A 288,358-nucleotide genomic window follows, 5' to 3' on the forward strand; every position below is an offset into this window, starting at 1 on the left:
CAGACAGTGGTGCTACCAGCAGGTTGAGACAGACAGTGGTAGTACCAGCAGGTTGAGACAGACAGTGGTAGTACCAGCAGGTTGAGACAGACAGTGGTAGTACCAGCAGGTTGAGACAGACAGTGGTAGTACCAGCAGGTTGAGACAGACAGTGGTAGTACCAGCAAGTTGAGACAGACAGTGGTAGTACCAGCAGGTTGAGACAGACAGTGGTAGTACCAGCAGGTTGAGATAGACAGTGGTGCTACCAGCAGGTTGAGACAGACAGTGGTGCTACCAGCAGGTTGAGACAGACAGTGGTAGTACCAGCAGGTTGAGACAGAAAATGGTAGTACCAGCAGGTTGAGACAGACAGTGGTAGTACCAGCAGGTTGAGACAGACAGTGTGGGTGCAATGATTGAATAACATGTATGTATACATTTATTTTGCAACGCTCGCAACACGTAATGCAGGCGGTGTGGTCAGCATGTTACAAGAGCTGCAAAATGAATATACACATACAGTTGAAGTTGGAAATGTACATACACCTTAGCCAAATACATTTAAACTCAGTTTTTCACACTTCCTGACATTTAATCCAAGTAATCACCTCTTTATTTTAAGAATGTGAAATGTCAGAATAGTACTAGAGAGAATGATTTATTTCAACTTGTTTTCAACTTGTTTTTCATTACATTCCCAGTGGGTCAGAAGTTTACATACACTCAATTAGTATTTGGTAGCATTGCCTTTAAATTGTTTAACTTGGGTCAAATATTTCAGGTAGCCTTCCACAAGCTTCCCACAATAAGTTGGGTGAATTTTGGCCCATTCCTCTTTACAGAGCTGGTGTAACGGAGTCAGGTTTGTAGGCCTCCTTGCTCACACACGCTTTTTCAGTTCTGCCCACACATTTTCTACAGGATTGAGGTCAGGGCTTTGTGATGGTCACTCCAATACCTTGACTTTGTTGTCCTTAAGCCCTTTTGCCACAACTTTGGAAGTACGCTTGGAGTCATTGTCCCCATGTGCAGTTGCAAAAGCCAGGCTTTTTCATGGCGGTTTTGGAGCAGTGGCTTCTTTCTTGCTGAGCATTCTTTCAGGTTATGTCGATATCTGCCTCGTTTTACTGTGGATATAGATATTTTTGTACCTGTTTGCTCCAGCATCTTCACAAGGTCCTTTGCTGTTGTTCTGGGATTGATTTGCATTTTTCGCACCAAAGTACGTTCATCTCTAGGAGACAGAACACGTCTCCTTCTTGAGCAGTATGATGGCTGCGTGGTCCCATGGTGATTATACTTGCATACTATTGTTTGTACAGATGAACGAGGCGTTTGGAAATTGCTCCCAAGGATGAACAAGACTTGTGAAGGTCTACAATTTATTTTCTGAGGTCTTGGCTGATTTCTTTTGATTTTCCCATGATGTCAAGCAAAGAGGCACTGAGTTTGAAGGTAGGCCTTGAAATACATCCACAGGTACACCTCCAATTGACTCAAATGATGTCAATTAGCCTATCAGAAGCTTCTAAAGCCATTTTCAGGAATTTTCCAAGCTGTTTAAAGGCACAGTCAACTTAGTGTATGTAAACTTCTGACCCACTGGAATTGTGATACAGTGAATTATAAGTGAAATTATCTGTCTGTAAACAATTGTTGGAAAAGTTACTTGTGTCATGCACAAAGTAGATGTCTTAACCGACTTTCCAAAGCTATAGTTTGTTAACAAGACATTTGTGGAGTGGTTGAAAACTAGTTTTAATGATTCCAACCTAAGTGTATGTAATCTTCCGACTTCAACTGTACACGTTATTCAAACATTTCATCCAAACTGCTCCTGGCGTCAACAAGCATCTGCATAGCCAGGCGTTAAAATGGAACTTGGTTCAAATCAAATTCATTTATAAAGCCCTTCTTACATCAGCTGATATCTCAAAGTGCTGTACAGAAACCCAGCCTAAAACCCCAAACAGCAAGCAATGCAGGTGTAGAAGCACGTTCATTTCTATATTTCTATTTTTGACGCTTGATGAGCTGCAAGTCCCGCCTCTCCCAACTCCTCATTGGTTTTTAGGAGCATATACCCATGTGGGTGATTGAAACATGAACTGGGGTCCAGTCCAGTTGGTGGTGGTAATGAACCTTGAAGTTAGTTTTCAACCGCCATATATAGTCCAAAGAAGAGATTACTATAAACTAACTAGGTTTACCCTTTTATCTGTGGAGTGATTGTCAGAGTAGAGGACCTTGTGCATTTCAGGTAAAATGACAACCCAATGTTTATATCCCAGGACAAATTAGCTAGCAACAGCAAGCTAGCTAGCTAAATTGCCATGAATGTTTAATGCGTTTTGACCTGTCCCTAAATAAATATGGTTGGTTCAGTTCGTTTTGAAATTTCAACCTGTGTGTCCTGATCGCGTCTGGTGTGGATGGACAATTTCATCGCACGCACCCGGTTTAGTCAGCATGTTAGTCATGCATTTCACATATGGTTCACGTAATCTCGTAATCTCTATGTGGGTCGCCGTGGGAATCAAACCCACAACCCTGGCGGTGCGTATTCAGAGGTGGAAACTTTCCGTGGGAATTAACGGGAATATATTGGAATATATGGGAATTTACGAAAATATATATATGCAAATTAATATTAATACCATTTAAATGTAGATGTTTTTTGCATTTGATATACTGTATTTAACATATCATATGGAGACAGAAACATATACATTTTACCTTATCATAAGTAGACATAATTGCAAATGATTAAATCCTTCCAAAGGAAATTAAATAAACTATTTAGTTACGAATTGAACTTTATTTAAATGAGTTGACCTTTCACATGGGATGATTTCACTGAACAACAAAAGAAAGGGAAAATTGAATGATCCCCAATGATCCATCACATCTTCTAAAAATGTTTTCAACATACATCTGTAAAATGTTAGTCTAGAAACTAAAACTTTGGTTGTCTTCCTCTCAGGCGTCCATGTCTTCTCCCTGGACCTCCTCAATGTCCACCTCTTGAACGTCAGACTCTGAGGCCTCATCTTAACTGTCACTTTCCAATCTTGTTGAGGATTTTACCGGATGGCCAACAATTTTTCAACCCTTGTATTGGTCAGCCCGTTGCGTGCTTTGGTGTGTGTGTGTGTACCCAAACAAGGACCAGTTGCGCTCTGAGGCAGCTGATGTTGGTGGGATTTGGAGGATTTTGTAGGCAACAGGGGAAAGATCGTCAGATCCACAAAGTCCCTTCCACCAGGTGGCTGATATGTTGGCACGACTGCCATATTGCATCTCCATCCCAAAGGCCTTGCTTGGAAATGTACTTTGCCAGACTTCCAAGAACCTTGCTCTCATCCAGGCCAAGGTGGCGGGACACAATAGTAATGACACTATAGGCCTTGTTGATCTCTGCACCAGACAGGATGTGCTTGCCAGCATACTTGGGGTCCAAAATGTACGCTGCGGTGTGTATGGGCTTCAAGGCAGAAGTCTTCACGCTTTTTGATGCATTTCAGAATGGCAGTTTCCTCTGCTTGGAGCAACAGTGAAGTGATCAGGGCAGTACAGATGTTTTCTCTTACATCTGCAAGCAGAGACTGAACATCAGACAGGATGGCATTGTCTCCCTCATTCCGTACAATGGCTACTGCTATAGGTTTCAGGCTGCTTACCACTCTCTCTGTGATATGGCCATTTCTTGGAGAGACTCCTTCCCCTCCAGGAGACTGTCAAACATGATGATGACACCACCCCAACAGGTGTTGCTGGGCAACTTCAATGTGGTGCTCTTATTCTTCTCACTTTGCTTGGTGAGGTAGATTGCTGCTATAACTTGATGACCCTCACATACATAACCATTTCCTTGGCTCTCTTGTAGCGTATCCATTGTTTTCAGTGCCATGATGTCCTTGAGCAGATTCAACGCATGAGCAGCACAGCCAATGGGTGTGATGTGAGGGTAGGACTCCTCCACTTTAGACCAAGCAGCCTTCATGTTCGCAGAATTGTCTGTCACCAGTGCAAATACCTTCTTTGGTCCAAGGTCATTGATGACTGTCTTCAGCTCATCTGCAATGTAGAGACCGGTGTGTCTGCTGTCCCGTGTGTCGGTGCTCTTGTAGAATACTGGTTGAGGGGTGGAGATGATGTAGTTAATTATTCCTTGCCCACGAACATTCGACCACCTATCAGAGATGATCGCAATACAGTATGGTTTTCTATGATTTGCTTAACCTTCACTTGAACTCTGTTGAACTCTGCATCCTTTCTTGAGAAACAGAATCATGTGATGGAAGAATGCACTGTGCATGCAGAGGGTTGCAATTCAATTGAATTGGGGATAGTTTAACCAAAATAGACCTAGAATTGCCTTATGTGTATCCCACAAAAACAGGTTTACTGTTATAAGCTAACTTTTTGATGAAGATAAGCAAAATTCCAGAGCTTAACTTCTCATGGAAAATTTCTGGAAATTTATCGGAGCGTTTCCGACCCTTTGCAACACTTATGCAAGCGCCATGCTCTACAAACTGAGCTACATAGGACCACATCTCTTCTTGACCAAATGCATGAATTCATTATTTGTGTTAAGAATGTTTCTGGTGTTCTGTCAAATGTTTTCAAGAGAAAACGATCCATCACATCTACGGTTGTAGAAATACATGTTGTTACCTGAAGTGGCCATATGGTGGCGCCTAGATCCCAGAAATCAAGGCGAAGACAGTTACTGCCAACAAAAAGCAAGGGCCTCCTGTGCTGAACAATTTTAATGACATTTATTGGTGTGCGTTCCCCTTTTTAGAATGCCATATTGAAATACAATTCCAATCATGCAAAGAGAGAGGTCATTCATTTGTACTGCAGCAAGGTAAGAAATAATGTTATTGAGTAATGATCAAATCACATTTTATTGGTCATGTACACATATTTAACAGGTGTAGCAAAATGCTTATGTTCCTAGCTCCAACAGTGCAGTAATACCTGACAATATAAAACAATACACGTAAATAATATTAATTTAGGGATCCGATTTAGTGATCACACACACAATCATCATCATTATGTTTTGAGAACCACTACTAAACTAATCAAGTGTTTATTATCCATAATGATGATACCAGTCAGATTGCCCAGCAGAAGGTAGCAAACCACAGTGCTAGTGGTGTAGTGATCTAGGTTCAGACACAGCACAGATGGCTCATTATCCATAGATCATATTGGCTGTGTAAGTCAGAGGCAGTCACAGTCTGTGCCCAAGAACGCCAAGGTAACCTGTCTAAATGACTACCGCCCCGTAGCACTCACATCTGTAGCCATAAAATGCTTTGAAAGACACATTGCTCACATCAACATCATCATCCCAGACACCCTGGACCCACTCCAATTCAACAGATCCACAGATGACGTAATCTCTATTGCACTCCACACTGCCCTCTCCCACCTGGACAAGAAGAACAACTATGTGAGAATGCTGTTCATCGACCACAGCTCGGCGTTCAAGAAATGGAGGGCCGAACACTCCCCCATCCACATCGACGTGCCTGTAGTGGAGCGGGTCGAGAGCTTCAAGTTCCTCAGATCACTAAGGAATTAACATGGTCCACACACACCAACACAGTCGTGAAGAAGGCACGACAACACCTCTTCTCCCTCAGGATGCTGCAAAGCTTTTGCATGGGCCCTCAGATCCTCAAAAAGTTATACAGCTGCACCATTGAGAGGATCTTGACTGGCTACATCAATCCTTGGAATGGCAACTGCTTGGCATCCGACTTTGACGCTAAAGAGGGTAGTGCGTACGGCCCAGTACATCACTGGGGCCGAGCTCCCTTCCATCCAGGACCTATATACCAGGCAGTGTCAGAAGAAGGCCCTAAAGATTGTCAGACTCCACCCACCCAAGTCACAGACTGTTTTCTCTTCTACCGCACAGCAAGCAGTACCGATGCACCAAGTCTGGAACCAATAGGACCCTGAACAGCTTCTACCCCCCAAGCCATAAATAGCTAACCAAATATCTACCCGGACTATCTGCATTTACTCTTTTTGCACTAAATCTTGTGACTCATCACATATGCTGCTTCTACTGTTTGTCATCTATCCTGTTGCCTAGTCACTCTACCTTTATGCACATACACTACATGACCAAAAGTATGTGGACACCTGCTTGTCGAATATCAACAAAGTTGGAAGCACCGAATTGTCTAGAATGTAGAGTTAAGATTTCCCATCACTGGAACTAAGGGGCCTAAACCGAACCATGAAAAACAGCCCCAGACCATTACTCCTCCTCCACCAATCTTTAGTTGGCACTATGAATTGGGGCAGCATTGTCCTGGCATCCGCCAAACCCAGATTCGTCCATTGGACTGCATGATAGTGAAGAGTGATTCATCACTCCAGAGTCCAATGATGGCAAGCTTTAGACCACTCCATTCAACGCTTGGCATTGCACATAGTGATCTTAGGCTTGTGTGCTTGGCCATGGAAACCCATTTCATAAAGCTCCCGATGAACAGTTCTTGTGCTTACGTTGCTTCCAGAGGCAGTTTGGAACTCAGTAGTGGGTGTTGCAACCGAGGACGGATGATTTTTACGAGCAACACGAATCAGCAATAGGTGGTCCCGTTCTGTGAGCTTGTGTGGCCTACCACTTCGCGGCTGAGCCGTTGTTTCTCCTAGATGTTTCCACTTCACAATAATAGCACTTACTGTTGACCGGGGCAGCTCCAGCAGGGCAGAAATTTTACGAACTGACTTGTTGGAAAGGTGGCATCCTATGAAAGTCACTGAGCTCTTCAGTACGGGCCATTCTACTGCCAATGTTTGTCTATGGAGATCATTTGAAGGGATGTTCACCTACTTTTGGCCATGTAGTGGACACTGAGTGTACAAAACATTAGGAACACCTGCTCTTTCCATGACAGGCTGACCAGGTGAATCCTTGCAAAAGCTATGATCCCTTATTGATGTCGCTTGTTAAATCCACTTCAATCAGTGTAGATGAAGGGGAGGAGAAGGTTACAGAAGGGTTTTAAGCCTTGAGACAATTGAGACATGGATTGTGTCTGTGTGCCATTCAGAGGGTAAATGGGCAAGACAAATGTTTTTTCATGCTTAACAGTTTCCCGTATGTGTCAAGAATGGTCCACCACACCAAGGACATCCAGCCAACTTAACACAACTGTGGCAAGTATTTGAGTCAACATGGGCCAGCATCCCTGTGGAATGCTTGACACAAAATGAGGCTGTTCTGAGGGCAAAAGGGGGTGCAACTTAATATTAGGAAGGTGTTCTTAATGTTTTGTACACTTAGTGAAGTGCATAGTTCAGTAGTTACCCTCTCTCTCTCCAATTCAACCATTCAATCAAATGTATTTATTAAGCCCTTTTTACATCAGCAGATGTCACAAAGTGCTGTACAGAAACCCAGCCTAAAACCCCAAACAACAAGCAATGCAGAGGCAGAAGAACGGTGGCTAGGAAAAACTCCCTAGAAAGGCAGGAACCTAGGAAGAAACCTAGAGAGGACCCAGGCTCTGAGGGGTGGCCAGTCCTCTTCTGGCTGTGCCGAATGGAGATTATAAGTGTACATGGCCATTTAAGGCCAGATTGTTCTTCAAGATGTTCAAATGTTCATAGATGACCAGCAGGGTCAAATAATAATCACAGTGGTTGTAGAGGGGGCAACTGGTCAGTACCTCAGGAGTAAATGTCATTCAGAGGTCGAGACAGCAGGTGCGGTAGAGAGCGAGAGAGTCGAAAACAGCAGGTCCGGGACAAGGTAGCACGACGGGTGAATAGGTCAGGGTTCCTTAGCCGCAGGCAGAACAGTTGAAACTGGAGCAGCATGACCAGGTGGAATGGGGACAGTGCGCTGTGCTTGCAACACGGCTATCCTCACCATAAGGTGTTAGTTCTCCTGTATATTATGAGTACAGCTACAGCAATTAGATGGCATTGTGTTAATGTTACTACTTAGCTTTTTCGGCTGATGAAGGTCTTGTAGAACCATGTCCAGATAAAGCGTCCAGTGTGAAAAAGTTGAATGAAAATTTGAGCGAAGAAAAAACGAAGACCTCTGTAAATGTATTAAAAGTAAAAACCGGGGACTCCCGGGTGGCGCAGTGGTTAAGGGCGCTGTACTGCAGCGCCAGCTGTGCCACCAGAGACTCTGGTTTCGCGCCCAGGCTCTGCCGCGACCGGGAGGTCCGTGGGGCGACGCACAATTGGCCTATCGTCGTCCGGGTTAGGGAGGGCTTGGCGCACCAGCAACTCCTGTGGAAGGCCGGGCGCAGTGCACGCTAACCAAGGTTGCCAGGTGCACGGTGTTTCCTTTGACACATTGGTGCAGCTGGCTTCCGGGTTGGATGCGCGCTGTGTTAAGAAGCAGTGTGGCTTGGTTGGGTTGTGTATCGGAGGACACATGAATTTCAACTTTCGTCTCTCCCGAGCCCGTACGGGAGTTGTAGCGATGAGCTAGTAGCTACTAAAACAATTGTATACCACAAAATTGGGGAGAAAAAGGGGTAAAATTCACCACAAAAATAAAAATAAAAATAAAAATTGGCAGGTAGCAACAAACAGCATGGGGACAAGTCCGGAAGTTGAGGGCGGAGCGATATTCGTTGTAGTCAATCACAAATATCAAAACTATCATTTTAATTTTAATAAATCATTGTCAAAACAATAAACATTCAGCATTTCATGTACAATTTATATTCATATATAGTCATATTTCATATTGTAGAAAGATACATTCTGAACTGCAAAGGCTCTTTCATAGAAATAAATACTGAAATGGCTAAACAACGATATGAGGTGTCTTTTCTCCTAGAGAGCAGACAGACAGACACACATACATACACATATACAGGCACACACACACACTCAGACCGGCACAAAGGCACACACACACGCCCTCGTTCACTCCTCACGACAGACACCGTAGTAACACTCACCAGCACAATCTGCTGGTACACAGACCAGACTCCGGCAGAGTGTGTCAGGGAGGGGCCTGTGAATAAGCATATCACTGTTAGTCTACAACTGTTGTTTACGAAGCATGTGAAAAACAAGATTTGATTTAATTTGATTTAATCATCTGGCTACATCTGCATGTGTCTAAGGACAGCAACCGTTATATGGAATAGCCTAGGATTCCATTCACCCACAACTGCTATTCCCTACATAGTGCACTTCTTTCTAACAGAGCCCTATGTGTCCTGGTCAAAATGAGTGCACTATACAGTGCATTCGGAAAGTATTCAGACCCCTTCACTTTTTCCACATTTTGTTACGTTACAGCCGTATTCTAAAATTGATGACATTTTCCTCATCAATCTACACACAATACTCCATAATGATAACTCAAAAACAGGTTTGCAAATGTATTAAATATAAACAGATACCTTATTTCCATACGTTTTCAGACCCTTTGCTTCGGGAATTGAGCTCAGGTGCATCCTGTTTCCATTGATCATCCTTGAGATGTTTCTCCAACTTGATTGAAGTCCACCTGTGGTAAATTCAATTGATGGGACATTATTTGGCACCCACCTGTCTATATAAGGTCCTACAGTTCACAGTGCATGTCAGAGCAAAAACCAAGGCATGAGGTCAAAGGATTTGTCTGTAGATCTCCGAAACAGTATTTTGTCAAGGCACAGAGCTGGGGAAGGGTAACAAAAACATTTATGCAGCATTGAAGGTTCCCAAGAACACAGTGGCCTCCATCATTCTTAAATGGAAGAAGTTTGGAAGCACCAAGGCTCTTCCTAGAGCTGGCCGCCTGGCCAAACTTAGCAATGGGGAAAGAAGGGCTTTGGTCACGGAGGTGACCAAGAACCCAATGGCCACTCTGACAGAGCTCCAGTTCCTTTGTGGAGATGGGAGAACCTTCCAGAAATACAGCCATCTCTGCCGCACTCCACCATTCAGGCCTTTATGGTAGATTGGTATGGTGGTTAATTTCTTTGCTATCAAATGAGGTGAGAAACTTATCACACAAGTCAGAGTTATACTTAAATTAAATCTTGAATCACTTATTAATAAGGGAGCAGGTCAGTACAACACACACATATAAAGTGAATCGATTGAGTGCTCTACGATAATGATGACTGGTCGACGATTCACGCTCAGATAATTCGTTGAGAGCCCAGAGACAAAAGTTCAATAGCCAAGATACACCCCTTTCAACCTACATGATGAACAACAGATGTATAGAATGGGTCACAAGGTTAAGATTTGTATGAAAGATACCTATAATACATAGCAGACAGTATCTGCTGTGTCAACAGTTTTCATTGTGTAGAGACCAGTGTCTGGCCCCCCAACTCCATACTGGAGCCATGTCTCCCTGGTACCTTATAGAACAGAAACATTAACTCATACTCTGGAATGCTCTTTAGGTTTTATCACCCAAAAGACATGGTAAATCTCCTCTGTCAGTGTTATCTCCCAGAGGCCCATCCTCAGTAAAACACACACACACACAATAGTTCTAAGAATACTATATTCTGTTGCATAAAACAACCATTTGATGCAATAAAAGTATTATAACATAATCTTGCAAGTTTCCACCATAGTGACCAGACAAAAGCCACTTCTCAGTAAAAGGCACATGACAGCCCGCTTGTAGTTTGCCAAAAGGCACCTAAAGGACTGTCAGGCCATGAGAAACAAGATTCTCTAGTCTGATAAAACCAAGCGTCACATCTGGAGGAAACCGGGCACCACTCATCACCTGGCTAATACCATCCCTACGGTGAAGCATGGTGGTGGCAGCATCATACTATGGGGATGTTTTTCAGCGGCAGGGACTGAGAGACTAGTCAGGATCAAGGGAAAGATGAACGAAGCAAAGTACAGAGAGATCCTTGCTGACAACCTCCTCCAGAGTGTTCAGGACCTCAGACTGGGGTGATGGTTCACCTTCCAACAGGACAGCGACCCTAAGCACACAGCCAAGTCAATGCAGGAGTGGCTTTGGGACAAGTCTCTGAATGTCCTTGAGTGGCCCAGCCAAAGCCCGAACGAACATCTCTGGAGAGACCTGAAAATAGCCAGGTAGAGACGCTCTCCATCCAACCTGACAGAGCTTGAGAGGATCTGCAGAGAAGAATGGGAGAAAATCCCCAAATACGGGTGTGCCAAGCTTGTAGCGTCATACTCAAGGCTGTAATCCCTGCCAAAGGTGTTTCAACAAAGTACTGAGTAAAGGTTCTGAATACTTCTGTAAATTTGATATATGTGACATTGGTAATGCTTTTGTAATGCTTTTGCAAAAATATCTAAAAAACAGTATTTGCTTTGTCCTTGTGGGGTATTGTGTGTAGAGTGATGAGGGGGGAAAAACATTTCAATCCATTTTAGAATAAGTCTATAACAAAATGTGGAAAAAGGGAATGGGCCTGAATACTTTCCGAATGCACTGTATATATTTGGTAAAATAGGACTTGTAATAATAGTGTTTTGAAGTAAAGAGATGCTGAGATAAATAAGGTATTCATAGTTTGTCAGTCTCTTTTTTGCTCCTGTCAGTCGCTAGTAATTCTTTTGGTTTATTGCAGAATTCTTATGTTATATTATTTTCTGCTTCTTTATTACAATTTATGTCTCAATCTCAAGACTCCGTTGACTTTACATAGGCTATTTCAAAATGGGGTCTGGGATAGATGTTGTCATTTACAAGGCCAGGCAGCGCACGGAAGACCTGGATTCACTCACGTTGACGAGAGAGCTGCTTAATTGGCCAGGGCTCTGTCGCCAGTCCAGTCTGCACCTGCGTGGCCTGTCTAGTGGCCAATTGGCCATCCATCCTATCTCTTCCCTCTTCTGTAGTTACTCCTCTCCTCTCTTCCTTTCTTTTTTTGGTCCCTCTCTTCCCTCTTCTCTCTGTCGCCAGTCTGCACCTGCACTGTCTAGTGGCCATCCATCCTCTCTTCTCTCTTTCCTTTGTCTCACCCTTCCTCCCTCTCCTCTCTCTCTCTTCTCTCTCTCTGTCTCTCTCTCTTCCCCCCTCCCTTGCTGTGCTGCTGGTAGCTACAGTACAGTCAGAGAAAGCCTCCTAAAGGAACACAACATCAGCACCTGCCTGCTGTCTAGCTAAACAGTCCCTAGAGAAACACAACATCAGCACCTGCCTGCTGTCTAGCTAAACAGTCCCTAGAGAAATGGGATCAATCTGCCTGAATTGTAGCAGTGGAAATATTCTGTTTTAAAAGACAGGTGACATCTTGACCTGAGAACTCAATATAGAGGATGGCTCTAAGTGGTTGGTTAGTCATTTTGTCAACTGAGCTTAACAAAACAAATTCTGAATTTCATTCATTGATGTTGTTCTAACATAGTATAGTTTAGGTACAGCAACAGGATAATGGAAATTGTTCAAAAACACATTCATTATTGTTGATGGTTCTCGTCTCAAGAATAAATATATCCCTTACTATTCCTTTCATGCAAGAATGTCAGCCGTGTTTATCATTTGGCACAAAACAGTGTAATGGATGTCATGTATGTTTGAGAATTGCAGTGCTGTGGTAGCAGCTGTACATACCGAGGGGAAACAGGAGTCAAGAAGTCATTTAATCCCTTTCCATCGAAAGGTCACGTTTAGTAGGCTGTCAGAGGAAAACACTTGCCTGACATGACATGACATCACATAGAAACACAAAGCATTATTCCATTCTTAAACCTGTCAAATCAATTGAACAACACTATGTATGTCATAAATCATTTCATATAGTGGAGTATTTACATTGTTCTTACACTGATAATGAGGAAATATAAAGTTATATTTTTTCACAGAATATAACTCAAGCATTGTCCACTTGTAACAGGATTTGCCTATTTATGAAACAGGTTCCAAAACAAATACATATTAGATTTAGATTCTAGAACAAGCAAAACACTTTTTGCTATTCTCTCTGACAAGCTAACACCTTGATGTACAGTATAGCAAAAAAAGTGTTTGTGAACGTCACTCAGTTTTGCCGAAAGCAAAGCCATATGAAACTGCCCTAGCTGTCTGAAGAAAATCCATTGGGCCAGTCCCAAATGGGATCCTATTCCCTATATAGTACACTACTTTTGACCATGGCCCATAGAACTCTAATAAAATCCCTGCTCTTAATTGGATGTCAACAACATTGGTAAGTGATTGTTGCGAAAACACTTTACACATCTCAGAGGTGGATTACATTGACAGCTCAACAATTTAGTTTATAGTGGCCATACAAAAAGAAACACAAATTGTGGTAAGTTTTGGGCTATATAAGTCAATGGTACTGGACACTTACCGTGTACTAGTGATGTGCGGGTCAGCTGTTTGTTCACCCGCACCCGCCCGCATTTGCTAATAATTAATCCGCAACCGCCCAACTACATGTGATAAAGTGAAAATCTAAGACCCGCACCCAACCCAAACCCGCTAATATAGAAAATGCGCTGTAGAGTCAGAAGGCAGAGCGATTTTTATTTTAAATAGGCCTATATTTCTGCACATAATTTCTGACATTTTGGTAGGCTATTTGTTTGTCAACATGTCTATAATAAGATACATGCAGCTTTTCTTCTGTTTTTAAGCTACTTGTTGCCCTATTAGACTAAATAAACCCTTTTTAGCAGAATGTCATAAATCGATAGAATCAATGGTTCAATCTAGTTGACATCTTAAAGTTTGTTTTCTCTTTCATGTCTGCTTCTCTTGCACTGCAAAGACCAGGGAGAATTTAAGGAAATGAAAAGCTGTTAAAGCGACCAGTGGTAGAAGTTCTATAGGAAGGGAAGAGAGTCTGCAGATTCTTCAAGCAAAAACTTTATTATAAGATTTGCAAAAATGGAGCAGGTAACCATGCACTTCAACAGTGCACTTCAACAGTGCTGAGTGCAGATATAACCTTGGGGCCTGCGGGTTATGAGTCAACCGGCGCATCACCACTGTGCAAATCTCAAATTAAAGTGTCAGCTGTAGTTAATGATAAATGTCATCATGCAACGCATCCCAAATCGACCCTATTCCCTATATAATGGGGATAGGGTATAGGTTGCTATAAAGAGAATGGGGTGCTATTTTGGATGCACTCTGGGGCCTAGGCTGTTTTATTGATTCCTGATTTATATCACTGAGGGAAAACACTTCTAGGAAGTTTGTTTAATTTTCTCACTTCCACCCATTTCATTCACATCTTGACTGAGTAATTGATCTTTGTTTTAGCAACCCAATTTGCAGACTGGCTGAAGGGAGAGAAGGGGTTTGCTTCGGATACGATTAAAAAAGTGATATATGCAAAGAGATGGGGGGCCACTTGTAAATCAGGTTAAAATGTTTGTTTTTCCTTTCATTCATTTTTGTTGTTGTTTGTTTAAAGAGCTGGGGTGGACATGTCAGTGAGCATGATGGGTCTGAGTGTCAGGGAGAACAAGCGAGGAGTGAGATGGAGGGATGACTGGCAGGTGTTGACAGGGCAAGCACTCTCATAGAATATGCATTATAGAAGATGCACCTAATGAATAGTAGAAAAGCCTGTGAGAGACAGCATCAGATTTGTTTTCTCTGGTATTGGTGGATATGTGCGGACACAAGTGTTTCATCTTTACACGGTCACATATCCAGAGAGCCAGCCAGCCGAGCATTCATGCTTTATTGTATAAGACTGGAGGGGAAGAAGAGGGTAGAAGAGGCAACGGTAGTGGTAAATCCTGACTTGAGTCTCTCTCCATCACCGGCGGGCCCCTCTCCTCTCACCTGATTTACTTTGCCAGGTCGATGTGATGAATAGACCTGTTTCAAGTCATACAGCCAGTGTTAGTTCAGTTGATTTGATGTCTCCCTGTGATTTAACAGTCAAACCGGGGCTATGCTAGCTCGGCTGTATCCCATCAGGCCCTACTTTATTCATTATGCCCAGAGGACTGGTTTATGATGTCACCCTGGTCATTACTTATGACAGCATTTAGTCAGGCCCTGTTTGCTGTTATATAAACGTCCTTCCCATGGCCCAACACTAAATCGCCAGTCAAGGCTCCCTGTTGCTACTCTCCCCCTGTCCAGGAAGTTAACACACTGTCCTATCCCCACACGCACACACACACACACACACACACACACACTGCTGGGTCATTTGCATCGGTTCCAGGAAGACGCTACGTTCAATCACGGCCCCCTTGTTCCCTCCCTGCAACCTTGATGAAATTGCTCCGTGATTGATCACGCTGACATTTGGCAGCCGTTATGGCTGTAAATAAATACATGGTAGTAAATATCTTCTATATTTCGAGTTCATGGATGGTTGGCGTGTCATAGAAGCGTTTTGATCTTGCAATATTATTATGAATGAATGTACCACAACGGCAGAAAGTCTCCACCGTAGGATCTGCACAGTGTATACAGTAGATAAAATGTGTCTGTGAGCAAAGCACACAACATATTGGTTCGGTGACAATTTAAGCCTAGTTCCTGCTCTTTTGCCAGATAATATTTTCTAGTCACCAATATTATTTATTTATTTGCTTAAAATCTAAATGATCAAGTTATTGTTTAATCATGCGGGATTAAAACCCAAATGCCTAATAGACTATGTCACAGCTGAGCACCTTGTGGTAAATAAACAACCAACGGAAACAAACGTCTTCTGGAGCTTGATGCTGTGGAACATCTGGCTCTGCTGCCAGACATTGTCAAATTAGCCAGACATGGTCCAATTAGCACTGAGGACGTCTGAGCTGTGTACCAAGGTAACTACACATACAGTCTGTCTGTCGCTTGTCCTATGTACCCACTGAATCACTCACACACCGAGTTGTTAGAACAGGGGTTCACTTGAAAGGTCAAAACATGACACACAATTGTAGAGTGTCTTAGCCGATACCACGATATCACACACACTCTGCTCCATGTAACCTATTCACTGAGTAACACACCCCAACATGTGACCTATTCACTGAGTAACACACCCCAACATGTGACCTATTCACTGAATAACACACTCCAACATGTAACTTATTCACTGAATAACACATCCCAACATGTAACCTATTCACTGAATAACACACCCCAACATGTAACCTATTCACTGAATAACACACCCCAACAGTGGGATTGACCCAAAAGGTGAAAATATGACACACAATTTTAAGAACATTATCACTTGCCGTAAATAATTTGCACTGAGGGCATCTGAGCTGTGGACCAAGGTAACTCCTGCCATGGAAATTCTAACAAGTGAGAGAGAATTGTCATTTCTTCAAACAATAATTTTTTTAAATTAAGAATTGCAATAATGAAGCTGATCCCCCACACACTCTTGAGTGCAGGACCGAGAGCTCAACAATACCGAAAATGCAGAAGTCTTATATAGTAGACCTAAAAATGCATAGTCATGGCTGGTTCCACCCCTCCCCGGTAGATCAAGGCATCATAAACTATTGGGTGTGTGAGTTCATATCAAAATAAAATAAAATGTTATTGGTCACATACACATGTTTAGCAAATGTTATTATGGGTGTAGCGAAATGCTTGTCATAGCGCTCAAACAAGTGATAACGCCAGTTCTGTTACTCCTTTTTCTCAAGCCAGCCTCTGTTCTCTTCATATCACCACACAGTTATGCCCTTGAAAGAAACAAAAAAAACAGGATGGACTGAAGAGCTGTGGTCACTCTCAGAGGCTCTTTGTCTTTGTGACCATGTGTCTCAGAAGAGTATTATTTATTTAACTTGGCAAGTCAGTTAAGAACAAATTCTTATTTACAATGACAGCCTACCCTGGGCAATTGTGTGCCACCCCATGGGACTCCCAATCATAGCCAGATGTGATTCAGCCTGGATTCAAACCAGGGACTGTAGTGTCACCTCTTGCACTGAGATGCAGTGCCTTATACCACTGTGCCACTAGGGAGCCCCCTAAAGGTTGATTAGAAACAATAACAGGTCTGTTCTGTTCCTCAAGTTACCTCACTCTCGAGTCACACCATGTCCTTGACGATATGCCCAGACCACCTGCAGGGAGCTAGAGGGTAACCATCCTTTTACAGAAGCACAGCATTAGTAGTTATGAAAATCTCTTACTATTGTTAAGCATATAATTGTTAACTATTAATATTAAACAAAGCAGGTAAATAGATAATTTTTCTCTCACACGCCATACATAGGACTATACTCTGTCCCATATAGTCACTGACTGACAGTCTTACATTGTGAATGAGTTAGCCTAACATACAATGGAGGACAGTGGGGTTGACTCAGAAGGTCAATACATGACACACACTATTGAGAACTGGCAAAAAAAGATTTGCGGTGAGGTATATTGATATCATTATAAAAAAAATCTAAATCCAATACATTTTCTGGATGGGGAAAACATTTTCTCTCAGCTGTGTGGCAAAAGTTGTCGAATTGCAGGAAATTTGCTTTAAAAATGTACAAATGTATCTCGGCTCGATATAGAAATGTATAGAATTGTAGAGAATTGGCTTAAAAATTCAAACAATTATCAACACAGTCAAGATGGGGGGAGTTCTAAAATTCAGCCGCACCAACGTGTGCCCCCTTCCACGCCCCTGTTACGCCCACCACCTAAGCCCCCTTTTAATCCCGAAAAAACTGTATAGATGTTCTCATAATAAAGGTTTATGTCCTATTAGTCATCTGAAGCTGTGGTCAGCAAGCTGGCCTGAAAGACCATGTCTGCGTCTGAAATTACACGCTAGTAGTGCACTATACAGGGAATAGGGTGCCATTGTGGACACAGACCATGATGAAGGACAGTGTACATCTTCAGCTGGAATACTCTCATTAGCAGGCACTCCAGAATCTGTCAGCCAAGCAGTCAGTAATCAAGTTGCTCCCCAGATGGAGGGTCAGGGAATTTACCAAAAACAATCTGCCTTTGGAACAAAATATTTGCTTTTTAAAGGTAGTAAGGCTGGGATAATTTTTGAATATGATTTGTTTGATTCTGTATACTTTTACATTGAACAAAAATATAAGTGCAATATGCTACTATTTCAAAGATTTTACTGAGCTACAGTTCATACAGTATAAGGAAATTAGTCAAATTAAATACATTCATTAGGCTCTAATGTATAGTTTTCACATGACTGGGAATGCAGATATGCATCTGTTGGTCACAGATACTGTACCTTAAAAAAAGTAGGGGCGTGGATCAGAAAACAAGTCAGTATCTGGTGTGAACACCATTTGCCTCATGCAGTGCGACACGTCTCCTTTGCATAGAGTTAATAAGGCTGTTGATTGTGGCCTGTGGAATGTTGTCCCAATCCTCTTTAATGGCTATGAGAAGTTGCTGGATTTTGGCGGGAACTAGAACACGCTGTCATACACATTAATCCAGAGCATCCCAAAAAGGCTCAATGGGTGACATGTCTGATGAGTGTGCAAGCCACGGAAGAACATTTTCAGCTTCCAGGAATTGTGTAGAGATCCTTGCGACATGGGTCTGTGCATTATCATGCTGAAACATGAGGTGATGGCTGTGGATGAATGGCACAACAATAGGCCTCAGGCTCTCTGTGCATTCAAACTACCCAGTACAGATAAAACTGGGATACAACCGTGAAGAGCACGCTTCTCCAGCATGCAAGTGGCCATCAAAGTTGAGCATTTGCTCACGTAAGTTGGTTATGACACCGAAATGCAGTCAGGTCAAGACCCTGATGATGACGACGAGCACTCAGATGAGCTTCACTGAGATGGTTTCTGACAGTTTGTGCAGAAATTCTGATGAAACCCACCGTTTCATCAGCTGTCTGGGTGGCTGCTCTCAAACGATCCTGCAGGTGTGAGCTGGCGTGGTTACACGTGGTCTGTGGTTGTGAAGCCGGTTGGACATACTGCCAATATCTCAACAGCTCTGGTGGACATTCCTGCAATCAATACATTGCATGCTCCCTCAAAACATGAGACCTCTGTGGCATTGTGTTATGTGATAAACTGCACGTTTTATTCTGGCTTTTCATTGTCCCCAGCACAAGGTGCCCTTGTGTAATGATTATGCTGTTTAATCAGCTTATTGATATGCCACACATGTCAGATGGATTATCTTGGCAAAGGAGAAATGCTCACTAACAAGGATGTAAACAAATTTGAGAGAAATAAACTTTTTGTGCATATGGGGAAATTATTTTAGCTCAGCTTTATATTGTGTTTATTTTTTGTTCAGTGTAAATGCATAAGTAAAATGTTTCTATGCATATTTGTGGTATATATTTCATTTTAGGCCTCCATGTTCAAATGTTAAAGGCCATTCCCTGAAAAGAGCATCAGTGAACCTCCCCAAAACAAAAAGACCATGTGGATTTTGCGTAGACCAAACAGCACAAGTGGAATCTTGGCCCCCAGATTTGAGCTAACTTGGCAATAATGAGTCAGAAAATTGAGCAGCTAGTCAGAGATGGATTGAGCAGCCGCCTGAGGTCCTCAGAGAGAGCCTAATGAAATCTATTACCTGTCGGTGAGGTGTTGCTGCAGCCTGGAGCAGAGATTAATGGAGGGCCCAATCCGAATGGGCTTGGTCCCCATTACGTTCCTCCTCTCTCTGACGAACACCAAATTGGGAGCTAGCTCCGTTCTAGCGCCCTGATTTATGTATTGTATTGGTCAGCAGTTAGGATGGTTGGCCTGTGTGCAGAAAGTCAGTTCCCTTGATTTGAACAAGGACAAAAAACTACCTTCAAAATTCTTTCTTTAACCTTTCATTTGTGAAAAGGTTGATTCTCTGTCCTCATGGTGCCTTTGTAACAGGTTTTGGGCGATTGATGTAGATAGGCCTATGATGTTATCAATTCTACATTATTCTCCTACCACTGAGCTCTTTATCAGTTACATTTTATGCCACAAATTACTACCACTTGTATATTTACTTATTATCATTCAGCAGCCTTGTTTACTTAAATGACCAAACTAATTGTTTTACTCCTTGTCTGCTTCCAAAATGCCCTATAGAGTGCACTACTTTCGACCAGAGCCATGGGGTGCCATTTCAGATTCTCCTTAAAGGGGAGGTTGACCTAAAATCCAGAATTTTCCAAGTGATTCAATACATTGCAACTAGTTCAGTGGAGTTTGCTCTCTCCCTCTCACTCTCCATGTAGTGTAGAAGTGAGAAAGCTGAAAATAAATGGGTCACATGAAGTATCTGGTTGCAGCCCCCCCTATCCCACCGAAAAGTAAGGGCATATACAGTAGTGTCATTAAACATAGCAGGGATTCCCCAAAGAGAGCACATGCTCAGTTGTTACACATTTCCTGACTCAAAACCAATGGTACTTTTGATAAAAATAGCTAATTCGGCCATAGGCTTTCTATAAAACAACGTGTTTGTCCACATTTAGAAGATTCCTGAAACAGCCGTTCCCTCACAGTGCAGAAGAGAGAGGACTGCATCCAGTTAATCATGAGTCACATGACCCATTTTTGCAGCGGTCTCCACGACAGGGAGGGAGCAGGCAAACTCCACTGAACTACTTTCAATGTAAGGAATCGCTTTCAGAAATTCTGTATTTTAGGTGAACTTCTCCTTTAAGGAATGAACGAACCAATCAATCACCAAGGTTTGTAGTTTTTGGAATCGCAGACTGCACCTTTATATGACCAAACTAATTATGTCGACCTTCCTCAATCACCCCTTTGGCCATTTAGTCCACTACTCTACATTTACTACACTAATAAATCAAGTAAGTCTGAGTCAACTGTAAGGGTAAGTCGCTCTAGAAAAGAGTGTCTGCTAATTGACAAAAATGTAAATGTGAGTCAAGAAATCACTTCTTGTCTTTTCCACAGTTTGGCTCTTTACTGTCATCATTATTGTCAGCTGGAACAAGGTTTCCTCTCCCCTGGGGAATAAAAATACATAAATAATATTAACTATTTGAAATTACCCTCTAAATCGTATACAATTACAATAAAAACATTGAAAATAAGTAATAACTTCTTGTCTTTTCCCCAGCCGATCCCTCTCCTTAAAGAAGGGATGGACCACTCCATCAACCTGTCTAAGGAGCAGGTGGCCTGTTTATTGGCCAATGCTTTCTTCTGTACCTTACCCCTACTCAACTCCAGGATGTCAATGCACTCCAACCCCCCTGACATTGACTTTTACAGGGGTGTTAAAGCCAGGTTGCCATCTCCCCTCTTTGGTCACAAAGGAGGCACATTGTTGTAAAATAGTTCATTTACTTTGTATAATGTATGCCATTTTAGCATTTTATGTACGAGTGGTCCTGGGAATCAAACCCATCATCCTGCCGTTGTAAGCGCCATCCTTTACCAACTGAGCTACAGAAGATCACTGTAGCTTAGTTGATTTAGCCCTAGTCTTAATTGTTATTTTATATTTGGCCAATATACCCCGGCTAAGATACAGCCCTTAGCTGTGGTATTGCTATTATAAACTTGTTACAAATGTCATTAGAACAGTAAAAATAAATGTTTTTTCGTACCCGTAGAATACGGTCTCATATACCAGGGCTTTCAGACATTCAGCATTCTGGGCTCGACCATTAGGGTATTAAAAGGTGTATCTATGAACATAATCTATTGAAATCAAAGAGGCAATGGCCAATAGAATATCTCTTACAAGTCATTGAAGTGAATATTCACAGTTCTGAGAACAGATGTTGACATCTGGAGGTGCACTCACTGCAGTTATAAAAAGCAACTACAGATAGATATAGATGTCTGAAACTAGTCTAATTTCCATGAGGGGGCACTAGCCTACTGCCTTTGCTTTCCACACTAATCACTTTGTCATCTGTAACCTTCTCTCTGAGTAGTTGTTCAGCATATCTCTTAATATTAGTCTGAAAAGAGACCAATTTAAAAGTTTCAGTAACCTTAACAAATTGTTATGTATATATAGTATTTTAGGGGGCAGTTTTTGATGGAGAAAACTGTAGGACTAGGACTAGGTTTAATCTGTAGTCCAGGACTAGATTTAGGCTAAATCTGTAGTCCAGGACTAGGTTTAGGCTTAATCTGTAGTCCAGGACTAATTTAAGGCAACCGGTAAACTTCCCTAATATGTACTGCTTTCATGTCAAACCCCACATAATCAGTGCATTGGGGTCAGGTGCACTTAAACATTGAAAACTGTGCCTTCAGAAAGTATTCACACCCTTGACTTTTTCCACATTTTGTTGTTACAAGGTGGGATTAAAATGGATTTAATTGTCATTTAATTGACTTTTTTTTAATCAACAATCTACACAGTTCTAACATTTGTAAAAATAAAAAATTAAATAAAAATACAGTGCATTCGGAAAGTATTCAGACGCCTTGACTGTTTCCACATTTTGTTACATTACAGCCTTATCCTAAAATTGATTAAATAATTTCCCCCTGTTTTAATTTTTATCTGTTTTTTGAAACCAGTTTATTTGAGCAATATGAGATAGAACGGAGTTCAGTACAATAATGGGTCTATATAATACTGTACGCTTTCTTGAATTTGTTCCGGAATTGGGACGTGTGAAAAGACCCCCAGTGGCATGTCTGATGGGGTAAGTGTGTGTGTCAGAGCTGTGTGTAAATTGACTATGCAAACAATTTGGGATTTTCAACACATTAATGTTTCTTATAAAAAGAAGAAGTGATGCAGTCAGTCTTTCCTCAATTCTTAGCCATGAGAGTCTGGCATGCGTAGTATTTATATCAGCCCTCTGAATACAACTAAGAGCAAGGTGTACCACTTGGTTCTGGGCAAGCTGCAGCTTAACTAGGTCTTTCCTTGCAACACTGGACCACATGACTGGACAATAATCAAGATTAGACAAAACTGGAGCCTGCAGAACTTGCTTTTTGGAGTGTGGTGTCAAAAAAGCAGAGCATCTCTTTATTACGGACAGACCTCTCCCCATCTTTACAACCATTGAATCTACAGTATATGTTATAACCATTACAGTTTGCAATCTAAGGTAATGCCAAGTCATTTAGTCTCCTCAACTTGTTCAACAACCACACCATTCATTACCATATTCAGTTGAGGACCAGTTTATTACTGGCCACCCATTCCAAAACAGACTGCAACTCTTTGTTAAGGGATTCAGTGACTTCATTAGCTGTGGTTGCTGATGCATATATGGTTGAATCATCAGCATACATGGACACACATGTTTGTTAAATGCCAGTGGCAGGTCTTTGGTAAAAATAGAAAAGAGTAGAGTGCCTAGAGAGCTGCCCTGTGGTACACTTACATTAAAGAAAACCCTTTGAATTATATTAGATGGATAGCTCTGAATCCACGATATGGCAGAGGTTGAAAAGCCATAACACATATTATTATTGTTTTTTTCAACAACAGGTTATGGTCAATAATATCAAAGGCTGCACTAAAATCTAACAGTACAACTCCCACAATCTTCTTATAAATTTCTTTCAACCAATCATCAGGTATTTGTGTCAGTGCAGTACATGTTTATTGCCCTTCTCTATAAGCGTGCTGACAGTCTGTTGTTAATTTGTTCATAGAGAAATAGCATTGTATTTGGTCAAACACCGTTTTTCTAACAGTTTGTTAAGAGCTGGCAGCAAGCTTATAGGTCTGCTGTTAGAACAAGTAAAGGCCGCTTTACCACTCTTGGGTAGCGGAATTACTTTGGCTTCCCTCCAGGCCTCAGATTAAAGATATGACAGATAGGAGTGTATATTGAGTCAGCTACCATCCTCAGTAGCTTTCTATCCAAGTTGTCAATGCCAAGAGGTTTGTCATTATTGATTGATAACAATAATTTTCCACCTCTCCCTCACTAACTTTACAAAATTCAGAGTTATTTGTTTTTTATGCATGAATATGATTGCTCACTGTTCGTTGTTGGCATTTCCTGCCTAAGTTTGTCCACTAAGTTTCTTTCTGCCCATAATTTCATTTAATGTACTCCAAAGGCATCATAATACAGTTTCTTCTTCTTTTTGTTGAGTTTAGTCACATAATTTTTCAATTTGCTGTAAGCCCCCAGTCAGATGTGCTGCCAGACTTATTAGCCACTCCTTTTGCACCATCTCTTTCAAAGACATTCAGAGACTTGTCCTGAAGCCACTCCTGTGTTGTCTTGGCTGTGTGCTTAGGGTCGTTGACCTGTTGGAAGGTGAACTGCATGTTTTCATTAACCTCTCTTGGGTAGGGGGAAGTATTTTCATGTCCTTGTGAAAAGCATGCCCAGAAGCTAGGATATGCATATAAGTGGTATATTTGGATAGAAAACACTCTAAAGTTTATAAAACTGTAAAAATAATGTATGTGAGTATAACAGAACTGATATGGCAGGTGAAACCCTGAGGACAAACCATCCCCCCCCAAAAACAATTCAGCCTACCACTGTTTCCTATGACTTTCATGTTTATTATGAGGCGAAGTCCTCCCAGATTGCAGTTCCTAGGGCTTCCACTAGATGTCAAGTCTTTAGAAAGAGTTTCAGACTGGTTTTTGGAAAAATTTGCTACAAATTGTAGTTTTTATAAGTGGCTACCATTTTGGCTGTAGTGTATCCATGCGTGTGGATGAAAGCGCGTTCTTTGTTATTTATCTCCGGTAATGAACATACTATTCTCCGTCTTAAATTGTATCATTTATTTACGCATTAGGGTACCTGAGGTTTGATTATAAACATTGTTTGACTTGTTTGGATACGTTTATTGGTAACTGATGTAACTGGGACCTTTTGGAGTGCCAACAGAAGAAGATCTTCAAAGGTAAGGCATTTATTATATCGCTTTTTCTGATTTTCGTGTCGCACCTGCCTGGTTGAAATGTTTTTTTCATGCTTTTGTATGCAGGGAGCTGTCCTCAGATAATTGCATGGTGTGCTTTCACGGTAAAGCCTTTTTGAAATCTGACACAGCGGCTGGATTAACAAGAAGTTAAGCTTTATTTTGATGTATGATACTTTCATGAATGTTAAATATTTATATTTCTGTCATTTGAATTTCGCACTCTGCAATTTCACCGGATGTTGGCCAGGTGGGACGCTACCGTTCCACCTGCCCATAAGAAGTTAAAGGTAATTCTCTACTTTGCTCTGTTCATCTTTCCCTCGATCCTGACTAGTCTCCCAGTCCCTGCCACTTGAAAAACATCCCAAACAGCATAATTCTGCCACCACCAAGCTTCACCGTACGGATGTTGCCAGGTTTCCTCCAGATGTGACGCTTGGCATTCAGGCTATAGAGTTCAATCTTGGTTTCATCAGACTAGAGAACCTTGTTTCTCATGGTCTGAGAGTCCTTTAGGTGCCTTTTGGCAAACCCCAATCGGGCTGTCATGTGCCTTTTACTGAGGAGTGGTTCTGTCTGGCCAATCTACCATAAAGGCCTGATTGTGCTGCAGAGATGGTTGTCCTTTTGGAAGGTTCTCCCATCTCCACAGAGGAGCTCTGGAGCTCTGTCAGAGTTACCATCGGGTTCTTGGTCACTTCCCTGACCAAGGCCCTTCTTCCCTGATTGCTCAGTTTGGCAGGACTGTAGTCTTGGTGGTTCCAAAATTCTTCCATTTAAGAATGATGGAGGCCACTGTGTTTTTGGGGACCTTCAATGCTGCCAAAATGTTTTGGTACCCTTCTCCAGATCTGTTCCTCGGCACAATCCTGTCTCGGAGCTCTGTGGACAATTCCTTCGACCTCATGGCTGGTTTTTGCTCTGACATGCACTGTCAACTGTGGAACCTTAAATAGACAGGTGAATACTTATGTAAATATTTCTAAGAACCTGATTTCGCTTTGACATTATGGGGCATTGTGTGTAGATTGCTGAGGATTTAAAAAAAAATGTTTTTAGAATAAGGCCGTAACGTAACAAGATGTGGAAAAACTCAAGGGGTCTGAATACTTTCCAAAGGCACTGTATATGAAAAAAAAATATGAATATATCTTGATTACATAAGTATTCAACCCCCTGAGTTAATACATGTTTGAATCACCTTTGGCAGCGATTACAGCTGTGAATATTTTGGGTAAGTCTAAGAGCTTTGCACACGTGCATTGTACAATATTTGCACATTATTCTTCAAGCACTGTCAAGTTGGTTGTTAATCATTGCTAGACAGCCATTTTCAATTTTATGACAAAACTGTAACTAGGCCACTCAGGAACATTCAATGCCGTCTTGGTAAGAAACTCCAGGGAATATTTTGGCTTGTGTTTAAGGTTATCGTCCTGCTGAAAGGTTCATTTTGTCTTCCAGTGTCTGTTGGAAAGCAGACTGAACCAGGTTTTACTTTAGGATTTTGCCTGTGCTTAGCTATATTCTGTTTCTTTTTATCCTAAAAATCTCCCTGACAAGCATACCCATAACATGATGCAGCCACCACCATGCTTGGAAATATGAAATAGTACTCAGTGATGTGTTTTGGATTTGCCCCAAACATAATGCATTGTGTTCAGGACATCAGGACACATTTTTTTAGTTTTACTTTAGTGCCTTATTGCAAACAGGATGCATGTTTTGCAATCTTTTTTATTTTTACACAGATTTCCTTCTTTTCACTCTGTCATTTAGGTTATTTTTGTGTACAAACTACAATGTTGTTGATCCATCCTCATTTTCTCTTATCGCAGCCATTAAACTGTTATAAAGTCTCCTAAGGCCTCATGGTGAAATCCATGAGCGGTTTCCTTCCTCTCCGGCAATTGAGTTAAGAAGGACCCCTGTATCTACGCAGTGACTGGGTGTATTGATACACCATCTAAAGTGTAATTAATAACTTCACCATGCTCAAAGGGATATTCAATGTCAGCTCTTTTAAAAATTGTTCCCTTTGCGGACCATTGGAAAACCGCCCTGGCCTTTGTGGTTGAATCTGTTTGAAATTCACTGCTCAACTGAGGGACCTTACAGATAATTGTATGTCTGGGGTACAGAGATGAGGTGGTCATTCATGTTTAACACTATTATTGCACACATAGTCAGTCCACGCAACTTATTATATGACTTGTTGAGCACATTTTCACTCCTGAATTTATTTAGGCTTGTCTTAAAGGTGTTGAATACTTGACTCAATACATCTAACCTTTTCATTTTAATTATATATTAAACATTTCAAAAAACATAATTCCACTTGTACATTATGTGTTACTGTGTGTAAGCTAGTGACACAAAGTCTCAATTTAATACATTTTGAACTCAAGAGTGTAACAACAACAAAATGTGGAAAAAGTAAAGGGTTGTGAATAGTTTTTGAAGGCTCTGTATATGAAGCCAAATCATCTGATATGGATCAGGTTAGCTTCCCCAATTACACAGACAGTGCTGGCATGTCTTTTATCTACAGCACTACAACAAATGGACATAGAACAGTTCTGCATGAATGCAATTGAGCACATGTTTTAAGAGCCACTGTACTGGCGTGTCGTTATTTCATTTCATTATTACATTTACAATATTGTGCAGACCTTTATGATTACATTTGACTTATATCAACATTGCATGGCTGTTATTTAATGTGTTTTCAGGGCAAAAGTGAATGAGAGAGGGCTATTATCTCTAGACGTAACTATTTCTCTGTCAGGTCAGTGCTACCATGCTACAGAACTATATTCATCACAGGATCAACATGTGAATCATACAGCAGGTCACAGTAATGTTGACCTCTACCCACTATTAACCCCAGAGATGAGCATACGAACCAACTGGTTAACAGCAGATGGGTATACTACAAAGCAGGATCAATGAATTAGCCAGCTAACTTGCCTAAATGTTCTGAATTAACCTTGAAATGGGCTTGATCTAATTAATTAACTCAATAAACAACAACACATCAGTTCCTCATGAACCAGAAAATCAATAGCTTTTTTGAGTTGTTTATTCAAGTTAGCTGACTAACTCATTGAACCTGTGTTGTAGTATACCGCTCTGTTCTGGTTCAGAGGTCAAAGTGGTCCGCCCGCATCACATACCTGTATTATTCCTTTGTTTGTAACATTTCATGTCAACATGTTCTGACCATAACTGCTATGGTCATTCATTGCTCATTCTTGGTCATTCAAGTGCCCAGTCCACATAATCTTGAATGAACTATGAGAATCCATAGCTTTAAAACTTGTGTAGGAATGACCACTATCAGTTGAAAATGTAAATTGTCATTTCCAATTTCTGATGTATGCATGTTTATGTTGTTGCGGTATGATTCAAATCCAAATTCTCCTTGTGGGATTAATGAAGTTGATTACCCCCCCCCCCCCCCCCCCCTCCAATAGCACCAACAGCATTATTGTTGCTGTGGTGGTGCGGTTTTACTCTAATGGAGGAGCTTTAACTTCTAACATCGACTTTCTAGGATTAATGTAATGTAATGTAATACTAGCCTATCTCAGTAACTCCTTAACCGAGCCTGGAGCTGCAGTTCTGCTCTTGCTGCTCTGTAGCCGTCTCTGTCTGCGCCTCAAATGGCACCCCATACTCTTTATAGTCCCTATGGTTCCTGGTCAAAAGTAGTGCACTATATAGGGAATAAGAAGCAACTTCGGACGTGTGATTATCCAAATGGAGGAGGAGATGAGATTAACATCGACTGCGATGGCTCTCTGATAATAGAAGAGGGAAAGGAGGAGGAGGAGGTCAGTGACTGTTTGCTGACTAAGACTGTAACGGCCCCTTACTGACTATCAATAACTGTTTGCTGACTAAGACTGTAACGGCCCCTTACTGACTATCAATAACTGTTTGCTGACTAAGACTGTAACGGCCCCTTACTGACTATCAATGACTGTTTGCTGACTAAGACTGTAACGGCCCCTTACTGACTATCAATGACTGTTTGCTGACTAAGACTGTAACGGCCCCTTACTGACTATCACTAACTGTTTGCTGACTAAGACTGTAACGGCCCCTTACTGACTATCAATGACTGTTTGCTGACTAAGACTGTAACGGCCCCTTACTGACTATCAATGACTGTTTGCTGACTAAGACTGTAACGGCCCCTTACTGACTATCAATGACTGTTTGCTGACTAAGACTGTAACGGCCCTTTACTGACTATCAGTGACTGTGTCATGTTCTGACCTTTATTTCCTTTGTTTTGTATTTATTTAGTATGGTCACTGTGTGTTTGTGGGTGATTGTTCCTGTCTCTGTGTTTGCACCAGATAGGGCTGTTTTAAGTTTTCACATTTCTTGTTTTGTTAGTTATTTCATGTATAGTTGTCTTTATTAAAAACATGAATAACCACCACGCTGCATTTTGGTCCTCCGATCCATCTCGCCTCTCCTCTTCAGATGAAGAGGAGGACGCCCGTTACAGAATCACCCACCACAACAGGACCAAGCGGCGTGGTAACGGGCAGCAGCAGGAGCAGCGCGATAAAAACTTCTGGACTTGGGAAGAAATCCTCGACGGGAGAGGACCCTGGGCAAAACCAGGGGAGTGTCGCCGCCCCAAGGTGCAGCAGGAGAAACGGCAGCAGGAGCAGCGCGAGGAATGGACATGGGAGGACGAATTGGACGGAAAAGGACCCTGGGCACAGCCTGGAGAATATCGCCGCCCCAAAGAAGAGCTGGAGGCGGCGAAGGCGGAGAGGCGCTGGTATGAGGAGGCAGCACGGCGGCGTGGATGGAAGCCCGAGAGTCAGCCCCAAAAATGTATTGGGGGGGGCACACAGGAAGTGTGGCGAAGCCAGGTAGGAGACCTGCGCCAACTTCCTGTGCTTACCGGGGGGCTGGAGAGACCGGGCAGGCACCGTGTTATGCTGTGAAGCGCACGGTGTCCCCAGTGCGGGTGCATAGCCCGGTGCGGTACATTCCAGCTCCGTGTATCGGCCGGGCTAGAGTGGGCATCGAGCCAAGTGCCATGAAGCCGGCTCTACGCATCTGGTCTCCAGTGCGTCTCCTTGGGCCGGCTTACATGGCACCAGCCTTGCGCACGGTGTCCCTGGTTCGCCTGCATAGCCCAGTGCGGGCTATTCCACCTCGCCGCACTGGCAGGGTGACCGGGACCATTCAACCGGGTAAGGTTGGGCAGGCTCGGTGCTCAAGAGCTCCAGTGCGCCTGCACGGTCCGGTCTATCCGTCACCACCTCCACGCACCAGCCCTCCGGTGGCAGCCCCCCGCACCAGGCTGTCTCTACGGCTCATCCTTACAGGGGCTCCCGCCTGCTCAGCTCTGCCGGAGCCTTCCTCTTCTCCAGCGCTGCCGGAGTCTCCCGCCTCTCCAGCGCTGCCAGAGCCTTCCTCCTCTCCAGCGCAGCCAGAGTCTCCCGCCTGTTCGGCGCTACGAGAGCTACTCAGTCCAGCGCTGCCAGAGCCTTCCTCTCCAGCGTTGCCGGAGCTTCCCGTCTGCCCAGCGCCATCTGAGCTACCCGTCTGCCCAGCGCCGCCTGAGCCACCCGTCTGTCCAGCGCCGCCTGAGCCATCCGTCTGCCCAGCGCCGCCTGAGCCGCCCATCTGCCCAGTGCCGCCAGTGCCGCCAGGCTGCCAGGGGCCGCCAGTGCCGCCAGTCAGCCAGGGGCCGCCAGTTCCGCCAGTCAGCCAGGGGCCGCCAGTGCCGCCAGTCAGCCAGGGGCCGCCAGTGCCGCCAGTCAGCCAGGGGCCGCCAGTGCCGCCAGTCAGCCAGGGGCCGCCAGTGACGCCAGTCAGCCAGGGGCCGCCAGTGACGCCAGTCAGCCAGGGGCCGCCAGTGACGCCAGTCAGCCAGGGGCCGCCAGCCCCTCAGCCCAGAGCCGCCAGAGCCCCTCAGCCCAGAGCCGCCAGAGCCCCTCAGCCCAGAGGCGCCAGAGCCCCTCAGCCCAGAGGCGCCAGAGCCCCTCAGCCAAGAGCCCCTGCCCCTCAGCCAAGAGCTTCCGCCCCTCTGTCCAGAGCTTCCGCCCCTCTGTCCCGAGCTGCCCCTCAGTCCAGTGGGGTCATTTAGAGGGGTCGCCGTGGTTAGGAGGCCACGGAAGCAGACAATAAGGCGGACTAAGACAATGGTGAAGTGGGGTCCGCGTCCCGCGCCAGAGCCGCCACCGCGGACAGACGCCCACCCAGACCCTCCCCTATAGGTTAAGGTTTTGCGGCCGGAGTCCGCACCTTTGGGGGTGGGGGTACTGTCACGTTCTGACCTTTATTTCCTTTGTTTTGTATTTATTTAGTATGGTCAGGGCATGAGTTGGGTGGGCAGTCTATGTTTGTTTTTCTATGTTTTGGGGTATTTCTATGTTTCGGCCTAGTATGGTTCTCAATCAGAGGCAGGTGTCATTAGTTGTCTCTGATTGAGAATCATACTTCGGTAGCCTGGGTTTCACTGTGTGTTTGTGGGTGATTGTTCCTGTCTCTGTGTTTGCACCAGATAGGGCTGTTTTGAGTTTTCACATTTCTTGTTTTGCTAGTTATTTCATGTATAGTTGTCTTTATTAAAAACATAAATAACCACCACGCTGCATTTTGGTCCGCCTCTTCTTCACCCAAAGAAGACCGTTACAGACTGTTTGCTGACTAAGACTGTAACGACCCCTTACTGACTATCAGTGACTGTTTGCTGACTAAGACTGTAACGACCCCTTACTGACTATCAATGACTGTTTGCTGACTAAGACTGTAACGACCCCTTACTGACTATCAATAACTGTTTGCTGACTAAGACTGTAACGACCCCTTACTGACTATCAGTGACTGTTTGCTGACTAAGACTGTAACGGCCCCTTACTGACTATCAGTGACTGTTTGCTGACTGTAAGACTAGCGTCTACTTACTGACTAACCATTTAATTCAGCCGGTAGGATAAGGTTTTCTTGAAAGAAGAAGTCCTAAACTTTGGAACTGAGATGGAAGCTTAACTAGCTAACAGTACAAACATTTGGAACTGATCTGCAACCCTGCTGATGACGAAAGACGTAAATGGTGATGGATGACCATGGTGGTAAAGTTGATTTGAGATGGACTGTAACTGTACAGCAGTAGGAGAAACACTGTATGTCTGAGCTGAGTCGGTCACTCTAGTGGCGATTCGACACAAGCTAAGGCTGATTAACTTTGGCTGAGTTGCCTGGGGGAGGGAGAGGGTAGCCCCCCTGAGAGAGGGATCCTATTAAATTACTAGAGGGGCTACACTGTCATAAACCCTCAAAGTTCTAGAATGGTAAGAAAATGGCAGCCATTGTGGTCAGATTGAATTCCAAACCAGTCTAATTGGAAAGAATGTCAGTAGAGGCATACTGTAGGTGATGCATTTCCTGCTTTTACTGATCCAGAAAAATACAAGTAATTCACATGAGATATCAGAAATTGTGTAATAGAATTTTTTGCTAAACTAAGTCATATAATAATAAAGGCAGTTTATACAGGTTTATCCTCAATTTCTTTATAAACAGCCTCTAAAATGTATGTAAACAGACCATACGTTTCTCAATGTTTGTTTTCTTGGATAGCTGTAAATGTTATAATATGATACAATATCAGTACTTGTTGTATTTACAACTTTTCATGTCCATAGTAGTATTTTATTTACTAATTCTGTGGGGGAAACACCCAAGGACCTTCACCCAGGCTACACCACAATAGCACTGATTGTTGAATGCGTGTAAATTGCTGAGGCCAGTGATCATTCTAGTGACACTTGGACAGATCTACCATTGAAATACTTGGGTGGGCTGCCTAAGCATATTTTCCAAGCTTTAATTTGAAAAAAAAGAAATAGAAGGAAATTCGATTTAAACTGCAAAAAAATCTCAAATTGAGTTGCATAGATGGGCAAACAGTGCCCATTGTCACACCCCCCGCCACGCCCACCACATAAGCCCCTTTTTGATCCAGAAGAAACCCTGCACTAGCTAAGGTCTGATTAACCTTGGCTGTACAACGTTTCAGGTAAGACCCAAGTGCAGACTGCGTTGAAGTAACAATGTTTATTACAGCAACAGGAGCAGGCAAACGACAGGTCAAGGCAGGCAGGGGTCGATAATCCAGAGTGTTGGGGCAAAGGTACAGGACGGCAGGCAGGTTTAGGGTCAGGTCAGGCAGAGGTCGGTAATCCAGAGAAGGGGCAATGGTAGAGGACGGCAGGCAGAGTCAGGGGCAGGTAGAGGGGTCAGGTAGGCGAGCTCAGAGATAGGACAGGAAAGGGTCAAAACCAGGAGGGTGAGAAAAAGAGTGACTGGCTGACCTCTCTGCCTGGGGATCTTCCCCATTACAGGGGATAATGGGGAAGAGGGGTGGAGACAATCACAAGGACAGGTGAATCAGATCAGGGCATGACAGGCTGGACGTTCCTGAGAGAAGTTAGGGGGTAGGGAAAACTCCTAAAGGACCACCCAAGGACCCCCGCCAACACCACTTACTGATGATGTTGTGTCCAGGAGGAGAGCATTGTTAGTAGATCTCAATGATTGGTCATTCAGAAGAGTGCTGTTTTGGCAGCACCCTCGGCCTCCGCTTTAGGGTGATAAAATGAAACAGAAGCATTGTTTTCTACCATCCTCAGCAAGCTATCATTTAAAACTGACTGAATATAAATGTATCTGTGATTCATGAATTTAATTTGTAGTCTATTGCGGTCCCATTTGTTTTAAGTTTTTCCAAGCCAGCATTTTCTCTATGTAAAGTAGATTTGGTTATGTTCTGTTGTCAGTTTCTCTACACAAATCAGAGCGTTCTAGTCACATGGAAACCATCTGCACTCTGCAACACTTGTTACACGTTACATCACATCTATACATGAAAATCTTTTGATGGATTGTTATTTTACGTTATATAATTGGTATCTTAATTTCCCTGTTCCCAAAAGACCATATTCATATTGGTGTTCTAGAACTAAAAGCCTGCTCTTACCAACCATTGGCTGTCAAAGAAAGTTTGTCCTGTGGGCAACATGGCTAACATGACGCAAGATTGTTTCTAGTGGCTACAATGACAGCAAAGAAAAATGAAAGCCAGGGATCGGTTTAAATGAATGAGTTTCTCTGGGCCTGTGGGGGCTCTCAGCCTCGCATTAAGCCTTGTCATTATTTAATTTTGCTCTCATCAAATTCCTCTCTCTCTGATTGATTGAAATGGCATGCCGGTGAAGGGCAACGCAGGACACACACACAGAGGAGTTCAATAGACTTGGTTGTTGGTAGCGAGATGGTGATGACCTTAATGCTAGGTTAGAAGGAAGACATTCAGTTCAAATAGCCCCACTACTGCACCTCCACAGGCAGGCAGCTTTTGTTTCGGGCCAGGGGAGATGACATTTAGCCTCCTGAGGTCCCTGCTCCTTTTAAAAGGGACATGGGGCCTTGTTAATGTAGCCCAGGGGTTGCTGGGAGGTGGAAGGGGGCCATGGTTTTCTCTCTCTCTTTCATCCTTTTCCTTTTTGTGTGAGTGCTGTGGAGTGGAGTGCAGTGACATGAGTGTGACTTTGTGATGGGACTGAGGCCTGGGGCCGTCTGCCATTGTTGTAACGATGTAAGAAGGACTTTCTACATAACCGTCCCGGACCTGCTGCAGTGAGTGAAAGATGATTCTAATTCAAATCAAAAGTTAAAGCTTGACTGAACTCACATGGATGGACAAAGTGGAGGCCTTGTTCCTGTGTTCTCTCTCTCTCTCTCTCTCTCTCTCTCTCTCTCTCTCTCTCTCTCTCTCTCTCTCTCTCTCTCTCTCTCTGGTGACACTGGATGTTGTCTCCTCCAGTTATTTTTTTTATTTTAGTTATGAAATCTAAGAAGTGGCTGTTGATATTAATGGCTGTGATGTCGTGTCCCCAGAATCACTTGGAAAAGAGAAGCACTGTCTATAAAGCGTTATAAAGTGTTATGCAATGTACACTGATAAGAGATTGAACCAGATCTTAAGCACTTACAAATTTGTAACATATACAAATTGCAGTATGTTATAAAAAATAAGAATTGGGGGATGTAAAATATGATACAAAATGGATGACGTTTTACACAATTGTGCACAATTTTCGGGGACCCGTTTTGGCTCGTGAGCACTACTTTCACATCTACTGGCTGAAATTATACAGAACCTTTTTAATTACACTTTTAGAAACAAGTAAACTAGATTTTAAGTGTATTTAATCAGCCTTTGAAAGACTCACTTTGAGACTTAACATTTACTCTTACTTTCAGGCTGTTTGAGGGGTCCTCTCCAAAGAAGATGGAGAAACTTAAAACACTTCTGTGCTATTTTAGAAGTGTAACCGAGCAAGGCAAGGTTTTGTATTACTAAATCAATGTTATGTCAATTATTTTATATTGGTTTCAAACCAAAAGCATTGATGATTGATATAACTTTTTGGTTTGTGTTATCTTTCAGGACATACTGGACTGAAAGATAAACTTTGGATCATCCTCCAAATTGGAAAAAGTAATGCACTTCATGAGAAATGATTGCCTATCCATTCTATCCAATAATTATATGCATTTTATCCAAATAGCAACAAGGGAAAATGTTTCACTGAATGGTGATTGAGCTAAAAAGGCCATTCATTTAGCTGTATTCCAGCATCGACTCGGCTCACAAAGCTCCACATAACATGTAGGAACCAGACGATGGGTACAGAATGCTACAGATAAGATGTATGGAAGAGTTGACTGCTCCATATGAGTATGTATATGGGTAACGTCCCAAATGGCATCATATTCCCTTTAAAGTGTACTACTGTGTGTATGCATGCTGATGTTCATTCCTTCGTGTGTGTGTGTGTGTGTGTGTGCTCATGACTCAGAGTATATGTGTGCTGGGACTGGGGTCGAGGCCCTGCTCTCCCTCTGCTCTCTACCCCGACCGTTCTACTCTCTCCCTGTCTCCTTTTCACCTTTTGTTTGCCTGCGGAGGCTGTGCCACGGGCTGACAGCTGATGGGTGCACATGACCAGATCCAGTTGGGGCCGGGGCACCCTACCCGCCGTCGGAGTGACTGAGCCTCTGGTGAGGAGGGGCTCTCTGACAGCCTGTCAAAGACAGACAGCAGCAGACTTGGAGACTGTGTGTGTGTGTGTGTGTGTGTGTGTGTGTGTGTGTGTGTGTGTGTGTGTGTGTGTGTGTGTGTGTGTGTGTGTGTGTGTGTGTGTGTGTGTGTGTGTGTGTGTGTGTGTATGTGTGTGTGGCATCCTGGGCCCCCCCTACTGTCCCAGAGTTGAGTGACCAGTTCAGTGAGATCATATGCCAAACAGACAGACAGACTGTCAGACAGACTGCCAGTCACTGCCTGAGTCTAGTGTGAAAGGGTGAGAGTGGGTGAGACAGACCGGGTTGGCCCTGCCTGGCCTGGGCTGTCTGAGGGCCAGTGAGCCAAAACTGACAGTCCTGAAAATTGTGGATTATATGGTTTCCTACGCAGCAAAGCAATCTGTATTCCTGTCTATATCAAACCTTGAAGAACGTTGTTTTGTTGTGAAATGGTAAACAATTTAAATAAACAGACCTAGTGCTGTAAATTGGCAGCTTCATTATGCCTGTTATAGAACTTAGTTCATTTGCAGAGAAAAGGGAGAACTTCATCTTACAAAATAAAAGAAGGACGTCATACATAGATTGTCAAGAGGCACTCTCCTCAATTTAGCAGCAGTGGATCGGGACTGGACTGGGCTATTATTGTCCCAAATGGCACCCTATTTATTGTGTAGTGCACTACTTTTGACCAGTGGACTATATAGAGAATAGGGTGCCATTTGGGACAAAGCTTGTGAGTGACTGGGGTGCGGAGAGCAGGACAGTAGTACTGCTCTGTTCTGTTGTGATGTTGGCTGTCTCCTGAGCTGGCATGGACAGCTCCTAACTAAGTGCTGCTCCCAGGGAGAAGTCATTTTGGCACGAGGGGACAGATGTCTAAACAGCCACCCTCCCTCCAGCACACTGGGCCACTACCATCCCAATCAGCCTGAGAGAACATAAACATCCTGTCAGAATGAGGGGGTGGGGGATTGACGAGGTTTTGTTTATTTTTTCCTCTACACATTATCAATCATATCTGAAAGACAAAAGATAACTTTGTTTGGCATTTTAATTGATTCACTTTTTATTTTTTTCTCTCTGTCATTAGTGCCAACTGCTCACGAACTGAAATCTCATATTTGCATAGTAGACAGACAGCACACTGCTCTAGATTCTGCTCTGGACTCTGCTCTGGTCTCTGCTCTGCTGCTCTGGTCTCTGCTCTGGTCTCTGCTGCTCTGGACTCTGCTCTGGTCTCTGCTCTGGACTCTGCTCTGGACTCTGCTCTGGTCTCAGCTCTGCTGCTCTGGACTCTGCTCTGGACTCTGCTCTGGACTCTGCTCTGGACTCTGCCCCTAAAACCAATCACCACTACTGTCTACTCTAGTACAACAGTACACCGCTGGACTTTCTGGGGATTTTCATGAAATGTAATCCCCAGCAGGGACCTTTGGAGGACGGACTGTTGACATATCCACTGAGTATACCAAACATTAGGAACACTTTCTTGATATTTAGATACACATCCCCCTTTTGCCCTCTGAACAGCCTCAATTCGTTGGCGCATGAACTCTACAAGGTGTCGAAAAAGTTCCACAGGGATGTTGGTCCATGTTGACTCCAATGCTTCCCACAGTTGTCATGTTGGCTGGATGTCCTTTGGGTGGTGGGCCATTATTGATACACATGGGAAACTGTTGAGTGTGAAAAACCCAGCAGCGTCAGAAACCGGTGTACCTGGCACTTACTAACATACCCCGTTCAAAGACACTTCAATGTTTTGTCTAGCCCATTCACCCTCTGAACGGCACACATACACATTCCATGTCTCTATTGTCTCAAGGCTTTAAAATCCTTCTTTAATCTGTCTCCTCCCCTTCATCTACACTGATTGAAGTGGATTTAATTAGGGGTCATCAATTAGTCATAGCTTTCACCTGGATTCACCTGGTCAGTATATGTCATGGAAAGAGCAGGTGTTCTTAATGTTTTGTATAGTGTATATTTTACAATATTTTGGTAATTGTTTTATAAGTCCCAAAATGTTTCGCTTGTAACTTTCAAAATACAGAAATCATCCCTGTATGATACATTTTGCATCATATGTTGCACAATGCACCATACAAGGATGATTTCTGTATTTTGAAAGTTACATATCTTTAAAACCTGATTTGCTATCTTCAGCATCGTGAAGTCATTAATTACACTTTGAATGGTGTATGAATAAACCCATTCACTACAAAGATACCGGCGTCCTTCCTAGCTCAGTTGCCGAAGAGGAAGGAAACCACTAGGAATTTCACCATGAGGCCAATGGGGACTTTAAAAGAGTTACAGAGTTTAATGGCTGTGATAGGAGAAAACTGAGGATGGATCAACAACATTGAAGTTACTCCACATTACTAAACTAAATGACAGAGTGAAAAGAAGGAATCCTGTACAGAATAAAAATATTCCAAAACATGCATCCTGTTTGCATTAAGGCACTTAAGTAAAACTGCAAAAAATGTGGCAAAGAAATTAACAATGTCCTGAATACAAAGTGTTATGTTTGGGGCAAATATTAGGAGTTTTTTTGGGGATGAAAAGAAACGGAATAGAGCACAGGTAAAATACTAGAGGAACACCTGGTTTAGTTTACTTTCCAACAGACACTGGTAGACAAATTTACCTTTCAGCAGGATAATAACCTAAAACACAAGGGCAAATATACACTGGAGTATACCAAGAAGACATTGAATATTCCTGAGTGGCCTAGTTACAGCTTTGACTTAAATCGGCTTGAATGTCTACGGCAAGATTTGAAAATGGCCGTCTAGCAATGATCAACAACCAACTTCACAGAGCTTTAATAACTTTTAAAAATAATAATGTGTAAATATTGTACAATCCAGGTGTGCAAAGCTCTTAGAGACTTAGCCAGAAAGACTCACAGCTGTAATCACTGCCAAAGGTGATTCTAACATGTATTGACTCAGGGGTGTGAATACTTAAGTAAAGAAGATATTTATGTATTGTGCAAACATTTCCAAAAACATGTTTTCACTTTGTCATTATTTCGTATTGTTTGTAGATGGGTGAGCAAAAAATGTATTTAATCCATTTTGAATTCGGGCTGTCACACAACAACATTTGAAATAAGTCAAGGGGTATGAATACATTTAATTCGGAAAGTATTCAGACCCCTTGACTTTTTCCTAATTTTGGTTACATTACAGCCTTATTCTAAAATTGATTAAATAGTTGTTGTTTTTTCATCACTCTACACACAGTACCCAATAATGACAAAAGCAAAAACAAGTTTTTAGTTTTAATTTATTAAAAATAAAAAGTGTAATATATCACATTTGCATAAGTATTCAGTCCCTTTACTCAGTACTTTGTTGAAGCACCTTTGGCAGCGATTACAGCCTCGAGTCTTCTTGGGTATGATGCTACACGCTTGGCACACCTGTATTTGGCAAGTTTTTCCCATTCTTCTCTGCAGATCCTCTCAAGCTCTGTCAGGTTGTATGGGGAGCGTCACAGCACAGCTATCTTCAGGTCTCTCCAGAGATGTTCAATTGGGTTCAAGTCCAGCCTCTGGCTGGGCCACTCAAGGGCATTCAGAGACTTGTCCCGAAGCTCCCCCTGCATTATCTTGGCTGTGTGCTTAGGGTCATTGTCCTGTTGGAAGGTGAACCTTTGCCCCAGTCTGAGGTCCTCTGGAGCAGGTTTTCATCAAGGATTTCTCTTCTTTGCTCCGTTAATCTTTTCCTCAATCCTGACTAGTCTCCCAGTCCCTGCCGCTGAAAAAGATCCCCACAGCATGATGCTGCCACCACCATCCTTCACCGTAGGGATGGTGCCAGGTTTTCTCCAGACGTGACTCTTGGCATTCAGGCTAAGAGTTCAATCTTGGTTTCATCAGACTAGAGAATCTTGTTTCTCATGGTCTGAGAGTCCTTTAGGTGTCTTTTGGCAAACTCCAAGCAGGCTGTCATGTGCCTTTTACTGGGGAGTGGCTTCCATCTGGCCACTCTGTCAGAGTGCCATCTGGTTCTTGGTCACCTCCCTGACCAAGGCACCTCTCCACTGATTGCTCAGTTTAGCCGGACGGCCAGGTCTAGGAAGAGTCTTGGTGGTTCCAAAATTCTTCCATGTAAGAATGATGGAGGCCACTGTATTCTTGGGGACCTTCAATGCTGCAGACATTTTTTGTTACCCTTCCCCAAGTCTATGCCTCAACACAATCCTGTCTCGGAGCTCTACAGACATTTACTTCGACCTCATGGCTTGGTTTTTGCTCTGACATGCACTGTCAACTGTAAGACCTTACATAGACAGATGTGTTCCTTTCCAAATCATGTCCAATCAATTGAATTTACCACAGTTGGACTCTACAGTTGTAGAAACATCTCAAGGATGATCAATGAAAACAGGATGCACCTGAGCTCAATTTCGAGTTTCATAGCAAAGGGTCTGAATACTTATGTAAATAAGGAATTTTAAATTTTTTATAAATTTGCAAAAATGAAGAAAACCTGTTTTCGCTTTGTCGTTATGGGGTATTGTGTGTAGATTAATAATGAAGATGTTTTAAAAATTGAATCCATTTTAGAATAAGGCTGTAATGTAACAACATGGAAAAAGGGAAGGGGTCTGAATACTTTCCTGAATGCCCTGTACTTTCTGAAGTCACTGTATATGGCTGGCTAGGGTACTTAATAATGCTGTGTACTCTTGACCCATCATCTGAAGGAGGAAATAACAACAGAACAGACAACAGGTAACTCCCAGCAGGGTTGCTGTAAATGACAGAACCCTTTAGTCTTTCAGTCCTACTCGTCAGATGGCTCTCACAGCACCAGGCATCAGCCCAGAGAACCTACTGCTGTGACAATCACTTCCTGGAGTGGGTACCCTCTCCCTGTTCTTTCCTCTAATTGGCTCTTCCGAAGATTGACTGGTTAGTAGTAAACATACTTTTAATCGGTCTGTCTGCATATTTCCAGACATGGCATGTGGGGGTGTAGTGAGATACCCAATGGGCTGGACGATTCTCTTCTCATCACTCATCTTGAAAAAACACATACTAAAAACTTGGAAATCAATCAATCTGCCATCATTAACACAATGGAAAATTCAAATGATTCATTATTTAAATATTGAAATTAGGATGGTCGACAGAGAAACAAATTAGTACAATTTAAAGCCAACAATAATGCAGGCACTGGGGATGGGGGGGGGTGAGCATGCTGGTCTGGGCAGATGAGATGTAGTCATTGTTTGTCTGTAAGATGTTCGTATGTAGAAGTTTGTATATGGACTGTTGATTGCTCAGTCTGTTTGTGTGTGGGGAATTACTGATTACATCAGGTGCATGTTGTGAATGGTATAGTCCTGATAGACAAATAAACAAACAAGGATTTATTTACCGGTCCTGTAGTTATAATCAAGATGTCCTTGTTTATAAAGGGCTTCTCAACTTCACACGAAAGTGGAATTATTTAGAACCTGAACATTCATATTCTTGAACAATGAAAACAGAACAGAAACCCTTCAACATCCATGGTCTGAGTCTATGCTGAACCCAGCTCTGGTGTTCTTTTAATCAATACTGTGCTGTGTCCATTTTACAGCTGAGTAACTAAAGAATGTGGCTTCTCCTCTCCGATAGATCTCTGCTGCCCTGATAAAGAGCATATAAAGGGGGTCATGTCTGAATGCATTTTGATAACTGAAGTGAATTGAAAGGCTGCATGCAAGGACAAATGTAGCTAGCGCTCACTCCCCTCTCTCTCGGCCTAGTGCCTAGCGAACGCTGGCTGAGATGCATTTTAGCCCCGGGCGCACACTGGCTGGCTGAACGGCCCAGTAAAACCCATCTCGCCCTGTTTAAGCAAGCGTTAAGATGAAATAGTAAGAATGAAAATAGCATGATCAGAAAAGTAGTTTTTTTATAGCACTGAATGGCACTGAATTTGTCATTTAAGTTTCATTCCTATCTCTATCGGTGAGAACCCGGTTTCTGTCAGTTAATTGTGCAACGATTTTATATTGACTTTCCCAAAAATACAGTATGGCCAAAGCATTACAGCATTGGTTTTAATGTCACTGTTGAAAAGAAAATGGCTGAGTCATCCATGTATAATTTCTCTAAATATATGGCTTGAATTTAGCCGCAGCCATAAGTGATTGGCCATTACTTTGCAGACTGATCTCATAGCTCTTCAACGATGTGAACCTGTCGGTCCCAACAAGTGAGGATGAATCAGTCCCGGAGACTAGAGTTTGGTGAGATGACTGGGTTGGTTAGTGAGATTTTGACTGAAGAGAGAGGGAATTCTGCCTACGCTGTGTGTGTGTGTGTGTGTGTGTGTGTGTGTGTGTGTGTGTGTGTGTGTGTGTGTGTGTGTGTGTGTGTGTGTGTGTGTGTGTGTGTGCGTGTGTGAGCGCATAGGCTGATTGTGAGTCGGCCTGGCAGGTAGCACGCTGTGAAGATTCCCCTATCTTTCTTAATCAGACACCCCCTCTACAGGCAGGCACTACCAACACTCACACACACACACACACACACACACACACACCCACACACACACACACACACACACACACACACACAAAGACTCAGTACACACCCTCACAAAAAAGGAAAACAAACACTCCGTACACACATTCACATACACAAACACGTACACAAACACTCCGTACACACACTCAGACACTCACTCCCCCCTCCCCCCATATTTAAAAAGACCCACTGTGGTAAACTACTATTTGTTTAAAAGACTGCAAAACAATGAAAAATATCTGTTTTATTAAAGTTCTTTTACAAGGACACACACAGGGAAATGCTGAAAACATACAGTATCAACAACCCTCCTGTATGTAGCTGACTGTGTCTTAACACCCCGCAGGTCACTTCTTCTGAGGTATTGTTCTGCTCTGTTCTGCGTCATGTCGTTTCCTGGTCAGGAGGACTGAATCATCTGCTTTCCCCTTCATCCTATTTATACTTTTGACCGCCCTGATGGCAGACACACAGTACAGCCTAGCCAGGCAATTAAGGCAAATTCAATTAGGTCCGGGCACTTTGGCAAATTTCAATGGGGTAAGAGCCATTAAACATCTCCCCCCATCCCCATCCCCGTCCCCCCCCCGTCCTCCACCAACTTATGTCAAGACATATCATGATTTAATACCGGCTAGCAATGATACAACAGACTTGAGACTTGGGGGGCAACAAAATGCTGGTGGTGGTGGGAAGGTTTAATAAAGATGACGGAAGGGGAACAGGGACAGGTCTTCATGCACTGAGGTAATGAATTCTGATGCTGCTGTAATAACACTAAGTGGTGTAAGTGGATGGGAGAGAGGAGGGGAGGAGTGGGTAGGGGAGAGTGGAGGAGAGGAGAGTGGAGGGGAGAGGAGGATAGGGGAGATTGGGGCAGGGCCGGGTGGGGAGGGGAGGGAGGCTGAAGGTGACTCCTCTCTAAGAAGTACCCTGTCCTTCATCCCTCCTTTCCCTGGCTGGCTGGTGGAGAGGGTTAGAATACTGATTAGGTGGGTGGAGCTACAAAACTCTGGTTGCTTGTGAGTTCCTGGAAGGAATAGCCCCAGAATTGGCCGTGAGAATCGGAACTGTGATGTATCATGGGTAAGTTGTGACTATCTACAAACAATATTGAGTAGTTCTGATGCAAGGTGATTTGTTGATCAGTCAGTCTCGACTCGCAGGCTCAAGTTGGTTGCGATGTTGAACGGTCCCATTCACTTATGTGGTCTAGGTTGTGTCCCAAATAGAGTGCCATTATTGTGCTTATATAGATCCAAAGTGTAGGCTCGTATAATGACTATATGTACAGCAGAGTATGTATGCATGCTTATAAAGGCTACAAACTGTTTATGTTGCTGAATACTGCTGGTATACAGTTTGTTTGCAGACTGAGTACATCGTGTGGGTGGGTATTTTTGTACTCTGTTTGTATACATTCATTGTACTGTACACAGTAACAGTGGTCTTTTAAAGGGCAAGGAAAGAGGTGGATGGTCATTGATTATGTTTATACTAAAGGTTTTAGTGACATTCTGGTATTGAGACTGAAAGTAACCTCTCGAGGGAAATCGCCTCCACTTGCCTAGTTGTTCCTTGAAAAGCTGAAGATGAGATTTGTTTCTGACCTTTCTCTGTCTCCCTAGTGGCCAGTCCTCAACAAATTAGAGAGACTATATTTGTCAGAAACAATACATGTCAAGAACTGGCATATTTACCCAGCAAAGCATTGAAGTGAATGAACGTCCTAATCATCAAAGCCAGTCCCGGGCCTCTAGTCTGGTCTGTGCCCTATCAAGCTGCTCACATATTAAACAGCTGTTTGTGTGATTGTAAGAGAGGGAAAGACTGATTTTGAATGTGTGGCCTTATGAAACTTTCTCTGGTGAAATAGATCAAATGCCAACCATTGGCTTTCCAGAGAATCCAAACGTTTGTTTTGTCTCAAATAAGAACCTTTGGTCCTCGTCTTCCAAGACAATGCTCTATCAATATCACACTACTCCCTTCAATGGGCGGTGTGACAGTCAGAGTCAGACAGACACAGTTTAGCATTCGAAAGGAATTATTCTGATGGTCCACTTGTGATGAAGGTCAAATGTATCTGTCTATCTGCATCCTGAAGTGCAGGAATGAATGTATTATCTCTCAACTGCCAATAAAGACAAAGGCCTTGTATGCGTCCCAATTGTCACCCTATTCCCTTTATAGTGCACTATATAGGGAATATGGTGCCATTTGGGACGCGGGCCTTATCTATTAACCAAGCTCCTCTCCAGTCCAGATGCTGGCATTTCCCTTTTACAGTTTGTAGATGTGTTACGCCGTCTTGCTCTCCGACTGCCATAAGCCATCTAGTTTAATAGATTTCCAAAGCTCTTAGTGCCTTGGCTCAATCTCTATAACTGTATTGTATAGCTTACTTTACCTCAATCGATACCATCTGTTATCTTAATATCAGGCAATCAGCCAATATGCAATCATTATAATAATATGAATACATTTTATTTGTAGAGCGTTTGTCATTTACAGACAGAAATCACAAAGCTCTTTCCATTATGACCAACCATTGAAGAAACATTTTAATAAAATAGTTAAAAGCTTTAAGCAAGAATTAGAAAGATTGCTAGTGGTTATCTCGATTGCTCAAAATGTAGCTTAAGTAGGATTTGAACAGTTCTTTGAAGCACTAATTTTGCATGAATCCTTTTTTATCATTCTCAGAACTGGAATAACACACACACAAGAGATGCTGCATCAACGTCTTAGAGGCAAGTGTTACCAGGACTTACCAGGTCTCTCTTCGAAACAGTGGCAGTTGTTACCGAGCGGACGATCCTAGTTAGGTACATACTGTACATACATCAAATGAAAAAATATATAAATCCTGAGCTGATTATTAGTGACCTACCGGGCTTGTCAAATAACATGGCTCATAAAATGTCTCCTGGAGAGCAGAGATACTAACCCACTGACCAGAGGGCTCTCCTCCAGTAATCAGCTCTTGTTTGTACACTCACTGCAAACACACATACACACACACACACACACACAGCTACCGCAGGTACTAATGACGCCTAATGAATGAGAGGTTAATTTGTGCCTTCGTTTTGTTCTGAACGCTCCCCTCCATCCCTTCCTCCCTTGTGGGCTGGGCTGTTGCTAGGGCTGTTGTTAGGGTGCGTCACAAACGGCATCCTTTAGATTTCCTTTATAGTGCATTACTTTTGACCAGGTCCGATAGGGGTCTGGTCAAATGTAGTGCACTATGTATGGAATAGGGTGCCATTTTGGACACAAACTAGCTCCCTCATCTACCCACGTGGGTAATAAGTTGACCTTACTGTTGTTGGAGCCAGCTGCTCTCCTGTGGCATCAGTTCATCAGTTCACATGGTACAATTACAAAAAGAGAGATTGGCTGGCTGTAAAAATCACAGCTATCCTGAACTTTTTGGTACATTGTCTTTCACTGTCAATTGTCAGTCATTTATGCTCAATTGATGCTCTCATTCAATGAAAGTGCCATAGGCTAACATTAAAGACTGTTATAGTCTTTAATTCAAGATATTTCCCCTTACCTAGAGTAAGATTAACTCGTGGATACCATTTTTATGTCTCTGAGTGCAGGTTGGAGGAAGTTGAAGGTAGTTTCATCAGCCAATGCTAAAGCAATGACTGGAAGTCTACCGGAAGACCTCCAGTCATAGCGCTAATGCTAGTTAGCATTGTCCCGTGAAACTACCTTCAAACTGCACACAGAGACATAAACATTATATCCCTGACCCTGGGTAAGTTGAAAAACGGCATAATTGCCTAAATCTCACTATCCCTTTAATATTGGTTAATTGTTGATATTGGTCTGATTGTGAATGGTTTCTGTTCTGTTGGGCCCCCCAGGTACTGAGCAGTACAGTACATACACTGGCTACGCAGAGAGCTACCCATGGGATGGAAAACATCAGGACAAGAACCCAAGCTGCTTGCTAATCAGACAGTGATATACTGTACATATTTAGGGGATTTCACTTTGAAATGTTACACAATATTGATTGCCCAATTTTCTGAAATTACAGGTGCCTTACCGCCACTGACCTCGTTCGTCTTTCAGTCACCCACGTGGTTATAACCAATGAGGAAATGGAACGTGGGTACCTGCTTCTATAAACCAATGAGGAGATGGGAGAGGCAGGACTTGCAGCGCGATCTGCGTCAGAAATAGAACTGACTTCTATTTTAGCCCTTGGCAATGCAGACATTCGTTTGACGCGCGCGAGCAGTGTGGGTGCAATAATTTAATAATATAGATTTCTGAATTTATTTTGCAACGCTCGCGCACTCGACGCGAGTGGTGTAGTCAGCCTGTAAGAAAATGAACAGAGAGCTGAATACTCAATATGATGAGTATGGTTTGTAGCTGGAGATTTGTGAGAATTATACTAAACCAAAAGTAGGCTACAAAAGCATACTAAACAGTAGAAAACACAATTAATGTACAAAATACTTAATTAGAGTACACTGTTCAGTACAAAAAAGTATAAAACACCAATTCATGATGTAACCTTTTGGCAACTTTCAAACTTAACATTGTTGTTGTGTGGGGCTGGGGCTGTGGCAGCATCCCAAATGCACCCTATTCCCTACGTATTAACTACTTTTGGAATAGGGTGCCATTTGGGGAGCACACATTCACTTCTGCGTATATCTGGAGTGCTTTAAGTGAAATGTGTTGTCCGTTTTAATGTAGACACAAATATGAACATTCTGTATTATTAATGACTGTGGAAGTAAGGAGGGGGACACACTACAGCTACCGTTCTTTGATGTTAGGCTTTGATCTTCCATCTGTGTGTATGTGTTGTGCCTCATGCCTTAAAATAATTATATGCATCACTAAGAACCTTAATTGGCATTTAAGTTCAAATTAGCCTCCTCACATTGATGTAATAGCTTTAGTGTCAAGCCATTGCATACAGTCAGACAAATACAACGCAATGATTTCATAATCGCTACTGCCAAATGTAAAGTTAACTGAAATGACTAACATGTTTACTGTTCCTTAGGTAAACATTGTACTAGATTCAAGCCTGGAGGTGGAGTGTGGAGCATGTCATCTTCAATGAAAGGATATTGAGTGGTTAGGCTAGTTGGGCCTAATTATCATATCCCATGTGTCATTACAATCCACTACAGTGCTACGACTATTCTACTACAATACTGCTACTACGGTACTACTTATTGCTATGACTATTTTACTACTACATTCTACAACTGTGACTATTACTACTACATTCTACTACTACTACTATCACTACTACATTCTACTAATACGACCACATTCTACTTCTATGACTACTACATTCTACTGCTAAATTCTACTACTACTACTATTACTACTACATTCTACTACTACGACTATTACTGCTACATTATACTATTACTACTACATTCTACTGCTAAATTCTACTACTACTATTACTACTACATTCTACCACTACGACTATTACTGCTACATTCTACTATTACTACTACATTCTACTACTATAACTATTACTGCTACGTTCTACTTTTACTACTACATTCTACTACTTACTGCTATGACTATTATTGTTACATTCTACTACTTAATCCTACATTCTACTATTTCTACTAAATTCTACTACTAAGACTATTACTACTGCATTCTAATACTACAGTCTACTACTGCTACTATTACTAGTACATTCTACTACGACTATTACTGCTACATTCTACTACTTACTGTTACATTCTACTATTACTACTATATTCTACTACTACGAAAATTACTACTACATTCTACTACTACGACTATTACTACTACATTATAGTACTACTGCCACTATAACTACTACATGATACTACTATTGATACTGGTATTACTACATTCTACTACTAATGCTACTGCTATTACTACTACATTCTACTACTACTACTACTACCACATTCTACTACTACCACTGCTGCTACTACTACTACTACTACATTCTACTAATGCTACTATTGCTACTACATTCTACTACTACTGCTACTACTATTACTACTACATTTTACTACTACTACTACTACTACGTTCTACTACTACCACTACTGCTACTATTACTACAACATTATACAGCTACTATTACCACTACATTTTCCTACAACTGCTACTACTACTATTACATTCTACTACCACTGCTACTACTATTACTACTAAATTCTGCTACTACTGCTACTACTATTACCACACTACATTCTACTACTACTGCTACTACTACTATTACGTCTACATTGTACTAGTACTACTACTACTATTACTACTACATTCTACTACTACTGCTGCTACTACTACATTCTACTACTACTACTACTACTACTACTACATTCTACTACTACCACTGCTGCTACTACTACTACTTCTAATGCTACTACTATTACTGATACATTTTACTACTGATACATTTTACTACTGCTACTATTACTACCACAGTATACTACTACTACTGTTACTACTACATTCTACTACTACTACTACTACTACATTCCACCACTACTACTATTACTACTACATTCTACTATTATTACTACTACATTCCACTACTACTACTATTACTACTACATTCTACTATTATTACTACTACTATTACTACTACATTCTACTATTATTACTACTACTATTACTACTACATTCTACTATTATTACTACTACATTCCACTACTACTAATATTACTACTACATTCTACTATTATTACTACTACATTCCACTACTACTAATATTACTACTACATTCTACTATTATTACTACTACATTCCACCACTACTACTATTACTACTACATTATACTACTATTACTACTACATTCTACTACTACTACTGCTATTACTACTACATTCTACTATTACTACATTCTGCTGCTACATTCTACTTCTATTATTACTACTACTACTACTACTTTCTACTGCTTCTTCTTCTACTACTACTCCTACTACATTCTACTATTACTACTACTACTGCTACTACTACTACTACTATTACTGCTGCTACTACTACTACTATTACTACTACATTATACTGCTACTTCTACTACTACTACTATTACCACATTCTGCTACTACTACCACTGCTACTTTCTACTGCTACTTCTACTAATACGACTACTTCTACTACATACTACTACTACGAATACATTCTACTACTACATTCTACTGCTACTACTACTACTGCTACATTCTACTACTATTACTCTTACATTCTATACTAATATTACTACTACATTCTACTACATTTTACTACTACTACTACTACACTCAGCAAAAAAAGAAATGTCCTCTCACTGTCAACTGCGTTTATTTTCAGGAAACTTAACATGTGTAAATATTTGTATGACCATAACAAGATTCAACAACTGAGGCATAAACTGAAAAATTCCACAGACACTTGACTAACAGAAATGGAATAATGTGTCCCTGAACAAAGGGGGGGTCAAAATCAAAAGTAACAGTCAGTATCTGGTGTGGCCACCAGCTGCATTAAGTACTGCAGTGCATCTCCTCCTCGTGGACTGCACCACATTTGCCAGTTCTTCCACCAGGGCACCTGCAAGTTCCCGGACATTTCTGGGGGGAATGGCCCTAGCCCTCACCCTCCGATCCAACAGGTCCCAGAAGTGCTCAATGGGAGACGACTTCCGGCGCCGACAGAGATGGCCGCCTCGCTTCGCGTTCCTAGGAAACTATGCAGTTTTTTGTTTTTTTACGTGTTATTTCTTACATTAGTACCCCAGGTCATCTTAGGTTTCATGACATACAGTCGAGAAGAACTACTGAATATAAGATCAGCGTCAACTCACCATCAGTACGACCAAGAATATGTTTTTCGCGACGCGGACCCTGTGTTCTGCCTTACAAACAGGACAACGGAGTGGATCCTATGCAGCGACCCAAAAAAACGACTCCGAAAGAGAGGGAAACGAGGCGGTCTTCTGGTCAGACTCCGGAGACGGGCACACCGCGCACCACTCCCTAGCATCCTTCTCGCCAATGTCCAGTCTCTTGACAACAAGGTTGATGAAATCCGAGCAAGGGTAGCATTCCAGAGGGACATCAGAGACTGTAACGTCCTTTGCTTCACTGAAACATGGCTCACTGGAGAGACGCTATCCGAAGCGGTGCAGCCAACGGGTTTCTCCACGCATCGAACAAACATCTTTCTGGTAAGAAGAGGGGCGGAGGCGTATGCCTCATGGCCAACGTGACATGGTGTGATGAAAGAAACATACAGGAACTCAAATCCTTCTGTTCACCTGATTTAGAATTCCTCACAATCAAATGTAGACCGCATTATCTACCAAGAGAATTCTCTTCGATTATAATCACAGTCGTATATATCCCCCCCCAAGCAGACACATCGATGGCTCTGAACAAACTTTATTTAACTCTCTGCAAACTGGAAACGATTTATCCGGAGGCTGCATTCATTGTAGCTGGGGATTTTAACAAGGCTAATCTGAAAACATGACTCCCCAAATTTTATCAGCATATCGATTGCGCAACCAGGGGTGGAAAGACCTTGGATCATTGTTACTCTAACTTCCGCGACACATATAAGGCCCTGCCCCGCCCCCCTTTCGGAAAAGCTGACCATGACTCCACTTTGCTGATCCCTGCCTACAGACAGAAACTAAAACAAGAGGCTCCCACGCTGAGGTCTGTCCAACGCTGGTCCGACCAAGCTGACTCCACACTCCAAGACTGCTTCCATCACGTGGACTGGGACATGTTTCGTATTGCGTCAGATAACAACATTGACGAATACGCTGATTCGGTGTGCGAGTTCATTAGAACGTGCGTTGAAGATGTTGTTCCCATAGCAACGATTAAAACATTCCCTAACCAGAAACCGTGGATTGATGGCAGCATTCGTGTGAAACTGAAAGCGCGAACCACTGCTTTTAATCAGGGCAAGGTGTCTGGTAACATGACCGAATACAAACAGTGCAGCTATTCCCTCCGCAAGGCTATCAAACAAGCTAAGCGCCAGTACAGAGACAAAGTAGAATCTCAATTCAACAGCTCAGACACAAGAGGCATGTGGCAGGGTCTACAGTCAATCACGGACTACAGGAAGAAATCCAGCCCAGTCACGGACCAGGATGTCTTGCTCCCAGGCAGACTAAATAACTTTTTTGCCCGCTTTGAGGACAATACAGTGCCACTGACACGGCCTGCAACGAAAACATGCGGTCTCTCCTTCACTGCAGCCGAGGTGAGTAAGACATTTAAACGTGTTAACCCTCGCAAGGCTGCAGGCCCAGACGGCATCCCCAGCCGCGCCCTCAGAGCATGCGCAGACCAGCTGGCCGGTGTGTTTACGGACATATTCAATCAATCCCTATACCAGTCTGCTGTTCCCACATGCTTCAAGAGGGCCACCATTGTTCCTGTTCCCAAGAAAGCTAAGGTAACTGAGCTAAACGACTACCGCCCCGTAGCACTCACATCCGTCATCATGAAGTGCTTTGAGAGACTAGTCAAGGACCATATCACCTCCACCCTACCTGACACCCTAGACCCACTCCAATTTGCTTACCGCCCAAATAGGTCCACAGACGATGCAATCTCAACCACACTGCACACTGCCCTAACCCATCTGGATAAGAGGAATACCTATGTGAGAATGCTGTTCATCGACTACAGCTCGGCATTCAACACCATAGTACCCTCCAAGCTCGTCATCAAGCTCGAGACCCTGGGTCTCGACCCCGCCCTGTGCAACTGGGTACTGGACTTCCTGACGGGCCGCCCCCAGGTGGCGAGGGTAGGCAACAACATCTCCTCCCCGCTGATCCTCAACACTGGGGCCCCACAAGGGTGCGTTCTGAGCCCTCTCCTGTACTCCCTGTTCACCCACGACTGCGTGGCCACGCACGCCTCCAACTCAATCATCAAGTTTGCGGACGACACAACAGTGGTAGGCTTGATTACCAACAACGACGAGACGGCCTACAGGGAGGAGGTGAGGGCCCTCGGAGTGTGGTGTCAGGAAAATAACCTCACACTCAACGTCAACAAAACTAAGGTTTGGTAGCGCGTGGTGAACACCAAGGCGAACAGGATCTGACTCTTCCCTGAGATACCTGTCAGAGAGACAACCAACCAACGGGTGTATGAGACGTCAAATGTTGCTCTTCTCTACCAAACTCACAACAGTCCCCCAAGAGTGTATCTCAAAAGCCTTAAGAAATTCCTCTTCTTGTCCTTCATCTGAAATTGTTGTGCAATCCTTCCTTAGAGTGACCACGGATGTGACGCGACAGGGTTGGTGTGAGGCTAAGAAGTGGAATCCTTGCTTTCACCTATCCAGTCAGATCAGTTCCTCCAGGGAGGAACAGGGACTGTGGTGGCCTCTTGATAGGAATCCAAACCTGGCAAGCTAATTTTATCCCATTTCACAGGCTAACCCAGTTAGACCCTGCACCAGGCTTCTGTCTTCTCTAGCATGACCAGATAGGACACCTACACCACCCGATGTCACAGGAAGGCCATAAAGATCATCAAGGACAACAACCACCCGAGCCACTGCCTGTTCACCCCGCTATCATCCAGAAGGCGAGGTCAGTACAGGTGCATCAAAGCTGGGACCGAGAGACTGAAAAACAGCTTCTATCTCAAGGCCATCAGACTGTTAAACAGCCACCACTAACACTGAGTGGCTGCTGCCAACACACTGACACTGACTCAACTCCAGCCACTTTAATAATGGGAATTGATGGGAAATGATGTAAATATATCACTAGCCACTTTAAACAATGCTACCTTATATAATGTTACTTACCCTACATTATTCATCTCATATGCATACGTATATACTGTACTCTATATCATCGACTGTATCCTTATGTAATACATGTATCACTAGCCACTTTAAACTATGCCACTTTGTTTACATACTCATCTCATTTGTACATACTGTACTCGATACCATCTACTGTATCTTGCCTATGCTGCTCTGTACCATCACTCATTCATATATCCTTATGTACATATTCTTTATCCCCTTACACTGTGTACAAGACAGTAGTTTTGGAATTGTTAGTTAGATTACTTGTTATTACTGCATTGTCGGAACTAGAAGCACAAGCATTTCGCTACACTCGCATTAACATCTGCTAACCATGTGTATGTGACAAATAAAATTTTGATTTGATTTGATTTGATTTGATTTGAAGTGCTCAATGGGATTGAGATCCGGGCTCTTTGCTGGCCATGGCAGAACATTGACATTCCTGTCTAGCAGGAAACCACGCACAGAACGAGCAGTATGGCTGGTGGGATAGTCATGCTGGAGGGTCATGTCAGGATGAGCGTGCAGGGAGGGTACCACATGAGGGAGGAGGATGTCATCCCTGTAACGCACAGCGTTGAGATTGCCTGCAATGACAACAAGCTCAGTCCGATGATGCTGTGACACACCGCCCCAGACCATGACGGACCCTCCACTTCCAATCGATCCTGCTCCATAGTACAGGTCTCGGTGTAACGCTCGTTCCTTCGACGATAAACGCAAATCCGACCATCACCCCTGGTGAGACAAAACCGGGACTTGTCAGTGAAGAGCACTTTTTGCCAGTCCTGGCTGGTCCAGCGACGGTGGGTTTGTGCCCAAAGGCGACGTTGTTGCCAGTGATGTCTGGTGAGGACCTGCCTTACAACAGGCCTACAAGCCCTCAGTCCAGCCTCTCTCAGCATATTGCGGACAGTCTGAGCACTGATGGGAGGACTGCGCATTCCTGGTGGCAGTTGTTGTTGCCATCCTGTACCTGTCCCACATATGAGATGTTCGGATGTACCAATCCTGTGCAGGTATTGTTACACTTGGTCTGCCACTGCGAGGATGATCAGCTGTCCATCCTGTCTCCCTGTAGCGCTGTCTTAGGTGTCTCACAGTACGGACATTGCAATTTATTGCCCTGGCCACATCTGCAGTCCTCATGGCTCCTTCCAGAATGCCTAAGGCAAGTTCACGCAGATGAGAAGGGACCCTGGGCATCTTTCTTTTGGTGTTTTTCAGAGTCAGTAGAAAGGCCTCTTTGGTGTCCTAAGTTTTCTTAACTGTGACCTTAATTGCCTTCCATCTGTAAGTTGTTAGTATCTTAACAACCGTTCCACAGGTGCAAGTTCATTAATTATTTATGGTTCATTGAACAAGCATGGGAAACAGTGTTCAAACCCTTTACAATGAAGACAGGGTCCTGAAAAAGGGATGTTTATTTTTTTGCTGAGTTTATTAATACGACATTCTGATCCTTATTGCTACTACTATAACTATTCACATGATTTGATCCAAATTAAGTGGAGGGTAATTGAATCAGAATTATTCAGGTGTCCAGTTCCTCTCATAGTACTCTCTCTCTGATATAAATTGACAATGCGCAATCAAGACGTTACATTGATGTTGTCAAGTCTCACTTCAGAAAGCAACGGAAATACATTTGACATTTCTGACAGGAGGTGTAACATCCGAACATGGAGATCAATCTTGTTTAGAGGGTTGTTTAGTTAAGTGTCACATCTGCCCTTTTAAACCCCTAGAATGGACCACTGGACAGACAGGTGTGGATGCGTCCCAAATGGCACCCTATTCCCTATGTCTTGCACTACTTTTGACCAGGGCCAATGGGAATATGGTGCCATTTGGAATGCAGCTGGGGAGGAGGGGTACTCACCATTCATTCTGACTCTACTCACCTCATTTATCATGCAACAATTGATATCCAGAGCGCCTGCTTATATCCATCATTTAATTTGCCTAGATGACTCATTTCATGTCAATCAATGTCAAAAGCCCTTGTTGATGTAAATGTTCTATAGCTCTGATTGTTCTGTTTAGGTGTCATTTTCAAATATATAACATTTAAATGGCTGGAAAGAAATCAAGCTCTGTGTGAACTGTGAAGTTGTTAATACTCAGGTAAACCGGATCTTTCCTCTGGGCTTTTACGCACGCAGCATGCGTTTCATTGAATAATGTGCCAAGCTTTAGGCCCTGCAGGCAAATGGAATGACATTGCTATGTTATATATTTCATGTACAGTGGCAAGAAAAATTATGTGAACCCTCTGGAATTACCTGGATTTCTGCATAAATTGGTCATCAAATTTGATCTGATCTTCATCTAAGTCACAACAATAGACAGACACAGTGTGCTTAAACTAATAACACACCAATTATTGTATTTGTCTTGTCAATATTGAATACATAATTTAAACATTCACAGTGCAGGTTGGAAAAAGTATGTGAACCCCTAGGCTAATAACTTCTCCCAAAGGCTAATTGGAGTCAGGAGTCAGCTAACCTGGAGTCCAATCAATGAGACGAGATTGGAGATGTTGGTTAGAGCTGCCTTGCTCTATAAAGAACACTCACAAAATTTGATTTTGCTATTCACAAGAAGCATTGCCTGGTGTGAAACATACCTCGATCAAAAGAGATCTCAGAAGATCTAAGATTAAGAATTGTTGACTTGCATAAAGCTAGAAAGGGTTACATAAGTATCTTTAAAAGCCTTGATGTTCATCAGTCCACGGTAAGACAAATATTCTGTAAATGGAGAAAGTTCAGCACTGTTGCTACTCTCCCTAGGAGTGGAAGAATTCTAGAGCGTCAGCTAAAGACTTACAGAAATGTCTGGAACATGCTAACATCTCTGTTGATGAGTCTACAATACATACAACACTAAGCACGAATGGTGTTCATGGGAGGACATCACGGAAGAAGCCACTGATGCTCAAAAAAATATTTCTTCACAAAAAAAAGGCACAGAACAACAACATCAAAACCTCATCCCAACTGTAAAGTGTAGTGTGGTATCGTGTGGTTGCATCATGGTTTGGGGCTGCTTTGCTGCCTCAGGGCCTGGACAGCTTCAAATCATTGATGGAAAAATGAATTCCCAAATTTATCAAGAAATTTAGCAGGAGAAAATAAGGCTATCTGACTGTCAATTGAAGCTCAACAGAAGTTAAGTGATGCAACAGGACAACAACAAAAACACAGAAGTAAATCAACAACTGAATGGCTTCAACAGAAGAAAATATGCCTTCTGGAGTGGCCCAGTCATAGTCCTGACCTCAACCTGATTGAGATGCTGTGGCATGACCTTAAAAGAGCAGTTCACACCAGACATTCCAAGAATATTGCTGAACTGATACAGTTTTGCAAAGAGGAATGGTCCAAAATTCCTCCTGACCGTTGTGCAGGTCTGATCCGCAAGCTTCCTTCCGCCTTTACTGTACTTAAATGAGATATCATCTTCGACTCACTTACTGGTAGCCAGGCCTGCCATGACTGATGATCTGTTGACTTGGCATAATGTCACATCAGCATTGACCAACTGAAGGGTTCAGTTTATTTCTCACCAGTGCATTTTATATGGCCCTCATTGTTTATCACCACTGCACTTTATATGGCCCTCATTGTTTATCACCACTGCACTTTATATGGCCCTCATTGTTTATCACCACTGCACTTTATATGGCCCTCATTGTTTATCACCACTGCACTTTATATGGCCTCATTGTTTATCACCACTGCACTTTATATGGCCCCATTGTTTGTCACCACTGCACTTTATATGGCCCCATTGTTTGTCACCACTGCACTTTATATGGCCCTCATTGTTTATCACCACTGCACTTTATATGGCCCCATTGTTTATCACCACTGCACTTTATATGGCCCCATTGTTTATCACCACTGCACTTTATATGGCCCCATTGTTTATCACCACTGCACTTTATATGGCCCCATTGTTTGAGTTAATTTGATACATTTCTGGCTGCTTTTTTTGGTCTTGTTTTTTGTATATCTTCTCTAAAGTCACTCTCTCTTCCTTTCTCCCGCTCCCTCTCCCTTCTCCCTCAGGCGTACTGTGGTTTCTCCCGCTCGGGGGAGAGGAGTCAATCTCTCTGCGGTTGCTACAGGGAACTGGGGCTGTGGGGCGTTTGGGGTAACTCCATGTAATGAAGCATTTATATAATGGATGAGTAATAATAACACTCAAAACATTTGCAAGGTATTTATAAAGTATAAATAGCCCTCATTTTAGATGAAGCCATGCAAAAATACTTTACTAATGATTAGTATATGTTTTATAAGGACCTATATTAAACATCTTATGATGACTTTAAATATCATTATTACATACTGTAAAAGCTGTTTATAAATGTGTGAATAACTGCTTTACTAACATTACCAAAGTAAAGATTAATACATGGTGAATAAACTATTTACAAATCAATTATCAACACTTTATTACGTGGAATTTTGTATTTGGAGTGCTCCCTAAAATGGCCCCTATCAGTATAACATGAAAAACACATATTCTGAATAATCCATGAATCCTTTAAAACCCACAAGAGTCGATCTAACATAATTAAAGAATCCCTATCAAAATCGGAAAATTTAAGCTCGAGATATGTTTTTGCATTGGATGCTTATCAATCAATCACATCTGCCGATGTCGCACTGACAGAGCTGGAGTGGAGTTTGTCAGACCATGAGACATCCCAAAAATCTGTCTTCTTACAAAAACTGTAGTGTCTTTAACAGTTTGACCTACAAACTATGACCACTCTATGGAAAGGGGAGACTGTCACGATGGTGTTCTCCGTTTTGCTCTACGACCCCCACAAGTGTCAGGGAACCCATCTGAAGTCGGTACAGTTGTTGTGCCAACTTCTGTTTGTAGCATCCGAACCGTTTGGGCTACAAGCCCTGTGAAAAGTGGAGATTCTCACGAACACGATGTCGTTCTTTATTTTGCTCTATGACCCCCACAAGTGTCACGGAACTCGTCTGAAGGTAACCGGTACCGATTTTAAAAAATGTATGGAAGTATGGAGGTAGTTTTGTTCTTACCCCAAAAAAATGGTTTAAATATGTGTAAAAATATATATATATATATATATATTTTTTAAATATATATATTTCTTGAGCTTTCTTATATCTCCTAGATACAGTGGGGAGAACAAGTATTTGATACACTGCCGAATTTGCAGGTTTTCCTACTTACAAAGCATGTAGAGAGGTCTGTAATTTTTATCATAGGTTCACTTCAACTGTGAGAGACGGAATCTAAAACATAAATCCAGAAAATCACATTGTATGATTTTTAAGTAATACATTTGCATTTTATTGCATGACATAAGTACTTGATACATCAGAAAAGGATTTGGTACAGAAACCTTTGTTTGCAATTACAGAGATCATACGTTTCCTGTAGTTCTTGATCAGGTTTGCACACACTGCAGCAGGGATTTTGGCCCACTCCTCCATACAGACCTTCTCCAGATCCTTCAGGTTTCGGGGCTGTCACTGGGCAATACGGACTTTCAGCTCCCTCCAAAGATTTTATATTGTGTTCAGATCTGGAGACTGGCTAGGCCACTCATGACCTTGAGATGCTTCTTACCGAGCCACTCCTTGCCCTGGCTGTGTGTTTTGGGTCGTTGTCATGCTGGAAGACCCAGCCACGACCCATCTTCAATGCTCTTACTGAGGGAAGGAGGTTGTTGGCCAAGATCTCGCGATACATGGCCCCATCCATCCTCACCTCAATACGGTGCAGTCGTCCTGTCCCCTTTGCAGAAAAGCATCCCCAAAGAATGATGTTTCCACCTCCATGCTTCACGGTTGGGATGGTGTTCTTGGAGTTGGACTCATCCTTCTTCTTCCTCCAAACACGGCGAGTGGAGTTTAGACCAAAAAGCTCTATTTTTGTCTCATCAGACCACATGACCTTCTCCCATTCCTCCTCTGGATCATCCAGATGGTCAGGCAAACTTCAGACGAGCCTGGACATGCGCTGGCTTGAGCAGGGGGACCTTGCGTAGGCTGCAGGATTTTAATCCATGACGGCGTGGTGTGCTACTAATGGTTTTCTTTGAGACTGTGGTCCCAGCTCTCTTCGGGTCGTTGACCAGGTCCTGCCGTGTAGTTCTGGGATCATCCGTCACTTTCCTCATGATCATTGATGCCCCACGAGGTGAGATCTTGCATGGAGCCCCAGACCGAGGGTGATTGACCGTCCTCTTGAACATCTTCCATTTTCTAATAATTGCACCAACAGTTGTTGCCTTCTCACCAAGCTGCTTGCCTATTGTCCTGTAGCCCATCCCAGCCTTGTGCAGGTCTACAATTTTATCCCTGATGTCCTTACACAGCTCTCTAGTCTTGGCCATTGTGGAGAGGTTGGAGTCTGTTTGATTGAGTGTGTGGACAGGTGTCTTTTATACAGGTAACGAGTTCAAACAGGTGCAGTTAATACAGGTAAATAGTGGAGAACAGGAGGGCTTCTTAAAGAAAAACGAACAGGTCTGTGAGAGCCGGAATTCTTACTGGTTGGTAGGTGATCAAATACTTATGTCATGCAATAAAATGCAAATTAATTACTTAAAACCAGTTGCGACGAGCAAACCCATATCCGGGAGCGTAATCATAGCCTCAAACACATTAGCATAACGCAACGGACATAAATACCCCTAGAAACTTTTCCTATTCATGAAAATCGCAAATGAAATGAAATAAATATATTCAAACAAAAGCTTAGCCTTTTGTTAACAACACTGTCATCTCAGATTTTCAAAATATGCGTTACAGCCAACGCTAGACAAGCATTTGTGTAAGTTTATCATGGCATAATGCTATGCTAGGCTCTGCTGGCAGCAGACAACATTTTCACAAAAATAAGAAAAGCAACCAAATTAAATAATTTACCTTTGAAGATCTTCGAATGCTTTCACTCAGGAGACTCCCAGTTAGATAGCAAATGTTCCTTTTTTCCAAAAATATTATTTTTGTAGGCGAAAAAAGCTCCCGTTTCTTCACCATGCTTGGCTGAGAAATCGACCGAAAAATGCTACAACTATAACGCCAAACTTTTTACAAAATTAGCTACATAATATCGACAGAAACACGGCAAACGTTGTTTAGGATCCATCCTCAAGGTGTTTTTAACAAATATATTCGATAATATATCCGTCGAGGCAGTTGGTTTCTCATAAGAAGCGATTTGGCAAAATGGCTACCTCAGTATTTTACACAAGGTTTTCTGCGGGAGACACCATTCTTCAAGGGAAATGCCTAAAAAGATGTCACAATGCTGTAGACACCTTGGGGAAAACGTGGAAAGCATAAGCTCATTCGTAGCTCATTCACAGCCATATAAGGAGTCATTGGAATGAGGCGGTTTTCAAAAAATGCGGTACTTCCTGGTTGGATTTTTATCTGGGTTTCGCCTGTAACATCAGTTCTGTGGCACTCACAGACAATATCTTTGCAGTTTTGAAAACGTCAGAGTGTCTTCTTTCCAAAGCTGTCAATTATATGCATAGTCGAGCATCTTTTCATGACAAAATATATTGTTTAAAATGGGAACGTTTTTCATCCAAAAATTAAAATAGCGCCACCTAAATCCAACTGGTTAAAAATCATACGATGTCATTTTCTGGATTTTTGATTTTAGATTCGGTCTCTCACAGTTGAAGTGTACCTATGATAAAAATTACAGACCTCTATGTGCTTTGTAAGTAGGAAAACCTGCAAAATCGGCATTGTATCAAATACTTGTTCTCCCCACTGTATACAGTACCAGTCAAAAGGTTGGACACACCTACTCATTTAAGGGTTTTTCTTTATTTTTTACTATTTTCTTCATTGTAGAATAATAGTGAAGACATCAAAACTAGGAAATAACACATATGGAATCATGTACTAACAAAAAAAGTTTCAACAAATCAAAATATATTTTAGATTTTAGATTCTTCAAAGTAGCCACCCTTTGCCTTGATGACAGCTTTGCACACTCTTGGCATTCCCACATTGCACTTGTTGGCTTTTTTTCCTTCACTCTGTGGTCCAACTCCTCCCAAACCATCTCAATTTGGTTGAGGTCGGGTGATTGTGGAGGCCAGATCATCTGATGCAGCACTCCATCACCCTCCTTCTTGGTCAAATAGCCTTACACAGCCTAGAGGTGTGTTGGATCATTGTCCTGTTGAAAAACAAATGATAGTCCCACTGAGTGCAAACTACATGGGATGGTATATCACTGCAGAATGCTGTGGTAGCATTGCTGGTTATGTGTGCCTTGAATTATAAATAAGTCACTGACAGTGTCACCAGCAAAGCACCCCCACACCATTACACCTCCTCCTCCATGCTTCACGGAGGGAACCACACATGCGGAGATCATCCGTTCACCTACTCTGCGTCTCACAAAGACACGACGGTTGAAACCAAAAATCCCGAATTTGGACTCATCAGACCAAAGGATAGATTTCCACCTGTCTAATGTCCATTGCTCGTGTTTCTTGGCCAAAGCAAGTCTCTTTTTCTTATTTGTGTCCTTTAGTAGTTGTTTGTTTGCAGTAATTCAACCACGAAGGCCTGATTCAATCAGTCTCCTCTGAACTGTTGATGTTGAGATGTATCTGTTACTTGAACTCTGGGAAGCACTGGTAACTCTAATGAACTCTGGGTCTTCCTTTCCTGTGGCGGTCCTCATGAGAGCCAGTTTCATCATAGCGCTTGATGGTTTTTGCGACTGCACTTTTACAATTTTCCGTATTGACTGACCTTCATGTCTTAAAAGTAATGATGGACTGTCATTTCTCTTTGCTTATTTGAGCTTTTCTTGGCATAATATGGACTTGGTCTTTTACCGATAGGGCTATCTTCTGTATACCACCCCTACCTTGTCACAACACAACTGATTGGCTCAAACGCATTAAAAGCAAAGATATTCCCTAAATTCACATTTAACAAGGCACGTATGTTCATTGAAATGCATTCTAGGTGACTACCTCATGAAGCTGGTTGAAAGAATCCCAAGGGTGTGCAAAGCTGTCATCAAGAGAAAGGGTGGCTATTAAGAAGAATCTCAAATATAACATATATTTTGATTTGTTTAACACTTTTTTGATTAGTACATGATTGCATATGTGTTATGTCATAGTTTTGATGTCTTCACTATTATGCTACAATTTAGAAAATGGTGAAAATGAAGAAAGACCCTTGAATTAGTAGGCGTGTCCAAACTTTTGACTGATACTGTAGGACAGACATTTCAAAACCTTTTTTATTTAACCTTTTTTTAACTAGCCAAGTCAATTAAGAACAAATTCTTATTTACAATGACGTCCTACACTGGCCAAATCCGGACAACGCTGGGCCAATTGTGCGCCGCTCAACGGAACTCCCAATCACGGCCGGTTGTGATACAGCCTGGATTCGAAACAGGATGTCTGTAGTGACGCGTCTGGCACTGAGATGCAGTGCCTTAGACCGCTGCCATTCATGAATGTTGTTCAATGCGTTCCTCTGGTCTGTAGTAGTAAAGACCAAATTCAATATTTTATCAATGTAATTGTAATATTTTAATACCTAAAATGCTAAATCAAATAGCTATATGATTCATAGTATGACCATCATAAAACAATTATATATGTCCGCTTAGAACCCCCCACCCCCAATGGATTAGACTTTTAAGAATGAACATTCTTCTTCTGTAACTCTGTGTTGTCTTGGTCCAATGTGGACTGCGCTGCTGGGTAAAGGAGAGACGAGCATGAAAAGCCAAGCTCCAACAGGTAATGTATGAGTCCCAAAGGCACCCTATCCCCTACAATATAGTGCACTCCTTTTGTTTAGTTTAGTGCACTAAATAGAGTGCCATTTGGTGCCATTTGGGACACAGGCCAGTTAGTATGGCCTTTCTTTGGTTAGTTTTGGCTATGGAACACGTTCATTTACTTAAGACCTATTTGTCTGCCCACCTCTTATTGATCAAATGACAACGTTAATATTTTTCATTAATAGGGGAATTGATCGCCTGCCCCAGCCCACCTATCCATTATGGACCTACAGTGCCTTCAGAAGGTATTCATACCCCTAGACTTAATCCACATTTCGTTGTAACAGCCTGAACAGCCTGAATTTAAAATTGATTAAATATATTTTTTTCTCACCCATCTACACCCAATACCTGACAAGAAAAAAGTTAAAACATGTTTTTAGAAAATTTGGCAAATGTATTTGAAATAAAAGACAGAAATAGCTCAATTACAGTGAATCCGGAAAGTATTCAGACCACTTTACTTTTTCAACATTTTGTAACGTTACAGCCTTATTCTCAAATGGATTCAATCATGTTTTCTTCATCCATCTGCTCACAATACCCCATAAGCAAAAACTGTTTTATAGAATGTTTTGCACATTTTTTTTTTTTAAATAACGGAAACATCAGACCCTTTAGTCAGTACTTTGTTGAAGCACCTTTGGCAGCCTCGAGTCTTCTTGGGTATGACACTACAAGCTCGGCATACCTGTATATGGTGAGTTTCACCCATTCTTCTCTGCAAATCCTCTCAAGCCTCTCTCAATCCTCTCTCTGTCAGGTTGGATAGGGAGCGTCGCTGCACAGCTGTTTTCAGGTCTCTCCAGAGATGTTCAATCGGGTTGATGTCCGGTTCTGACTGGGCCACTCAAGGACATTCAGAGAATTGTCCCGAAGCCACTCCTGTGTTGTCTTGGCTGTGTGCTTAGGGTAGTTATCCTGTTGGAAGGTGAACCTATGCCCCAGTCTGAGGTCTTGAGTGCTCTGGAGCAGGTTTTCACCAAGGATCTCTCTGTACTTTGCTCTGTTTATCTTTCCCTCTGTCCTGACTAGTTTCCCAGTCCATGCCTCCACCACCATGCTTCACCATAGAAATGGTGCCAGGTTTCCTTCAGACGTGACGCTTGGTATTCAGGCCAGAGTTCAATCTTGGTTTCATCAAGTATTAGAGTACTTTAGGTGCCTTTTGGCAAAGCGGGCTGTCTCCAAGCGGGCTGTCGTGTGCCTTTTACTGAGGAGTGGCTTCCGTCTGGCCACTCTACCATAAAGGCCTGATTGGTAGAGTGCTGCAGAGTTGGTTGTTCTTTTGGAAGGTTCTCCCATCTCCACAGAGGAAATCTGGAGCTCTGTCAGAGTGACCATTGGGTTCTTGGTCACATCCTTGATCTAGGACCTTCTCCCCCGATTTCTCAGTTTGGCCAGGCGGCCAGCTCTAGGAAGTTTGGTGATTCCAATCTTCTTCCATTTAGGAGTGATGGAAGCCACTGTGTTCTTGGGGACCTTCAATGCTGCAGAAATGTTTTGGTATCCTTCCCCCAATCCTGTCTTGGAGCTCTACAGACAATTCCTTCAAACTCATGGCTTGGATTTTACTGTGAAATGCACTGTCAACTGTGGAACCTTATATAGACAGGTGTGCGCCTTTCCAAATCCTGTCCAATCAGTTGAATTTAACACGGGTGGATTCCAATCAAGTTGTAGGATGATCAATGGAAACAGGATGCATTATAGGGAAGGGTCTGAATACTTATTTAAATAAGATATTTCGTTGTTTTTATTTTGATACATTTGCACAAAATTCTAAAAACCTGTACTTGCTTTGTCATTATGGGATATTGTGTGTAGATAAATGAAGAACATTTTGGTTTTAATTAATTTTAGAATAAGGCTGTGAAAAAAGTAAAGGGGTCTGAATAATTTCCGAATGCACTCTACATCAGGATTCACACCAAATTGAGCTCAGGTGCATCCAATTTCCTTTGATCATCCTTGAGAAGTCACTTTCAACTTGATTGGAATCCCCTGTGGCCAATTCAGTTGTTTGGACATGATTTAGAAATTACCACACCTATCTAAGGTCCCACAGTTGACAGTTCATGTCAGAGCAGAAACTATACCATGAAGTCCAAGAAACGTCCGTAGATCGAGATAGAATTGTGATGAGGTATATATCTGGGGCAATGGAGGCTGCTGAGGGGAGGACGTCTCATAATAATGTCTGGAAAGGAGCAAATGGAATGGCATCAAACAAATGGAACCCAAATACAGTGGCAAGAAAAAATATGTGAACCCTTTGGAAATACAGTACCTGGATTTCTGCATAAATTGGTCATGAAATTTGGTCTGATCTTCATCTAGGTCACAACAATAGACAAACATAGTGTAGGGAAGGGTCTGAATACTTATTTAAACAAATGGATCAGACCTGCACAACGGTCAGGAGGAATTTTGGACCATTCCTTGTTACAAAACTGCTTTAGTTCAACAATATTCTTGGGATGTCTGGTGTGAACTGCTCTCTTGAGGTCATGCCACAGAATCTCAATCAGGTTGAGGTCAGGACTCTGACATGGCCACTCCAGCAGGCGTATTTTCTTATGTTGAATCAATTCAGTTGTTGATTTACTTCTGTGTTTTTTGTCGTTGTCCTGTTGCATCACTTAACTTCTGTTGAGCTTCAAAAGGACAGTCAGATAGCCTTATTTTCTCCTGCTAAATGTCTTGATAAATTTGGAAATTCATTTTTCCATCAATGATTTGAAGCTGTCCAGGCCCTGAGGCAGCAAAGCAGCCCCAAACCATGATGCAACCACAGCAGTGGCTTCTTCCGTGATGTCCTCACATGAACACCATTCTTGTTTAGTGTTTTACGTATCGTAGACTCGTCAACAGAGATGTTAGCATGTTCCAGGCATTTCTGTAAGTCTTTAGCTGACGCTCTAGGATTCTTCTTAGCCGCATTGAGCATTCTGCGCTGTGCTCTTGCAGTCATGTTTGCAGGACTGCCACTCCTAGGGAGAGTAGCAACAATGCTGAACTTTCTCCATTTACAGACTATTTGTCTTACTGTGGACTGATGAACATCAAGGCTTTTAGAGATACTTTTGGAACCCTTTCCAGCTTTATGCAAGGCAACAATTCTTAATCTTAGATCTTCTGAGATCTCTTTTGTTCGAGGAATGTTTCACATCAGGCAATGCTTCTTGTGAATAGCAAAATCAAATTTTGTGAATGTTTTTTATAGAGCAAGGCAGCTCTAACCAACATCTCCAATCTCGTCTCATTGATTGGACTCCAGGTTAGCTGACTCCTGACTCCAATTAGCCTTTGGGAGAAGTTATTAGCCTAGGGGTTCACATACTTTTTCCAACCTGCACTGTGAATGTTTAAATTATGTATTCAATATTGACAAGAAAAATACAATAATTGGTGTGTTATTAGTTTAAGCACACTGTGTATGTCTATTGTTGTGACTTAGATGAAGATCAGATCAAATTTGATGACCAATTTATGCAGAAATCCAGGTAATTCCAGAGGGTTCACATACCTTTTCTTGCCACTATATTTGGGTTATATCCTTCAATAATCAATGGATATATATCATAATACTTCATTCAAACTGCAAAAAAAATGACTGGAAGTTTACCAGAACGGCTAGACATAAAAATAGTATCAATGAGTTCATCTGGCTCTGGGTAAGTATAAAACTTAATTGACTTAATTGCCATTGTGTTGTTATCCCCATCCTCTTCCTTCTTTCCACCTTCATCATCGGTACTTCCTTATGTATATATATGTCAGCATGCATCCCAGTTAGTTAATTAGCCTAGCATCGGTCCAGAGCCAGACAGAGACAGAATTCTCTCTATGAAGTCAACTGGCAGTGTTGTTACCCCACTGTCTTCATAATGGCATGCCTCTGGGGAGAACAAAATCTTAATATAGCCCAATGTGCCCCTCTATTTGCCTGGTCTTGCTCAAATAGCTCCATCCATACTTAAAATTGTGGGAATAGTTGAAAGAGAGATGACAACAGGAAAAAGAAGGAAAGGAAAGTGTGAAGGAAAATAAACTAGCTTCAGCCCCCACTGTTGAAGATGTTTATTCAGCAGTGTTTGTAGCGTGTTACCGTTGCTTCTCTCTGTACCCGGTTACTTCATTAATCAGCCTCTTTATTAAACATACACTTGTCTCTGGGGCCAGACCCTGTCATCCCCCGTTCTAGGGCTGGCTCCTCAGGGGGGGACTGAGGAAGTAGGGGTGGAATCAACCTATCCCCAGGATCATACATTGAGTGTACTAAGCATTAGGAACACCTTCCTAACATTGAGTTGCACCCCCTTCGCCCTCAGAACAGCCTCAATTCATTAGCAAATGGACTCTACGCGGTTTCGAAAAGCGTCCCGCAGGGATGCTGGCCCACGTTGACTCCAATGCTTTCCACAGTTGGCTGGATGTCAAGTTGGCTGGATGTACATTGGGTGGTGGACCAGTTTTTGACACACTCAAACTGGTGCGCCTGGCACCTACTACCATACCCCTTTTAATGACACTTGAATCTTTTGTCTTGCCCATTCACCCTCTGAATGGCACACATACACAATCCACATCTAAATTGTCTCAAGGCCTAAAAATCCTTTATTTTACCTGTCTCCTGCACTTCATCTAAACTGGTTGAAGTGGATTTAACATCAATAAGGGATCAAAGCTTTCACCTGGTCAGTTTATATTACAGAAATAGCAAGTGTTCCTAATGTTTTGTATACTCATTGTATATCCCTTAAACATTCAAGTTTAGCCCTGGTTTGAGACAATGACTTCCACAGCCAGTTGAAATTGCGCTGGCTGTATCTGTTTGTGTGAGAGTTGTTGCTGTGTTTAGAACATGAACCCTATGATCCTGTCATCCGGTGTTGTACTGTGTCTGTAGAAAGCATCGGTCCATCTCTCCCTCTCTCTCCTCTCTCTCTGTCTCTCGCCCTCTCTTTCTCTCTCTGTTTCTCTCCCTCTTTCTCTCAATCTCCCCCCACCCCCTCCCAGCTCTGCTCCAGATGCTCGCGGGCCGCGACGTGGCCTACTTCACCTACGTGACAGCGACCTGATGACAGACTTCCACACCATGCACTCCTTCCTCACACAGAGACAAGTCAGCGTAGGTAAGACACACACACACACGCGCACAGTCCTTCTCTATATCTGACATGTGTACTACCATGTCCCTAACCCTCACATGGTGCTCTCTCTATACTGTAATACTGAAAGGCATTTGATTTTTAAAAAGGCTGCGTATCTGACATATCTCAGACATTTTTATCCTGAAGCTTCTGCAGGTGTTTCTTTACCTCTACTTTAAGCACACACTTGTTGTGGTCTCCTTCCCTTCATTTTAATTGATCATTCTTCAAGTGTTACAGGTGAAACTCCCATGTAGCATCTGCACACCAACCATGTGATTTGAATCAGATTCATGGGGATATGCATTTAGATCTTCTTGAGTTATACAGTGTAGTTTTGAAGTAATCTAAAAGTGTTGTTTTGAATGATGCACAGTGAGTGTATTTTAGAGCAGATGGTGTACTGTAGCGTAGCCTACCTGTCTATTTTGCCTAGTGGTGCACGCTGTTGAGTTTTGGCCACATGAAAGAAAAATGTGGTGTTGTTGTCTTACAGTAATGTTCTACTATGCTACTAAATTCAGTTATGTTATGTAGAATACATTGATTCAGCCAGACATTGATTCAGTTTGATCTAACTTTATTAAACAAGCACCTTTCAACCGAGTAGCCAGTTCTATATGAGTAGAGAATAAACAGGCGCAGGATGTGACCCAGAACGTGATCCACAATGTGATCCAGAACGGGTTCCGCACGTACGCAGAAGCTTCCGGATCTTTAGTCCGGGGAAAAAACAGCCTGGAGTAGTCTGATCTGGGAAAAGTCTGATGTGCAGCTTCTCCGTATTAAAAACACATCTCCCTCTCAAGCATGTCTACGGTACTCCCTCGGCTCACATCAGACCCTTTGCTTTGATGAATGAATGAAGCTTGTACTGTAGTCTGTTGTTTTTTGCTCTCCATGTCTGGTGTAATCCCATGGCTCTTTACATACAAAACTGAAATGTATTGGAGGATTTTGCACATTGCAAAGTCAAACACCTTGTGATGATATTGATTATAGTATTTTGTATTTTTGGTGAACAATTGGTTTTACTAAATCACATGAACTGTACAATCAATAAAAATTACAATACCATTTTTGAATGTTTGTCCTCTGTTAGATGCTCAGCTGGTCTTGCATTAGGTCAGACACTTTGGTGCTTGGTGAATGAGATATAGTATTTTAATTTGATCACCCTGTTGATGCAGGACATGTCCTACACAGTAGAAAATGCAAACTGGTAGTGTATTCAAGGTTTAAAAGGATTCTAAAAATGTGTAATTTACACTATAAAATGTCATACTTGATTTTCCCTAAAGAAAAATGTATCAACCCCTATAATCCACACAATAATTAATATTTCCTGTTGCTGCAGGATTATTTTCCTGCTGAGGGAAACTGGTCAAATTAAGATCCAACATTTGTATCTGACGTAGTCTCTTGTTTTTAGGGATGTGTTTGGTCTCCTGGGTCAGTACTACAGCTCAGTGGGTCAGAGCTGCCTCATCCGCTGTCCTGACATCAGCCTCTACTCCTTAATTTACCAGGAGGTCGGCTCTGGCTCCCCCTAGACCATAGACACACACACACACACAGGCGCCACCCCCTATACCGCCCGCGCCACAGAAGCCAGACAAACCGTCCCCACAGATTGCCACTAAGGTCAGGTGGATGATGAGTCACCATCTCTCCCTCACCATACTGAGAAGCTACAGTAACACAGGTCCATAGCTGATCTATTACCTTCTTGTGATTCATACATTTCTATTTACGACCATATAGTAAATGGAGGAAATGCCATTTGATACGTCATCCGCTGTCCACTGTTGGCTGTTAATTTCGAAGTTCATGGAGAAATACATTTTAATAGAATGGCAGAGGAAGTGTTTCAGTCCGCTATTCCCCACGTGCCATTCCAGTGAAAGTTAGTCTTCTAATTCTGCTGGTAGTAGCTAATAAACAAATGGATGGAGCTTCGATACGGTGTGATTGTGATTTTTAATGGTGAAGCAAAGGTTGCCATCCATCTTTTGAGTCTGTCATGTTTCCTTTTTTTTACGCCCACACATATCCAGACTAATTGAATTGGTTGTCAGAAATCCAGTAAAAGGAAATAATGAATAGAGCAGTTCTTAGAGAGGAGAGAGCTCAGTGCAATCTCTAAAAGAGATTTTGATTTAAAGCTAGATTTTTCCAGATGCTATTAGGGAAATGATCATCAGTCTTCGGCTAGTTGGACTCTTTTCTGCACTGGATAGAAGCTTACTGTATGCGGGAATGATCACGTGTGTGTGCCATGATCATTTAGTTTCTTTAAAATATTTCAGAATATCTTGACCATGCACCTCCATTAAGTGGTTATATTATTGTTAGTCTCTTTTATATGCATATGGTTTCTGTCTTCAGTTTGTTGTATGATCCTAGGCACCGATAATGAATATAACATTGTACTGTCTTTCAAATGGCTTTTTTAATACTTCATAAAGTTTGTAATTTATACTATAAAATGTCAGACTTGATTTGCCCAAACAAAAAATTGATCAACCACTACAAAAATGTCCATGAATTATATTCACAGAAACAACGGTACAGATTATAATGTCACCTTAACAACGTCAATGACTGACGGTTCTATTTCGGTGGACATTAGGTTATAGACAGGCCGAGTCCCAGGCAGTTCCAGTCCCCATACAGCTCAGCTTTAATGTTTTAAATCCTCTCAGAACCATTGTCTTGCCCTTTCACTCATAGTTTAATAAGGTCATACCTTTTATATAAACTGTACATGACACCTCATTAAGTAACGACAAGATCTAGTCAGTCTCAGTCAGGCTGCTAGCTAGAGGGAGGATGAAGGTTGATTTCCGTGCCAGCTAGAAATTTGTCTTATTTTCATATGAATCAAGAGCAGGACTGCATCTCAAATGACACCCTATTCCCTATTATGTGACTGACCGGCTCGATTCAGTCTTATGTAGCAAGATTTTAAATTGTGTTTTTTTACATTGGATAAAAGTAAAGACTCAGAGCTAGAAAATGGTATATCATACACTACAGTTGAGGAACAATGGGAAAGTAATTATTCTTTGAAAGTTGAAAACGTATAACCTTACTTTTGAGAAAATGGCCCCTATCGGCCTATATCGAATCTTCCATTCCTCTCAAACATTTTAGAAAAGGCTGTTGCGCAGCCTTACTTACTGCCTTCCTGAAGACAAACAATGTATACAAAATGCTTCAGTCTGGTTTTGGACCCCATCATAGCACTGAGACTGAACTTGTGAAGGTGGTAAATTACCTTTAAATGGCATCAGACCGAGGCTCTGCATCTGTCCTCGTGCTCCTAGACCTTAGTTCTGCTTTTGATATCATCGATCACCACATTCTTTTGGAGAGATTGGAAACGCAGAATTGGTCTACACGGACAAGTTCTGGCCTGGTTTAGATCTTATCTGTTGGAAAGATATCAGTTTGTCTCTGTGAATGGTTTGTCCTCTGACAAATCAACTGTAAATTTTGGTGTTCCTCAAGGTTCTGTTTTAGGACCACTATTGTTTTCATTATATATTTTACCTCTTCTGGATGTCATTCGAAAACATAATGTTAACTTTCACTGCTATGCGGATGGCACACAGTTGTACATTTCAATGAAACATGGTGAAGCCCCAAAATTGCCCTCGCTAGAAGCATGTGTTTCAGACATAAGGAAGTGGATGGCTGCAAACTTTCTACTTTTAAACTCGGACAAAACAGAGATGCTTTTTCTAGGTCCCAAGAAACAAAGAGATCTTCTGTTGAATCTGACAATTAATCTTAATGGTTGTACAGTCGTCTCAAATAAAACTGTGAAGGACCTCGGCGTTACTCTGGACCCTGATCTCTCTTTTGAAGAACATATGAAGACTGTTTCAAGGACAGCTTTTTCCATCTACGTAACATTGCAAAAATCTGAAACTTTCTGTCCAAAAATGATGCAGAAAAATTAATCCATGCTTTTGTCACTTCTAGGTTAGACTACTGCAATGCTCTACTATCCGGCTACCCGGATAAAGCACAAAATAAACTTCAGTTAGTGCTAAATATGGCTGCTAGAATCCTGACTAGAACCCAAAAATGTTATCATATTACTCCAGTGCTAGCCTCCCTACAATAGCTTCCTGTCAAGGCAAGGGCTGATTTCAAGGTATTACTGCTAACCTACAAAGCATTTCATGGGCTTGCTCCTACCTATCTCTCTGATTTGGTCCATCCGTACATACCTACACGTACGCTACGGTCACAAGACGCAGGCCTCCTAATTGTCCCTAGAATTTCTAAGCAAACAGCTGGAGGCAGGGCTTTCTCCTATAGAGCTCCATTTTTATGGAATGGTCTGCCTACCCATGTGAGAGACGCAAACTCGGTCTCAACCTTTAAGTCTTTACTGAAGACTCATATCTTCAGTGGGTCATATGATTGAGTGTAGTCTGGCCCAGGAGTGTGAAGGTGAACGGAAAGGCTCTGGAGCAACGAACCGCCCTTGCTGTCTCTGCTTGGCCGGTTCCCCTCTTTCCACTGGGATTCTCTGCCTCTAACCCTATTACAGGGGCTGAGTCACTGGCTTACTAGGGCTCTTTCATACAGTCCCTAGGAGGGGTGCGTCACTTGAGGGGGTTGAGTCACTGATGTGATCTTCCTGTCTGGGTTGGCGCCCCCCCTTGAGTTGTGCCGTGGCGGAGATCGTTGTGGGCTATACTCGGCCTTGTCTCAGGATGGTAAGTTGGTGGTTGAAGATATCCCTCTAGTGGTGTGGGGGCTGTGCTTTGGCAAAGTGGGTGGGGTTATATCCTTCCTGTTTGTCCCTGTCCGGGGGTGTCCTCGGATGGGGCCACAGTGTCTCCTGACCCCTCCTGTCTCAGCCTCCAGTATTTATGCTGCAGTAGTTTATGTGTCGGGGAGCTATGGTCAGTTTGTTATATCTGGAGTACTTCTCCTGTCCTATTCGGTGTCCTGTGTGAATTTAAGTATGCTCTCTCTAATTCTCTCTTTCTCTCTCTCTTTCTTTCTCTCTCTCGGAGGGCCTGAGCCCTAGGACCATGCCTCAGGACTACCTGACATGATGACTCCTTGCTGTCCCCAGTCCACCTGGCCGTGCTGCTGCTCCAGTTTCAACTGTTCTGCCTTATTATTATTTGACCATGCTGGTCATTTATGAACATTTGAACATCTTGGCCATGTTCTGTTATAATCTCCACCCGGCACAGCCAGAAGATGACTGGCCACCCCACATAGCCTGGTTCCTCTCTAGGTTTCTTCCTAGATTTTGGCCTTTCTAGGGAGTTTTTCCTAGCCACCGTGCTTCTACACCTGCATTGCTTGCTGTTTGGGGTTTTAGGCTGGGTTTCTGTACAGCACTTTGAGATATCAGCTGATGTACGAAGGGCTATATAAATACATTTGATTTGATTCAATTTTATTTTAATATTTGGGTACTTACACACCCTCTTAAGCTTTAGCCCCACCCATCTCTTTAAGGATTCACATGTGAGGCAATGTACTAAACAACCAAAGATGTCAAGACTAAAGGCTGATTTATACTATGGGTGTGTCGTAAATTTAATCTAGAGCGCCAGAGTGTGCTCTGCGCGTTTGTAAACTCAGAGCGTTGTCAGATTGTCTGTTCGTAAATTCAGAGCTTTTCACTTTCGGAGTGTTCCGAGTGCACACTGGACGCTCTGGCTGAAAAGTAGGGTTGATCAGAACTTTTTGACCTAACAACAACAGTCAAGCTCCCAAGCTAACTGGCTAACGTTGGCTAGCTTGCTTGGAACTTCCAGACACAAATGAGAGAACAGCTCACTCTGACCATTTTACTCACCCTAGCAGAGCTGGTTAGGCTGTTTTTATGTTATCCATAGAGTTGGTGATTGCAACTGTGCTGCTGGCAACATTTAATAAAGTTTTTTTGCCAACGTTTACTGACACCGGCCATATTCAACGGGTATTGAGTGTTCGTAAATTTGTCAGTTATTCTGCGAATTCGGAGTAGATAGCCAGAGTGAATTTACCAGATACGTCTATTGACAGTTGTCACAGTAACATCATAAACAGTCTATTGAAACAGTTACTTGCATAGTGCAGTCTTTTGTTTAGACATGTAGCTTGCTAAACAATGAACTATAATCCCAACTCATAACGCTTCTACCATGCATGAATCTGCAGATAGCTAACCAAGCAGGTTCAATATTAGCTAGCTAACATTAGGCTATAACTAGAAATGCAAATGGCTCTGAGAAACAAATAATAGTACTACACAGATCATACACGTAATGTTAGCTAGCTGGCCAGCTAATGTTAGCTAGCTAGCTAAAAGTATACTTTAACTTGAAATGAGAATTACTTTCTGACTATCTAGCTCTTATACATGGATGGACGCTACCCCCTTTCTGTCACGGATGCCATGGTTGCCTTCAGTTTGAAAATGTAATCCAGATCCTTCTGTGTGTTCTCTTTTTGACTCTGCCTGTTTGCAATCAAATGCCAGAATTTTCTACATCTCCGTAGCTATCATACTCTAATTCCACTGATTTCCAATCTCGGTCCTCCAGAAAGTGGAGAGCAACAGTTATGCAGTTCTACCACGTGATATCTTTCAAAAAAGCTGTGTTAGAAAGGATTACCTACACATACTGACTCATATTATAGAGAGAAGCGTGCTACATGGCAGACAAATCTGAACTCATCTCTCGGCATGTCCAGCCCACTCATTATCTCAGCCAATCATGGCTAGCGGGAAGGTTGCAATATTTTTCCTTGGCTAAACCAACTAGGCTCATAATTTAACAATTTTATTTGTATTTACAGATGGCATGCAAACAAGTTTGTTATGAAGGTATATGAAAGTTCACATGTTCCAGAAGGCCTTTCTGCAAAAAAATGCATTTTGATAAAACAATTTGTATTTATGTTCAGATGGCTCTCCTGTGAAATAGTGACGCACGACATACGCTTAGTTTCCTGAAATGAGTCACATATAGTACACTACTTCAACCTGGACTCAGGAGTAGATGTAACATAATAAGCGATAATCTGGGACAGTTTGTCCTAAAAAAGTGGTATCTTGGTACAATTTACCCAGGGTAGGGGGTAAGTTGAGCTGCATACACATTTCTGTACTGAATTAAATATTACCACCACCTTTTTAAAACCTTGCCTATCTTTATTTCCCAAACACAATTCAACATAATCCCAATCACTTTGTCTTTTAATCATTTTAATTTTACCTTTATTTAACTAGACAAGTCAGTTAAGAACAAATTCTTATTTACAATGATTGCCTACCCTGGCCAAACCCGGACGTCGCTGGGGCAATTGTGCGCCGCCCTATGGGACTCCCAATCCCGGGCGGATGTGATACAGCTTGGATTCAGACCAGAGACTTTAGTGAAGCCTCTTGCACTAAAATGCAGTGCCTTAGACAGCTGTGCCACTCAGGAGGATATTTTAACACAAGCTTAACACCTAACAAACACTTTGTGCTTTGTTTTACACATTTAACATAGGCCAGGCCCTGTTGTTACCTCATATCCCATCGATAATGCCTTGCATTATGCTTGGGAAGAAAACACTTTAATTTCCTCAATTTATCCCATGGCTATTGGCTCAACTTACCCCAAGGCAAACATTTTGATTATATTAGCCCATACGGCTACAAGAATGAACTTGATTTTTATTTTTGGGACCTCATATTGAAGCTTATAGACCCCAACTGATGTATAGAACAATCTTAAAAATATCTACTTTGGTATAGATACAAGCATCATGAAACCTCTTAAAACAAATTGATTTGACTTGGTGAAAATAGTTTTTTGGGACCTAACTTGCCTACTACTAATTTTTCCATGTGGTTTCTTCCTTCACAGACTCCATGAAATAATTACCTCTTCCTAAATATTTGGTCAGATGGGTAATTTTGTGTATGGTTTCCTAGAAACAAGGGTGCTCAATTTACCCCTTTGGCTCAACTTACCCAACTCTCCCCTACAGTGTGTGAAGTGTCTCTCAGTTTGTTGATAAAATATGTTCACAGCTGTCAAAGATAACAACAGCTGATATTGGTGATGTTTTGTGAAGAAAGACACAAACACGACTCTTTCTACAGTTTTTTATTGATTTTGGTTTAGTGTGTAATCAGTTGTGAAATATCTAAACACTCATAAAAGCATAGTATTATCAGAGAGAAAGAGGCGAAGTGAGAGGTTTTACTCAGCCCAAAATCTGTCCACGAAAATAAGCCCACGAAGTAAGCAATTTTTTTATGGAGGTCAATGAGAGAGTGGCGACAACAAAAAATGTAATTAAACATTTGCTACGTGAGGCTTATTTCATTGAATAGGTGTTTCGTAATGTTTAGGTTGTTACGAATGCATTTCATCAACTTTGAAAAAATATATATATATCGAGTTGTGCCTGTTGTAATAGGGATAGATGGAGAACTCATCATGGATATAACCTGTTTTAGCATGGACAATGCCATTGAAGCTTCCACCATTTTTAAAGTAGTGCGGTCACTCAACTATCTTGTCATTATAATAGACAATCTTTGGTATTATTGATGGAGAATGCATGATTTAGCATTTTCAAAGACATTTGAGATATTAATAGATAATTTGTTTGTATGAGGAATAAATGCCCCAGTCCTGTAATGTATAATAATTATTATATACGAAACAGGATGAATATCCAATGAATGCTTCCGCAGGGTGTTGAGTATCGACTGCTCACCGGGTATATGTGAATGACAGCAATATCTCCCTCCATCCACAGGGAAGGGGGCTGTGTGTCTATGGAATTAGAGCCTGGTGTGGGGGCCTACCTCTGTAGCATGCTGATATCAAAAGGCTCTTTGGTGGCAGCCTTCACAAAGGAGACCCTCCAGAGCAAAGCAGAGAAGCTCATGGATTGTTCCTTTTTTGATGGGACCCCATACGTGTGTGTCTGTGACCTTTCAGACACCATCTGTCACCAAACATGATCACTTACATGTTTATCATGTAAGTGATCAGGGCCAGTTTTTGCACAGCATTATCATAAATTAAAGTTTGATATCTTGCTTACATCTCAGTTTTAGAGTGATACTAAACATTGATTAGGGGAGCCCTGTACTGAAAAGGCTTCATATCTTACTGTAACTGCTAAGCTTTAGTGTTCTAAATAATTATTAGAATGTTGAGATCAGAAGTTGAAGTCAGAAGTTTACATACACCTTAACCAAATACATATAAACTCAGTTTTTCACAATTCCTGACATTTAATCCGAATAAAAATTCCCTGTCTTAGGTCAGTTAAGATCACCACTTTATTTTAAGAAAAAGTCTGGCATTTTTATGGCGGTTTTGGAGCAGTGGCTTCTTCCTTGCTGAGCAGCCTTTCAGGTTATGTCGATATAGGACTAGTTTTACTGTGGATATAGATACTTTTGTACATGCTTCCTCCAGCATCTTCACATGGTCCTTTGCTGTTGTTATGGGATTGATTTGCACTTTTCGCACCAAAGTACGTTCATCTCTAGGAGACAGAACGCGAGTTTGAGGGTAGGCCTTGAAATACATCCACAGGTAAACCTCCAAATGACTCAAATTATGTCAATTAGCCTATCAGAAACTTCTAAAGCCATGACATCATTTTCTGGAATTTTCCAAGCTGTTTAGGCCTCTCAGCAAGGAAGAAGCCACTGCTCAAAAACTGCCAGAAAAAAAGCCAGACTACAGTTTGCAACAGCAAATGGGGACAAAGATTGTACTTTTTGGAGAAATATCCTCTGGTCTGATGAAACAAAAATAGAACTCTTTGGCCATAATGACCATTGTTATATTTGGAAGATAAAGGGGGAGGCTTGCAAGCCAAAGAACACTATCCCAACCGTGAAGCACGGGGGTGGCAGCATCATGTTGTGGGAGTGCTTTGCTGCAGGAGGAACTGGTACATTTCACAAAATAGATGGCATCATGAGGGGGAGAAATTATGTGTATATATTGAAGCAACATCTCAAGACATCAGTCAGGAAGATAAAGCTTGGTTGCAAATGGGTCTTCCAAATGGAAAATGACCCCAAGCATACTTCCAAAGTTGTGGCAAAATGGCTTAAGGACAACAAAGTAACTGAAAAAGTGTGTGCGAGCAAGGTTGCCTTCAAACCTGACTCAGTTACACCAGCTCTGTCAGGAGGAATGGGCCAAAATTCACCCAACTTATTGTGGGAAGCTTGTGGAAGGCTAACCAAAACAATTTGACCCAAGTTAAACAATTTAAAGGCAATGCTACCAAATACTAATTGAGTGTATGTAAACTTCTAACCCACTGGGAATGTGATGAAAGAAATAAAAGCTTAAATAAATCATTCTCTCTACTATTATTCTGACATTTCACATTCTTAAAATGAAGTGGTGATCCTAACTGACCTAAGACAGGGAATTTTTACTACGATTAAATGTCAGGAATTGTGAAAAACTGAGTTTAAATGTATTTGCTGTGAGTGTTTTGAATAAACCTAAGGGAAGTCAAACACAGTGAGGCTAACTCCGGTAGGGAGTGCTTTTTTGGGGTGGAATGTACTGGGGAGTGCGCTGGCTTGTCATGGCGGGAGAGAGAGAGAGAGCGAGAGAGAGAGAGCGAGAGAGAGAGAGAGAGAGAGAGAGAGAGAGAGAGAGAGAGAGAGAGAGAGAGAGAGAGAGAGAGAGAGAGAATGAGATAGAAAGACTGAATGAGAGAGAGACAGAGAGGAGGATGGTGTCTGAACAGACAAAGAGGGATCCTGAAACCAGAGCTCACCAACCCAACACACTGCAGTATACAGGACTGCTGTGATTCTACTGCCGTTGAACCAGCCTCTACCCAACCTGTATCCAAATAAATAGTGATTCTATCCTATTCATTCTATTTCTATGCCTGCATCATCAGCCCCTAAACAAACCAACTGTTATCTCACAGATGTAAATACATTAACCATGACAGTTGTGCCACAGAAAATATATTATGTAAGACATGTTTACTATTGTGGGCCATTTATTCCTTTTGAGGTACAGTAGAGTGGAGTTGATTATTTAGCCCTTTTACAGATGTTTTATAGAGCCTGTTTTAACATTTAGTGTCGTTGCCTGGTTTGGCTCCCTAACATGGGCAAGTCAGAATACCCTGGAGGGGGTTGTGCAGGACAGTGGTAAGATTGTATGGAGAAAGCAAAAGGCTATTCGAGACATTTACAACTAGAGCATGTAAGAGGGGTAAAGTAATCATTATGGATCTTACACATCCACTGAACTGCCAATATGTACTGCCATCTGGGAACAGACTCCGGTCTTTACCGCTTAAACCCCAAGAGAGCCACTAACAGTATTATACCGGCATCAGTATGGCTTTAAAATGAAAATGTATACGTGACTTGTGTTTATCTTGTACAACACGGCTCTTTAATGAAAACGTTTTTTGTGACCTTGTCAGGATTTGTCATGTCAGTCATGTGAATGTTGCTCTTGTATGCCTACTATATATTTAATCTTATCCAACTTGCCTCAACTGAAGTTCATTCTGGAAAAAAAGCAATTCAATCTTCATGTCATTTATACAGTTGTATCCCAAAAGGTAATTGCTAACGTAGTTGTATTTATAGTGAATACCCAAGATGTTGAAATTCATATTGATCTTATTTGCATAGCATTAGCATGGTATATTTGATAACAACTGATGGATCTCTGCAGTACGTGGAGGATGGTTTCAAGCTTCCGTTGGCTCCAGATAAGAGACATTATCAACGGAATGTTGATCTGTTTGATGCAACAATTTTTATTTGGTTCTTTTAAATTATCTATCCATTCAAGGCAAAAGACATAAAATACACAACCATATACAGTTGAAGTCGGAAGTTTACATACATCTTAGTCAAATACATTTAAACTCAGTTTTTCACAAATCTTGACATTTAATCCAGTAAAAATTAGGTCTTAGGTCAGTTAGGACCACCACTTTATTTTAAGAATGAAATGTCAGAATAATAGTAGAGAGAATGATTTATTTCAGCTTTTATCAATGGTCATTGTCCATTTGGAAGACCCATTTGCGACCAAGCTGTTTCTTCCTGACTGATGTCTTGAGATGTTGCTTCAATATCTCCACCTAATTTTCTGCCTCGTGATTCCATCTATTTTGTGAAGTGCACCAGTCCCTCCTGCAGCAAAGCACCCCCACAACATGATGCTGCCACCCCCATGTTTCACGGTTGGGGTGGTGTTCTTCGGCTTGCAAGCCTCCCCCTTTTTCTTCCAAACATAACGATGGTCACTATGGCCAAACAGTTCTATTTTTGTTTCATCAGACCAGAGGACATTTCTCCAAAAAGTACGATCTTTGTCCCCATGTGCAGTTGCAAAATAGACTTGCTTTTTTTATGGCAGTTTTGAGCAGTGGCTTCTTTCTTGCTGAGCTGCCTTTCAGGTTATGTCAATTTAGGACTCGTTTTACTGTGGATATAGATACTTTTGTGCCTGTTTCCTCCTAAATCTTCACAAGGTCCTTTGCTTTTGTTCTGGGATTGATTTGCACTTTTCACACCAAAGTACGTTCATCTCTAGGAGACAGAACGCGTCTCCTTCCTGAGCGTGGTCCCATGGTGTTTATACTTGCGTACTATTGTTTGTACAGATGAACGTCGTACCTTCAGGCGTTTGGAAATTGCTCCCAAGGATGATCCAGACTTGTGGAGGTCTGAAACAAAAATTCTGAGGTCTTAGCTGATTTCTTTTGATGTCCCCAGGATGTCAAGCAAAGAGGCACTGAGTGTGAATGTAGGCCTTGAACTACATCCACAGGTACACCTCCAATTGACTCAAATTATGTCAATTAGCCTATCAGAAGCTTCTAAAGCCATGACATAATTTTCTGGAATTTTCCAAGCTGTTTAAAGGCACAGTCAACTTAGTGTATGTTAACTTCTGGAATTGTGATACAGTGAATTATAAGTTAAATAATCTGTCTGTAAACAATTGTTGGAAAAATTACTTGTGTCATGCACAAAGTAGATGCCTTAACCGACTTGCCAAAACTATAGTTTGTTAACAAGAAATTTGTGGATGAGTTTTAATGACTCCAACTTAAGTGTATGTAAACTTCCGACTTCAACTGTACACTGAGTGTACAAAACATTAAGAACATCTTCCTATTATTGAGTCATGGAAAGAGCAGGTGTTCTTCATGTTTTGTACACTTTATTTTTATTTTCCCTAGTTTTGTTAATGTTAACTGTTTCAATAACTAGGATAGCTTTATGCGAAGTGCATCTCAATGCTATGGCATTAGCATACCAATTTCAAAACCTAGATACTGGTAGCTACAGTAACTGACAAGACAGGATTTTTTTTTATATCAATAGAAATTATTCAGATGATACAGGTGGTACACAGCTAATTAATCATCGAAGGGATTCATTAAGAAATTGGTATTTTGGCAAGCTTCCCATCACTGCTATCTCTTGCTGGAGGGTTGCTAGCACATTGGATGATGGTACAGTCAAAGATACTCCAAGAAACGAGAAGATGCTAATCTTTTTGGCCAATGAGTGGAGAAATTAATAATGCTTGGAGCATCCCTTGTAGAAAGTTGAGGAACTGCTTATTTAGCTCCAGAGTATGTAATGTCAAGATTCCAAATATATACAATTTTACAGAGAACAAGTTGACTCATCGGCCAATTGACTCCTTGAACCAGAATCTCCCAGAATGCACTGCATAGGGCAACGTACTCAATGGGCGTTAATAGAAATAGTTTGATGTGCAGGGTATTTCGCTAAATCGTCTTTGGTCCAGTTCATCTTTGACATTGCAACATCAGCCAAACAGTTGTTACACAATGTAGAGGTTAGCAAGAGTTGTTTTGGTATCAACCCTATGCATAGTGTGACAATGAGTATGATACTAGTGAGTGCTATGCTATTGTAGGCTTGCCTGTTTAGAACACATAAACAATAGCATTGCTGATGGTTCGGATTTCCACTCCTCCTTCGTGTATTCTCCTCATTGTTTGACTTGAGGTTATAATCAGAATACTGCAGAATCAGTGGTTCTGAAGGAGGAAGTTACCTTTGGACCAGGAACCATCTCAGCGTGTTACAGCCAGGGCCACAGGAGAGACAAATTATCCTCACACACCACCCAGGCAGGAACAGAGGTGCCGTTCCTACCTCTGAAAATCCGCAGATGAGAAGACAGGAGGGGAAAGCAGAGGAGAAAGAGGAAGACAGAATGAAAGTGAAATATTTAGGTCAGAGTTCAGACACGCTCAAGGCCATGCAGCGAAAATAGTTTGGTTTGGGAAATCACATCCGGCATTTGGTGAGTTAATTTTTTTCTCATCTTGATGACAGTGAGGGAGGATGGATATTGACTGAGGTAGCTGGAGGTGAAGTATGAAGCAGCTGAGCGCTAATGGCCAAGCAGGAGGACCCAATACCATACATCTGAGTTTAGTATGACGCCTGGTTGAAGACATTCAGTATTCATACTTCAAAATAAAACACACAATTTCACTAAGTATAACAAAACAGCTGGCTGAGCAAATGAAATGATCTGGTGTCTGCGTGGGAAAGATGACATATTATTGCCAAATTAACTTTTTGACAGTAATGATACGTGTACATGATCACATGCACATAATAATATGACACTAGTGCCTACCACTTAGGGGCTGCATAAATAAACTGATTGTCAGCATTTCACAAGACAGTAGCATGATGATTATAACATTGAATTACCATTTTTGTTGTCAAGTCAAGGGGGGGGCATACATGCAGGCTGCCTCCCAAATAGCACCCTATTCCCTATACAGGCTCTGGTCAAAAGTAGCAAACTATATAGGGGATGGGTGGCAATTGGGACTCAGCCCGAAACTGTCCAATGGCACAGGCTGGATTTGAAGTCTAGTTTTGCATTGCCATTGAATAATCTTTCTCTCCTGGAGCTTGTTTTGAACCCCAGCAGTAGCACCTCGTTGGGCCTGTAATTGCACACTTGTTGCAACGTCTTCTCTCCATGCACTACATAACACCATCTGCTCTGTGTCCACACTAGAGTCGACCAATCATATCAGAAAGCAAAACAGATTCTCTCTTTTCCCCTCTCTCTCTCTCTCTCTCTCTCTCTCTCTCTCTCTCTCCTCTGGCAGTGATTTCAAAGTGCCACATGCAGCAGCTTATTACGGGAACACAAGGGAACGTTATTTTAGCTTTAAAAATTGCATGAGAGTTTCTAATAGGATCAGGATGTTGGAATCCTAGGGTTTGGTAAGGCCGTGAGGGAGATGTACAGGTGTGCAGTATAATGTTGACTATATTGCCATGCAAAGCTATGGAAGTCAACCGAAGTCAACAGCGTAGCAGAGACAGCTGTGTTTCTGTCATATCAAAGCAGTCATTGACAGATGTTTTCTTCCACATTTCAAAGGAGACATTTTGCCAGGTTTTGGCCCTTGATAATTTTTTTAGGATATGATTAGATTCCCTACACATCTGTTTCAGAGGGGAAATAAGAATTTTCAGTGGAGAAAGTTGCAGTCTAGCAAGGAAGTTTTGCAGAGGGATTGCTGTTTGGACTTTGTTAGATTTGGGTAGTTACTGGTCAGGTGCAGTCCTTTCCTCGCCATATTTATTTATCACTGTTAATGTTATACAGTGGGGCCTGCACCTTTGGCTTTGTGACACTGGCCTGTGGAGAGAATAGAGAGAGTGTGTGTGTGTGGGAGTGTGTGGCAAGGACCTCCACCGGCTTTGTAAACAGGGGGTTGAGTGGCTGTCAGGCTAGTCAGTGTTGTATTGGCAGAGTGGACCTCCAGGTCCTCTCCATGCACTAGGCTCATTAAGGAGCTGTCACTGCTGGGCTGGGGTTGGGGGTGGCAGGGCAGCACACCATGCTACGGCCCCAGTGAACAGCTCTCTGCCTGGGGTTGAAGGGGGAGACGTGGAGGGGGGGGGGGGGGTGTCCTGGTCCTGGAATCCCTGGCAGCCCTAGCATCTCTAGCTGTAGACACGTTGACTAGTAGTAGAGCTGACAAGGGCTTTTGACATATACTACACTACCATCTAAAAGTTTGGGGTCACTTAGAAATGTCCTTGTTTGTGAAATATAAATTTTTTTTCCATTAAAATAACATCAAATTGATCAGAAATACAATGTAGACATTGTTAATGTTGTAAATGACTATTGTAGCTGGAAACTGCTTATTTTTATGGAATATCTACATAGGCGTACAGAGGCCCATTATCAGCATCCATCACTCCTGTGTTCCAATGGCACGTTGTGTTACCTAATCCAGGTTGATCATTTTACAAAGCTAATTGATCATTAGAAAATCATTTTGCAATTATGTTAGCACAGTTGAAAACGGTTGTGCTGATTAAAGAAGCAATAAAACTGGCCTTCTTTAGATTAGTTGAGCATCTGGAGCATCACCATTTGTGGGTTCGATTACAGGCTCAAAATAGCCAGAAATAAATAACTTTCTTCTGAAACCCGTCAGTCTATTCTTGTGCTGAGAAATTAAGGCTATTGACAGGGCCACCTAACAGGGCACTCAAGGAAGTCCAGAGTAGGATCCCCACCACAGTTGCAACATCTTCAATACAATACTTCTCCCGTCTGCAAACATTTGACAAGTGCCCATATCCTTTCCAATTCCCACACTAATGGTTTGGAGTTGCTTGATGAATTAAGGTCACTGATTAGTAAGGAACTCCCCTCACCTGGTTGTCTAGGTCTTAATTGAAAGGAAAAACCCAAAACCAGCAGACACTAGGCCCTCATGGGATGAGTTTGACACCCCTGCTCTATGCGCTCTTGATTGTCAATTCTCAGACCAGGAAATGAACCCTCTTTAATAAACAAGGAAAACAAGGTAAGCATCTACATTTAAGGATAACCCTCACAATTGAATCATCAAACATCATTATATCACAGTTGTACTTCCTGATCATATATACATGAACATGAAGTTCACAGGAGGCTGCTGAGGGGAGAATGGCTGATAATAATGGCCGGAACGGAGCAAATGGAATGGCATCACACACCTGGAAACCATGTGTATGATATATTTGATACAATTCCACGAATTCCTCTCCAGTCATTACCACGAGCCCGTTCTCCCCAATTAAGGTGCCACCAACCTCCTGTGATAAAGTTCTATACTGGGCGACGCATGACAACAGGTTTTGCTCACATAAACCCATTGACAGCATTCGACCACACGTTTGCAGGTGATCAACAATCAAGACATTGAAATACATCGCTAATCCCACATTATATTCAGAAAGTACATGTGTGTCTAATAAACAGTTTCATTAGCATTGTCTGGTTATTCATAATCAGGCCTAACTTTAGCTTAGGTGACAATCGTCACAAGCATACTAGAAGCGAAGAACATTGCCTACTGTGACATCTTCCCAGAGGCAACGCAGTGACTTGGCAATAATCAAACTCAACCATATGCAAATGAGAACAGTTCCTTCCAGTTTTGATATGTGTTTCTTTTGGGTAACTGTAAACATGTGGAGACAATTTGCAGTTATATGGCCACTCTCCAAAAATGTTGTCATTCATTGTCCACACTCCAGCCTGCTCAGAGCTAGTTTTCCTGACAAGTTTCCCTTCTAAAAGCAATAAAGTGAAGACACAGCCATCTCTCTACTCTGCAGTAGCTACAGGACCATCACCAATCCATAGCAAGGACCCCATCTGTGCTGTGTGGCAGGCTTATTTACACTGAGACATACATCCCACTTATGATACCATCCCTCCGTCTCTCCATCCCTCTAAAGCCAGGCCCCATCACAACAAGAACACAACAACAAGGAGTGAGAGAAAGAACGAGAGAAGAAGATAAAAGACATCTAGCAAGGAAAAGACAGAGAGGGACAGATAGAAAGAGAGAGAGAGATGGAGAGAAAGACCCATGGTTTAGTGAGTAGCTGAAGCTACACTTCCCTTAACAGATTGGTGTATTAAACATTTTACCTCCTGCTGTTCAATTACCCAAGTAACCTATAAACCTGGAGCTGAGCAGTGGTCCCAGGGGAGCCATCTTGGTGCTGTGATCTGTTTAGAGCAATAACACTGTGATTTAGGGTCATAGGATGAGTTTCCTAGCCTCCGCCATGATGGAGTACCTCTCTCTCTCTTTTTCACTCTCTCTCTCTCTCTTTCTCTCTTTCTTCCTCCTTTCTTTCTATCTCTCTCTGTCACCAACCAATGCTGTCCTGTCCCCAGCCTCCTATCAAAGGACTCATTACTTTAAAAGTGTCATCTTGCTATATACCTTCACTACCTCCTACAGTCTTCATATAACAGCCCTCTGGAAGTAAATATAAACAACTCACTTGTAAACAGAGGTTGCATCCCAAATGGGACCCTTCTTCCTATTGACTACTTTTTACTATGGCCCATAGGGCTCTAGTCAAAATGAGTGCACTTTATGGGAATAGGGGGCCATTTGGAATGCACACGAAGTCTGAGGTAAAGCTCCTGAGCCATACCCTAGCTGTGAAAATCACCAATGTTACTTTATGGGCTGTATGGCCCATTGGTTTTTTAATGCTCTCTTATCATATCTCATAATTTGCCAGTGTGTTGTGGGTAAGAAGCTTATTGCACTGGGATCCCTAGTGGGCCATACTGTGTAATGTGTGCTTTTGATCAAAGACTCCCATGTGTCCTGCTCTCTATGGTGTGGCTCCCGAGTGGCGCAATGGTCTAAGCACTGCATCTCAGTGCAAAAGGCGTCACTGCAGTCCCTGGTTTGACTCCAGGCTGTATCACATCCGGCTGTGATTGGGAGTCCCATAGGGTAGGCCATCATTGTAAATAAGAATTTGGTCTTAACTTAACTAACCTGGAAGCTTATAAGAAATCCTGCTATGCTTTCTCACGAACAGGCAAAGTGCCAATACAGGGCTAAGATTGAATCGTACTACACTGGCTCCGATGCTTGTCTTATGTGGCAGGGCTTGCAAAATATTACAGACGACAAAGGGAAGCACAGCCGCGATCTGCCCAGTGACACGACCACTGAGTGATCACGCTCTCTGAAACCGGCGTGAGTAAGGCCTTTAAACAGGTCAACAATCGCGAGGCCAGAAGGATTACCAGGATGTGTGCTCCGGGCATGTGCTGACCAGCTGGCAGGTGTCTTCACTGACATTTTCAACATGTCCCTGATTGAGTTTGTAATACCAACATGTTTCTTTTTTTTTTGTTGAATTTTACCCCTTCTTCTCCCCAATTTCGTGGTATCCAATTGTTTAGTAGCTACTATCTTGTCTCATCGCTACAACTCCCGTACAGGCTCGGGAGAGACGAAGGTTGAAAGTCATGCGTCCTCCGATACACAACCCAACCAAGCCGCACTGCTTCTTAACACAGCGCGCATCCAACCCGGAAGCCAGCCGCACCAATGTGTCGGAGGAAACACCGTGCACCTGGCGCGCTGCTGGTGCGTGATGAAACAAGGATATCCCTACCGGCCAAACCCTCCCTAACCCGGACAACGCTAGGCCAATTGTGCATCGCCCCACGGACCTCCCGGTTGCGGCCGGTTACGACAGAGACTGGGCACGAACCCAGAGTCTCTGGTGGCACAGAGTGCAGTACAGCAGTACAGCGCCCTTAACCACTGCGCCACCCGGGAGGCAATACCAACATGTTTCAAGCAGACCACCATAGTCCCTGTGCCCAAGAACACTAAGTTAACCTGCCTAAATGCCTACAGAATTGTAGCACTCACTTCCATAGCCATGAAGTGCTTTTAAAGGCTGGTAATGGTTCACATTAACACCATTATCCCAGAAACCCGAGACCCACTCCAACTTGCATACCGCCCAAACAGATCCACAGATGACACAATCTCTATTGCACTCCACACTTCCCTTTCCCACCTGGACAAAAGGAACACCTATGTGAGAATGCAGTTCATTGACTACAACTCAGCGTTCAACACCATAGTACCCTCAAAGCTCATTACTAAGCTAAGGATCCTGGGACTAAACACCTCCCTCTGCAACTGGATCCTGGACTTCCTGATGGGCTGCCCCCAGTTGATGAGGGTAGGTAGCAACACATCCGCCACACTGATCCTCAACAGTGGAGCCCCTCAGGGGTGTGTGCTCAGTCCCCTCCTGTACTCCCTGTTCACCCACGACTTTGTGGCCAGGCACGACTCCAACACCATCATTACATTTGCAACGACATAACAGTGAAAGGCCTGATCACTGACAACGACAAGACAGCCTATAGGGAGGAGGTCAGAGACCTGGCCGGGTGGTGCCAGAATAACAACCTATCATAATCAAGACAACAGAGATGATTGTGGACTACAGGAAAAGGAGGGCCGAGCACACCCCCATTCTTATTGACGGGGCTGTAGTGGAGCAGGTTGAGAGCTTCAAGTTCCTTGGTGCCCACATCACCAACAAACTAGAATGGTCCAAAAACACCAAAACAGTCGTGAAGAGGGCACGACAAAGGCTATTCCCCCTCAGGAAAATAAAAAGATTTGGCATGGGTCCTCAGATCCTTAAAAGGTACTACAGCTGCAACATCGAGAGCATGGCTGGTTGCATCACTGTCTGGTATGGCAACTGCTCGGCCTCAGACCGCAAGGCAGTACATCACTGGGGCTAAGCTACCTGCCATCCATGACCTCTACACCAGGCGGTGTCAGAGGAAGGCCCCAAAAATTGTCAAAGACCTCAGCCACCCCAGTCATAGAATATTCTCTCTACTACCGCATGGCAAGCGGTACCGGAGCGCCAAGTTTAGGACCGAAAGGCTTCTCAGCAGCTCCCAAGCCTTAAGACTTCTGAACAAGTAATCATATGGCTACCCGGACTATTTGCATTGTCCCACCCCACCCCAACCCCTCTTTTACGCTGCTGCTATCCTCTGTTTATAATATATGCATAGTCACTTTGACCATACCTACATGTACATACTACTTCAATTAGCCCGACTAACCGGTGTCTGTATATAACCTTGCTACTATTATTTTTCGCTGTCTTTTTACTGTTGTTTTTATTTTTATAAGGCTGCTAGTCTACTATGTTGGGAATAGGGTGCCAATTGGGACATTACCTCTTTTTAAGGAACATAGAAAAGGTGAGGCTTGACACAACCCAAACACACCAAGCAAGACATTATTAATCTCTCCTCTCCACTCATTCTGGCCTTGTGATTTATTCTCCTCCCCTGGTCGGAGGACAGAACGTGTATCAACAGCAGAATAGCTTTTGTCTCTTCTCTCTCTGTCAACAACAACAAACTGGCTGGCTGTAGATGGAGCACTGGAACACACTGGCTACCGTTGCCGTGGCATTAGGACGGTGCTTCCATCTTTTTGTGCACCCGTCAGTTGCTCATGCTTTAATGGATCACTATAATTGGCTGAGTCGTTGGTTGCGGCCGGTGTTGTGGGCTAGCAAGTAGTGATCAGATGCTCTACGGCATGTGGTTGTGGGATGAGGACTGATTGATGGAGTAGCTAATAGCTATGGGGAAGTGATGGTTGGCTGGGGGATGGGAGGTGGGGGGTGGATGCGGAGATGTAATGTTGGCTGTGGAGAGGCTGGGGACGGGGGTTGGTGGTATGGTTGGCTGGCTGGGGGTGGGGGGCGTATGTTGAGGTTGGTTGGGGGACTGGTCGTTGGGCTGGGGAGCGGCTCGAGGGGCGGCTGTTGGTTGTCAGGATGGGGGTCTGCTGTGGGGTTGTGGTGGGCTTGGACTGTGGGGAGAGCCTGTGTTGGGTCTGGCTGCTCATGACAGAGCCTCTGTTTGTCTCCTCACACAGCCTCTCTCGTCTGGGACACAGTGCTGGGACCATCCACGGTCTGTAATGAAGCACTACTCCTTTTCTCTCCTCAGTTAGCCTCTCCTGCCCTGTTGCTGACTGTCCCTTCATCCCTCTTACATCCCACTCCTTCCATCCCTCTCCCTCATCCCTCTCCCTCCATCCCTCTCCCTCATTCCTCTCCCTCCATCCCTCTCCTTCCATCCCTTTAATTCCATCCCACTCCTTCATCCCTCTCCCTCCATCCCACTCCTTCCATCCCTCTCCTTCCATCCCTCTCCTTCCATCCCTCTCCCTCCATCCCTCTCCCTCATTCCTCTCCTTCCATCACTCTCCTTCCATCCCTCTCCTTCCATCCCACTCTTTCCATCCCTCTCCTTCCATCCCTCTCCCTCCATCCCTCTCCCTCATTCCTCTCCCTCCATCCCTCTCCCTCCACCCCTCTCCCTCATCCCACTCCTTCCATCCCTCTCCTTCCATCCCTCTCCATCCATCCTTCTCCCTCATTCCTCTCCTTCCCTCCCACTCGCTCCACCCCTCTCCCTCATTCCTCTCCTTCCATCCCTCTCTCTCCATCCCTCTCCCTCATCCCTCTCCCTCCATCCCTCTCCATCCCTCTCCCTCATTCCTCTCCCTCCACCCCTCTCCCTCATTCCTCTCCTTCCATCCCTTTCCTTCCATCCCAGTCCTTCCATCCCTCTCCTTCCATCCCAGTCCTTCCATCCCTCTCCCTCCACCCCTCTCCCTCATTCTTCTCCTTCCATCCCTCTCCTTCCATCCCTCTCCTTCCATCCCAGTCCTTCCATCCCTCTCTCTCCATCCCTCTCCCTCATCCCTCTCCCTCCATCCCTCTCCCTCATTCCTCTCCCTCCACCCCTCTCCCTCATTCCTCTCCCTCCACCCCTCTCCCTCATTCCTCTCCCTCCACCCCTCTCCCTCATTCCTCTCCTTCCATCCCTCTCCTTCCATCCCTCTCCTTCCATCCCAGTCCTTCCATCCCTCTCCCTCCATCCCATTCCTTCCATCCCTCCATCCCACTCCTTCCACCCCTCTCCCTCCATCCCACTCATTCCATTCCTCTCCCTCCATCCCACTCCCTCCATCCCTCTCCCTCCATCTGACTTGTTCCACCCCTCTCACAACTCATCTGTACACAGAAGTAGAAAGTTGGGGGAAATGACCTTAACAGCAGTATAGGTCCATATAACCTAAATGACAGTCTATATGCATACAAACTGCAAACTTATGCATTCTGGTTACCCTCCCTTGACAAGTGGGATATTAGTGGCGTATATATAGTCTCTGTTCACCTACAAGTCACGACAACTATGCTGTAATGTCCTTCAGAGAACTCACCAGTCCACAAATATGCATCAGTGAGACGGGGCTTGTGAGGCAAGCAGTCACTATGCACTGTCCTTAATGAGGAGCTTTCTATCTTAACTTCTCTCTCTGTCCTGGCGACTCGGATTGATCTATATAGTGGATACTTATGCAACTGGCTCTCCTCTCTTCTCCTCTCTGAGCTTCTCTCCTCTCATGCTATGCTGTGAGACCAGGGCAGGCAGCCCAGAATCGTTACTCTGATGCGAAGATTAGAATTAAATGATTGTCTCCTTGTAATGCTTTTGTGGATGGTTGAGTCTCCTCTTAAGATGACAGCCTGGCACAACCACTTATTCTCCTGAGAGACTCTCAACTCTCATCTAGTCATGTGGCTGCTCACTCTGCATCTCTCTCTATCTTTCTCTCTCTCCATCTCGCTCTCTCTGTTTCTCTCTCTCCATATCTCACCATCTCACTCTTTCTCTCTCTGCATCCTGGTCAACACTCTCTGGAGAGAGAGAGAGAGAGAGAGAGAGAGAGAGAGAGAGAGAGAGAGAGAGAGAGAGAGAGAGAGAGAGAGAGATGCAGAGTGTGATAGCTGAGTTGGTTTGGCATGTATAGGGGGAATTATATACAGTCCCTTATCCTGTTCAAGACTGTAGTCCAGAAGGGTATCCTGTTCTGTTGTATCGTGGGCACAGATTACATACTATCCAAATCTATACAAACGGTACAGTAAAATAACACAGTCTTCTCTATTCACTTCCAACTGAGTCTACAGTACTATTACATTTTTTCTGAGGACGGGAAATCAGTGGAAAATAGGAATCAGACCTGATGATGATGAATGATGGGTGAGAATGATGCAGATGAAGATGCTAGTGGGTCCCTCATTAGGGGTTCTTATCTCCTTAATAATCAGAGCCCTGCTGGGGCCTTTCCTGTTGATGACTAAGACCCCCGTACCTACACACACACACACACACGCACACACACACACACACACACACACACACACACACACACACACACACACACACACACACACACACACACACACACACACACACCGTGCTGTTTTACCAACCAGCTCTTCCCGCTGGTCACCCAGGGGCCTCTATCCACCTCGTAGACCACTCAAATTAACCCCGGTCATTTAGTAGGAGCCCGAACGCTGCGGCACACACACACACGCACACACACAAAAGCATAAATCACTCCAATGGCATCCTCGTCCTGCACAGCGTACAATAGGCTAAGATTTACACCCATGTCTAAGCATGGCCTGCAATCTGGAACCACTCCACAATGTCAACCCTCAAATTGGTTATTGATTTTACGATGAGGATATGAATCACGTGTTGCCAACACTGTTTAGAAAGATGAGGATATGAATCACGTGTTGCCAACACTGTTTAGATATATTTATAGTAATATGATTTGGATTAGAGCTGAAATGCAGTTGAATATATTTGTTTAGGTACTGTAAGGAAATAAATGCATAGGTGCCATTAAAAATGGAGTAATCATGATACAATGTATAGTATGAAATTACATTGAAAGAGATTTTCAGGATTTACCTCTTGTCAAACCATATAATAAAAAAAACAGTATAGTAATAGTAATACACTGAAGATAAGTGTTTGAGGAGAATCTTTCTGACATTAGAATGCTGCATTGTGAAAATGATGTCTTCTACCATAACTTTTTTTATAAGCTGGAAATAAAGATACCTCCGACCAGAATTTCTGGAAAACCTGGTAATTTTGGGAAGGTTACCGACATTTTCCAATCCTATCCTTATCTGTTTTTGGGATATGATTAGTTTACAAAAAGCACCCACTTGTTGGTTATTCATGTGCAGAAAGATTGAGCACTCAACCATTACTAGGGTTTATTTTCAATGCTTTCTATGGATACAGTATAATTTCCATTCTATAGCCAACATTAATAATACAACTCTTTCAAAGTAGTCCAAGTCTTAAAAGCAACCAGTCAAAATAAAACAAATACTTTTCAGTGTAAGAATGTCTGTGGAGGATTGGATAACGTGACAAGAGGTACATATCAGTACCTTTACGTCTATCTATGACTTTTAAATGGACTTCTGAGATCTGAGTTCTGAGGTGGGGATACATTACAATACCTGGTCTGCTTCCCAAATGGCACTCTTTTCCCTATTTAGTGCACTTCTTTACCCATACTGCAGTAAATAGTGAATAGGGTGCCATTTGGGATGCAGCCCTTCACTCAGCTCTTGGCATATAACTGTAACAGAAAGCTATTAGTTAATAGGCCTACACTTCTCGGCCAATTAGGCTCTGAGACGTTCTATAAAAACTTAGCCAGATAGGAACCTCTTTCTCAAGAACAGCTCCTTCATGAATGCCAGGAAGGTTATTATCAAGATCCTTTAATGAGGAAAACAGACAGCCATAGTCTGGCTTAATTGAACGATTTTAAGAATGGCAGTCTAGTGTGGTAGACAGTATTATTTTCTTTGAATTTACTTTTAAATGTCACTGACTGAGTTGTCTGAATAACTGAAACACAAGGCGACGGTGTGAGAATGTTTGCTATCTAGTGTGTATCCCAAATGACACCCTATTCCCTAGTTAGTGCACTACTTTTGACTAGGGCCCATAGAGCACTGGCCAAAAGTAGTGCACTATACAGTATGCCATTTGAGATGCACATCTAGATTCATTTCCGGAAAGAAATAGAAATGTCATCATGCTCAGTTTGCTTTTCAGAGATGACTGGCTACATCATGACTGTTGTTGAAGCTCTGAATCATATTCATAAATCAATGGAGTTGAACAACATATTTAGATGACAGTTATAGTTTTGGTTGGTATGAAACAGGATAATTGCCCATTGATTGGACTCATGGTTTCCTTGTGGCTATCATTTATGATCCATGTGCAAATGTTCAATTAGAGAAGGTGATTCAAACTACAGGGTGATCAGCTGCTGCAACATTAGAGCTGAATACTGTACAAATGATGACAAAGGACAGCCTATTGAATAAATGGTCATTATGAACGTACTGTGTGTGGGCTGAGCATTTGAACTCATCTAGTTTCTATCCTGTCTGAGACAATAGAATAAAATAGAATAGAGAAATAATAAAACAGAATAGAATAGGTTTGTACTGTATTAACAGTGTATGTCTCTCAGAGATGGACCTAAAAGTACCCATTTGCTTTCAAATGGGTATTATATTAAAATTAAAATAAATTGTATAAACTGCCTTAATTCTGCTAGACCCCTGGAAGAGTGGGAATGGGGATCCATAATAAATACAAATACAAAATAGCAGCAGGGGTTATGGTTCAATTCCTGCATGGGCCACATGTATTGAATATGTGTCCCTGTCCATGTTGACAGTTCTGTTTGTTGCTTTAAGTAAATTAGTCTGCTACTCTTCTTCACTCCACTCTACTCTACTCTGCTCTGCTCTAGAACACTGTTTCATAACAGAAGCACATAATCAGCCTGTCTCCTAACAGGGGAGAGATGTAAACAACAGTGTAGAGGTCAGCTCTGAGCACCAGTCAGTCAATAGCAGTCAGCAGGTGAGCCTGTCTTTCTGTCTGCTGCGTGGCAGACACCGATCAGCACTGATGTTCCCACATCACCCATCCACAGGTGGGCTTCCTACATCCATGGATCCTAACCTGTCCAAGTCCGTCTGGACTGGTCAACGGCTGCCTCGTCAACGGCTGCCTAGTCAACAGCTCAGTTGGTAGAGCATGTCGCTTGCAGCTTTAGGATAATGGGTTCGATACGTAAACTATATGCATGCATAAAATCAAATCAAATCGAATTCAAATCAAATCAAATGAATTTATATAGCCCTTCGTACATCAGCTGATATCTCAAAGTGCTGTACAGAAACCCAGCCTAAAACCGCAAACAGCAAGCAATGCAGGTGTAGAAGCACGGTGGCTAGGAAAAACTCCCTAGAAAGGCCAAAACCTAGGAAGAAACCTAGAGAGGAACCAGGCTATGTGGGGTGGCCAGTCCTCTTCTGGCTGTGCCGGGTGGAGATTATAACAGAACTTGGCCAAGATGTTCAAATGTTCATAAATGACCAGCATGGTCCAATAATAATAAGGCAGAACAGTTGAAACTGGAGCAGCAGCACGGCCAGGTGGACTGGGGACAGCAAGGAGTCATCATGTCAGGTAGTCCTGAGGCATGGTCCTAGGGCTCAGGCCCTCCGAGAGAGAGAAAGAAAGAGAGAAAGAGAGAATTAGAGAGAGAACACTTAAATTCACACATGACACCAAATAGGACAGGAGAAGTACTCCAGATATAACAAACTGACGCTAGCTCCCCGACACAAACTACTGCAGCATAAATACTGGAGGCTGAGACAGGAGGGGTCAGGAGACACTGTGGCCCCATCTGAGGACACCCCCGGACAGGGCCAAATAGGAAGGATATAACCCCACCCACTTTGCCAAAGCACAGCCCCCACACCACTAGAGGGATATCTTCAACCAACAACTTACCATCCTGAGACAAGGCCGAGTATAGCCCACAAAGATCTCCGCCACGGCACAACCCAAGAGGGGGGGGGGGGCAGGAAGAACCCAGACAGGAAGAACACATCCGTGACTCAACCCACTCAAGTGACGCACCCCTCATGACTAAGTCACTTTGGATAAAAGCGTCTGCTTAATTAAATATCATTGTTATAATAATAATAATAACACACACTCTACCACATTCTCAGAAATAAGGGTACAGTTAGGGTACAATTTTGTTCTATGGGGTACAAAAATATCTAAATGTTAAGGTACATGTGTGGATAATCTAGTATAATGGAAGATTTTGTCTCCGGTACTGGAGCATTGTCACCTTCCAAGACTTGTTGAGATGTTGTGTTGTCAAGTTTTACTTTTCAGCTCTTCTCAGTTGGCTTCAGGTGCTGTAAGGTGCCTCAATGTGGGGAGAGTGACATCCATCATTTTATGTAGTCATTTGTACAAATTCATAGAATTTATATAATTAAATACAGTATCATAACTGAATGTTTCCCAACTCCGGTCTTCCAGTTCCCCCAACAGTACATACTTTTGTTGTGGTCATGGACAAGCACACCTATATACACCTGTCAACTAATCATCAAATCCTTGACAAGTTGAATCAGTTGTGCTTTTGCTGTAGTACAACAAAAATATGTACTACAACAAAAATATGTAGTACAACAAAAATATGTACTACAACAAAAATATGTACTACAACAAAAATATGTACTACAACAAAAAATATGTACTACAACAAAAGTGTGTGCTGTTCGGGGGATTTTATTTATTTAACTAGAAAAGTCAGTTGAGAACAAATTATTATTTACAATGACAGCCGACAATGCTGGGCCAATTGTGCACCACCCTATGGTACCCCCAATTACAACCCAGTTATGATACAGCCTGGAATCGAACCAGGATCTCTAGTGACACCTCTAACACAGTGCCTTAGACCGCTGTGCCACTTGGGAGTCCATTAGTATTCAAGGACTGGAGTTGAGAAATACTGTCATATAATATTTCAACTTAGATAGTTCTCTGGAAAGCTCCAGAGCTCATAGGCTTCCTGGCTGTTGTGCTAATGTGAGGTACAGTTTCACAGTGTGTGTATCTCTCTCACATTGTCACGTTCTGACCTTAGTTCCTTTGTTTTGTCTTTGTTTTAGTATGGTCAGGGCGTGAGTTGGGGTGGGCAGTCTATGTTATTTTTTCTATAATTTGGGATTTCTGTGTTTGGCCAGGTATGGTTCTCAATCAGAGGCAGCTGGCAATCGTTGTCCCTGATTGAGAACCATACTTAGGGAGCCTGGTTTCACCTTTGAGTTGTGGGTGATTATTTTCTGTTATGTGTATGTCACCGGTCAGAACTGTTTCGTTTCGCCTTTGTTATTTTGTTTAGTGTTCTCGGTTTAATAAATATATGATGAACACTTACCACGCTGCGCTTTGGTCCTCACCTCATTCCAACGACGGCCGTTACACACATAAAATAATTTAGACCCAATCAGATGCCAGTGGAACTAAGCCGTCTGCTGTTTTGACGGGTTGGCTGACAACGTCACGAAAATGAAGCAGACAGCATCGTGAAGACAGCAGCATCGTGAAGAAGACAGACAGCATCGTGAAGAAGGCGCAGCAGCGCCTCTTCAACCTCAGGAGGCTGAAGAAATTCGGCTTGTCACCAAAAGCACTCACAAACTTCTACAGATGCACAATCGAGAGCATCCTGGCGGGCTGTATCACCGCCTGGTATGGCAACTGCACCGCCCTCAACCGTAAGGCTCTCCAGAGGGTAGTGAGGTCTGCACAACGCATCACCGGGGGCAAACTACCTGCCCTCCAGGACACCTACACCACCCGATGTCACAGGAAGGCCATAAAGATCATCAAGGACATCAACCACCCGAGCCACTGCCTGTTCACCCCGCTATCATCCAGAAGGCGAGGTCAGTACAGGTGCATCAAAGCTGGGACCGAGAGACTGAAAAACAGCTTCTATCTCAAGGCCATCAGACTGTTAAACAGCCACCACTAACACTGAGTGGCTGCTGCCAACACACTGACACTGACTCAACTCCAGCCACTTTAATAATGGGAATTGATGGGAAATGATGTAAATATATCACTAGCCACTTTAAACAATGCTACCTTATATAAATGTTACTTACCCTACATTATTCATCTCATACGCATACGTATATACTGTACTCTATATCATCGACGGTATCCTTATGTAATACATGTATCACTAGCCACTTTATACTATACTATGCCACTTTGTTTACATACTCATCTCATTTGTACATACTGTACCCGATACCATCTACTGTATCTTGCCTATGCTGCTCTGTACCATCACTCATTCATATATCCTTATGTACATATTCTTTATCCCCTTACACTGTGTACAAGACAGTAGTTTGGAATTGTTAGTTAGATTACTTGTTATTACTGCATTGTCGGAACTAGAAGCACAAGCATTTCGCTACACTCGCATTAACATCTGCTAACCATGTGTATGTGACAAATAAAATTTGATTTGATTTGAAATGAAGCGCTCATCGATGTGGCCGCAAGCCGCGTATTGTTATGATTCTGAACGATCAGATAGCTAGCAACAATGACAAGAAGTTGCCATTTAGGGAATAGTAGGTGGCTTGTTTCAGCTTGTTTTATCTTGTTCTTTATACCATGTCTTGTTTTGACTGATTTCATGTCAATGCTAATATTGGCTAGCTAAGTAACCAACAACTGTAACAATGTATTTGAGAGACAACAAGTGCTCATTGTGCAAATGGATTTATGTTTTCAATAAACATTGAGACTAAATATAGTTTACATGTTGTCAAAAATCTAAGCCAACCTCGTCTGTTTTGCCCCATAGTTGTGCACGCATAGGTTTTGTGGCTAAACAACCAACCCGTCTATGGAGTGGGTAAGACATTGAAATTGAATGAGTAGAATAGAGATACCCATTCAAGTCTATGTTCTGTGATGGGTGGACCGGTGGCCATTTTGAATATACCAATGAATGGATCTCCATTCTAGTTTTGATATTTCTATGGGTTAGAGATGTGACCTTAAAATACACACCGATTGACTCAGGCAAAACAGGCTGGTTGTTATACCTCCAATTGTTGTGGCAGTTGACACAGATGTTCATTAGAGAGACTTACGACAGTATACTGTAGGCTACTCCCATACACTTTATATTTAACAGATTGTGTCCTTGTTTGTCCCAAATGGCACCCTATTCCCTATAGAGTGCAGTACTTACATGTTAGAGCGTTACGTAGGGAATAGGGTGCCATTTGGGATACACTCGCACTCTTGCACCCCCATTCACAGCTGAGGATTGACCTAGGAATTGAGTGTGTTATTCCAAGGAGAAACTAGCCTCGTGATATTTTGGAATTCATTTTATTTATTGCAGTATTCTCTACACAGCAAAAGGTTACAATATATTCTCGTAAATATCTCCAATACAATTCAAGTGCGTGTATCATATCGGTTTTTGGATGAAAATAAATGTATGTATTTAACTACAAAAATAAATAAGCTTTTCAATGTTTTACTAGATTTGTATGCACTCACTGAAAATTCAATTGACTATATAAAATAAATACAATTGATACAGCACAAACTACAGTACTCTCCCTATCACTAACGATAACATGAGCATGGATTTAGGGCTCGATTCAATCTGTAGCACTGAAGATCTGCATTGTAGCATGGTTGAAATGTAAAGTTCATTTCCGATTGAGCTGACATGCATTGTTTACCGTGAATAGAGGAAAGGGGAAACATTGCCTTTAAATGTGAATCAAGCTATAACGCTGATATTCTGCGCTACTGCAATCAGTATCAATCAATGCCTTAGATTCCATAATATGAGTGGAACCACACATTAGACCATTATCAATATATAAAGTATTTATCCCAAATGGCAGCCTATTCCCTATATAGTGCACTACTTTTGAGCAAAGTCCTGGTCATTAGGAAAGCAATCAAAATATGAAACTCAAAAACCAGCATATCAACACCACTACTACATTCCTATTCATTTCCATACGTCACACAAACAGGTAACACATTTCTTCTTCCACAGAATCACCACATCCACTTGATGAAACGGTATGAGACAATCCTGCACATCATCTCTACTACCTATACCTACGGAAATATCTCTAGAAATACTGTACTGTAAGCATATCAGTCAAAAGTTTAAGGCAAATCTGTTTATGTTTTGTATGGACTCATATACAGGTACAACAACAAGCAGACATTTTTGTATCGATTTTTAAGCTTTTTTAAGTGCACTTAACGTGCATCTCTAAGACTTTTTTTCCTCATTGTGCATGCATAGGGAACTAGAGAGAGAAAGGAGGACAGGGTGAGGTATAAAGTGAGAAGAAGTACATCTGATAAAATACTTGCACTGTCACCTGGTTCACATTCAAATGTCCAGCAAAATACATTATTAACACAAAACAACAATAACATGTAACAGCAACAATGAACATTTAAACTCTTGACTTCGATATTTGTGATAGTAATGAAACATTTACAAGGACAAACTGACAGGTTTTGAACATGAGACCATCATCTAAAACATGCAGGGTTTTGCTTGTTACAATAAGACACTTCTCTATTACACACAAGAGGACATTACTGTATTATATGTTCTAACATTCTACATTCTACTGTGACCAAAATATTGCTGAATACCAAAAATAGCTAAGATAATGAATAGATTTCATATGAATTGCCTGTGCAAGCCTTGCTGCGTAAGCTATTTCATTATTGCACAGTAAAGCCTTGAATGACTGTATTTGACTCTTAATGTTTCTACACTACTACTGGTATACTATAGAAACATACACACAATGATTCACGTTACATTATCACCACTTAGTGAGTAAAGCTCAGTTCATCCTACTGAACGGATGCAGTAAGGTAACACAGACATTTTCATTACTCAAACTATTGCGTCACATATACACACATATAGGACATGACAAATATGGTTCACAGCACAAATATACTGATACATAGCAACGATTGCTACTGAATTAAGAATCATTTAAGTATTTTTTTTCTCAAGCAATGAGCTCCTGTATATCCGTCAACTGTTATTCTTCACATATCATTTATTTCATATAATTTCTTAACAAACGTAAGTAAAAAATATAGAACATTAAAGTGCCTGTCATCCTTTAGACTTTACCTGATAGAAATCCCTTTTTGTCATCGTCCTTATATTGACGATCTTAAACCTAGTTTACTTTAATCCCATTAGTTACAATATGATTGTTTGCATGACAAATGTGAATAATGGTATATTCCGGTATATATTTAGGAGTTGTTTCAACAAAGCTGATGAATATATGTTGAGCGTACATACACTGAGATCATTTAGGAGCTAGTTCATTCATCCTCTCGGTGAAGAGGAGCTGTCCGTCACTACAGTGCTGAAATAGCAGGCATGGCTTTAGTTTCCTATTAGTAGACCAGATATCTCTGCTCTGTCTTGACTCCCACACAGTATCAAGGATGAATGAGAGTCTGCAACTATGTTTTTTTCCATGTTTAATTCTTTGTAGTCATTACAGCTAAATTATTAACTCTTAGTTTTATGTACATAGTTACATAGTTAAGGCTTCATATTTTCTGATTGAATTGAGAGAATAAGTCGTAAAACAAAAACCTGATTGCACAAACATGAAAATACACACAGGACAACTAGTTAACGCTCCTTTTACGACATACCGGGATGCGGCGGAAGTTGAGTGTGACTCTGAAGCCATCATAAGCTACATTGGTATGAATTACTTCCCTGTTTTCTGAAGTGTGCTTGGAAGCTTGCTGCCTGCTCCTTGGTTATTCACAACCGCCTCCGAGGCAGCAGGAGCAGCGCTGCTCTGAGGCTTATTACTCTTCCTGCACAGATCCCTCATCTCTACGAGGCCCTCGTCTAGAGCCTTGATGAACACTGCCGAGCAGGTCTCGGTGCTACCGTGGAAGCTGGTCACGCTGAAGAGGAGGTGGTCTGACTGGGGGTTGTAGCAGCACCCGTAGCCGTTAGGAACAACCGGGCCATAGCAGCAGAACATCTCCACTGTGGTTGGGACCTGAGGAGGATGTATACCAGTTAATACCCATCTACCAGTGGTTAATACCCATCTACCTGCCCCGTTATTCAGGGCAGATGGGGCACCCTTTTGTTGTCTGTTTTGCATGTTATTTTGGCATTAATACGTGACACATATCAGTTTGTAAACAATGTAAATAATCATTCAGTTAATAAAGCCGCATACAAGCATGGTCTCTTTTTTGCTTTCTTGTGTAAGGCACCTCCCAAATGCAGGTGTTTCATCCTAGATCAGTGCTTTCTGTGGTGGAGGGGCAGCCAGCGGACAACCCAGAGTGTAGGGATTGGTAATGCCCATCCAAGAAAGCTCAAGATCATTGGATGCAGATAAAATGACGTCAAATCTACCGTAGCTTTGATTGGACTGATCATGTCAATATCATACTTTCAAAATCTTAGCTGGCAAGCTAGACAAGCAGTCATTATCATGAATCAAGTCGACAATCTACTGGCAAATCCTTTTCAATCCTTGTCATTTGAAGAACAATTATAGATAAAACGCATCGGTGCTCATCGGCTATTGGACATAAACATTCACATTCAACAATGATGGGTTGGAAGGAATCAGGGGCTAACTGCAAGCATTGCAAAGCAGTCAGTAGCCAGCTATTCAGTGGAGAGGGTGTGTAGTCCAAGTCTGGGTTTAAGGGTCACTTTTCCAAGCTTAAAAGGATAAACATTCACATGCAACACCATGGACCAGAAAAGGTTGAATACATTGGCCATGCTGTCAATCCAGCATGACTTCTGCCACGTTCAAAACAACTGGAAACTTGGAACTGGGAAATCTCAGACTTCAGTGAATTCAAGACAACTGGGAACTTGGAAAAAAACGAGTTCCGACTGAGAAAATATGTTTTGAACGGTCATCCAACTGGGAATTCCGAAGTCGGGAACTCGCGCCTCTTTCTAGAGCTCCAACCTGAAGATCACTGACATCATGATTCGACCATGTTTTTTTCGAGTTTCCATTTGTCTTGAAAGCACCATAAATCCAGAGAATGCCAGGCTTTCCAGAGAATGCCAGACAAGGACCGCCGCGCCACCTTCCTGTTCAAGTGAGCACAGCAGGGGGTGCCGGTACGGAGTCAATGTGCGCGGGTACAGGTTAGTCGAAGGTAGTTCAGGCAATTTGTACATGTAGGTAGGGGTAAAGTGACTAGGCATAGATAATAAACAGTGAGTAGTGGGGGGGGGGGGGGGATAATGCAAATAGTTTGGGTGGCCGTTTGATAAATTGTTCAGCAGTCTTATGGCTTGGGAGTAGAAGCTGCTAAGGATCCTTTTGGACCTATACTTGGGGCACCAGGACCGCTTGCCGTGCAGTAGCAGAGAGAACAGTCTATGACTTGAGTGACTGGAGTCTTTAAAAAATGTTGGGGCCTTCCTCTAACAACACCTAGTATAGAGGTCCTGGATGGCAGGACGCTTGGCCCGAGTGATGTACTGGGCCATACACACTAACCTCTGTAGCACCTTACGATCGGATGCCGAGCAGTTGCAATACTAGGAGGTGATGCAACCGGTCAGGATGCTCTCGATGTTGCAGCTGTAGTCCACGATCAGCTCCTTTGTCTTGCTCACGTTGAGGTAGAGTTTGTTGTCCTTACACCCCATTTCCAGGTCTTTGACTTCCTCCCTATAGGCTCTCATCGTTGTCGGTGATCAGGCCACTGTTGTGTCGTCAGCAAACTTAATGGTGGTGTTGGAGTTGTGCTTGGCCACGCAGTTGTGGGTGAACAGGGAGTACAGGAGGGGACTAAGCACGCACCCCTGAGGGGCCCCGTGTTGAGGATCAGCGTGGCAGATGTGTTTTTGCCTTACCACCTGGGAGCGGCCCGCCAGGAAGTCCAGGATCTAGTTTCAGAGGGAGGTGTTTAGTCTCAGGGTCCTTAACTTAGTGATGAGCTTTGTAGGCACTATGGTGTTGAACGCTGAGCTGTTGTCAATGAACAGCATTCTCACATATATGTTTATTTTGTCCAGATGGGAAAGGGCAGTGTGGAGTGCAATTTCAATTGTGTTATCTTTGTGGATCTGTTGGGGCAGTATGCAAATCGGAGTGGGTCTAGGATTTCCGGGATGATGGTGTTGATGGTGTTGTTTGAGCCAAGACCAGCCTTTAAAAGCACTTCATGGCGACAGACGTGAGTGCTACAGGGCAGTTGTAATTTAGGCAGGTTACCTCCGCGTTCTTGGGCACAGGGACTATGGTGGTCTGCTTGAAACATGTAGGTATTACAGACTCGGTCAAGGAGAGGTTGAAAATGTCAGTGAAGACACTTGCTCTGAGTACACATTCTGGTAATCCGTCTGGCCCCGCGGCCATGTGAATGTTGACCTGTTTAAAGGTCTTGCTCGCATCAGCTACGGAGAGCGTGATCACACAGTCGTCCGGAACAGCTGGGGCTCTCATGCATGTTTCAGTTTTGCTTGCCACAAAGCGAGAATAAAAGGCATTTAGCCCGTCTGGTAGGCTCACGTTGCTGGGCAGCTTGCGGCTAGGTTTCCCTTTGTAGTTGGTAATAGTTTGCAAGCCCTGCCACATCCGACGAGCATCAGAGCAAGTGTAGTAGGATTCAATCTTAGTCCTGTATTAACACTTTGCCTGTTTGATGGTTCATCAGAGGGCATAGCGGGATTTCTTACAAACGTCCAGATTAGTGTCCCGCTCCTTGAAAGCGGCAGCTCTAGCCTTTAGCTCAGTGTTAATATTGCTAAAATTGCCACTGCCATCTACTCAGGTATACTCAGGTATACTTTAACTAGGGATTTATAAGTAGTTATATAAACTGTTACTGATTACTTAATAGATGATTTATATATATGTAATACATAGTTATAACACAATTGGTTGAAATAATATTATTGTCATCTAGCTGCTTGTCAAATACTAAGATTAGAGGTATGCATGCATGATTTTGGATAAAAGCATCTGCTAAATTGCCAATAGCCACATAGCAAAGCGATGACTAGAGGGTATACCTGACTGGTGGAGAGAATGAACTGGTTACTGGCCACATAGGTTTCATCTGTGAAGATCTCCGGCCTCTCCATCTTGAGCTCTTGTGCGATCTCTCTGAGTCCGAGAAGGTGATTGTCTATTCCCAACCCTGTAATAGCCTGTGAAACACCAAGAACCCTTAGCGCTCCATGTATTTAAGCTAGTTAGGGCCCAATTCAATCAGATCTGTTTTAGCCAACATCTGCATAGCTTTTGGCGGTGTCTGAGGTGGAACTGCGTTAGAGCTGTCAAATCCACAAGTGGCTACCGGCATTATAACTAAAGCGGACATTGCCACTGGAAGCACAGAGTTGCATTAAGAGAAATCCCATGCAGCCTTGTTTACAAGTTCGAACACTGGAATGTGAGATGTAATCTACACCTCGATTAGGCTGATAGAAATCCTCATTATTTAGTTTAATGATTTTCAATTTTGCGTCATTATTTCTATATAGGCTACACTCTCTTGTTCTGAACCTTTAATGCAAGTGGGGCGGGTGTGGCTTCGTGACAAGGATCACAAGAGCAGCGGTTAATGCTTGATCTGATTGAATCTAGGCCTTGAAAAAGATGTTTCTCTTTATCAAATTGACTTATGCGATGGACAGTTTATTCAAATATCTGCACTTACTGTGATTGTGTAATTTGTCTGGGCGTTAATTGCATCCCACAATTGTTTAATCTTTTCAGAATCCTGTAAAATGTAATACAAACAAGATCACAATAAATAATTACATTAAGTCTTATGAGCTAAATATGATTACTCCACTTTGAACATGTTATGAGAGGAGACAAGGAGTCATATGAGAGATTGTGCTTGAAATATGTAGAGGGATCAGCTGCTTGTGTGTGTGTGTGTGTGTGTGTGTGTGTGTGTGTGTGTGTGGGTGTGTGTGTGTGTGTGTGTGTGTGTGTGTGCTTCTGTGCATTGCTTGTGTGTTTGTGGCTGGAACAACGGACTCTCGACTCTGGTGGGAGGGAGGCGGTGGCACCAGTTAAGAGGACATGATGAACAGTATAATGGGAGTAGCCCAGTAATTGGGGGACTAAGTAAGAAAAATGACTCACAGAGAGAGATGCCTTCTCGTCCGTCATGGCCTTCACAAAGGCCAGAGCCTCGGAGGTAGCTGAGCGGATGTTGTCCACCCGGCCCTCATGGAAACGACGGATAGATGCACTTTCATAAGTGGACACCAGCCTTCCATTGCATCTGAGAAATCAAAAAGAAAATATACAGTGGGGCAAAAAAAGTATTTAGTCAGCCACCAATTGTGCAAGTTCTCCCACTTAAAAAGATGAGAGAGGCCTGTAATTTTCATCACAGGTACACTTCAACTATGACAGACAAAATTTGAAAAAAAATCCAGAAACTCACATTGTAGGATTTTTTATGAATTTATTTGGAAATTATGGTGGAAAATAAGTATTTGGTCACCTACAAACAAGCAAGATTTCTGGCTCTCACAGACCTGTAACTTTTTCTTTAAGAGGCTCCTCTGTCCTCCACTCGTTACCTGTATTAATGGCACCTGTTTGAACTTGTTATCAGCATAAAAGACACCCGTCCACAACCTCAAACAGTCACACTCCAAACTCCACTATGGCCAAGACCAAAGAGCTGTCAAAGGACACCAGAAACAAAATTGTAGACCTGCACCACGCTGGGAAGACTGAATCTGCAATAGGTAAGCAGCTTGGTTTGAAGAAATCAACTGTGGGAGCAATTATTAGGAAATGGAAGACATACAAGACCACTGATAATCTCCCTCGATCTGGGGCTCTACGCAAGATCTCACCCCGTGGGGGTCAAAAAAATCCCAGAACCACACGGGGGGACCTAGTGAATGACCTGCAGAGAGCTGGGACCAAAGTAACAAAGCCTACCATCAGTAACACACTACGCCGCCTGGGACTCAAATCCTGCAGTGCCAGACGTGTCCCCCTGCTTAAGCCAGTACATGTCCAGGCCCGTCTGAAGTTTGCTAGAGAGCATTTGGATGATCCAGAAGAAGATTGGGAGAATGTCATATGGTCAGATGAAACCAAAATATAACTTTTTGGTAAAAACTCAACTCGTCGTGTTTGGAGGACAAAGAATGCTGAGTTGCATCCAAAGAACACCATACCTACTGTGAAGCATGGGGGTGGAAACATGCTTTGGGGCTGTTTTCCTCAAAGGGACCAGGACGACTGATCCGTGTAAAGGAAAGAATGAATGGGGCCATGTATCGTGAGATTTTGAGTGAAAACCTCCTTCCATCAGCAAGGGCATTGAAGATGAAACGTGGCTGGGTCTTTCAGCATGACAATGATCCCAAACACACCGCCCGGGCAACGAAGGAGTGGCTTCGTAAGAAGCATTTCAAGGTCCTGGAGTGGCCTAGCCAGTCTCCAGATCTCAAACCCATAGAAAATCTTTGGAGGGAGTTGAAAGTCCGTGTTGCCCAGCAACAGCCCCAAAACATCACCCCAAAACATCACTAGAGGAGATCTGCGTGGAGGAATGGGCCAAAATACCAGCAACAGTGTGTGAAAACCTTGTGAAGACTTACAGAAAACGTTTGACCTCTGTCATTGCCAACAAAGGGTATATAACAAAGTATTGAGATAAACTTTTGTTATTGACCAAATACTTATTTTCCACCATAATTTGCAAATAAATTCATTAAAAATCCTACAATGTGATTTTCTGGATTTGTTTTCTAATTTTGTCTGTCATAGTTGAAGTGTACCTATGATGACAATTACAGGCCTCTCTCATCTTTTTAAGTGGGAGAACTTGCACAATCGGTGGCTGACTAAATACTTTTTTGCCCCACTGTATATAATTACTGTGTATCAATGGAGACACTTCCATAAATTCACTTTATGTGTGACCAACAAAACAAAGTTCCTTGAGGTTTTTGTTGTTTTAAAATGACTGTCATTAATTAGCAAACAATGTATTATAATTAATAGTGTGCTGATACAGTATAATAAGTCTTAATTTATCAAAACAACCTGTTAATGTTAATTTAGATACATTTCATACAGGTGTACTATACCTGTAGAACGCCAGTTGTAGAGCCACCTGTATGTAAGCATCTGGGCTCATCTTCTGTTTCTTGATGAATTCTTTTCCATAGACCTCAAACTTGTGCACATCCATGTCCAGATCTCTAACCAGCCTGAGGAATAGAAAACATTGATGAATATGAAACAACGTTTGGATTCAAAATACATTGGTTATTGTAGTGAGGGGGTAAGATTAAGGGTAGATTACTAGATGGCAGGGCTATGCTGTGTGTGTGTGTGTGTGTGTGTGTGTGTGTGTGTGTGTGTGTGTGTGTGTGTGTGTGTGTGTGTGTGTGTGTGTGTGTGTGTGTGTGTGTGTGTGTGTGTCTTACCTCTGTAGTCTCTCAGCAGAGGCCTTCAGGAGGTCCTGGATGTGAGGTGTGGTCTTCCAGAGCAGTCTGGCAGGAGTAGGAAGCTCCGACACGCTGGTGGCCCTCCCCATCTTGGAGGGACTTCCAGTCCTGTGGAGAGAGCACGTCACATGACTTCCTTTGAATCATGTATTATTATTTATAAATGTATTATTCATCAACAGCATGCTGCTTTATGACAGACCTCAAATAATACAATTTGATTTGATTTGATTAATACATTAGCTGTAAATGTGAATTATCTGATTTAAGATGTATAATGTAATAAACTGGCTGTTAACTATATTGCACAGAACCCACAATAGAACCTTGGGGGATACCAGTTGTCAACTCCACATAAATCTACCACCATAAGGATGCATTCATGTTTTGTTCCTTTGCTTACATAAATTTCATCAGGTATTCAGTACATGCCACCAGAACGATGCCCTCGAAGGGTGAGTGCTCGCACACTGTTCCGCAGACTCCGTCCTCCCCTACAATAAACTGAAATAGAGGAGGGTTACACATCCTACATGGAACTGTCTACGCATCTTTCTATTCCATTCCACGGGCCCAGGGCCTTTATTTATAAGTGTTGATATAGGATCAGGTCAACCCCATCCATATTATCTTATTCTGTATTATCTTCTGTAAAAGGAAAAACTGGTCCTAGATCAGCACTCGGACTCTGAGACACAGTATGAATACGGGTCGTGGTGCCATTGGCATGGCCTTACCTGCATTGGCTTGTCATACCAACGGTTCGCCCCCATCTTCTCATGGCCTCCTCCATGGAGCATCAGCAGGGCTCGGCTGGTATCCCCAACCTCCATCCCACTGGGGTTGTCCAGACACAACACACACAGACACTTCTCAATCACAGCCAATGACTCTCTGTTTACCGAATCTAAGGGAGGGAGGAAGGAAGGGAGACAGACAGACTAGGTGAGTTTATGCAAATATATGTGTTTTCATAGTCTTGCCGAGATTTATTTAGAGTTATTACTATGAGGATATTACTACTTGATATCTGCGTTATTATTATAGTTATGACACAATGCAGACTGAAAGGTGTCTGAAGTGAAACCTTTGATGAGCACTTCTCTAGCCTGGGCCCATTCTGTTCTTCCATCAGACGTCAGCAGACCAAATGGAGGCTGTCTCTCCTCTGAGTTCTCCGCCATCTTCACTATCTTCTCCAACTGGGTTAAGATGTCCATTTCTTTCAGCTTTTTCTTATTTACAACTAGGTCCAACACAAAGAACTGAGAAGAGGAAAAACAAAAATGTTTGGATTAGGATTCATTTTATTGTACCCGAGCGGAAATTTGTCATGAACATGAAAAGGTGTTCGAATATTTACAGGTTAAAACATACATCTGATTTGATGTGCTTTATTACAGGACCTCAAAATAGATTAATCTAAAGTCCTGCTGTACATCGATCCATACGGTAGCAGGCTAACTAAAGTTCTGCTGTGCATCGGTCCACACGGTAGCAGGCTAACTAAAGTTCTGCTGTGCATCGGTCCATATGGTAGCAGGCTAACTAAAGTTCTGCTGTGCATCGGTCCATATGGTAGCAGGCTAACTAAAGTTCTGCTGTGCATCGGTCCACACGGTAGCAGGCTAACTAAAGTTCTGCTGTGCATCGGTCCATATGGTAGCAGGCTTACTAAAGTTCTGCTGTACATCGGTCCATATGGTAGCAGGCTTACTAAAGTTCTGCTGTGCATCGGTCCATATGGTAGCAGGCTAACTAAAGTTCTGCTGTGCATCGGTCCACACGGTAGCAGGCTAACTAAAGTTCTGCTGTACATCGGTCCATATGGTAGCAGGCTAACTAAAGTTCTGCTGTGCATCGGTCCATATGGTAGCAGGCTAACTAAAGTTCTGCTGTGCATCGGTCCATATGGTAGCAGGCTTACTAGAGTTCTGCTGTACATCGGTCCATACGGTAGCAGGCTAACTAAAGTTCTGCTGTGCATCGGTCCATATGGTAGCAGGCTAACTAAAGTTCTGCTGTGCATCGGTCCACACGGTAGCAGGCTAACTAAAGTTCTGCTGTGCATCGGTCCATATGGTAGCAGGCTAACTAAAGTTCTGCTGTGCATCGGTCCATATGGTAGCAGGCTAACTAAAGTTCTGCTGTGCATCGGTCCATATGGTAGCAGGCTAACTAAAGTTCTGCTGTGCATCGGTCCATACGGTAGCAGGCTAACTAAAGTTCTGCTGTGCATCGGTCCATATGGTAGCAGGCTAACTAAAGTTCTGCTGTGCATCGGTCCATATGGTAGCAGGCTAACTAAAGTTCTGCTGTACATCGGTCCATACGGTAGCAGGCTAACTAAAGTTCTGCTGTGCATCGGTCCATATGGTAGCAGGCTAACTAAAGTTCTGCTGTGCATCGGTCCATACGGTAGCAGGCTAACTAAAGTTCTGCTGTGCATCGGTCCATATGGTAGCAGGCTAACTAAAGTTCTGCTGTGCATCGGTCCACACGGTAGCAGGCTAACTAAAGTTCTGCTGTGCATCGGTCCATACGGTAGCAGGCTAACTAAAGTTCTGCTGTGCATCGGTCCACACGGTAGCAGGCTAACTAAAGTTCTGCTGTGCATCGGTCCATACGGTAGATGGCTAACTAAAGTCCTGCTGTACATCGGTCCATATGGCAGCTGGCTAATTAAAGTCCTATGGGTCCTGGTCAAAAGTATTGCACTACATAGGGAATAGAGGGCATTTGGGACGCAACCTGATCAATTGTCCTTGTGACTCAAGGTGGCTCTCTGGCAAAATGGCAGATTCAATCAGTAATTTAATTTAATATTCCATTTCTCCACAGGGATGGCTTCTTAATATGTACCACTGATTGATAGTTCTTGGAATCATCACTAGGTACGGAAAGACTCTCTTTTCCTCGACCTCCCTTTCAGCCTTTTCATGTGGCGGGAGTGAGATTCATTGTAAAAGATAACTCTTGGCTTCCCACCCTAATAGTCATGGTTACTTTAACGGTCTTCACATTGTTTATTGTTTATGTTGATGTTTCTGATGTTTCTGACGTTTTCCCTTTATGAACTTTGAACCATGACCTTCGGAAAGTATTCCGACCCTTCTGCAACTTCTGCAAATATAAAATACCTTATTTACCTTATTTACATAAGTCTTCAGACCCTTTGCTATGAGACTTAAAATTGAGCTAAGGTGCATCCTGTTTCCATTGATAATCCTTGAGATCAAATCAAATCAAAATCAAATCAAATCAATGGTGGCCTCCAACATTCTTAAATGGAAGAAATTTGGAACCACCAATGACTCTTCCTAGAGCTGGCCACCCGGCCAAACTGAGCAATCAGGGGAGAAGGGCCTTGGCCAGGGAGGTGACCAAGGACCCGATGGTCACTCCTACAGAGCTTTAGAGTTCCTCTGTGGAGATGGGAGAACATTCCAGAAGGACAACTATCTCTGCAGAATTCCACCAATCATGACTATGACTTTATGGACGGAAGCCACTCACTCCTCAGTAAGAGGCACATGACAGCCGCATGGAGTTTTCCAAAAGGCATACAGATCATGAGAAACAATATTCTCTGTTCTGACTAAATCTTTTCTTTCTATCTGCATTATTGGGAAGGGCCCGCATTTCACTGTTACCTGTTGTTTACGAAGAAAATTGTACAATTAGATTTGATATAATGCACTACTTTTTTAACATTTATTTATTTTCTCCCCAATTTCGTGGTATCCAATTGTTAGTAGTTACTATCTTGTCTCATCACTACAACTCCCGTACAGGATCAGGAGAGACGAAGGTCGAAAGCCATGCGTCCTCCGAAACAATGTGTCGAGGAAACGCTGGTGCGCGATGAGACAAGGATATCCCTAACGGCCAAACCCTCCCTAACCCTAACCCTAACCCTAACCCTCCCTAACCCGGACAACCGACGAAAATTAGGCCAATTGTGCGTCGCCCCACGGACCTCCCGGTCGCGGCCGGCTGCAACAGACCCAGAGTCTCTGGTGGCACAAGACCACTGCGCCACCAGGGAGGTCATAATGCACTACTTTTGACCAGGGCCCATAAGGATAGGAAAAAGGTGCCATTTGATACGCAATCTTAAGGCGCAATTCAATCCGTAGCGCTAAAGACCTGCGCTACAGCATAATATAAATTTAAAGGCATTGTTCCCGCGTTCGCTGAGACTGCATTCACGGTAAATGCTGCCTACGTCGGCTCAATCGGAAATTATCTTTACATTTCAATCACACCGCTATGGATTGAATCGAGCGCTTAGTCTCTCTCTGACCTGGTTCTTGCATGCCACGATGATGTGCTCCTGCTCAGTCGACCCAGGCTTGTGGATGACGAGGGTGTCCCTCTTGTGGCCGGGCAGACGGTAAGTGTTGAAGAGACGGTAATACTGCTTCATACACAGAGGGGTCCCTGCCAGCTGGCCCCGAGCAAAGTCCACAGGCAACACCCGCCTGTCAGACCCCAAGGCCCAGGAGACACACAGACACAGAGACTCAGACAACCCTCTGCTGCTCTGGAGAGGACATTTATATTCTACATGGTATGTGTACTCTGTTTCTGTATAAATAAATACATATTTGTTTGTTTTATTTTCTAGATGAGGTCTGTGTACTCTGTTTCTATGTGTTATTTATGTTTATGATAAATAGTACACAGGCAACGCCCACCTGTCAGGCAGCAGGCCCAGGAAACACACAGAGACACAGAGGCATGGGACTTCAGACAACCTCAGCTGCTCTACAGGACCGTTTTATCCACTTACATTCTAGATCCTTCAAACTCAACTCTGAACCTCGAAGCCAGCCTCACTGCATTTTTTTTATTGTTCTCTTCTAATCAGGTACTGATTTAGACAAGGGACACCAGGTGTGTGCAATTAGTTATCAGGTAGAGCAGAAAACCAGCAGGCTCTGGACCTCGTAAGATAAGAGGTGAATACCCCTGTTCTAGATTGTCTGTATATTGTGTTTATAAATAAAAGTGTTATTTTCCCCCTTTATATTGTAGAATATAGATTATCTTCATACTCACCTTCTATGGTATAGAATAGACTAGAGTGGACAAACTGTATTTAAGGGCACTCACGTGTCAATACGTTCCTTGTACTCCAGAACTCCTGTGATGAGGTGAGCAGCAAATCTGAGAAGATAGAGAATAGAAAGATACAATAATACATACAATAATATACTCTACAATATACTCTACACTATTCTCTACACTAAACTCTACGATATACTCAGCAATATACTCGACAATATACTCTACACTATACTCTGCAGTATACTCTGCACAATACTCCACACTATACTCTACACTATGCTCCACACTATGCTCTACAATATACTATATAATATACTCTACAATGTACCCCACACTATACGCTGCACTATACTCTGTACGGTGCTCTGCAATATACTCTACACTATACTCTACAATATACTAAATACTATACTCTATCATATACTCCACACAATACTCTACAATATACTCTACACTATACTCTGCACTATACACTATACTCTACAATATACTCTACTATATACTCTACACTGGACTCTGCCATATACTCTACAATATACTATATACTATACTCTACCATATACTCCACACAATACTCTACACTGTACTCCACCATATACTCTACCATATACTCTACTATATACTCTACACTGGACTCTGCCATATACTCTACAATATACTATATACTATACTCTACCATATACTCCACACAATACTCTACACTGTACTCCACCATATACTCTGCCATATACTCTACAATATACTCTGCACTATACTCTACGCTATACTCTACACTATACTCTGCCATATACTCTACCATATACTCCACACTATACTCTACCATATACTCTACAAAATACTCTACAAAATACTCTACACTATACTATACACTTTACTCTACACTATACTCTACACTATACTCTACACTATACTCTACACTATACTCTACACTTTACTGTACACTATACTGTACACTATACACTACAATATACTAGTTTTCTTACTCTTTTCTCCATATATGTACAGTATAGTGGTTAGAGCGTTGGGCCAGTAACCGAAAGGTTGCTGAATCGAATCCCTGAACTGACAAGGTAAAAATCTGTCGTTCTGTCCCTGAACAAGGCAGTTAACCCACTGTTCCTAGGCCTTGATTGTAAATAAGAATTTGATCTTAACTGACTTGCCTGGTTAAATAAATCATTAAAATATGTATTACTGAATTGTAACTATATACTTGTTCTGCATGTGGATATTTTATTCATCCATATCCCTAATTTAAATATCCACATATACTGATTGACAAACAGTTCCAGGCTGTTACTTTAACATCTCCATCTGCTCACGGTGCTTCAAATGCACGCAAGACACACCACAACCCACTCCCCCCTTTTCTCATTGGAGAGCTATAATTACATTTCTACTAGATTATAGGGCTATGCTGTGTGTGCGTGTGTGTGTGTGTGCGTGCGTGCGCGTGTGTGTGTGTGTGTGTGTGTGTGTGTGCGTGCGTATGTCTGCGTATGTGTGTGTGCGTGTGTATTTTTGCGTTCGTGTGTGCGTGCGTGTGTGTGTTTTCGTGCGTGCGTGCGTGCGTGCGTGTGTTTTCATGCGTGCGTGCGTGTGTGTGTTTTCGTGCGTGCGTGTGTGTTTTCGTGTGTGCGTGTGTATGTGTGTGCTTGTGTGTGCATGTGTGTGTGTATCTAGATAAGGAGCAAAACACAGCGCCACGTCAGCCCTGGTGTTTTCTGTCATTTGTCTCAGTGTTTATGTGTTCAAACCCCAGATCAATATACAAAGTGGGCTACACCACACACACACAAACATACACACACAGATACTTATTAAACCCCCCAACCACACATTCACCACCACACCCCTGTATGGAGGCTGAGGATGGGGAGGAGGAGGGCAGCCAGCTAAGCAGGCCACCAGTCTCAGCGGACTGCTTAGATCTTTCACTCCTAATCTAATAAGAGTCTCTGTCGGTCTATTAGCAGGCTGTTCTGGAGGTCCTGCTAGTTTTCACTTAGCTCACTGTGAGCTGACAAAAGCTAATGTTGACTAACAGTACACAGTCTGTATCTGGATGGTCTTGCGTGTGTGTGTATGTGTGTGCTTGTGTTTGTGCATGTGTGTGTGTGTGTGTAATTGTGTGTTTGTGTGTGTGTGTTTGTGTGTTGTCTGTCAGGCTGGCAGACCACATATCATTTAATAAGCAGCAGAGATGTAGAGAAGAGATGATGCAGACTGGCTACTGATACTCTCCACGTACTGCAGGTTGTAAATCTGGTTTGGTTTATGCCTGCTGAAAACATTGTTGTAAATCTGGTTTGGTTTATGCCTGCTGAAAACTTTGTTGTAAATCTGGTTTGGTTTATGCCTGCTGAAAACATAGTTGTAAATCTGATTTGGTTAATGCCTGCTGAAAACATAGTTGTAAATCTGGTTTGGTTTAAGCCTGCTGAAAACATTGTTGTAAATCTGGTTTGGTGTATGCCTGCTGAAAACATTGTTGTAAATCTGGTTTGGTTTATGCCTGCTGAAAACATTGTTGTAAATCTGGTTTGGTTTATGCCTGCTGAAAACATTGTTGTAAATCTGGTTTGGTTTATGCCTGCTGAAAACATAGTTGTAAATCTGGTTTGGTTAATGCCTGCTGAAAACATTGTTGTAAATCTGGTTTGGTTTATGCCTGCTGAAAATATAGTTGTAAATCTGGTTTGGTTAATGCCTGCTGAAAACATTGTTGTAAATCTGGTTTGGTTTAAGCCTGCTGAAAACATTGTTGTAAATCTGGTTTGGTTTATGCCTGCTGAAAACATTGTTGTAAATCTGGTTTGGTTTATGCCTGCTGAAAACATTGTTGTAAATCTGATTTGTTTAATGCCTGCTGAAAACATAGTTGTAAATCTGGTTTGGTTTAAGCCTGCTGAAAACATTGTTGTAAATCTGGTTTGGTGTATGCCTGCTGAAAACATTGTTGTAAATCTGGTTTGGTTTATGCCTGCTGAAAACATTGTTGTAAATCTGGTTTGGTTTAAGCCTGTCAAAAACATTGTTGTAAATCTGGTTTGGTTTAAGCCTGTTGAAAACATTGTTGTAAATCTGGTTAGGTTTATGCCTGCTGAAAACATTGTTGTAAATCTGGTTTGGTTAATGCCTGCTGAAAACATTGTTGTAAATCTGGTTTGGTGTATGCCTGCTGAAAACATTGTTGTAAATCTGGTTTGGTTTATGGATGCTGAAAACATTGTTGTAAATCTGGTTTGAGTTATGCCTGCTGAAAAAATAGTTGTAAATCTGGTTTGGTTAATGCCTGATTAAAACATTGTTGTAAATCTGGTTTGGTTTAAGCCTGTTGAAAACATTGTTGTAAATCTGGTTAGGTTTATGCCTGCTGAAAACATTGTTGTAAATCTGGTTTGGTTTAAGCCTGCTGAAAACATTGTTGTAAATCTGGTTAGGTTTATGCCTGCTGAAAACATTGTTGTAAATCTGGTTTGGTTAATGCCTGCTGAAAACATTGTTGTAGATCTGGTTTGGTGTATGCCTGCTGAAAACATTGTTGTAAATCTGGTTTGGTTTATGCCTGCTGAAAACATTGTTGTAAATCTGGTTTGGTTTAAGCCTGCTGAAAACATTGTTGTAAATATGGTTAGGTTTATGCCTGCTGAAAACATTGTTGTAGATCTGGTTTGGTGTATGCCTGCTGAAAACATTGTTGTAAATCTGGTTTGGTTTATGCCTGCTGAAAACATTGTTGTAAATCTGGTTTGGTGTATGCCTGCTGAAAACATTGTTGTAAATCTGGTTTGGTTAATGCCTGATGAAAACATTGTTTTAAGCCTGTCAAAAACATTGTTGTAAATCTGGTTTGGTTTAAGCCTGTTGAAAACATTGTTGTAAATCTGGTTTGGTTTATGCCTGCTGAAAACATTGTTGTAAATCTGGTTTGCTTTATGCCTGCTAAAACATTGTTCTAAATCTGGTTTGGTTTAAGCCTGCTGAAAACATTTTAAATATGGTTTGGTTTATGCCTGCTGAAAACATTGTTGTAAATCTGGTTAGGTTTATGCCTGCTGAAAATTTTGTTGTAAATCTGGTTTGGTTAATGCCTGCTGAAAACATTGTTGTAAATCTGGTTTGGTTTATGCCTGCTGAAAACATTGTTGTTCATCTGGTTTGGTTAATGCCTGCTGAAAACAATGTTGTAAATCTGGTTTGGCGTATGCCTGCTGAAAACCTTGGTGTAAATCTGGTTTGGTTCATGCCTGCTGAAAACATTGTTGTAAATCTGGTTTGGTTTATGCCTGCTGAAAACATAGTTGTAAATCTGGTTTGGTTAGTGCCTGCTGAAAACATTGTTGTAAATCTGGTTTGGTTTATGCCTACTGAAAATATAGTTGTAAATCTGGTTTGGTTAATACCTGCTGAAAACATTGGTGTAAATCTGGTTTGGTTTATGCCTGCTGAAAACATTGTTGTAAATCTGGTTTGGTTTATGCCTGCTGAAAACATAGTTTTAAATCTGGTTTGGTTAAAGCCTGCTGAAAACATTGTTGTAAATCTGGTTTGGTTTATGCCTGCTGAAAATATAGTTGTAAAACTGGTTTGGTTTATGCCTGCTGAAAACTTTGTTGTAAATCTGGTTTGGTTTATGCCTGCTGAAAACATAGTTGTAAATCTGATTTGGTTAATGTCTGCTGAAAACATAGTTGTAAATCTGGTTTGGTTTAAGCCTGCTGAAAACATTGTTGTAAATCTGGTTTGGTTTAAGCCTGTCAAAAACATTGTTGTAAATCTGGTTTGGTTTAAGCCTGTTGAAAACATTGTTGTAAATCTGGTTAGGTTTATGCCTGCTGAAAACATTGTTGTAAATCTGGTTTGGTTAATGCCTGCTGAAAACATTGTTGTAAATCTGGTTTGGTGTATGCCTGCTGAAAACATTGTTGTAAATCTGGTTTGGTTTATGGATGCTGAAAACATTGTTGTAAATCTGGTTTGAGTTATGCCTGCTGAAAAAATAGTTGTAAATCTGGTTTGGTTAATGCCTGATTAAAACATTGTTGTAAATCTGGTTTGGTTTAAGCCTGTTGAAAACATTTTTGTAAATCTGGTTAGGTTTATGCCTGCTGAAAACATTGTTGTAAATCTGGTTTGGTTTAAGCCTGCTGAAAACATTGTTGTAAATCTGGTTAGGTTTATGCCTGCTGAAAACATTGTTGTAAATCTGGTTTGGTTAATGCCTGCTGAAAACATTGTTGTAGATCTGGTTTGGTGTATGCCTGCTGAAAACATTGTTGTAAATCTGGTTTGGTTTATGCCTGCTGAAAACATTGTTGTAAATCTGGTTTGGTTTAAGCCTGCTGAAAACATTGTTGTAAATATGGTTAGGTTTATGCCTGCTGAAAACATTGTTGTAGATCTGGTTTGGTGTATGCCTGCTGAAAACATTGTTGTAAATCTGGTTTGGTTTATGCCTGCTGAAAACATTGTTGTAAATCTGGTTTGGTGTATGCCTGCTGAAAACATTGTTTTAAATCTGGTTTGGTTAATGCCTGATGAAAACATTGTTTTAAGCCTGCTAAAACATTGTTCTAAATCTGGTTTGGTTTAAGCCTGCTGAAAACATTTTAAATCTGGTTTGGTTTATGCCTGCTGAAAACATTGTTGTAAATCTGGTTAGGTTTATGCCTGCTGAAAATTTTGTTGTAAATCTGGTTTGGTTAATGCCTGCTGAAAACATTGTTGTAAATCTGGTTTGGTTTATGCCTGCTGAAAACATTGTTGTTCATCTGGTTTGGTTAATGCCTGCTGAAAACAATGTTGTAAATCTGGTTTGGCGTATGCCTGCTGAAAACATTGTTGTAAATCTGGTTTGGTTCATGCCTGCTGAAAACATTGTTGTAAATCTGGTTTGGTTTATGCCTGCTGAAAACATAGTTGTAAATCTGGTTTGGTTAGTGCCTGCTGAAAACATTGTTGTAAATCTGGTTTGGTTTATGCCTACTGAAAATATAGTTGTAAATCTGGTTTGGTTAATGCCTGCTGAAAACATTGTTGTAAATCTGGTTTGGTTTATGCCTGCTGAAAACATTGTTGTAAATCTGGTTTGGTTTATGCCTGCTGAAAACATAGTTTTAAATCTGGTTTGGTTAAAGCCTGCTGAAAACATTGTTGTAAATCTGGTTTGGTTTATGCCTGCTGAAAATATAGTTGTAAAACTGGTTTGGTTTATGCCTGCTGAAAACTTTGTTGTAAATCTGGTTTGGTTTATGCCTGCTGAAAACATAGTTGTAAATCTGATTTGGTTAATGTCTGCTGAAAACATAGTTGTAAATCTGGTTTGGTTTAAGCCTGCTGAAAACATTGTTGTAAATCTGGTTAGGTTTAAGCCTGTTGAAAACATTGTTGTAAATCTGGTTTGGTTAAAGCCTGTCAAAAACATTGTTGTAAATCTGGTTTGGTTTATGCCTGCTGAAAACATTGTTGTAAATCTGGTTTGGTTTAAGCCTGTCAAAAACATTGTTGTAAATCTGGTTTGGTTTAAGCCTGTTGAAAACATTGTTGTAAATCTGGTTAGGTTTATGCCTGCTGAAAACATTGTTGTAAATCTGGTTTGGTTTATGCCTGCTAAAAACATTGTTGTAAATGTGGTTTGGGTTATGCCTGCTGAAAACATTGTTGTAAATCTGTTTTGGTTTAAGCCTGTTGAAAACATTGTTGTAAATCTGGTTAGGTTTATGCCTGCTGAAAACATTGTTGTAAATCTGGTTTGGTTTATGCCTGCTGAAAACATTGTTGTAAATCTGGTTTGGTTTATGCCTGCTGAAAACATTGTTGTAAATCTGGTTTGGTTTATGCCTGCTGAAAACATAGTTGTAAATCTGGTTTGGTTAATGCCTGCTGAAAACATTGTTGTAAATCTGTTTTGGTGTATGCCTGCTGAAAATATAGTTGTAAATCTGGTTTGGTTAATGCCTGCTGAAAACATTGTTGTAAATCTGGTTTGGTTTAAGCCTGCTGAAAACATTGTTGTAAATCTGGTTAGGTTTATGCCTGCTGAAAACATTGTTGTAAATCTGGTTTGGTTAATGCCTGCTGAAAACATTGTTGTAGATCTGGTTTGGTGTATGCCTGCTGAAAACATTGTTGTAAATCTGGTTTGGTGTATGCCTGCTGAAAATATTGTTGTAAATCTGGTTTGGTTAATGCCTGATGAAAACATTGGTTTAAGCCTGTCAAAAACATTGTTGTAAATCTGGTTTGGTTTAAGCCTGTTGAAAACATTGTTATAAATCTGGTTTGGTTTATGCCTGCTGAAAACATTGTTGTAAATCTGGTTTGCTTTATGCCTGCTAAAACATTGTTGTAAATCTGGTTTGGTTTAAGCTTGCTGAAAACATTGTAAATCTGGTTTGGTTTATGCCTGCTGAAAACATTGTTGTAAATCTTGTTTGGTTTGTGCATGCTGAAAACATTGTTGTAAATCTGGTTTGGTTTAAGCCTGTCAAAAACATTGTTGTAAATCTGGTTTGGTTTAAGCCTGTTGAAAACATTGTTGTAAATCTGGTTAGGTTTATGCCTGCTGAAAACATTGTTGTAAATCTGGTTTGGTTTATGCCTGCTAAAAACATTGTTGTAAATGTGGTTTGGGTTATGCCTGCTGAAAACATTGTTGTAAATCTGTTTTGGTTTAAGCCTGTTGAAAACATTGTTGTAAATCTGGTTAGGTTTATGCCTGCTGAAAACATTGTTGTAAATCTGGTTTGGTTTATGCCTGCTGAAAACATTGTTGTAAATCTGGTTTGGTTTATGCCTGCTGAAAACATTGTTGTAAATCTGGTTTGGTTTATGCCTGCTGAAAACATAGTTGTAAATCTGGTTTGGTTAATGCCTGCTGAAAACATTGTTGTAAATCTGTTTTGGTGTATGCCTGCTGAAAATATAGTTGTAAATCTGGTTTGGTTAATGCCTGCTGAAAACATTGTTGTAAATCTGGTTTGGTTTAAGCCTGCTGAAAACATTGTTGTAAATCTGGTTAGGTTTATGCCTGCTGAAAACATAGTTGTAAATCTGGTTTGGTTAATGCCTGCTGAAAACATTGTTGTAGATCTGGTTTGGTGTATGCCTGCTGAAAACATTGTTGTAAATCTGGTTTGGTGTATGCCTGCTGAAAATATTGTTGTAAATCTGGTTTGGTTAATGCCTGATGAAAACATTGGTTTAAGCCTGTCAAAAACATTGTTGTAAATCTGGTTTGGTTTAAGCCTGTTGAAAACATTGTTGTAAATCTGGTTTGGTTTATGCCTGCTGAAAACATTGTTGTAAATCTGGTTTGCTTTATGCCTGCTAAAACATTGTTGTAAATCTGGTTTGGTTTAAGCTTGCTGAAAACATTGTAAATCTGGTTTGGTTTATGCCTGCTGAAAACATTGTTGTAAATCTTGTTTGGTTTGTGCATGCTGAAAACATTGTTGTAAATCTCTCACCAAATGTGGTTTACAGTACAGGACAGGAAGCATAGTAGCCATGTATTGCATTGCACCAGCACCATTGTATATTGCAGAATAATACAATATTGTACTCTGTATATTGTATTTACCATTATATCGTTGGACAGCTTCTAGTTGTGGAGGGATTCAGGATGAGAAATTGCAAAAATAAATAAATAACTATCTAAATAAGTAAGTACCTAGTTCAAACAGTCAAAATCATCTCAATGTACATAGTCTCTAGTCAGAGTAGCTGATTTGGTTTGGGTGCCGAGATTACTAGTATGTACATGACTCCATGTTGTCAAGTATAATTAAGCTGGTTGTCAGTCAAACAACACTAATCTTATTCACACTGAGGAAGTGAGTCTTTCACATACCTGAGTGAGTCTTTCACATACAGTGGGGAGAACAAGTATTTGATACACTGACGATTTTGCAGGTTTGCCTACTTACAAAGCATGTAGAGAGAGGTCTGTAATTTTTATCATAGGTTCACTTCAACTGTGAGAGACGGAATCTAAAACATAAATCCAAAAAATCACATTGTATGATTTTTAAGTAATTAATTTGCATTTTATTGCATGACATAAGTATTTGATACATCAGAAAAGCAGAACTTAATATTTGGTACAGAAACCTTTGTTTGCAATTACAGAGATCATACATTTCCTGTAGTTCTTGACCAGGTTTGCACACACTGCAGCAGAGATTTTGGCCCACTCCTCCATACAGACCTTCTCCAGATCCTTCAGGTTTCGGGGCTGTCGCTGGGAAATACGGACTTTCAGCTCCCTCCAAAGATGTTCTACTGGGTTCAGGTCTGGAGACTGGCTAGGCCACTCCAGGACCTTGAGATGCTTCTTACGGAGCCACTCCTTAGTTGCCCTGGCTGTGTTTTGGGTCGTTGTCATGCTGGAAGACCCAGCCACGGCCCATCTTCAATGCTCTTACTGAGGGAAGGAGGTTGTTGGCCAAGATCTCGCGATACATGGCCCCATCCATCCTCCCCTCAATACGGTGCAGTCGTCCTTTCCCTTTTGCAGAAAAGCATCCCCAAAGAATGATGTTTCCACCTCCATGCTTCATGGTTGGGATGGTGTTCTTGGGGTTGTACTCATTCTTCTTCTTCCTCCAAACACGGCTAGTGGAGTTTAGACCAAAATGCTCTATTTTTCTCATCAGACCTCATGACCTTCTCCCATTCCTCCTCTGGATCATCCAGATGGTCATTGGCAAACTTCAGACGGGCCGGGACATGCGCTGGCTTGAGCAAGGGGGACCTTGCGTGCGCTGCAGGATTTTAATCCATGACGGCGTAGTGTGTTACTAATGGTTTTCTTTGAGACTGTGGTCCCAGCTCTCTTCAGGTCATCGACCAGGTCCTGCCGTGTAGTTTTGGGCTGATCCCTCGCCTTCCTCATGATCATTGATGCCCCACGAGGTGAGATCTTGCATGGAGCCCCAGACCGAGGGTGATTGACCGTCATCTTGAACTTCTTCCATTTTCTAATAATTGCGCCAACAGTTGTTGCCTTCTCACCAAGCTGCTTGCCTATTGTCCTGTAGCCCATCCCAGCCTTGTGCAGGTCTTCAATTTGAACCCTGATGTCCTTACACAGCTCTCTGGTCTTGGCCATTTTGGAGAGGTTGGAGTCTGTTTGATTGAGTGTGTGGACAGGTGTCTTTTATACAGGTAACGAGTTCAAACAGGTGCAGTTAATACAGGTAATGAGTGGAGAACAGGAGGGATTCTTAAAGAAAAACTAACAGGTCTGTGAGAGCCAGAATTCTTACTGGTTGGTAGGTGATCAAATACTTATGTCATGCAATAAAATGCAAATTAATTACTTAAAAATCATACAATGTGATTTTCTGGATTTTTGTTTTAGATTCCGTCTCTCACAGTTGAAGTGTACCTATGATAAAAATGACAGACCTCTACATGCTTTGTAAGTAGGAAAACCTGCTAAATCAGCAGTGTATCAAATACTTGTTCTCCCCACTGTACCTGAGGGAGTATTTCACATACCTGAGTGAGTCTTTGCGATCTTTAAAGTTTTGTTTTGGGAAGACCATGGCAGGATTGGAGTTGACTGGTAGGGCCAATCTCTGATTCAAATACATATCTTCTAGCCAGTAGTCATAAACCTGAGAGAGCGAGAGATAGAGATGGTGAGAGAGAGAGAGAGGGAGAGAGAGAGAACACAGGCACAAGGCCTCCACTTTGTCCATCCATGTTGACAAGGTGCCAAAAGCTGCTCCTGCAGGTTTTTCAACTGTGGCTTTGTTGAACTGGCTTTAAACACAATACTGAAAACGTATTCTTAGAAGGGAATCTCATGGGCATCAGTGTGAGAAGCCATCAATATCATGAGTGCACTGGATATCATAGCAAGATGGAGGGGAGTAGAGGAGGTGAGAGGCTGCAGCAGCAGGAGTGGGAGTTTGATAGAGAACAGAGAGAAAGAAAGGACAAAAAGACTACAGGAGGAGAGAAGGAGAGAGGCTGCAGCAGGAGGAGTGGGAGTTTGATAGAGAACAAAGAGAAAGAGAGGACAAAAGAACTCTAGGAGGAGAGAGGCTGTGGCGGAGGAGTGGGAGTTTGATAGATATCAGAAAGCTACTTTAATTCAGGACTGACTGATCATCTAAGTGGCCAGTGATGGATCGGTCCTGCAGACACCAAGTGGCAGATCTGATAGATCTATGGCCACAGCTTTAGTTCTTTCCTCCTTCCGTTGCCAGCTGTTATTGATGGTCCAAGTGTATTGGGCCATTTATGAAGTTGATAGTGTCTTCAATCACAGTGTGGAGACTCTACAGTCTTTATGGACAGGTCTCCAATGGGTTATCAAAGGAGATTGTTTAGCTTTCCGTTATCGACACACTCCTGATATATCACACCTTTAGGTCGTGTTTACTTCTACTTGTGCTCTACAATGTTTCAACCTGAAGTGATGTCGAAGTATACTGTACACTCTTAGAAAAAAAGTCTCCCAGTGTCTGGTGGAAAGCAGACTGAACCAGGTTTTCCTATAAGATTTTGCCTTTGCTTAGCTCCAGTCAGTATTTTTTTTTATCCTGAAAAAACTCCCCAGTCCATAAGGATTACAAACATACCCATTACATGATGCAGCCACCACTTTGCTTGACAATATGGAGAGTGGTACTCAGTAATGTGTTGTATTGGATTTGCCCCAAACATAACACTTTGTATTCAGGACAAAAATTCAGTATTACTTTCATGCCTTGTTGCAAACAGGATGCATGTTTTGTAATATTTTATTCTGTACAGGCTTCCTTCTTTACATTCTGTCACTTAGGTTAGTATTGTGGAGTAACTTCAATGTTGTTGATCCATCCTCAGTTTTCTCCTATCACAGCCATTCAACTCTGTAACTGTTTTAAAGTCACCATTGGCCTCATGGTAAAATCCCTGAGAGGTTTCCTTCCTCTTCGGCAACTGAGTTAGGAAGGACACCTGTATCTTTGTAGTGACTGGGTGTATTGATACACCATCCAAAGTGTAATTAATAACTTCACCATGCTCAAAGGGATATTCAATGTCTGCTTATTTTTTTATTTGTTTTACTCATCTCTGTGAAGCATTGGAAAAGCTTCCTGGTCTTTGTGATTGAATCTATGTTTATGTAAATTCACTGCTCGACTGAGGGACATTACAGATAATTGTATATCTGGGGTACAGAGATGAGGTAGTCATTAAAACATTATGTTAAACACTATTATTGTTCTGCAACTTCTTCTGTGACTTGTTAAGCACATTTTTACTCCTGAAAGTATTTAGGCTTACCATAACAAAGGGGTTGAATACGTATTGACTCAAGACATTTCAGAATTTTCTTTTTTAATTCATTTGGAAACATTTGGAAAAACATCATTCAACTTTGACATTATGGGGTATTGTGTATAGGTTAGTGACATTAAATCTAAATGTAATCCATTTTAAATTCAGCCTGTAACATAACAAAATATGGATGTGTAAATACTTTCTGAAGGCACTGTAGATGGAACCCAAAGGGGTTCCACCTGGAACCAAAAGGGTTCTACCTGGAACTAAAAGGGTTCTAATTGCAACAAAAAAGATTATAGATAGTACCATTTTTTCAAGGAGTGTAGAAGTATAAGGGTATACTACTTTGCATGCTTCACACATGTGGCATCCCATCCCACACCAAATCTGACTTCTGTTTCAAAACAATAGAAACCTAACAAGGATCACACTCCCACAGTGCCTAACAGAATGTATAAGGTGTCATGTTTACATTTACTAGAGGGTCTTGTCTGCCTCCCAAATGACACCTTATTCCCTATAGTGCACACTACCTTTGACCAGTGCCCTTGCACTATATAGGCAATAGGGTGCCATTTGGGACACAGTGCTTGTCTGAGTGAGGGAGGGAGGGAGTTTACCCAGTTGTATGTCTTCTCACTCCTCTCCAGTAGTTTCTTCTGCAGCAGCTCTCCAGTACCGCCTGGCTCTCCAAACTTCACCACGATGGCTTTAGTCTTCTGATATTGTTCCTCCTTCACCAGGTGTTTCATACAGCTCAGGTACATGTCCAGAGTCTGTTTCAGGGGTGGGACAGGCACCTTGGGCAGGACCTAACATTGTGAGATCAATCAATCAATCAGACCCTCTGTAATGGTTGGATTGGGATAAATATTAACTCAATGATGCTGCACCCAAAAGGACAAAATGTGTTCATCATTATAAGGAAGCTGTTTTCCTGCCTGTAGGCATGTATTCATTCGTCTGAACATTAAAATACCTAATTTTCTTCATGAAGTTTCTCTTTAAAGCTTGTATTCTTAGAACCTGAGTGAATTATTCATTCGAACTGCTTGAAGCCTAGTCGAGAATTAATTTTACAGCGCCCTGTGGGATACGAAAACGCTCCTTTTGATCGAAACAGCTATGGTTATTTTATATTGAATAAAATGCTAATGGAAAGTGCTGTATATGGAGTGGGAGTAAGTGTGTTGAGTGTTGACTAATTATTTGTCCCAATTTGGCCTGATATGTTTGAATCAGTTCTGTCATTCTGGCCAGTGTAACTTGTGAGAATGGGTTAACTACACACTAAAATAAAAGGGTTCTATATAGTGCCAAATAAGGGTTAATATGGCTTGTAACCATAGTGAAACCCTTGTTGGTGCTATATAGAACATTTATGGAGAATGGTTCTATAATAAATAATGTTTTCAATCTGAAATGTTCTTTGAAGAACAATACAGGGCTTTTAAGTAGGGTTTAATAGCCATAATGCATTGTTAAACTTCCGCAAGACTGTTATACTGTTTTTATTGATGGGTTGAATAAAGTGTGACAGCATTTAGTCAACCGTTCTCAATTGACACAAGGCCATATGTGAGTCTTTAACAAGACACAATCACTGGCCATAGGCATAAGTGACATATAATAATAGAACACAACACAACATATTAAATAAACTGGAATGACACCCTCACTCACGGTTGCACAAAAAGAACTGTGCGCAAACCACGCCCCAACATATTCTAATGAACCAACTGCCCTACATGTTAATCATCACTAAAAGAGGAAAGAACCCTTATCTGAACTGCAAATAACCATTGATGGGCTCGAAGGGATTATTTGGGTCATTATGGTTCCACATAGAACCATCACCCTTCCCAAAAACCTTTGAGGAACTCTTATTTTTAGTGTGTAAATCAAATGTGAAATAGGTATGATTGAATGGATATGTTGGTGATATTTTACCTTAGAATTAGCCCCAAGCGAATGGCCACTCTTGGGGGAGATCCATTAGAATCGTATCGTTCTGAATTCAATTTTGTTTAATTAATTGATCCCCAGTGGGCAATTGAAGTGTCACACCACGGGCTTGTGCTTCGTTCATATTCGCTGTAACCTAAACCAATGGTGCTGTGTAAATTCTAGTAGCATATAGCTAAAGTGCTCTGGCAACAGAAACGTGAATTGTTGAGACGTTTGACTTCCCGGATTTAGTTCTCGGTATTCTTTACAATTCGCAGAATGTAATTTTCCAACAACAAAAAAAGCCTCGATAAATTGGCTTTTACATTATAAAAGTTGAGACAGAGAACAATCATTTGGGCGCAAGTATCACGGCTTCGAAAGCTCTGTGTTGGATCATACATTTGCATTACATCAAATCTGAGAGTGTATTTTAATTTCCCAGTTTTGTTAATACCAGTGTAATAAAAGCCTTCCAGTTCTCTAGTTTCTGCCCCTAGCGGTCAGTACAAGGATACAGCGTTTCAGCATCCATGTTATTTTCAGCCCCATGGGCAGCGCCTGTACCTGTTACACTTGGAATAGCTTTCAGGCTTGTTGCTGCATACTTTTTCTATTGATAATCAGTGCGTTAGTTCTGCAAGACACTTATGAAAATCACTTCTCATTACAATTTGTTAAGAAATAGAACAAGTAAGAAGCCAATTTGTATCAGAAAATGCATACTTTGGAAAACAATTAAGGCTACAAAAAGGACTGTGGTACATGTCAAGGTAAGAAACGAATTCCCTAAAATAGTGTCTCAGCAACGGTATTTTGTCAGTCACAAGCAACATTGTGATAAAACAGCAACAATGTAAACTGAGTGAAACAAGTAAAGCAAGCAGATTTTAGATTATGCTAATTATCCACCAATAAATGACTATCGATTCAGTTATTGTTACTCACTTCTGCGACGACCTGAATAACATAGACCTATTTCAATTCACCTTATAATGTTGTCCGATAAAGCCTACATTTTCATTATATGCCCGTATAGATAAAGCAAATATTTGTTTTAGAAATAGTTGATAGCAAGTTACAGCCAGACACAATCCTTATTAAACAATTCATTACCCTCAGTGTTTTAAACAATTTGAATGTATCGATTTAGTGCATAAATAATATTAGTATATCGATATATATATAACCTAAGACTTTCATACATAGCTTTCCCTTCGGCCTTTCGGCGGCTCTCTCTCCAGGATAGGCATGTTGTTATCCAGCCAGGATCGGTCAGGAGGAATTCAAACTCACAAGAGTTGGTTGAAGTTCAGCCTTCTGCATGAAGCCGGTACATCCAAATCATTCAAAACAAAGGAAAAAAATGATTACTTTAAAATAGGATTGCTACGTTATAACTGTCACTGTCGAGTTTGTATTATAAATTTAATTATAAAACAAAATCTTATCACCAGATTTTGATATGGTATGCATTAGTGTTAAATATAGTGTATTATTGTATTCAGCATAGATAGATTATAAAATAGATTATAGATACATAACCACAATCACAATCTATCCATAAGTATTAATCGAGGAGCTGTCTCCTTCCAAGTCATCCAAACTAAGCACATCGTGCACCTGTTAACTTACTGAACTAGGCATATTTGTGAATAATGAGGATAAGAGAAAAGATTTCCGCTTACCTGAGAAATTGATGTCTTCCTTCACTCCTCAAGAGGTCAAAAAGGTTTGCAACAAGATTAAATATTGTCCCGCGTACGTGCATAGAACTAACATAACTAAATCCTTTGACGCGAACGAATGATCGTTCCCCATTCTGTCTCACGCTTCATGATATTCACTCCTATCTCACACCCATTGCAAGGCTTTGACTTTTAAAGCGCGCTTGCTTAGTAAAGATGCTCTAGGTGTTTGTCTGTCTCTACCTAACCCGCAAGCAGCAAACTCCTCCCATCGAAATCTATTCGTGGAACATATTATTTGACAGCTTGGCTTGCTTCCCCTGCCTACCTCTGACAAAGTATGAAAATGATCTTGAGATTGTAGTAGCTACAATCCGGGTTAGCCCGTATGACTTTATTGTTGAATTTAGAGTGTGTCGGGGGAAAGAATGGTATTTTTCTGAGTTTGAGAGCTGAAAATCAACGAATAGCTTGACTACCTACACTTGGTTGTGGAGAGAACATTATCGTTAGAACCGTTCTCCTTGTGGGGCGTCTGCTGCGAGCTTTCACAGCGCGTGTCAACTTTCAGAACCACGGACAGCGCTGAGCACAAGCTAGTTGCACCATGACTTTACGCACCACCAAGTAGACGTTTACATGACGTTACAGGAACTAAATCATTCTTAAATAATAAGAATACGGTTCGCATTTCTCTCTCTCTCTCTCTCTCTCTCTCTCTCTCTCTCTCTCTCTCTCTCTCTCTCTCTCTCTCTCTCTCTGCCCCTCTCACTCACACACCCATAAAACACGCACTCTCTCTCTCTGTTTCTCGTGCGTAAAGCTTTTGATGAATGATGTAATCTATAAACCCCACAGTGAAACGATCAGTTGGTTGAAGTATCATATTCAATACCCGTATTTCAAAAGGGCAAACTATTCGTTATCTTTACAGTATAGGTTGCATCCACCCCTGTAACTGTAATTTTCTCTCAAATCTCTGACTACAAAGCGTTTACACCTAAATCAAAATTACGCACAGAAATGGTAATGTTTGTAATAGAGATTGTTAACTAATGTCTGTAACTAAACTGTTGATTCAACCAGGATCCGAAGGGGGCTTGTGTATTAACTTCATCGTCTTGTCTATTCTCTTCAACATGGGGATTGGGTGTAGGACAGACAACATTAAGGATTTATATCCACCAGTTGATTTGGTAACATTGCTAGCTAGCTACCATTACGCACCTAATCAAACGCTATTCGTTTGATTCAGAACTGAATAACAAGTATGATTTAAAGATGATTTTATAATTTCACTATAAATAATTATGACACACACAAAACACGTTATATTTAAATACAATTTTATTATAACTATTATCGATATATGAACATATATGTGCTCAATTTAGGAAGTTGTTAATGAGCTATGACGGATAATCACTTCATTACGTTTTGACAATACACCGTTTCAACATACACGCATACATCACGCACACACTCAAATATGCATAGGCCCAAATACAATTGAATCATTTACTATGTAAATATCCACATATGTACAACACGCATTTGTTTATAATACACTACATTTCACGAAGAAAAACAAAAACATCACAAAAAGAAATTACAAAAATACAGAGGTCACAATTAGGCAACGTTTCGATATTAGATATGGAAAAGGAAAACAAAACAAAACAAAAGCAAAATACAAATGATAGTCAATATGTCAACGAAATTAAGAAAGGAAATCAATGGTTGCCAGTATTAAAAAGGAGTTGTTGTTTTTTGCACAAAAGGCTAGTTGATGCGTTGGCAGTTGGACGTGTATTTATAATATCAATATAATCTTGTACATACATTTATCTATTTACTTTTTTACAATACTCTGCAGTAGTAATGCACACATAGTCAACTGTATTTGATAGACCTCTCACAATAGTACTCCATTTAGACGACCATAAGAAACAATACATACAGAGAAGACTTGTTCAATTACGATGAAATTAAATACACTTTGGAAACGGGTCACACAAGGATGATTGGGTGATTGGGTATTTCTATATTGCACATGAGTATATTACAGAGTGAAGTGACTGTCTACTCTCTTTTGGCAGGTCCATAAATCCTAACTCTCGAACTCTCAGTGTATTCGGGGACGTTCTAAGTTGTACTCCATTCCAGGTGTAGTTCTATGTTGCGATACAGTATTCTAGCTGTACTCTTGAGTATTCTAACTGTACTCTGGACCAAAGGATTCCTCTGAAGAGGCACGTGTTTGTGCTCTAAACGGGTCAAACCCTCCATTCTCATCCACCACCACCACAGGCAAGCAGTTCCCTGCCGAACTATAACCCTTCTTCTTGCCTTTCCGCTCCTCCATCTTCATGGTATCATACAGACCCTCGGGTTCATCATCGTCCACCAACAGGTTATCTCTCTCGGAGTAGGACGGCTTCATTTGGCACACATTACGGAGCAGCAGAAGCGCCGGTGCGTACAGGACATTGACGAGGCCCATGCCCAGGTTGAGTTGGACAAACCCATAGTTGTGCACTATATTCCCCGCCACGATAGGACCCATGGCATACGCGACAGAATAGGAGATGTCAGCTAAAGCGTAGACGCTGCCGTACACGGACACATGACGCACGTCGACGAGAAAGGCAAGTGTTGGCAACAGGGCAGTGTCCACGAGAGCAATGCCGAAACATATGCCGCATAACGGGGCGATTAACTGGCCGAATGTTTTGCATGCTGGAACGGTGCATGAGCTGGCCCCGATAATGACCATGCCCAAGGCTCCATAGAACCACTGCAGGTTGGGGTACTTAGAAGCCAGTTTGACGGTCATGTAGACACCCAGAACATGTGGGAAGAAAGCAGGCAGCCAACATAATCCCATTTCCCACTTAGTTGAATGCATGGTGCTCTCCATCCAGTTGGCTATGGTGGGCTCCAGAAAGGCCAGGGGGATATTGCACACTGTTAGGGCACCTGCCACGACAGCTATGTAGGGGTCAACCATTAGTTTGTAGATGGGGGTACCCACCGGCATATTGTCTCTAGTCCTGTTCGAGAACGGCTTGATCACGGTCAAGAGCAGAATCCCGTCTATAAGGCAAACAACGGCGAGAACGATAAACGGTACTCGTTTACCGGCAAACTCGTACAGGATACCCCCGAAGGGAGGTGCTACCAGGCTCCCGAAAGAGATGAACGCCAGGGCGATACCAAGGGCTTTACTTCTCTCCGATTCTTCGGTGTATTTATCTGCTATCATGGCAATTCCTGAGGTGTCGGCGAAAGCTGAGCCCAGACCTTGCAAACTACGGGCAAAAAACAGCGTCGCGTAGTTCTCAGCGAAAGCAAATATACATGTAGAAAAGAACATGACGGTTAGTCCTATCAGGAGTGGAATGTCGTATCCAACGCGGTCTATGAAAGTTCCTGACAAAGGGTTCACCAAGAGCTGCAAGATAGCCTTCGACGCAAAAAGTACTCCTATTTGGACGTCTAAATTGTCCCTGTTGCTTTTAGCTTGGGCTGAGCTCATTGTGCTGTTGATTGAAGAATTAGGATGTATAACTACGTGGACGTGCTCTGCTTGCTCAAGCTCTAAATCAGCAAGGTAGTCGGGAATAATCGGGACTATAACCATATAGAGCATATTGTCTAGAAGAAGAGCCACGCAGACGATCACTAAAATGATCCGTCTTTGATGGTCCGGGGCTTTCATTGCGTTGCCAAACTGTTTCGTTCTTTCTCCCATCTCGGACAGTTTTACAGCGGCTGATTTGGCCAGCCCGGAGGACCCCCCTGTATCCATGATGATCTGCTATTATTGTTGTTGTCAATACAAAACAGCAGTTGTTGTTTTATTTTCCTCTGCTCTCTGCTGCTATTCTGATATCTCAGCAAGACAGATAATACTGTCCCTGTACATTTATGTAGCTGTTTTTTAGTTCACTTACGCAATGCGAAAGACAAAGGCGCAGCAGGCTTAGAACTTTTCTCCTTGTGATTTTCTGACAGCGCGCGAATACTCCATGTCAAGTTTCTATGGAACGTTTGTATAAGTTGTTTATGGAACTTGGGACCCCGGATATCTTCGATTCCAATGCTCATGCCTCGAATCACCTGTAGCACGTTTGTGTTCCGTTTTGAGATCACGAATGGTTTCCTTGCCATTGGCACGCATTGATTCGCAGGTTTGTCGATATTTTGAGTTATTTTTTTTCTCTCTCTTTTACCAAGGGCTGTGACGCATCACCAGCTTACCCCCAAGTGGATCCTTTTCCAGTTGCGTCCTTTATGCTAATTCAGAACATGGCAGTCCCTTAACCAATAAGAGTGAGCATCATCATGACGTCTCTAAACCTACACGATCGCGGGAAAACCCTCCCAGCAAGGTACACTGATTGACATTCCAGATGTATTGGCCCAAGTTATTAGCCTATTATTGGAGTTTTAATTTATCACTGTTTCTTTACAATTCCCTAATCATGTCGCTGCTCTTGCGCGTTGCTCTGGGATGATCGTGGCTATGGCACCCGGATTCGCGCCATCCCGAACGTTCTTATACTCAGCACCACAGCAGAGGGGACAGCTCCTGCCCAGTGCACAGTCAGACAGGCCAATGTACAATGATCATGTCAGGACCATACCGTATTTCTCTACACAGCCTTTGTCAAATTAATATTAAGTATAATCGAAAACGCACCCAATTTAAATGACTAGCCTACACTAGTTGCATGGGCTTCTTTTGACTCTCACCTAAAATCGAAATTACTTGAAACATTCCCGTAAGTGTTAGAATTCTCAGGTAAAACGATCTCTGATCCCACGCCAGGTCAGGAATACCAGTGTTACATGCACATAAAGCAAGCAAGTATTTTTCTCTGCCATAGAGCATTAAGCTTGCATAGTAACTAAGTACTCCTGAAGAGGTTGACTATATACAAGACACTGGTGCTATCTAGTGGTCACTAAAACTACTACATGCTATACTATCGCTATACTCTATACCAGGGTTATTCAACTGCGACCCTACGAGGTTCAGAGCCTGCTGGTTTTCTGTTCTACCTGATAATTAATTGCACCCACCTGGTGTCCCTTGTCTAAATCAGTTCCCAATTAGAGGGCAACAAATGAAAACACGTAGTGGTACTGGCTTCGATGTCCAGAGTTGAGTTTGAGTGCTCTACAGGATGCAGCTGTGATTGTAGCAACCTCTTGGACACTGGTACCCGATTAGCTCTGGTCCAGGGCGTTACAGGAGACTCACGATGAACCAGAGCTGAGATACCATGTACAAAAAGTGCTGTAATTCTGAAATGGTTCACTCGATATGGATGAAAATACCCTCAAATTAAAGCATTTGTCACTGTCCCAATACTTTGAGCTCACTGCATGTATGCGTTTTTTAAATTTGAAAACAATGTATGAGATTTTAAACACACCTCATGTATTGGAAAGGCCCAGGTCTGTTAACAAGCAGCTGACAGTGCTTCCAAAATTCTTGAAAATCTTGCAAAAAGCCAAAAGCAGAGGAGACACACAAGTTTCCCCACAAGTCAGTTTAATTGATAGTTAAAATAATTAAAGGCTAAAGATATGCTGTATCAGTACATAGATAGGTGATGGATGTACTGTTATTGGGGACAACCAGTCACAGCAACACAAGTTGGGGGGGGGGGGGTGACCTTGACCTGTTCATCAACACAGGAATTACTAAGTTGATCTTAGGCACTGACCTAAAGTCAGTTTCACATTTTTACCTTAGCAGTAATGAAGTATTTTGTGAAGATACACTGGCCCCAGATCTGTGCCTAATGCCAACTTCTACCCAGTGCACTCAACCTCCCCCCGGGAGTGTACAAAACATTAGGAACACCTGCTCTTTCCATGACAGACTGACAAGGTGAATCCACTTGAAAGCTTATTGACACCACTTGTTAAAGCCACTTCAATTCAGTGTAGATGAAGGGGAGGAGACGAGGATTAAAAATCGTATTTTAACCTAAGACAATTGAGACATGGCTTGTGTATGTGTGGCATTCAGAGGATAAATGGGTAAGAATGGTTTATCATGCTCAGCAGTTTCCTGTGTGTATCAAGATTGGTCCACCACCACCCAAAGAACATCCAGCAAACTTGACAACGGTGGGATGCATTGGAGTCAACATGCATCCCTGTGGAACGTTTGATACCTTGAACAATCCATGGCCAGACAAATTGAGGTTATTCTGTGGGCAAAAGGGGGTGCTACTCAATATTAGGAAGGTGTTTTTAATGTTTTGTACAAGCAGGGTAGTGTATAGCTTAGTAGTCGCTCTCTAATTCAACCATTCCAATTACAATCAGTCAAAACAATAAACCCAAGCCATTTCAATGTTTCATATACAATTTATATTTATATAGTCATATTTCATATTGTACAAAGTTACATTCTGAACTGCAAAGACTCTTTCATAGAAATAAATACTGAAATGGCTAAACTGCGATATGAACCGTCTCTTCTCCTGGAGAGCAGACAGACAGACAGACAGACACACACACACACACACACACACAGACAGACCAGCAAAGGCAAAACACACGCCCTCGTTCACTCCTCACGACAGACACCGTAGTAACACTCACCAGCACAATCTGCTGGTACACAGACCAGACTCCGGCAGAGTGTGTCAAATGACACTTTACTCCGCATCTAGAAGCAACCACAGATTAGGGTCGAAAAGACAAACATACAAAAAGTCAATAATAAAAATAGGCTTCAAATAGTCTCTGAACACTTCAGTATCATATCAACCTATCAGGAGGGATCCTGTTTGGTCAGAGATCAGTCACTCTGTCCCCTAGTGTACAAAAGGTAAAAGGAAGACGTTGCCCCTAGACGCTTATCTAATGTCAGTGTTGAGTTGTTCCTCCCCTAATTGTTCACGTTGGGATTTGCGGAGGGTAAATTGATCCTAGATCTGTGCCTATGGGTAACATCTACTCTCAGCATACAAAAGATTCCTGGCGCAGAGAAACCAGCTATTATACACAATCACATCTCTGCATTTGCAGAGATGGCTTAAAAATATATCTATCCATACACCACAAACCTTATAACAAAGACGGTCTGTCAAAATGTTATTGTATCTACAGAGAGACGGGTTGAAAATACTGCTACAACACTGTACATTTACTTTATTCTGATCAACTGAAATTATTTTTCCTTTGGTAACATTCTTTCACATAGGTATACATACTCAGTCACACTTCAAAAGTCCATAATGCAGTTTTAAACATTTCCTTTTTTTCCTTCTTTTTTTAAAACTTTCAAACCTAAGGCAACAGTTGATTTTTGTAAAATGTCTGCAAGCTCTAGCTGATGGGAAGGAAGATGGGAGAGCAGGATGTGAGAGCAGCGGCCCAGAAACTAAAGTCATAGACCCTGTTCCAACACACTTAAAGTGCAACACTGCCTTCCTACCTACCTTCCGTGAGGTAATTAACTACTAATCTGTCTCAATCATCAATCCAACCCAGTTGTAATTACCCCTAGGAAGGGAGGATGCATTTTTAGGTATTGGAATAGGGTGATTCTCTGACCTTGCAGCTGCAGACATGATTGATCTGCGATCTATCTGGTTTTCCATAGACCATAGTCATGGAGAACAACACTGATCCCAAGTCCAGAAAACTGACAATTGATTAAGCTGTATTGCAACATCCATGTTCTCACAAAATAAAATAAAAATGATCATGCAGGAAGAGCACACCTGTATCATTTAGGACACACACGATTGGCTCCATCGCTGGATTGTCCTGTAATACTTGCTTTCTTATTGGACATCATGCAGTTGATTTGGTTTTGCAGTTCAAACACCAACATTATTATTCTCCTGTGTGCAGGTGTCTCGTACAGTTTCATACAGTATTGTCTCCTCTGTCCCATCGGTCCTTTACTGAAAGGAAGCAAAGATGAGGACAGGGGTGTGGCCAAAGACATACCCTGAACCTACATTGATTCCCACCAATCACCACGCAGTATTTGGACAAAGGGGTTGGACACTAGGCATACAATATAAAACATGACCTAAGAAAATTAAATAAACATAAATGATTTAGTTTTCAATAATAATACAAATAATAATAATAATAATAGAAGAGCAACAGGCTTGTATCAGATTTAAAATTCAATACAATCAGTAAATTACAAATTAAATAAAAAAATAACCGTAAAACAAAAAGAAACATGCAGAGGAGTGAATCTGATTGGCCAGCTTTGTTCCTGCTTCGAGCAGGCTCCTCCCATTCTTCATCTCTGTGGCAGGGTTAGAGATCAAGGGTTAAAAATTCCGGCCTGACTGCCCATAACCTGCCAGACGATCAGGTGACTCCTCTCAGCTTTAGCCAGGAAAGGCTGCAGCTTCAGAGTGTGCTCATCCAGTGGCTCCTCAGTTTCCCCAGCCTCGTCACCTACACACAGACAAACATTAAGCCACTTCAATTTATACAAATCTGTATGTTTTCATTCTCTGCCATATACGGACAGTACTTGTCAATTGATTGTCTGATAATACGGTCCTAGCCAACTCACCCATCCTGAAGTCAATGTATCCCTCTCCACCACTCATCACTAGAACAGACCTTTCCTGCTGTTGTTGAGGGTGCTCCTCTACCAACTTGTCACTCCCCACTTCTGCTGCTCCGCCAGCACCTGACGGGATCACCTGACCTGGGGGAGGGAGGACCTTCATCCAGTTAAAAGGCAGGAGGAGGAGAAGAAGAGAGGGAAGAGAAGTGAAATTACCTGGGACAGCCGTGAAGAACTTGACGGCATCTCGGTGACCATGGAAACAGAGCTGAGCGTGAGCCATGGAGCAGAAGGGTACAGAGGTTCCAGCTGTCACCTTGTCACTGTTCTCATCACCATACACACGGATTGTTCCACCAGGTCTACCTGGCCCCGCCGTCACCTTATTGGCTAGAGACAGAGCGAGAGAGAGATGAATCATTAAATAGAGAAAGGGTGAATAGATGGAGGGATGAGAGATAAATTAATAATTACATAGAGGGGAAAGAGATGGGCAAAGAGACGGTGATGGAGAGAGAGATGAATTACTTCCCCTTACTGTCAGTGAGAGGTATAGAGATGATGACTCCATTGCCAGTGCCGACCCAGAGACGGTTACAGGACACCATGAGAGCTGTGATCCTGACAAACGAGAAGCCCAGCTTCCCCGTACCTGAGGGAGATCAACATGACTCATTATTAAGAAAAGAAATAATGAAGTACAGGTCTATATTTCCTGTACGTGACTTGGGCTTTCTAACGCCATGAATCCCTGTTCCATATTAATCAGCTAACGAGGACACACAAACTCAAACAAGTTGCATTAGAAGCATAGAACACAACAACAGGTGTTTAAATGCCCTGGGTTCCTCACCCAGCATCTTGCTGACGTAGGGTTCTATGTCGACATCCTGCAGGTGTTGGTGTGTGTGGGCGTGGAACAGTCTCAGAGTAGAGTCCAGTCGGATCGACACCCAGATACCATCTCCATCCCACGCCAGCTGTCTCACCTGGCTCTCCTTACGGGGGTGGGCATCAAATGACTTCTACGGGGGGAAAGAGATGAGAGAGGATGGAAAAGGAGAGGAGGGTTACAACTATAATATGTGGATGGTTAGACTTGTGTGTTCAGTACGCGAGTCAGTCCGCCTGAGCCTGTGTGTTCAGTACGCGAGTCAGTCCGCCTGAGCCTGTGTGTTCAGTACGCGAGTCAGTCCGCCTGAGCCTGTGTGTTCAGTACGCGAGTCAGTCCGCCTGAGCCTGTGTGTTCAGTACGCGAGTCAGTCCGTCTGAGCCTGTGTGTTCAGTACGCGAGTCAGTCCTTCTGAGCCTGTGTGTTTAGTACGCGAGTCAGTCCGTCTGAGCCTGTGTGTTTAGTATGCGAGTCAGTCCGTCTGAGCCTGTGTGTTTAGAATGCGAGTCAGTCCGTCTGAGCCTGTGTGTTTAGAATGCGAGTCAGTCCGTCTGAGCCTGCATGATTCCGTGTGTGTGTCAGGCATGCCTCTATCTTCATGGCTTTGGGCTGGACAACGTAGATCTTGTTCCTGAAGCCACACCAGACCTTGTCGTGAACCACGGTCATACAGCGGATAGAGTGGTGGGGTCTGCCCAGGTCTAACAGGTGGTAGTTGGTCAGATCCCACTGACCATCTGGAGGGGAAGGGGTGGGGGTTAGCACCAGCATATACAGTGCATTCAGAAAGTATTCAGACCCCTTGACTTTTTCCACTGTTATGTTACAGCCTTATTCTAAAATGCATTCAAACTTTTCTTTTTTCCCCCACCCTCAATCTACACACAATACCCATAATGACAAAGCAAAAACAGGTGAATCCCCTTATATGGGAGTCAAGTAGATGAACGGACACACAAACAAAATGTAAGAAAGCATATGGAAACACGTCAGCCTTACCCACTCCTCTGTGGAAGATAGCCAGTGTTCCATCAGCCAGAGACACCAACACTCTCCCCTTCACATGGACGATGCCCAGGACAGAGTCCTTCAGCTTTATAGAGTGGAGACACTTCCTCCACTGGGCCACTGACGAGTGCACGTACACACTGACACACACACACACACACGTTTGACTGATGAGATCAATATGAGATTGATAAACAGATCTGATTGATTAATTAGCAGATTGGCGTCTCACCATCCGTTCTGTGCCCCCAGCCACATGGTGGGTAAAACACTGCTCATCTTCTGGGCTTCTTCTCTCATCAGGTCCTGTTCCTCTGGGTTAGGGTTGGAGCTCACACCATCCTTTACCAGATCAGACTCCCTGAGAATGGAAACAGAATGTATAATGCGTGTTTGTGTGTGTGTTTTTGTTTGTCCGTGTGTGTGTGTGTGTTTGTCCATACCTCTGTGTGTAGTTGGCTGGTGACTTCCCAGGGCTAGTACTCTGAACACCCAGAGGGTCAGTGAAGACATGTTCAGTGTAGACTCCACTCTGACTTAAGTCATGCTCCGGACCTGCGGGACCTGCACTGGCCTCTGTAGCTTCAGTAGCCTCCTCTGCAGCCTTGGAGTCTACACAGGGAGGAGGGAGAGAGAAGAAGAGTAGAATACTTTTTAAATGGACCGGGAATCCCATTTGAGAACCAATAGCCCAAATCACATGTTTCTATAACCCTGTAGGGTAGACCTAGAAATTCAGCGGATCATTCCATGGAGAAAGTGGGGTGAAAGGGTTTAGTTTAGAGGTCTTCACTGGTCCGAGTGGGCCTGATATACCCGACAGTCGTAACTTGTCCCTCAGGACCGGGTCGGGTCCTGTTTGATTGTCATCGGGTCTCGGTCTAAGTACCTACAGCTGACAGACTGAATGGATCTGACCACAGCTCTGCATAGACTATAGCATATTTATTTTACGCTAATAGGGTGAATGTATTAACTTATAGAAGGCCAACTTGGCTGATAAACATAACATTTGTCACTCTGGTCCAATCGGGTCTAGGTTCCATTCGGGTTCCGGTCTGATTGTTCTCGCGTTCGTCCGGGTCCATGACCTCTCGTCTAGCTAGCAAACCCAGCAATCAACCACCTATGGAACTAGCAAAGTATCCACTAACTCGGCACATCAGTCCAGTGTGACTAGATCAGTAGAAACTTCAGAGGGACGGCTCTTACCTGTGTCGGTCTCATTCTCTGGGCTTGCTGTCTGGGGGGTAGCCACCGCCCCCTCAGTAGAGCAGCCAACCACATTGATCCCTGCCAGCACTCCAGCTTCGCCCCCTGAGCCACTACTGGTTGTGCTGGCTTCGAGAGTCCCGCCCTCAGCACTTGACCCCGCCTCCAGGTTATGGGGTACCTCCTCCCCTGCCGGGTAGTCAGTCTCTCTGGCACCTGACACACACGCAAGCACATATACACCCAAGACCACCATATATAAACGTGTACAAACAAACATGTTATGGTTAGCTACAATCAAAATAAATATACGTATTTTGCTGGGTCTTGAGTGCTCATATAAAAACGCACAAACACACAGACCTGGCACGCTGGCCATGCAGAGGACGTGGGAGTTGCAGACTAAGAAGTTCTCCAGGACGTTCCCAGGCTGGTTGGCGTCGATGACGATGACCTTCGTGGTGGCCTGAGTACTGGTACAGATCCAGACCAGAGAGGACAGCTCCTCCTGGTGATGCAGCTCCTTCTCCTGCTCCTACACCACACACAAGTATTGTATGAGCGTGCCTGTATTGTATGAGCGTGCCTGTATTGCATGAGCGTGCCTGTATTGCATGAGCGTGCCTGTATTGCATGAGCGTGCCTGTATTGCATGAGCGTGCCTGTATTGCATGAGCGCGCCTGTATTGCATGAGCGCATGTGTGTGTGTGTGCTGGCTGACCATGTGTGTTGTGTACATGTACCTTCAGGTCCTGGTCCAGTTTGTCCAGACTGCTCTGTGATCCTATCTTCCTGCAACGGCTCTCAGGACCAGGGCTGGTCAGGTCACTGTAGAACACACTGGCTCCTACTATTGACCCCCCGTCACGAGTCTTACCCCCTGACAGGTTCACACCTACAGCACACCACAGCTACGGGAGGGAGACACACAGTTAGCAATATGTCCCTATATATAGAGAGACATACAAGGTAAGAATAGGTGCTTGGACCTTTTCATCTTTGTAAATCACCTGATTTTGCACCTGTGTGCTTTATCAGTTTCTTTATGAAAATATTTAGCATACTAGGTGACAGAAACTAAAGCAAGGGCTATTAGCAGCACACAAATAAACTACAAATGCATGCTGGGCATGGCCTGAGCTTGTGAAGTGAGCGCTACTGGAGCGGGCGAGAAGGCCGAAGCGCCAGCCTTTGGGAAACTCACTCCACGCTCCAGTCAAATTGGGCACACTCCGCTCTAGCTCACATACTCTGGTATACACACCTTCATGGTAGCATCTTTCTCATCCAGTGGTCGGAGGTAGACCGGTACAGGTAGATTCTTCATCTTGTTCTCTGACGTCTGACCACCGTTGGCCACCTGTAAAATAAAATTGTGTGGTCAAAATACCTGGAGTCGCTTAACCTAACGTAACCTACAGCCCGTATATTAAAAGTCAGCCATATTAAGTAATCCACAAAGAGACTTGAACTACCTTGAATTTCTGTGGCAGGCTCCACCCATAGGCCTGTACCCGGCCGTCCTCTTCCTTCTCAACGTGGGCTTTCACCTGTCTGTACTGGGCTCTCTTCTGCTCCCTACGAGACACCATGTTGCCCGCCTCAGACCTGAACGGGGGGATGCATAAAAAAAAACTCCCATCTATTCTGGACACACAATCTGGCATAGATGGATAAATAAACAGAATAGATGGGGGCATGGAGGTGGGGCCAAAATAGGATTAAATCCTTGATGAGTGAAAGGCTGCATTAATAATTGGGTGGATCATGAGTAGATGTCTCCAACACTCACTCCTCATTGAGGAAGTCGAAGGCCTTGCTCTTGTCACTGGGTAGCTGTTGCAGTGCTGCGCTCCTCTTCTTCACGGAGGGCTGGACCTGGGACGAGGGGGCGTTGTACTTCACATTGACTGGAGCCGCCTCCGCCGGCTTCTTAGCTGCTCCACCACTTGAACTGAACAACCGGCTGAAACTGGAGGACGGAGGGAGGGATGGAGAGAGGGAAACAGGGATGGAGGGAGGAAGAAGGTAGAAAGAAAGAGCAGACAGAGACACATATAGAGGGGTGGACAAAGCAGCAGCGGCAGGGTTTAAGGGATAAATATTCAAATCAAGGGTTGATTTACACCCCCCCCCCACCCCCAAGACAACACCAACAACCAAAAGGAGGGTTTAACAGCGAGCCAGTCTCCACTCAGCAAATTTACAGGGGTTGGGAGAGCAGGGAATGCATTGGTTAATACTGTAACATGAACCAGGCAGTTAGTATGTCAACACAGAACACAACAAAAGTTACAAACTATTACTGCTAATCCCAGCTCTAGACAACGCTTGTTAAGTAAGAGTGAGATGATAAGGCTAGATCCAAAAATATCAGGATTCTTTCTGTTTAAGATCAAATATCTACAGTCCATCAGGTCAAAACATAGACTATGACCCTCTCCATTTGGCAGAAAATAGCCTTCCCTTTTGGTAACAACCTCAGTCTGTCAATTCAGAAATCTGTCCAATCACAGATGGCATACTGCACCTGACTCTGGAATACAACCATCTATTCCACCGTATGCCCAGTTTCTCATCACAACCCCATCACACACACCCTCCCACATCCCAACACACCTCCTGCACACATATGACAAACAACAACAACCACAGGCATGATAACAGAGACAGAGGGACCAGAGGGCAACAGGAAAGACAAGGGATTTCTTCATCAATAAACATGCATTTACATTTGTTCACGCACACACCGCCTCTTCAACAAATAAATGCTTTACCCTCTGCCTAAAATATAAGTAAATTATTAGTCAGATGCATTACACCCCTCTCCAACAATACATGTAATTCATAAATTAACCACACACCATAGCCATTCCTACTGAAACTCAACAGGGAGAGCATGTATTGAGAAATGGCTATTTACAAGACATTTAAGTTAAATACATTTCATATGCATACTAGGTAGGTGAATCGTATTCAAAACTTTTGACAAAGAGGATAAGTGTTGGTTTTCCTTAGGAGTTTTCAAAAAATGTGAGCTCACTCCGACTTTAAATGAAAACAAAATGTAACTTGAAGTAAAAAGCCATTCCCTGACCAGGCAGGCACTCCCTGCATGTTTTGTTAATGTTGTTTGTTAAAAACCAGATTCAAGAAGACACTTAGCATGGCAAAGGTTTACCTACACGCTGGAGATCAAAACGCGATGTAAAAAAAACATATATAATAAAGACAAAATTGAAAACAAAAAGGGGAAAAAAGAATCAATGATGGTCAACAATCATCGTAGTGACTTTAGCTTCAGGTATGGTATGACACCTCTGAGATGAGGAGTGTACGAAGAAATACAAAGAACACAAAAAAAGCAGAGACAAAAAAGAAAAGAGTAAAGAAAATTAGATAGAAAGGAGTGGTAGTAGAAAAGGGAGTGGTAGTAGAAAAAGGAGGGGTAGTAGAAAAAGGAGGGGTAGTAGAAAAAGGAGGGGTAGTAGAAAAAGGAGGGGTAGTAGAAAAAGGAGGGGTAGTAGAAAAAGGAGGGGTGGTGAAAAAGGAGGGGTGGTGAAAAAGGAGGGGTGGTGAAAAAGGAGGGGTGGTGAAAAAGGAGGGGTGGTGAAAAAGGAGGGGTGGTGAAAAAGGAGGGGTGGTGAAAAAGGAGGGGTGGTGAAAAATGAGGGGTGGTGAAAAAGGAGGGGTGGTGAAAAAGGAGGGGTAGTAGAAAAAGGAGGAGTGGTGAAAAAGGAGGGGTGGTGAAAAAGGAGGGGTAGTAGAAAAAGGAGGAGTGGTGAAAAAGGAGGGGTGGTGAAAAAGGAGGGGTAGTAGAAAAAGGAGGAGTGGTGAAAAAGGAGGGGTGGTGAAAAAGGAGGGGTGGTGAAAAAGGAGGGGTGGTGAAAAAGGAGGGGAAGTAGAAAAAGAAGGGGAAGTAGAAAAAGGAGGGGTAGTAGAAAAAGGAGGGGTAGTAGAAAAAGGAGGGGTAGTAGAAAAAGGAGTGAAGTGGTAGTAGGAAAGGAGTGAAGTGGTAGTAGGAAAGGAGTGGTAGTAGAAAAGGAGTGGAGTGGTAGTAGGAAAGGAGTGGTAGTAGAAAAGGAGTGGAGTGGTAGTAGGAAAGGAGTGGTAGTAGAAAAGGAGTGGAGTGGTAGTAGGAAAGGAGTGAAGTGGTAGTAGGAAAGGAGTGAAGTGGTAGTAGAAAAGGAGTGGAGTGGTAGTAGAAAAGGAGTGAAGTGGTAGTAGGAAAGGAGTGGAGTGGTAGTAGAAAAGGAGTGAAGTGGTAGTAGGAAAGGAGTGGTAGTAGAAAAGGAGTGGAGTGGTAGTAGGAAAGGAGTGATGGTGAAAAAGGGAGGGAATCTTACAACTGCCAGATGCTGGATTTCTTCTTGTCTGCGGCGGCAGGGTTCTCTCTAGATGCTCTGAGGGAAGATAACAACATATTTCATGGAGTCATCACTATTCAGCTGAGACAAAAACGATCTTGTTACTCAACTAGCTAGAGTCGCCAAAGACGGAACGCACTAGAAGGGGTGCATGTTTATCAATAAGAACAATGTGTGGGTGGAACACAGAAGACAAAAACTCCTAAATATGCATCACTTTGTTTTGGAGTAGCTCAGCTTTCAAAAGCGCTGCTTGGTCAATCCGATGTCTGCATTGGCGGTCATGCGGCCTCTGCAGAAGTCAGAGCAGAGCAGTGCAAAGGTTTTGAGCAGAGCTGTCGTCAAGTGAGTTTATGTTTATACAGGACCTCCAGCCGCCACCTACCGTCAACCAATCCTGTCAATGTGGAGCTATACGGAGCCCTCCGCATTGTTACAAAATTTGGGAGGCCCACAGTGGCACTAAATTTGGCCTCTGCATGCCTCCTGAGGCTCCGCAACTGCGTCACATCATCCATACGAAGCCTTTTTGAATCAAGCATAAATTGGCTCTTAGTTACAAGACTCCCCTCCTCCCTCCCCCTCTTCTCACCGTATCATCTCTGTCCATCGTACAGCTTCCTGTAGCTCCATCAGTCTCTCCTTGTACTGGTTCCTCTCCATGAGGACTCTGGCCATCTCTACCCTGGTGAACCTCTTCCTCTGAGCCGTGGGAACATCCGCCTGCCAGGAGTGGTATCAGCACCCTCATTAGACACTTCCACAAACAACTCACTTCCACAAACAACTCACACACACAAACTCACATCTTCCTCACTCTTGGTCTTCACTTTGTCTTCCTCTGCCTCCCGAACCCTAAGAGAGAGAAACACACCATGTGATGAACACACATCGGGGGGACACATACCGGAGATGAACACACACACATGCTTGAGATGAACACACACAGGAGATGCCTGGGGATCCCATATTAATCTCAACAGGGGAACGAACAGACAGAGAGAAGGAAGGCAGAGTAAAGACTGACCTCCTGAGTTCCTCCTCTAGCTCCTTGTTCTTCTCCTCCAGTCTGGTCTTGGCCTGAGTCACAGCCTCCAGCTCTCCCTGCAACACCTCCTTCTCACACGACAGCTCATCTACATGCGCTATCAGGTCATTCTTCACCACATTCAACGCATTTCTGACACAACCGTGAGGACAGAGATTAGTCAGCATGATCATTAGGCCCTACACCAACTTTCTCTGGGCCACTGTTTCTGCATCCTGGTCCTGGGGACCCAAAGAGGTGCACATTTCTGTTTTTGTCCTAGCATTACACACCTGATTCCACTAATCAACTCATAATCAAAACTTTGATTAATGGAATTGGGTGTTTAGTTCTAGGACAAAAACAGAAATGTGCACCTCTGATTCCAGGACCAGGATTCAGAAACACTTCTTTGACGAAAGCTAAATCCCTCTGTGAACAGAAGGTGGCAGTAGTGGGAATTTACTACACAACGTGGGACATTCTTGCTCTGGCAAATTAATAATGTTCCATTGATTTCTTGAGCATGGATGCAGGTGATTTTAAAACACGCCTTACTTGGTCTCCAGCAGCTGAGTGTTCTCATGGATGAGGTGCTCCACTTCACGACCCATACCTTAGAGGAAAAGGAGGGATGAAAAGGAAACATTTTTAATAAGAAATGGGAATTCCTCCAGTCTAAAATGGAACGATATAAAACAACATGATACACACATTCCTTCAGTCTTACCAAGAAAGTTAAGGTCTGAGTCTGACACCCATGCTGGCAATGTGAGGTAGAAAACAAAACTGATTAACTTGACAAGATCGTCTTACAGCACAACTTGACTCTATGGGGACTCCACCAGGTCAATATACAGCCTAAAGAACACCTAACCTACAACCTCACTAAAAGGGAGCCCCACTGTATATTTTAGTCATAGTTTGGAAGCTAAAAAGGGAGAACTAGGGAGAGGGTGATGAGTGATAAGGGAGAAAATGCAAGGGGTGTGAATGGAATGGTTGATACACACCAGAAAACTCATCTGAAGAGAAGAACCAGGAAAATATGAAATAATGAGATGAAGTATGCAGTACGGAAATAAAGTTAATGTGAAAGGGGAGAAATAGCAAATATTTTCTGTAGAAAGGGGAGTCCATCCTAGTATATATGGCAAGTACACACAAGTGCCAGTCAAGTTTTTGCCATTCATTTGGGACTGAGGTAAAGTTTTCCAGATTTACCCAGGGTGTGGGTATGAGATGATGGTCTTGGAATAGGTAAGTGGCAAGTGTCTACAGGGGACGTGTCTTACCGAGCAGGTCGGCCCCCTCGTCCATGTCTGCTATGTCTACTTCCATGTCGGGTCCTGCCGAGGACAGCTCCACAAACAAAGACTCTGTGTTCCTGTCGAACGCCATGTTTTCTATACCTACTCCTTTAGAAGGAGTACTGGAGAGAGGGATGGGAGGAGGGAGGTGGAAGGGGGAGAGATGGATGGGGGGAGGGAGAGAGCGGGAGGTCATCTGAGTGACCACAGCTTCAATACACTGCATCATGAAATAAAGTGTTTGTTTTCATATCCGGCTGCAAGGACCAAGCTGGAAGCGATTGTCTGTACAGTTTGACAGAAATGATGATTGAGTGTTCAGGATAGAGATACAGAGATGGAGTTAGAAACACTAGTTCCTGTTGACCGTACCTGGCGTCTTTGTAGCCACTGAGGTCCATGTCCAGTTCAGGAGTGGACTCTATGATGGACTGCACCTCTGATGACTTAGTGTTATCATCTTCTGCGTCTGTAGAGGAGATGGAATAACATGTTAGAGTACTAACCTTCTGGGACAAATGGGTACATTTGACATGGTGAATACAGTGGTGAGGCCAATGTGATGCCAAACACATTCTAATATAACAAAATCCAAGTCCCCCAACATAGCCAATCCCCATGTTATCTCAGTTTATGCCCTGGAGCTACAGTACTGACCTGTGAGAGGTCCTGACCCTCCTCTGACTCCTGCTCCTCTCAGCTCAGAGTCCTGTCCCTCCTGTACTGTGGTGTTCTTACTGCTGATGTTCTCTGGCTTCCTGTCGCTTCTGTCCAGGTTCCTGTTCAGACCCTCGCTCAGTTCCTCTAACTCTTCCTGGTGGGGCGTGCCCACAGATGCCATGGCAACATCAGACGCAGAAGTAGACATGGGAGTGGCCGACATAGACCCGCCCCCTTGACTGGACATTGGGGAGACAGATATGGAGCCGCCGCTTTGCGTGGACATTGGGGTAACCGACTTTGAGTCCACCCCTTGAGATGAAATAGGGGTACTGGATTTGGACTCTTCTTGAGAAGACATCAGGGTGGCCAATTTAGAGCCACCTTGCTGCGAGGACATTTTGGAGCCTGCTCCTTGGCTGGACATGGGGGTCCCCGACTTGGAGCCCCCTTTAGGAGACATAGGTGGGTTGGACTTGGAGCCTCCACGGTTAGCATTTGACATCTCATCCTACCGAAGAGAAAGAGGAAGAATAAATTAAATAATGACAGATGGTCATTATCAAGTCAGCTTCTTTCTCTCAAAAAGGAATAATCATATTTGAAAAAAAGTTAGCCAATGCAACAAAACCATTAATGCTCAGTCAAAAGGCAATGGTATAAAAGTGCATAAAACAAAAACAAGAAAACTAAATGCAGTTTAAACCAACCAGAAAAACATCTAAATTCAAATCAAAGTCGTTAGATCACACAGTTAGAAAACAAAACAAACATGTTGTAGTATATTCTACAGCTACGGCTAGTTGATTGGGTTGAAGTACAGCTGGTGCTCTCTATGCATTAGTAATCCTAGCAAGCCGTCTGAACCCCTGAAAGACTGCGATGCATCTGAAATGGCACCCTACTCCCTATATAGTGCACTACTTTTGGTCAGAGCCCCATAGGGCTGAAAGTAATGCACTACATAGGGAATAGGGATCATTTAAGATTCAGCCCCACGGTCACACCCCGGTCCAGGTGAGGAACCCGCTTGGGTTGCATGCAGCTGGCAATGTACTATGATCTATGGTGGCATAAAGGCTAGATTACGCTTTTATGAGACGACGTCGTATTCGTCGTCAACAACACAGCAATTACAGGCCATAAAAACAACGCGGTAGTTTGGACCTGGTTCTGTTTAGCCTGCTGATTGGCCGAAAGCCTCTGCCATCTGCTTGGGGAGTATGGCGCCCCCAACTGGTTAAGAGAAAAATTACAACAAAGGCCTGTTTATAGCCGCAATCACAACTGGCCACAATCAAAACACAGAGGTATAAAGATTACAAAGGGGGGGTGGTGGGGCAATCAGAAGAGATAGAACAACAGATTTATGTTGAAACAAGATTATTGCAAAGTCTTTAAGTATCTATCGATATTTACACACTGAACAAAAATAAAATGCAACATGTTTCATGAGCTGAAATAAAAATTAATTTACAGCCCTATTGGTGAGCATTTCTCCTGTGGCAAGATAATTCATCCTCCTGACAGGTCTGGCATATCAAGAAGCTGATTAAACAGCATGATCATTATACAGGTGCAACTTGTGTTGTGGACAATGAAGGGCCACTATAAAATGTGCAGTTTTGTCACAACACAATGCCACAAATGTCAAAACGCCACAAGTTGAGGGAGATTGCAATTGGCATGCTGGCTGCAGGAATATCCAACAGAGCTGCTGCCAGATAAATAAATTGTTAATTTCTCTACCATAAACTGCCTCCAATGTAATTTTAGAGAATTTGGCAGTATATCCAACCGGCCTCACAATCACAGCTCCCAAGTGGGTGGGCCTATGCCCTCCAAGGCCCACCCATGGCTGCACCCCTGCCCAGTCATGTCAAATCCATAGATTAAGGCCTAATTTATTTATTTCAATTGACTGATTTCCTTATATGAACTGTAACTCAGTAAAATCTTTTAAATAGTTGCAGTTCAACTCATCCCAAACGGGTTGAGGTCGGGTGATTGTGGAGGCCAGGTCATCTGATGCAGCTCTCCATCCCACTCCTTCTTGGTCAAATAGCCCTTACGAAGCCTGGAGGTGTGTTGGGTCATTGTCCTGTTGAAAAACAAATGATTGGCCCACAAAGCACATGGGAAGGCGTATCGCTGCAGAATGCTGTGGTAGCCATGCTGGTTAAGTGTGCCTTGAATTCTAAATAAATAACAGACAGTGTTACCAGCAAAGCACCACCACACCACCTCCATGCTTCACGGTGGGAACCACACACGAGGAGATCATCCGGTCACCTAATCTGCATCTCACAATGACACGGCTGTTGGAACCCAAAATCAAAAATGTGGACTCAGACCAAAATGACAGATGTCCACTGGTCTAATGTCCATCGCTCGTGTTTCTTGTCCCAAGCAAGTCTCCTCTGCTTATTAGTGTCCTTTAGTAGTGGTTTCCTTGCAGCAATTTGACCATGAAGGCCTGATTCACGCAGTCTCCTCTGAACAGTAGAGATGTTTCTGTTACTTGAACTCTGTGAAGCATTTATTTGGGCTGTAATCTGAGGTGCAGTTAACTCTAATGAATTTATATTCTGCAGCAGAAGTAACTCTGGCGGTCCTCATGAGAGCCAGTTTCATCATAGCACTTGATGGTTTTTGCAACTGCACTTGAAATTTAACGGATTGACTGATCTTCATGTCTTAAAGTAACGGACTGTCGTTTCTCTTTGCTTATTTGAGCATTTCTTACCATAATATGGACTTGGTCTTTTACCAATAGTATACCACCCCTACCTTGTCACAACACAACTGATTGGCTCAAATGCATTAAGAAAGAAATTCCACAAATTAACTTTTACCAAGGCATACCTGTTGAAACCTGCCGTTTCCAGGTTCGATTACAGGCTCAAAATGGCCAGAAACAAAGGACTTTCTTCAGCAACTCATCAGTCTTTTCGTGTTCTGAGAAATGAGGTGTTGGAGGTGTACCTGTGGATGTATTTCAAGGCCTACCTTTAAACTCAGTGCCTCTTTGCTTGACGTCATGGGAAAATCTAAAGAAATCAGCCAAGACCTCAGAAAACAAATTATAGACCTCCACAAGTCTGGTTCATCCTTGGGAGCAATATCCAAACACCTGAAGGTACCACATTCATCTGTACAAACAATAGTGCGCAAGAATAAACACTATGAGACCACGCAGCCGTCATACCACTCAGAAAGGGAGACGCATTCTGTCTCCTAGAGATGAACGTACTTTGGTGCGAAAAGTGCAAATCAATCCCAGAACAACAGCAAAGGACCTTGTGAAGATGCTGGAGGAAACAGGTACAGAAGTTCTATAATCGACATAACCTGAAAGGCCGCTCAGCAAGGAAGAAGCCACTGCTCCAACCAGCCCTGACCTCAATCCTATAGAAAATTTGTGTCCAGAACTGAAAAAGCGGTGCAAGCAAGGAGGCCTACAAACCTGACTCAGTTACACCAGCTCTGTCAGGAGGAATAGGACAAAATACAACCAACTTATTCTGGGAAGCTTGTGGAAGGCTATCCGAAACATTTGACCCAAGTAAAAAAAATTAAAGGCAATGCTACCAAATACTAACTGAGTGTATGTAAACTTCTGACCCACTGGGAATGTGATGAAAGAAATAAAAGCTGAAATAAAATCACTCTACACTATTATTGTGACATTTCACATTCTTAAAATAAAGTGGTGATCCTAACTGACCTAAGACAGGGAATTCTTACTAGGATTAAATGTCAGGAATTGTGAAAAACTGAGTTTAAATGTATTTGGCTAAGGTGTATGTAAACTTCAGACTTTAACTGTATTTAGATATTGCATGCTGCAAGGAGGCATAAGGACTGCAGATGTGGCCAGGGCAATAAATGGCAATGTCCGTACTGTGAGATGCCTAAGACAGCGCTACAGGTAGACAGGACGGACAGCTGATCATCCTCTCAGTGTAACAACACCTGCACAGGATCGGCACATCCGAACATCACAGCTGCGGGACAGGTACAGGATGGCAACAACTGCCCTAGTTCCACCAGGAATGCACAATGCCCCCATCAGTGCTCAGACTGTCCGCAATAGACAGAGAGGCTGGACTGAGGGCTTGTAGGCCTGTCGTAAGGCAGGTTCACACCAGACATCACTGGCAACAACGTCGCCTATGGGCACAAACCCACCGTCGCTGGACCAGACAGGACTGGCAAAAAGTGCTCTTCACTGATGAGTCTGGATTTTGTCTCACCAGGGGTGATGGTCGGATTTGTGTTTATCGTTGAAGGAATGAGCCTGTACTCTGGAACGGGATCGATTTGGAGGTGGAGGGTCCGTCATGGTCTGGGGCGGTGTGTCACAGCATCATCGGACTGAGCTTGTTGTCATTTCAGGCAATCTCAACGCTGTGCATTATAGGGAAGACATCCTCCTCCCTCATGTGGTACCCTTCCTGCAGGCTCATCCTGACATGACCCTCCAGCATGACATACAAATATTTACACATGTTCAGTTTGCTGAAAATAAACGCAGTTGACAGTGAGAAGACGTTTCTTTTTTGCTGAGTTTATATATAGATGTATACACACACGTACAGTTGAAGTCTGAAGTTTACATACACCTTAGCCAAATACATTTAAACTCAGTTTTTCACAATTCACAAAATTCCATCTTATTTTAAGAATGTGAAATGTCAGAATAATAGTAGAGAGAATTATTTATTTCAGCTTTTATTTCTTTCATCACATTCCCAGTGGGTCAGAAGTTTACATACACACACTCAATTAGTATTTGGTAGCATTGCCTTGAAATTGTTTAACTTGAGTCAAACGTTTTGGGTAGCCTTCCAGAAGCTTCCCACAATAAGTTGGGTGAATTTTGGCTCATTCCTCCTGACAGAGCTGGTGTAACTGAGTCGGGTTTGTAGGCCTCCTTGCTCGCACATGCTTTTTCAGTTCTGCCCACAAATGTTCTATAGGATTGAGGTCAGGGATTTATGATGGCCACTCCAATACCTTGACTTCGTTGGATGGTCATTATGGCCAAACAGTTACATTTTTATTTAATCAGACCAGAGAACATTTCTCCAAAAAGTACGATCTTTGTCCCCATGTGCAGTTGCAAACCGTAGTCTGGCTTTATTATGGTGGTTTTTGAGCAGTGGCTTCTTCCTTGCTGAGCGGCCTTTCAGGTTAAAGGCACAGTCAACTTAGTCTATGTAAACTTCTGACCCACTGCAATTGTGACACAGTGAATTATAAGTGAAATAATCTGTCTGTAAACAATTGTTGGAAAAATTACTTGTGTCACGCAAAAAGTAGATGTCCTAACCGACCTGCCAAAACTATAGTATGTTAACAATACATTTGTGGAGTGGTTGAAAAACAGGTTTTAATGACTCCAACCTAAGTGTATGTAAACTTATGACTTAAACTGTATATACATATATATTATATATATACACGTATGTATGCAAATATACACACACACTTATTTTTTCCTGGCGAGACACGCTTTTAAATGGGTAGTTGTTGGCTTAATGACTGGAAGTCTATGGGAATACCCACCAGTACTGAAAACAAATCCTATGGGAAACACTGGTGTGTGCAAACTGGAGACAGATAGAATCAGCGGGGGAGAGGGAGAGAGAGAAAGAGAGGGAGAGAGAGAGAGAAAGAGACAGTGGGAGAGGGGGAGGAGTGTAACCAAAAACTGTAAATCTTTGGGAAATGTCGAATCGGAGGTGTCACACAAAGGCATCCCTGTGAGTCTGAACTGTGGGAGTCTGATGAAAAGGCTGTGTGTGTGTGTGTGCTAAAAAGTCAGCATGAGAGATCCACAGTGACACCTCTATTGTGCCAGAGGCATCTAAAGTGAGAAAGAGACAGTTTAGTGGGATCAGGGATTGAGAAAGCAAAGGTTTGATAGAGAGAAGGGAGTATTATGTAGAAAATATGATTTAGCAGCAGCCAGGACTGAGCTTCAACATGAATAGATGAAACTTAAGTGCCAGTCCCATATCTTACGTCAAATGTTGTCTTGCAATCTCTGACATGAAATACCCCTCTTCCTGGTACCTGAATTATTCCATTTGAACCCTGTGTAGAAGAATATCACAACAAATGAATACTTAAAATCAGCCCATCATGAATGAGTATTCATGATAGAACTTTTCTCACAGCGTGGTTTCTATGGGCAACTGTGGGGAGGTTCTAGCATGGCCCTGGCAGAAAGCAGCCCTTCGGTCTGCTCAGACACTCTGTCCTGTTTCTCTGTTAGACTCTTCCTCTCTCCTCTGTTCTACCCTTCCCCTGCTCCCGAATGGTACCACTTCCTCTCTCCCCATGGGCCCTCAGCCACACACAGACACACTCATACCCCACCCCCCTGCTTAGGCATTCCAGGCACACTGATTCAAGTCTCCCTCTCAATCGTGCTTTGGTACTGCAGACACACTGAATCAAGCTTTCTTTTCAATAAGCATTCCCATCCTCCGGCAGGGTGATGGGTTGAAAGCGTATGTTTCCACAAAGACACAGAGTATCTACTCTGGGCCAAATTACCCCTGCCTTACGTCACCCCTCAGAGTTCTGGGAAATGCTAAGAGGAGGCATGGGGGATGTTCAGGTCTGAGGGTACGGTCATTCATCTTAGATTGCAGACTTAAACCACCGAGTACACTTTGTCCTCACACAGTGAATTTGTGAAAAGTCTGTCCAAAACAGTGGCTGCATGATAGAACAACGTTGGCACCGGAGGAAAACGATTGACAGGTGGGAAGTAGATTGTTACCTTAAGGCTGGTGTTGGAGTGAGGGTGGCTCAGGTCATTATATCTCCAGGGTTCAGACGGCGTTTCCACAGTTTCCCTCTGTGGGTCAGGGGTCAAATCACTTCCTGGTAACTGGAATAACCCCATGGAGATGGGACGTTCCTTCCTGGATTCAGAGAAAGAAGAGGGGGAGGAATATTCAGTATTGACAGAATAAGGGAGCAGAGATGGATTGTTGATTGCTGGTCTCATCTCCATGGGGTTATTTTTTTCCTCATTGCACTTTCTGTGAGTCATAGAGCTATGAACTTAAATCTGTATTTACCTCATTTCTACTAGAGGTTGACCAATTATGATTTTTCCATGCCAATTCCAATACCGATTATTGGAGGACCAAAAAAACCTGATACCGATTAATCTGCCGATATATATATATATATATATAAAATAATGACAACTACAACAACACTGAATGAACAATGAACACTTTTATTTTAACTTAATATAATACATAAATAAAATCAATTTAGTCTCAAAAAAATAATGTAACATGTTCAATTTGGTTTAAATAATGCAAAAAGTGTAGGAGAAGAAAGTAAAAGTGCAATATGTGCCATGTAAAAAAGCTAACGTTTAAGTTCCTTGCTCAGAACATGACAACATATGAAAGCTGGTGGTTCCTTTAAACATCAGTCTTCCATATTCCCAGTTAAGTTTTAGGTTGTCATTATTATAGGCATTATGACGCGTCAACTATTTCGCGCTACACCATTTGTATTTTATATACCTTTGACTATTGGATTTTCTTATAGGCACATAATATTGCCAGCCTAATCTCGGCTTGAAGTCATAAACAGCGCTGTGCTTCAAGCATGGCTAAGAGCAGGAAAGTGCTGTTTGAATGAATGCTTACGAGCCTGCTGCTGCCTTCCGCAGCTCAGTCAGACTGCTCTATCAAATAATAGACATAATTATAATAAAAACACAGAAATACGAGCCTTAGGTCATTAATATGGTCAAATCTGGAAACTATCATTTCGGAATCAAAACGTTTATTCTTTCAGTGAAATACGGAACCATTCCGTATTTTATCGAACGGGTGGCAACCCTAAGTCTAAATATTGCTTACATTGCACAATGTCACACTTCAATGTTGTAAATATGTAAAATTCTGGCAAATGAATGAAGGTCTTTGTTAGGAAGAAATGGTCTTCAGACAGTTCGCAACGAGCCAGGCAGCCCAAACTGCTGCATATACCCTGACTCGGCTTGCGCGGAACGCAAGAGAAGTGATACAATTTCTCTAGTTAATATTGCCTGCTAACAAGAATGTATTTTAACTAAATATGCAGATTTAAAAATATATACTTGTGTATTGATTTTAAGAAAAGGCATTTATGTTTATGGTTAGGTACATTGGTGCAACGATTGTGTTTTTTTCATGAATGCTCTTTTGTTAAATTATCACCCGTTTGGCGAAGTTGAAGTAGGCTGTGATTCGATGATAAATGAACTTGCACCGCATTGATTATATGCAACACAGGACAAGCTAGTTAAACTAGTAATTTCATCAACAATGTGTAGTTAACTTGTGATTATGTTAAGATTTAATGTTTTTAATAAGATAAGTTTAAAGCTAGCTAGCAACTTACCTTGGCTCCTTGCAGACACCAGGTCCTTTTGATGCTGCACTCGCGTAACAGGTGGTCAAGCCTGCCACGCAGTCTCCTCGTGGATTGCAATGTAAATCGGCATCCAAAAATGCAGATTACCGATTGTTATGAAAACTTCGGCCAATCGGTCCACCTCTAATTTCTACCAGCATGTCACATGAGTAACCAGAGGAAAATTAACTTGACCACCTTTACGCCACACAGAGATGCATACAAAGCACTCCCTCGCCCTCCAATTGGCAAATCTGACCATAATTATATCCTCCTGCTTACAAGCAAAAAATGAAGAAGGAAATACCAGTGGCTTAATATGGAAGTGGTCAGATGAGGCATATGCTACGCTACGCTACAGGACAGTTTTGCTAGCACAGACTGGGATTAATCTAATGGCATTGAGGAGTATACCACCTCAGTCACCGGCTTCATCAATAAGTGCATCTACGACGTCATCCCCACACGTACATATCCCAACCAGAAGACATGGATTACATGCAACATCCGCACCGAGCTAAAGGCTAGAGCTTCCGCTTTCAAGGAGCGGGACACTAATCCAGACACTTATTAGAAATCCCGCTATGCCCTCAGACGAACCATCAAACAAGCAAAGCATCAATACAGGACTAAGATTGAATCATACTACAACGGCTCCGATGCTCGTTGGATGTGGCAGGGCTTGCAAACTATTACGGACTACAAAGGGAAACCCAGCTGCAAGCTGCCCAGTGACGTGAGCCTACCAGACAGGCTAAATGCCTTTTACGCTTGAGTCGAGGAAAGCAACACTGAAGCATGCATGAGAGCACCAGCTGTTCCGGATGACTGGGTGATCACGTTCTCCCTAGCCGATGTGAGCAAGACCTTTAAAACAGGTCAACATTTTTTATATATATTTTTTATTTTACCTTTATTTAACTAGGCAAGTCAGTTCAGAACAAATTCTTATTTTCAATGACGGCCTAGGAACAGTGGGTTAACTGCCTTGTTCAGGGGCAGAAAGACAGATTTTTACCTTGTCAGCTCAGGGATTTGATCTTGCAACCTTTCGGTTACTAGAACAATGCTCTAACCACTATGCTACCTGCCGCCCCACAAGGCTGCAGTGCCAGACGGATTACCAGGACATGTACTCAGAGCATGTCTAGACCAACTGGCAAGTGTCTCGTTGACATTTTCAACCTCTCCCTGGAGGTCTGAGTCTGTAATATCAACATGTTTCAAGCAGACCACCATATTCCCTGTGCCCAAGAAAGCAAAGGTAACCTGCCTAAATAGCACTCACGTCGGTAGAAATTAAGTGCTTTGAAAGGCCGGTCATGGCTCACATCAACACCATCATCCCGGAAGCCCTAGACCCACTCCAATTCGCATACCATCCCGTCAGCTCCACAGATGACGCAATCGCACTCCAAACTGCCCTTTCCCACCTGGACAAAAGGAACACCTATGTGAGAATGCTGTTCATTGACTACAGCTCAGAATTCAAACACCACAGTGCCCACAAAGCTCATCACTAAGCTAAGGACCCTGATCCTCAACACGGGGGCCACTCAGGTGTGCCTGATTAGTCCCCTCCTATACTCCCTGTTCACCCACGACTGTGTGGCTAAGCACGACTCCAACACCATCATTAAGTTTGCTGACGACAAAAGTGGTAGGCCTGATCACCAACAACGATGAGGTAGCCTACAGGGAGGAGGTCAGAGACCTGGCAGTGTGGTGCCAGGACAACAACCTCTCCCTCAATGTAAGACAAAAGAGCTGATCGTGGAAGAGGATGGAAAAGGATGGCAGAACACGCCCCCTTTCACATCAAAGGGGCTGTAGTGGAGCGGGTCGAGAGCTTCAAGTTTCTTGGTGTACACATCACCAACAAACTATCATGGTCCAAGCACACCAAGCCAGTCACGGAGAGGGCACGACAACACCTTTTCCCCCTCAGGAGACTGAAAAGATGGCGCATATTTGGCTCATGTGACAAATAACAATTGATTTGAAAGAGTTTCAAAAAGGTATTGACGGTATTGAAAAACCCTCCCGTGGCTACAGTGGGGCAAAAAAAGTATTTAGTCAGCCACCAATTGTGCAGGTTTTCCCACTTAAAAGGATGAGAGAGGCCTGTAATGTTCATCAAAGGTACACTTCAACTATGACAGACAAAATGAGGAAAAGAAATCCAGAAAATCACATTGTAGGATTTTGAATGAATTTATTTGCAAATTATGGTGGAAAATAAGTATTTGGTCACCTACAAACAAGCAAGATTTCTGGCTCTCACAGACCTGTAACTTCCTCTTTAAGAGGCTCCTCTGTCCTCCACTGTATTAATGGCACCTGTTTGAACTTGTTATCAGTATAAAAGACACCTGTCCACAACCTCAAACAGTCACACTCCAAACTCCACTATGGCCAAGAACAAAGAGCTGTCAAAGGACACCAGAAACAAAATTGTAGACCTGCACCAGGCTGGGAAGACTACATCTGCAATAGGTAAGCAGCTTGGTTTGAAGAAATCAACTGTGGGAGCAATTATTAGGAAATGGAAGACATACAAGACCACTGATTATCTCCCTCGATCTGGGGCTCCACGCAAGATCTCACCCTGTGGGGTCAAAATGATCACAAGCGGTGAGCAAAAATCCCAGAACCACACGGGGGGGACCTAGTGAATGACCTGCAGAGAGCTGGGACCAAAGTAACAAAGCCTACCATCAGTAACACACTACGCCGCCAGGGACTCAAATCCTGCAGTGCCAGAAGTGTCCCCCTGCTTAAGCCAGTACATGTCCAGGCCCATCTGAAGTTAGAGAGCATTTGAATGATCCAGAAGAAGATTGGGAGAACGTCATATGGTCAGATGAAACCAAAATATAACTTTTTGGTAAAAACTCAACTCGTCGTGTTTGGAGGACAAAGAATGCTGAGTTGCATCCAAAGAACACCATACCTACTGTGAAGCATGGGGGTGGAAACATGCTTTGGGGCTGTTTTCCTCAAAGGGACCAGGACGACTGATCCGTGTAAAGGAAAGAATGAATGGGGCCATGTATCGTGAGATTTTGAGTGAAAACCTCCTTCCATCAGCAAGGGCATTGAAGATGAAACGTGGCTGGGTCTTTCAGCATGACAATGATCCCAACCACACCGCCCAGGCAACGAAGGAGTGGCTTCGCATTTCAAAGTCCTGGAGTGGCCTAGCCAGTCTCCAGATCTCAACCCCATAGAAAATCTTTGGAGGGAGTTGAAAGTCCGTGTTGCCCAGCAACAGCCCCAAAACATCACTGCTCTATAGAGGAGATCTGCATGGAGGAATGGGCCAAAATACCAGCAACAGTGTGTGAAAACCTACAGAAAACATTTGACCTCTGTCATTGCCAACAAAGGGTATATAACAAAGTATTGAGATAAACTTTTGTTATTGACTAAATACTTTTTTCCCACCATAATCTGCAAATAAATTCATTAAAAATCCTACAATGTGATTATCTGGATTTTTTTTCTAATTTTGTCTGTCATAGTTGAAGTGTAAGAACTTGCACAATTGGTGGCTGGCTAAATACTTTTTTGCCCCACTGTATTTCTAAATACCCCAGAACACGGTACACCGCCCAAGCCTACTTTAAACATCAATGGAAGTGGAGCTCAATATTTAACCACCCACATCAAATGAGGAGCTAACAGTAAAGTACCGTAGGCAGAAACAATGGCTTCCATGTTAAAAAGAGCCAGGTGTACTTAATAGCAGACCATAGGCAATCGTCACCCCACTATGGAGAGACAGAGACAGACAGGCGTCACTGCCTGCCATTGGACATAAACTGGAGAGAAGCTTAACTAAAAATCAACTATATTTTTTCAACTATCAAAGAAATATCCTAAAACCAAAAATAGCATACAGCTTTGACAGGTCCCTCTTGTAAAGGAGATGTTTTATTTATCAAATGGGATCAACTGTATAAATAAATGATACATTAACGTAAATAATATGTAGAATGTTAGAATGGATGAGTGTGTCTGAGTATCTACTATTTGAGAAGGTTCTCTCACCTGACCTACTTTCAGCCTGCAGAACCATAATACCTGGCTGTCTGTCACAAACACAGCAACAGCATGGTAACCACATGTTAATATAATGGCAACTGGCTTTACCCCACGGGAAGTAAACAAGGAAGGGAAAGAGGGATGAGGTAGAGTGAGAGGGGTAAGCAAGCAGATAAATGTACAGGTGATTTAAGCAGAGAATGGACAGCATGAAACAAGGAGAAGATGAGAAGACAGTAGGAACAGAGAAAGAGCAGAGATGGAGAAGAGGACAGGAAGGAGGTAAACACACCCATCCCTTTCACAGAGTTACCTTCAGGAGTGAGGCGACTTACAGTAGGCTGTTTCTGTCTCTCTCTCACACACACACACACACACACACACACACACACACACACACACACACACACACACACACACACAGTACCTGTTCAGTCGTGGCAGGGCGGGCAGGGCAGGGAGGCCAGTAGAGACAGAGTAGTGCACCAGCAGCAGGACAGACAGAGAGACCAGCACGGCAGAGTTAATGACCACGGCCCCCCCCACAAAGCCGAAGACAAACAACAGTATACGCCCCGGGCTCATGGCCCTCCCTGAACATGGCCCAGCGCCCCACACTGCCGGGACCAGGGGAAGGGGGCTAAAACACACGCCTCTGAAGCTTTTACACACTGTCCCTGGATCACAACGCCAAGAAGTATAATCCCCTTGGTGTCTGTCGACAAAGTACACCTGACATACACACGGTCTGTCGCTGACTGCTGGAGTGAGAAGAATAGTCAGGTACAGGAGATCTGGTTCAGAGTAGAGCAGTCTCGAGCTATGTGAGCTCAGACCAGCAGGCCAACAAGCGACAGCCACAGAAACAACAGCAGCAGCAATCCCATTAGCAGCAGCGGTGGTGGTGGCGGCGGCAGAGAGAGAGACAGAGCAGCAACTGCTACTGTAGAGTGATGCCGGCTTCAGTTCAACACTACTGTGACATCATCCAGAGAGAGAGAGAGAGGGTGGACACTGGCTTCGCAGCGGTTTTCCCTTTCTCCACTCTTTTGATGTATTGTATCCTCTTTCTGTCAGACGATACTCTTGCTTGTCCTTTCTTTGCTTAGCTGCGACACTGCTGCCGCTGTACAGTCTAGAATTCTCGCTCTCCCCTCCCTCTCTCTCTCTTCCCCCCCGCCTCCCTCCCCTCTTATCCCTCCCTTTTGGATGCTGAGGCAGCATTAGAGCTAGTAACATATGCCTCCTCCCAGCTCGATGCTGATTGGCTGAGCCAGGGAGAGACTGGGAGGACAAACCTGTGGATACTGGCAACGCCTGCTACTATTGAAAGACTGGAGGGCTGCTGCCACACACATAATACATAATGTAACACCTGTGTTAGGGGAAACCGCTGAAAATTAAAAATGAGTGCCTTGTGAACAAACACAAAATGTTTAAATCTGTTTCAATCTAAAAAGCATCACAATCTGCTTTAATGTAGTGGTCAAAGTAAACATCCCTCTCTAGACCGTTCAAAACAGAGGCTTATCCAGCGTGAGACCATGACCTCTTTTCACTGCTGTTTGACTCACTGTTCTGATCTGCTCTGAACACACTACAGCTCTGAAACCCTCTAATCATCACACTGAGATTACTGCAGCTGACCACTGACAACTTCTAGCTGGTTTATATACAACAGAATAGTCCCACACAATCTCCATATCCCAATCTCCTCCTCCACTCCCTTCAACTCAGATCCACTAAAATGTCATCACCTACTATCCTCTCTTCTTTTGCCTGCCCTCTCCCTCTGCCCTGCTCATCCCATCCTCGCTTGCCCTCTCCCCATCCCATCTCCTCTCCCATCCCCTTGCCTGCCCTCTCCTCCCATTTCTCTTCTCTTCTTCCCTCCATCAGGTTCTGAACTGCCTGTGGAGAGCAGCAAGCATTGGAGTGTTGCCTGCAGTGATGAAGCACCTCACATCAACTTACTCTCTCATGGTGAGGAGCCAACTATGCCAATGAATCTTGATGTGCCATACTGATACGGACATTGTACACTAAAATACAAAAACATACACGCTACCCAGGATGTACTGACCACAAACCAGCAGTGTATTTGGGATACTGTACACGCAGTGATTTTGATAGTTGTATACAGTACCAGTCAAAAGTTTGGACACACCTACTCATTCAAGGGTTTTTCTTTATTTTGACTATTTTCTACATTGCATAATAGTGAAGACATCAAAACTAGGCAATAACACATATGGAATCATGAAAAACTAAAAAGTGTTAAACAAATCAAAATAAACTCAGCAAAAAAAAAGACAAGTCCTCTCACTGTCAACTGAGTTTATTTTCAGCAAACTTGTGTGTAAATATGAACATAACAAGATTCAACAACAGACAAACTGAACAAGTTCCACAGACATGTGACTAACATAAATGGAATAATGTGTCCCTGAACAAAGGGGGGCTCAAAATCAAAAGTAACAGTCAGTATCTGGTGTGGCCACCAGCTGCATTAAGGACTGCAGTGCATCTCCTCTTCATGGACTGCACCAGATTTGCCAGTTCTTGCTGTGAGATGTTACCCCACTCTTCCACCAAGGCACCTGCAAGTTCCCGGACATTTCTGGGTGGAAATGGCCCTGGCCTTCACCCTCCGATCCAACAGGTCCCAGACATGCTCAATGGGATTGAGATCCGGGCTCTTCACTGGCCATGGAAGAATACTGACATTCCTGTCTTGCAGGAAATCACGCACAGAACGAGCAGTATGGCTGGTGGGAATGTCATGCTGGGGGGGGGTCATGTCAGGATGAGCCTGCAGGAAGGGTACTACATGAGGGAGGAGGATGTCTTCCCTGTAAAGCACAGCGTTGAGATTGCCTGCAATGACAACAAGCTCAGTCCGACGATGCGGTGACACACCGCCCCAGATCATGACGGACCCTCCAACTCCAAATTGATCCCGCTCCAGAGTACAGGCCTCGGTGTAACGCACATTCCTTCAACGATAAAACGTGAATCTGACCATCACCCCTGGTGAGACAAAACCCAGACTCGTCAGTGAAGAGCACTTTTTGCCAGTCCTGTCTGGTCCAGCGACGGTGGTTTGTGCCCCTAGGCGACGTTGTTGCCTGGTGAGGACCTGCCTTACAACAGGCCTACAAGCCCTCAGTCCAGCCTCTCTCAGCCTATTGCGGACAGGCTGAGCACTGATTGTGCGCTCCTGGTGTAACTCGGGCAGTTGTTGCCATCCTGTACCTGTCCCGCAGGTGTGATGTTCAGATGTACCGATCCTGTGCAGGTGTTGTTACATGTGGTCTACCACTGCGAGGACGATCAGCTGTCCATCCTGTCTCCCTGTAGCGCTGTCTTAGGCATCTCACAGTACGGACATCGCAATTTATTGCCCTGGCCATATCTGCAGTCCTCATGCCTCCTTCCAGCATGCCTAAGGCACGTTCACGCAGATGAGCAGGGACCCTGGGCATCTTTCTTTTGGTGTTTTTCAGAGTCAGTAGAAAGGCATCTTTAGTGTCCTAAGTTTTCATAACTGTGACATTAATTGCCTGTAATTGTCTGTAAGCTGTTAGTGTCTTAAAGACCATTCCACAGGTGCATGTTCATTAATTGTTTATGGTTCATTGAACAAGCATGTGAAACAGTGTTTAAACCCTTTACAATGAAGATCTGTGAAGTTATTTGGATTTTTACGAATTATCTTTGAAAGACAGGGTCCTGAAAAAGGGACGTTTCTTTTTTTGCTGAGTTTATATTTTTGATTCTTCAAAGTAGTCACCCTTTGCCTTGATGACAGCGTTGCACACTCTTGGCATTCTCTCAACCAGCTTCACCTGGAATGCTTTTCCAACAGTCTTGAAGGAGTTCCCACATATGCTGAGCACATGTTGGCTGCTGTTCCTTCCCCCTGCGGTCCAACTCATCCCAAACGGGTTGAGGTCAGGTGACTGTGGAGGCCAGATCATCTGATGCAGCTCTCCATCCCACTCATTCTTGGTCAAATAGCCCTTAAAGCCTGGAGGTGTGTTGGGTCATTGTCCTGTTGAAAAACAAATGGATAGTCCCACTAAGCGCAAACTAGACGGGATACTGTATCGCTGCAAAACCATGCTGTGGTAACCATGCTGGTTAAGTGTGCCTTCAATTCTAAATAAATCACAGACAGTGTCACCAGCAAAGCACCCCACCCCATCCCACCTCTTCCTTCATGCTTCACGGTGGAAACCACACATGCGCAGATCATCCGTTCACCTACTCTGCGTCTCACAAAGACACGGCAGTTAGAACCAAACATCTCCAATTTGGACTCATCAGACCAAAGGACAGATTTCCACCGGTCTAATGTCCATTGCTCATTTTTCTTGGCCCAAGCAAGTCTTATTATTGGTGTCCTTTGGTAGTGGTTTCTTTGCAGCAATTCATCCATGAAGGCCTGATTCACACAGTCTCCTCTGAACAGTTGATGTTGATGTGTGTCTGTTACTTGAACTCTGTGAAGCATTTATTTGGGCTGCAATCTGAGGGGCAGTTAACTCTAATAAACTTATCCTCTGCAGCAGAAGTAACTCTGGGTCTTCCTTTCCTGTGGCAGTCCTCATCAGAGCCAGTTTCATCATAACACTTGATGGTTTTTGCGACTGCACTTGAAGAAACTTTCAAAGTTCTTGACATTTTCCAGATTGACTGAACTTCATGTCTTAAAGTAATGGACTGTTCATTGAGCTGTTCTTCCCATAATACGGACTTGGTTTTTTACCAAATAGGGCTATCTTCTACATACCACCCCTACCTTGTGACGACACAACTGATTGGCTCAAAAGCATTAAGGAAAGACATTCCAAAGAAACTTTTAACAAGGCACACCTGTTAATTGCAATGCATTCCAGGTGAAGCTGGTAGAGAGAATGCCAAGAGTGTTTAAAGTTGTCATCAAGGCAAAGGGTTGCTCCTATGAAGAATCTCAAATATAAAATACATTTTGATTTATTTACTAAATGATTCCAAATGTGTTAGTTATAGTTTTGATGTCTTCACTATTATTCTACAATGTAGAAAATAGCAAAAATATTGAAAAACCCTTAATTGTAGGTGTGTCCAAACTTTTGACTGGTGCTGTAAATGACCTTACCTTGATCTGCTTGTGCTTGTGTCCGAGGGTGTCTCCTGCTGGTGTTTGGTACGTTCCAAGTGCTCCATGTAACTGTGGATCATCTGCATGGGGCATACCACAGGGAGACAGGTTAGCGTGGGCAGGGAGTGTCCCTATTCGAATACATTGGTGAAGATAGCTACTGTTTCTTATGGAGTTTTGCATCCATGTACAGCTGGAACAGACAGCCTCCTGGCATGTGGGGTACCATGTACAGCTGGAACAGACAGCCTCCTGGCATGTGGGGTACCATGTACAGCTGGAACAGACAGCCTCCTGGCATGTGGGGTACCATGTACAGCTAGAACAAACAGCCTCCTGGCATGTGGGGTACCATGTACAGCTAGAACAAACAGCCTCCTGGCATGTGGGGTACCATGTACAGCTGGAACAGACAGCCTCCTGGCATGTGGGGTACCATGTACAGCTGGAACAAACAGTATCCTGGCATGTGGGGTACCATGTACAGCTGGAACAGACAGCCTCCTGGCATGTGGGGAACCATGTACAGCTGGAACAGACAGCCTCCTGGCATGTGGGGTACCATGTACAGCTGGAACAGCCAGCCTCCTGGCATGTGGGGTACCATGTACAGCTGGAACAGACAGCCTCCTGGCATGTGGGGTACCATGTACAGCTGGAACAGACAGCCTCCTGGCATGTAGGGGAACCATGTACAGCTAGAACAAACAGCCTCCTGGCATGTGGGGTACCATGTACAGCTAGAACAAACAGCCTCCTGGCATGTGGGGTACCATGTACAGCTGGAACAGACAGCCTCCTGGCATGTGGGGTACCATGTACAGCTGGAACAGACAGCCTCCTGGCATGTGGGGTACCATGTACAGCTGGAACAGACAGCCTCCTGGCATGTGGGGTACCATGTACAGCTGGAACAGACAGCCTCCTGGCATGTGGGGTACCATGTACAGCTGGAACAGACAGCCTCCTGGCATGTGGGGTACCATGTACAGCTGGAACAGACAGCCTCCTGGCATGTGGGGAACCATGTACAGTTGGAACAGACAGCCTCCTGGCATGTGGGGTACCATGTACAGCTAGAACAAACAGCCTCCTGGTATGTGGGGTACCATGTACAGCTGGAACAGACAGCCTCCTGGCATGTGGGGAACCATGTACAGCTGGAACAGACAGCCTCCTGGCATGTGGGGTACCATGTACAGTTGGAACAGACAGCCTCCTGGCATGTGGGGAACCATGTACAGTTGGAACAAACAGCCTCCTGGCATGTGGGGTACCATGTACAGCTAGAACAAACAGCCTCCTGGCATGTGGGGTACCATGAGGCTGTCTGTTCCAGCTGTACCTGGCATGTGGGGTACCATGTACAGCTGGAACAGACAGCAGCTCCTGGCATGTGGGGTACCATGTACAGCTGGAACAGACAGCCTCCTGGCATGTGGGGTACCATGTACAGCTGGAACAAACAGCCTCCTGGCATGTGGGGTACCATGTACAGTTGGAACAGACAGCCTCCTGGCATGTGGGGTACCATGTACAGTTGGAACAGACAGCCTCCTGGCATGTGGGGTACCATGTACAGTTGGAACAGACAGCCTCCTGGCATGTGGGGTACCATGTACAGATGGAACAGACAGCCTCCTGGCATGTGGGGTACCATGTACAGCTGGAACAGACAGCCTCCTGGCATGTGGGGTACCATGTACAGTTGGAACAAACAGCCTCCTGGCATGTGGTGTACCATGTACAGCTAGCTGGAACAGACAGCCTCCTGGCATGTGGGGTACCATGTACAGCTAGCTGGAACAGACAGCCTCCTGGCATGTGGGGTACCATGTACAGCTGGAACAGACAGCCTCCTAGCATGTGGGGTACCATGTACAGCTAGCTGGAACAGACAGCCTCCTGGCATGTGGGGTACCATGTACAGCTGGAACAGACAGCCTCCTGGCATGTGGGGTACCATGTACAGCTAGAACAGACAGCCTCCTGGCATGTGGGGTACCATGTACAGCTAGCTGGAACAGACAGCCTCCTGGCATGTGGGGTACCATGTACAGCTGGAACAGACAGCCTCCTGGCATGTGGGGTACCATGTACAGCTAGCTGGAACAGACAGCCTCCTGGCATGTGGGGTACCATGTACAGCTGGAACAGACAGCCTCCTGGCATGTGGGGTACCATGTACAGCTAGAACAGACAGCCTCCTGGCATGTGGGGTACCATGTACAGTTGGAACAGACAGCCTCCTGGCATGTGGGGTACCATGTACAGCTGGAACAGACAGCCTCCTGGCATGTGGGGTACCATGTACAGCTGGAACAAACAGCCTCCTGGCATGTGGGGTACCATGTACAGTTGGAACAGACAGCCTCCTGGCATGTGGGGTACCATGTACAGTTGGAACAGACAGCCTCCTGGCATGTGGGGTACCATGTACAGCTGTAACAGACAGCCTCCTGGCATGTGGGGTACCATGTACAGCTGGAACAGACAGCCTCCTGGCATGTGGGGTACCATGTACAGTTGGAACAAACAGCCTCCTGGCATGTGGGGTACCATGTACAGCTAGCTGGAACAGACAGCCTCCTGGCATGTGGGGTACCATGTACAGCTAGCTGGAACAGACAGCCTCCTGGCATGTGGGGTACCATGTACAGCTGGAACAGACAGCCTCCTGGCATGTGGGGTACCATGTACAGCTGGAACAGACAGCCTCCTGGCATGTGGGGTACCATGTACAGCTGGAACAAACAGCCTCCTGGCATGTGGGGTACCATGTACAGCTGGAACAGACAGCCTCCTGGCATGTGGGGTACCATGTACAGCTGGAACAAACAGCCTCCTGGCATGTGGGGTACCATGTACAGTTGGAACAGACAGCCTCCTGGCATGTGGGGTACCATGTACAGTTGGAACAAACAGCCTCCTGGCATGTGGGGTACCATGTACAGTTGGAACAAACAGCCTCCTGGCATGTGGGGTACCATGTACAGTTGGAACAAACAGCCTCCTGTAATGTGGGGTACCATGTACAGTTGGAACAAACAGTATCCTGGCATGTGGGGTATTCAGCTGTCAACTGTGCACTGTGTCAGCTTCTAAAAATCGCATTTCCATCCATATTTAAAATGTCTTGTTCTCTATGCAGGCCAGAGTGGTCTGTTTTGGCGTCTGGGCCAATGTGTTTGTAATACATTATGGAAAACAGACTTTAGACAGACTGAGTTGAGGCAACATATTTAAATGTAGGGAGTCTCTCTCAACAACAGGATGCAGACCTGGGTCTCAAACATAAGTCATATACTTACAAATACTACTTTTACTTGCCCAGTACAATGGTAAGAATGGAACAGTCCCAATCACAGATGGTGTCAATTCTGAAAGTAAACTAAATTCCAATTCCAAATTTTCCTAACTGAAAAGCATTGGAAGAGAATTGGAATGTCATTGTAATTTCTGAATTGATATGAAATTGACCCCAACCCTGGTCCCAATACGCACTACAACACACTTCCCTTCCCTCCTCATACCTCTGTGTGCCTCTGGTGGAGGGCATTGTACTCCTTCTTCAGCTCTGCTTCTCGTTCCTCCATTCTACCGACTGAAAGAGAGAACGTGTGATCTCAGTTAAAACATAACATGGTCAATGAGGCAAAATAACGCTGTTATAAAGAACATAGAAAACCCTTTTGTGTCCAGTTAGTTAAAAGTGAATGCAATCTTGGAACATCAGTAACATCTGTCCGTGAACATCAGTAATGTCCTTCTCAAAACAGGCTTCCAAGATGAGAAACCAAATAAAGTACCAACTGTTATCAGTTGTGGTAGCACTGCATGACCACCAGGTGTCATTAGCGCACTAGTAACAACACTGTCTGGCTCACTCAAACATTCATGCAGAGATATTTTACACAGCTTTGGGTTAGGGGTCCCTGAGCAGCCATAATCCTGCCATGAGTAAAAACGTTTCCCTATGAAAAATTTCAGGAATTCTATGCTGTTTCATACACAAAGTTGTACCATTCATCACACACTCGGAAGCAATGTTTAAACTGTACGATAAAAAAAAGCACAAGCAGGAACCCAAACACACTAGCCTACATTAGAATCAACTCTACTCTATTTTAGTATAACACATAGCTCTGAGCTCTGTAACTTAATCCACTGTAGGAAACTTGGCTGGCTTGGACTGTTTATAGTGAAAACACCATGACAATATCCTGTGTGAGTGTTCAGATGACTGCCCAGCCTTATAATGGTGGAAATTGTATTTGCATGGCCCGGTGCCCTGGGTGGGTGGAGATTTCAATTAAAGGACCAACGGAATGGTCTAAAATGAGCTAACTCCGCCCACCCGGGCCATGCGAAAAGAACTCAACCAATGCCTTCACAAAGACAGAGTGTGAGGCAGACACACTAACCCAAGCAGGAATACCATCTGGTCATTGACAATGACCCTCCCAACACAGCGTGAGGTGTTTGTCAGTAAATGCTAACAAAGTTATCTAAATCAAATCTGCTACCCCCCTCTACATTTCTCTATGATAGCACGGCTAACAGCGGACTGCAGTTTTTTGTCGTTGCCTCTTAGTGGAATATGATATAGGTATGGGATTTGCTTCAGTAGAACACAGGCTTCAAACCCAGACCGTCAGAGGTGGTTTAGTGAATGCCTAGGACTTAGCTCTGCTGTCTTTGTGATTTACTTGTTACCATTACTAGTGACTACCGGTAGACAAAGAGGAACCAAGTAGAGAATGAACAGACAGAAATAACCCTTTAGGAATTCACCTGCTGTGTGTGTATTGGAAAGTGGAAGTGTGTTTAGGGCTTGCGGTCTACTATATCTGTCCTGTTCATCATCTACTCTACCCACACCTGATGAGCAATCTGAACTATGAGCTGGCCTCATGAGGAGTGTTCTCACATCTAAATGACTCAACACATGCGTATTACTGCTCAGCCTCTCCCTATCTAGTTCCTGTGTGTGAGAGCGAGAGAGATATCATGGCTAAAAGAAGAAAGAAGTGAAATAAAATACAGGGGAAGGGGGGGAAAGACAACATTGGAGAGAACAAGGACTGTGGACCTGGCTGTGAGTGTTGGTGAATATCAAGTCAGGCGGTGTGTGTGTGTGTGCACTCAGTTGGCAGAGAGCAATACATGTAGTTCCCCATAAAGTGGTTAGTTAACCTGATCAGAGTCAAACACCAATTCAGCAGACCGGAATAAACTTACTTTGATGTGTGATGCAGAATGAAATTAAAGTCTCTATTGAAGACTGCACTTATAGACACCTCCAAACAACCCCCTTATAGACTGCACTTACAGACACCTCTGAACAAACCCCCAACCACTGCTGAAAATAATCCTAGGGGAGACACTGATTAGGGGTTCACAGCTCCAGTCCTAAAAGATAATGATTGATTGATCAATTATGTAACTGATTGAGTATTATGGTGGAAATTACAAGATTGTTATAATACCTTCATTGCATCAAATGGTTGTTTTATGCAAAAGAATAAGGGGTTGTTAGAACACTCATCTGTGTGTGTTCTACTGAGGATGGGCCTCTGGGAGATAACACTGACAGGAGATTTACCATGTCTTTTGGGTGACAAAAACTAAAGAGACCGCATTCCAGAGCATGAGTTAATGTTTCTGTTCTATAAGGTACCAGGGAGAGATGACCCCAGGGCCAGACCTTGGAGTCTACACAATGAGAACCGTTTTTACAGCAGATACGGTCTGCTGTGAATTATAAGTAACTTTCATACAAATCTTAACCTTGTGACCCATTCTATACATCTGTTGTTCGTCATGTAGGTTGAAAGGGGTGTATCTTGGCTATAAAAAATACCTTTTTACTATTGTCTCGGGGCTCTCAACAAATCATTTGAGGGTGATTCGTCGACCAGCCATCATTATCGTAGAGCACTCAATTGATTCACTTTATGTGTGTGTGTGTTGTATTGACCTGCTTCCTTATTAATAAGTGATTAAAGATTTAGTTTAAGTATAACTCTGACTTGTGTGATAAGTTGGTCTCTCCTCATTTGATAAAGAAATTAACCACCACAGTATGTGTGTTTGTTAAGACTCACTCTGGTCCGAGTAGTTCCTGGTCTTGAGCTCCATTTGACGTGTGTGAGACTCCAGCATCACCAGTCGACCCTGAAGGTCCTTCTTCTCCATGTCCTGACTGTCCTCAAACACCATGTACCGCTACAGACAGACAGAGAGTTGTTAAAACACTGTATAACACTGTGTGTAACACAATGGCATGTGTCCATGTGTGTTAAGTACTTGTGAGAAAGGTCATTGATCTCTAGCCAACAGACAGGACACATTGCTAGCTGTATGCATCATGTTTGTCAGATTCCTTCTGCCACCACCTCCTGTGATCCTTAGAGACAGAGACAGACAGACACACAAGTGAATTGGGAGAGACTAGGGACTGACTCAAATCTGGAGTGAGATCAATGAGACAAAACCCACCTGTCTGCCCGTGTGTGCGTGTCTGCAGATGCATTCAGTGTGTTGTTTTGTGTGTGCGTGTCTGTCTGCAGATGCATTCCGTGTGTTGTTTTGTGTGTGCGTGTCTGTCTGCAGATGCATTCCGTGTGTTGTTTTGTGTGTGCGTGTCTGTCTGCAGATGCATTCCGTGTGTTGTTTTGTGTGTGCGTGTCTGTCTGCAGATGCATTCCGTGTGTTGTTTTGTGTGTGCGTGTCTGTCTGCAGATGCATTCGGTGTGTTGTTTTGTGTGTGCGTGTCTGTCTGCAGATGCATTCGGTGTGTTGTTTTGTGTGTGCGTGTCTGTCTGCAGATGCATTCGGTGTGTTGTTTTGTGTGTGCGTGTCTGTCTGCAGATGCATTCGGTGTGTTGTTTTGTGTGTGCGTGTCTGTCTGCAGATGCATTCGGTGTGTTGTTTTGTGTGTGCGTGTCTGTCTGCAGATGCATTCGGTGTGTTGTTTTGTGTGTGCGTGTCTGTCTGCAGATGCATTCGGTGTTTTGTGTGTGCGTGTCTGTCTGCAGATGCATTCTGTGTTTTGTGTGTGCGTGTCTGTCTGCAGATGCATTCGGTGTGTTGTTTTGTGTGTGTCTGTCTGCAGAAGCATTCAGTGTGTTGTTTTGTGTGTGTCTGTCTGCAGATGCATTCAGTGTGTTGTTTTGTGTGTGTCTGTCTGCAGATGCATTCAGTGTGTTGTTTTGTGTGTGTCTGTCTGCAGATGCATTCAGTGTGTTGTTTTGTGTGTGTCTGTCTGCAGATGCATTCAGTGTGTTGTTGTGTGTGTCTGTCTGCAGATGCATTCAGTGTGTTGTTTTGTGTGTGTCTGTCTGCAGATGCATTCAGTGTGTTGTTTTGTGTGTGTCTGTCTGCAGATGCATTCAGTGTGTTGTTTTGTGTGTGTCTGTCTGCAGATGCATTCAGTGTGTTGTTTTGTGTGTGTCTGTCTGCAGATGCATTCAGTGTGTTGTTTTGTGTGTGTGTCTGCAGATGCATTCAGTGTGTTGTTTTGTGTGTGTGTCTGCAGATGCATTCAGTGTGTTGTTTTGTATCTGTGGATCAGGTCTGAGGTCAACATGAAGAGACAGTCGGTCTTCAGTTCTATTCAGCGGATGTCAGACAACAGTTTCAGAGCGCCAGCTCCTTGGTGCCCACACACCACTTGAGTGTGTGTGTTGCACTGACAGATCAGTGTCCGGCAGTAAGTTTTCTTGTTGTTGTCCATTAGAGCTCAGCACCAGTATCTTCACATCGACAATTGTTGTAGTTTTTCTGTTGATGGGAACGAGAGAATCTGTCTGTAACTGGAGAACTCTTCCGCTGCCAGCAAAAACAGGCTGCGGAGTTATGACATAACCTAGCGAGACATAAACCCCCCCCCCACTCCCAACACACACTGATCAACTGTCTACTTTTAGTTTTTTTATACCCCTTACATCGATATTTTGGGTCCATGGACTCCCCAGACCTTAATCCCATTGAGAACTTGTGGTCAATCCTCAAGAGGTGAGTGGACAAACAAAAACCCACAAATTCTGACAAACTTGATTATGCAAGAATGGGCTGCCATCAGTCAGGATGTGGCCCAGAAGTTAATTGACAGCATGCCAGGGCGGATTGCAGAGGTCTTGAAAAAGAAGGGTCAACACTGCAAATATTGACTGCCTCAACTTCATGTAATTGTCAATAAAAGCCTTTGACACTCATGGAATGCTTGTAATTATACTTCAGTATTCCATAGTAACATCTGACAAAATGATCTAAAGACACTGAAGCAGCAAACTTTGTGGAAATGAATATTTGTGTCATTCTCAAAACTTTTGGCCACGACTGTACACCTGGCGACAGTGTCAGCATGCACTGCACCCTGCCCGCCACAGGAGTAGCTAGAGCGCGATGGGACAAGGACAACCCAGCCGGCCAAATCCTCCCCTAAGCCGGACGATGCTGGGCCAATTGTGTGCCACCTCATGGGTCTCCCGGTTGCGTACAGTAAAACGTACAGTAAAAGAGCTGAACCAGCCGGTGACAGTTTAGAGACCTATTAGAACAGTGTTGCAGGCTTTGGGTCTGGCCCAGCACCAACACACCTGACACTAGATTGAGGTGAATCCGGTGTTATAACACAAGGCTGGAACTAAAGTTGCCCTCAGTCACTGCCGACACACGTATACAGTCTTGAGTCTTGTGATCATAGAGCTGTGTGTGGATGCAGGGCTTATCGACCAGAGCCCATCGGCTGGGATGAGCAGTCATCTGCTGCGGGATTGACTCACCCGAGTTCCCTGCTCTGCCGGAGGCCTACTGGAACAAATAGGCTCTTCTCTACATGAAGGCAACTTTCTATGTCAGAAAGCAGATGAAGGCATTCCTCAGAATGCCATTTACGAACATTAAATCATTCGTTTGGCTGCAGGTGTATTCAAGGCCCTGTTCAAATGGTTAGGAAACCATAAGCATGGCGAGAGAACGAGCGGGCAAGAAAGAGAGAAATGGATTAAGAAAACGATGTGGGAAGGTATGAGAGAGGGTCTGAAGGGCAGTAAAGAAAAGACACAGACTTCCTCACAGTAAACTCCAAGTAAAACAGCAAATCTAATAAGAGCATTAGGCTACATGAGGCCTGGACTGGACAAGAGGGCTGGGAGAAGAGCAAGAGGAGGGAGAATTGATCAGTTAACAACACTAAACACAAGGCTCCACGTCACATATGGTTTTAACTGTCATAAAAGCATAATACCCAACATCAATCTCTAGAACCTCACCCCTCTTCCTAATCCCTTAGACTACTGCCCCACATACACCACTTTCTCTGTGCTGCTAATCATATGACCCATAGTTGGGTGTTCATAAGACAACGCTCCAGAGAAAGAGTTTCTCTAGTCTCCATCTACCTCCTCTTCCCCCTCTCCTCCTGACCATGCATAATGCTCCCTTTGTCCCTTCACACACACAAACTCTCCCTCTCTCACACACACACAGCTCTCTCACACACACAGCTCTATCACACAGACACACACACGCTCCATCTCACACAGCTCTCTTTCTTTCACACGCACAAAGTGCCCCAGTGTATCAACATTGTATTGACAGAGAGTTTTATTAAGTGCACCGAGTCTTCTTTGGATTGCTGCCTGGGTAGAACAGGGCAAATGGGATAGCAGGATGGCGCTGCCAGAGAGGAGATCAGATATCACAGATCTGGAAGTCACTAAAAGGGTCATGCATCTGTGTTTGGCAAGATCCTGAAGTTAGATTTGAGATGAGTTTATTAAACATGCAATCAACTTAAAATATTGTGTTATAAATGTGTTCCTTGGTTTGAGGGTCAAGTGTGTGTGTATTGTGCGTGCATTAATGTGTCTGGGGTTGGAGCAGGTCACAGCACGATCTGTCAGAGCGTTTGTGAACTTCCAGTGAGACAACATTATAAGAACAAACATCATGTGAACAGGAACACAAAGACCTTTTCACTTTCAACAAGTCAATAACAGCCAGGGGGTATTCAATCAAAGCCTGTTATATTTTTTGCTCAAATCCCAATTGACTATAATATGAAATCAGAACTGGCTCAACATCAAACATCCCGATCATTGTTCAAATCAACAAACAATATGAATGGTTTAGGCTGTGAAATTCAACTGCGGGGCTAACTTAATTAAAACTGATGAATTGGGTTCAATACCTGGTCGTTACACAAGTAGGTTAATTGAAACAGCAGAAATGTAGGTCTAATCCAGAGAGCCACGTTGGTAGTCCTGACTCTCTGTATGTGGTGTGTGTGTCAGTCCTGACTGCTCCTACTCATCCTGGGTACAGATGCAAGACAGTAACAGCTCCTGCCTTTAACAGGCCCATAGTTTAGGGAGGGTTCTGCTCTGTTCAAGCTCTCATCAGCTAACTACAGCAAAGTAGGGGCTGAGCGACTGTGGGGGTTTGTTTCAGTACAGTGACAGAAACTGACAGCTGGACTAGAGCCTGGGTTTGACGTAGGGCTGGGCGATAAATCAATATCAAGAGGTAATTACTTCCCTCAACCATATAAAAACGTCTACATTCATTTCGACAATATCGATATAGAATAATTAGGTACCGCAGTTAATTTCACCTACGTGATGTAGCAGGAAAGTGCGGAAAAGTGACAATATGCACGTGGAGAGGTATACGGCCACGAAAAACCACTTAGCACCTCGAGTGATGGAGTAGCCACTATTAACCACGAAAAATGATTGATTTAGGCAAAAACAGTGGCAGTAATAGCCATGGAGAAGAAGCAGCTTCCCTCTAAGACATTATTGATTAAAAAAAGGGTCCAACTGTTTCAGTTATTTGGAAGTGGTTTGGCTTTTTGAAGTCCGACAAAGAGCAGAACAATGTTCGGTGCAAAGTATGCCGTAGACAGGTGGCTACGTAGTCTGGTAATACGACAAACTTTTGTCACCATCTGAAGCAAAATCACTCCTTGGAACATGCAGAAAGTTTGAGCCACGGTATTGATAAACGCCCCTCAAGCACCAGCTAATCTCGGGATGTTCGCCCGAAGCAGTCAACACTGACAGCGTTTATACCCTATGAGCAAACATTGAAAAGACACAAGGACATCACAAACGCTAGTATGCATTGCATTGCTGAAGACATGCTACCAATTAACACAGTCAGAAATGAAGGTTTAAAGTGGTTTATCAATTTAATTGACCCCAGGTACGTGCTCCCTGGCCGCAAACATTTCTCTCACATCGCATTGCCTAAACTCTACGCTGAGTGTATGGAAAAGGTTGAGGAACAGCTCAAGACAGATTTTATGTATGTTGCTACTACTACCGATCTGTGGTCTAGTCACACATCAGAGCCTTAAATTAGCTTCACTATCCACTATATTGACAGAGTGGAATCTTCGTAATAAATGCCTTCAAACATCATACTTTCCCGGGTGAAGCTATAGCAGAGGGGCTCATTGACGCTCACGCCTTCTGGGGACCCAGTCAAGACAGACAGGTCTGCATTACAACGGATAATGGTGCGAACATTGTGAAGGCCGCTCAAATCAACCCGACTGCAATGTTTTGGACATCGTCTGCACTTGGCCATTGGTAAGTAACCTTGTCAATTGTGTATATTGACGTGATTGGATATAATAAATTAAATGTGCTTTCCCCCCCCCCCCATCAACTGATTAAGTATTACATTTGTACATAACTAAAGGGATTATTGTGATTTTAACATTTTATTAAAATGTATTGATCTCTTACAGAGAGTGGGTAGAGACAAAACGGGTGCATCGAGCAATCGAGCAAGAAAGTGGTAGGTGCCTTTTCCTATTCGTGGAAAAAGAAGAGACCTGGCAGTTGATCAAAAAGAACACAACTGACCCCAGCACAAGTTTGTGACGGAGTCGCCTACCAGGTGGGGCTCACATCAAAAGATGGTGCAAAGAGTACTGGAGCAGGAGAAAGACATTTCACAGGTCTTGTCCAGTGACAAGACCCGGCACTGAGCTCCCACCTATACAGATATAGATGTTCTTGAGTCCATAAACAAGGCATTGACCCCACTCCTAGAATTCACAGATGCTCCACCTGGTGAGTCTTATGTCAGTGCGTCTTACCTGAAGCCAGTACTATACCTGTTCAATACAAAGATCATGAAACAGGGCTCACCCAAACCATCAAAACAAATTAAAAATATGATGATCTAGCCACAGATGACCTCCTGGACATAGCCTCGTTGGTCGACCCTCGGTTGAAAACACATTACATCAGAGGAGAAGATGGGCCACATAAAAGCAAGAGCTGTCTCAGAGATGGTGAATGAGGGACATGAAAACCCAAGCCCAGCACAGGGAGACATTGCTGCTGCTGCTTCACCACAAATGCCAGCTAAAGAGAACGTTTTTTCAAAAAGCCATGCTCCACCACCACCACAGGTCTTACTGAAATCCAGCTGGTAGAAAAGGAACTCAGCTGCTACCTTCAGTCTCCTGATGCCGACAGTGAAACCAATCCACTGGACTGGTGGAAGATCCACCCCAAAAAAAGATCCACCTCAGAGCGTGTTTTTAGCACAGGTGGCAACATAGTGACCTGCCATAGGGACCGTAGACAGACTTGTCTTTCTTGCAACTTATAAGACAACAACCCAACATAAACTGATGTGCCATTAGGCTAACAGTTAGTGCAAGTCGATATGCATTATTATATCTTAAGGGTTTACATATTTATTTTTAAATGTAGAGTTAAAATGTTATTTGTGAGTTCTACTTCTGACAATAAGAAACACTGAAGCCTTTGGATTGTTCAGGCATTCTTGAGTCTGAAGCAGATATGCACCTTTTAAACATTATTAGAATAATATCGTGATAATGGACAAAAAAAAGTGCTTTTCTTGCAAAAAGGAAATTTCTAAGTGACCCCAAACTTTTGAACGGGTGTGTGTGATATATATACAGTGCCTTGCGAAAGTATTCGGCCCCCTTGAACTTTGCGACCTTTTGCCACATTTCAGGCTTCAAACATAAAGATATAAAACTGTATTTTTTTGTGAAGAATCAACAACAAGTGGGACACAATCATGAAGTGGAACGACATTTATTGGATATTTCAAACTTTTTTAACAAATCAAAAACTGAAAAATTGGGCGTGCAAAATTATCTCAACGTCTCAACGTCAACAGTGAAGAGGCGACAACAGGATGCTGGCCTTCTAGGCAGAGTTGCAAAGAAAAAGCCATATCTCAGACTCGCCAATAAAAATTAAGGATTAAGATGGGCAAAAGAAAGACACTGGACAGAGGAACTCTGCCTAGAAGGCCAGCATCCCGGAGTCGCCTCTTCACTGTTGACGTTGAGACTGGTGTTTTGCGGGTACTATTTAATGAAGCTGCCAGTTGAGGACTTGTGAGGCGTCTGTTTCTCAAACTACACTCTAATGTAATTGTCCTCTTGCTCAGTTGTGCACCGGGACTCCCACTCTTTCTATTCTGGTTAGGGCCAGTTGGTGCTGTTCTGTGAAGGGAGTAGTACACAGCGTTGTACAAGATCTTCAGTTTCTTGGCAATTTCTTGCATGGAATAGCCTTCATTTCTCAGAACAAGAATAGACTGACAAGTTTCAGAAGAAATTGCTTTGTTTCTGGCCATTTTGAGCCTGTAATCGAGCCCACAAATGCTGATGCTCCAGATACTCAACCAGTCTAAAGGCGGCCAGTTTGATTGCTTCTTTAATCAAAACAACAGTTTTCAGCTGTGCTAACATAACCCGTTTGCAATTTTCTAATGATCAATTAGCCTTTTAAAATTATAAACTTGGATTAGCTAACACAACATGCCATTGGAAGGCATGAGTGAAGGTTGCTGATAATGGGACTCTGTATGCCTATGTAGATATTCATTTTTTAAATTATTTTATCTGCCGTTTCCAGCTACAATAGTCATTTACAACATTAACATTGTCTACACTGTATTTCTAATCAATTTGATGTTATTTTAAACTGACAAAGTGATTTTCTTTCAAAAAAAGGACACTTCTAAGTGACCCCAAACCTTTGAATGGTAGTGTATATCGTAATAATTTGTCATATCGCCCAGCCCTAGTTTGACATGTCTATAAACCTGTGAGAAACTGACACAGCTGGACTAGAGCCTGGGTTTGACACGTCTATAAAAACCTTTTTGTACCCTCCCAGGTGGCGCAGTGGTCTAGGGCACTGCATCGCAGCGCCAGCTGTGCCACCAGAGACTCTGGGTTCGCAGCCGGCCGCCACTGGGAGGTCCGTGGGGCGACGCACAATTGGCCTAGCGTTGTCCGGGTTAGGGAGGGCTTGGTCAGTAGGGATGTCCTTGTCTCATCGCTCACCAGCGACTCCCATGGCGGGTCGGGCGCAGTGCGCGCTAACCAAGGTCGCCAGGTGCACAGTGTTTCCTCTGACACATTGGTGCGGCTGGCTTCCGGGTTGGATGCGCAATGTGTTAAGAAGCAGTGCGGCTTGGTTGGGTTGTGTTTCGGAGGACGCATGACTTTCGACCTTCGTCTCTCCCGAGCGCGTACGGGAGTTGTAGCGATGAGACATTAACTACTAATAATTGGATACTACGAAATTGGGGAGTAAAATTCAAAAAAAAAAATTGGAACTATTCGTCACACAAGGACAGCTTCTGGAAAGTTCACTTCAGGTAAGTGCAAACTCGCCCCGACCTCAGTTTTCCAGCCCCAATTCAATTACATGCTTTTTTAGTCGTTCCTGATAACCGCTGTGAATTGACAACTAGGATATGGTGGAAAAGGCATGAGTGTGCTGTGGGTCTGACAAATGACATAACCCTCTGACATCATCATCCTGAAACGGTCCATGACCTCAGGATGTCTGGAGGAATGTGTCCCAGGAGTATCCTGGCCGGAGAGAGGAACTCAGGAAGTCTCGTGTTCCCAGGAATTTCCTGCCTGGCCCTGCTCTCTTCCTCTCTCCGTCTGTAGTGAAGAGTAACAGTCCATCTCGAAGAGTTCCTGTGGTTTCAGCTCTGGGAGAGATCAGTGCTACACTGGACTTACTTAGACTGTTTGGGTCGGTCTGTTGCTTGAGTCCCAATAGTATTAAATGGGTTGTAAAAGTACTTGTGACCGGGGTGTTCATCTGCAGTGTTGCTCACTAACTGAGAACCATCATGTCTCTACTTACAGCCTAGCAGCTGGATTTTTACAGTCCTGCGAACGTGAATGTTTTTTTTAGAGCCTAACGAACAACATGACTGAGTTAGCCAGGCCTGTATGTAAAGCAAATTAAGCAGACAGTTTTCAACCTCGAAGTAAACACCTAGGCATCACACTGGTAAATAATTTAACATTGGACTCATGCTTTTTCTATTTGTTTATAAAATGCTTGTGAAGTAATTTACCCGTTTATTAACTACTTACGAACCATCTCGATTCTTGTTGTAATTCGCGAGATCCACATGCCAATGAACTGCAGCTCTGAGGAGAACGTCAAGATCAGTGCAAAGCAAATGACTGGAGGGACACACAGTCCCTGGCCAGACCCACCTAGTGTGCAAATCATGACATGTCTAATAAAAACTAGGCCTACATAGTATACTACAAGAGCTCTCAGTATTGGTGGCTAACGGCAGAGAATGCTGTGACATGACAAAGTGAGAGATAAGTCGCAGATTTGGAACATTACACTGTGACCTTCAAATGTTGTCTAAGTGGTGTAATGTCGGAGTTAACACTAATAGTGAATGAAGTTGAAGGACAGAGCACCACACACAATCCATAACCAACACTACAAAAGAGGACTCCTAAACCATGCTCAGAGAAAGCAAAACATTTAAAAACAGGTGAAGCATACAGCATTGCTGCTGTCAACTGCTAAACAAGGATCACCTGACCTGTAAATTAACCCATCTATAGGAGAGGAAAGGAGCTTTCACTTTGGCTGTGTGGTGGCAGAATTTAGGGTGAGCGGTTGTAACTTCAAGGGATATGTTCTGTGTTATGCTTTTCATAGACTCCTGGTAAGTCTGCACCCTAACACAAAGCCATTGTGTTCTGGAAGAGCTGCTTTTATTCAAATAACTGTTGTGTAAACAATATGATTGTATTATCACCTCCCACTATATAAGGGACATGTAACCATTTCTTCCTGGAGTTCATCCCTGTGAAATCAGAGATAGATCTCCCCTTGTAGCTGCTTGTGTTAAAGATTATTCTATTATATCATTGAATAGTCTTTGCCTTAATCTTTGGATCAAACTTTCCACAACAGCAGTTATGGGAATAAAGAGAGTTCAACGACACAGAGGGGGGTTAGGAGGGGTGAAATACAACCACTCTAGAACAGCGTGATTATAGATAGAGAACATATGGATAGCCTAGTGGGTGAAAGGCAGAGAACCGGGAAAGAGAGAGAGAGCAACAGGGGGACAGAAAGAGAGTAGTCTGGTAGGTAGACTGCATAATGCGTTGGTGGCAGAACAAACAAACAACTGTTCAGTTGCATCCAGATGACATATCTGCAACAGCTGATGACAAGGTTACACATAATATTATGGTTGTGACAACATTACTGTACTTCAGTAATTTACACCATACAAATGGAGCTCCACCTAAGGGGAATGACAGAAGATGTACTATATTACCCGTCAACATATATAAGGCAAGGTTTATATGACCTCATTTCAAACAGCCGAAATGCTTGAGTTTCTAGCGCCAACAGTGCAGTAATATCTAACAATTTCCCAACAGTACACACACATTTAAAGTAAAGGAATGGAATTAAGAATATATAAATATTTGGACGAGCAACGTCGAAGCGGCATAGAATAAAATACAGTAGAATATAATACAGTATATACACATATGAGTAGTGCAAAATATGTAAACATTATTAAAGTGGCTAGTGTTCCAATTATTAAAGTGGCCAGTGATTTCAAGTCGATGTATATAGGGCAGCAGCCTCTTAGGTCCAAGTGATGGCTATTTAACAGTCTGATGGCCTTGAGATAAACTGCTTCTTTCAGTCTCTCGGTCCCAGCTTTGATGCACCTGTACTGACCTTGCCTTCTGGATGGTAGCGTGGGTGAAAAGGCAGTTGGTCGGGTGGTTGTTGTCCTTGATGATCTTTCTGGCATTCCTGTGACATCGGGTGCTGCAGGTGTCCTGGAGGGCTGGTAGTTTGCCCCCTGACATCGGGTGCTGCAGGTGTCCTGGAGGGCTGGTAGTTTGCCCCCAGGTGATGCGTTGGGCAGACCGCACCACCCTCTGGAGAGCCCTGCGATTGCGGGCGGTGCAGTTACCGTCCCAGACGGTGATACAGCCCGACAGGATGCTCTCAACAGAATATGTTACAATCACTGATGTCTCTCTGGAAGGATATCCTCGACCAAAGATTGCCAACTTTATTATCCAGAGACTGAACATTAGCGAGTAATATACTCGGAAGCCGTGGGTGGTGTGTGCGCCACCTGAGTCGGACTAGGAGTCCACTACGAATACCTCTTCTCCGCCAGCGGTGTTTTGGAGCAGCCTGGAATAAGTTCAATTGCCCTGGGGGGTACAAACAAAGGATCCAATTCGGGAAAGTCCTATTCCTGGTCATAATGCTAGTGAGTTACCGCCGCTCTGATATCCAAAAGTTATTTACGGTTGTATGTAATAACACAAAACATTTGAGCTAGTAATATAAGAAATAACACAAAAAAAATAAAAAAAATACTGCAAAGTTGTTCATGGAGCAAGAAGAATGGCTGCCCTATCTTTCAGCGCCATCTTGCTACACCTGCAACAAAGTGATAAATAAGGGGCTGCTTGAAATGGGGTCATAAACATTTCTTTATCTATATATTATTTTTATTATTTATTTATTTTTTACACATAATGTAACATCTTCTGTCTGAATGGGTATAGGTGACTTCATTTTCCATGGATTTCACACATTACCACTTTCAGATATACAAAAAAGCTTGTATAAAAACTGGGCATAGTAAATTAGTGGGATTTTGGTTTGTGTATGAAAGGGAAAGAGAGTAGCAAGTCAACCAGATAAATGTCTCTAGCCAGAAAGCTCGAACCTAGCCATACTTACAGCCAGGATTGCCATGTATGCGGTTCCCTTGCGAAATTGGGCTACTTTCAAAACGTTGTCGCGGGTTTTTGGGATACTTCTAAATTGCACTGCGGCCGCCATGGCATTTCTCTTAAAAACATTTTTATAATATAACCTGATGCTGCTGACTATCAGGCAGTGAGGTAGGCTGTTACTGAGTGAGTGTTGAGAGCACTGGTTGAGACTGCTGCAGCGGACAACTGATTCACAGAGCTAGAGCATCACTCGCACACGTCATGGCAACTTCTTACCAGTTGTAGGTAGGCTATTTACATTGGTCATTGTGGAGACACTTATTTCCAAATCTCTTTCCATAAAACATATTAAAGCGTAAGAACTGATATAACGGCAACAAAGCACTGGAAAACTACTTTAGGCGCACTAGAGTGCTTTAGATAAATTCACTCAGAGGTGGTATAAATAAACTGCATTCTAACGTCAACATTTATTATGAAAAACCACATCAAGCATAGGGTTTTATGCATGCTCAGTTCTTGGGTCTTGAGGCCTGCACGAGTAAAATTTGAAATGGAAGTTATATTACATGCTTCTGTTATGGGGAAAAAAGTACAAAAACTGACATTAAATATGGAGAATGATAGTTTTTCATCTGTTGGCCATCAAGTAGGCTATTAATGTATATGCCATTGTAGGCTACTGTAGCCTACAATTTGGTACAATAAATAATGTTGAAATTACAATATCACTGGAGTCATTGAAAATCAATTTGTGCCACTTGTGTAACCTATCAGAACTGGCAAACAGATTTAATAAATAGCTTATAACTTCAGTTTGTTGTTGTAGCCTTGTGTTATTATGATATTATTAATGGCTATGTTAAATTCATTTGGAAGTAATCAATTGTAATCATGGTCATAGCTCTATCGCAAATATATCATCCTCCACAGTTTCATTGTGGACTTTTTTTGTTTGTTGCCAGCAGCATACCACCCTGCATACCACTGCTGCCTTGCCTTGCTTCTGACGCTAAGCATTCAGTTCCTGGATGGGAGACCAGATGCTGCTGGAAGTGGTGTTGGAGGGCCAGTAGGAGGCACTCTTTCCTCTGGTCTAAAAAAATATCCCAATGCCCCAGGGCAGTGATTGGGGACAGACACTACCCTGTGTAGGGTGCCGTCTTTAGGCTGGGACGTTAAACGAATGTCCTGACTCTCTGAGGTCATTAAAGATCCCATGGCACTTATCGTAAGTGTAAGGGTGTTAACCCCGGTGTCCTGGCTAAATTCCCAATCTGGCTCTCAAACCATCAGTCACCTAATAACCCCCAGTTTACAATTGGCTCATTCATCCCCTGTAACTATTCCCCAGGTCGTTGCTGCAAATGAGAACGTGTTCTCAGTCAACTTACCTGGTAAAATAACGAATAAATAAATACAATTTTCCCTAAAATGAGATACTGGGATATCAGTGGCCATAGGCTACCTGCATATAGCTCGGCAAAGTTGAATTGCAATTATTACCTCAGATTTTAGTCAGTAGCCAGCCTATGCCTATTGAAATGCATCACTCGCAAATAGGCAATTTATAACAGTTTGTAGTCTTAACATCTGGCACATAATAACAGCACAATTGCCAGAAAATCGCCAAAGATTCATTTTTTATGTCTGTCCAACTTTTATCACTCAAACTCTCCTGTAGAATGTATCTATAGTTATGTACATGCAAACTGGATTTATTTACAATTATAAACTGGGTAGTCTGAGCCCTGAATGCTGATTGGTTGAACGCCATGGTATATCAGACCATGTACCACGAGTATGACAAAAAACGACCTTTACTGTTTTAATTACGTTGGTAACCAGTTTATAATAGCAATAAGGCAGTGGTTTGTGGTATATGGCCAATATACCAGGGCTAAGGGCTGTGTCCTAAGAACAGTCCTCAGCAGTGGTATTATTGGCCAAATACCACACCTTCTCGGGCCTTATTGCTTAATCATAGAAGTCAAAACAAGTTAATCGACATCCATTGATGGAAAATTATCTAATATGGACAAATTATATTTTCTCTTCTGACATTCTTAAACTCACTGTAATTATTATTTTAAAGGAAAACTATATTTTGCTTCTTAGCTTACGTCGTTACATCGATATTCCTTCCTAATTCGCTCATAGCATTATCGAAAAAGGGTTTCTTGGATAAATGATACCAGTCTTTTGCTGCAGAAAAATAATGTTGACCTAGTTTTCCCGGCCATGTGAGGCGTTTGAGGGGTCATTGGGCACACATTTTTGCAAGACCTGGCAACCCTGCTTACAGCTATCTGGAGCTGTGACCTAAAAGGAGTCAACCGAGACCCACCACTCCGTCCTGACCCATTATTTGAGAAACATGTCATTCTCTTTGGGTGGAGCTGCATTCGTATAGTGTAAATTATTTAAGTACAGTAATGTGTCACCTGCCATAATATTTGCAACAGTTCTAAATGAGGCATATGTATCAGCTGTTGCAGCCAGATTACATTATCATCCTGGCGTCAGACTGCTATAGCTTTAAGGTTAGCCTACAGGCTACCAACATTGCCATAGTTTGCATGCATGCTAGCATATTAGGGGATTAAAGCTACCAAACAAGCGTATATATGTAGCTAGCAAACGGTTCGCAAGTTCTCCTAAGAAACATGCACTGCTAGCTGAGAGTTATCTCAAATTGGAAAACTTACTAGCTACAGTATTGGGTACAGCATGTACGTGCTGCTTGTTGTGGAATATTACTTGTGCTTGAACTGTCAAAGCTAACTTTAGTGGTCTAGCAGTTGGAAGCATGCAAAGCTTTTCCATCAACTAACTTGTCCTTATTTTCCCTCTTTGACAGTCGAGGACTCAAACCCACCTCTTCTGTAGATTTTCTGAGCGATTTCTCCCGTTCATACTGGGTAACAAGTTGTTCGTTGTCCTCTTTCAGAAGCTCCAACTCGACTTCGTGCTCCTGGTTGTCCGCGAACACCGCGTCCAAGTTCTCCAACACTGCCACGACGAGCGGCATGAGTTCTTTCACAACGTCCTCGTCGTACTGACAGATCAACCGTTCAAACTCTCGGTAAATTGAGCTCGCCAGACCCGAAACCCGTTCAGACATCATCGCCGAACTGCCAGAGTCGTCCTGGTAAAGAACTCCATCGTCCAACTCCATTTTCTTGTCCTCCTCTCTTCTCGCCAGCTAGCGGGCTAACAGTAGCCGAGGAAAACGTTACGCTAATTGTGAAAGAAAGCCTGCCAGCAGCAACCCAATTATATTTATGTGGTGCAGCGAGACCAAATAGTGTCCCTAAAATATCACCGAGTTACCATTAGCTACGGAGAAGATAAACAATAGTACAATGAACGACTTTCAACAAGTTGCGGTCCCTTTCTCATATGGACAGTTTACTTACAAGGGGGCTAAATAGAAAAGTATCTCGGTTGCTACTTGGCTCCGCTTCTTAGTTACCTTCCCGACTTCCCAACAGATGAGCTTCTGTGTTGTTGACTGGCTCCGGTCATGGTGACGTCACATGCTAAAAGAGGGCTGGGGTTTGAGGGGAGAAAATGTAATAATTTTTGATATTTGGGAAACATTTTGTAATTTGTGCCAGTTTTCATTCCCATCAATATTGGTCATATCTGTAATTGGCCATCTTTATTCAATGTGCCTCATCAATGTACTGTTTTAACAGGTAGTCTAAAAAAGCTGCTTCGGGACTTTGCAAATGTTTGATAAATAATGTAAGCTGCCTCCAGAAACAAAAATAACTACAGAAACATGACATGCTTTTATTTGTGTCGTCAAACGAAATAATACACAATTCAGGATGTAAACGACTACATTACTGTGACTTTCTGTTATCAATGTTGAATTACCTGATGATGTAATAATATGTAAATAGCAAGTTAACAGAAAATGTGTTATGAAACTGGAGTAATTTAGGTTACCTCATATCACCCAGAAGTTGTTTTCATGCAAATTAACTTATTTGTTTCATGCACTACTCATTCTGCATACATGGAGCAAAACAGAACACTGGTCAAGCATCGAGAGTATTGGTGAGACTTATTGTTATGTGATGCATAGGCACTATTTACCCTGATCTTTGAGGTAGAAGTTTTCCCCAACCACTTATACAGGGTCAGATATTGTTCATCACCCTAATGGTTAGGGGGAGGATAATCTGATCGTAGATCTGTGGTCCAGGACAATTTCTTCCTCAAATCTCAGACATTCAGCACAGGACAAAGACAAACCACTTTTAAACAATCAACAAATAATCTCTTCAAAACCAGCAACCTAAAAAAATAGTCAAAATGAAATCTGAATGTACACTTTTGGAATTATAGTTACACTGCAATTATATCTAACTATGTACACAAAGCGCATTTGATGTTAACGACACAATGACAGTTTTTCATGGAATTACTCAAAAGAAGAAAGCAATAACCAATGAATTGGCAACAAATGATAACTACAAATAAATAATCAAATTGCAACTCCCTTTCCAAAGTCATAGTGAGAAAGACAGTCCTGCACATTCCTTTTATTGATGAGTCTAATTGTCTTGCCCCTTTGACTTGGCTGTTGAGGAACCCCTCATGGGGTGGCGACAAAACAGGGACAGAAGCTGGGGGGATTATAGACAAGGGAAAGGAAGAAACAGGACTGGAACAGAAGGACTGGGGACAGAATGGGGTCAGACTAGCGAAAGACAGTCAGGCTTGTCCTGTCCAGGTTTGTGTGTGTAGCAGTGTGAATCAGATGACGTTGAGGTGGCTGTTGCTAAGCGACGAGGGGCAGAGGTTGAAGGGCCTGTCCTGTGTCAGACTGCGAAGTGACAGGAGCACAGCGTCAGGCATGTGGTCGGCCATCATCCTGGGACTGATGAGAACACTACGGAACACCGTTTCACTGGACCACTCCACCCGGTAACGCACCTGGGAAAAACAGGACCTAGGAGGAAGGAAGGGTAAGAAAAAGTGGAGGACTTTGGTCAATGACAAAGGCAGACATGGATGTAATGTACTTAAAGGGGCAGTGTAGTTAACATGATTTTCCTGTTGTTTTTCCTTCTACATATTTCCACACAGAGGTCAAAAAAACTTTGTGAAAATGATAATGCCCTTTTTATGTAAGAGCTGATTGAAAAAAAATCCTGGAATGTGTGTGTCACAATGTGGTCTGATTATAATAGACCATGACTATTCATCTGGGTAAGGGGGTAGGCTCGAAACCATCCTATCAGCCAATCGGGGCTGTGTTTGTAAATACAGTTGAAGTCAGACGTTTACCTACACCTTAGCCAAAAACATTTAAACTCAGTTTTTCACAATTCCTGACATTTAATCCAAGTAAAAATTCCCTGTTTTAGGTCAGTTCGGATCACCACTTTATTTTAAGAATGTGTAATGTCAGATTAATAGTATAGAGTGATTTATTTCAGTTCTCTCACATTCCCAGTGGGTCAGGAGTTTACATACACTCAATTAGTATTTGGTAACATTGCCTTTAAATTGTTTAACTTGGGTCAAACGTTTTGGGTAGCCTCCCACAATAAGTTGGGTGAATTTTAGCCCATTCCTCCTGATAGAGCTGGTGTAACCGAGTCGGGTTTGTAGGCCTCCTTGCTCGCACACGCTTTTTCAGTTCTGCCAACAAATTTTCTATAGGATTGAGGTCAGGGCTTTGTGATGGCCACTCCAATACCTTGACTTTGTTGTCCTTAAGCCGTTTTGCCACAACTTTGGAAGTATGCTTGGGGTCATTGTCCATTTGGAAGACCCATTTGCGAACAAGCTTTAACTTCCTGACGGATGTCTTGAGATGTTGCTTCAATATATCCACACCATTTTCCTCCCCCATGATGCCATCTATTTTGTGAAGTGCACCAGTCCCTCCTGCAGCACCAGTCCTCCAAACATAACGATGGTCATTATGGCAAAACAGTCCTAGTTTTGTTTCATCAGACCAGAGGAAATTTCTCCAAAAAGTATGATCTTTGTCTCCATGTGCAGTTGCAAACCGTAGTCTGGCTTTTTTATGGCAGTTTTGGAGCAGTGGCTTCTTCCTTGCTGAGCAGCCTTTCAGGTCATGTCGATATAGGACTTGTTATACTGTGGTTATAGATACTTTTGTACCCGTTTACTCCAGCATCGTCACAAGGTCCTTTGCTGTTGTTCTGGGATTGATTTGCACTTTTCGCACCAAAGTACATTCATCTCTAGAAGACATAACGCGTCTCCTTCCTGAGCGGTATGACGGCTGCCCTGGTCCCATGGTGTTTGTACAGATGAACATGGTACCTTCAGGCATTTGGAAATTGCTCTCAAGGATGAACCAGACTTGTGAAGGTCCACCATTTTTTCCCCTGTGGTTTTGGCTGATTTATTTTGATTTTCCCATGATGTCAAGCAAATAGGCACTGAGTTTGAAGGTAGGCGTTGAAATACATCCACAGGTACACCTCCAATTGACTCAAATGAAGTCAATTAGCCTATGAGAAGCTTCTAAAGTCAAGACATAATTTTCTGGAATTTTCCAAGCTGTTTAAAAGGCACAGTCAACTTAGTCTATGTAAACTTCTGACCCACTGGAATTGTGATACAGTGAATTATAAGTGAAATAATCTGTCTGTAAACAATTGTTGGAAAAATTACTTGTGTCAAGCACTTAGTAGCTGTCCTAACCGACTTGCCAAAATTGTAGTTTGTTAACAAGACATTTGTGGAGTGGTTGAAAAACAAGTTTTAATGACTCCAACCTAAGTGTATGTAACTTCCGACTTCAACTGTATCTTCAAATTTGTTTCCTAAATGCCCACACGATCAGCCTGCGCATTTCAAGAAACAAAGGAGGCTCAGGGAAATAAATGATCGAAAAGTTATTTTCAATAAATAAACAGTGATTTATTAAGACAAAGTGATGATTTCAAAATAACATTAAAGACTCCATGCAAGGAAAAGTTAATCTTTTTTTTTTTTTACAACCAAAATGGTGTAATTCTGAACTTGATTAGTAACGTTATATTCCATTTTGTATGAGTTGAGTAGTTTCCCCTATCCAGGTGTTCCATGCTCTGTGTAGGCTGCGTGGAGAATGGAGGGAGAGGTAACGCTCAAGTCGCAACAAAATGGAACATAATGTTGCAGAAAAAGTCGGAATTACACAATTTCATGTGTACAACATCTAAAAGACCCGCATCACTATACTGAAAGTGTTTCCGTTTCTAAAATGATGTATTTGGGTGTTTTTGGAGCATTTGTTCATGTTTTGTTCAAGCCCCCATACTGCAGAACGAGGAAGTCTCACCGGGTGGAGTAAGTTTCTCAAAAACAAGTGACATCGCAAAAAGTGTCTGAACACTTCTATAAAATCCTAAATACAGATCTGGTTGTAAAAAAAGTTAACTTTGTGTGTGTGTGTGTGCCTCATACACACCTCCGTGCCGGCCCATCCTCTGTAATGTGCAGTATGCGTCCCGGTAAGTAAAGTGGCAGATGGGAGCCGTGTACAGGTGACTCCTCGGAAGCCAGGCCTTGATAGGATGATGAGCTGCGAATCAGCAGTGACTCCTCCCCCAAAAGCGGTTGGTTAAGCTCCTCCTTCCGTCTGTTGTCCATCTCAGTAGGGAAGTCATCAGGCTCTCCCCCAAACAACTCATACCAACAGCCCTGGAGCAGGATACGGTACTGAGAGGGAGTGGAAGAGAGAAAAGGAGAAGGAAGAGGAAGAAGTCATCAGAAATCATCAAGGTCCCTCTCCATAGTTACGATTCTGCCCATATCATTTTACTCATAATAAACTTCATTTTGGATTTGAATGATAATGTTCTCACCTTGGGCTTATTGCAATTAGAAACCATTTTTAGTATTCTCCTCTTCAAGTCCTCCATGTTGGGATAACTCAACCTGAGAGATGGAAAGAGGGAAAATGAAATATGTGCAGCCTTTCAACAAAACACAGAACAAGCACATGAACGCTAACTCAAGACAAAAAATTGTTTGAGAGGGCGGTGGAGTTGCTGTCATTTTCTGTGTGCCTGTAACAAGGGGACAGATCCTAAATATATCGTCTCCATTGTACACCATAGCCCTTTCACATTCAGACTCAGAAATCATTAGTCTCCACTGGAGTCGACACACTGACACTCGGTAGAGCATTTTCCTCTGCAGCTCAGTCGGTAGAGCATGGTCCTCTGCAGCTCAGTCAGTAGGCCATTTTTTAAAAACATTTTATTTAACCAGGTAGGCCAGTTGAGAACAAGTTCTCATTTACAACTGCCAGCTGACCAACATAAATCAAAGCAGTGCGACAAAAACAATAGAGTTAGACATGGGATAAACAAACATACAGTCAATAACACAATTGAAAATTCTGTATACAGTGTGTGCAAATGAAGTAAGGAGGTAAGGCAATAAATAGGCAAATAGTATTACCATTTAGCAATTTACACTGGAGTGATATAAGTGCAAATGAGGATGTGCAAGTAGAAATACTGCTGTGCAAAAGAGCAGAAAAACAAAAACGGGGATGAGGTAGGTAGTTGGTTGGATGGGCTATTTACAGATGGGCTGGGTACAGCTGCGGTGATCGGTAAGCTGCTCTGACAGCTGACGCTTAAAGTTAGTGAGGGAGATAAGTCTCCAACTTCAGAGATTTTTGCAATTCGTTCCAGTCATTGGCAGTCATTGGCAGCAGAGAACTGGAAGGAAAGGCGGCCAAAGGAGGTGTTGGCTTTGGGGATGACCAGTGAAATATACCTGCTGGAGCGAGTGCTACGGGTGGGTGTTGCTATGGTGACTATAAGGAAGAGCTTTACCTAGCAAAGACTTATAGATGACCTGGAGCCAGTGGGTTTGGCGACGAATATGTAGCGAGGACCAGCCAACGAGAGCATGGTCACAGTGGTGGGTAGTATATGGGGCTTTGGCTTTGGTGACAAAACGGATGACACTGTGATAGACTGCATCCAATTTGCTGAGTAGAGTGTTGGAGGTTAATTTGTAAATGACATCGCTGAAGTCAAGGATTGGTAGGATAATCAGTTTTACGAGGGTAAGTTTGGCAGCATGAGTGAAGGCTTTGTTGCGAAATAGGAAGCCAATTCTAGATTGGTCCTCTGTAGATCCGTCAGAGCATGGTCCTCTGTAGATCTGTCAGTAGAGCATGCACTTGTGGGTTCGATTTCCGGGGCCACCCATCCATAAAAAGCATCAGCTAAATGGCCCATATTATTATTATTACATGCACACAAGGAACAAGTGTTTCCCAGTCCCTATCCTGGTCCACTGTGTGTACAAGTATAATTATTATATATATATTTTTTTACCTTTATTTAACTAGGCAAGTCAGTTAAGAACAAATTCTTATTTTCAATGACGGCCTAGGAACAGTGGGTCAACTGCAGAACGACACATTTTTACCTGGTCAGCTCGGAGATTCGATCTTGCAACCGGTTACTAGTCCAACGCTCTAACCACTAGGCTACCTGCCGCCCCTAATAATGTGCAATAGTGAGAAACTCATAACAGAAACTCATTAATAAAACACAGTTTGTTTGAGATAAACATGGGAGCACAGAGGGTCTCCATAACCAGAGGGATGGGTTGAGGGGGGCTCCTCTCCTCCTCACCTTGGCACCAAGTCCTTCCCCAGCACCACAGACACTACAAACTCCTTGGAGAAATCAGCCAGGGCTTTACTGCAGAGAGAGCACAGAGGGAAATCAATCTAATACTATGTACATTACACCAAGTTAAATCAACACTTGATGTAATGCTAAACATGCATTATTTTGATGTGTGTTGAACTTGTTACCTCATGAGTCCCCCTGGTGGAGAGAAGGCATAACACTGCAGGGTGGGAAAGGAGCTCCGTAATAGAATGGCCAGGAGAGAGGCTGTACCCCCTCCAAGACTGTGGCCTGTGATGACTAGCTTGTACTCCTGAAAAAACACAAACACACACAGTTGGTGATTTTAGGGTTACATACAACGAATGTACTTTATCTGAGAGAGGAAAGGTGAGGGTTCTTACAGGCGCGATGGTGAAAGCCTGGTTTAGAATGCCGTCGTTGAGGAGTTTCTTACAGATGTAGCTGGCTGCCTGAGACATGCCCTGTGGAACATAAGAGGTTACAGCCAGCTCATGTCTACCAATACCTCCCTTCGTAGATGAGTTATGATTTGATAGAAATTCTAAGAAATTAAAGCTCAATAGAAGTTAAGTTTGGTCCCGTGGCCCCGCTTGCAGTACTAGGGTTGTGGGTTCAATTCCCACGGGGGCCAGTACGAAAAAGTATGAAAATGTACCCACTCACAAGTGTAAGTCATTCTGGGTGAGAGCTGACTAAAATGTAATGTGATTATTCCACCCACCTTGTGAGCATAGCATGCTCCTGACACTCCCTCTACTGGAAGGTTCTCACAGTCTGCAGACAGGTCAGTCAGCAAATCCTACACAGAAATGTACATTAACTAGTGAAAGATTGAGATGGATAGACAGGAGGTTTAGAGTGATGAGAAGTCTCACCCGTAGTGACAGTGTTCCTCTGATAGCCACCAGTACTGCCGCTCTCTTATGGTCCAGAGCCACAAAGAACGGAATCTCATAGATCTGGAACAGACAGAGTTATATTTATCAGAACTAGAGAATTCAACACTGGCCAACGGGCAGCACACTAATGGGGGAATAGGATCTCACTTGAGATTTGCCCTGAGTCGAAGTACCTGGTTGTGAAAGCTAACGTAGATGAAGTCTCTGTACTGTAGGCCGGTGCTGTGGAGGACGGAGGAGAAATGGCAGCCCATATTGTCTCCTCCGACAATGTCATACTCAGCAGACTGGGTCTTACAGCTGAAACATACAGTATATGGGCATATATGTGTTTACAGTACATACAGTGGCAATAAAAGGTATGTGAACCCTTTGGAAATAACTGGATTTCTGCATAAATTGGTCATAAAATTTGATCTGATCATCTAAGTCACAACAATAGACAAACAGTCTGCTTAAACTAATAACACAAACAATTATACGTTTTCATGGCTTTATTGAACACACCATGTAAACATTCACAGTGCAGGGTGAGAACAAGTATGTGAACCTTTAGATTTAATAACTGGTTGAGCCTCCTTTGCAGCAATAACCTCAACCAAATGTTTTCTGTAGTAACAGATCAGACCTGCACAACGGTCAGGAGGAATTTTGGACCATTCGTCTTTCCAAAACTATTTCAGTTCAGCTATATTCTTGGGATGTCTGGTGTAAACTGCTCTCGAGGTCATGCCACAGCATCTCAATTGGGTTGAGGTTAGGACTCTGACTGGGCCACTCCAGAAGGTGTATTTTCTTCTGTTGAAGCCAATCTGTTGTTGATTTACTTGTGTGTTTTGGATCGTTGTCCTGTTGCATCACCCAACGTTGGTTGAGCTTCAATTGGCGGACAGTTGACATTTTGCAGGAGAATGTAAGGTTTTGATAAACATGGGAATTAATTTTTCTGGTCGATGATAGCAAGCTGTCTAGGCTCCCTCCACCAAACTTTACAGTTGGGATGAGGTTTTGATGTCGGTGTGCTGTGCCTTTTTTTCTCCACATATTGTGTTGTGTGTTCCTTACAAACAACTCAACTCTAGTTTCATCTGTCTCCAGAATATTTTGCCAGTAGCACTGTGGAACATCCAGGTACTCTTTTGCGAACTTCAGATGTGCAGCAATGTTTTTTTTGGACAGCACTGGCTTCTTCCGTGGTGTCCTCCCATGAACACCATTCTTGTTTAGTATTTTACGTACCGTACACTCGTCAATAGAGATGTTAGCATGTTCCAGAGATTTCTGTAAGTCTTTAGCTGACACTCTAGGATTATTCTTAACCTCATTGAGCATTCTGCGCTGTGCTCTTGCAGTCATCTTTGCAGGACGGCCACTCCTAGGGAGAGTAGCAACAGTGCCGAACTTTCTCCATTTACAGACTATTTGTCTTACTGTGGACTGATGAACATCAAGGCTTTTAAAGATACTTTTGTAACCCTTTCCAGCTTTATGCAAGTCAACCATTCTTAATATTAGGTCTTCTGAGATCTCTTTTGTTCGAGGCATGGTTCACATCCGGCAATGCTTCTTGTTTTTATAGAACAGGGCAGCTCTAACCAACATCTCCAATCTCATCTTATTGATTGGACTCCAGGTTAGCGACTCCTGACTCCAATTAGCTTTTGGAGAAGTCATTAGCCTATGGGTTCACATACATTTTCCAACCTACACTGTGAATGTTTAAATTATATATTCAATATAGACAAGAAAAATACAATAATTTGTGTGTTATTAGTTTAAACACACTGTGTTTGACTATTGTTGTGCCAGATGAAGGTCAGATAAAAATTGAATGGCCAATTAATTCAGAAATCCAGGTAATTCCAAAGGGTTCACATACTTTTTCTTGCCACGGTATGTGTTTACAGTACTTGTGTGCTTGTGTTTTTGTTCATGTAGTTACTTAATACACTGATGTCCACTGTTCTTGATATTGCTGTTAACAAATATGTAGGACAAATTACTTTCACATTCCAGCTCAAAAATCGTTAAGGATGAGCACATTAAATTAGAGGTGCCACAGTCTTACCAGTCCCTGCTGAGTCTGCAGGCTCCGGTGAGAGGGTTGGAGTAGACATACATGGGCCAGCCATATGCAGCTACAGCAAATTGCATACAGTGGGTTGCCTTCTCCAGTTCTGCCTCAAGATCTTCTGCCTACGGAAAACACACACACCAAGGCAACTGATTGATTGATTGACAGACTCACTGATTAATTGACTGACTCCAGTACTTACGATAGGTGATGAGGGGCTGTGAGATAGGGCCTCGTCTGGATCTCTACACTGCTCCATCTTATCCTGCTCCTGGTGTAGCAGAGCCAAACCTGCTGCGATGTCACTGGGAACCAGGTCTGTATCCTACAATTACACAAAGTTAAAAAATGAACACAAGATGAACACAAAAATGAACACACCCTGTTTCCTTTACTCACCGAGAAAAATCCACTGACAAGCTGAGCTATGCTGGAGAAGGCAGCTCTGTGGCTCTCATCCCGAGGCAGGCAGCAGCAGAGGAGCCTCAGCCTGCTCTCCCACACCCTGACAGCCACGGAGCGGGCAGTGGACAGGAGCTGTGAGCCCTGACTGCTCTCCAGGTCCCTTACTCCCAGCAGCTCCTGTGACTGAGGCCCAGGATGGGTGCTGCCTAGCGGGTCAAACACAAACAGCACCCCCACCCCTGTGGACAGCAGCAGAATCCAACTGCCAGGGAGGGAGACAGGAGAATGTTTCACATCATGTAAACTGACAATGTGTATTCATGGGGAATGTAGGCCTATATGTGTTGCCTTAACCACACATAAACATACCACAGTATACATTCAGGGGGGAAAAATGAGTTCTTCCAACCCACCTGGCGACCACTGCAGCGATGACGGCCCCTACCTCAGCAGGCTGACAGCCCTGGCTGTCATCAGACACCCAGATGGCCCCCAGGATGGCCCAAATTAGCTCAGGGACGTACAGCATCGCCCGCACGTACACCAGCACTGGGATGGAGCGCCGCGGGCCTGGGTTAGTGATCGTCCCTAGGGAAACAAAGCAATCAGAGATGAGTTCCATGTTGACGATATATGTTACGATAAACAGACCTGTTTATTTTTAATATATTATTATGAATGGTCAACAACAAAACATTTGACATATAACACCAATTCTAAACTCTGTGGATAATTCATGTAAATTCCTCATCATATCATAACAGTAAAAGTGTGCCGGATTCACCTTGAGCGCTGACGTAGACAATGGCACATAGAGACAGGATGATGAAAGCCAACAGGATGAGTAGAACCACCAGGTAGCTGTGTAGAACTCTCCCACCAGAACAGTCAAACTTCCCCTCATGGAGAGTGTACAGTGCCAGTGTCCCTATCCACCTGTAGGGCAGGGCAGAGGTACATATTGATTTTATTAGATCATTTAAAAAATCTATGCAATACCAGCAGAGGTCACTGCGGCAACCTTTGGAAGGGTGAGGTTGTGGGTTGGGCACAGCAAGGAGGATAACATTGTTTTTCTTGCTTTCATAATTTTCTAATAAAATAAATACAAACCAAGAAGAGAGAATAGGCCTTCAGCTGCTGCCTTGCTAGTTGCTACAGTGTGGGATCGAGGTAGCAATGACTGACAGCAGTCTTTAATACTGCACGTGCTATATGACAACACTTGTGAATCATCCCTCCGTTTAAATATCGTACCGTTAATGTCGAGCTCACTTTTGATAGGACAAATTTAATTGTGTGGCAACAACACTTACCATAGAACCCTGACGAACAGCTCAAATGAGCCGGGGAAGACCAGATCGTCGCTCGCAATTCCCCATCGCCGGCCAAACGCTACCATTCCAGGCATCTTGACAGAGAGAAATCTCCCTATCTAGCAAGTAAAAGTGAACAGCTAGCTAACTGGCCAAAGTTAAAAATTCTTAATTGTTATCTCTGGGTGAAGAAACACTACTTTTTTAAGATTGCCATTTCGCAACACCCTCGATCGACCAATTGTTGTTGATGTAATGCCAAGGGGACGTCGTTAATGTGTTGACATTGGACTGCTCTCGAATTTAGGCTAACGCACTTCGCTAGCTAGAACGCCACTAGCCGCGATTGTAAGAGTTCGTTTATAGCTAAACTACCGCACACTTATTCACATTCTAATTGTAATGTCAAGGATTTGTAAAAAAAAAAAAAAAAATTAAAACAGCTAGATTATTTTTGCTTCATTGAATTCAATTTGCTAGCTAATTTATCAAGCAGTGCGCTAATGACACTGCGATTTGCGCACCAGCTTCAGCTGTCATTTAATTCCTGGTAAATTCCTGGAAGCCATCGTCAGCGTAGGTTTATTCATTTGAGTAAAAGTACCCCAAAAAACTCCCCAAAATAATAATTAATATAGTTAGCAGGCTGACAGTACAGTATAGGAGCAGACAACAAAGCTACTCATAGCCTGATCGAAATGTTTTTCTTCTTGTGATTGTGTCCGACTGTTAAAAGACCCCCAATCAAACGATGTGATGTGAATCAGTTCCACTTCGGTTGTCTATCATTTGCATATTTCCATGATGTTCATGGGATTTAATGAATGTGTTCAATGAGCTAATTCTGTGTCATGGTGTTTTCATAGTTAAAATAAACTCTCCAAGTACTTTTAAATAGTTTTGCGTTCTAAGCACAAGACAATGTAAAAATACTTGCATACTAAATTCTTTTTTATAGACCAGACTGTGCGCAATGTAGCCCAGGTTGAGGCAAAGAGAGTGACTAAAGGACCATATTTACACATACACAAATCTAGAGGCGAAAGAAACACCTATTTAGGTGAGGTGCTGGCTATCGGAGTGGAACACATGAAAAATAAAGGAGCCACTCACTCTAGCTCAGACGCAAAAATGGAATGTCCAACGTTGACAGACAAGCTGTCTTCATCAGGGTATGACAAATACTGCGGGGTGACTCGTTTATAGTCTCAAAAGACACACACAGTTGTCTGTAATCATGGCCGGGTGTGGCCTGATATCATTGGTTAATTCTCATATATTAAAATAGACATTACATTTTTGCATCTGAGCTCCTAGTGTGTGGCTACACATACACAAAACCATACAACTCCAATGATGATGATGATATTATACTTTTATTAAAATTTCACTTATGGAAGAAAAGTATAACTGCAGTAATATGAAAAAGAAAATTTACAGATTGACCGTGTTAAATAATTTCCCAGTTTTTTGTTTGTCAGGCCACAATCTTATCAACTCTGTACACATCTTGTTATATTATGCAAAAAAAAAAAAGTAAATTTCAATACTATGATGTACATGATCGTTGATGTACATTCAACAACGTTTTACGTTCGAAAGCTTTTCCACAATCCAGGCACTTATAAGGCTTCTCGTTTGAGTGTGTAGACATGTGTCTCTTCAGGGAGTCATGGTAGTTAAAGCGTTTGTCACAGAGGGAACATGAATACGGCTTTTCCCCTGTATGAGTCCTGTAGTGCGTAGTGAGAAAATTGGCTTGAACAAAGCCCTTTCCACAGACGTTGCACTTGAACGGCCGTTCTCCAGTGTGGTATCTCATGTGTATCTTCAGTTCAGCTCTCGACCTGAAAGCCTTATCACAATTCTTATGATTGCATTTAAAAGGCCTCTCCCCCGTGTGAATCAGATCATGCCTTTTCAACGAATCTGCACAAACAAACTGCTTACCACAGTACGTACACGGGTAACGCACCCCACCGTGCTGAGTCTTCTCGTGGTTCGCACGGGAATTACTAAGCCTGAACGGTTTCCCACAATGGCGGCACGGGAAGCGATACTCTGTGGATTTTTCACCATGACTATTCTGCATGTGTTGTTTCAGGTCAATGTTGGTATAAAAGGCCTTGCCACACTCCCAGCAGAGACAAGGCCTGTCGTCAGAGTGCCTTTTTTCGTGTTCGACTAGGTCATAATTGTAGATGAACCTTTTTGGACACTGGGAGCACTGTAAGGGGAGGTTCCCAGTATGAACCATCTCGTGTTTGATGAGGGAATGGAACTTCTTGTAGCTTTTTGGACAGTGGGTGCAGACGAACGGCCCGCTGAACTTATGGACATCCAGATAGTGCGTTCTGAGGTTTGTGAGCATGAAGCTCTCCTCACACATGCTGCACTGAACAGGCCGGTGCCAGAGCTTGTGTCTGGTTAAAGTTTGTAAGTCAGGCAATACCTTTCTGCATCCTGCGCAGTAGAGCGGGCCGTGGATAAGTTTGTGTTTCCTTAGTTTTGATTGGATAGTGAATGTCTTTTCACATTTGTCACATTCAAAACGTATGTCGAAGCTGTCAAGCTCAGCAGCGTCAACTGTCTGAACCTTGCAATAACGTCTGAGATGGGCCCTCAAACCTCCGCTGTGTATGAACTTCATCCCACACTGAGGATGAGGGCAGGAGAAAGGGCGCTCGCCTGAGTGAGTTCTCATGTGATACTCAAAGGCGCCAGCAGTCACGCTTTTACCACAAATACGGCAAATATGTTTTTGGAAAGTTTTTCGGTCAGGCTTCTTTGTTGTGCTGCAACACTTGGGTCTTTTGGTCTGGCTGGGTTTTGGGTCGTAAGACGGGTCCTGGTGTGTACTGCTGGTGAAGGACGAGTCACTGTCCTCAGGTGTTGCCTCAAGAGGAAGACCACTGGACGGCTCTGTGTCCCCTCCTTCAGGTGACGGTTTCTGGACTGTTTCCGCTTCTCCGAGAGAATAGTGGCGATTCTCTGAGTGAATCTTCATGTGGGTACTTAAGTATCCAATGCGATGCACAATCTTGCCGCACACTTTGCACGTTCTACGGTCTATGGAGGATTGTGCAAATTCTGTCTCACACGTAGTAAACAGAGCACTACTGCCCTCTCCAGAACAAACCTCCTCTTTTTGCCCAGTTCCAAACAGACATGACTTTCTGTGAGTTTGCAAATTGTACAAGTGCTTGAAAGTCTTCTGACAATTGCGACATTGATAGGTGCGACCGTTGTTATGGGTTTGCATGTGCTTTTTCATGTCTGAAAAGCGGGATAAGACACGGCCACACACTGTGCATGTATTGGGGTTTTGGGGTGTTTTAACTCTTTTGCAGACACTGCGTTTCTCTTCTGAAAATTCAGTTTTGGTTTGTTTCCGTTCTCCTGCTAGCAAGTTCTTCATCTTACACCCCCTGTTTTTTCTCACTGGTCTTAAGGGCAATGTTAGGTTAGTGGTATTAATCCTTTGTATCTCCACTGAGGGCTTGTGAAGCATGGACGTTATGATCCTATCAGACAGGTCTATGCTTTTCATTTGTGCAGGGCTAGGTTCTCTGTGTTTCTTTCCATGAGGCATGCCACTGGCATCACTTCTCTCTCTTTTGTGCCTTTTGAGCTTATTCTTGACTAAAGGCTCCATCGTCCCATCTTCCCCTAAAACTGTCACAGTTTCATACACTGGTTCCACCGCTTCAGTCTCTGGGTCAGCAAACTCTGCATTATCATCCTCCTCATTTTCCTTTCTCTCACATTCCACGCTCTCCTCTCTTTCTACTACATCCATACTTGTCCCCGGTTCCATCTCTGTGTACTCTGTCAGTGTTGCAGAGTCCACCTCCAACTCTTTGGTGAATGTATCCATGAAGACATTCAAGGATGATACTGGTGTTTCTGACTCTGTCTGTTCTGTTGCAATCACCACCCTTTCTACAGGAGGGAGACAGAGAGCTGAGAGAATGCAGTCCCCGTCGGTAGAAGACAGAGTATCTAGAAAAGGATAGTATGGTTAAATAAAGAATAAATGTTAATGTCCCCAACTGAAAAAATATCTAACATCTACATGAGTCCTGAAAGATGCCTACCATTGTTGTCTAGCAGGCTGAGGTCTCTGTGGTACTGAAGCAGGGTTTTCAACTCTTGAGGGTGAGACACAGACTCGACACATTCCTCCAGAACAGAGGGAACATTGCTGAGCAGCGAGGAAGCCTGACAATGACAAATACAGAGTTAGAAGGAATATAGGTAGAATTCCCACAGTGCCTAAATGTCAAGTCCATGGTTCCTCTATGATCTTAGTTCATTTCTACTAGTACCTGTTGGAAACTTGATACGGGAAGTAGCTTCTCAAGCCTCGAAAGAAATTGCCATACGAGTTTCTGGATAGCTTCGTCATAACTGGGACCAAATTCTACAGGAAAAACATCCTAAAACAGTGTAAAGAAATATGAGCTATGAAAACCTCTCAGAAGAGATTATTTAAATTGTTGAAATACACAGCAGTCATGAGGAAATGACCCATGGCTATTCCATACCCACATACTGACTGACCTGGAAGAAATGTTCTCTCTCATCAGGGTCTTTTAGAAGGGTTTGAACCAGCCCCAGGAAGTTGGATTCAGATAATCCTACCTCTGCATCAGTCGCCTGAAACACAGAATATAATCATGTTGCCTTCATTAGGACATCTAGATGATATCTTGTCATTTAGGCTGCATATGTTTTTGCCAAAATGCATCAATGTCTTATCAGAAATCTCTAAGACTGACTGGTTTAGAAATTAGCTAAGTCTCTGCCCTAAAGAGCTCACCTGTGTCCCCCAGAGAGGTGTGAGGGTCTGTATCCTGTCCAGATGTGGCTGAATGGTCTGGAGGTCTGTGATCGGCTTGGAGGAACACAACTCCAGGACCAGCTGAAACCAGAGCAAACCAGTCAGGAGACATAGTGGGTACAATAATACTAAATACGATCATCTCATCTTTCCAATGGTTTGATTAACACTACACCCCCCCCCCCCCCCCCTTTCTCACCCGTGCTCGAAGACCCAGAATAAGTTGGGCCCTCTGACTGTGATTCAGAAGCTCTGGAACCATCTCTGTGACCATGGTAACAAACTCCTCCAGCATCCCATAATCCATCACTTGTCTCTGCTGGACCGTTTGCCAGATGGCTGCTGAGACCAGCCGCAGAGGTGGAACCATGAGGCGCAGAGAGGGGAGAGGAAGAGGGGGACCTGAAAACAGAGAATTTGGTTGACGAGGACAGCAATGCCAGTTTTGTTACAACTGATTCCGTTCAGATGACGCCACCCCATTGTTTCCTATGTGAAGTCTCAGTTGCACATTTCAAGATCAAGTAGTGTCGTTTTAGCTCTTCACCATCTTGCTTCATGGAGCAGTTTTTGGAAACATTGCATGATCTTTTTGAGCTACTCTAGGAAGCATCCTAAACAGTAGAACAAAGTTTAACATTTCCAAAATGTAGTATACTTTATAATGCCCGGATGTCATACTAATTTCAGCTTTGACAACAGCTTATCAATTAGATATGGGGGCACTAACCACCACCTTTTTTTTGCCCGGATGTGATACAGCCTGGATTTTTACCAGGGACTGTAGTGACACCTCTTGCACTGAGATGCAGTGCCTTAGACAGCTGCGCCACTCAGGAGCCATTTATTTTACTTTTATTTTGTAGGCCTAAATCATAATCATATTGCAGGGCATTGCTCTCTTTTTCTGACAAGAATTGAGTATTCCCACTCCACAATAAATATTAGGCTATTTATTCGTTGCTCATTCAATTGCCAACTCAATTACCATGCTCAAACGTAAATAGACCGGTAGTCTATGACAATATGGGTAGGCTACAGTATTGCTGTGAAATAGGAGCGCAACATAGTAACCTATTTAATCTCCGAGTCTCTACCAAGGCAGGATATAATACATGATTGTGTTTCTAATAAACAAAATATTAAACAATTCACCTTTTGCATAGACATGTGGGCTGTAGGCAGCAAGTAGACAAAAAGCTTAATTAGCAAGAAACCGAAGTATACCTTTAAATCCCCAAAAAGCAGGCTACTTCTAGAATCTCCATTTACTCCAGAATGTAGTAAAACATTTAGGCACGGGGTGTTAAATCAGTCCCCTTCTTTCTGGAAACAACAGCCTGCATTACCGAGGTTGGCCTTGAACTTCGTGGCATTAATGAGAAGGGGCAGTCGTTCTACGCTGCGATGAACAATGTAAAAATTGATGGTGGTGGCTAAGCTAATACATGACTAGCTAGCTTGAGTTCTTTGGTAAAGCTACATATGGCTAAAATAAATGCAATTCGACCCGGGCAGTTCGCAGGTTTAGCAAAGAGAAAATGACGAACTTCACTGGCTAGCGTTAAATAATCGGGTAAAAGAGAAAAGGACGTGAACTTCACTGGCTAACGTTAGCTAAGTTAGATAGCTAGCTTCTCTGTAGCGTTACTAGTTTGGATCACAAATTCTACTGCATTTTACCATTTTTTCCTGAAATGTGTCCGCTCATCGTGTGGTATTCGCTCCAGTCACATCTATACTCAAAAACTGTGGTGTTGCTTTATGGTTAATCAAATTAATTTCCGGTCTTAAAGTTCGTGAACGTGAGGCGCCAAAGATTTGCCTCGGGAAGCGCTCATTGACGGAGAGGAAGAGGCGAAGCGAGAGCGTTTACTCCGCCCAAAAATCTGTCCACGAAAATAGAACCACGAAGTGAGGATTTTATGTATGGAGGTCAATCAGAGTATTGAATTTGGTCAACAATAACATTTAATTTGCTACGTGCGTCTTATTTGATCGAATATTAGTTTCGTAAAGGTTAGGTTGTTACGAATCGGAATATTTCCATTGTTGAGTGGTTGCTCAACTATCTTGTCAATATAATATAACATCTTTGTCATTGCGCTATTAACGGAAGCGCTTGTCGGCAGTCCCGCTCTAAAATTATTCCGTATGGAATTGATCGCACTGCTCAAAAGTTCTGCGCAGCGAGTTATTTTTTTGTTTTGCTCTAGCGCTTGTGCGGAACCATTGCAATGTCAATATAGCTTCCACACGGATGTAAAATAGGTACCATTAACGACCATTGAGCCACCATCTTTGATTGAGTTACAAAAGATAACGTAACGACCTAAAAAAAAATTGTGCAAACTTACGAGTAAGCGTGGCTATTATTAACATCATTTTCACACCTACCGTTTTCGGATGTAACGGCAAGGAACACTCAATATGGAAAGACGCATCCATGGGGGGAAAGGTAAAACAGGACTTTTAGCTAAAAAGGTAGCTAGACAGTGGATATAAAGAAATCAGTATAGCAGCTACATGACGAGCTAGCTAGCAAAGTGGCTAACTTCCTGAAACCGAATGTTGAAGAACATAAACAAAAAACATATTTATCACAGTCAGTTGCAACTGCATTACTTGCTGTTTGGGGTTGTCGGCTGGGTATCTGTATAGCACTTTGTGACAACTGCTTATGTAATAAGGCCTTTATAAAATACATTTGATTCATGACCTGATAGTTGCTCATCGTTCTCACATCTTTTAGTGTTTTATAGTTTGTTCATCCTGCTAGAGTTTGATGTAATGTGCAATAATAGGTACATACATTGATTTGTGAACGACTAAGTCAACTTCTGTGTTTCAGGTCCCCCTCTTCCTCTCCCCTCTCTGCGCCTCATGGTCCCACCACTGCGGCTGGTCTCTGCAGCCATCTGGCAAACAATCCAGCAGAGACACGTGATGGATTATGGGATGCTGGAGGAATTTGTTACCATGGTCACAGAGATGGTTCCAGAGCTTCTGAACCTCAGACAGAGGGCCCAACTTATTCTGGGTCTTCGTGCAAGGGTGAGAAGAAGAGACAGAACTAGTGCTCATCAATATGTGGGGAACAATGTCATATGATAATATTTAGTCATCTTTGTCTCAAATGAGTCTCCTGACATGTTTGCTCTGGTTTCAGCTGGTCCTAGAGTTGTGTCGCTCCAAGCCGATCACAGACCTCCAGACCATTCAGCCACACCTAGACAGGATACAGACCCTCACACCTCTCTGGGGGACACAGGTGAGCTCCTTAGGGCAGATACTCAGCTATTGTTTAAATCAGTCAGTCATAGGCATATTTTTTGTTAAGACATTGATTAGGGATGCACGATATATTGGTGAGCATATTGGAATCGGACGATATTAGCCAAAAATGCCAACATCGGTATTGACCCGATGTCTAGTTTAACGCCGATGTTAAAAACCGATGTCAAAGCTACCGTGCATACCTATATAACTTAGGTACGTGACATAATAACGGCACGTAAAATTTTGCTTAACACAGCATTCCTAACCTAGCCCACACAATGTCTGCTATGTGGATCGAGCAGGCAACAAGTCGAGCAGTCATTTGAAAGAGTAAGAACATTTCAGAGAGACAACTCAAAGACGAAATCTATTAAAGCCAAGATAATGGAATTCATTGCCCTTGACAATCAACTGTTCTCTGTCGTTGGTCATGTTGGCTTAAGCCGACTGGTTGAGCACCAGTACACACTACCAAGTGCGCTATTTTTCAGATGTTGCCCTACCAGAGTTACGCAGTATAAGCTTCAGTGATATTCGCTTCACGACATGCATACTATGGAACACGTTTGGGTCTTTGCGTGTCAACAAAGATACAGTAGCACTGTCAAAGCTGTACAAAGCGGTCTGCAAACAAGCAAACACCAGCCACAAACGATGTGTTTACAATACCGCGTGGGTAATAAAGCATCATTTGTTCGACCGCAACTTCTGGGGTAGTTAGCTTTAGCTTGGTACCTAGCTAGCATCAATACAACCAGCCTGTAAACAATGACCAGTATAAACTGCAGTTTTAGGAATCCTTGTGAGTAAGTATTAGCCTATTGAAATTGAACTTCAGTTCATGAAAATAAATAGCTAGCCAGCTACTTCATCAGCTGATGTAAGAAGGGCTTTATAAATACATTTTATTGATTAACCCTGTTGCCCAAAGCTAATGTTATAAGCAGCCAGCTAGCTTCATCTGGCTAGTGAGGCTCAACCGGACTGTGTTGTGAAGCTAGCCACAATAAGAATTAGGCACAATAGTGGAATTTGCGGTTTGCCTTCAAAATAAAAGTATGTCATTGACAGTGATGTAAATGAATACAAATAGTGGAATTATGCTAGTTTTATTTTGAAGGCTAACCGAAATGTCCACTATTGTGGCTAATCCATATTGTGGCTAGCTTCACATAGATGGGGCGGCAGGGTAGCCTAGTGGTTAGAGCGTTGGACTCGTAACCGGTAGGTTGCAAGTTCAAACCCCCGAGCTGACAAATCTGTCGTTCTGCCCCTGAACAGGCAGTTAACCCACTGTTCCTAGGACGTCATTGAAAATAAGAATTTGTTCTTAACTGACTTGCCTAGTTAAATAAAGGGAAAATAAAATAGATGGGCACGTAAAATGTTGCTTAACACAGCATTCCTAACCTAGCCCACACAATGTCTGCTATGTGGATCGAGCAGGCAACAAGTCGAAAGAGTAAGAACATTTTCAGAGAGACAACTCAAAGACGAAATCTATTAAAGCCTTTTTAATATTAAAGCCTTTAATCAAATAAGAACTGTCTTATAAATTATTTTAGATGACACCTATATAGTTAGCAAGCTAACTGTAGCTACTGAAACAGATTGTTGTTTTGCTTTGTTTTTGGGGAAGAACATTGTTTGCATCCATGAGCTAGATAGGTTTTTTTGTGCGTGAGACAACTTTACCAGCATCATAGCATACTTATCGATGGATCGTTGTGACATATGAAATACGAGGGATAGTGTAATCAACGTGTAAAAATTAATGAACGCATATTCATGTCCTGGTTGTGACCAACCAGGACCTGAATATGATATGCGTTCATTAATTTTTACAAGCTTATTTGACGTGTATCTTTCTTGACACGCAAAGACTCAAACGGCATTCATAGAAATCCTGGTTGAGAATGAAACAACTGAACAAATGAACAACGAAACAGAACAGCAAGTAAGTGAAAGAAATATGTTTTGATTATGTTTTACTGGTAATGGGGACATACGTAAATGCCAACAAAATAACGTTTTGGTCAGTGTGGTGTGTGTGTAACCTTTATTTAACTAGGCAAGTCAGTTAAGAAGAAATTCTTATTTACACTGATTGCCCGGATGACACTGGGCCAATTGTGCACCGCACTATGGGACTCACAATCACGACCGGATGTGATACAACCTGGATTCGAACCAGGGACTGTTGTTACGCCTCTTATACTGGCATGCAGTGCCTTAGACCGCTGCGTCCATGTGTGTGTGTTAACTATTTAACTGTACTAGAATGCTTAAAAGGCCGCTAAAATTAAAATATTGGTTATTGGTATCGAATCTTTTTTGTCAAGGAAAATATTGGATATCGGTTTCAGCCAAAAATGTCATATCGGTGCATCACTAACAATGATATGTTATGGCAAAAACATATGCAGCCTAAATGACAAGATATCATCTAGATGTCCTAATGAAGGCAACATGATTATATTCTGTGTTTCAGGCGACTGATGCAGAGGTAGGATTATCTGAATCCAACTTCCTGGGGCTGGTTCAAACCCTTCTAAAAGACCCTGATGAGAGAGAACATTTCTTCCAGGTCAGTCAGTATGTGGGTATGGAATAGCCATGGGTCATTTCCACATCACTGCTGTGTATTTCAACAATTTAAATATTAATTTCTTTTGAGAGGTTTTCATAGCTCATATTTCATTACTCTGTTTTAGGATGTTTTTCCTGTAGAATTTGGTCCCAGTTATGACGCAGCCATACAGAATCTCATGTGGCAATTTCTTTCGAGACTTGAGAAGCTACTTCCCATGTCAAACTTCCAACAGGTACTAGAAGAAATAAACTAAAATCATATAGAGGAACCATGGGCTTGGCACTTAGGCTTTGTGGGAATTCTACCTATGTTCTTTCTAACTCTGTACCCTCATCTGTCAGGCTTCCTCGCTGCTCGGCGATGTTCCCTCTGTTCTGGAGGAATGTGTTGAGTCCGTGTCTCACCCTCAGCAGCTGAAAACCCTACTTCAGTACCACAGAGACCTTGGCCCGCTGGACAACCATGGTAGGCATCTCACAGAACCCATAATTTTCATGCTTTATATGATGGGTTCGTTTTGACACACCCAATGGCAAATTACATCTATTGAGCATTACTGGGTTGAGTTTTGGTTCCCTTTTTCGTTCTTTCACAGACCATCCATCTTCCACCGATGGGGACTGCATTCTCTCAGCTCTCTGTCTTCCTCCCGTGGAACGTGTGGTGATTGCAACAGAGGTGGAGAAAGAAGGAAAAAGTATGGATGTGAAAGAAAGAGAAGAGGGGATGGATAGCAGGTCAGGGGAATGTGAGAAAACCAAAAGATCCTCTGTTAGTGAGGAGGCGGCAGAGGATGCTGACCAAGTGAGAGAGAGAGATCCGGAGTATGAAACAGTGATGGTTATAGGGGAAGATGGGATAGAGAAGCCTTTCAAACTTCTCAAAAAGGACCCCCAAAAGAAAGAGGAAACCCATGATCAAAAATGCAGAACCACAGTCAAACCTGGACAAAAGATAAGCATAGGCGTGTCTAAAGTAATCATGTCCTCCATGATACAAAAGCCCTCGGTGGACCTACAAGGGGTTGTTATCGCTAACGTAACACAGACCCCCAAATCCAGTCCAAAGGTTGGAAGAGCCAAAAGGTCCCTGGAGCGTAGGACATGCAAGGTGTGTGGTAAGGTCGTCCAGCGTCCTGCAGTCTTGAGGAAACACATGGTGACTCACACTGGTGACTGGCCCTATCAATGTCCCACCTGTAAGAAGATTTACAAGACCTTGGGAAGCTTCCAGGAACATACTGAAAAATGTGTCTTTCCTATTGAGGAAACGCCTGAGGAAAGTGAGCCGTCCATATCAGTAATGCAATACAAGGGTCTGATGTTGAAGAAAATTTTACCGCGTCCACCAGGACAAAAAGTAGCCCAAAATGAAAAAAAACAAAAACGCATTGTCTGCAAGACATGTCCTGTTTGTGGGAAGACTTTAGCCACAAGCTCGAGCATGAAGCGGCATCAGATTATCCACACCGAGCCCAAAAAGTGCAGAGTGTGCGAACAGGTCTTCCCTAACCCTTCCGAACTGAAGATCCACATGGAGTCCCATCCGAAGAAAGGCATCCATCAATGTAGTAACTGTGAGAGGACTTTCAAGCACGATTACAGTGTGAAGGCTCATGAAGAGGCTTGTCTGTTTCTGAGTCGTCAACAAGGGGAGCTTGGAGAGTGCAGTGGTCTTCCAGCTACGGGGCAAACAGACCCAGGGCCATCGGGCAGTACACACCAGCAGAGCGTGACATGTGAAGCAGAAATCCTACAACTCTCTGCCACTCTGAGCAAACAGAATTCTGCCTTCACTTACATGCATTCCGTGGAGGGGTCATCCGCAAGGGCCAAAAGGTCCCTGGAGCGTAGAACATGCAAGGTGTGTGGTAAGGTCGTTCAGCGTCCTGCAGTCTTGAGGAAACACATGGTGACTCACACTGGTGACTGGCCCTATCGATGTCCCACCTGTAAGAAGATTTACAAGACCTTGAGAAGCTTCCAGAAACATATTGAAAGATGTGTCTTTCCTATTGAGGAAACGCCTAAGGACAGTGAGTCGTCCTCCACCAATGCAACCGAATCTTCTTCCCCGGAACCCAGCGCACCTATGGGATCATCCAAACGCTGTGCAAGGTGTCCTATTTGCCATAAATTTATATTGGGATACCTGCGATATCACATTCTATCTCACTCAGATGAGCGCCCACATGCTTGCCCTCGTTGTGGGTCGAAGTACAAGTTTGACTTTGTGTTGAGGAGGCACATGAGACTGTTCTGCAAGGTGAAGAAGGGTGAACCTGTTGAATTAGGGGAAAAGAAAGTCCATAAGTGTAATGAATGTGGTAAGGAATTCGGGCTAAAATCCACACTGACGGCACACAAGCGCATCCACAACCCGCTCCGCTGTGCCTATTGCCGAAGGATGTTCCCAGACCAAGAAACACTTGCAATACACAAGGTAGAGCACAAACCGGTTCAATGCACCATGTGTGAGAAGAGCTTTAATGTGATAAGGTACCTCTCTAGACACTACGTCGATGACCATCAGTTCAGTGGTCCGTTCCGCTGCACCTACTGTGAGAGAAGCTATGCTGATTTAGCAGCTCTCATCAGACACCAGAGGATTCACACTGGCGGGGAGCCCCCATACAAGTGCGCCCACTGTCCAAAGAAGTTCCATTTTGAAACTGCTCTTGTGACACACCAGAGAAATCACACGGGAGAGAAACCATGCCTTTGCTGGGAGTGTGGTAAGACCTTCCAATCCAAGGGGATTCTGAAATCTCACATGAATCGTGTTCACACTCCTCAGGTGAAACGCATCCCTTGTTCCCAGTGTAACAAAGTTTTCAGGGACAAAGGTCAAATGAAAATGCATGAGAATGTTTACCACAAAGGGGTGCGTTACCCGTGTTCCTACTGTGGTAAGGGATTCTACAGCCCTGCCCCATTGGCAAGACACGTGCTGATTCACACAGGGGAGAATCCTTATTCCTGCACATATAAGGAGTGTACAAGGGTTTTCAAATCCGCATCTGAACTGAGGATACACATGAGATACCATACTGGAGAGCGGCCATTCAAGTGCAAGGACTGTGGGAAGGGTTTTGTTCAAGCCCATTATCTCACCATACACCGACGAAGTCATACCGGGGAGAAGCCTTATCCATGTCTCACCTGTGACAAGTCCTTCGGCACCTCCCATCAGTTGAGCAGACACATGAAGACTCACACGGGAGAGAAGCCCTACCAATGTATGGATTGCGGGAAAGCTTTCAATCGTAGAGATCGTTTGCGGACTCATCAAGACAAATGCCACCCAGCTTAGTCAATGTTCTATAAATGCTTGTGTTATCCAACTGTAAATTAACTGCAATTTATGTAGCTTATTATGTAGCCAGTAGCAAATAATACTGCCTGAATTGAACATGCATAATGTTGCATTTCATTTTTTTACTATGGCTGTAGTGATTAACTAATTTCTGCAATTAATAAAGTACAGTCATCTCAACACCTCACTTCTCATTCAGTCAAGTCAGGAAGCCAGAGTCAAATGTTTCCCGTAAAATCTTTATTTGTGATGGCAACATCATGCAAAAGAAAGCTCGGGAAAAAATCAAATCCTAACCAATTGGAATGATCTGCATGTGAAGACAACATCAAGGCAGATGTCTTTAAAATAAGGTAGTCATTCTGGTTCCAATTTAACAATGCCCGTAGAATCAGGTTTGTCACAGATCAACAGCTAGATCTCTAAAGTGAGCTCAACAATATGCACATCATGTAGACAATTCTATGGACATTATCTTTTTTTGAAAGGAAAGATACACAAAATATATCTGAATAGAACATGAATGGCTTCAGGAGCTGATTTCTGCCTTGGTAGCCTACAGCATATTGCCATTGAATGAACTCATTTCAGAAGAGCCATTTTGAAATGACAGAATATGATAAATATAGATAGCCCATTGTAAGAAAATGTTGACGTAAATGTGAATTGAAAGCCATTTACAGCAATGCAGATGCGGCAGTTACTGTATCAGTGAAAACATTTGGGGCGCTGAGTGAGACCTCATATCCACTGAAAATGTACAGTTAATTCAAATAGCAGGTGACAGTTACTGGTAAATTCCAACTTAAAAAAAAAAAGCCAGTTTGGGGAAATATTAAGTATTGACTAGGACATGAACAGTTTTAACTGCCATCTTTATACAGGAATGTACACTGGGTCAGAAAGACAAAACAAAGGTTTTCCAGCCAAGGGATACAACGCCTCCATTACACTTCCGCTCCATTGGGATTCAGGAAAAAAATACTATATACATTTGAGATAAACGGTTTTAGTTAATATCCCACCCCAAGAAGTTGGCTCCAATGTTTTACAGTGCCAAATCAAAGGCAATTTGTTTTCACCTCTTTTGCTAACGTGTCAAATCAGAGTACACTTATGTAGAAAAATTCTTCCTTTTTTCTTCCTTTATACAGTGATTAAAAAAAGGCTCGATGCATCAAACAGAAAGCTGCAGGATGGCCTCTTCAGGTTGATTCTAGGGTGTATTCAGCGAGGTGAAGCGTTCAAAGCGTTGCAGATAGAAATATAATGAATTGAGCTGACAACTATTATCTAGCTCTACATAATCATCTGTTCTACACAGTACATTTCTTTCTGAGAGCCCTTACGTTTGCACCCCCCTGAACAGGCCCATGGGTGTCGCTGATAGTGGTCAGGAGACAGGACAAACTGTAAAAGTCTCGCTCTCTGTCTCACGCATCTTACACTGGTGGGGGGAGTAGAGGGGGTGGGATGGAGGCAACGGTTTCCTTTGTCGCGCCATCCATGAGTCTGCCAAATTGATGATCTTTGGCACTTATGCTGGAAGACTCAGCTTCTTTCCTTTCAGTACTGAAACAGAGGAGAGATGTTTAGGTTCAACACTCCTGTTCAACCGATGCTCAGCACATTTTCTTCACATCTAACAGATACCAGAGGCTCCTGGTGAGTGCTGAAAGTGACAAGCCAATCATATATACTGGACTTTAAGACCCTAGGCTTCCACATTGAGAGTAGGAGTAAAGTACCTGGTTAGTTAGCCAACGTATACAAATGCTGAACCATTATAGCTCCCACTTAATATAGAACGGGGTAAGATGAGACACTAGACTCAGAAGTCAAAGTTCATGCTAGCTTATTCACGCTGCACGGCCTCATTAAGTCACCATTGCACGATACACCCAGACCCATTTTCTTACATTTAGCTGTGTGTCAAAACCAGTACCCCATAGAATACTTAATGCCTCATTCACATTACATCTGAGCAGTCTGTAGAGATGTGCCAGATGTCATTCATTTAAATGGGGACTGTATGCAACAGTGTTGTATCACTGCGCACCCTGCAGTTGAAGGCTCTGTTGTGAAACGGATGGGTATACTTTTACATTTTTCCAAACTTTGCATTGTCATCAAGTGTGCTTCAGCGCAGCCAGAGTCCGTGTACAAGTACAGTGAGATGACTTTCTAGCAAGCTCTAAACCCAACAATGCAGTACTCAATATCAATGTAGTGCTAAAAATAACATAGAACAAAAACAAATGAGAAATAAAATAAAAACAAGCTAAATACAGGTGAACAAGATGTGATTTTCAGCAATGGTTTTATGGGATAGCTAGTGGCTTATAAACAATTAACCATTCCTATAAGTGAGTAATATTTTAATAGTATTGTTAAATACACATTGACCGCTAAGCCAATTATACTATGTGACTTGCCTCCCATTTGAGTTTGTTTTTATTTCTAATTATTAGGTGCAGGTCGCTAGCTACAATATCTTATGCATAGCCTAGCTTTTAGCTACCATTAGCTAGCTGCTCTGTAAACTAGTTTAACTTGGTAGAACATTTGAGAAACAAGTTTAGGAAAAATTAAAATAAATGTTTTATTATCACCTGAAACAATATGTTTCTCCTGTCTAGAATGAAAGTCATTTAGCAATTTTCCAAAATAAATGTGATCTCTGACTTGAGACTCTCCTCAATCTTGTGTTGTGTCATCTTCATGCAATTTGGTTCCATTACTGGATGGAGAAGCATAGGGTTTCTATGCTCGCCGTCCAGTAGCGGAACCAGATTGCATGAAGATGTCATACGGCATAATGAAATAAGTCACGATGTGAATGGGGCATTACTCTAAGCACTCTTTGTAACAGTTTCGGCGACTGTAAGAGAAGTGAGTAAAAGGACACTACAGCGTCACACTTGGCACCAAAGGAAGGAAAGGAAATAAGTTGGAAGACTGCAACTCGACTCACCTTTCGTTACGTACAGATAGAAGAAGTCGCAATAGAGGATTGTCTGAACAACACCGGCCACGATAGCGATCATGTCGAAGAACCCCTCCAAATAGAAGCGCCAGATCCAGTTGATGAGGTACAGGGCCCGGTACAGGCCCAGGAAGAACAGGTAGTGGGTAGTGATAGTCTCTGCCTCGCCAGTCTTACTGATCATGAAGAGCTGTGGCAAGATGGCCACCGACTCCAAGTAGATGGAGAATGTCCACAGGATCTGGAGGGAGAGAAGATAGGGAGAGAGAGCGGTGGAGTGTGTGGCTCTAAATCAGTTGCTGTATAAGACACTGATGCAGTATGCACTCATCATAACGAGACGTACGTGTGTGTGTGTGTGGACTTACCTCGAGAGGAGAGAAGTCGTGGTTGACAAGGAAAGCCAGCCCTCCCACGGGAACGACCAGGAACTCCACTCTGAAGGTGTCATGGTTACCGTCGTAGGTGGCCTTGAACTTAGTGTAGATCAGGTACACGGTGGCATACGCACAGCCAATGTAAATGACCTGAAACATAACACAATCCACTAGTCAAGGGTGAGGATACATACAGCACACTGATCAGATGATCCTTTCACTATAACTTGGAAGGCGAGTGTTTACATCCAAATTACTTTAACCCAAGGGTCTCCAACAGGTAGATTAGCTCGCAGCTCACCTGAGTGGCTCGCCAATCAATTCTAAAAGTACATACATTTAAAGTGTTCCGTTGCAAATCTCCCAGGTACTATCCAATCAAAGCCACATTGACATTATCCCACCTCTAGTTATCCACTATTGCCTCAAAAAGCCAAATGTAACATCTGCTAATAAATGTTCAGCAATATTGCCCCCCCCCCGTCTGTTTGGTGTGCGCGTGTCTATCTAGACAGTTAGCGATGCTAATGATAACCATCTTGTGGGTAGACCGAATGGGTTTCACAAAAAAAACTCTAATCTCATTGAAATGTTAACTGCAAAGTAGGCTTACCTGACAGCACTATATTGATACAATCATTGGGTGGCCAGTGTTTTGCAAACTGCCATGACGTGCTACAGCAGTAGGCCAACAGCAGAAAATTGCTAGACCTACACATTCCTCTTGCTAGATGAGCAATTAAAGGGGAATTACACCAACAACAACACATCTAAATCAGACCTCAATAATGGTCTTCTGATGAGATTTAAATATTTTCATGGACTCAGAACATACAATTATTCATAGCGAAACAATGAAAACGTAATATTGAGTACCAAAATAAAAACAGGAAACAGAATTTGGGAAAATACTAAACATTTTAGATTATTTAGCAGGTATATTGACAGAAAACATACATTGTACATCACAGATCCAGGGAAGAGTTGCAGGGTAGAGAAGAATGTGCCAATTTGAAAGCTATTAAAAAAATGTAAGTAAACTTTATAGCTTGCAAAAGGTTAAACACACACACACATATATACACTAGAAAAGGTTGCAGACCCGAGTTAACCAGTCTTCAGAAAGTACTCATACCCATTGACTTATTCCTCAGTGTTTTATATCCTGAAAATGTATTAAATTAGACACACAATAACCCCATAATGACAAAGTGAAAATGTTTAGAAATGTTAGCAACTTAATTGAAAATGAAATGCATAAACATCCAATTTACTTAAGAATTCACACCTAGTCAATACTTTGTAGAAGCACTTTTGGCAGCAATTACAGCTTTGAGTTGTCTTTGGTACTGTATGTCTATCAGCTTTGCACATCTGGATTTGGGGATTTTCTCCCATTCTTCCTTGTAGATTTTCTCAAGCTCTTTTAAGTTGGATGGGGAGCTGCGGTGAACAGCAATCTTCAAGTTCTTCCACAGATTTTCAATAGGATTCACGTCTGGGATTTCCCTGTACTTGTACCCTAGTCTCCGCCACTGAAAAGCATCCCCATAGCATGATGCTGCCACCATGCTTCACGGTAGGGATGGTGTTAGAAGTGTGATGAGCTGTGCCTGGTTCTCCAGACATAGCACTTGCATTCAGGCCAAACATTTATATTTTTGTCTCAGACCAGAGAATATTTTGTCTTTCATGCTGACCACAGCACTTGCGTTACAAAAAAACATTACACATACATGTTATTCAATCATTTTATCCACACTGCTCACTTGTGTCTACATGGCCAGGCGCTAAAATAGCTGAAAGTCCCACCCCCTCATTGGTTTTTAGGAGCATATACCCACATGGGTGATTGAACGATTAACTGAGTTCCACACTCCAGTTGGTGATGATGCATTTTAAAGTCGGTTGCCAACCGCCATATAAAGTTCAAAGAAGAGATTACTAGAAACTAACTCGGTTTACCTTTAATTGTAGGAGTAGAGGACATTGTGCATTTCAGGTAAAATTACAACTCAATGGTTATATCCCAGGACAAATCAGCTAGCTGAATTGCCATGAATATTAATATGCTTTTCAACCAGTCCCCAAATTAATATAATTGGTTCGGAGTTTGTTTTGATATTTCAACCAGCGTGTCCTGATCGCATCTGGACAAAATCAACATGTGCGCGATGACGCACGCGGTCTAGTCAGCATGTCTTTCACCTGCCTTTTTGCAAACTCCAGGTGTACTGTTATGTGCCTTTTTCTTAGGGGTCGCTTCCATCTGGCCACTCTCTCAAGGCCCAGATTGGTTGAGGTGCTGTAGAGACTGTAGTCCTTCTAGCAGGTTCTCCCATCTCAGCCAAGGAACTATGTAGTTCTGTCAGAGTGGTCATTGGGTTCTTGGTCACCTCCCTGACCAAGGTCCTTCATGCCAGGTACTCAGTTTGGTTGGACAGCCAGCTCTAGGCAGTCTGGGTAGTTCATGTTTTTTTCCATTTCCCAATGGAGACCACTGTGGAAATTGTTTTATACCCTTCCCCAGATATACAGTAGGAAGAAAAAGTATGTGAACCCTTTAGAATTACCTGGAGTTCTGCATAAATTGGTAATAAAATGTTATGACCTTCATCTAAGTCACAACAATAGACACAGTCTGCTTAAACTAATAACAAACTATACTGTTTCATGGCTTTCTTGAACACACCGTGTAAACATTCACAGTGCAGGGTTGGAAAAGTATGTGAACCCTTGGATTTAATAACTGGTTGACCCTCCTTTGGCAGCAATAACCTCAACCAAACAATTTCTGTAGTTGTGGATCAGACCTGCACAACAGTCAGGAGGAATTTTGGACCATTCCGCTTTAGAAAACTGTATCAGTTCAGCAATATTCTTGGAATGTCTGGTGTGAACTGCTCTTTTAAGGTCATGCCACAGCATCTCAATCGATTTGAGGTCAGGACTATGACTGGGCCACTCCAGAAGGCGTATTTTCTTCTGTTGAAGCTATTCTGTCGTTGATTTACTTCTGTGTTTTTGGTTGTCCTGTGGACATTCTCCTGCAAAATGTCTTGATAAACTTGGGAATTAATTTTTCCATCAATGATAGCAAGCTGTCCAGGCCCTGAGGCAGCAAAGCAGCTTAAACCATGATGCTCCCTCCACCATACTTTACAGTTGGGATGAGGTGTTGATGTTGGTGTGCTGGGCCTTTTCTCCACAGTGTTGTGTGTTCCTTCCAAACAACTCAACTGTAGTTTCATCTGTCCACAGAATATTTTGCCAGTAGCTCTGTGGAACATCCAGGTGCTCTTTTGAGAACTTCAGACGTGCAGTAATGTTGTTTTTTTTGACAGCAGTGGCTTCTTCCGTGGTGTCCTCCCACAAACACCATTCTTGTTTAGTGTTTTATGTATTGTAGACTCGTCAACAGAGATGTTAGCATGTTCCAGACATTTCTGTAAGTCTTTAGCTGACACTCTATGATTCTTCTTAACCTCATTGCGCATTCTGCACTGTGCTCTTGCAGTCATCTTTGCAGGACGGCAACTCCTAGGGAGAGTAGCAACAGTGCCGAACTTTCTCCATTTATAGACTATTTGTATTACTGTGGACTGATGAACATCAAGGCTTTTAGAGATACTTTTGGAACCCTTTCCAGCTTTATGCAAGGCAACAATTCTTAATCTTAGGTCTTCTGTGATCTCTTTTGATCGAGGCCTGGTTCACATCAGGCAATGCTTCGAGCAAACTCAAATTTGAGTGTTTTTCTTTAATGGGGCACGGCAGCTCTAACCAAAACCTCCAATCTCGTCTCATTGGACTCCAGGTTAGCGGACTCCTGACTCCAATTAGCTTTTGGAGAAGTCATTAGCCTAGGTGTTAACATACGTTTTCCAACCAACACTGAATGTTAAAATTATGTACTCAATATAGACAAGAAAAATACAATCATGTGTGTGTTATTAGTTTAAGCACACTGTCTATTGTTCTGACATAAGATGAAGAACAGATTTAGTCAAATTTACGCCGAAATCCAGGTAATTCCAAATGGTTCACATACTTTCTTGCCACTGTATGCATCATCACAATTTCATCTTGCAGATCTATGGACTGTTCCTTCAACTTCATGGTATAGTTTCTGCTCTGACATGCACTGTCAACTGTGTTTCTTTCAAAATCACATCCCAAAAAATGTAATTGGCCACAGGTGGACCCCAATCAAGTTGTGACAGGAAGATCAAAGAAAATTGGATGCACATGAGCTCAATTTGGAGTGTCATAGCAAATGGATGTCAATACTTATGTAAATGAGATTTCTGTATTTCATTTTAAATACATTTGCAAACATGTTTTCACTGTCATGCGGTATTGTGTGTAGAGAACATTTTATGCATTTTGAATTCAGGCTGTAACAAAATGTTGAATAAATGAAGGGTTTTGAATACTTTGAAGGCACTTGACATCTTACTAAAAGCAACCTCAGATAGATGAGAAAAGTTAGCAAATTATCTGCTTGTTGGGTTTTAAAATGTACTAACTAGCGGTATCCATAGTTAGAGGTATACGTTTTGGACATACCCACTCACATACACCAATGAACCTTGGATATTCAAGGGTGTGTCAACTTATCAGTACTTCAATATTGACTCGTGAATAGATCGCTCTACTACAGAGCACGGCCCACCCGTGTGTTGGTGCACAAAGAGCTGTAAGAGGATGAGCCTGCCACCCTCATGGAGGTGAGGGGGTCTATGGTGTTGGTGTCTCACCTTCATGGTGGTGTTGTAGAGGGAGATGAAGGAGGTGAGCAGGTCCAGGTAGCGCGTGGTGAACACCAAGGCGAACAGGATCTGACTCTTCCCTGAGATACCTGTCAGAGAGACAACCAACCAACGGGTGTATGAGACGTCAAATGTTGCTCTTCTCTACCAAACTCACAACAGTCCCCCAAGAGTGTATCTCAAAAGCCTTAAGAAATTCCTCTTCTTGTCCTTCATCTGAAATTGTTGTGCAATCCTTCCTCCAGGGAGGAACAGGGACTGTGGTGGCCTCTTGATAGGAATCCAAACCTGGCAAGCTAATTTTATCCCATTTCACAGGCTAACCCAGTTAGACCCTGCACCAGGCTTCTGTCTTCTCTAGCATGACCAGATAGGACACCTACACCACCCGATGTCACAGGAAGGCCATAAAGATCATCAAGGACAACAACCACCCGAGCCACTGCCTGTTCACCCCGCTATCATCCAGAAGGCGAGGTCAGTACAGGTGCATCAAAGCTGGGACCGAGAGACTGAAAAACAGCTTCTATCTCAAGGCCATCAGACTGTTAAACAGCCACCACTAACATTGAGTGGCTGCTGCCAACACACTGACTCAACTCCAGCCACTTTAATAATGGGAATTGATGTAAAATATATCACTAGCCACTTTAAACAATGCTACTTAATATAATGTTTACATACCCTACATTATTCATCTCATATGTCTACGTATATACTGTACTCTATATCATCTACTGCATCTTTATGTAATACATGTATCACTAGCCACTTTAAACTATGCCACTTTGTTTACATACTCATCTCATATGTATATACTGTACTCGATACCATCTACTGCATCTTGCATATGCCGTTCTGTACCATCACTCATTCACATATCTTTATGTACATATTCTTTATCCCTTTACACTTGTGTGAATATGGTAGTAGTTTTGGAATTGTTAGGTTAGATTACTCGTTGGTTATTACTGCATTGTCGGAACTAGAAGCACAAGCATTTCGCTACACTCGCATTAACATCTGCTAACCATGTGTATGTGACAAATAAAATTTGATTTGATAGTGATGACAGTGATAAGAACTTAGACTTCCAAGGCGTTTTATTACAGGCAATCTAAACAGGCATAGACTCACAGCTGCCCCTCAGAAGGCCTGCCTGCAAACACTCAAGTGGCAACCTGTCCCCTCACACCCACTTGTAGTCAACCTCCCAATACATTAATAACGCCGCTAGTCTAGAGTATACTAAAGAATGTATTCAACTTCAGTGGTTTGGTTATGTTCCTAATGACAGGCACAGTACCTGAGCATAAACAGATTTTTGCCTGACTGGAATTGGTGTCACAAATCCAAACTCTTGTGGGCCACCTGCCAACTGAAGTTGTTGATACATGACAGGTGTCAGTGACTCCTCAGATAATGCATCCTAAACCTGACCTTCAACCCCAAACTAGTTCACACAACAGACTATGCAAGAAACCTTGTATTCCCAGCGGACATTGGAATTGAATTAATTAAATGTTGTATAAGGTAAAGTCAATATTCTGCTCTAGCTGTGCATTAGTTTAAGCACACTGTCTATTGTTCTGACATTATCCGCGTTTAAGTAAAAGCGCTGCTGCCACGTCACAGGTCAGGCCAGGGTAGCATCGGCGTTCAAATCAACTGGGAACTCAGAAGAATATCATGTCGTCAGTGACGATTCAGGTCGGAAAGTCTAAACACTAGAAAGAGGCGTAAGTTTTCCAGTTGGATGGCTGGTCATAACGATTTTTCCCCAATCTGAGATCGTTTGTTTCCGAGCTCCCAGTTCCTATACTACAACAGGGATAATTGCATTTATTTTTGTTTTACCGTTCTTTAACTAGCCAGTCAGTTAAGAAATAATTATTATTAGTGGGTTAACTGCCTTGTACAGGGGCAGAACGAAATGTGTACCTTTTCAGCTCGGGGGATTCGATCTAGCAACCTTTCGGTTACTGGCCCAACGCTCTAACCACTAGGCTACCTGATGCATGACATATCACACAGGGAAACGGGTTAATAGTGGCGCATTCGCCCGCTGCACTGATGGGTGCCCCCAAACTGACATGCGCAAATCTGTTGCCTGACATGGCAGCTAACTGGTCAGTAAATGAATGGGATACTCAACTAGTTGATGTTGGTGTCTTGTTAATTAGCTGTACAAGCGAACTAACGATAACCAACCAAAAGTGTCATGATCACTGGGATTTAGGTGATTTAATTTGGCTAGGTGTATTTCGGCCTTTCCCAACATTATTAACAAGGCCGTGCTAGCATCAATCTGGTTTGCTATAAAGCCGCAAGCGCTAACGTCGTTACCGAGCTAAGGAAACGTTGCTAGCTGGAATGAAGATGTCAATCGGAGATGTGTGCAGGCTGCAAATACTCCAAATGGGAATCTTACTCACCGGCACAGGACCTGGTTTTCCATATTTTTAGAAGTAGAATAATGATGGCTGCTAAATGGGAAAGATCGCCGGTGAGTCTGAAAATGTTCATGATTCTGCTGGGTATTGAAAGCGGCTTTGCCTTCGCTAGCACGAACTTATGCCCGTCAAAACAAATTCGACCTTCTAGCCCCCGTTACTGACGGGTTTAAAACCTTACAAGAGGTTCTGTCAGGCACCTAAATTGACGTTTTCATCGGTCTGAACGGGAAAATGTCGAGTAATGCGCGACGTGGCCAAAGATATCGGCGCCCAAATGCAAGTCGGGAAAAACTTGACGTTCGCTGAATGGGACACGCCCGTGGGAGGGGCACGTCCGTGATCACAGAAATTGAATTTCTATTCATTATTTTTAACTAGTCTATTTATTAAAAAACGGACTAATCCACAGACCGAACTGAAAATTTGACATTGGATTGAACAACTACATTGGAGAGTATATTCAAATAAGCTTAAATAGACTTAAGTCACTCAAATGCACATCATACATTACACTGGCATCCAAGACATCGTTCATGCAAATTACATCCTTTCTGATAATACTGCACATACGTCATCTCAAACGTCCACTGCACTTTAAACATAAAAAAGTGAACTACTATTGAATATGAAGGTCAAGAATGACATAAGTCACAGAAAAAAATATTTTAATTGTTGAGGTGATATTACTTTACGTAAAATACAGTGACTGGAACATTAAAGTAAACTTGTTCTGCTGCCTATAAAACTAGATGGGAGATATTCACTGACAAGGCCTCACATTGCTATAAATAATCAACCCAGATGTCATTGTAACAGAACATTACTGCCCAGTTGATAATACAACAGTTAGAAACAGTGTGCTTATAATTAAACCTTAAGACAAATAGACTGGTGGGAAGGAATTCCCTCCATCTGTGCTTGACTAAATCAATTAGATCAACCGGTTCATATGTACAGTATCACAATGTTATTGTTGGAGAAATGACCAACTAAGCCAGAATAAGACAATACATTTACATCACTATACGTCAACCAAGAACAGACAATTTCCAGTGATATGTTGGCACAGAAGATGAAATCCTCCTTCCCTATCATTTACAGAGTTGTGTTATTATATTCCAATCAAGTTATTATATTCAATGGCAAACATCAATTTTTTTGTTTCTTAGAGTGTAGAGGTATGACACAGTATGACACGACAGTTGGTAAACAGTGGAGCCCGAGTTTCAAACCAGGATTCCCCAGCTGACTTTAAAGAGATAAAGTGGTAATGTAAATGAGAAATACTCTCAATGTAATTAAGAAAATCTTACTTAACCTTCACTAATTCAATACAAATCCAGCAGCCAGTCAGAAAGTTTTCTACTGTATCTACTGTACACAGATGCTCTAGGAAAGGTCAGCTGATGCATCTCAATAGTCTAAAGTTGCTGCCTCTCCTCGATCTGCACTCATCTGAAAACAAAGGATGGGTAAAAGCAACAGTTGAGCATGACTCCAACAGGGTCACCAATAGGAATCAGCCAAATAAGTTGGAAGTCCCACCAAGTTGACTACATTAAAATGGTGGAAGCCCTAAATGGCGCTGACCATGCTAATTCAGCCTTTTGGCCTCTAGAGGACTTTATCATTGGCCCTGTTTGAGAGCATCAAATCCATGATGCATTGTGGGCAAATGGTGACTGACATAACGATCTAAAAATAATAAACAAGTTGTTATGTATGGTGCTAAATCATTTGTAGATCAGTCAGTCAGCAGTCACCTGCACTGTGGAACCAGCCCATTATCTATGGTTCAGTCCCGTTGGAAGGACGATTGGTTGTTTTAGGATAATGCAGATGAAGGAAGGAGATGAGGATGCAAATGTGGATAATTGAGATGCACCCCAAGATACAGTAACTGACTTCACTCCTCCACAGGTTTCAGGACGAAGACAGCATCATCCAGTACATAGTAATCTTTGTACATGTCTCCCTCACACAGGTACGGCAGCCGAGTCACTGCCTCCACCTCAAACCCCACTTCCCGGAACACCTCATTGGACAGGTTGGTGACTTGCTCCTCCCATTTCTTCCCCTTCACTTTGATGTGCTCTCTAGGGCGCTGCCACTTCCCACCTAGAGACAGAAAAAACACAGATTCAGGAGACCAATCTAGAAAAGGCCTTGTGGCAGCCAAAATAATAAAAGTATTCTACCTGTCCCCATATATTTTATTTTAAATACCGTTACTATCCAGCCCGAAAGCAGCTCCATACACATTCACACAAATATCTCATTGACATCAACATATGATTTAGCTGGAAGTCTCAAGTAAGGACATGGCCCTAAGTCTTCAACCTGTATCACTGATTTGTGCTCCATCTCACCTATCTCCACCCAGGGCTGGAAGGGCAGGACAGCGGCCAGGATGAGTCTTCCCGTGCTGGGCACCAGCGAGCGGTGGATGCCCCTGAGGAGATCCAGGGGGTCGTCACAGCGGTCTAGCAGGTTCAGACAGCTGATCAGGTCATACTGGAACCCAGTATGCTGCCATTCATCAATGCCTAAAAGCCTAAGAGAAAGAAGAGGACATCAGAGACTGTGTATGGTGTGTAATGTGTGTGTATCACTTACCTGTACTTCTTCCTCTGGAGGTGCCACTTCATGGGAGGAGAAACCTCAGTGGCGTAGACCTCTCTGAAGTGGGCTCCCATCACCTCAGTGACGCCCCCATCCCCGGCCCCTAGGTCCAGCAGTCTCTCCCCTCGCCACTCGGGGGCGACGCGAAGCAGCTGCTGGAGCTGATCTGCAGAGAACACAAACATAGAGCCACGACCTAGGAACCTGGGAGAGAAGTAGAGAAAGGATAATAATGAGTGAGGGATACAGCACCTGGACAAAACATATTGAGAGGTGAGAAAAGAGAAAGCAGAGACCCAAAACAGGAGGGTGTGTGAGAGAGAATGACAGCATTAAAACACCGTTTCCCTACCCATTGATGGATGTGCGTGACACCAGGGGGCTGAGGACAGTGGAAATGAAGGAGTGGTAGAACTGGGTGAACATCCAGCCAGACTTTTCTATGCTGCGTCTCAGAAAAGCCTGGGTGTCCTGGTCCAGATGGCTCTGCACAAACAGAGGCCTAACCACCTCCCCCAACAGGTCTGGGGAGCACTTGTACCACTGAGGAGCAGGGAGGGGAAAGGAGGAGAAATTAGAGAGTGCAAGAGAGTGAAAATTACTCATTACCACAACACTGGTTAATCCGGTTATTTGTGTCAATCTCTTCATAAATACGGACATAAAATAAAAGCTAGGAAATACGACTTCTTTTCCACCTGGCAACCAAGGAAATACAGTCGCTGGTTCTTGCTGAATGCACAATTTTTCCTTTAAAATGCTCACTTCCGCAAAATTATGTCAGGGAGAAGTGTGATATTCTGCCAGTAAATAGTTTAATTGTTTAAAGGTAACTCTGTAGTTAGACACTTACCTCTTGGGTTTCTTGTCCGGATTCTTCGCTTTCGCTTATCATGTTCATGAAAAGTGAACGAGCGAGTGGACTGCGCACGTACTTCCCTGTCCACATCTTTCTAGTACCGAGCAGAACGGCGATGTATCCCAACACCCACGCTACAAAAAGCAATGTCCTCAGCTGTAGATGACACATACCGACAATAACGCAACAGATTTGGCAGCTATTGGAAAAGTGCCTGCTGCAACCTGGTTGTTCACTAACTGGTCACTAGATTTTCAAGTTGTTAGACAGATGTAATATTAGATAAGCTAGCCAGAGAGTATCCAATTGTGATAGCACACGCAGTGCATACCTTCAGGTCCAAACATAACAAACACACAAACCTGAAGGCGTGGTGACCTTTTGGAGTCCACATGTTATTTATTCGACATCTTAATCCGTTGTGCAAATACTTTCAGCTCAATTCGAATTGCCTTGTGACGGTCACATCTGAAGACTGCCAGCCTAGCAATGCTACGTTCAAAACAACTGGGAAATATCAGAGTTCTGTGCATTCAAAACAACTAAGAACTACGAAAAATAACGACCCCCGACTGGTAAATTTCGTTTTCAACAGTCATCCACCCGGAATTCCAAATCGGGAACACGGGCCTCTTTCTAGAGCTCCGACTTTCCGACCTGAAGTTCGCTGACGTTATGATTCGTCGTGACTCGTTTTTTTCCGAGTTCCCAAGTTGTCTTGAAACCTACAAAAAAGGATAGGGGGTAAAAATCTGGAAATACACGTTTGCTTCCTGTGTTACATCTAAATAGTTCCCACATAGTCTTGTCCAACAATTAATTGTTTTCTTTAACCTTTATTTAACAATGCACACCCCAAACCACACATCGGCAGAGATGGATGGCATTTTCAATCACCTCAACGGTTTCAGTTGTCTGGTGTGACTTAACGTTAAGTGGAGAGACAAGACGTACAGAGACATTTCTGGGGAGGTAGCATATTTGTAGTTATTAACTGTGTGGTTCCAGCCCTGAATGCTGATTGGCTGACATACCACTAGTAGGAGAAAACATGTAGTTTTACTGAGCTAATTACGTTGGTAATTGTAGGAAATGGATTAATAGTCATTACAATTATAGTAAATGATGTGTGTAGTTTTAGTCATGATGTGTGTAGTTTTAGTCAGGATTAGGGTAAAACAATACAACTGTAACAATGCCTATCATAGTATCTTAAAAACAAACTGTCTGAGCAAGATTCGGTGCCGACCTTGGCTGTGGGCCAGTGAGAGTACTTCCCAGGGTCTCCCTATCTTGAGGGAGGACGGGGAGTGATTCTCACGGACTCCCCTAATCTTTGTCGGCTGGGTAGCAGGACAGTGTGTGCGTAGGATAGCTAATGTTTGTGTGTGAAAGTATGTGCGTAAGAAGCCCGTATAAAATAAATGGTTTTGTACAACAGACCAGCGCTCTCGTGAATAAACCTTCTTGGCTATTTTAGCTGGGCCTCCATCTGTTTCATTTCAATCAGTATCTTACAAATCCTGATTAGCAGACTGAGTAGTTTAATTGAATTGGTTTATGAACATCAAAAAAAAATTTCTCATGACACAGTACGCAGAGCCGGCGCAGGATATCCTGGTCCAAGGAGGTGTACTGGAGACCAGGAGCGCTGAGCCGGCACCATCCTTCCTGGCTGGATGCCCATTCTAGCCCGGCAAATGCGAGGAGCTGGAATAGAGCACACCGGGCTATGAATGCGAACTGGAGACACCATGCGCATCACTGCGTAACACGGTGTCTGACCAGTCACACGCTCCCCACGGTAAGCAAGGGGAGTTGGCTCAGGTCTAACCCCTGACTCTGCCAATCTCCCCATGTGCCCCCCCAAAAAATGTTTTTGGAGCTGCCTCACGGGCTTCCGTGCTAGCCGTGTTCCCTCTTATCATCGCCGTTCCTCCTGCGCTATCTCCACCTGCTTCCATAGCAGGGTCATGTCCCCTGCCATTACATCCTCCCAGGTCCAGGATGTCCTCCACTCATCTTTCTCCCGGGCCCAGGATGTCCACTCCTCTTGAACACACTGCTTGGTCTTTTTATGGTGGGATCTTCTGTCACGTTCGTCATAGAGATTGGACCAAGGTGCAGCGTGGTATGCGTACATTCTTCTTTTATTAAAGAAAGAACACTGAACAAACTAACAAAACGAACGAAACGTGAAGCTATACAAATAGTGCAGACAGGCAACTAAACATAGAATAAGATCCCACAAACACCATAGGGAAATGGCTACCTAAATATGATCCCCAATCAGAGACAACGATAAACAACTGCCTCTGATTGGGAACCATATCAGGCCACCCATAAACATACAAATCACCTAGACCTACAAAACCCTAGACATACAAAAACCCTAGACAATACAAAACCCTGAGACAATACAAAACCCCTAGACAATATAAAAACTAGCGTACCCACCCATGTCACACCCTGACCTAACCAAAATATAAAGAAAACAGAGATATCTCAGGTCAGGGCGTGACACTAAGGTGTCGGCTACAGATGATGTGCAGGACCTTGCAGGGATGTGTAGTCTTGCATGATGTCTACATTGATGCTAATTAGCATTTTTGAATCTGAGAGTAAATAGAGACTAATATATTGATAAAAGTCACCTTGTCCGTGAGAGATTTACATGGTTATCAAAACGTCATGCCAAAACACAGCCCTTATTTGAAGTGTTTCTAAATCCCCTCTGGGAAAAATGTATGGTGGAAAAACAATTGGAACCATTTTGCTGTTTGACCGCTAGGTTTAATGGGTATTATGACACCTCCACTGTGAGGCTCTCTCAATTTGTCATGGGTCCGCCATTGTTCTGTGTAGCATAATTATGCTAATATTTGAGACCAGTGTATTGCAGTTAACTTCGTATTTGACTTAATTTTTGTATTTGTTTTTATTAGGGATCCCGAATTAGCAGCTACTCTTCCTGTGGTCCAAACACACTAAGGCACTTACACCACACATAAAACAAACTATAAAACAGTAAATCATATAACATTATTACCCCACTACATACATTGCATTCTGAAAGTATTTAGACCCCTTTACTTTATTCACATTTTGTTACGTTACAGCTTTATTCTAAAATGGATTAAATTCTACGGAAAATTCCTTCGACCTCATGGCTTGGTTTTTGCTCTGACATTCACTGTCAGTTTTCTGAGTCAATTCACGTAGCATTCAATGTCCTGCATTTGTGTTAACCATGGCAGCCATCATAGTAAATAGAGAGATGTGCAGAAATATAATCAGCCTCTGTGTCTCTGAATCCTTTCACCTTAATGTATTTTTCATGTCAGCCAGGCCCATCTTTTTAAAGATACACAATTTATTTAAATCTCTAATTGAGTAAATAATTGAGTAAAGTTAAATCGTTGTGTTCTGTTCACAATATAAAATTGCAATAAACAGTACCACACTAATGTTCTATTTTCAGCCAGGCCCATCTTATCAAAGAAGACACATTTTGGTTGAATGCATTCAGTTGTGCAACTGACTAGGGTATTATCCCCTTTCCCTTCCCTTTGTTGTTGTTATGCCGTTTACTACTCAAACATATTTGACTTGTTAAATCAAAGACGAAATTAACTGCAACACAGTGGTCTAAAATATATTAGCACAACTAGGCTACACAGAACCCCGGCGGCTTTTCCCAGTACTAAAACATCTCCCAGTGCAACATGCCTAGCTATGTCCACTGGGGTGGGGTTTACAGAGCGCTCTTTGAAATAAGAGCTCATATTCAGTGCTTGCAACTTAGCAATTTTGTTGCTAGATTTAGCAACTTTTCAGACTACCCTGGCAACTTTTCTTTTCAAACAGCACCTAGCAACAAATTTAGCTACTTTTAAAAATGTATTTGGGATTTTTAGCAACTTTTGAAAAGTGACTCAAATGCTAAAATGCAAGCATTTTCCCTCTAAATGACACAAAAACTATTTCTCTGTCACACACAGTCACAACACACGTGCCTGGCTGCAAAAGTGCATTGTGAGTGATGTCAGCAGCAGGTGTTCAGTTCGTGCACGGCAGCAGAAGGCCTGCAGCAATTTCAGCAAATTGAAAATCATTGTTGGCTGACGAGCCAAACCCAATTAATATAGTTGTTCAAGAATGCTTGATCTTGAACAGAACTTCAATCAACAACATCAATCAACATGTCTCAATCAATATTGTACAGCCAGAAGTACAGAAAAGAGTGGGAGTCTGTACCTGAACAAATGTAAAATCATATTTTTCGCCGAGATGGCCAGTCAATTTGAGTAACGTTATTGTGTATTATACGTAATGACGCAGTTTTACGTTATCACACAATGACATCACAACGTCATTTAGCAACAAATCAAACCTGCCTCTAGCAACTTACCCTGAAAATGTGTTGGCAGCACTGCTCATATTGCCATGTTCCAATGTATGGAGTTCTCACCACACCAGTACTCAGCTCTGGTGAGCTCCTGCCCAAGTCAAGAACTGCCAATATACAACACGTTGTTTCTCGTGTAGGCTGCTATCATATTTGAAATATAATCAAGTGGGATGGAACAAATTGGTCACATTAACTGCCACCAGCGACGTGATACAGCTGCCCAGTTGGAAGCAACAGTGGGAAGCACCTCGATACAACACCGTTGCACACTAGTCATTCACACCGGATTAAGCTATGTCACAGTGAAATCTAGGTGGTGAAAAATATTACAAGTTATTTATCCCTCACCCATCAAAATAAACATCACTTTCTTTTAGGTTTTAACTAGCTGCTGCTGTTGTGGCCAGCTAGCCAGCATAACCTAGACTCATCAGGAGACTGACTGAAGAATTGACTGAACCGAATCCGTTCGTCTCCACTCAACTCTCAACTGTACAATTTACAGTGCCTTGCGAAAGTATTCGGCCCCCTTGAACTTTGCGACCTTTTGCCACATTACAGGCTTCAAACATAAAGATATAAAACTTTATTTTTTTGTGAAGAATCAACAACAAGTGGGACACAATCATGAAGTGGAACGACATTTATTGGATATTTCAAACTTTTTTAACAAATCAAAAACTGAAAAATTGGGCGTGCAAAATTATTCAGCCCCTTTACTTTCAGTGCAGCAAACTCTCTCCAGAAGTTCAGTGAGGATCTCTGAATGATCCAATGTTGACCTAAATGACTAATGATGATAAATACAATCCACCTGTGTGTAATCAAGTCTCCGTATAAATGCACCTGCACTGTGATAGTCTCAGAGGTCCGTTAAAAGCGCAGAGAACATCATGAAGAACAAGGAACACACCAGGCAGGTCCGAGATACTGTTGTGAAGAAGTTTAAAGCCGGATTTGGATACAAAAAGATTTCCCAAGCTTTAAACATCCCAAGGAGCACTGTGCAAGCGATAATATTGAAATGGAAGGCGTATCAGACCACTGCAAATCTACCAAGACCTGGCCGTCCCTCTAAACTTTCAGCTCATACAAGGAGAAGACTGATCAGAGATGCAGCCAAGAGGCCCATGATCACTCTGGATGAACTTCAGAGATCTACAGCTGAGGTGGGAGACTCTGTCCATAGGACAACAATCAGTCGTATATTGCACAAATCTGGCCTTTATGGAAGAGTGGCAAGAAGAAAGCCATTTCTTAAAGATATCCATAAAAAGTGTCGTTTAAAGTTTGCCACAAGCCACCTGGGAGACACACCAAACATGTGGAAGAAGGTGCTCTGGTCAGATGAAACCAAAATTGAACTTTTTGGCAACAATGCAAAACGTTATGTTTGGCGTGAAAGCAACACAGCTCATCCCTCTGAACACACCATCCCCACTGTCAAACATGGTGGTGGCAGCATCATGGTTTGGGCCTGCTTTTCTTCAGCAGGGACAGGGAAGATGGTTACAATTGATGGGAAGATGGAGCCAAATACAGGACCATTCTGGAAGAAAACCTGATGGAGTCTGCAAAAGACCTGAGACTGGGATGGAGATTTGTCTTCCAACAAGACAATGATCCAAAACATAAAGCAAAATCTACAATGGAATGGTTCAAAAATAAACATATCCAGGTGTTAGAATGGCCAAGTCAAAGTCCAGACCTGAATCCAATCGAGAATCTGTGGAAAGAACTGAAAACTGCTGTTCACAAATGCTCTCCATCCAACCTCACTGAGCTCAAGCTGTTTTGCAAGGAGGAATGGGAAAAAATGTCAGTCTCTCGATGTGCAAAACTGATAGAGACATACCCCAAGCGACTTACAGCTGTAATCGCAGCAAAAGGTGGCGCTACAAAGTATTAACTTAAGGGGGCTGAATAATTTTGCACACCCAATTTTTCAGTTTTTGATTTGTTAAAAAAGTTTGAAATATCCAATAAATGTCGTTCACTTCATGATTGTGTCCCACTTGTTGTTGATTCTTCACAAAAAAATACAGTTTTATATCTTTATGTTTGAAGCCTGAAATGTGGCAAAAGGTTGCAAAGTTCAAGGGGGCCGAATACTTTCGCAAGGCACTGTACGTCATCAGTTTGGGCACCATGGGTGTCCGTATAGCCACAGAACAATGAGCTAGATATATGGAGCGAGATAGCTGCCAAAATGTTGAACATATGTATCGTTAGGATCGTAAGAAAAGCCAATACGTGAAACGTAAAATTAGAATTTGTACATTTACAGATCTATGTTAAGATTATGAATGAACATTTACACATTCAAATCTTACGTCTTCCTTTACTTGGATACAGAGCTTTTTGAAACTTAAACTTTTGTCAGTAATGTGGCATTTTTTATTTAACAAAGCATGTCAGTTAAGAACAAATTCTTATTTACAATGACGGCCTAGGAACAGTTAACTGCCTTGTTCAGGGGCAGAACAACTGATTTTTACCTTGTCAGCTCGGGGATTCTATCTTGCAACCTTTCAGTTACTGGCCCAACGCTCTAACCACTAGGCTACCTGCCGCCCCACATCTGCAAAGGACCTGAACTGAACATAGCTAGTCGAAGTTGGCAAGTCAATCAAGCAACTCCAGCCCAGACGTTAGAGCTTGTTTTAGAACTGCATTCAATAATGGCGTTATACCAGTAGATGGGCCTTCAGCAAATTACTTGTGTGAGAATGATAGACACAGAAGATCATTCTCTAGAATAACCACCTGAGCTGCAAAACAGTTTCTTATTTAAGCTAGGTCTATTCCGCTATCTAAATATGCCATGATGTTGTGTGTTATTTAATGGCCACATAATTGCATATATTATTTTTCTCTGCTTGGGGCTACTGTGTTGATAATGTAACCTAATGAATCACACCTTTTCCAGTATTTTAGAGAATGGACTGTAGGCCTTATATTATTATATATTATATTAGGCATTTTGACTGTTGTATTAGTGAAGGCTTGTTATTCTATTCATCCTATTCATATCTGGATCCTGGGACGCATTTAGCGTTAACGCTGGGACCGCTGATATATGTCCCAGGATCCTTGCTCAAACAAGTTGGTACTACATTGGCGAAGCAGCTAACCTAGCTGCTAGCAATCAAGCTAGGCAACCTGGTCTACTATTGCCGGATACCAAGCACGCTAAGCGGTTAGCCTTTGTGGCTAGGGCTGCACTTTTATTTGTCTCAGTTTTAGGACCTCCAATTTCCAGAGTTTTCTACTGCCGGTGTCTCTCATTTCACAGAGTGAATAGCGGGCTCGTCCTACTATCAGTACTATCATGCCCTCGAAAAAAGACGAGGATCACATCTCTGCTGGGCAGGTACGTGAACTCTTGGGGAGAAGCAGAACGTTTTCTATAAGGAAAAATATACTTCAGCAGGAAAATAACTTTAAAAGCTTCATACAAATGATAATGGAGTCTACCAACAAATGGCTGGACGACCTGACTAAAGATGTACAAGACATTAAAACAAGCCTTCAGTTCACACAAAAGGATGTGGATGTATTGAAGACCACACAGGATACACTTTCCGGAAACTGTTCCTCTATGCGGAATAAAATCACCACAGACAGGGAGGGCCTCCAGAACATGTCTGGGAATGCTGATTACCTGGATGGACAATCGAGGAAAAATAATATTGTAATAGATGGTATCCAGGAGAGCCAAAGTGAGACATGGGATGAATCAGAGGACAAAGTTCAAAATCTGTTTTCTGAGGAGCTACAATTGGATCAACAGGTTGAGCTGGAACGTGCTCACCGGTCTGGGAAACCAGGGGGCACTGATGGTGCCAATGGAACCAGACCCAGGCCAATTGTAGTGAAATTCCTCAGGTTTAAGGATAAGCTTGCAGTCCTTGAAAAAGCCAAACGTCTTAAAGGGTCCTTCATCATCATCAATGAGGATTTCTCAGATGCAGTCCGTCAAAGAAGAAAGGAACTAATACCAGCTATGAAGGCTGCAAGAGAACGAGGTGACATAGCATATCTGAGGTATGACAAACTGATTGTTCACCCTCCCAAGAAGTTATGAGGAGTGACAGACACAAGTAATTCCAGACCCACACACACACTTAGTATCGCTCTCTCAGATTCCAACTGCTGATTTATGTTTGGACATATAAATACTGGAAATCTACCAAAGAAAGGTCTGTTAATTGCTCACTTGAATATATGTAGTTCAAGGAACAAAATTCATGAAATATGCGGTCTAGCGCAGTCAAACAATATTCATGTATTGGCAATATCAGACTCACTTGGACTCTTCTTTTGAGGATGCTGAGATCTCTGTACATGGATACAATTTGTTCAGGAGGGACAGAAATAGATATGGGGTTGGAAGTTCAGTTTCCATTCAGAGTCATATTACAGCAAAACAACGTCAAGTCTTAATGTTGAATGGATTAGAGGCGCTATGGGTAACGGTGCATGTAATGAACACGATGGGAGACAGAGAGCTGGTTTCAAGCACAGGACGCAGCAGGTGTTCATTGTAAAGGACCACAGGAGGAGGCAGGTAGTTGAGTCCAGGGGCAGGCAGAAAGTCATACACAGTGGGTCCAAAAAAGGCAACAGTACAGGCAGGGAAAAGGCTAGTAACGTCATCCGGGAGATCAGGCAATAGGTTGATAACAGGAAATCCGATAGGCTAAAGTACATTCAGGGAATAGGTGAAAGGCATCGTTTGTGAGGCAGGCAAAAACTATCATACATGGGAGAAGTACATTACAGTTAAACCAGCGCTCCAAATAGAAGTGTGCAAAGAACTGAACTAATTAGTGTGTGATAATGACATACAGGTGTGTGAACAGGTGATCAGAATTCAGGTGATTGGGATCTGGAGAGTGAGCTACGTTCAGGGGATCTTTGTGTTTGAGAGTGTGAGCTGGAAAGTGAGCTGTGTATGTGTATGAAAAGTGTGAGTTGGAAGCAGACGTTACAGTGCATTTACCACATTTGAAACCTATACTAATTGGTTGCTGCTATTGGCCACCTAGTGCTGATGTGAAATATCTTGTAATGTAATTTGCGAAATGTTGGATAAGGTATCTGATGAAATACGGAAATCAATTTTTTGGGAGATATGAATATAGATTTTTTTGAATACCAACTGTCCAATGAGAAAGAAACCTATTTCTGTTGCCAATGTATGTAACCTGACCCAAGTTATGACATTACCAAACAGAATGTTCACTAATAAGTCCGGTATCACATCATCTACTTGTGTCGATCACATTTTTACTAACATGGTTGAACATTGTTCTAAAGCTGTATCAGTGGAACTAGGTTGCAGTGTTCATAACTTGGTTGCACTCACTAAGAAAACTAAAATACAGAGGGTTCAATTAGGACTAATTTGTGGATGAGATTAAGAATGTGCAATGGTTGGAAGTGTGTAGTAAGGATGATCCTGAAATGTCACAAAGTTTGTTTATGAAATTATTTAAAAGTATAGCTGATTAACATGCCGCTTTAAGAAAATGCACTATGAGGTCAAACGGTGCGTCAAGGATTGATGATGAGCTGAGAAATTTAATGATTCAACGCTATGATGCCAAAAAAGTAGCAGATAAATCTGTCCCTCTGTTTGATAAGAAAAGTTTTTGTAAATTAAGAAATCTTGTGACTAAGCTAAATACAGGAAAGAAGAAGGGATTCTATCAGCACAAAATGTATGAAGTAAAAGGTGATGGGAAAAACTGTGGAGAACGTTGAACACTATTATGGGTAGGAATTTGAACATGTCTGCCTCTTTTGTTGAATCAGAGGGTATGTTTATTACAAAACCACATGACATCACAATCTACTTTCATGAATATTTTACAGGCAGAGTGGACAAGTTGAGGAATGCTATGATTCCAACTGATGGCTCTATGTCATATACCCTTATAAAATATTGTATCTTGAAGGAGAGGCATTGCATGTTTGAATTTCATCAAGTAGAAAGGGAAGGTAGAAAGGATGCGGTTGTCTCTTTCAGATGACAAGTCACCTGGTACAGATAATCTTGACGCCAAATTACTTAGAGTTACAGCTAACCAAATATCTACCCCAATCTCTCGACTCTATGGCTGCATGCCTATAGAAGGGCATCTTCTGAGGCTTAGGGGTGCTTTTCTGAAGGCGCATGATGCTTTGGTTCTGCATGAAGATCACAAGCTCTTCAACTGGGCTGAGATGGAGGAAATAGCTTATATGCAAATTGGAGTGGTTCTAGGGTGGCAGGTAGGGTGGAGGTGATATAGTCCTTGACTAGTCTCTCAAAGCACTTCATGATGACGGAAGTGAGTGCTACAGGGCGGAAGTCATTTGGCTCAGTTGCCTTAGCTTTCTTGGGAACAGGAACAATGGTGGCCCTCTTGAAGCATGTGGGAACAGCAGACTGGGATAAGGATTGATTGAATATGTCAGTAAACACACCAGCCAGCTGGTCTGCGCATGCTCTGAGGACGCGGCCGGGGATGCCGTCTGGGCCTGCAGCCTTGCGAGGGTTAACACGTTTAAATGTTTTACTCACTTTGGCTGCAGTGAAGGAGAGCCCGCAGGTTTTGGTAGCGGCCGTGTCAGTGGCATTGTATTGTCCTCAAAGCTGGTTATGATTGCAGACAGAGCCCAGTGAATGGGATGGTGCAATATTGGATTAGTCATATTTTAATAAGGTGCATGCATGGGGATACCCATGCTGTGGAGATAGACCTAGCGGACTGAAACCTCACTGTTGTAGGCACAATACAGCTAGTGCTATCGAGATTCACGCTGGCAAATCAATCCATTACGTTAGCTACCTAAATGTGAAGTAAACTCAACTGAGTAATAGAGAATGGAGACTTTTAACTTGAAAACGTGCAGGATAACTCTTTCTGGTTTCCTTGACTTCCGTTTTTTTTTTACTGTGTTATGCTTGTTCTCGTAGCACTCCTCACAGGCCGTTTGGTGTACGTTTTTATGTCGCTGAGATGAAACTGCCAAAACTCTGACAGTTATTATTGTACATCAGAATTGCATCACACTATTTGCTCAAGCCTAAAATATTAGTCCGTAATCTTAACATGATGTTTGTATGTTCACAGACATAATTTCACATTTACGTTTAATGTTTCACGCATGGCTTTTCTTACGACCCTACCAATTTACGGATGGATTTTCTTTCGAGCCTAACGATACGTACGTTAAACCTTTTGGGAGGTACCTCGCTCCATACAGATGTTTCACCAGATAAATGTGAAGCATCCAGTTGGCATTTCCACTCACTACCAAATATGGTGGTGGGAGAAAGCCCAGTGGCCGGCAGGGGGAGAACATGGCCAATAAGGATTTTGGCCATTCTGCTAATTTTCTCATCAATGAAACATTTGATCTCCATAACATTTTCTGTTTCCAAAACTAGAATCTGTAACAAACAGAGTGGACTGCGTTTTGTAGACTTTACCCTTTGCCAAAGTAAAACAAAAATGGTGTTGTTAAGGAGTGCAAAGGCGAATTTAGTTATTGCACACTCGCACATCACATTGCTTGCTGTTTGGGGGTTTTAGGCTGGGTTTCTGTATAGCACTTTGTGACATCGGCTGATGTCAAAAGGGCTTTATAAAGACATTTGATTGATTGATCGTAGGCGTTCCATAACAGAAATATACAATTAAATGCTAGAACGCGCCAATAGGATCTCACTAGCTCTTGCTTGGACCTGCCCACCTCCTTGCTTGTTCTTGTTCTGCCCACTGATTTAATTGATTTACTCCCATTGGAAATGACAGGCTCTGGTCTATCTTGGGTTAGTTATAAAACATCTTTGGTATAGCCTCTCCCACGAAGAAGAAGACCCTGGTACTGAAAAGAGAAGCTTATGGTTGCTATGGATTTGTATATATTTATTTCACTACCCGTACAGTAAGTGGCAGCAATACACCGTATCGATTGTAGTCTGCCAATAAAGCTAAAAGAAGAAGATAAAGAAATTGGGGAAAGTAGTGGTAGGTGGTAATTGTAGGGGTTCCCATGGGGCTGGGGATCAGAAATGTCCCGTGCGAGAGAAGCAGGTTGAGGTTTCCAGGGTTAGAGTAGTGCAGAAGTTGTCATATGCTGAGGCAGTGAAGAAAGTAGAGGAAGATGGGTTAAGGGGGAGGGATCCTGAGAGGACATACGTTAAGGAGTGGTGTGTGTAGTAGATCTGTACCAGTACAGAGGGATAGGCCAACAATTGATATATGTTTCAGTAAGATTTGATTTTTAGCATTTATTGAAATGGTTATCAACTGTACTGCAGGGATGGAATGTAAGTCGCAGAAAATTGAGGTTGTGTTGGCAGCTGCAGAGAGGTATTTGGGTATACGAGACTTGACATCAGAAGAGTTACAGGGTGTGAGGTAGGACTAAATATATTTAAATAGTGGAGTTTGGTGGTGTTACTTTTTTATTATTTGATTTTTTTTGTGAGTGGTGTAGATAAGGTATTTATTTATTTATTTTTTCAAGCAAAGTATTAGGGAGTTGTACTCCAGTCTAGTAGGTGGCGGTAATGCAACATTTATTGGATGCCAGCTGCCATTTAAACCTCATCAAAGAAGAAGAAAAGGCGACCGACGCTGGTGGTCCTCTGTTTACTTTTTAGTGAACTACACCAATTTTGATTTCGAGGTGTCTGCATCTATCTGTACTTTTCAACAGCCTTTTCCTTCTACACTACACATCCATTAACAAGTACTTATTCGAAGGCCATTTTCGGTCAAATAATGGCAAATGACGTTGCTTTTCACACTCAGCTAGCCTCCATCATGGAGGTTTTAGCTAACGCGGCCGTTGCTGAAATCTGCGAGCTTGTTGACAATGGCTATGCGGTCCTGCATTTAGAGATATCTCAAGGGCAGAAGGAGAATGAAGCGTTGAGGAGAAAACTACGGATGATGGAGCTGAAAGTGTCTCGTGCGAGTACTCCGAGAGCGGGAATGGGAGGCTCAATGCTCGCACACAGTCGTTCTCGAACTCACTTTGGCATGGAATCGAGAAGGACATCAGTCGGTAAGATTCGGCGGTTACAATAGAACGCATACTAACTACATTTATAGGTTACGTCATTTTAGAAAGCAACTTATCAAGACACCATTGATAAAGTGTGTTGTGTGTGAATGTAAACAATTTCCCTTGTCTGCTAATTTTAGGCGAGGTACATTGTCGGAGAGGAGTTGATTCCCAGTTGGTCACCAGCCTGTTTAGGGACGGAAAGTCCTCAGGTGATACTGGACAGGCTACCACACAGAGAAAGGTACAGGGGCGAAAATCTGATATCAACTTTGGAGGGGACAATTACATGACACCAAAAGTAGTGCTGTAACACATATTTATTTTATTTATTTTATTTTACCTTTATTTAGCCAGGCAAGTCAGTTAAGAACAAATTCTTATTTTCAATGACGGCCTGGGAACAGTGGGTTAACTGCCTGTTCAGGGGCAGAACGACAGATTTGTACCTTGTCAGCTCGGGGGTTTGAACTCGCAACCTTCCGGTTACTAGTCCAACGCTCTAACCACTAGGCTACCCTGCCGCCCCATATAGCCTACGTTGTAATATGTTAAATGTATATTGAGGAACCATAATTACTACTACTACTACTGGATAATTGATAGGTACAGTAGTTAACTGAAGGGTTGTCCCAAATGTTTAAATCATTATAATACTATTAATAATAATAGTTATAGCAGTGTTCCTTATCAGTCCAGTATCTATGCAGGTATTTGTATTTACAACCAGCAATACCAAGCAAGGCCAGTAGGTGGTAATGGTACTGTACACTGTATGGGCGCAGGTTTCATAAATACAATGAACATGATGCGATCTCATCTCAAATAATCTCCATTGAGAACCATCACAAAGTTGGTCTCCGCACTGAACTGACCTTTTTATTGAACTTTTTCTGATTCATTTATATAGTCATTAAATCTGTGCCACTGGTTTGAGTCTATTACAACATCTTTACAATAACAAAGCACTCAGAATACGTTCAGTTCTAAAAGCAAAATAACTACTTCAATGAAAAACCCAAACAAATCAACCAAAATATCCTTCAGAAATACTTAGTTATTGTTCAGTCAGTGTCTCAACTCTTCAAACAACAGCTATTGACAAGTATGTCACACAAAGTATGCCATTTTAAATAAAATAAATAATTAGTAAGTGTACTGTCATGTACTAAAAACTACTAAACAAAATAACAAATATCATACTATATACCAAGGGTTCTCAAACAAGGTAGGTGGGTCCCTGGTGTTATGTCAAGGGGTCCATGAAATAAAAAAGTGTAATGAACGTATTCAGCAGCACAAGGATTCCACTAACTTTACATATAATATAGAGGGGGTGGAGGTCCCTGAGGAGGACCACTCAAAACCTTGCCTGCCTTTCCTCAAAATATGCAGGGGTTCCAGTACTCAAAAAAGGTTGAGAACCACTGCCATACACACTACTGAACAAAACAACTGAACATATGTTTGAGGGTTTCAATGGATCCAACAAATTGATGGCAGATATTTACACTCAAGACTGTCCAGCCTGTCTTTATGTACATTACAGACAAAATTCTGATCAGCACCTCAACTTGGTCAACCAACCCCCGCACCTGCACTGGAAGCCTCCTGAGGACCTCTGCTGCCTCTCAACTGCTGCTACAGGGGTATTTTTTGCGAAAGAGAGACAACTGCACTGAAAGAGAATCAATGTTCAGCTCAGGGTACTGATCTAGAGACTCATCCAACTCCCCTGTGAGAAGCACTCTTTCCAACTTTTGCAGAATGTTTAGACTGTCCTGGTCAAAATGGTGGCCAAACTGAACCTCCACACCATCCAACACTTAAAACAATTCTGCCCTATAGTGATCCACTGCTTTGCCAGCAAATCGTCTTGAGTGTGTCTCAATGGATTCAATCAATGTTGTTGCTTTCTCATACAGTGCAAGGTAGCTTTTGTCATTTCCACGCGCTGGATATCTGGACATTGATTGGATTTAGCTGGTGTGCTGTTACAGTTACAGTGGTGGCGGTGGGTTTGGCAGTTTTGATGGGCTGTGAATTTTACAAAGGCATTTCTCCAGTTCCTAAATGCTGCACTAATGAAGGCAGCATCCGCTCTTTGACACCTGGTCCTGCCGTGGCTGTGCCACTGTCCCCTATACTGGTGCTGCTGGCAACAAGGTTGACACCTGGTCCTGCCGTGGCTGTGACACTGTCTCCTATACTGGTGCAGCTGGCAACAAGGTTGACACATGGTCCTGCCGTGGCTGTGACACTGTCCTCTGAAGTCTCTATCCTTGGCCCTTTCCCTTTCACCACCCTCACTGCCTCACAGTCTGTCTCCTAGAAATGAAATAAGGTGTTTGCCATACTCCTAACTACCACTACCCAAATAATCACAACAGCAATACCATTGCCTTAAACAAATCTTAGTTCAGTCACCAGTTTAAGTTGAGAGTGGGGGTATCCATGGCATTTTCCAATTATGTCCCTATTTTACAAGTCAAAAAAAATAATAATTGAGAACCTTTCATAATGTTGCCAAACAAAGACTCAACAAACCTACCTGAGACTCCCTGTCTTTGCCAGTCTGTCCCTGCCCACTTGTCCCCAGCTCTGCTGTCTATGTGCCCTCTGTTGCCTGATCTGCCTAATGACATCATGTTTACAGTGATATATTGTGGGGGACAAATCATATTTTTCCCAGGATGGGGGGGTCGTGTGTCCCCCGTCCCCCCTGGGATTTCCGCCTATGGAAAGGTAAGCATTTGTCCACACTTGTTTCAGAAAGGGCAGCCTAATATTTCAGTGGTTATCAACACAACCTAGGTCTGAATGTAAATATGACATATAGCCCACCCATGCTAGTGGTAATTTTGTAATCAAGTGATCCTGTTTTACCTGTTTACTGTTCTGTTAGTGTTCTTGTGTTATATCTTTTTTTCAGCTGTCTTTATGACTGTGACTGTACAGAGCATTATTCCCAGTTTTAACTGTGTGGTTCCAGTCCTGAATGCTGATTGGCTGACAGCCATGGTATATCAGACTGTATACCATGGGTATAACAAAACTTTTAGTTTGACTGCGCTAATTACGTTGGTAACCAGTTTATAATAGCAATAAGGCACCTCGGGGGTTTGTGGTATATGGCCAATATACCACGGCTAAGGGCTGTGTCCAGGCACTCCACGATGCGTCGCACATAAGAACAGCCTTTAGCCGTGGTGTATTGGTCATATACCACACCCCCTCGTGCCTTATTGCTTAATTATATCTTGCATCCCAATTGATTTTACCCAACCTTGTGTCCAACAGCCTGTAGCGTTGGATGAGAGAAAGTCCAAATCACCTACCATCAAAGAGGAGAGGCGGGAAGAAGCCTGGGACAATCACGACCAACGAGAGAGACTGAGTACCGGTAATTAAATGGGAGACGGGCTTAAGAAGTGTCTTCATTATGCCTTTTGGAAAAAAAACATGATACATGAATACTGTCATGTAAAATGATTGCAGTAATGTTAGACTGTACTGCGTACAATTCATAAATTGATTTAATTATAAGTACAATAGATTTCATGGCAATATTTTTGGCTTTCATATAGACTAGATTTATACTAATACATTTCTCAGAAATTGCTCATATCCTTTGACTGATGTGTAGTATTTGATTACCTTCATGAGCATCCAGTTCAGTGATTCACACACTGTGTTGTTGATGTTGTAGGAGCTTTAAATCCCCGTGTTGGAGGAGAAAGGCATTCCAACATCGACACAGAGGCTGCTCAATCAATCAGCAAACAGGAGAACGCCAGCTCTTGTATATGGGTGAGTGGTGAAACAGACAACAGCCTCTTGCCAGAATCAAATGAAAATATGAGTGTGAACAAAAGATCTCAAACCCCAGCATTGGAAGATGGTGATGGAATACTTGACCATGCAGGCTTTGATTGTATGATGTTTGAGCCCCCCAGACAACTTGGGACCCTTAGCACCCAGGGTCCTGGGGCTGATCTTCCTGAGTGCTCTTACTCTCATGTGGATGTTGTACCTCTTAATTCTGAGTCAGAGAATAGTTTTCCCTTTTCGATGAACAAGGTGAGTCGCTCCATAACTGAGCACAAACAACCTGTAGCTTACAGAGACAATAGACAGAGGGTGCCGTTGCCCTCAGATGAGCCTCCCATGACTGTGCGAAAAGGCATGGAGACTGGATCCAATGCCTTGGTAATGACGGATGGTTGGGTCTCCCATGACAGTCATAATAACGACGCTGTGAATTACAACCAAGACGGCACAGCAGGTAACCGGTTCATTTGTAGTTTCTGTGGTAAGACTTTGGCGTGTCTGAAGAACCTCAAGACACACCTTAGGGTTCACACCGGGGAGAAGCCGTTCAGCTGCATGCAGTGCGGGAAGCGCTTCTCCGACTCCAGCAACCTCAAGCGACACCAGAGCGTACACACGGGGGAGAGACGCTACGGCTGCAGCCACTGCGGCAAGCGCTTCGCCCAGTCAGGCTCACTCAAAGTGCACCTTAGCATACATAAAGGATGCAAGCAGTTCCGATGCCCACAGTGTGGAAAGACTTTCATATCGGCCAATCACCTCAAGAGACACATCAGTGTCCACGATGGAGAAGAAAGTATTTTACCAACCACTTTTCAGTGAGTGAAAGCATACCCAAACGTGCGCCAGCCCAGCTTGAACAAAAAAATGAATAGGGGGCTCGACTGAAGGAGTTGATCATCCAAAAAGTATTCCATACACTTTTGAATGACTGTTTTTGTAACTCTTATCATTGAAGTTGTTTATCACTCATCCTTAGCCCACTGTGTGAAAAGTGGTTTGTGGACTCAAGTAATCTCATTCGTCACACCGGATACTACATACAGTGTGGGGAGAGGTTTGCTGCGAAGCACATTCTTAGAATTCACCTAGAGAGAAACTATTCTGGTGCTCTAGTGCTGGAGATTGTATTGTCACTGAGTATACCACGAACACAGTTATTTGGGAATAATTCTACTTTCACATTTTGACTGAACACATTTTGTCTGTATTGGGCTATTTGTTATTTACAGTTTAGGAGTAGTCTTATAACAAAAGGAATGGAATTAAAACAAAATATTTTGGATGTGTATCTAATAATGTGTACCATTATTATTTCAAAAGTGCTGCAAGAAATATATGAACAATACAAACAGTGATTGTTACTACTACTACTATTATTATTATTATTAGTAGTAGTAGTAGTAATATAAAACATACTACCTCTCTTTAGGAAAAACACTCCTCCAAGCCAACCAGTCTAGTAAAATGATATCTCGCAAAGGCCCATGTATGACATTTTGAAATATGAATTATCTTGCACACATTATTTTTGTAAACATTTCCTCTGAAAATGTGTTTTTGTGAAATAAACAATTGTAAGAAAATGGCCAGTATATTGCTGACTTTTTTGACTCATCCAGTAGGATGCAGAACCAGCCTCTCGTCAGCAACACTAAGTAAGCACTTCCGGGTCATGAAATAAAAAGTCCCCCACGTAATAGTAGAAAAATGTAAATAACCTGTATTTAGTCATGGCATATGAAAAATTATTGCCTAAACAATAATAATGATTCATTTTTGTTCAAATTTAAGTGAGATTTGCATTAGTTGGGTTTTAACACATGTTCCAAGGTCAAATAAATAACACTTTTCTATATACAAATATTGCACTGCACAGGAAAAACTATTGATTGTGTCTTCATAAAACCAGGGTTTTAACTCTTCCCCCTCCATAGCCGCCATTTCAATTTACTGAATATGGAATACATATTAGACTGTAGAGAATAAACTTTATTACCTGTCTCAGCTTAAGTGATGTGGAAAATAGTCAGTAGGTTCTCTACTAACCAAATATGCACACACAATCATTTTTTTCTGTACAGGGCTGTATTTGTACTGTTCAGGCACCCCACTTTAGCTGTTTAACCACAGTAAAAGTCAAGCAACACTTCCATTGACCTAGCTTTTTGTTCAAACTGTTTTGTATACTAGGAATTCAAGTGAGTAGACTGGACCATGGTTTTATGAACACACCATCAATTTTTCCCTGTACAGTGCAATTTGTTTGTGCAATACAACAAAAATACTGTAAGACTTTGCTTAAACACTACATTTCAAAATGGCATCCTTGAACAATCACACCAGTAAATTAACAGTAATTATACAATATATTTTTTTATTATGTTTTATTTTCTTACCAGTAGACTATGTTCCTTACATGAATTGACTTGAGCTCCAACCATTTCTCAATGTGCTCTAATTCATAGTATTATTTATCGTATATGAAATAGTAATTCCCTTTTGTTTAGATTTTCCCATGGTTGGCTATCATTTTGTAACAGTTCCAGCATTATGCAAATTACAAAAACATCTTGATTTCTTATAATACACATAGCGTTTACAGTGGACTTACGTTTTTAATTTGGATAGATGCAGCTACAGTTGAAGTTAGACGTTTACATACACTTAGGTGTATGTCATTAAAACTTGTTTTTTAACCACTCCACAAATTTCTTGTTAACAAACTATAGTTTTGGCAAGTCGGTTAGGACATCTTTGTGAATGACACAAATAATTTCTCCAACAATTGTTTACAGACAGATTATTTCACTTATAATTCCAGTGGGTCAGAAGTTTACATACACTAAATTGACTGTGCCTTTAAACAGCTTGAAAAATTCCAGAAAATTATGTCATGGCTGATAGGCTAATTTACATAATTTGAGTCAATTGAAAGTGTACCTGTGGATGTATTTCAATGGTAAAATCAAAAGAAATCAGCCTAGACCTCAGTAAAAAAAAATGATGTTCATCCTTGGGAGCAATTTCCAAACGCCTGAAGGTACCACGTTCATCTGTACAAACAATAGTACGCAAGTATAAACACCATGGGACCACGCAGCCGTCATACCGCTCAGGAAGGAGACGCGTTCTGTCTTCTAGAGATGAACGTACTTTGGTGAAACGGGTACAAAAGTATCTATATCCACAGTAAAACAAGTCCTATATTGACATAACCTGAAAGGCCGCTCAGCAAAGAAGAAACCACTGCTCCAAAACCGCCATAAAAAAGCCAGACTACGGTTTGCAACTGCACATAGGGACAAAGATCGTACTTTTTGGGGAAATGTCCTCTGGCCTGATGAAACAAAAATGGAACTGTTTTGCCATAATGACCACTGTTATGTTTGGAGTAAAAAGGGGGAGGCTTGCAAGTTGAAGAACACCATCCCAACCATGAACCACGGGGGTGGCAGTATCATGTTTTGGGGGTGCTTTTCTGCAGGAGAGACTGGTGCACTTCACAAAATAGATGGCATCATGAGGTAGGACAATTATGTGGATATATTGAAGCAACATCTCAAGATATCAGTCAAGTTAAAGCTTGGTCGCAAATGGGTCTTCCAAATGTAAAATGACCCCAAGCATACTTCCAAAATTGTGGCAAAATGGCTTAAGGACAACAAAGTCAGGGTATTGGAGTGGCCATCACAAAGCCCTGACCTCAATCCTATAGAACATTTGTGGGCAGAATTGAAAAGGCGTGTGCGAGCAAGGAGGCCTACAAACCTGACTCCGTTTCACCAGCTCTGGCATGAGGAATGGGCCAAAATTCACCCAACTTATTGTGGGAAGCTTGTGGAAGGCTACCCAAAACGTTTGACCCAAGTTAAACAATTTAAAGGCAATGCTACCAAATAGTAATTGAGTGTATGTAAACTTCTGACCCACTGGGAATGAGATGAAAGAAATACAAGCTGAAATAAATCATTCTCTCTACTCTAAGCACTTCCGGGTCATGAAATAAAAAGTCCCCCACGTAATAGTAGAAAAATGTAAATAACCTGTATTTAGTCATGGCATATGAAAAATTATTGCCTAAACAATAATAATGATTCATTTTTGTTCAAATTTAAGTGAGATTTGCATTAGTTGGGTTTTAACACATGTTCCAAGGTCAAATAAATAACACTTTTCTATATACAAATATTGCACTGCACAGGAAAAACTATTGATTGTGTCTTCATAAAACCAGGGTTTTAACTCTTCCCCCTCCATAGCCGCCATTTCAATTTACTGAATATGGAATACATATTAGACTGTAGAGAATAAACTTTATTACCTGTCTCAGCTTAAGTGATGTGGAAAATAGTCAGTAGGTTCTCTACTAACCAAATATGCACACACAATCATTTTTTTCTGTACAGGGCTGTATTTGTACTGTTCAGGCACCCCACTTTAGCTGTTTAACCACAGTAAAAGTCAAGCAACACTTCCATTGACCTAGCTTTTTGTTGTTCTATAGGATTGAGGTCAGGGCTTTGTGATGGCCACTCCAATACCCTGACTTTGTTGTCCTTAAGCCATTTTGCCACAATTTTGGAAGTATGCTTGGGGTCATTTTACATTTGGAAGACCCATTTGCGACCAAGCTTTAACTTGACTGATATCATTCTCTCTACTGTTATTCTGACATTTTACATTCTTAAAATAAAGTGGTGATCCTAGCTAACCTAAGACAGGGACTTTTTACTAAGATTAAATGTCAGGAATTGTGAAAAACTTGAGTTGAAATGTATTTGGCTAAGGTGTAAACTTCCGACTTCAACTGTACATGTTGCTGATATAATGGAAGTCCTGTGGGCAAAGTGTTGGAACAACTTTTGCAGTTTTGGGAGCATCCAAGCAAAGAAAATGAAGATTCTGTAAAACAGTCTTGTGCTGTTATGAAGGTAGATGACTAATAATGTGACAATGCATAATATCTCCTGTCTGGGAAATGTTTACTACGGTTTTAGGCAACCTAGTTAAATTGCAGTACTGGTATCATTGACTAGGACACGAATGAGGAACTTTGTGTGCCAACGATTTACACTGAGGATGACCTGTTTTTTTTAATTTTTTTTTTTTAAACCTTTCTTGCACTATGATTTTTTGGGCACCATGTTCTAATAAACATCTTGATTTTCCATTCAAGGCTCAGTTTTGGATTTATTCCTTTTTTCAACAGTGTGCTGGTCTCACCTCTTCCAGGTTATAAAATGTAAGCAATTGCAAGTAAAACATTTCGTTTTTCTGCAGAAAAAGTTGAATTTGTCTTAAGTATCTTCAGTCTCACCAGCGGGTTCACACAGGAGAGAAACCCTTCAGCTGCTCTGTGTGGGTAGAGGTTGTGGTGGTTAATTTCTTTACTATCAAATGAGGAGAGACAAACTTATCACACAAGTCACAGTTATACTTAAACTAAATCTTTAATAGTGAGAGCTTTGCTATAGCAATGGCTTGTTGATGAATCACCGTTTCTGATGATCCGTTGAGAACGGCGAGACAAAGGCTACTGAGATCTTTTATAGCAAAGATCCACCCCCTAGTCGACATAACAAACCACAGATATTTTGAACGTGTCACAAGGTGAGACTTTTTAAATGAGAAAGGAGTATCCCGTAGCCAGATAGCATTCGCTATAAATTATCGTTCAGTTTGGCCCCTGAGACGAGGTTCTAGTCTCGTTCCTGGTACTTCATAGCACAAAAACACCAACTCATCCAATGGCATAAATCAATTGTCAACTCCAGATACTCCCATCTCAAGTAAAACCCCTTCTTGACCCCACACCTGGACAAGGTCACTGAGGGTAGTGAGCCTCTAGGTCATACACTATCCCAGAATAAGTGCAACATCAGCGATGCCATACAATGGTTCCAGACACTACCACACATATCCCCCAATGCCAAAGGAGGGAGTGACTGGTGCACAGACATTGTGGAGACAAGTAATTGGTTCCCCGTTATTCACGCTATCCCTTCACATGGTTTAAGAATAGGTAAACACTTTCACATATGAAGACAATGTTCCCTTCTGTCCTCTTCCCTTTCTGATATTCTGCATAGCACCAGGGACATGTGAAAGACAAGCCTGACCTCTCCCTTCTCTGGGCCCCAGGTGACTGAGCCCCAGCTGAGGGAAGAAGTGCAACTGCCAACACAAGAGTCCGAAGGGGTACATTCTAATAACAAGTATATCACATAAGCATATTATGCAGATAAGACATATTAATTATCTATGTTACACAACTAATTCTGATTCTTCCACCACAAGGTTCAGCTAACCTGGTTATCTGAAGAAACATCAGAATGTCCACACGAGAGAAAATATTTGTTTGCCCACTGTGTGGAAAGCAATTAGTGGACTCAAGTAATCTCATTAGATACAAGAGTGTTCATACAGGAGAAAGACCCTTCATCTGAATACAGTCTGGGGGAGGTTTGTTGTAACAGCACAACCTTACAATTCACCTAGAGAGAACATTCAGGTTGCTCAAGTGCTGGAGATTGTATTGTCAGCATACCATGTACACAATTAGTCATGAATAATTAAAAAAATTTAAACATTGTTACTGAACTCATTTTGTCTGTAGGCTATTTGTCATTTACATTTGAGGACTATTGTAACAAAATGTGTGATTCATATTTCAAAAGTGCTTAAGCAATATATGAAAGGTGCCGTACAAACAGTGAATGTTACTATTATTATTAATATAAAAAAATACTACCTCTCTTTAGGAAAAACACTCCTCCAAGCCAATCACTTGAGTAAAATTATATCTCACATGACATTTTGAAATATGTATTATTTTGCACACATTCTTTTTTTTCCAGAATAGGCTCTTAAAATGTATGTTATAAATGCATTATTGTTATATTTACACCCTTTTCCTCCCCAGTTTTCAATCTTGTCTCAACGCTGCAACCCCCCACGGCCTCCGAAACATGACCCGCCTAACCGCGCTCCTTAACACCGGCCAGCTTAACCCAGAAAAAACACGTTATATCAGTGTTGTCCCTGTTGAAATTCGAGACGGTCTATGCATATTCATGAGGATAGCATAGCATCTCACTCTCCATTGAGAACAGGCGGTTGTTGACAGCCTGCCGTTCTGCTCTGTGGACAACGAATCCCATTGTTAGGCATCTCCTCATTATATCCAAATCTCTGATGTAGCTGCATCTATCCCATAGAGATAAATAGGGGACTCATGGACATAACCCATTTTAGCATGGACATTGCCACCCACCACTAAAGTAGATATAGGAAGAAAATGTACTACTTTTAAACGGATGGAACAGAACCGAAAATAACACAATTATTCGAGGAACAGAATCAGAACCGGCAATGAGAGTGATTTATACTGTTCCAGAACAGAACCATTATTTAAAAATGCATGGGAACCGATAAATAACTTTATTTTTTGTTAGCTGCATTTTTTCCCAGTCCCACAAAAATCGCAACAAAGTGCCTATGCAAAGACCTCACTCTGTCACTCAAACTTATTCCAGTGTCCAGCTGGAAATCTTTACCAGAATGGCCCCATTCATTCTTTCCTTTACACGGATCAGTCGTCCTGGTCCCTTTGCAGAAAAACAGCCCCAAAGCATGAAGTTTCCACCCCCATGCTTCACAGTAGGTATGGTGTTCTTTGGATGCAACTCAGCATTCTTTGTCCTCCAACCACGACTAGTTGAGTTTTTACCAAAAAGTTATATTTTGGTTTCATCTGACCATATGACATTCTCCCAATCTTCTTCTGGATCATCCAAATGCTCAGGCCTCTCTCATCTTTTTAAGTGGGAGAACTTGCACAATTGGTGGCTGACTAAATACTTTTTTGCCCCACTGTATTTACAGAATCACTGGTATTTAACCTTCGTCCTATGCTGAGTCACCTCCTTACACATCTGGACAGTCAATACAGCTCGGTTGCTAGGCTGGACTTTGGTGATGCCTGTTCTTTCTCACTTCATCTGACCTGACCTCAGCCCAAATTCCTCACTCCTCCCCAACTCACGGCTGCCCTGTTGACTTGTAACAGACTGTGGACCTTCTCTTTTCCATAGGATATCTGATTTTTAACAAGAACATGTTCTGACAGAATGTTAACATTCTGCATTCCCCTTAGTGACATGAATAGAAAAATTACATAAACAACGTATTTTATTTTTCTCCTTCTGGTTCCTAAGAGAGTGATAGCAAAAGACTTGAAAAGAAAAAAGAAAAACAAAATATAACAGGTTCCAAGAGGTGTTCCCAAGCCATGTCATTTTCACTTCGCTCCCCATCTCCTTCCTCCTCCATTGCCACCCGATATACAAGTGTGGTGGCCCTAATCAACTTTACCTCATCTTGAGGAAACTCAGCACTGTACATACATTTCACATCAATGCCCTCAGAAGATGATATCCCAACAATGCCACTAAGGTAACCCCTGCTACTACTAACACTGCCCATGACGCAAACTTCAAAATCCCCTAATTTGCCCTATAGTCCAGTTCCTTGCTGTTGCTATAGCATCCGTAAGCATTGTACCTTTGACGAACCCATCATTGAAAGTTGACAATAGTGTCTGAAATGATCACACTATCTCTGCTACTCCCACCATGATCTGGGTATGTGTGATTTACAATTTAACTTCGTAGTCTCTATATTGTGCACAGTTTGCTGTCCTTCCTCTCCAACTAGCTATTCCCTGATATCATTATACACAGAGTGGTATACTACCTCCTTCCTTAGTTTATGAGCCACGCAGATCTCCTCCTTAGTCACATTGCATTCCGTTCTCCCAATTCCCTATTGTCAGGTTCGCTGGAATAATTATCAGAACAAGCTGCAGCGAGATAAGATTTCCACATTATTTATTAGAAACGCACAAAACAACAAAGAAAGAACGAAACAAACAACGAACTGTAAGAAAGAGGTGTAACATACACTAACTCAAAACAATATCTCATAAAACACAGGTGGAAAAATGCTACTTAAATATGATCCCCAATTAGAGACAACGATAGCCAGCTGCCTCTAAATGGGATTCATACCAAACACCAACATAGAAAAACTAAACTAGAACCCCACATAGAAAATAATAACTAGAAAACCCCCCAGTCACGCCCTGACCTACTCTACCATAAAAAATAAGGGCTCACTATGGTCAGGACGTGACACCTATAATGTTAATGCCTTGGTTTTTCGGGACTCCACATAATACACTGATGTCGGTCTTGCCAGACTCTGCAATTAACACCCTTATGCAAACATTCTGTCTCCAATACCTTGCCTCTGGACACAAATACATTCACACATAAATAATTCCATCTTACCCATAACACATTAGTCACTACTAAAGTCAATTTCCAACAATCCCTCCTCTGGAACAATGATCACTCGTTCCATGACACCTAGAAAACATACAGTTGAAGTCAGAAGTTTACATGCACCTTAGCCAAATACATTTAAGGTGCATTTTTCACAATTTCTGACATTTAATGAGTAAACATTCCCTGTCTTAGGTCAATTAGGATCACCAATTTATTTTAAGAATGTGTAATGTCAGAATTATTTATTTCATCTTGTATTTCTTTCATCACATTCCCAGTGGGTCAGAAGTTTACATACACTCAATTAGTATTTGGTAGCATTGCCAAACATTTCGGCTAGCCTTCCACAAGCTTCCCACAATAAGTTGGGTGAATTTTGGCCCATTCCTCCTGACAGAGCTGGTGTAACTGAGTCATGTTTGTAGGCCTCCTTGCTTGCACACTCTTTTTCAGTTCTGCCCACAAATGTTCTATAGGATTGAGGTCAGGGCGTTGTGATGGCCACTCCAATACCTTGACTTTGTGATACAGAGAATTAAGTAAAATAATCTGTCTGTAAACAATTGTTGGAAAAATTACTTGTGTCAAGCACAAAGTAGATGTCCTAACTGACTTGACAAAACTATAGTTTGTTAACAAGAAATTTGTGGAGTGGTTGAAAAACGGTTTTAAGGACTCCAACCTAAGTGTATGTAAACTTCTAACTTCAACTGTATTGTCTTGAACAGGGAAGAGAAAATACACATTTAATAATTTCACACCACCCTTGATGCGAATAAGACTGGGGAAAGAACCGTCCATCCGTTCTGTTCTACGCCAATGGAATCCTAGCCTTCATCCTTATCCTCGGGTGTCAAAGCAAGACAGACTGAGCCTTGTACGTAATTAATTGTACTGTATCATCCAGCAAGCCATATGTATTGATACGCTTTAACATTAGGAATCTGATGGCATGGTAAAATTAAACCCCTACTATCAAATACCCCCTCATAGTTAGCCCAATCTATCATCTGTTTTAGTGGTTCTCTAATAACCTCCCTCTCAGGTGACACTAAAAGATAAAGTTACCTGGGACGAAATCCTCCCAAGACTCAATAAATCCAAGCAGTGCACTCCCCCTTCACTTTGTGCTCTCCTCACAGCTTAGGGGCAGCGTCTCTCTTTCTCTCCTTTCCGAATCATTATTAAACACTTGATAATTATCCAACCCAAATTTAGAATGACAGTCCTTAGTGCTTCACGTTGAGTCTATCACTCGAATTCAAGACCCTCAACTCACACTGTTAGAATGTACATTTACAAACAGGGAAAATACATAAACAGTATGTACTACTTATATTACAGATATGAACTTTTCTCATTACGGACCCCATTTGTCCCTGTTTTACTGTCGCGAGTGGCATGTTAATGACAGATCGGTATCTCAATGCATTATTAACCTAAATTACCATGATTTTCCCTGTGTGTAGACTTCCAAAATCAACCTGATACCACAAATAAACAGTTTAGGGCAACCCTAAATCAATTCACGGGCACAGTTGACCACCCCCCCTTCTTCCCGGCACTCATCTTCTGTCGTATCTTAATTTTCTTCTTCAGATAGCGTTACAGTTCCTCTTCCCAACGGCACATATGTAACTCATGCCTGTCACAGCTGATGTCTGGGGAATAATAAGATTTTCCCAAGCACACAAATCTCTCACCTGAGACATCACCATCATTCTGTATAGTCTATTCTGTCTGGTCCATCTTCCAACCAGTGCACCAGCAGCATGAGAGGAGTTTGAACGTGATCCCTTTCCCTGCTCACTCCACATGCACCGTCTCAGGACTCATGCCCCACTCCTGCCGCTCGTACACAGGTTGCTAGCTCGGACTCAGATCACAGGTAGGAGTGGTGAAAGACAAGGTCGTAGTGAACGCCTTTGTCACTATTTCTTCAGCAGGTTAGGTTCACACTATTCTTGGTCAAATTATCCCTTCCATGCATCAAGACACCATCTGTGGTCACTTCGCCATAACCCGAGAGAGGACCGAGCAAAACAACAGTTTAAGACATTTCTTATTTTGGAAATCCAGACCAACTATTCACCGTATGACAAATTTTTACATTCCCAATTTTATTAATACCAAAATCTCTAAGACAAATGTCCAAGAGCATAACACACTGTTGAAAACATTTTCCAAATTGGCTTATACTCCCTTATCATACTGGCGACCTCACTGCAGAGTTACCTGGTCAGGGAGTTAGAGCGCTAACCCTTAGGGGGAAATCCCGATTACACAGCAGACCCAATCTGGTAAAATTTGTATCGAAAAACAAAGACAAAAAACATGAAGCAGAACAACAACAGCAATACACATACATCACTTAAGGTGGAGAAAACCGCAATCCATTTGGAGTAACTGTCAACCATTATCAACATATCCTTTTCATTTATATGCAGACTAAACAACATCCATTTGTATATTTACGACAGGGCCCCAGGGAACTGGTAATTTTCCCTTTGAACATGACTCACATCGTGATTCATGCAACAAAAAACACTGCCTGTTAAATCAAATTAGAATTACAACTCTTGATAATTCCATAAGGAAATAATTGTATCCCATAAGGTAATGGTAAAATAGACTAGAGACAGGTGTCCCTCATTCATATTATACTTAAATCTCTCCTAATGTCTCTATCATTTCTAGTTAGGTCAATCAGGCCTCACCAGAAAGTCAGGACAAAGGTCATTCAACACCATTAAGTATTTTCTGCCCCTTTTCTGTCCCTGTACTTCAGAAACCATTTTAAAAAATCTCAAACATTTCCATCATTCTGCATACCCTGTCCACAACCAAATTAAAAAGACCCAACACAATAAAAAAAATCAAACGCGGCATTAACATCACTAACAACTGGGTTGTGTGGTAAAACATAGGGCAAAAACACACAACTGGCCACACAACACAAGACTATCTGGGAGCTCCCTTTACAGTCATATCCGGATAACTTTATCATGGATACAAACTAGTCACCTTTCGGGCGAAATTCACAGTTTTGAATCCAAAATAGGTGACCTACGTGATTCGTGTAGGTCCAGTGAGAAATGTGGAGAGATTTGGATTACTACTTCCTGTATGCGAACGAGTGATGCGCGTTTGGAGCAATACTGTCTACGTCAAAGGCTCAGCCAATCATTCACATAACAACAGAATGCAGCATGCGACTGGAGAGAAGAGACAACCAATTTGCTAGTTACAGCATCTACGTACACTCTGGAAAGAAGTGGAGAGTGGAAAGGCAGTTTTCCAGTTACAGACGGGGGTGAGAAGGTGATGAAGCGTACTTTGTGAGCTGTAACCGAAAAACAACTGGCATTTGGAAAGTTTGAGGTTAGTTAGCCAGAGAAATGTTGAGCAACAATAGCCAACTTAACTGATGTATTTTTAAAACCCTTTTTACATCAGCCGATGTCACAAAGTACTCAAAACCCCAAACAGCAAGCAATGCAGATGTAGAAGCACGGTAGCTAGGAAAAACTCCCTAGAAAGGCAGGAATCTAGGTGGAAACCTAGAGAGGAACCAGGCTCTGAGGGGTGGCCAGTCCTCTTCTGGCTGTGCCGGGTTTACATTATAACAGTACATGGTTAAGATGTTCAAATGCTCATAGATGACCAGCAGGGTCAAATAATAATAATCACAGTGGTTGTAGAGGGTGCAACAGGTCAGCACATCAGGAGTAAACGTCAGTTGGCTTTTCATACCCGAGCATTCAGAGTTCGAGACAGCAGGTGCGGTAGAGAGAGAGAGTCGAAAACAGCAGGTCCGGGACAAGGTCAGGGTTCCAGTTGAAACTGGAGCAGCAGTACGACCAGGTCGACTGGGGACAGCAAGGTCATCAGGCCAGGTAGTCCTGAGGCATGGTCCCAGGGCTCAGGTCCTCCGAGAGGGGAGGGAAAGAGAGAGAGAATTAGAGGGAGCATACTTACATTTACACAGGACACCGGATAAGACAGGAGAAATACTCCAGATATAACAGACTGACCCCGACACAAACTATTGCAGCATAAATACTGGAGGCTGAGACAGGAGGGGTCAGGAGACACTGTGGCCCCATCCGACGATACCCTCGGACAGGGCCAACCAGGCAGGATATAACCCACTTTGCCAAAGCACAGCCCCCACCCCAGTAGAGGGATATCTTCAACCACCAACTTACTACCTTGAGACAGTATAGCCCACAAAGATCTCCCCCACGGCACAAACCCGAGGGTGGGTGTGAACCCAGACGGGAAGATTACGTCAGTGGCTCAACCCACTCAAGTGACGCACCCCTCCTCGGGACGGCATGGAAGAGCATCAGTAAGCCAGTGACTCAGCCCCTGTAATAGGGTTAGAGGCAGAGAATCCCAGTGGAGAGAGGGGAACCGGCCAGGCAGAGACAGCAAGTACGGTTCATCGCTCCAGTGCCTTTCCTTTCACCTTCACACCCCTGTGCTAGACTACACTCAATCATAGGACCTATTGAAGAGATGAGTCTTCAATAAAGACTTAAAAGGTTGAAACCGAGACTGTCTCTCACATGGATAGGCAGACCGTTCCATAAAAATTGAGCTCCATAGGAGAAATCCCTGCCTCCAGCTGTTTGCTTAGAAATTCTAGGGACAATAAGGAGACCTGCGTCTTGTGACCATAGAGTACGAGTAGGTATGTAGGGCAGGACCAAATCAGAGAGCTAGGTAGGAGCAAGCCCATGTAATGCTTTGTAGGTTAGTAGTAAAACCTTAAAATCAGCCCTAGCCTTAACAGGAAGCCAGTATAGAGAGGCTAGCACTAGCGTAATGATGAGATAATTTTTTGGTTCTAGTCAAGATTCTAGCAGCCGTGTTTAGCACTAACTGAAGTGTATTTAGTGCTTTATCCGAGTAACCGGAAAGTAGAGCATTGCAGTAGTCTAATCTAGAAGTGAAGTTGTGTTGTGACACAGTAGGGGTGGTATACAAAAGATAGCCCTATTTGGTAAAAGACCAAGTCCATATTACAGCAAGAACAGCTCAAATAAGCAAAGAGAAACAACAGTCCATCATTACTTTTAGACATGAAGGTCAGACAATCCGGAAAATGTCAATAACTTTTAAAGTTTCAGTGCAGTTGTACAGTTGCAAAAACCATAAAGCACTATGATGAAACTGGCTCTCATGAGGACAGCCATAGGAAAGGAAGACCCAGAGTTACCTCTGCTGCAGAGAATACATTTATTAGAGTTACCAGCCCCAGAAATTGCAGCCCATATAATTGCTTCACAGAGTTCAAGTAACAGACACATCTCAACAACAACTGTTCAGAGGAGACTGCGTGAATCAGGCCTTCATTGTCAAATTATTGCAAAGAAACCACTACCAAAGGACACCAATATGAAGAAGAGACTTGCTTGGGCCAAGAAACACAAAGTGAAGCTGGCACTGAGACCGCTCTCAACCAACTCTATAAAGGCCATAAGCAAAGAAGAAAATGCTCACCCAGAAGCGGCGTCCCTAGTGGACGGGGACTTTAATGCAGGCAAACTTAAATCAGTTTTACCACATTTTTACCAGCATGTCACGTGCAACCAGGGAAAAGAAAATCCTAGACCACCTTTACTCCACACACAGAGATGCATACAAAGCTCTTGCCCGCCCTCCATTTGGCAAATCTGACCATAATTCTATCCTCCTGATTCCTGCTTACAAGCAAAAACTAAAGAAGGAAGTACCAGTGACTCGCTCAATACGGAAGTGGTCAGATGATGCGGATGCTACACTACAGGACTGTTTTGCTAGCACAAACTGGAATATAGAACTTCATGTTACATAATACATGTATGTCAACTTCCACATGACCGTTTAGTCAGGGTAATTAGGCTTCTCCAAGCTCTGATGCTGCTGGTGGTCATTAGTAGCCTACCAAACTTGCTAACTGCCTGGTCCTCAGCACTCTATTGTCCCTCTAATCACTCGGACATCAATGCAAAAAGTAATCGAAAATCTTATCAAACACTTCATGAAAGCATATTGCGCAACATTTCTATAGGCTATGCAATTATGTGAGAAAACAGAGTTTTGATGGCTTCTATTAAAAAGAGGAGGCTCGAATCAGCTTTCTATAGGCTAGGCCTACTTTATTTCTCAACTTTCTTATTATTAAGCACATTTCTGATCTTTACAGGAGTATAGCCTGCCTAGTTAGCATGAAAACGAACCATGGAAAAGTGTCCTCCATTCACGATTTAAGTGCATAGATTATATGTATTTTTTCCCCTGCCCATTTCAAGACAGGTGCATGATAAAATCAAATCAAATTTTATTTGTCACATACACATGGTTAGCAGATGTTAATGCGAGTGTAGCGAAATGCTTGTGCTTGTAGTTCCGACAATGCAGTAATGGTCCATTCTAAATCAAAACAAATATCACACATACAGTACCAGTCAAAAGTTTGGACACACCTACTCATTCAAGGGTTTTTCTTAATTTTTACTATTTTCTACATTGTAGAATATTATTGAAGACATCCAAACTATGAAATAACACATGGAATCATGCCGTAACCAAAAACAGTGTTAAACAAATCAAAATATATTTTATATTTGAGATTCTTCAAAGTAGCTCCCTTTGCCTTGATGACAACTTATTGGCATTCTCTTAACCAGCTTCACAAGGTAGTCACCTGGAATGCATTTCAATTTACAGGTGTGCCTTGTTAAAAGTACATTTTTTGAATTTCTTTCCTTCTTAATTTTGGACAAAATTACCTGGAGGGGTTACTGCTAACAAGGATTCCTTTTTCCAAGCTATACAGTGGGTGCTCTGACAAACAAACAGCAGAGACCTGAGGACACCATCCAACCTGGAACTGAGACAGACCAGATACAACTTCAATTAGCACTGATGTGTGACGTGAGAGATGTCGAAGCCTTTGAGCCCAACAAATGGCAGGAGTCTAACAGGCTACCTGACCAAAATCCAGAGGCCTTTGAAGCCCACTCCTGCTGTTCAGAGACTAGCATTTTCTACAATAAATCTGCCTCCAGAAATAAAATCTTCTCCCAAGTGGCTGTGACACCCACTCCCGTTGCCTACTGCATTGCTGCTTGGATTCCACCTGGCGATCTGTTCACCCTTTGCTCTGGCTTGTCTCCCCCTGTCTGGTACAGGTACCCAACATTCTGACTTGTGCTCTGATATCTGCTTTACTGATTTCTGCTCTCGTAAAAGCCTGGGTTTTCTGCACGTTAACACAAGAAGCTTATTACCTTAACCGGATCAATTGAAAGTGGGTTCACAGCTCCAATCCAGATGTGTTGGTCATTACTGAAATGTGGTTAAGGAAGAGTGTTTTGAATACTGATGTTAACCTTTCTGTTTATAACCTTTTCGGCAAGACAGATCTTCCAAAGGTGGGGGAGTGGCAATCTTTACCTTCAGTGCTCGGTTGTCTCCACCAAGTCTGTCCCCAAACAATTTGAATTGCTGGTTTTAAGCATTAAACTTCCAAATAGCTCTTCGTTGACTGTGGCTGGGTGTTATCGTCCTCCATCAGCATCGGCCTGTACCCTACCTGCCCTAAGCTCACTCCTGGCCCCTTACACTAAGTCTGAATTTGTCCTGCTAGGTGGCCTAAACTGGGACTCCCTAAATCTTTCTCAGATTATTACCAATCCCACAAGGTATGACTCCAAACACCCAGAAAAGGCTACTCTCATTGATGTTATCCTCACAAATAATCCTGATAGGTATCAGTTTGGTGTTTTCTGTAATGACCTTAGTGATCACTGTTTTACAGCCTGTGTTTGTAATGGCTGCACAGTGACATGACCTGTCCTGATTTGCCATAGACGTTTGCTAAACATTTTTTATGAGCAAGCCTTCCGTCATGAACTGGCCTCTGTAAAATGGTATAGAATCAGCTTGATCCCCTCTGTCAAAGACTTATGTACCTTCTTTTTTAATATTTTCAGTGTTATTGTTAACAAATACGCCCCCATAAAGAAAATTAGAATTAAAAACAGGTTCAGCCCCTGGTTCGAACGTGATCTTGCAGAGTTACTCCACCTCAAGAATTGCATTTGGTGAAACGCTCAGCATACGCATACTCAGGCTGACAGGCTATCATTCAGGCAAATGAGAAAGAAGTGCACTCAGGCTATCCGGAAGGCCAAAGTTAGATACTTAAAGGAGCAGTTCTTTCTCTGTGGGTCTAACCCCAAGAAGTTCTGGAAAACGATTAAAGATCTGGAGAATAAACCCTCCTCCTCACAGCTGCCCATGCCCCTTAAAGTTGATGCTGTGGTTGTTACTGACAAGAAGCACATGGCTAAGCTCTTTAATCACCACTTCATTAAGTCAGAATTCCTATTTGACTCAACCATGCCTCCTTGCCGTCCAACATTTCCTAATCTCCCACCCTTCTATTGCGACTATCCCGATGCTTCTCCATCTTTTTCCCCTGCTCCGCTACAAAGTTTCTCCCTGCAGGCAGTCACTGAGTCAGAGGTGCTAAAGGAGCTCCTTAAACATGACCACAAAAAAATTATCTGGGTCAGATGGTTTAGACCCTTTCTTCTTTAAGGTTGCTGCTCCTATCATCGCCAAGCCAATCTCCAACCTTTTTAACCTGTCTCTCCTTCCTGGGGAGGTTCCCATTGCTTAGAAGGCAGCCACGGTTCGTCCTTTATTTAAAGGGGGAGATCAAGCTGATCCTAACTGTTATAGGCCTATTTCTATTTTGCCATGTTTATCAAAAGTGTTGGAAAAACATGTCAATAATCAAATGACTGGCTTTCTTGATGTCTGTAGTATTCTCTCTGGTATGCAATCTGGTTTCCTTTCAGGTTACGGATGTGTCACTGCAACCTTAAATGCCCTCAATGGCGTCACCATTGCCCTTGATTCTAAACAATGTTGTGCTGCTATTTTTGTTGACTTGGCCAAAGCTTTTGATACGGTACAACATTTCATTCTTGTGGACCAGGTAAGGAGTATTGGTGTCTCTGAAGAGTCTTTGGCCTGGTTTGCTAACTACCTCTCTCAAAGAGTGCAGTGTATAAAGTCAGAACATCTGCTGTTTGAACATCTGCATGGCTCGATCCTAGGCACCACGCTCTTTTCAATTTACATCAGCATCATAACTCAGGCAGTAGGAAGCTCTCGCATGCATTTATATGCAGATGATAGTCTTATACTCAGCTGCCCCCTCACCCAGATTTTGTGTTAAACTCTCTACAACAAAGCTTTCTTAGCGTCCAACAAGTTTTCTCTGCTCTTAATCTTGACTCTACCCATCCCTTTAGCATGTTAATTATCATCAACAACCGCTGAATTGCATAGCGCCACATTCAAATAATATTACTAAAAATATTTATATTCATGAAATCACAAGTGCAATATAGCAAAACACACTTTTGTTAATCCACCTGACGTGTCAGATTTTGAAAATATGCTTTACAGCGAAAGCAATCCAAGCGTTTGTGTAAGTTTATCGATCGCTCGACAAAACATTATGTACACCTAGCATCAAGTAGCTTGGTCACGAAAATCAGAAAAGCAATCAAATTAACCGTTTACCTTTGATGATCTTCGGATGTTTTCACTCACGAGACTCCCAGTTACACAATAAAAGTTCCTTTTGTTCCATAAAGATTATTTTTATATCCAAAATACCTCAGTTTGTTTGGCGCGTTATGTTCATAAATCCACAGGAAAGAGCGGTCACGACAACGCAGACAAATTTCAAATAGTATCCGTAATGTCCACAGAAACATGTCAAACGTTTTTTATAATCAATCCTCAGGTTGTTTTTAAAATATATAATCAATAATATATCAACCGCAACTTTCTCAGTAGGAGAGGGAAAGACAATGGCTGCCCAAACTCTGTTGCGCCAAGCAAAACACTGCTGGCACCCAGCCATACAATGACGCAATGTTGTCTTTCTCGCTGATTTTTCAAAATAAAAGCCTGAAACTATGTCTAAAGACTGTTGACACCTTGAGGAAGCGATAGGAAAAAGGAATCTGGTTGATATTCCTTTAAATGGAGCAAAGGAAGGCTATGGAACATGGAGTTTCTGAAGGTAATTGGTTGCACCAGATCTTATTTAGGGGATTCATAGCAAAGGGGGTGAATACATGTGCACGCACCACTTTTCAGTTTTTTATTTTTAAGAATATTTTGAAACAAGTCATTTTTTCATTTCACTTCACCAATTTGGACTATTTTGTGTATGTCCATTACATGTAATCCAAATAAATGTCCATTTAAATTACAGATATAATATACAGTACCAGTCAAATGTTTGGACTCACCTACTCATTCAAGGGGTTTTCTATATTGTTTCAACATGGTTTGATTTTTCTCAGGGTTTTGCCTGCAATATCAGTTCTGTTATACTCACAGACAATATTTTGACAGTTTTGGAAACTTTAGAGTGTTTTCTATCCTAATCTGTATATATATACATATTCTAGCATCTGGTCCTGAGAAATATTTTACAACTGCGACCTGGCCAAGATAAAGCATAGCAGTGTGAACAGACAACAACACAGAGTTACACATGGAGTAAACTATAAACAAGTCAATAACACACAGTAGAAAAAAGAAAAAAGAGTCTATATACATTGTGTGCAAAAAGCATGAGGAGGTAGGCGAATAATTACAATTTTGCAGATTAACACTGGAGTGATAAATGATCAGATGGTCATGTGCAGGTAGAGATACTGGTGTGCAAAAGAGCAGAAAAGTAAATAAATAAAAACAGTATGGGGATGAGGTAGGTAAATTGGGTGGGCTATTTACCAATGGACTATGTACAGCTGCAGCGGTTGGTTAGCTGCTCAGATAGCAGATGTTTAAAGTTGGTGAGGGAAATTAAAGTCTCCAACTTCAGCGATTTTTGCAATTCGTTCCAGTCACAGGCAGCAGAGAACTGGAAGGAAAGGCGGCCAAATGAGGTGTTGGCTTTAGGGATGATCAGTGAGATACACCTGCTGGAGCACGTGCTACGGGTGGGTGTTGCCATCGTGACCAGTGAACTGAGATAAGGCAGAGTTTTACCTAGCATGGACTTGTAGATGACCTGGAGCCAGTGGGTCTGGCGACGAATATGTAGCGAGGGCCAGCCGACTAGAGCATACAGGTCGCAGTGGTGGGTGGTATAAGGTGCTTTAGTAACAAAAACGGATGGCACTGTGATAAACTGCATTCAGTTTGCTGAGTAGAGTATTGGAAGCTATTTTGTGGATGACATCGCCGAAGTCAAGGATCGGTAGGATAGTCAGTTTTACTAGGGTAAGTTTGGCGGCGTGAGTGAAGGAGGCTTTGTTGTGGAATAGAAAGCGGACTCTAGATTTGATTTTAGATTGGAGATGTTTGATATGAGTCTGGAAGGAGAGTTTACAGTCTAGCCAGACACCTAGGTACTTATAGATGTCCACATATTCTAGGTCGGAACCATCCAGGGTGGTGATGCTAGTCGGGCGTGCGGGTGCAGGCAGCGAACGGTTGAAAAGCATGCATTTGGTTTTACTAGCATTTAAGAGCAGTTGGAGGCCACGGAAGGAGTGTTGTATGGCATTGAAGCTCGTTTGGAGGTTAGATAGCACAGTGTCCAAGGAAGGGCCAGAAGTATACAGAATGGTGTCGTCTGCGTAGAGGTGGATCAGGGAATCGCCCGCAGGAAGAGCAACATGATTTATATATACAGAGAAAAGAGTCGGCCCGAGAATTGAACCCTGTGGCACCCCCATAGAGACTGCCAGAGGACCGGACAACATGCCCTCCGATTTGACACACTGAACTCTGTCTGCAAAGTAGTTGGTGAACCAGGCAAGGCAGTCATTAGAAAAACCGAAGCTACTGAGTCTGCTGATAAGAATATGATTATTGACAGACTCGAAAGCCTTGGCCAGGTCGATGAAGACGGCTGCACAGTACTGTCTTTTATCGATGGCGGTTATGATATCGTTTAGTACCTTGAGCGTGGCTGAGGTGCACCCGTGACCGGCTCGGAAACGAGATTGCACAGCGGAGAAGGTACGGTGGGATTCGAGATGGTCAGTGATCTGTTTGTTGACTTGGCTTTCGATAGGCAAGCCTTAGATAGGCAGGGCAGGATGGATATAGGTCTGTAACAGTTTGGGTCCAGGGTGTCTCCCCCTTTGAAGAGAGGGATGACTGCGGCAGCTTTCCAATCCTTGGGGATCTCAGACGATATGAAAGAGAGGTTGAACAGGCTGGTAATAGGGGTTGCGACAATGGCGGCAGATAGTTTCAGAAATAGAGGGTCCAGATTGTCAAGCCCAGCTGATTTGTACGGGTCCAGGTTTTGCAGCTCTTTCAGAACATCTGCTGTCTGGATTTGGGTAAAGGAGAAGCTGGGGAGGCTTGGGCGAGTAGCTGCGGGGGGGGGGGCGGAACTGTTGGCCGAGGTTGGAGTAGCCAGGAGGAGGGCATGGCCAGCCGTTGAGAAATGCTTGTTGAAGTTTTCGATGATCATGGATTTATCGGTGGTGACCGTGTTACCTAGCCTCAGTGCAGTGGGCAGCTGGGAGGAGGTGCTCTTGTTCTCCATGGACTTTACAGTGTCCGAGAACTTTTTGGAGTTAGAGCTACAGGATGCAAATTTCTGCTTGAAAAAGCTGACTGCATGTATTGGTTCCTGACTTCCCTGAACAGTTGCATATCGCGGGGACTATCCGATGCTATTGCAGTCCGCCACAGGATGTTTTTGTGCTGGTCGAGGGCAGTCAGGTCTGGAGTGAACCAAGGGCTAGATCTGTTCTTAGTTTTGCATTTTTTGAACGGAGCATGCTTATCTAAGATGGTGAGGAAGTTACTTTTAAAGAATGACCAGGCATCCTCAACTGACGGGATGAGGTCAATATCCTTCCAGGATACCCGGGCCAGGTCGATTAGAAAGGCCTGCTCGCAGAAGTGTTTTAGGGAGCGTTTGACAGTGATGAGAGGTGGTCGTTTGACTGCGGACCCGTAGCGGATACAGGCAATGAGGCAGTGATCGCTGAGATCCTGGTTGAAGACAGCGGATGTGTATTTGGAGGGCCATTTGGTCAGAATAACGTCTATGAGGGTGCCCTTGTTTACAGATTTAGGGTTGTACCTGGTGGGTTCCTTGATGATTTGTGTGAGATTGAGGGCATCTAGCTTAGATTGTAGGACTGCGGGGGGGGAAAGCATATCCCAGTTTAGATCACTTAACAGAACAAACTCTGAAGCTAGATGGGTGGCGATCAATTCACAAATGGTGTCCAGGGCACAGCTGGGAGCTGAGGGGGGTCGGTAGCAGGCGGCAACAGTGAGATACTTATTTCTGGAGAGAGTAATTTTTTTAATTAGTAGTTCGAACTGTTTGGGTATGGACCTGGAAAGTATGACATTACTTTGCAGGCTATCACTGCAGTAGACTGCAACTCCTCCCCCTTTGGCTGTTTTATCTTGATGGAAAATGTTATAGTTGGGTATGGAAATCTCAGAAATTTTGGTGGCCTTCCTAAGCCAGGATTCAGACACGGCAAGGCCATCAGGGTTGGCAGAGTGTGCTAAAGCAGTGAGTAAAACAAACTTCGGGAGGAGGCTTCTGATGTTGACATGCATGAAACCAAGGCTTTTTCGATCACAGAAGTCAACAAATGAGGGTGCCTGGGGACATGCAGGGCCTGGGTTTACCTCCACATCACCCGCGGAACAGAGGAGGAGTAGTATGAGGGTGCGGCTAAAGGCTATCAAAACTGGTCGCCTAGAGCGTTGGGGACAAAGAATAAAAGGAGCAGATTTCTCGGCATGTTAGAATACATTCAGGGCATAATGCGCAGACAGGGGTATGGTGGGGTGCGGGTACAGCGGAGGTAAGCCCAGGCACTGGGTGATGATAAGAGAGGTTGTATCTCTGGACATGCTGGTTGTAATTGGTGAGGTCACCGCATGTGTGGGGGATGCGACAAAGGAGGTATCAGAGGTATGAAGAGTGGAACTAGGGGCTCCATTGTAAACTAAAACAATGATAACTAACCTGAACAACAGTATACAAGGCATATTGACATTTGAGAGAGACATACAGCGAGGCATAAAGTAATCGCAGGTGTTGATTGGGAGAGCTAGCTAAAACAACAGGTGAGACAACAACAGCTAATCAGCTAACACAACAACAGCAGGTAAAATGGCGATGACTAGGCAGAGAGGGTCGGATTAAGAACACACAGAGCCTGAGTTCGCGGCTGGGGCCGACAGATAAAAAATAAATAAACAGAATGGTGTACCGTGATTAATGGACAGTCCAGCAGGCATCAGCTATGTAGCCAAGTGATCATAGTGTCCAGGGGACAGCAGTAGATGGAGCAGGGCACCCGCCACTACGTTAGCAGGCGACAAGGCGTTTAAAGTTAGTAGCCCTCCGACGGAGGCCGGTTGAAGGCACAGCGGATGGAGTATTCATCGGCAGACCAGTCGTGGTGGTGCGGCGGGGTGCCGTGTCGACAGAGAATCCAAGCCAGATGGCGAAAGAGGTATTGTAGAATTGAGTTTGCTGGCCGGGAGATGCGCCTGGCTCACGGCTAACTGGTGCTAGCTTCGTGGCAGTGGCATTAGCCACTATAGCCAATCGGTAGCAGCGGTGATCCGGTGCCAAGGTCCAGAGTTTACAGCAAGGATCCGATGGAGTATCGGGCTCTAGCGGTGTATGAGTGGGGTTCGGGTGAACAGCTGAGTAGGGGCCTCAGGGATAGCTTCGGTACTGGGTGCCACGGTGAGCTAGCTAGCTGCAAGCTGTGAGCTGCAAGCTAGCTGTGAAGATCAGAAGTAGTGGTCCAGGGATTACAGCAGGAATCCAGCGTTGTTGTGGAGAGACAGTCCGATACTAGTAGACTGGCGAGTATTATCCAGGCTAAGAACAGGGCTGGTATCTGTGCAGAAGGTAAAAGCCGCTAGCAGTGGCTAACAATGACTGAATAGCTAATTAGCTGGTTAGCTTCTGGAGGTTCTTGAATGTGTTCTAAAATTAAAAATAATAGCGATACCGTATCACTTTGGGTGAGGCAGGTTACCGGAAGGTATAATCAAATTAAAAATCAAAAAAAGATTGAAAATAAAATTGAAATATATATTTAAAAAAAAAAAAAAAAATACTAAAGTACACGAGACACGAACAAAACACGTCTTCACTGCATCTTAGGCCGTTTACTTTGGGAACGTTATTTTTACAAACATAAAAATAGTGCCCCCTAGCTTCAAGAGGTTAACCTTGCTCTGAACACCTCCAAAACAAAGGTAATGTGATTTGGTAAGAAGAATGCCCCTTTCCCAACATGTGTGGTTACAACCTCTGAGGGTTTAGAGCTTGAGGTAGTCACCTCATACAAGTACTTGGGAGTATGGCTAGATGGTACACTGTCCTTCTCTCAGCACCTATCAAAGCTGCAGGCTAAAGTTAAATCTAGACTTGGTTTCCTCTATCGTAATCGCTCCTCTTTCACCCCAGCTGCCAAACTAACCCTGGTTCAGATGGTTCAGAGGACCATTCTACCCATGCTAGATTACAGAGACGTCATTTATAGATCAGCAGGTAAGGGTGCTCTCGAGCGGCTAGATGTTCTTTACCATTCGGACATCAGATTTGCCCTCTTAGGCCTCACTCCCCCCTATCTGAGATATCTACTGCAGCCCTCATCCTCCACATACAACACCCATTCTGCCAGTCACATTCTGTTAAAGGTCCCCAAAGCACACACATCCCTGTGTCGCTCGTCTTTTCAGTTCGCTGCAGCTAGCGAGCTGCAACAAACAATCTCTTCACTCAAAGACTCAATCATGGACACTCTTACTAACAGTTGGGGCTGCTTTGCGTGATGTATTGTTGTCTCTACCTTCTTGCTGTTGTCTGTGCCCAATAATGTTTGTACCCGGTTTTGTGCTGCAACCATGTTGTGCTGCTGCCATGTTGTGGTCATGTTGTGTTGCTACCATGCTGTGTTGTCATGTGTTGCTGCCATGCTATGTTATGTTGTTGTCTTAGGTCTCTCTTTATGTAGTGTTGTCTCTCTTGTCATGTTGTGTTTTGTCCTATATTTTTATTTAATTTATTTGTATTTTTAATCCCAGCCCCCGTAGGAAGCTATTTGCCTTTTAGTAGGCCGTCAGTGTAAATAAGAATTTATTCTTAACGGACTTACCTAGTTAAATAAAGGTTAAATCAAAAATAAATAAAAGTGCAGTCACAAAAACCATCAAGTGCTATGACGAAACTGGCTCTCAAGAGGACCGCCACAGGAAAGGAAGACCCAGAGTTACCTCTGCTGCAAAGGATAAGTTCATTAGAGTTACCAGCCTCAGAAATTGCAGCCCAAATACATGCTTTACAGTTCAAGTAACAGACACATCTCAACATAAACTGGTCAGAGGAGACTGCATGAATCAGGCCTTCATGGTCGAATTGCTGCAAAGAAACCACAACTAAAGGACATCAATAAGAATTAGAGACATGCTTGGGCCAAGAAACATGAGCAATGGGCATTAGACCAGTGGGAATCTGTCCTTTAGTCTGATGAGTCCAAATTTGAGATCTGTTGGGGAATAATCAGAATTAGGTGGTAACATAGGTAAGATGTTTTATATTCATCATATGTTTGTAAGTTACTTCTCATCAAGAATGTTATTTTTGTATAATACTGTGGCAGGGTTGCAGTATCTGTTCTATGTCAAGACTAAGTTGTTTGGGCCGGAGAGAGGGGAGAGGTCAAGCGTGTATCTCTTGGCTCCACAATGTCTGTGTGCCACTCAGTGTGTCTCTGTGATCTTGTCAAGATAGGATGGATTTGATATATGCCTGTTGATATGGAGGATTGGTTGTATTTAGAATTGGTTGTATCTAAATGACAATTTGATATATATCATAGGGTGGGGGTAATGTCTTGGTACCATTTTGTACCAAGGACGAAATAAGAGCTTTGTTTAGGAGACCAAACTGAACGATAATTTATAGCCAACTCTGTCTGGCTAGAGGATACTCCTCTCTGAAGTAAAGTATTTTCTTTGTGTAAGTTCCTAAGACCTGTGGTTTGTCATGTCGTCTAGGGGGGGTGGATCTTTGCTATTAAAGGATCTCAGTTGCAATGTAGAGGGGGCTCTCAGAGAATTCATTGATAGACACTGAATTGATCTGAGAGTCACAGGGTTGTGATAGAGCTCATATAATTAAAGATGGACTTTGATAACTAACTCTGACTTGTGTGTGGTTTGCGCTAATGATTTGGTAAATAGAGGAAATTTCCACGACAGATCTTTGGTTCCAACCGCCGTGTCTGTGAGACGCAGAGTGGGTGGACGGATGATCTCCGCATGTATGGTTCCCACCATGAAGCATGGAGGAGGAGGTGTGGGGGTGCTTTGCTGGTGACACTGTCAGTGATTTATTTCGATTTCAAGGCACACTTAACCAGCATGGCTACCATAGCACTCTGCAGGGAATAGGCCATCCCAACTGGTTTGCGCTTTGTGGGACTATCATTTGTTTTTCGACAGGACAATTACTCAACACACCTCCAGGCTGTGTAAGGGCTATTTGACCAAGAAGGAGAGTGATGGAGTGCTGCATCAGATGACCTGGCCTCCACAATCACCTGACCTCAACCCAATTGAGATGGTTTGGGATGTGCTCAGCATATGTAGGAACTCCTTTAAGACTGTTGGAAAAGCATTCCAGGTGAAACTGGTTGAAATAATGCCAAGAGTGTGCAAAGCTGTCATCAAGGCAAAGGGTGGCTACTTTGAAGAATCTAAAATATATTTAGATTTGTTTAACACTTTTTTGGTTACTACATGATTCCATATGTGTTATTTCATTGTTTTGATGTCCTCACCAATATTCTACAATGTAGAAAATAGCAACAATAAAGAAAACCCCTTGAATGAGTAGGTGAGTCCAAACATTTGACTGGTACTGTATATTATATCTGTAATTTAAATTGACATTTATTTGGATTACATGTAATGGACATACACAAAATAGTCCAAATTGGTGAAGTGAAATGAAAAAATGACTTGTTTCAAAATATTATTAAAAATAAAAACCAGAAAAGTGGTGCGTGCACATGTATTCACCCCCTTTGCTATGAATCCCCTAAATAAGATCTGGTGCAACCAATTACCTTCAGAAGTCACATAATTAGTTAAATAAAGTCCACCTGTGTGCAATCTAAGTGTCACATGATCTGTCACATGATCTCAGTATATATACACCTATTCTGAAAGGTCCCAGAGTCTGCAACACCACTGAGCAAGTGTAATAACATATTAAAACATGTAATGACGCATTCACTGACTGTTGTCTGCCTGGGCTTAACCATGCAATTTTGGCTTGTACTCTGTGTTATACCCTCCCCCTCTCTCTGTTTCTCAATATACTAACTGCACGGGAAACCCCCACCAGGGTGGCGGAATAAGATAAACACACTGACAACCCATAAATATATACTGCTCAAAACCCTTTGGGATGAGCTCCAAAGACAAAGAACTCTGTCGAGAACCAATGGGATACTGACACCAGGCTGGAGAGGACTGTCTATCACCTACGAACAACCTACCAGGAGCCAGGACTACCAGAATCTACCTACGTCATTTCAATGTATAAATGAACTGCCCAAATATGTTGTAGCCCTCTTCTTCCGATATCTCCCTAAGAGGTGGACGAATAGGAGCCGTGCTGCACGTTTTGCCAGATATTATTATGCTTGAATAAACGGCCTTTAATATACCGTATCCGCCTTGTCCAGAGTCTCATCTTGGTCTTGTTTCTCCAATAACTAATCATTAACAAATTGGTAGCCAGAGGATGGTTGAAACCCATGAATTCGGTCCATAGATTTGATGAGAGAAAAGACAAGTTGACGACAGATTCTAGAAGGACGGGCGACCTGTCTACAGGAGCCATCGGGGATTCAACTCGCCTCAGGAAACTGATCAAAGAGCTCGACACTATAAAGGTAAGCAGAACCTGTTTAATCGAAATCTGCATATTATAGTATAGTCAGTATCCAAATTATGATCAGAAGTACTGAGTGCGTGAGTATGAATTGCCGTTAAATTTATGAAACATTTTCCGATAACCAAAGGCATTTGCATAATGATATCTGTGTAAATATATTGTTCAAATCTAATTCAAATAGTCCAGCAACAGTTGATATGTAAATTTACTGGGTGTGATGGTGAGGAATTGGAGGACAGAATGTGATATGATGTGATATATTGTTTAAAATAAGGATTTGATAACAGAATTTGATGGAATGTGATGCACTGTTTTAATCGGGTCCAAATAGTCTGGCAATTTTCGATGTGGCAATCGTTTAGGTGTTACGGTGAGGGATTCGATAACTCAGTGAAATGAAATATGATTGAGATGATGAAATGTTTTGTTAATTGATCGAGACGTATATTTAAGACTGGAACTAGTGGAGTAGGTATCCCACTAGGAGCATCAGTTAATAAGCTAAATAAGGGGGATGAAAATGGCGCCGTAGAGAGAACACAGTGTTTCAGCGAGCTCTCGTGGCATTCGTAAATTTATATTTTTACATTAATCTCCTAGCTTGAAAAAGTGGTAGAATTGGCTAAATAAGTTACCATATAATGAGTCTTGACGACTTTTTCGCAAAAATCTCCGACAACATGCCCAACAGAACTACTAAGAATTCGATCAAAACCACCACCCCTGTGGATGTGCATGAGGTGCTAGCTAACGTTAGCGAGGCTAGCACCATTGCGGATACAGGCACAATGGACCTGGTGATTCAAAAGATGACTGATAACATTACTAAAGTGATCGATGCTAAGATAAGAACGGTCTTGGAAGCAATAGCAAGCCATTCAGCTGAACTACAGAGGGTTGTGGAACGTGTTGTTGAGGCGGAAGGAAGAATTGATGCAGTGGAAACTTCAACTACATCTATGGACGCTAAGCTAAAAGCACTTGAGAAACAGGTGCGCGAAATGGCGGAGCACATTGACGACTTGGATAATCGAGGACGCAGATGCAATATTCGTGTTGTGGGACTCCCGGAAAATTCTGAAGGGACACGTTCAGTAAAATTCTTTGAGGAATGGATCCCTGGCTACCTACAAATGGACACTAAGGCTGGCCGTGTGAAGCTGGACTGAGCCCATCGCTCTCAAGCACCGATACCCGGTCCCAATCAGCGCCCCAATCAGCGCCCACGGCCGGTGGTTATAAAGTTCCACAACTTCACCGACAAGCAGCGCGTCATGGATGCGGCTAGAAACATCGGCTCTGATGGTAGTCAACGTAAAAGTCCTAAGGTTTCATTCTTCAATGATTATTCCACGGCGGTTGTACGAAGACGCAAAGCGTTTGATGAGGCGAAGGCTCGACTCAGGAGAATGAAGATGGACTACGCACTGTTGTACCCGGCCACATTGAAGATTATGGTCAACGGATCACCTAAAAAGCTCTACACACCTGAAGAGGCTGCTGCGTTTATTGACTCTCTCGGGTAAATAACTTTTAAGCTGCACCTCAGCAGCATTGGATAACTTTGTTTATTTTTGGTTGAATCTGATCATGAAACAGTGACGTGAGTCCTCACGTACTTCGGCTCAGTAATATTCGTATCTTTATTATTTTTCTTGCTAAAGTAATAGCCGCTATTGCTCAGGCTGAGATATGTGTGAATCCATATTGGTGCCCAGGTTTGGTTTTAGGTGGAAGAGCCTCAATATTCTCCTATTGATTTTCTTTTCCATACATATAAAGGATGAGGCTATGGAGCGGCGATGCAGACTTAAGAGTCTACATTGGAGAGTTGAAATCCCCTGCATGTTAGCTAGTGGGAAAACCCCCTTTTGGATCTTTACATGTTTAATTTTTGGGTTTAGTATAGTTCGAGTTCAGGGTTCATATCGTTTGTTTATGCTCAGTGAGATGGAGGAGAGTTCAACACATGGAAAAAGGTACCACCCCACTTTTACAGTGGGATCCAGCCTGGATATTGAATGGTCAAGACACAATGGCAGGTAACGGACTGCGTGTATGTACATGGAACATTAGAGGGAGCCATAACCCCATTAAGAGGAAGAAGGTACTATCTTTTTTGAAAAAATAAAATATTGATATTGCCCTGTTGCAAGAAACTCATTTGGATGATAAGGAGCACCTGAAATTACAACAAGGGGGGTTTGGTCAAGTGTTTTTCTCATCATTTACATCCAGAAGTAGAGGGGTAGCAATTCTGGTGAAAAAGAACTTACCACTTAAGGTCTTGAATTGTGTGAAAGATAAATTTGGTTGCTTTGTTATAATTAATGGTACTTTACAAGGGCAGAACATTTCTATAATGAATATTTACTTCCCCCCTGCTCACCCCCCTGATTTCCTCACTAAGGTTTTTCTAGACTTTTCAGAATTAAACTCGAACACTGCAGTGGTTGGAGGAGATTTTAACTGCTTGTTGAACCCCCTTATTGATAGGTTCCCCAGTGGTATAGCTTCACTCTCTCCTCAAGCTAAGTCACTTAAAGCTATTTGTGATGATCTGGGGTATGCGGATGTCTGGAGAGCTTTTCATCCCTCCAACAGAGAGTTCACTTTTTTCTCTGCACCTCATGGATGTCAGACTAGAATAGATTATTTTTTTGTGCCCAGGACGTCTCTGCAGTCTATCTATCCGCTAGGATAGGAAGCATAGTCATATCTGATCATGCTGAGGTGATCCTGGACATAAAACTCAACGGGGCATTCAATCGGTCAAGACATTGGAGGTTGAACACAACCATTCTTAAAGACCATACATTCACATCATATTTCATTACAGAGTTTAAAGCATTTTTCTCTATTAACTCTCAATCAACAGATAACCCCTCGCTCCTTTGGGAGACCTGTAAAGCGTATGCCAGGGGTCTGATTATGTCATACACAGCTACTAAGAGACGGAAAAAGCGTGAAAAGCAAAAAATGTTAGAGGGTGAATTAGGAACTAAAGAGAAGGACTACATTAAAACGCCCACTCCTGCCCTATTAAAGGAAATATCAGTCATTAGATCAACGTTAGACTCTCTCCTAACACAGGACGCTGAAAAGAAAATGAGATTTGTGAGGCAAAAGCTATATGAACATGGCGATAAGCCAGGAAAGTACTTGGCATACCTAGCTAAAAAGAGAGCTGACTCTCAGTCAATTGCTACTATTACTGACTCTGATGGTAATCATTTATATGAAAATAAATTGATAAGTGACTCATTTAAGAAATTTTATACAAATCTTTATACCTCAGAACTGCCAAATGATGCACCCAAATTAATGGAGAACTTCTTTTGTAAGATTGAGCTCCCTACTATCTCCGAAGAGCAGCGGTCCCTCCTTAATGCCCCTATTACCAAGGAAGAGATAATGTTCGCAATTAAGAATCTGCAAAATGGTAAGGCCCCAGGACCAGACGGGTTTTGTAGTGAGTTCTATAAAGAGTTCCATGGCCTGATCCTTGAGCCATTGCGTGATATGTTTAATCACTCATTTTCAAATGACCAACTCCCTCAAACGCTGAGAGAAGCCAACATTTCACTTATTCTCAAAAAGGGAAATGTCCAGAGTCTTGTTCCTCGTACAGACCAATTTCCCTTCTGAATGTGGATAGAAAATTGCTTTCTAAAATTCTAGCCACAAGATTAGAGGACTCACTGCCATTAATTGTGAAAGGAGACCAAACTGGCTTCATTAAGGGCCGTAAGTCATGCAACAATGTCAGGCGGCTTCTTAATGTAATTCAAGCTTACCAAAAAAGTGCTATGGACGGTCTGGTGCTCTCCCTAGATGCTGAGAAAGCATTTGATCGTGTGGAGTGGTCTTACCTATTATTTGCTCTAAATAAATTTGGTCTGGGCGACAACTTTATAAAATGGGTGAAAGTTTTATATGATGATCCTCAGGCTGCTGTCCTTACTAATGGGCTAAAGTCAAATAACTTCTATATACACAGAGGTACCAGACAGGGCTGTCCTTTATCCCCCCTCCTCTTTGCACTCGTTATGGAACCACTGGCTGAGGCCATCAGGGTAACGCCTGCTATACAGGGGCTGCTCATTGGTGATGTTCACCATAAAATAAGCTTGTATGCTGATGATGTCCTGATATTCATCTCTAGTCCCGAGACTACAATTACAGCTCTTATTAATATTATTGAATTATTCAGCGAATTCTCAGGCTACAAGATTAACCTAACTAAGTCAGAGGCTATGCCACTTGGTAGCCTGCACTCTGTACCTAATACTTCTCCCCCCTTCCCTTTTAAATGGTCTCCCTCAGGTTTCATGTATCTGGGTATATTTGTAACTCCTAAATTCCAGCAAATGTACAAAGCCAATTTTGTTCCCTTGTTTGATACAATAAGACAGGATCTGGAGCGTTGGAACTCTCTCCCGATTTCTTGGTTGGGTAGAATATCCCTCTTGAAAATGAACATTTTACCTAGACTACTTTACCCAATCCAAATGATCCCAGTATTACTCTCCAATAAGGTAATAAAGGATGTAAATGGATGGCTAAGTTCCTTTATATGGAGTAAACGCAAACCAAGACTTAAGATGGCAATATTGCAGCTGCCAAGTTCTATGGGCGGATTGGACCTGCCCAATATCAGGTTCTATCAATGGTGTGCCCACCTTTGTTATATTTCTGACTGGATCACAAATGATGACTCCTCTATTTGGTTAGACATTGAGACTTCTCTTTCAAAATACCCCTTACAGGATCTTTTATTTTTCAGAAGTTTCAAGTCTGTAGAAGATCACTGCAACAATCCCGTTACACTTAACACACTCAAAGTATGGAGGTCAGTTCAACGCTTCCTGGGAAGGTCCGAACTAACCTCTGCTCTTACCCCAATTCTTAACAATCCAGATTTCAGTCCAGGATTGCTGGATGCCGGCTTTAACTCTTGGCTTAATAAGGGCATACGCAGGCTAAATGACTTATTTGTTGATAAGATTTTGTTGTCATTTGAGCAGATGGTCGAGAAATATCGACTCCCAAAGCAGGACTTTTTCCGCTTCCTACAAGTAAGACATTATATCCTGAAGAGCACCACCTTAATTGGTAACCCTGATGTGTCTGTCATTGAAATAATGCTTTTTTTCCCACAAAGGAAAATGTCTGTAAGTCTGTTTTATGATACTTTAAGGTCCCTTTCTGCTGTCAACACACAAAGGGTGAAACAAGTGTGGGAGAAAGAATTGTCTGTTACTATTGACGAAGAGATGTGGGAGGACATTTGGAGATATGCAAAAACAATATCTATATGTAATCGTACTAGAGCAATCCAATTAAGAATAATACACAGATTGCATATATCCCCAAATCGCAGACATGCTTTTAGCCCCACCTCCTCTTCCCCTCAGTGTCTTAAATGCAAAACTGATACAGGCACCCTAACACATTGTTTATGGTCATGTACCAAAATACAAATATACTGGTCTGGTGTTCTGCAAGAAATTGAAAAGATCCTAGGGGTTGATCTAGAATTGGACCCAGTTTCTTTACTGTTAGGTCTCCCTAGTAGGCAGGTTACTTCTGTGGGTAAAAGGAGGCTTTACAACATCCTTACCTTCGCAGCGAGGAAAAACATCCTTTTACAGTGGATTAGTGATAAGGTTCCTTCTATTAAAGATTGGCATAAGATACTATTTGATTGGGTGCCTCTGGAATATCTGACATGTACATTGCATTCTAAAACAGACCAGTTCTACAAAGTATGGGAACCTTATCTAAATTACCTAGAACCTGAGGTATCAGCTATTATGCTGCAAGGATTCTCGTAGAATGACGGGGATGTATGTATTTCAGAACTACACTGTACGTTCCATGTGTGGAACCTAACCTCTTGGTTTAAACTGAGCTTTTTTGTTTAATTTCTGTTTGTAAGTTTGTTTAAAATGTATGTATTGAGAGACACAATGATGGTGATGGGGTGAGAGAAGCTTTCTGTGTGCTTTGTCTCTGTTGTTGTATCTCTTAATATGGGTGAAAATTGTAAAATTACAATAAAAATACTGTTAAAAAAATAAAAATAAAAATAAGCTAAATAATTGGACTAGGAGTGAAGGAATTAAACCTGATCTCTCCAGATTAATGTCACTGATTCACCGTTCCATGAGACCGAGGGATACTGACCACCGGCTCTAAATTTGACCGCCGAGTCAAAAGTTTGGGCGGGGTTGTGCGGCGGCTGTGCCGAGTAACGAATTGATTTCTGTTCTCTTTGTGCTGTTGGGGTTGCCTAGAATTAATTTGACAAATATTATAGAAGGCATCTGAATGCATTGACATTGACCCAAAAGTAGGTGTTTGGGACACTAACATTTCGCCAGGCAGTAGAAATGTGTGAACCTGTAAAATTACTCCAGTAAAATACCCTAGACGCATAATTATCTCGCGAATATCCCTTTTCGATATTATAGTACAGTAATTCTACAAAACTCTGTGTGCACGAGGGTGAGACACGAGAGATAAGTCTGTGTTGGCACCAGGGATACATCGCTGGTTTCGACCAAGTGACAGGCTAAGTGCATATAGTTGCTGAGGGCCATAGTGCAATGTCTTGTTAGCACATTTAGTTGTTTTTTAATTGTTTTACATAATTTTTTATCGGACCCAGACATAGTGAATCGTCAATATGGCCTCAATTACCGTTCCCAAACTCAAATTCAATGAATATTTAGATCAGAGAATACAGGAAAGGGCAGGAGGAAAACAGGAGTATAAATCAATAAAGAAGATATGGGGGAAATTAGGCTGAGATGGACCCAGGCAGGTTACATTAGTGGAGTTGCCCCGTCAAGGGAACAACTCAGCGCTATGGAAAGAGAACTAGAGGAGGCAGTCAGGCACGGGAAAGAGAGTGAGGCAGAAAGGAATAGCAGCCATTTCAAGAAGAAAGGAACGAAGGAGAGAGAGAGAGCGGAGGCGGAGCTGAAAATAGGGACATGGGCAATAGAGGAGACAAAAAGGACACGCCCACAAAAGAAACCTGATATGATGGTGGTGCTTGCTGGGGCCTCAGATGACGTCAGAGAAGGCACAATCAACAACCACAACACACCACCGCCCACCGTGACCACCCCATCGGCCCCGCTCTCTCTATACCCGCCACTGCCACAGGAAGAGAAGACTGAAGTGCCACCTCCCTATTCACAAAATCCATTCGCACACCTCCCACACAACCCATTTAAAACCCACACCACACCAGCAGCCATAAAGGGCCCCGGTCTTCATGGTGCAGGGAGGACAGCTAAAAGGGAACATGACTGTGGGGATTCAAGAAGGCCACCTCGTCTGTGAAGAAAGGCCCGATTGCTCAAGCCCCACAACACTACAAGGCCCAGGTGGGTCCCTGCTGAACTACCCACAAGGAAGGGAAGGTGGATCTCAACCGGGCCTCCTAAAGAGAGAAGGCCACGATCTTATTCAGTTCTCCTCTACTCCAAACACAGACAATTAGCTGAAATCATAGGCTTGACACAAGCACTGAAAGGAGCAGGAAGGGGCCTACCAACTTCCCCTACGCCCAGCAGCTGATCCACGCTTCGTTGAGTACCAGCCTTGGAAGACCGCATTGATGGGACAGATGCCCAGCCTACATGGAGGAGCCTCTACATGGCTACACCAACTGCAATGAAAACACTACTAGCCAAAGCCACGAACATAGGATGAGGAGGAGGAAGAAGAGGACCCCCTCCTCTACAATACAACCACCCAGGACCCAGCCACATACAGCAGCAACAGCAAGATTACAACCAACCACAGTTTCAAGGTATGGCAGGGAACACCATGCCCTGGCCATAAAAGATGCCCACACTGTCTGAAACCCCAGAAGTGTACTGGCTAAAATGCCTACCCACAGAGCCTGCCACCCCTCACATCCAGTTTAAGTTCAACCAACTGAAAGCTCAAATCTACACTCCCCAAGCTGAGATCCATTGCACACTCAATGCAACAGAAACTGATGACTGCCTTTACACTGCAGACTGGGACGAAGACATGATGCACCTGACCCCACCTATCAGGTGTTGTACCATGGTGTGTGGCCCAGAGGGGGTGGCAGCACCGGTCATCCTACGATCAAGGAACCTCCATGCACCCCTGGCCTGGACGGCTGAAGCATCAACAGCCATAGCACTCCTGAAAACAGATCTATCAGCGGCAGCAGCTCTGACTGCACCTGACTACAAGAACAAGTTCCATTTGGATGTTTCTGAAAGGGAAGTATTTACCTCATCCGTCCTATTCCAGAAACAAGAGGGGGAGAGAAGGGTCTTGATGTACTACTCCTCCAAACTTGACCACATTGAGGTAGAACAGACAACATGCTCCAGATACGTTGCTGCAGTAGCAAAAGCTATTGAAAAAACAGCTCACCTCGTGATGTCACCCTTCAATCAGCCATCATCCCTCAACCAGCATCGGCCAAATTAGCTGAAATCATCGGATTGACGCAGGCCCTCATCAGAGGAAAAGGAAAGACTGTGAATATCTATAGAGACTCAGCCTATGCCCATGAAGCAGTCCACACTGATGGACCCAGAACTTTTATGAGAAGCACATGGCCCCACACACAAAGGCAGACTAAAGACCCTCCAAAAGGCCTCGCACATCTGGTGGCACCCTCACATAAAAAATATGACTGACTTATTTCATGGCGATGATTTATTTTGTGATGAATGCAATGTTTGTGACAGACACAACCCAAAGAAACCATATCGAACACCAATGGGCTCATACCCATTACCTAATGCATGATTTCAGGATATTAACATAGATTACACTGACATGGGGACGAATAATGTGGTTAATGGGAAACAATACCTATTAGTGATGGTGGATAGGTTTTCCAAATGGGTAGAGGCAATTCCAACGGCGGGGGAGGATGCGAAGTCAGTTATAGGCCACAATCCCAAGGTCTCATGGAACGCGCAAGTCAAACGTATGTGCCGGGTCGAAGTTGAAATGGGTCGAAGCCCTGCCCCTGGCGTTGATGGCCATGAGAGCCTCACCAGGGTCAGGCACCCATCTCTCTCCTCATGAGATAATGACTGGTAGAGTCATGCCTGGCCCACCAAGGGAGGGAGGTCATATGCCCGCCCTTGATGTGCAATAAATTGTAATGTCTAATTATGTGAAAAAACTGACGGTTCTCTCTGCAGCACTCTCTACCCAGGTTCACAAGGTCCAGGAGGGGGAGCTGCCGGGGGACACGCCACCACTGAAGGTAAAACTTGGAGACTGGGTAAGGGGAAAGGTCCACAAGAGAAAGTGGCTGGAACCCAGGTGGACTGGTCCGTACGAAGTGAAGGAGGTTACTTCACACTCAGTCCAGGTCAAAGGTAAATTGGGCGCACCTTGGCACCACCTCACTCATTGTACACCAGCTCCAACCCCTTCCCGCACACTGACGGAAGTCAGAACCGACCTAAGTGGTCTACATTCGGCCCCAAATCTTGCACCTCCTTAGTCAGGGAAAATGGGAGGTTCAGCCCCATATTCACTGACTAAGTCACACCGTACTCCTTGGGAACGGTTGGGGATCTCCGGACCCCTGTTTGTTATTTTTCTTCTCATGGGAGGAGTCACTGTATGTACACTCACATGGCTTATAGACCAACAGATGCACCCACTACAGACTCACACACTGAATTCTACTCTGCCAGGTGAAACTAACTCTCTCTCTTTTCCCTCTTATCTACCACAAGACCATACCGTTTCTAGGCGTGAGGTGGGGGTCACTAAGTGCACCCCCCAGGAGTTGAAGAGCACCACCTTGTGTTTGCCTTTCAATGCCACCACCACCGTTTACCTGCCTTGGGGCCTTTTGGGTCATGCGCAAAATAGTTTGGGGCTACCTGCCTGGACCTATTCCAGTTTTAACTGGTATATAACCAAAGGGGGATATGGGGAGTGGTCTTGGAAAAACCTGGTGGCGGAAACAGGGCATGACTGGTCCAGCTATTCCAAGAGACGGGTTGTTCTTGCCTGGCGCAAACGGCTTACATTTTCACGCACTGGTTTTCAACTAAAGCTGATTGTACGACCTGGGACCACTATGGGTTGTCAGGTTTTTACGTTGGCCCCATATGTAGATACCGACAGGGCTGAAGTCCATTTCACACTATATATCTGTGTTACGCCACAACCACAGCCTACTTCTGTGACGGTGCGTGACGATATGGCAAAGCCACATACCCTACCCCAGCACAGGGATGGGTGGGGTTCTGCTGTTTTAGTGGTCACCACCCCTACCCCGGATGAGAACATTCGGGTTGCTACAGGTATCTCAGGTTTGTCTAACAATTGGTTATTATTGACCGAACAAGCAGCCAATACAACCCCCACTAGTTGCGTAGTTTGCATGGGTGCCAGACCATTGCTCCGCATTGTCCCGGCTACTGTTGTGATCGGATGTTTAATGCCCCTTATGGACCAAGACAATCCGACTGGTAATTGTTTCTTGTGGGATGTAGTTTACCCTGTTGTCTCCGCTACGGACAGGGCACCAGTATTTTCCTCTGATGTTGCCAGGGCCGAATTCTCCTGTATTAACATGACAGGGGGTATACTACAGTTAGGTTTGCTCCCTGTTGGTTGGTGTACAAATACTATCGTAGTAGTTGGTGGTTTTAAGCCAGTGATCAGGGCTGACATCTGGTGGTGGTGTGGGGGACCTCGGCTTTTTGACAGACCTCCCAATAAGGCTACGGGTACTTGTGCGCTTGTAACACTTCTACTGCCTATCTCTGTTTACCCTATAGGTGTGGGTGATTTGGTGACCCGGATACAGACTGTGGACCCACAGTTTCTGCCTACCAGAACCAAGCGGGAAGCAGCCCTGACTGTTGGGGATCCCACGTATATTGATGCTATAGGTGTTCCTAGGGGGGTCCCTGATGAGTACAAGCTGGTGGACCAGGTCGCCGCAGGTTTTGAATCATCTCTCTGCTGGTGGTGCACTGTGAATAAAAATGTTGACCGCATTAACTATATACATTTCAATGTCCAAAAATGAGGAAACTGGACTCAACAAGGCTTTGAGGCCGTACATGGTCAACTGGCGGCTACCTCCCTTATGGCTTTTCAAATCGCATTGCCGTTGACATGTTGCTGGCTGAGAAGGGTGGGATATGTTTTATGTTTGGGGAGCAATGTTGCACATTTATCCCCAATAACACAGCCTCTGATGGCAGTCTCACTGTTGCGTTAGAAGGACTACGTACCCTGAATGGTAAAATGAAATCCCACTCTGGGGTTGATACCAGCACGTGGGACTCCTGGATGGATGCATTTGGTAAATATAAGGTCCTGGTCTCTTCTATTCTGGTCTCTATCTCTGTGTTTGTTGCAATATTAACTCTCTGTGGCTGTTGTTGCATCCCATGTGCCCGCTCCCTGCTTTCTCGAGTTATTACTTCTGCTATTGCACCAAATAATGACCCTGCACTGATGTTCCCCCTCCTACAACAGGAGGATCCTCTGGTGGAGTTTGAAACATGCACATATGAGTAATTTTCACGTCTCTTTGGAGACGTGAAGAGGGGGACTACAAATGTCCTAAATTTCCTGTTCTATTTTTCTTACTTTTAGTTTTTGTCACGTCTAATAGATGTGAAGAGGGGGATTTGTAATAACATATTAAAACATGTAATGACGCATTCACTGACTGCTGTCTGCCTGGGCTTAACCATGCAATTTTGGCTTGTACTCTGTGTTATACCCTCCCCCTCTCTCTGTTTCTCAATATACTAACTGCACGGGAAACCCCCACCAGGGTGGCGGAATAAGATAAACACACTGACAACCCATAAATATATACTGCTCAAAACCCTTTGGGATGGGCTCCAAAGACAAAGAACTCTGTCGAGAACCAATGGGATACTGACACCAGGCTGGAGAGGACTGTCTATCACCTACGAACAACCTACCAGGAGCCAGGACTACCAGAATCTACCTACGTCATTTCAATGTATAAATGAACTGCCCAAATATGTTGTAGCCCTCTTCTTCCGATATCTCCCTAAGAGGTGGACGAATAGGAGCCGTGCTGCACGTTTTGCCAGATATTATTATGCTTGAATAAACGGCCTTTAATATACCGTATCCGCCTTGTCCAGAGTCTCATCTTGGTCTTGTTTCTCCAATAACTAATCATTAACACAAGCGGCACCCCTGAGCAAGCGGCACCATGAAGACCAAGGAGCTCTCCAAACAGGTCGGGAACAAAGTTGTGGCGAAGTACAGATCAGGGTTGGGTTATAAAAAATATCTGAAACTTTGAACATCCCACGGAGCACCATTAAATCCATTATTTAAAAAATGAAAGAATATGGCACCACAACGAACCTGCCAAGAGAGGGCCGCCCACCAAAATTCACGGACCAGGCAAGGAGGGCATTAATCAGAGAGGCAACAAAGAGACCAAAGATAACCCTGAAGGAGCTGCAAAGCTCCACAGCAGAAATTGGAGTATATGTCCATAGGACCACTTAGCTGTACACTCCACAGAGTTGGGCTTTACGGAAGAGTGGTCAGAAAAAAAGCCAATGCTTAAAGAAAAAAGTCAAAGCCCAGACCTCAATCCAATTGAGAATCTGTGGCATGACTTAAAGATTGCTGTACACCAGCGGAACCCATCCGACTTCAAGGAGCTGAAACAGTTTTGCCTTGAATGGGCAAAAATCCCAATGGCTAGATGTGCCAAGCTTATAGAGAAATACAGCTGTAATTGCTGCAAAATGTGGCTCTATGAAGTATTGGCTTTGGGGGGTGCATAGTTATGCATGCTCAAGTTTTCTGTTTTTTTTGTGTCTTATTTATTGTTTGTTAAACTAAAAATATTTTGCATCTTCAAAGTGGTAGGCATGTTGTGTAAATGAAATGATACAACCCCCCCAAAATCTATTTTAATTCCAGGTTGTAAGGCCTCAAAATAGGAAAAATGTGAAGGGGGGTGAATACTTTCGCAAGCCACTGTAGATAACAAGCTAGCTTACAACACTATGTAGCTAACTAGCTAGCTCACATGCCTAGCCAAGTTAGCTGCATTGTTCGTTGCATGCGACAGGGAGTGGTCTTGGGGGCTGAACGACGCCTGGGAGACAGAGCTGACTGTCCGGCATCGTTCAGGGCTTAAATGCCCAGCATTTCGATCAAAGTAGTCACAGGACTCCTTGATGTGATGTGATCGTGTATCCGAACAAATTCATGGATTATACTTGGAACTTTTTTAAATCTCGTATCTCGACAAAACAACTTTTGTTATGTAGTGCTCATGAGATAAATAAGTCATGATCTCGACATAACGTGGGATGTTTTTGTTTTATTGTTCAACTCTTTACCTACGGGACTCCAGATATATTAGCAACCTGTAGCTTCATCTATCCACATTAAGACTTCCGGTTTTCGGATTTGGCCTTCAAAATAAAAGTCTGCAGTAAAACGCTATGTGCATGATTCAAAATCAATCTTTTTTGCAGCTTTGCATAGTACATAGTTAAAATTGTTACAAAATTATAACTACATTGGGGAAAAATCTAAACTAAAAAGAGTTTCTACTTTATAGAAAGAAAAATATAAATTGCAGCTCATTGAGAAATGGTTGGCGCTTAAGTAAATTAATGTAAGTCTACTGGTTAAAAAACCTTCAATAAAGATAAGAAATCATTTTTATTATATAAATCCTGTTAATTTACTGGTGCTATTGTTCAAGGATGCCATTTTGAAATGTAGTGTTTAAGCAAAGTCTTACTGTATTTTTGTTGTATTGCACAAACAAATTGCACTGTACAGGGAAAAATTATTGAATGTGTGTCCATAAAACCAGGGTCCAGTCTACTCACTAGAGTCCCTAGAATACAAAAGGTGAGCGAACAAAAATATAGGTAAAGGGAAGTGTAATTTTACTGTGGTCAAAAGGCTTGAAATGGGATGCCTGGACACTATACGGTACAAATATTAGACTAGAACCAAAAAAAAATGATCTTATTACTCCAGTGCTAGCCTCTCTACACTGTCTTCCTGTCAAGGCAAGGGCTGATTTCAAGGTTGTCACAAGACGCAGGCCTGTCACAAGACGCAGGCCTCCTAATTGTCCCTAGAATTTCTAAGCAAACAGCTGGAGGCAGGGCTTTCTCCTATAGAGCTCCATTTTTATGGAATGGTCTGCCTACCCATGTGAGAGACGCAAACTCGGTCTCAACCTTTAAGTCTTTACTGAAGACTCATCTCTTCAGTGGGTCATGATTGAGTGTAGTCTGGCCCAGGAGTGTGAAGGTGAACGGAAAGGCCCTGGAGCAACGAACGGCCCTTGATGTCTCTGCCTGGCCGGCTCCCCTCTTTCCACTGGGATTCTCTGCCTCTAACCCTATTACAGGGGCTAAGTCACTGGCTTACTAGGGCTCTTTCATACCATCCCTGGGAGGGGTGCGTCACTTGAGTGGGTTGAGTCACTGACGTGATCTCCCTGTCTGGGTTGGCGCCCCCCCTTGGGTTGCGCCGTGGTGGAGATTTTTGTGGGCTACAGTGCCTTGCGAAAGTATTCGGCCCCCTTGAACTTTGCGACCTTTTGCCACATTTCAGGCTTCAAACATAAAGATATAAAACTGTATTTTTTTGTGAAGAATCAACAACAAGTGGGACACAATCATGAAGTGGAACGACATTTATTGGATATTTCAAACTTTTTTAACAAATCAAAAACTGAAAAATTGGGCGTGCAAAATTATTCAGCCCCTTTACTTTCAGTGCAGCAAACTCTCTCCAGAAGTTCAGTGAGGATCTCTGAATGATCCAATGTTGACCTAAATGACTAATGATGATAAATACAATCCACCTGTGTGTAATCAAGTCTCCGTATAAATGCACCTGCACTGTGATAGTCTCAGAGGTCCGTTAAAAGCGCAGAGAGCATCATGAAGAACAAGGAACACACCAGGCATGTCCGAGATACTGTTGTGAAGAAGTTTAAAGCCGGATTTGGAGAGAGTTTGCTGCACTGAAAGTAAAGGGGCTGAATAATTTTGCACGCCCAATTTTTCAGTTTTTGATTTGTTAAAAAAGTTTGAAATATCCAATAAATGTCGTTCCACTTCATGATTGTGTCCCACTTGTTGTTGATTCTTCACAAAAAAATACAGTTTTATATCTTTATGTTTGAAGCCTGAAATGTGGCAAAAAGTCGCAAAGTTCAAGGGGGCCGAATACTTTCGCAAGGCACTGTATACTCGGCCTTGTCTCAGGATGGTAAGTTGGTGGTTGAAGATATCCCTCTAGTAGTGTGGGGGCTCTGCTTTGGCAAAGTGGGTGGGGTTATATCCTTCCTGTTTGGCCCTGTCCGGGGGTGTCATCGGATGGGGCCACAGTGTCTCCTGACCCCTCCTGTCTCAGCCTCCAGTATTTATGCTGCAGTAGTTTGTGTCGGGGGGCTAGGGTCAGTTTGTTATCTGGAGTACCTCTCCTGTCCTATCCGGTGTCCTGTGTGAATTTAAGTATGCTCTCTCTAATTCTCTCTCGGCAGACCTGAGCCCTAGGACCATGCCTCAGGACTACCTGACATGATGACTCCTTGCTGACTCCTTGCTGTCCCCAGTCCACCTGGCTGTGCTGCTGCTCCAGTTTCAACTGTTCTGCCTGTGATTATTATTATTATTTGACCATGCTGCTCTTTTATGAACATTTGAACATCTTGGCCATGTTTTGTTATAATCTCCACCCGGCACAGCCAGAAGAGGACTGGCCACCCCCACATAGCCTGGTTCCTTTCTAGGTTTCTTCCTAGGTTTTGGCCTTTCTAGGGAGTTTTTCCTAGCCACCGTGCTTCTACGCCTGCATTGCTTGCTGTTTGGGTTTTAGGCTGGGTTTCTGTACAGCACTTTGAGATATCAGCTGATGTATGAAGGGCTATATAAATTTGATTTGATATTACACT

The 288,358-nt window shown here is 42.8% G+C and overlaps 9 protein-coding genes across 14 annotated transcripts; 2 read left to right on the forward strand and 7 right to left on the reverse strand.

The window, feature by feature from the left end:
• Positions 1-100,308: 100,308 nt before the first annotated feature.
• On the reverse strand, positions 100,309-129,633 carry LOC139381889 (choline O-acetyltransferase-like). The gene is made up of 15 exons (XM_071125741.1): positions 129,468-129,633; positions 128,985-129,099; positions 126,453-126,644; positions 124,051-124,169; positions 113,590-113,643; positions 112,778-112,955; positions 109,559-109,736; positions 109,209-109,378; positions 108,875-108,975; positions 108,451-108,579; positions 108,109-108,231; positions 106,133-106,274; positions 105,696-105,758; positions 105,046-105,183; positions 100,309-102,040 (listed from the first exon to the last, which is right to left on the reverse strand). The coding sequence occupies exons 2-15, from the start codon at positions 129,030-129,032 to the stop codon at positions 101,738-101,740; spliced, it is 1,938 nt and encodes a 645-aa protein (XP_070981842.1). The 5' UTR covers positions 129,033-129,099; positions 129,468-129,633; the 3' UTR covers positions 100,309-101,737.
• Positions 129,634-130,925: 1,292 nt separating this feature from the next.
• On the reverse strand, positions 130,926-133,485 carry LOC139381632 (probable vesicular acetylcholine transporter-B). Its single transcript, XM_071125297.1, has one exon. The coding sequence runs from the start codon at positions 133,276-133,278 to the stop codon at positions 131,683-131,685; it is 1,596 nt and encodes a 531-aa protein (XP_070981398.1). The 5' UTR covers positions 133,279-133,485; the 3' UTR covers positions 130,926-131,682.
• Positions 133,486-135,916: 2,431 nt separating this feature from the next.
• LOC139381111 (C-Jun-amino-terminal kinase-interacting protein 4-like) lies at positions 135,917-187,733 on the reverse strand. 3 transcript variants are annotated; one of them, XM_071124397.1, is made up of 29 exons: positions 187,109-187,733; positions 172,256-172,376; positions 169,682-169,752; positions 166,146-166,228; positions 155,313-155,457; positions 149,684-149,752; positions 148,514-149,027; positions 148,229-148,325; positions 147,842-147,978; positions 147,105-147,162; positions 146,547-146,699; positions 146,326-146,374; positions 146,112-146,242; positions 145,499-145,555; positions 142,945-143,124; positions 142,628-142,760; positions 142,417-142,512; positions 141,896-142,063; positions 141,515-141,686; positions 141,152-141,367; positions 140,383-140,551; positions 140,172-140,300; positions 139,931-140,079; positions 139,520-139,668; positions 138,893-139,064; positions 138,578-138,691; positions 138,256-138,429; positions 138,043-138,180; positions 135,917-137,921 (listed from the first exon to the last, which is right to left on the reverse strand). In XM_071124397.1, the coding sequence occupies exons 1-29, from the start codon at positions 187,406-187,408 to the stop codon at positions 137,785-137,787; spliced, it is 4,281 nt and encodes a 1,426-aa protein (XP_070980498.1). In that variant the 5' UTR covers positions 187,409-187,733; the 3' UTR covers positions 135,917-137,784. The 3 variants fall into 3 exon arrangements, with proteins under 3 accessions (XP_070980498.1, XP_070980499.1, XP_070980500.1); XM_071124398.1 differs by lacking the exon at positions 149,684-149,752; XM_071124399.1 differs by lacking the exons at positions 149,684-149,752; positions 166,146-166,228; positions 169,682-169,752; positions 172,256-172,376; positions 187,109-187,733 and adding an exon at positions 161,430-162,135.
• Positions 187,734-188,004: 271 nt separating this feature from the next.
• On the reverse strand, positions 188,005-199,330 carry LOC139381551 (diacylglycerol lipase-beta-like). The gene is made up of 15 exons (XM_071125185.1): positions 198,593-199,330; positions 198,061-198,212; positions 197,690-197,864; positions 197,271-197,538; positions 197,074-197,196; positions 196,866-196,993; positions 194,971-195,097; positions 194,774-194,857; positions 194,620-194,697; positions 194,279-194,359; positions 194,060-194,187; positions 193,875-193,943; positions 192,078-192,150; positions 191,681-191,931; positions 188,005-189,196 (listed from the first exon to the last, which is right to left on the reverse strand). Exons 1-15 carry the CDS (start codon positions 198,685-198,687, stop codon positions 189,001-189,003), a joined length of 2,028 nt encoding a protein of 675 aa, XP_070981286.1. The 5' UTR covers positions 198,688-199,330; the 3' UTR covers positions 188,005-189,000.
• A 618-nt stretch (positions 199,331-199,948) lies between these two features.
• LOC139381550 (zinc finger protein 709-like) lies at positions 199,949-205,293 on the reverse strand. 2 transcript variants are annotated; one of them, XM_071125183.1, is made up of 7 exons: positions 205,119-205,293; positions 203,635-203,837; positions 203,415-203,516; positions 203,156-203,251; positions 202,921-203,031; positions 202,690-202,813; positions 199,949-202,594 (listed from the first exon to the last, which is right to left on the reverse strand). In XM_071125183.1, exons 1-7 carry the CDS (start codon positions 205,144-205,146, stop codon positions 200,142-200,144), a joined length of 3,117 nt encoding a protein of 1,038 aa, XP_070981284.1. In that variant the 5' UTR covers positions 205,147-205,293; the 3' UTR covers positions 199,949-200,141. The 2 variants fall into 2 exon arrangements, with proteins under 2 accessions (XP_070981284.1, XP_070981285.1); XM_071125184.1 differs by lacking the exon at positions 205,119-205,293 and adding an exon at positions 204,591-204,801 and having other exon boundaries at positions 199,950-202,594.
• On the forward strand, positions 205,275-212,802 carry LOC139381549 (zinc finger protein 11-like). The gene is made up of 7 exons (XM_071125182.1): positions 205,275-205,893; positions 206,287-206,489; positions 206,605-206,706; positions 209,206-209,301; positions 209,429-209,539; positions 209,649-209,772; positions 209,903-212,802. Exons 1-7 carry the CDS (start codon positions 205,866-205,868, stop codon positions 212,617-212,619), a joined length of 3,381 nt encoding a protein of 1,126 aa, XP_070981283.1. The 5' UTR covers positions 205,275-205,865; the 3' UTR covers positions 212,620-212,802.
• Positions 212,803-212,835: 33 nt separating this feature from the next.
• On the reverse strand, positions 212,836-223,496 carry LOC139381552 (ER lumen protein-retaining receptor 2-like). Its single transcript, XM_071125186.1, has 5 exons — positions 223,193-223,496; positions 220,746-220,846; positions 215,977-216,135; positions 215,597-215,849; positions 212,836-214,194 (listed from the first exon to the last, which is right to left on the reverse strand). The coding sequence occupies exons 1-5, from the start codon at positions 223,281-223,283 to the stop codon at positions 214,160-214,162; spliced, it is 639 nt and encodes a 212-aa protein (XP_070981287.1). The 5' UTR covers positions 223,284-223,496; the 3' UTR covers positions 212,836-214,159.
• Positions 223,497-223,857: 361 nt separating this feature from the next.
• Positions 223,858-227,402, reverse strand: LOC139381800 (methyltransferase 9, His-X-His N1-histidine). 2 transcript variants are annotated; one of them, XM_071125570.1, is made up of 6 exons: positions 227,057-227,402; positions 226,689-226,850; positions 226,188-226,378; positions 225,830-226,039; positions 225,583-225,767; positions 223,858-225,331 (listed from the first exon to the last, which is right to left on the reverse strand). In XM_071125570.1, exons 2-6 carry the CDS (start codon positions 226,782-226,784, stop codon positions 225,120-225,122), a joined length of 894 nt encoding a protein of 297 aa, XP_070981671.1. In that variant the 5' UTR covers positions 226,785-226,850; positions 227,057-227,402; the 3' UTR covers positions 223,858-225,119. The 2 variants fall into 2 exon arrangements, with proteins under 2 accessions (XP_070981671.1, XP_070981670.1); XM_071125569.1 differs by lacking the exon at positions 227,057-227,402 and having other exon boundaries at positions 223,862-225,331; positions 226,689-226,943.
• Positions 227,403-239,713: 12,311 nt separating this feature from the next.
• Positions 239,714-250,181, forward strand: LOC139381855 (uncharacterized). Of its 2 annotated transcripts, XM_071125671.1 has the most exons (5): positions 239,737-240,174; positions 240,315-240,418; positions 243,475-243,577; positions 243,884-243,984; positions 250,098-250,181. In XM_071125671.1, the coding sequence occupies exons 1-5, from the start codon at positions 239,889-239,891 to the stop codon at positions 250,155-250,157; spliced, it is 654 nt and encodes a 217-aa protein (XP_070981772.1). In that variant the 5' UTR covers positions 239,737-239,888; the 3' UTR covers positions 250,158-250,181. The 2 variants fall into 2 exon arrangements, with proteins under 2 accessions (XP_070981771.1, XP_070981772.1); XM_071125670.1 differs by lacking the exon at positions 250,098-250,181 and having other exon boundaries at positions 239,714-240,174; positions 243,884-246,884.
• The last annotated feature ends 38,177 nt before the right edge of the window (positions 250,182-288,358 follow it).

This window comes from Oncorhynchus clarkii, chromosome 23 (assembly GCF_045791955.1).
Source record: "Oncorhynchus clarkii lewisi isolate Uvic-CL-2024 chromosome 23, UVic_Ocla_1.0, whole genome shotgun sequence".
NCBI classification, from domain to species: Eukaryota; Metazoa; Chordata; class Actinopteri; order Salmoniformes; family Salmonidae; genus Oncorhynchus; species Oncorhynchus clarkii.

Bases quoted from the DNA above. Each gene is read 5' to 3' on its own strand.
- LOC139381889 (XM_071125741.1), bottom strand. From the start codon at position 129,032: ATGCCTATCCTGGAGAGAGAGCCGCCGAAAGGCCGAAGGGAAAGCTAT. The intron at 124,170-126,452 runs GTAAACTCCCTC...TCGCTCTCTCAG, and splicing joins GTGAGAAGACATACAACTGG to GTTTATGACTACTGGCTAGA. The intron at 109,379-109,558 runs GTTTCACTTCAG...TCCCTCCCTTAG, and splicing joins TAGAGAAGTGCTCATCAAAG to ATTCGGTAAACAGAGAGTCA.
- LOC139381632 (XM_071125297.1), bottom strand. From the start codon at position 133,278: ATGGATACAGGGGGGTCCTCCGGGCTGGCCAAATCAGCCGCTGTAAAA.
- LOC139381111 (XM_071124397.1), bottom strand. From the start codon at position 187,408: ATGGAGTTGGACGATGGAGTTCTTTACCAGGACGACTCTGGCAGTTCG. The intron at 172,377-187,108 runs GTGGGTTTGAGT...GTCTGTCTGTAG, and splicing joins TCAGAAAATCTACAGAAGAG to CGGTACATGGTGTTTGAGGA. The intron at 146,375-146,546 runs GTCAGTCTTTAC...TCTCTCTCTTAG, and splicing joins CTAGAGGAGGAACTCAGGAG to GGTTCGGGAGGCAGAGGAAG.
- LOC139381551 (XM_071125185.1), bottom strand. From the start codon at position 198,687: ATGCCTGGAATGGTAGCGTTTGGCCGGCGATGGGGAATTGCGAGCGAC. The intron at 197,539-197,689 runs GTGGGTTGGAAG...CCTCCCTGGCAG, and splicing joins ATCGCTGCAGTGGTCGCCAG to TTGGATTCTGCTGCTGTCCA. The intron at 196,994-197,073 runs GTAAGTACTGGA...TGTTTTCCGTAG, and splicing joins ACAGCCCCTCATCACCTATC to GCAGAAGATCTTGAGGCAGA.
- LOC139381550 (XM_071125183.1), bottom strand. From the start codon at position 205,146: ATGAGCGGACACATTTCAGGAAAAAATG. The intron at 203,517-203,634 runs GTGAGAAAGGGG...CTCTGGTTTCAG, and splicing joins TTCTGGGTCTTCGAGCACGG to CTGGTCCTGGAGTTGTGTTC. The intron at 203,032-203,155 runs GTCAGTCAGTAT...ACACTGTTTTAG, and splicing joins AGAGAGAACATTTCTTCCAG to GATGTTTTTCCTGTAGAATT.
- LOC139381549 (XM_071125182.1), top strand. From the start codon at position 205,866: ATGGAAAGACGCATCCATGGGGGGAAAG. The intron at 206,707-209,205 runs GTGAGCTCCTTA...TCTGTGTTTCAG, and splicing joins CACCTCTCTGGGGGACACAG to GCGACTGATGCAGAGGTAGG. The intron at 209,302-209,428 runs GTCAGTCAGTAT...ACTCTGTTTTAG, and splicing joins AGAGAGAACATTTCTTCCAG to GATGTTTTTCCTGTAGAATT.
- LOC139381552 (XM_071125186.1), bottom strand. From the start codon at position 223,283: ATGAACATTTTCAGACTCACCGGCGATCTTTCCCATTTAGCAGCCATC. The intron at 216,136-220,745 runs GTGAGACACCAA...GTTATGTTTCAG, and splicing joins TCTACAACACCACCATGAAG to GTCATTTACATTGGCTGTGC. The intron at 215,850-215,976 runs GTAAGTCCACAC...CTCTCCCTCCAG, and splicing joins ACGACTTCTCTCCTCTCGAG to ATCCTGTGGACATTCTCCAT.
- LOC139381800 (XM_071125569.1), bottom strand. From the start codon at position 226,865: ATGTGTCATCTACAGCTGAGGACATTGCTTTTTGTAGCGTGGGTGTTG. The intron at 226,040-226,187 runs GTAGGGAAACGG...CTTCTCTCCCAG, and splicing joins TCACGCACATCCATCAATGG to GTTCCTAGGTCGTGGCTCTA. The intron at 225,332-225,582 runs GTGAGATGGAGC...TTCTGTCTCTAG, and splicing joins CCAGCCCTGGGTGGAGATAG to GTGGGAAGTGGCAGCGCCCT.
- LOC139381855 (XM_071125670.1), top strand. From the start codon at position 239,889: ATGGCAAATGACGTTGCTTTTCACACTCAGCTAGCCTCCATCATGGAG. The intron at 240,175-240,314 runs GTAAGATTCGGC...TGCTAATTTTAG, and splicing joins ATCGAGAAGGACATCAGTCG to GCGAGGTACATTGTCGGAGA. The intron at 243,578-243,883 runs GTAATTAAATGG...TTGATGTTGTAG, and splicing joins ACGAGAGAGACTGAGTACCG to GAGCTTTAAATCCCCGTGTT.